Raw genomic sequence first — 265,407 nt, 5'->3', positions numbered from 1 at the left:
TTTTCATTGAAGTCCTATTATAGAGTAGATTGGATTTTCAGTTTGTTTTGATTTTCTTTTGTATTCTTATACTGTAATTTTAAGTTTTGAATATTAGTAGTCCAGGCAAATTAGATCAAATAGGGTGTGCTCCCCAAAAAATCGTCTAAAGCTGGAAAGTGTTTTAATACCTTTTGGGGGTCCCAAATAAGACTCCTGTGAGTTTGCGACGGATTCTGACGTCTGCTTAAGTTTTGGGAGTCGAAAAACTATAAAAATTTTGCACTTTTTTCAGTTTTTCGCTTATAACTCCTAAATAACAAATCCTAAGGAAAATGTAGTTCAAAGGTGTCTTTTAGTGCTTTAAATTCCGCGTCGATTGATGGTAAATACGTCAAAATCGGCCGAGCCGTTTAGCCGCTGTAGCTTTTCAAAGTTGGGATATTTTCATCAACATGGCCAAAAGGTTGATTAATTGACCAGTTTTCGGCTTACAACTCCTAAACGACGCATGCTATACAAAAATTCACCTGTAGTTAGTTTGGAAAACACAAAATTCTGCGTATAATGTTTTTTTATTAATCAATAACGGCAATTGATTGTTACCTACTTTGTATGGACGCCATTTCATTTAAAAAAATATTAAAGTTAAAGTTGGGAAATTCTAATAAAATTGGTAACAACATAGATCCTGTCTTTAAATGGATTATGAATTATTAGATAGTGGTTTATTCCATGATTGTCATCTAGAGGTTTATCTAATAAGGTGTGATGAGAGTAAGACCCCCTATGTAATTTTAAGTCTAATATTGTTGTCTGAGGTTCCGAAAATTCTAGGATTCATCCCAACCACCCATTATATACGATCTATTCCTGTATTCATCTTTCAGTTTTTGGCTTACATCTTCTAACGCATGCTATAGAAAAAATGTTCCTGTAGTTAGTTTGAAGAGCATAAACGTCTGCGTAGAATGTTTTCCAAATCATTAAGATCGGCATCACCATTTAACCGCTATTGATTGTTAAGACTAGATCAGATGCTTGTCAAGTTTAAAATCTTACCATTGAAATCTGGCAAACAACCAGCCTAATTACCAAAAACATAGGGGATATGGCAGTGAATCTATCCACTAGTGTGACGTCATGGATCGTGCAGCATGGCCTATGAACAAGTAAGTGCTCATGAGAGCAACATCTTACTGTAGAGAGCTTTTTCCGAGATAGGGGAATCAATGATGTGGACCTAGCCCGATGGTTCGCTGGCAGGCCCATTGCAGTGAATGCCACCCATCAAGTTAAGGTATATTGTGGGATCACCTCTTCAAACATATTATCAGCAAGTTGACAATATAAACTCCACGGATACGGTGGGATCAAATACCCCCGCCGCAGCAAACCTGCCGACTAAGCGAATTTCCATTTGTCTGAATTGATTTTCAGTTAAATACATTTTAATAACATTAGGTTTAACGAGTACCTAGGTTTGCTGCTACAAGGAAACTAATAAAGTGTGTTTTTGAGTAAAATATTGATAGCTTAGTACAAAATAAATAAATTTACCAAGTTTGATAAAAATATATCCATAAACAAGCAAACTACAACATTTGACAATATTCTCCATAAGAATAACATGGGAATTTTAAATTTACATTTTTTTTTAATTTTCTCCGTTACTAATAATCGAACAAAAATACTTTTATATACTAAATTATTTGTTTTTTTAAGCTCTTTAAAAAGGTCTAAAGAGAAATCGGGAAATTTTGTGTTTTGAGGGTCAAAAGTGAGAAAAACCAATTTTTACCCCATAAAACCCCCCGTAAAGCCCCGTTCTCATGGTCCGATCGTGCTGGTTCGCGAACTCATTCAAGTTTATCCCGCTTTACACCTTTAAACCAAATTTCATCAAAATCGGACAAAAATTACTCAAGTTATCGCGTTCACGGACGTATATATATATATATATCTTGTCACCATTTGTGGCAAGACCAATAAGAGCAAAGAATGAATCCTTATATATATATATATATATATATAAGTCTATATATATATATACATATATAAAAATTTGAACGAATGGTGTTTTTGGCCTCTTTGGACATCAAAATGAAAAAGTAAATCGGTCCCGGGTCTAGGTCTTACCGTGCCACCTACGGTAATAGCTACTTCCCTATAGGGAAATTCGCTAATACTTCCCTATAGGAAAATTCGCTAAAAGAAATTCATCAAATAGTTCCAGTGTCACGACCCATGTACTGTACTGAAAATAGTTCGCTCATGTCAATCAGCTCAGCAGTATGATAGCATCAACGCGAGATATGTATAAAGCATAATGGAAATGCACAGCTTGCAAGAAAATCGTGAATAGGCAAGCTAACCCAGTAACCTTGTTATAAAAAGCAGGGTCTACCTTGCATGAAATGGGGTAGTAGGTTTCTTTTTTTTATGTTGTTAGTAATATTACCGAGATGCTAAATCCAAATTTTCGACCTCGGCGACCTTCCGGATCACCTCCAAAAAGCTTAAAAATCGGCGGAATTTCGCACTATTTTTACGTTTGTGTGATTTTGACCCTGAAGCATCACTTTTTCATAAAGAACAACCATAACCATTTTTAAAGTACATTAAATTACCTATCGTTTAAGACCAAAATAGTTATTACAGGCCTAATAGTTTTCGAGATATGACTCAGCAAACAACGGCTAAAATTATAAAATTTTGAAAACTTTTAAAGTTTGGCTAACGTTAACCCTAAAGCATAACTTCCTCATTATATTTCATTGAAACAACCTCATTTACTTTAAAACTACATTAAATTACTCACAATATAAGACCAAACTGGTGATTATAGGCCTAACACATTGAGAGATATGACTCTCTCAAGTTTCATAAAATCTTCCATAAATGTTTGTATTTTAAGATTCAAGCTATTCAATTTGGTCAAATTTTATAAAAGAACCATAATAAGAATACTAGAGGTCCCATGCTGCTCTGCAGCGTTGAAATAAATATAAAATCGTAGAAATAATCTAATTTATGATTTTTGTTTGAGTAATACAGTATCTTGAACTTAAATGATTCAAACGATAAATATCTAAAATTAAATCCTAAAATTGACTGATTATTTTTAGTCTAAAACCTACATAAAACCATTAAAAATACTGCAGCTATTATAAATTTTACATATATAAAATCCTTATGAAAAATAGTTTTTATATTGGTTGTTCACCTTGCGTTTGCTCGAAACTCGTCCGATTTGAATAATAGCTTAAGAAAACCAGTATTTCACTGAAGGTTCTTAGATTAAAATATATAGGATTGTAAAATTATAACTGGTGAAGGTACATCTTAAATTGGAGTAGAGTTAGAAAATAAATCAAATTATGTGTTTCAGTCGATTAATACGGTAGGTAAATATTTGCCGATGCTTTATGTGAAAACTTGGCATCTATGCCTTCAATTTGAGAACCCAATCATGAAAATCGATCGTGCAGAAGAGCCAAACCAACTCGGAAAAGAAAAACAAATGTTGTAATATATAAGATAAACAAATTTATATTTTATTAAAAAACAGATTATAAGTTGTTTTTAATGGAATAAATCTATTGTAATTCAAATGTTCATAGGCCTACTATCAAGAGGAATTGATAGAAATAATGAAGAGGCGACAGTGAAAAAAGGTTTTAACTTTGCTGTCGTTCTGCAATGCTACATATTACTTCTTTTATGCCAAGTTTTTGCATCGGTAACTGCAGAATATGTTGAAATTAGGAAACAAAATGAATTTCAATAAACACCAGCTATTTACCACCAACGGGTTCTTCACCATTGTGTGTTCTGAAAAGTTCTAGACGGGAGTTTGGACAGACATGACTATAGAGCAGGTGCTCATTTGTTTAATGAAAAGCTATGTAGGTTTGAGTCGGGACCATGGTATAACTGACACCGCGTGCTCACCCGATGGACACTAGGACTGATATAATTTATCTGTAGAATATAAGTGCTGAAGTTGAGGAGTAGGCCTACTGCAATGTTAAGGCAAATACAACTGAGTAGCATGTAGAAATGAGACCCTCACGAGTCACTCGAGTTGGAGCGAATACAGAGAAGCTGTATGACTGGTTACTTCGTCACCCTCCATTCCCTAATACTGATGTTATAATGTTCTTAAGCAATGGAATTGTTGGAGGGAAACTGTCAATGGCTAGAGATATTGACAAGGCAGTGATGTTGAGAGTTTTATGAGAAAAATATGAATAAGTCAAATACAAAATTAAGAATAAAGTAGTATCTCTTTCTTCTGAAGTTAATACTGTGACTGATGGCAATAGAAAGGTGACTATTAACCCCCTCGCCCCTCACACTGTTTCACAGGTTATGCGTTCTAAAGCAGTCGGATGAAGAATTAAAGCACTTCTTTACACATTGATTCTCACCATTACCCATGTCTCAATTGAATGAAAAATTAAATTATAGTTCACACGTCCAAACGTCTCAAGTTAGTCATACAAGTCAATCTTCAACTGATACCCTCACAGGACGAGTTCATGTCCAAAGGTACAAGGATCATCTAATCACAGACGCCATCGCCCTCAGTGTTCTCCAACCTGCTCCCGCGACAATAAAAATACAATAAATAGCGTTCTACACAGGCATGTGTTCTATCCACGAGAACCATATTGTAACAATGTACGTGCGTGTTTATGTAGATAGATACGATAGATTTGTTTCCATTTTAACAGTTTTTATTTTATAAAACAATATAATGTTGAAATGAAATAAATTTGTTTATTTGTTATTATGGTTCTTTTATAAAATTTGGCCAAATTGAATAGCTTGAATCTTAAAATACAAACATTTATGGAAGATTTTATGAAACTTGAAGGGTCATATCTCTCAATGTGTTAGGCCTATAATCACCATTTTGGTCTTAAATTGTGAGTAACTTAATGTAGTTTTAAAGTAATTGAGTTTGTTTCAATGAAAAATAATGTGGAAGTTATGCTTTAGGGTTAACGTTAGCCAAACTTTAAAAATTTTCAAAATTTTATAATTTTAGCCGTTGTTTGCTGAGTCATATCTTGAAAACTATTAGGCCTGTAAAAACTATTTTGGTCTTAAACGATAGGTAATTTAATGTACTTTAAAAATGATTATGGTTGTTCTTTATGAAAAAGTGATGCTTCATGGTCAAAATCACACAAACGTAAAAATAGTGCGAAATTCCGCCGATTTTTAAGCTTTTTGGAGGTGATCCGGAAGGTCGCCGAGGTCGAAAATTTGGATTTAGCATCTCGGTACTATTACTAACAACATAAAAAAATGAAACCTACTACCCCATTTCATGCAAGGTAAAATGCGTTAGGTTACTGGATTAAGCCTATAATGACCATTAACTGTGCAGAATAAAAGGTAGTGGTGACATTAATCGCGAGCTGTGATGGCAACAGCAAAGGTTAAAAAAGAATCTGCCCCCTCAGTCAGTACGTGATATTCCACATTAAATCCAAGCCTCAATTTGAATCATACTTTGGATTAAAAATAGGTCCGTACCCACTAGCGCAGTTTGATGAAGAAAGCGTGATGTAGAAGAGTCGAAAATCTAACTATTCATGTAGCCTAAAACTACTCATGCTGTTTACTCCAATCAATGTGGATCTCACTGTGTTCTGACGGGTTACAACGCTTGGCGAAGTTGCAGAAGCAGGTTGGCCCTATACATGGTTGGGAGCAGAAAATATCCAAATCAAGTGAGGGTTGGTCTCTTCTAGAGGACACTTTCAACTAATTTTGACTTTGATTTTAACAAAAGGGGCTGCTCATCCACCAATCCTTTAGAGCTCATTTAAAATTGTAATTTATTCAGAGGGATAGGTATGGAAAATTAACGTCAATGGGTTAACTCCCATCACTACGGCTAATCCACCGGTTCGGCGAGAACTTCTCAACTCCGTCTACCTATCTCGACCATCGTGTACATGTTAAAAAGGTTTACATTTTCTCGCTCCATATGAAATGCAGGGATATAATGCACTACTGTCTGAAAGACTTGCAAGGGGCACGATTATCTTAATTCGATAATCGAAAAAGATGGTACCGAATGTCACCATTTGTGGCAAGACCAATAAGAGCAAAGAATGAATCCTTATTCTTAAGATTCCAATGATGAGAAGTAGAAAAGTTATATGGTAAAATCAACGAAAAATCCCAATAGTTTTTTTTAATAGGCTAAATACATAGTAAAACTATGTACATCCGTCCCCCATTATCATCTTTCGTTTATTAAGCCAAAAAATAACATTTTTGCTATATTTAATAAAATCTTTCTCGTTGTAATATCTTATTATATATTAGAATCGCTTAACATCATTCCGGAGTGTCCAGAGATGGGATCGTATAAATGGGAGCTTAGGACGAATCCTAGAATTTTTGTAACCCCCTCAACAATATTAGATTTAAAATTGCATAGGGGGGTCTTGCTACCCTTCCCTTCACACATTCTTGGATGAACCTCTGGATGATAACCATGAAATAAACCACTATCTAGTCATTCATAATCATAATTCTACGCAAAATTTTATGTTTTCCAAACTAACTAGGTACAGGCGCATTTTTGTATAGCATACGTCGTTTAGGAGTTATAAGTCGAAAACTGGTCAAATAATCAACCTTTTGGCCATGTTGATGAAAATATCCCAACTTTGAACAGCTACAGCGGCTAAACGGCTCTGCCGATTTTGACGTATTTAACATCAATCGACGCGGAATTTAATGCACTAAAAGACACCTTTGAAAAACATTTTCCTTAGGATTCGTTATTTAGAAGTTACAAGCGAAAAACTGAAAAAAGTGCAAAATTTTCATAGTTTTTCGACTCCCAAAACTTAAGCAGACGTCAGAATCCGTCGCAAACTCACAGGAGTCTTATTTGGGACCCCCAAAAGGTATAAAAACACTTTCCAACTTTAGACGATTTTTTGGGGAGCATATGTCTAATTTGCCTGGGCTATAGTTGGTAGTTTGTTAAATAATTTTCTTCCGTTGTAATAAAAATGTTTTTCATCAAACTTTGTTTGGTGGAAAGTAGAAGAAAATATTTGTAATTTTCTCAAATCATAATTCTTCTCACATAAATCATAATTTTTCCAGAATTCCTCAAAATTGTTCTTTAAAAATAGTAATGTTTCATAAATATAAATTGAATTTTCGTTTACGTATAAACCGAGAGATACTATAGATAATTATATGCCGATGCTTGATGGCAAATCTGTGCGTGCATACCTTCAATTTGAGGCCTCAATCATGAAAATCGGTTGGATAGAAGAGCCAAACGTAGTCGGAAAAGAAAAACATTTTTTTTTTAATATATAAGATGCACAATTGAAAAATATAAACTGCATAAATTGTCAAGAGTTTTATCTGAATCAGTGCTGGATTTACCACAAATAAAAGGGCGCAGAAAACAAATAATAAAAAAAATACAAATAAAAAAATAAAACTTATTTTAGAACAAAAATTTTTTTACCATCAGTTTGCCAATTGCAAGTGACGATAATGATGCGATAATGACGATAGTGATTGCGGGCTGTGGGAGATGTTCATGACTTAGCCATGTTCGCGGGTGTCTAAGATGGCTTTGCCTTGATTTAGGGGAGATGTCCACGATTTCGTCAGCAATCGTGGGTGATGATGATGATGTCGCTTTGGGGGGTGGGGACCGCACAAGTAATTTGGCCTAGGGCCGGAAGTACCTTAGATCCGGCACTGATCTGAATAAAAAGGGGGTGGCAAGAGGAACGTGGTCTGGTATCAGCTAAAATTTGAACGGCAATCTTTTGTAAAATAAAAATTATCAGCAATGGGGGAGCTGCCCCATGAGATAATACCATAGAAAGTCCTAGACATAAACTAAGAATGATACACAGTAAGAGCTGCTGGCAAACCTGAAGACCTTAAAACCACCCTCAGACCAAACGATACTTTTGCCAGAGACAAGCTAATTTGTATTTGATGATCAGACCATATTAGATTTTCATACAAGTATACACCCAGGAATTTAGTTATTTACTAAAGTATCCAACAGATAAGTTGAGAGATAACAAATTGTGGTATCAGTTATAATAATTGAGGGTGATTTATTACCTACTCAGAGCCATTTTTTACTCTACAACATAAAATGTTGTATGAGTATTTTGTTCTGAGCATCGTTTTTGTTTTAGACAATATATTACATATATTTTAGGACAAAAAGTGTTTTACAGCATAAGTTAATAATGCTTCAGTACTTTATTGATCCATTGGCATACAAACTAGTAGAATACGGGTATTTGGCAATATTTAAAAGAAGTAACGTTACTAGTGCTGAAGAGCTTGATCTGTTTAAGGCTGCTATTTCTAAAGGTAAATTTTAATTGTCACTTAAATGTTTGGGTATCAATTATGGAGGAATGCAGTGGATGACTGCAGTATTTATGATCTGAACTAGTCGCCAATTCATTAAAAATTTATAGTAATATGACAATTATTCATAACACTACACTACTCCGTTCATAAAATATAGGAGGTTTGAGGGGCCCCATCACTTATTTTTGCTTAATGTATATTTTGCAGATGATTGACGTTTTGGCAAACCTCAGCTGTTGAACCATGGTTTTTAAGGTATATGATTAAGTGGAGGGGGTAGATTTCTTCTCCTAAAACCGACTAAATTTTGTGGACGGAGTATAATGAATTTTTTAATATTACTACCAGAGTTTTTGATTGGTCATTGCCTCATCTGTTTTTCATCAAAAAAAAAAGTTTTGTTTATATGTCTACTACATAGCGCTCTTTAATTAATCTGTCCACTCTCCAGGTGTAGAATGGCAGACTTGTTATTTAAGTGTCAGCATTCTTTGCGATGTGAAATAACACTCACAGATCTAACAAATACTTTGTGACGCACAACAAAAACCCAATTAAATAGCAAAACATTGCTAGCCAGTGGAGCTGAATTACGTTTATATGTCTATTGCTCAATTGCCAATAGCAATAAGCAATAGCTGTATCTACAATCGGCTATAATTGTAATTTGGGTTAATATTCAGATTAGATTGTGAATTGCCTTTTTTATTGTCTGTGTCCTTGAGCTAGAAGTTTGTGTATTTCACAAAAAAACTAGTAAGCTCCATTATTCAATCCAAAGACATAACAACTATTTATTTATTTTTCATCTCCATTCATATTTGGCTTAAAATACCTACTTTGTATGGTCGCCATTTAATAAGAAAGTATAAAAAAACTATAAAAGTACCTACTCCTCATGGGTTGTCCCCTGATGGAAGTCAAAAAATGGTAATGTTTGCAAAAAGTAGTTTTCATACATATAAGATGACGTGAAAGGTTCAAATTTTCTAACGGAGCTTCTATTGTGTACTTCACAACAAAACTAGTAAGCTCCTTTATTCAATACAAAGACATAACAACTGGATTGAACATTTGATTGAAACATTTGATAACATTTGATTGAAATTCATTTAAAATATCTAACATATAATAAATAATTTATGTTATATTGGACACAAACCACAAACCAAAAGGAAAACTAATAAAGTGAAAAAAAGTCAATAAAGTTCACAACAAACCAGACTGTCACAAAAGTGAAACTGTTCATCTGACCTGTCCTGTTGCCAGTAATAAATGTGAAGAATGCAAATGTCAAGGTAAAGGGGATGCATAAACTGAAGGCTGGTCACGGTGGCACCTTGGACAAAATGGCTACGGGCGTTTTGGGTAAATATGATAGCATACTTTACGATATGATTTTTAAGTTGATGGCTAGTTGGCAATAGTGTTTTATTCAATCTACTCTCTCCTACAGATTAGGACAAAATATCAGTATGTGTTTTGTGGAGATTTATTTTGCTTTTCATACAGTAGGTATTACATAGGGATAAGTAAGTACAATAGACAACGCTTTATTGTACACAACACATAACACCTGATACAGTAATTGCCAAAGTATGTCCCAAGTCTAAGTATTCTACATCTAGGTTCCCTAATACTAAACTAAGTTCTACTATTGGCATTTGGATACTGAAGTTCTATCAACAGTCAAAGGTTCTGCTGACAAGGGTTAAGCCTTAAAATGTATCTACCCTATTTAGTAACAAACTTTTTGGCTCAAAGTCTCTTCCAGTTTAGATGCAAAATTGTCTTTTGATAAAGATCTGTATGTGTTAGGTAAATGATTGTATATTTGTAATATTATGCCTTTTACTAATTGTTCACAGTTGTACTGAACAGATTGTAAAATAAAATAAAGTTAAAAAAAAAATATTTGTAATCATATGTAATGAGTTACATTATCAAGTTTTGAAAGAGAACGATTGGGTTAGGCTGTAGAAAATTCTACAAAACAAGGAGTGAACATACTGTCAAGCAGACTTCTGTGGGTGTTACTTAAGTTAAATAGTAGACTTAATGAATACCTTTCTGGCCTAAACATTTTTTAGATGACAATTGTAGTCGGACCAACTCATTTTTAAATTAAAATTTCAACCCAACAAATTAAAAATACTTTACTTCTCCTTTTTCCTCACAGAAGTCTTCCTTTTTTCTCACACAAGTCTGGAGTCCATTGAACACTTGTTTTATGAGTAAACTAGCGGTGTGCCCGTTCTATGGATGGGGATCTTTTAGTTAGTTGAAACCTTATATTTTATTCATGACAGCAGTTTGTTTGTGTTGAAAATGACTGTCTCTAGATGATTATTTATATGTTAATTTAATTCATCAGATGTTTTATTTGTTTACACTTTGCAATTAGTGTTTTCCTTTTGATTGATTGTTAGAAATGGTCTTGAATAGTTATGTCTGATTAAAATTGAAGTTCTTTTTGTACTATGTTTTCTTGAGATTATTTAAAAGGTATACCCCTTTTAGAAGAATCAGTATCGCGTTTTAACATTTGGCGACCGTGACAGGACAGTATGATGAGTGAAACTGATGTTAGGGAATTTAATAAGAACAAGAAACATAGAACTGTTGTTAGGGCAAACTTTTCAAGACTAGTGAACCATTTAAAGGATGAACTCACACAGGAAACTGTTCACTTAGATGAATTGAAAGGTAGGTTTCAAACTGTAAGTATGATTTATGAAGAGTTAAAGAATTTAGACACAAAGATATCTGACCATTTATTTCAATTTGAGGAAAGTGAAGCAATTCTTGAAGAAGAAGTGTCTAAAGCTTATAGTTATTTGGAAACCTACAATCAAGTAAATGTTTTGGTGCAAAGTAAGTTGAATGAGTCTAGAGATTATGATTTGGTCAGTAGTAATTCAGCTAAGAGTATAAGTTCAAATTTAAAGACCAAGCTTAGACTTCCCAAGATTGAACTAGTACAATTTAGTGGGAATCTTAAGGAATGGCTTCCTTTTTGGGGAATTTTTAAGAGGATAGATGAGGATCCCTCTATTGATGATGTTGATAAGTTTCACTATTTAGTTCAGGCCACTATTCCAAATTCTAAAGCGAGACAAATTGTAGATAGCTATCCTGCTACATCAGAGAATTATAGAGATGCTATTCAGAGTTTAAAAAGTCGTTTTGGAAGGGATGATCTTTTGATAGAAGTCTATGTTAGAGAACTTTTAAAGCTGCTACTCAATAACTTGAGCCAAAAGGTAGCGATTTCGACTTTATTTGATAAATTAGAATGTCAAATCAGAGCTCTTGACACATTAGGAGTAACTACTGATAAATGTGCGGCTATTCTTTACCCATTAGTTGAGTCGTGTTTGCCAGAGGATCTTTTAAGGGCGTGGCAACGTCATTCCGATTTTGATCCAGAAGCTGATTTGAAGAATAGACTCGATGCACTTTTGAAGTTTCTGCGTATTGAAGTGACAAATGAGGAGCGAATTTCACTTGCTACCTCTGGTTTTGGGGACTCGAAGAGACAATTGGGTAAGTCATCCAAACCATTCTTTAGTGACGAAACGGAATCAATACTAACTGCAACCGGACTTGTTAATCAAAAGGTTGGTAAAACCCCTATGAAATGTATTTTTTGTGGTGAAAAACATTTGACAGAAAATTGTAAGAGTTGTAGTAATCTGACACATTTAGAAAAGGTAAACCTATTGTCAAGTAACAGATGTTGTTATCGTTGCACAAAGTATGGCCATGTTAGTAAGAAGTGTCATGTTCGACTAAACTGTTCTCTTTGCAATGGTCGACATGCAACAGTAATGTGTAACAAGTCTCAAGATAAATCTAATGTAAATTATGTTAATGATAGCACTTTAGTACCTTGTGAAAGTAATTTAGCTAATAATGCACAATCTGAAGTATTTTTACAAACTGTACGTGTGAATATTAGAGGAGGTAATAAAGAACGAGCAGCACGTGTCATTTTTGACTCTGGTTCTCAAAGGTCCTACATTTTGAAGAAAACTGCAGAAGAAATGGGGTATGTATCATTTGGAAAGGAAACCCTTAATCATGCATTGTTTGGTGGATCAGTAACAAATGCTGTAAAACACAATCGTTATAAAGTAAGGTTAAGTGATTTGTGTAATACTTACTATTGCAACTTTGAAGTTTTGGATCAAAATGTGATATGTAATGATGTTTCAACAATCAAAGCGGGTCCTTGGATTAATGAACTGCAGTCTTTTGGTATTAATGTTTCTGACACTGTAGAAGGGCCAATTGAAGTTTTGATTGGATCTGATATTGGTGGAAAGTTGTTTACAGGGAAACGTCATGTTTTGACAAATGATTTAGTTGCAATGGAAACCTTACTTGGTTGGGTGTTAATGGGGAAAGTAAAAGTAAAAGGAGTGACATGTAGATCAAGTGTAATGACTATAACATCTTTGTTAACACCTATTTCTGACAAGTGTAGTGTAGACATTCCTAATATAGAGGATACTGTAACTGTCAAGATGGAATCTGAAAATAATAAGATTTGTGAATGTGATGAAGACGCTTTTGGATATGAATTGAAAAAGTCTGTAAAAAAAACGAAAAAGAGGTAGAAGAAGTGCAAGATAAAGAAAGTTCAAATGGAAAAGTTGTAAATAAAGTTAAATTAAGAAAACGAGGAAAACAAATTAAGTTACCAAAAAGACTGAACTTTTAATATGATAATATGTGTTTTGAGTCTTTAAATAATGAAAACTTTAAGACTCAAAAGGTGGGAGTATGTTGAAAATGACTGTCTCTAGATGATTATTTATATGTTAATTTAATTCATCAGATGTTTTATTTGTTTACACTTTGCAATTAGTGTTTTCCTTTTGATTGATTGTTAGAAATGGTCTTGAATAGTTATGTCTGATTAAAATTGAAGTTCTTTTTGTACTATGTTTTCTTGAGATTATTTAAAAGGTATACCCCTTTTAGAAGAATCAGTATCGCGTTTTAACAGTTTGCATATCTAAAGTTGGACTTTTTCCAAGATGAGTAGAAAAAACGAATATACAAATAACCGTCAAAAACACAATATCTGACAGGTTTTAAACCAAACAACTCACAAATAAATGTTACACAGATATCTATTATTTTTATTCTATATTTGATACCCAACATTAATTGTACAGCAGCTTTATAGATCTTGGTACTTTCCTGTTAAAGGGAACATTCATTATTATCGATGATTTTTTTCTCGATACAGTAGAACCCCTCATATCCGGCCTTGGTTTTACCGGTCCTCTGTTTATCCGGCCCCTTCCAGGAAGCCAATATCAAAATTTTTTTCTCACAGCTTACAGACGTTTAGATGCAAGCACTAGTCTTTGTGACTGATGAAGTCATAAAATAAATTGTTCTCATTATTTATCTGTTTGTTTATACATTTTTTTGCTGAGTCACTATACTTAGTTGAGCTAGGAGGCCTAACCTCTTATCAGTTGGTTGATTATTTCCAAAGTGGGGTTAGTACAGTACAGTACGAGTACATTAATTTTTGTATTTCATAAAATGGTTAAGAATGTTGAGTAGAAATGCATGTACCATTTAAGTCCTAATGATCTTTAAGTACAATTAATTGTCATTTTTACCTCCATTTAATAGGTTTTGTTACCTGGAATCGTAATATTTGTACATTCATTACTTAATGACTTTAACCTACAAATATTTTTTTTTCTTTTTACAAACATGTTTATTTTTCTAAAAATTATCCCAGAACAGAATTAAATGATACTTTTGAATGCATAGGTATATTGATTACCTATTATTATTAGGTATGAATTGTCATTTTCATTGTAGGTTGGTTTATCCGGCCAAATAGTTATCCGGTCAGGGACTTGGTCCCGTGGTGGCCGGATATGAGGGGTTCTACTGTATATCGAAATTAACAAATTGAAATATATCAGCTGACAACTACGATATTGTTCAGTATCAACAAACAATAATGAAATTAAACTGACAAAAAAAACCTAACATAACTAACCAAACTTGCTGTGTTACATTCCATATTTAACTTGCCTTTTCTGTTATCAAAAGGAGTTTTTAAATAGTACAGCAAGTTTGGTTGGTTATGTTAGGTTAGCTTAGAACAGTTTAATTTCTTAATCCATATAATAGACTATTTTAGCCCAAACAATATCAGTTGTCAATATGTAATGGATCGGTAAACAGAAATATCGATACATCGAGAAAAAAATCATCGATAATAATGAATGTTCCCTTTAACAGGAAAGTACGGGAGTGAAAATTTAAAAACGTACGTTTTCATGTCCCTGGCCTTTTACTTCGTAGATACTTGATTTGTAGTTTATTATTATGTGTTTTAATATTTTTTGGGACGGGGGCAACACGTTACACACATTTATTTGGTTTTAAATAGGTTCTAGGTATTTTTTTCGTATTTTTAAAGTCTCAAAATTCACGACCATGACGTGTCCCTAGGGTACATTTTCCAACTTTCACGCTGTTTTTAGACTAATTATTCATGCCGAAATATATAAAGCCATATTTTTATGTCATCAATGGTTATTAAACTTACAAAAAAGGAGCATATTATAATTTTATTGTCATTGCAAACTGACTACCATGACAAAATAAGTCTGTCCCTCGATTTGGCGTCACGACCATTTGGGAAAAATTTTCAACTTTGGAGCCCGACAGTGGCAAGCCTGGCGTCGATGGAGTCAGTTGGTTTGAGAGACTAGTTCGGGGTGTACGTCAGGATTGTAGTGCTGGTCGTTTCGAGTTGAAAGGAGGAATTACAAGATTAATAAAGGAAAGATTGTGTTTTTTGTAATTTTGGTGTGTCCATGACCGTACGTAGTCATTCGATGAAGTAGACATGGTGTTAATTTTTGTTTATAAGATATTTCAATTGCTAGATTAACCTAGAAGTCCACTTTGTATCCTCGAACATGAGGTGCAGGGCTACCGCCAGAACAGAGCCAAATAACACGTAATTTCACGACCAAAGTTTCACGACCATCGCGGGTTTTTTCACGACCAATCCAGCCTTATGGATTATAGTGTGTTTGGTCGTGACAATAACTTTAATATAATTGTGAATTGAACAGTTTAGTTCAATTGAAACACATATTTTTATTATAACTAACAGTATAATTGAAGGATTGCCTAGAAAGATTTAAATTATCCCAGACAATTCACGACCGTACCGCTTGTCCCTGACCATCACGTTTATGATTTCTATCATAACAATTTCAAAAATTAAAATATCGTCATATTTCAATGTTTTATACACAAAAGAAGCACACCTCTATACAAACATAACGATTTTTCGGGTCTCAGGTAAGTTCTTTCGTAGTTATACAAACTTAAAAAGATTTTATTGGCTTTATTTCAATTTTTTGAGTTTTTTTATTTTTTTCTGGAAAGACCAAATATACTAAAAGTTTAGTGACCTTTTTATTGTATAATGGTCATAAAAGTAAATTAGTTTATTGCAAAACATAGTTATAAAAATAATATTAACCATTTTTAATATTCATTTAAACGTCCGTTATGGTCGTGACAGGATTTTGTGTTTTTCCACTAAAGATGCTCTTTTAAAAAGAAACTACCAAAGATATTGCGTTACCATGGACATTTTATGAAACTTCAAATGTTAATGAAATAAAAATAATAATAAAAGTTTTGAAAAAAGGGGAAAAAAATTTGCAAAGTGCTTTTTCTGAAAACGTACGTTTTTAAATTTTCACTCACCTAGATCTTTGAGGTATAGTCCTCAGGTAAAATTGAAAGCTACTTGTGTTGATATTTAATGTTTAAAGCCTGTTTCTTAATCATATGTTTTATTTTGTATATTAATGTTTTAGAGTTTTTGTAAACAACAACATTATGGCTGATTTTTATAATGAATAAAAGCCACATTTTGGTTACTCTTGTCTTTATTTACAACAATTTTATTCATTATAAATTTAACTAGTGCTACATCAGTATGGAGAAGATTAAATTTCTTAAACCAGAAAAATTTGAGGTTGATCCTGAATCTCCAACTGCAAATGAAGAATGGACGCACTGGTTACACACATTACAAGATTTTCTAGCCATAACAAAACTAACTGATACGAAAGATAAACTGAAAGTATTGAATAATAGACTATCTTTCAAAGTTTTTAGATACATTAAAGATGCAGAGACATATGAAGATGCTATTAAAACATTGAACTCAATTTATTTAAAACAGAAAAATGAAATATTTTCGCGATATTTGCTAATGACAAGAAGACAACAGCAAGGAGAGAGCATCGATCACTATGTAACTGAACTCAAACTTTTAAGCCAAGATTGCCCAAGATTGCGTATTTGATGCAGTGAACGCAGCTCAGTACAAGGAACACTATGTACACTATGAAGATAAGCCTTTATAAATGGCTTATCTTCATCGTACATACGACAGCGATTATTTGATAACAAAACATTAGACTTAACTGACGCAGTTAAGCAGTCAAGAGCACTCGAAATGGCCCAAGCTCAAGTTGATCATTATAAACAAGTTGAATACGGAATGCAAACTTGTGCTGTAACTGAGACAAAACAGAAATTTCAGTGTGATTCTCGCTCAACTACAGGTGAAGAAGAGACTGTAGACATGGTTTCAGCTGTAAAAAAGGTTTCTGGGAAGTGTTATTTTTGTGGATTTGACCGACATTCTAGAGATCGTTGTCCTGCACGAGAAGCAACGTGTGGAAAATGTAGAAAGGTGGGTCACTATGCAAAAGTGTGTAAAGTAAGTATAGCCCAGAATCTCAAAACCAATCAAAAGAATTCTGGAACATCTGCTGCCTTATTTGCAACTGCAGCCAATACATCGATATTAAATGATTCTTTAGTTGAAGCTGATGTAAATGGCCTCAAAGCACGTTGTCTAATCGATACAGGGAGTACATCAAGCTTTATTAACTTAAATTTTGTCAAGTTGAATAATTTGAGGATGTATAAAGAAAAGGGAGAAGTATCTCTAGCTGCGTCCAATTTGAAGTCAATTGTTCAAGGGTATGTTAAAGTCAGTTTGAGTTTGCTGGGACATAAATACAATGATTTAAAGTTGACGGTCCTTGAAGAACTATGCGCTGATGTACTCATTGGACATGATGTTATGAAGCTACACTCAAATGTACAAGTTTGGTTTGGGGGTAAAAAACCTCCCCTTATGGTGTGCTCCTGTGCGAAAGTTGATCCGCCAAAACTTTTCTGTAATTTAACTTGTGACTGCAAACCGATTGCGACCAAGTCTCGACGTTATTCACAAGAGGACATGCACTTCATAAAACAAGAAGTAGATAGACTGTTGACAGAAGGGATTATAGAGCCAAGTTCATCCCCCTGGAGAGCTCAAGTACTGGTTGTAACAAATGACAAAGGAAAGAAACGTATGGTAGTGGACTATTCACAAACTATAAACAAGTTCACTCTACTTGATGCCTATCCACTACCGAATATAGACGACCTCGTGTCAACAGTAGCAACTAATAAAGTATTCAGTGCAATTGACCTCAAACAAGCTTATCATCAAATATACCTATCTGTGAAGATGAAAAACCATACACAGCTTTTGAGGCCGCTGGTCGCCTGTTCCAATTTAGAAGAATTCCATTCGGTGTGACTAATGGAGTGGCCTGTTTCCAAAAGACTATGGATCAGATTATAGAAAAAGAAAATTTAAAGGGTGTTTATGCTTATTTAGATGACCTGACTGTCTGTGGGAAGGACCAATTGGACCATGATACAAATTTAAGAAAATTCTTAGAAGCTCTGAACAAGTATGGACTAGTAATAAATGAAGAAAAGAGCAAGTTCAATCAAACATCAATTAAACTGTTGGGGCATTTGGTTTCCTATAAGTCTATCCGCCCTGATCCAGATAGATTACAATCACTCGTGGAACTTCCAGTACCAAAGGATCAGACTGCATTGAAGCGAGTTTTGGGATTTTTCGCCCATTATTCGAAATGGATCCACAGATTTTCAGACAGAATAAGGAATCTGACTCAAGTTAGGTCATTCCCATTGTCATATGAAGCGGTTAGAGACTTTGAAAGTCTGAAGCTAGACATTGCCAATGCACTTATTACACCGAGAGATGGACAAGAACCGCTGGTGGTGGAAACGGACGCTTCAGATGTAGCTCTGGCAGCAACCTTAAGTCAAAATAATAGACCGATAGCTTTTTTCTCCAGGACTTTAAATAAATCTGAGAAATTGTATCCGGCCGTTGAAAAGGAAGCCGCTGCAATCGTTGAAGCCCTCAGAAAATGGAAACCATTCCTCATTGGAAGAGAATTCAAACTGTATACTGATCAGCAAGCTCTTTCGTTTGTGTTTGATAGGAGGCATACAAGTCGAATAAAAAATGACAAAGTAATGAGATGGCGCCTTGAACTTGCACCTTACCAGTACGACATTGTTTATTGCCCTGGAAAAGATAATGAAAAGGCAGATGCATTGTCACGAGTATGTTCAGTACACTCAGATAGTGCAAAACTTCATGAACTCCACAAATCCCTGTGTCATCCAGGGATTACCAGAATGTTTCATTGGATAAAGAATAAAAACTTAAACTACTCTCTCGACGATGTCAAAAGAATGACATCTGCGTGTCAAACGTGCGCTGAAATAAAGCCAAGATTCCATCGTTTTCAAGGGAAACTGATAAAGGCTACGACTCCTTTCGAAAGACTGAACATTGATTTCAAAGGTCCTCTGCCATCAAAGACCAGGAATAGATACCTATTAACAATGGTGGATGAGTACTCGCGATTTGTTTTTGCATATCCCTGTAAAGATATGAGTTCTGCAACAGTAATTGCTTGTTTTGTGGATCTATTTTCAATGTTAGGGGCTCCTGCCTTTGTACACTCTGATCGAGGAGCTTCATTTATGTCACGTGAGCTGACAGATTTTCTACACAACTACGGAGTGGCAACTAACCGCACGACTCCATACAACCCGAGAGGAAATTCCCAGATTGAAAGATTTAACGGAACTATATGGAGAACCATTCTTCTTGCACTGAAAACACATAACCTGCCAGTTACCTCATGGGAAGATGTGCTGCGCGAGGCACTTCACTCTGTCAGATCCCTATTGTGTACTGCGACTAATTGTACACCTCATGAGAGATTTTTCAATCATAGTCGCAGAACCACTAATGGAGAATCCCTACCTTCGTGGCTGACTAGCCCTGGTCCAGTATTGATGAAGAAATATGTCCTTACAAGTAAATACGATGACCTGGTAGAACGAGTAGATCTCCTAGAAGCAAATCCTCAATATGCTTTAATTAGGAGGGAAGATGGTTCCGAGTCCCAAGTATCACTAAGGCATCTCACGCCTGCTGGACTACCAACTAGTGAGATTAGATCTGATGAGTGTACAAACGATCAACGTGAGGATGATCATGAGTTCAATGCTGACGATTGTTATCAACAGGAAGTTCTAGAAACAAAAAACAATCCTGATCCAACATCATCTGGAGCTCAAACTGAAGAGATGCCCTTGGATTGGAATCGTCCAAGGAGAAATGCCAGACCTCCAGCCTATCTTAAAGATTATGTCTGCTACACCTATTTGAAAAACTAGTGGGGGAGAATGTGATGATATTTAATGTTTAAAGCCTGTTTCTTAATCATATGTTTTATTTTGTATATTAATGTTTTAGAGTTTTTGTAAACAACAACATTATGGCTGATTTTTATAATGAATAAAAGCCACATTTTGGTTACTCTTGTCTTTATTTACAACACTACTTTCGATACTGGTTATAAAGTAGTTAAACCTCGCCATTGCACCGCTTTTAATTTTCATTAACAACAGTGCTCTTGTCTGTGAAACACTGAGAAATAATTGCACTAATTTAATGCGTTACCAACAGACATAGACACAAACATACAGAATACAAGACAGAATTGAGTTAGGAAATTTACTACATAAAGGCCCTGTCACACATGGCGAGTTTACTTGCCGCTATTAGTCGTCACTACTTTTAGTCGCCACTCGTACTCGCAGGCTTGAAAAACACTTCCAGTCCACACATGGAGAGTTGTAGCGGCTACTTCAGTTTGGTTGTGTAGGTAATTACTGTGCTGAGGAAAATTTCATCTTTTGTATTAAAGAGGGAGGCCTTAAGACGTCTGTTGCGGATTTGCAAGTGATCTGTGCATAAATCAAGAAGAAGAATAAACGCAAGTGGGTTCGGGAGTGAATAGGGAGACGAGAGGGTGCTTCATCAATACCAATGAAAGAATTAGCAAATGACGGCCCCTAATCATATTTTAAAATAATGAGGATAACCGTTCCAAAATTTGACGAGTTGTTGGATATGGTATCGCCACTGATTCAGAAAAGAGATACGTTTTGGAGGAAGGCAATTTCATGCAGAAAAAAACTGGAAATAGCTTAAAGATACATGGCAAGTGGGAACATTTAGATTAGATTTAGATTTAGATTTGTTGTCATGAGAGCCGAAGCCCCCTGACTGCTTACCCGGTACCTATCCTACAGGACATACCCGGGCCCCATGATGTAGGCCGAAGCTTACGCATCAACCTTTAGCACATCATGGGCGGATGACTTAAGGTCATCAGGCTCGCCGGCTGCCGAAGCAGACCCTTCGGAAAGAGGGTTGCCCCTCAATCCTAACCAGGGATTCCGGCTGCTTGTTTAAGCGTCACTCCACCTGGGTTCCACTAGGTCGGAACCTAGAGGTCCATAGTAGAGCGCCCCGACGCATTTAGTGCAAGCAACACTCGGGACCTATCTCATCCCTGACAGGCAGAACCCGCCATCAATAGCCAGGAGGAAGGGGACCATCAGCACGCTGACGGGGGGAACCCCAACCTCCCATTTACACCGCTGCCCGATCGAGGCCTGACCCATTGCTGGGAACCAGAGATATCCAGAGCGATAGATCCCCAGATACCCCTGGCGGGCTCGGACCCAGCACCCGATCTACTTCGTTTGCCCGTCAGACCCAACATCACTGCCAGGCCATCAGGGTTTCCCAAAAGGAGGCAGGTATAGAAGTGGGACCCACCCGGATGAACCTATCCACCAGAGGTGGCGACACCCTTGACTCAATTGAGGTTCCGGGAAGAACCCCCCACACTCAAGATAACCATACCGTCCGTGCTCAGAGACAGGGATAGGTTTGCATAAGTACCTACAAACCGTTGCCCTCACACTGCGGAAAGTTACGTTGCCCTTGAGTGTCCCCGTGAGCTGCGGGTACTTGCCCGTTTTCACCTCCAGGAAAGGTTACTTCCAAAGTCGAGGATTTGCCCACTGAATGCTGGTCGCACACCACAAGCAGGCCGAAGCCCAAAGTACCACAGACACAGGTAGGTTAGAGATTATGATGTACTTCCATCTCTCCTAGAGCTAAACACCCCTCCATCCTGGATAAAGGAATGTCACTGGGACCCGATGCCCAGTCGACCATGTCTGTGGCCAACTTGAAATGCCGATACCAACACGGAGCATTTACCTCCCCTCTGGGGGCTAGGTATTTCACCTCCCAGGACGAGGCTACTTCCAAAGTCGAGGATATGCCTCACAAAATGTCAGTCGAACACAACAGGTAGGACTCAGTCACAACCACAGTTACAGGTAGTTGAGGAGAGGCGGAGGAGGAAGCAAGTGGGAACAGCATCGATTTCAAGGTCGGCTACTAGCGACTACTCACCCCAAAAATTGAACATGTCCAAGTTTCCTAGCGAGTGAATTTTTACTTGCCGGCGAGTGCTAGTTGCCGCTACTTACTATGTCGCACATAGCGATTAGTAGCCGCTACTCTAGTCGCAGCGAGTAAACTCGCCATATGTGACAGGGCCTTAACCAAAGCAATGTATACAGAAAAACCAGATTGGGAACGACCTTCCCCCCACTACAATGTTACACAATATTGTACTTCTGCTTAAATAAATCCGTTTTGTAAGTCACAATGTTATTAATCTCACTTGGTTTTGGATTTGCTTGCTTACAAAACCTATACTTTCAGAAATCGTGATCGGAAATGATTGTAGTATTTGTAAACAACATTTAATGTAAACATAACTTATCAGTTACAGCTAGAAAAAAAATTGTTATCCAAACAACTGTTCGTTATTATTTTCATAGATGACATATTTTGTAGTAAATTAGAATTTTAGCGTCACCGTTGCAATGACAGACAGAGCAGACAAACAAGCAGAAATTGAGATAAGACTTGTTTCTACTTTCTTAGGGTACGGTATAAAACAGAAAAAAACCAAAACCTTATAATTCTACGCAATGTACGGACAAATCTGTAATAATTTTATTTAGATCAAATGTTGTATTCATTAATAGAGGATTGATAACTCACTTAAAAATCCCTGGAGTTTGTGGAGTATCTTATACACAATTATGCCAATTTTTCTAATAGGAACTTTTAATACATTCAGCTACGTTTTCAGCTTTAGGACTTTGTAAAGGCTGCAGAATTTTGGATTTACTCCTAAAAGGAGACAAGCAGTACAGGGTGACCGCTCGGCTTGGCATTGCCACAGACTCTTATGATAGAGATGGCAACATTACTGAACACTGTTCCTATGGTATGGGATAAATCATTTGTTTTACAGTACAAAAATAAGCCAGTCCTGCCCTTACCAAATTAAATCAAAATATTATCTTATAGCTTGTATTTTATGTTATAGTTTTATTATTATTATTTATTATATTATTATTATTTTTATTATTATAAAGAATATATTTACTATGTTGAACGTAAATATATAAGTTCTGATTTTTAGTTTGCATGGGATTGTTTTGAACTCTGAGAAAGGGAAAAATTAAAGCTGCAATCACTGTGAAATGTTAATTTCTTTTAATAAAGTATTATCAGAGGAGCATAACAAGGGCAGTCACATAAACTTGAAGTTCCAACAGGCATTACCTTGGAGGCCCCATGTTAAGTTTCAACCCACTTTTATTTTGTTCCAGAAAATGTTTAAAATTCGTCTAGCCAAAGGCAATGGCAAACAAGCAAGCTACATCATTTTTTTTCTTCAAAAAATACATGGGAATTTTAAATGTGCGCCTACAGTTTTTGAAATTTCCCATTTCAATGTTTAAAGGGTAAAAATTAGAAAAAGCATATTTAAAAAAAGTTTCAAAGCTCATATCAACCCATTCCCATGACCCAAACATTCTGAACTCATTCAAGTTTATCCATCTCTAAAAATTCATTACATATTTCATCAAAATTTGACCAAAATTACTTGAGTTATCGTGTAGAATCTGGCACTGGTCGATTATTGACCAATAAAACGTGAGTCCTCAGTGGCGCTGGTCGATTATCAACCAAGACGACATGGGTCGGGTTTTTCTATTAAATTTTATACCATTAGAAAGATGAGATTCTGAGGATTCATTTTCATGTATAAAATATTATTGAGCGAGTATTAAGTAGCGAGAAACATAGTTTGAAAAACTAGAGAGTTCAAAATAGATTTTGGCGGTAAAAAGTTTTGATCACCTGACTACAAAAACAGTTGTTTTTGGCAATCGAAAATTAAATTGTATACAATATTATTACATATTCTGAAACTACAATAAATTCCCTACAATTCCCTCTGAATCTATGAGGTTGATTGTAAAAATTGTATTTGGTTTTGAAAATGTCATAAAATTTATGTCTTTGTAAAAAAATCTTAAAAATTTTACATTCTGACGTAAATTACTCAGAAATGTTAGAATTCAACTACATATAACTATATATTTCCAGAAAGATCTTTTATTTTCTATTATGCAGTATCATATTTATTTTCTGTTAATGCATTCAATTATTTCCTACATGACAACAAAAATTTTGTAGTTTTTCAAAAAAGAAAATATGTACGTAGAATTTATTTTTTTATAATTTTATTTTTATGAGTATTTTAAAAACATTGATATTTCTACGTAGGGAATCATATTTCACACAACCTTTACATTTAGATCCAACGTGTAAAAAATATTTTGTTTTCTTGTGGGTTGCTTTTGAAATTTCTAATTTGCATAATCTGAAAATTTGCAAACCGTTTGCTACTACGCCTAAACGCATTGCTAGAAATTTTTTTTTTATATCATTATAATCTACATTTATCACTGAAACAGAAAATTTATATATACATGTACTTATATTCACAAACAACTGTTCTGTGGCGAAATATATGGTACCACTACAATGGGCCAAAATATACCCGCCACTGGTGAATAAATTGACCGCCAGATCTAGGGTCAATGACACACTCTGACACACTCACACACACATATATATATATATATATATATTATATAACTTACACATATATACAAATTTGAACGAATAGTGTTTTTGGCCTCTGGGGACATCAAAATGAAAAAGTAAATCAGTCCCGGGTATAGGTCTTTCTGTGCTACCTACGGTAATAGCTTCTTCCATATAGGCATATTTGCTATAAGAAACTTAATTATATTTTCTTTGGACAACGATTAATTAGGTCTTTTGTACTGAATAGCTTAACATTCATAAATAATTCTAAAAATATGTAACTGTTGTGTTCTTTTCCAGTGATTCTTAAATACAATTTCAGAACATGTGACAAAAGCAATGATTGAAGATAAGCTCAAAAGATTTATTGGAGAGATTTTTCAAAAACCTCCTATATATTCTGCTTTAAAACGAGGAGGAAGAAGAGTATCTGATATTGCTCGAGCTAAAGAATCTGACCAATACGGGTAAGAAGAGTGATAAGAAAACCATCACTATTGCTTTTATTTGTATTACTTTAGTTTTATTTGTATTATTTTAGAAAACAATTAATTTGACATTTTAAAATGGTTTCAATGTAGTGTGTCACCGTCCCCTAATTAAGTGTAATCTATAGTTGTTTTTGCATTTTTGTATTTAAGTTATGTTGTAACCGTTGTCTTAGTTCTTTTCAGCCTTTTAGGCTTATCTAATCATGAATCACTTGATTTATTCAATGCAAGATTAAGAACAAAGAGACACGTTGAGGTTAACCCCTTGGAATAGGGAGGGGGCACACGGACATTGTCATCGAAAAATTATTCGCGCTTCACCAATCGTACTATCCACATCATTGCTTTAACTCTAAATTTACATACACTTTGTATTTGATTGATAGTTCAATAAACCACAAACTTAAGTTTTTGCAGCATCAAAATTTATTATTTGTTGTTTTATCTTCCCATTCTCGTTGCCTACTCCCCTTGTAGTGGTGGCAGCGATACCTCTGTAGACCCTTGAACTTTACTCGCGACCAGTAAATTAATAAACAAACATTTGTAATAAAATGGATTTAAAAAATACTGGAGGAGTAGGCAAGAATGTTAAAATAAATTACAATTACTGTATAGTACTAGTAAATTTTTAAACCACAATAGAAAAAAATACCAAAGTTCAATTGTGCTTACTGGTGATAGTAACGCACACATCTCCCCAATTACCGACCAGATAACCCCTTTGGAGAACGGTCTACAAGGAGTCAGACAAAATTCTTAAATAGCAGCATAGGTTGAGTTTGGTATAAAATTAAAGGTCTCCGTGAGTAAAATACATGGCAAACCTGAACTCAAACGGACAATGGAGTAAAAAATGACAGCTGTTATAAATATTCCTTGAATTTGCAATGCTTATTATTTACTGTGAGGCACCCAGTAGAAGTCGAATGAAAATCATAAACTTAAGCATAGGTCGATATGCACATCACATTAAAGGTGATTTTTCAAGCTCAAAATATCAGCTGGATGCAAAATGACAGCCATTCAAAGATTCAAAATGGCAGATTAAAGAAATATTTTAACTGCTGCCATTTTTGACTTGGTTGTCTGTTTGAGTTCGGATTTGTTGCATTGTATTTTACTAATGGAGACCTTTAATTTGATACCTAACTCAACCTATGCTGCTATGTAAGAATTTTGTCTGACTCCTTGTAGACCGTCCCCCAAAGGGGTTATCCAGTCGGTAATTGGGCAGATGTGTGAGTTACTATCACCAGTAAGCACTTGTGTGACAGGTTGCCGAATGAAACTACAAAATTCAGCTTACTGAGTTACTGACTTCAGCGAGCGATTTGCTGAGCTGAGCTCAGCAAATTCCAGCCATGCGCGTTATACTTCTGGGAACATTGGCCTGGCCTGGCATCGAGTCATGGCTGACGGAATATTCCATGGTGAGGCAACTGGCTGACGCAGACGTTGGGAGGTTAAAACAGTTCAATATTACAGACCCTCCTTTTATATTTGAAATAAAGCAAACCTTTTGTGACGGTGTTGACAGGGTTTCCTGAGGGTGCATCTAAAAAAAAACCTCCCCAGCTGATATGTAATGGGTCTGGGAATTTTTGGGGCCGTCACACTTGTGAACTTTGGTATTTTTTTCTATTATGGTTTATACATTAAAAATGAGGTTCCAGACTTAATTGTCACCCTGTATGTAGCATAAAGTTAAACAAGCTGCTATACCCGTCCTTCACGACGGGGAGAGGACGCGAAAGGGAATAATGCTGTTCTTTAGATCTGCTGCATGAAATAGTTACACATCTTTCTTTATTTTAGAAACAAAACTTAATTTTGCTACTTAGTGTATTATTTTCTTTAAATTACGACAAGTTATTCAAATTTCCTGAGCAACCATGACTGGGACGGGTGGCGTCGTCCTGTAATCCATCTACCGGTACTAGAGGTCACGAATTGTGGATATTTATAGGAATTCACTGTGGATGCGATGCTTCCTGGTGTGGATTAACGTCCAAGCTAGTGAGTACTACGACTATCCGCAGTACTATCCTAATAATTAGACCAATTCGTTAATTACGAGGAAAAATGTGGTTCAGGTTTCACAATAAACTGTAGGTCCCTTAGTTGCCATTAGCTGTATGGGTTATTTAACAGCTGTGTCTAAGGAAAATGTCGGCCTTAGTCACTAACAAGACTACAAGATCGCGCCACTCATCCTACACTCATCCTTCACTCATATTTGGGTTAAAATACGCACATAGTGGCGTCCCCATCTTAGATAATTGATAATTACATATGGCGCTGTTATGTGTTGAAAAATTCTGTAACCCTATGATTTAATTTAAAATGATAATCTCATTTGAAAGTGTAGACCTACTTTCTTTCAAAACCCTACTACATATATATGAAGTCAATAGATCCAAAAGAATTTAACAACATAACTTAGTGTAACAATGAAATCAAATATGATACTTGATATTGATATTTCATAAAAAATGTTTTACCCAAATTCTTTGATTTCAGCTAAGCCTTTTTTGTAGCTCATGATGTCAATTACATAGAAAACTATGGGCAATATTCTGCATAACTTTTACCAAATTAACTATGTTTTACCAAAACATTAAAATTGTTTTATTTAGTCTAATACTGATGATCAATATTTTTGTAAACAACTTGTAACGTAAAATTATGGCTTCGTCATTTCCTTCTTCTCAAAATTATCTTTCTTTCAACAGAAGAATCATGAAAATCCGTCAAGTGGTTGTGGTTGATTCAGTATCTGGGAATAAAAAAACCCTAGCATGCTTTATTATAATATAAGATAATAGATTGAGTATGACATATTTACTTTGACACTTATGGTCCAGTCTATTCAACAGATTTCATGAAGATAAACCCATAGAAATGGAGTTCAGGCCTGTGACATGTTATGATGTAAAATGTGTAGACTTCAAACCACCATATTTCAGTCTTGAAGTTACATGTGGCAAAGGATTTTATGTGCGCAGTCTCATCAACGATTTAACTAAAGGTAAACAAATTCATAAAATCTTATCTTCTTACCAGATGTATTTTGTTAAAAGGAAATTTGTTATGCTTGTTTAAGTAAAAGCAGTCCAATTTTTGTTATGTTTAGCATACAGATTTAGACATTTATACTTTCACAAATGCTAGAAAAACTATTTTTTTTTTTAAAAGTAAAATTTATTGTAAAAATGTAAAGGTTAGTTTAATTGCATTTATGAAGTTATGTTTATGTGGTGGTAAACATATTTTGTATTCTGGTTTAGAGAGTATAATGACCCAGCATGACTATTACTTGCGAATCCAAGTCGGTGCGGAAAGCACAGCACAGTCTGGCCAATTATAATTCACTGTGGTAGCTAGGAAGTTTAGTTAAGCCATGTTTTTTAGATCTGCCTGTCCAAAGGGATTTTTCCCACCCTCTTGTAAAAAGGCTAGTCTTGTGTTACTCAGCAAGGGGAATGGCGACCCGGATATGCCGTTGTCCTACAGACCTCTTTGTATGTTGGACATGGCTGGAAACTGCCATCAGCTGCCGAAGATTTGTCTCCCCATCAGTACAGCTTCAGAAAAGGGCGGTCAACAATCAACGCGATATCCGAGGTACACAGAGCAGTCGTCATGATCTGTTGCTAGCTCTGATCAAGACAGAGATTGTCATCCTTCCGAAGAAACGGATTGAAACCATCACCCCGCTGGCCGCTACGAGTGAGGAACGTAGTTGTCCAAACCACGCGAACTGCCAAGTCCCTTGGTGTTATGGTGGGCAAGTTGAGTTGGAGGGACTAGATCTTTCGTACGACGGACAAGGCTGCTAGGAGTGTCACTGCTCTTAGTAAGCCTATGGCCAAAGTAGGGGTCCTCAGTACAGCCGTAGAAGACTCTTAATGTCTGCAGTCTAGTCTGTGCTTCTCTAAGGCTCTGAGGTGTGAGCAGACATGCTCAACAAGGAAGCATACAGGTTGAGGCTCGCACAAGTGCAGCGTCAGGTGGCACTCAGGGTAGCTTCCGCGTACCGCAATATCCGAACCGGTCGTTTTGGTGATTTCTGGAGTTATCCCTGTCAAACTCTTGGCAGCGGAGAAGAAGGCAATCTACCAGAGACAAGGCTACATCGGGAAGTACGCTGCAAGAACGGAATAATCGCTCCCACAATTTTCAGGTGTGGCAAGAGAGCTGGGAAAGGGAGACTCGAGGCTGTTGGACTTCCAGACTTATCAGACAGGTCCAACCGTGGGTGGAATGGCAGCACAGTGAGGTCGACTATTACTCAGTTCTCACTCAGTTATCTCACTCAGTTCTTGTCAGGTCACGGCCATTTTCTGTCGTACCAGCACTTGATTGCCAAAACCAATTCAACTGACTGTATTTACTGCCCGAGCATTTCCGACGATGCGGAACATACCTTTTTCCGCTGTCCACAATGGGATATGTTCCCCCGGGAGGCCACTCAACATCTTGGGGTGCTGTCAGGTGAATCTATTTGTGAGGCCTTGCTAAAGGGTGAGGACAACTGGGACTGCTGGTCACTTTTTGTCCGGAATATCCTTCAAGTTAAAAAATAACTATCTAGATCGTATCGCAGTCTAGATCGTGTAGAAATGAACAGCTAGACACGGAGTAAGCCCTTCGGGTGTAGGCGATCTCGGCCTAGTTCTGATTAAATGCGACAAGTGTTCCCAGGCTAGTGTCCAAAAAGTAGAGGAGGTTTTTAGAGGGTAGTCTTTGTCATAAGCCCGTTGGAGTCCCACATTACAGGCCTGCCACCTGTGTGTGTAAATGCATTTTCCCACCTCTCCCTTAAAAAAAAGTTAAGCCATGTGTTAGTGGGTGACAAGCAATAGACCAGAGTCAAAGTAGTGGACAAAAAGTCATTAAGTTTATTTTAAGGTTATGTTTTTAGGAAAAAGCATATAGCTTGGATTAAATAAATATATAGGATGGAGAGGACACAGCTAACTCACCTGATGAAAGGTTGCAGACGAGTCAAAGAACACATAAAACACACACATAATAGTACTTGACATTTCGCCTCTTTCAGAGGCTTCTTCAGAAGTAGGCCTAGATGGCAGTTACAAGAACAACAGTTTGAAATAGGATGACACAGTTTGAATTCAAAATGTCTGACAGGTGTTGTTCTTGTAACTGCCATCTAGGCCTACTTCTGAAGAAGCCTCTCAAAGAGGCGAAATATCAAGTACTATTATGTGTGTGTTTTATGTGTTCTTTGACTCGTCTGCAACCTTTCATCAGGTGAGTTAGCTGTGTCCTCTCCATCCTATATATTTATTTAAGTTTATTTTAAATGTTGCCGAGTCTGCAGGAACCCTAAGACAAGGGTACCAGTCTTTTGAAAGCACTTTTGACAGAGACATCCAATATGGACCAGCTGAAGAATTTTTTTTTAAGAACATAGTTGAATGAGGCAATCACAGAGTGAGTCAAATTCTAAAAATCTACTTTCCACTGCTTTTGTTGCTGTGATACTTTATGTAACATAAAATATGCTACATAGGTTGCAATATTGTGACCTATCGGTCCTATAACTTTTTTTTTATCCCCAAACAGAAAAGTCGACCGGTGTAAGATCCCAGGACCCTGGGGACAATTAAATGTGCCGCCTCTTTCGACCCACTCGTCGAGATTGTTATTAAGGAATTCCAATAAACCAATAAACTGTAATGCGGTGGAGCACCGTCTTGCTGCCAAATGAAGTTGGTATTTTGGTATAAAGGGTTATTTTGTAGCTCAAGCAAACCCCTATCTTGCAACATTTCAAGATATGAATCTCCACAAACAGTGTCTTTAAAAAATATGGGCCTATGATGCCATCACTCTAAATACTAGCCCAAACAGAGTTATTACTGGAACATTTAATTCTTCTTGAAGAACTTCATGAGGGTTCATGTCAATCCAGTAGACACAGTTGTGTCGATTAACATGACCATTTAATTTAAATGAAGCTTCATCTGTCCAAAGAGCACAATTTTGAAAGTTGCTGTCAGATTCACAGCGTATAAAAAACCATTCACAAAACTCTACACGCCGGTCAAGTCGTCTTTCAATAAACCTTGGTCCAGCTGTTGGCAATAAGGATACGGTCTACACTAGAAACTGAAATATTAAACTCAGAAGATCTTTTACAGATTGATTTTTCCGGGGTCTAAACAACAGATAGAGCAATAGTTTCTATGTTGGCTTCACTTGTAGAGGTTCTATGCCTCCCACTCCTTGGTAAATCATGTACGCTTACAGTCTCTTCAAATCATTTGTTCAATTTGTAAATGCCTTGCCTAGATGGAGCTGGAGTTTTAGGAAATCTTTCTACAAAAAACTGATTAACATCTTCACTATTTTTATTTGTTTTCCACCAACTTTTTAAAAAGAAAAGAAAATGCGCTCCTCGGTGGTTAGTTTGAGGTTCATGGTTACTGTCGACGTCAACACGAAATGCAAATGCAAATCCAAATCCAACCTCAAATCTAAACATAAAAATGTCAACAAATAATCTTCACAGCTGATTTTGTCATTGCTAAAAACAGGTTGGGCAAAATTAGTTACGAAAGCATTGTGTTTCATAAGTCAGTTTATATATTAGTACCTGGGGACCGAGCTTTGCTCGGGGTAAATCATTAGTTTCCCCTGAAAGCAATTTAGTATTGCAGATAGATTAATCCATTCCCAAACTCCACACTGCTCGCCTTTACTACCTCCTTCACCACTCCCTACGTCGTGGATCTGTTTGCCCTCCTTCCCTATACCATTTTAGAATTGCAGATACATAATTGCCACAGACAGACAGTCCCCCACGCTGCACTGCATTTCCTACGTCATAGACCTGTTTCCTTCCCTTCTCATAGCATTTTAGGATGGAAGATGCATTAATCTAACTGCCACACACGGTTCCCACACTCTGTGATGCTAAACTTTACTACTTCCTACGTCACTTCCTACGTCGAGGACCTGTTTTCATCTCTTTCCATAGCATTTTAGTATTTTAGATAAATTAATATAACTGCCACAAACATTCCCCAGACTCCGCACTGCTAGCCTTTACTACTTCTTTCACCATTTCATATGTCGTGGTACACGTTTCCCTCCCTTCTCAAAGCATTTCAGTATTGCAGATACATGAATCTAACTGCTATAAACGGTTTCCCGTTCCAACTCTCCACACTGCTTCCTGCACCACTTCTTACGTCACGGACCTGTTTCCCTCCCTTCCCAAAGCATTTTAGGATTTTAGATACCTTAATCTAATAGTTATAAGCAGTTCCCACACTCCAGACTGCTCGCCTTTACTACTTCCTTCACCACTTCCTACGTCACGGACCTGTTTCCCTCCCTTCCTATAGCATTTTAGGATTGCAGATATTTTAATCTAATAATAGTTATAAGCATTTCCCACACTCCGGACAGCTATCCTTGACTACTTCCTTTACCACTTCCTACGTCGCGGGCCTGTTTTCCTCCCTTCCCATAGCATTTTAGGATTGCAAATACCTCAATATAATCGTCATAAACAGTTCCCACACTCCGGACTGCTCCTCTTTACTACTTCCTTCATCACTTCTTACGTCACGGACCTGTTTCCTTCCCTTCCCATAGCATTTAAGAATTGCAGATACCGTAATCTAATCGTCATAAACAGATCCCACACTCCACACTGCTACCCTTGACTACAATGTATCGAGTAATCTTCAGTATTATCTTTGCTCAATAGTAACAACTGACGTTTTTCCTTTTGTACTGTATTTTGTTTTGCTAGTATACTGTGGATAGACAACTTACAAGTCTTTTGTTTACTTTTTCCTTGTTATTTAATTCAAATTGGCAAATTGGTTACTTAGCAACTCATAAGACTAATGTTAAAAAAATGTGACTTTCAGTTTCATTTTTCTACGTAATTAGATTTTTGTTGGCAGTTCTAACTGCAGTAAACTCGTTTTTAGGCCAGGAATAAACTATTTACAACATTTGAAGAAAATCGTCGGAGCCATTTTCGAGATCTTGGTGCAAGCATACATACATACATACAAGCAAACATTGCTCATATTAGGATGTATGTATTATTATTATTATGTATTATTGTATGTGTTATTAAATTTACTGGAAGCAAGTAAAAGTTAACTTATGTCTAATAACACTTAAAACATATATTTATGCTTATACAATACTGTTAACTCACAAGACGGTAAGTATACATAAAAGATGACAATGATTCGCCTATTGGGTCTGATGATGATTGGAGTGTCCAATCGAAATCGATCACCACCAGCTTTTATATCTATTTACCGTCTTGTGAGTTAACAGTATAAGTGTAAATATATGTTTGAAGTATTATTAGACATATCTTTTATTTACTTTCCGCGATAACTTGAGTAAAACTCATTCAATTATGATTTAAATTTAACAAACATGTAAACATTTATTTGAACGTATTTGCGAACCAGCATAAAAGAATATGGGAACTAGGTTTTATGGGGTAACAATTGGTTGTTCAAATTTTTTAACCCCAAAAAATAACATTTTGCATTCTTTCTAAGCTTTTTTGTAGAGCTTAAAAAGATAATTTAGTATGCTGAAGTGTTGATGTACGTTTTAGTACTCATTAAAATTTTTGTTATTTAAATAAGAAATAAATATAAGAATTTTGAGGAAATGTTTAGTGAAAATCCAGCCAGGCAAATGGAAATTTGGTTAGTCTACAGGTTTTCCTGTGGCAGGGGTATTTTATGTTTACTATATGTTTGTGTGGTGCTAGATCTAGGCAGCTGTGGCCATGTGACAAGTCTGCTGAGGACCAAGCATGGACAGTTTACACTGGACGACTGTCTACATGCTGCAGACTACAGCATGGCCAAGGTGGTGGACGCTGTCAAACATAACCGCAGAAAGTTCCCAATGTACAGTAAAAATCTTTAGAGCGACTGCAAAGTCTATACGTCTATTTCAATAATTAGTCTACTGTTGCATATGTGTAGTAAACTATTTACATACATGATACTGAATCGTTTTTTTTTCAACTCTAACGCCTAATTATGTACCTACTGTAATAGATCTAGCTTTGTTAAACTAATAATGAACTACTTTATTTTATGTTCTCATCATTGACAATACAAGTTTACAATAATGTAAAATATCCATGACAATAAAGGATGTGATTTGATTTTACTTTAATTTCAGATTGCAAGTCTTAGATGTTATTTCTGCGATGTTAATAGTTATGTGTTCACACATCTTTGCTTGAATTAAACATAATCCGGTCTGTCAGATATTAATATACTGTATGTATACCTCATCTTGTTTACACAAGTTACACACTGTGGGGATTGGTCGGTTATGAAACATAATGTATCTTCAACATGGTTTTTCATTAACTATGTTTGTGTCTCATGCTGGCATTTACCCACTGTATTTACAAAACATATTAAAGGATTGACTAACAGCTTGATTTCTGATAAATATTTACCGTTCTTTGATGCATTTAAAATTGTTAACTTTTGATTTAAGATATAGAAATTCAAAACACCTAATCTAGCACTACGGCAAATTATAAAGATAAATTATAATACCTATTAAACTTCATTACAAATACCTTCAACTGTGAAGATTACATTTTATAAAATAAGCTGCCTATACATAATGAAAATTAGATACTGCAGGTAGTAAAATATTATTGACTGTTTTAAAAGATCATAGTGTACAAGAATTCAGTATTGTGAATTTTCTGTGGATCTGTTCTGTATAAAACAATGTTTTAGTAAAATAGAATAATATAGTGTGTCATATAATTCCTTTCTATCTGTACATTGTAACATCTGTTCAAATGTTTAGAAGTTGTTTTTGTTTACTATGATGTTAGTTTGTTTCATATTGTTAGTTCTATATCATGGTAGATTCTATGTTCAATAAAGCCTAACTAAAGGTAATTTCGTTTATAATGGTTTTATTCATTCAATCTACAACAATTTATTGAACATAGAAGATTTTATTAAAATATACATCAATCTTTTTTCATGGATCGGATACTCAGACCTGAAAGATTTAATGCCAATCCTAATGAAGTCAATGCAAGTCAAGTTTGGAAACACTGGTTTCACACTTTTGAAAACTTTATTGAAACTAGTAAAATCAGTGAAGAATTGAGGCTTAAAGTATTAACCAATTTCATTTCACCATCCGTTTATGAATATGTAAATGACTGTGAAACATACAAACAAGCAATTGATGTGTTAAAAAGGTTGTACTTGAAACCTGTCAATGAAATTTATGCACGTCACAAACTAAGAATCAGAAGACAAGAGTCTGGTGAGTGCATTGATACATACGTAGAATCTCTGAAGCGACTTTCCAAAGATTGTAACTTTAAAGCTGTTCATGCTGTATCAAGTAGAGATGAATATATCAGAGACACATTCATTGATGGCTTGCTAGTACCTCACATTCGTCAACGGTTGTTGGAAAGCTCTACTTTGTCTTTAGATGAAGCAGTTTCTCAAGCCAGATCACTCGAACTTGCTAAATATCACTCTGAACAGTACAACTTAGACAAGTGCTTACCAACAATCAACGCTGCAGCCTCAAAACCTATCACTGAAAAGAATCCATACTTGTCCAGTCCTGATCCAACACCTTCTGCTGCCAAGCCAGAATCGTATCCATCTCAAGAAAATATAGCGTGTTCACTCAATCAGACATGTTACTTCTGCGGCTTTAAGAAACACAATAGAGCTGTTTGTCCAGCTAAAGAAGCTATATGCAGAGGATGCGGCATTAAAGGTCATTACCAAAAGGTATGTAGAAAATCCAAAACACCAACTTCTACAGTAAAGGCATCAGTCCATCAGTCAAATTGTATTGCCTCAGTACCATCGTGTTTGAGTAAAGCTGTAGTCCCAGTACAATTAAATGAAGTTGATGCATACGCTCTTATAGATACTGGTAGTTCTGGTAGTTTTATCAATCAAAGCTCAGCACTTAGATTCAACATCCCTGTCATTCCATGTAATGGGGGAGAGGTATCAATGGCTTCCACAACTCTGCGTTCTTCAATAAAAGGGTACTGTAAAATCAATCTTAAATTACAAGATCATACTTACAAGAATGTGGTCTTCAGCGTAGGTACTTACAAACTTATGTTCTGACATTATTATAGGACATGACATTCTAAAAAGACACTCAAGTTTACAAGTACAATTTGGAGGAAAAGAGTCGCCTCTCAACATATGTAGTGTGGCTTTAGCTAATGTTGAGCCAGTAGAACTATTTCGTAATCTATCTCCAGATTGTAAGCCTATTGCAACAAAATCTCGAAGGCACTCAGCAATTGACGAACAGTTTATTGAAAGTGAAATTCAATTACTGTTAAAAGAGGGTATTATTGAAGAAAGCAGGTCTCCATGGAGAGCACAAGTCCTTGTTGTTTCATCAGATAACCACAAACGGAGAATGGTTGTCGATTATTCACAGACAATTAATCGTTTTACAGAACTTGATGCATTTCCACTCCCTAGGATTGATGACATAGTCAACAAAGTAGCTTCATACAAAGTTTATAGTTCTATTGATCTTAAGAGTGCCTATCATCAAATCCCAATAACAGAAAATGACAAACCTTACACGGCATTTGAAGCTTGCGGGAATTTGTACCAATTCACACGAGTGCCTTTTGGAGTTCGTAATGGTGTCCCTGCTTTTCAACGTACGTTAACCAACATAATCACTTATGAAAAACTTGAAGGTGTTCAAGTCTATCTGGATGATATAACAATCTGTGGCAATGATCAGGCTGAACATGACAGGAACTTGAGCAATTTTATGAAAGCTGTTTCCAAATATAATCTTACCTTGAACAAACATAAATGCAAGTTTTCTACAGCCATGATCCATCTATTAGGTTATGTAATCAGTCATAAATCAATAGGACCAGATTGCTCTAAGGAGAAGCTCCAGAAGTAAACACCCGCCTTTGTATCTAAAAGACTATGTCAGCTAGGAGGGGAAGAATGTCATATAATTCCTTTCTATCTGTACATTGTAACATCTGTTCAAATGTTTAGAAGTTGTTTTTGTTTACTATGATGTTAGTTTGTTTCATATTGTTAGTTCTATATCATGGTAGATTCTATGTTCAATAAAGCCTAACTAAAGGTAATTTAGTTTATAATGGTTTTATTCATTCAATCTACAACATAGTGGTTGAACTAAAGTCAATTTTTATACGATTTACATAATATATTTCACCCAAAATAAGAAAGAAAACCCATTAGTTTTTAGATTATTTACATTTTCACTACGTCTGAAACGTCTCTACTACAAAAAAGAGGTTTTCCAAATTTTTATGTCAAACATTCTGTCAAAGTTGCCTTAGTTTTCTGACAATTTACTTCATTACCTCTTAATAAATTTTCATTCCCAAATTTCAAATATTTTGAAAGTTAGAGGTTCGACGGCGATCAGATAATATAAGCCCTACTGTGTGGCATTTATATTGTACAACTTCTCTTTTTCTAATTGCCTGATGGAGCTATTATTTAAGGTAGTCTTCTTTTTTCTATCAAACAATACTAAGTTCAAAAAGATCAAATAAAAAATTTCTGAAATATCATGATTTTTAGTTGTAAAATGAGGCAAACCTGACTTGCTTAGTGTTATTCTACCCCATTTCACAACTAAAAATCGTGATATTTCAACTATTTTTTATTCCATCTTTTTGAACTAAATATTGTTTGTTAAGCAATTAAACATCCCCTGTGTGATCCTCTCATCTAAAATAGCTTCAGAGCTGACCATGGCAAAGGCGGAATTGAATTGACAGATTTTATCCAAATAATTTCTAGATTTATGCCTCACAGCCCTGTTTTCAGATTGGGAGTTTCCTGAAAGTATGGTGAATTCCGCAAATGAGGTAAACTGTTCTCTCATTTATGGCAACAAAGGGTAACAATTGAACTGTTTTGCCGTCTTTTTTTTTTGCTTAAAATGTAAGCCACCACAATGTAAAACATTTAACGTTAATTTATCCGATGTTGGATGTATCACCACGGTGGTACTGCCACTCTGTAACCTTCAAATATTCCATTGGGAGATCGATGCATTAAGTGGCCACTTTCGCGTTTCCTCCAGCCACTCACAGTTCTTCGTCTTACTGGTGGCATTTAATTTTAAATTAAGATAAAATACAAAAGTTAACCAAACAACAGAAAACACTACAGCAAAATTTTGATATACATTGTAAATTCAATTATATTGTGTTATATATTATTATATCTATTAGTCTGGACTCATTAATTAATTTTATTTGTATTTACAGCTGATGTAATATTTACAATTCTAAGTTTGAGAAATGAATAAAAACAAGACATTATTTTTACTTCTTACAATTATGTGTTATAATTATTTAATTCAATAAGTACGTAACAATGGCGACTCAGAGGTGAAAATAAAAAGATTTATGCATTACTTACAAGCTTAAAGAGAACAGGACATTCTAAATGGATAATCAAGAAGTGACTGAACATAACAAAGCAATATTGAAAACATTACAAGCTCAAACTGCTGCTCTTGCCCATTTAGTAAGACAACTTGCAAGTCCTAGACCAGAAAACAATGGAGAATATAGTAAAGTCACAACACCCATCTTAAATTCTTCAGTAACCTTTGAATCTTTTGATGAAAAAGTGGAAACATTCAAATCTTATAAAGAGAGATTAGAAAACTTCTTTGAACTGAAAAAGTTACATGGAGAGTCAAATGAAATCAAGGAAACAAAAGCAAGAATATTGATAAATGCACTCGGTGCAAAATATTATTCCCTTCTATCAAGTTTAACAGCACCTGACCTTCCATCTTCAAAAGACTATGAAACCTTGACTGATTTACTGGAGAAACAGCTCTGTCCACAGACAAATGTTCTCACAGAACGACACAAATTTTTATCAAGGGAACAAGGTTCTAATGAATCAATTTCTCAATACATTACAGTTTTAAAACAGCTCTCTATATCTTCAAAATGGAATTGCCAAGAAAAAAATTGTGGGAAACCAGTAAATAGCATTTTACAAGCACAATTTATTCGTGACAGTGAAATTCGGGAACAGATTCTCCAGCAAGGAAACGACATCAGTTTTGAAAAAGCAGTTGAAATTTCACTAGCAATTGAAGCTGCTAAAATACAAAACAAGTTATACGGTACCGATACAGATGTTAAACAAATTTCTAAATCCAGATCATCGAAAAATGTGTCTCGTTTCGATTCTATGAGAAATAAAACTAGAAAAAGCCAACAATCATCTAGAAACTTCAATAGAAGAAGTCTGCTTACAGAACTTGGATTAGAAAATACGTGTTTACGCTGTGGGAAGAATAATCACAAAGCATCAGATTGTAGATCCAAGAACCTTTATTGCAAATCTTGTGATAAGCAAGGCCACATAGAGAAAGTCTGCATTTCATCTCTTATAAGGCAGCCAATAAAGCAAATACAAGAATCAGAATCTGAAAGAAGCGACGTAGATTCTGAATATGACTGCAATCAGGTAAAAACTGTACCTATTTATTATAATTTAGGTGAACCTCGAGACGATCCTTTTGTAGTCACAGTCAAGGTTGGTGGAAGCTCAAAACAATTTGAAATTGATTCTGGCAGTCAAGTTACTATAGTATCATTAACTGATTTTCAAAGTTTGAAACTGAATTGTGAGTTGAAACCATCAAATGTAAGGTTTCGTTCATATACAAATCAATCTTTTTCCCCAATAGGTGTAGCAAGGGTACCAATTTCATTCAAACAGATTAAAACTCACGGTAATTTGTATGTTGTAAAAGGGAACTACACTCCTATATTATGTAGAGACTGGATTAGAAAACTAAACGTACAAGTATCAGCGGTTAATTTAATAAATACTGGTAACCGTTTGGACCCAGACAAGAATAATATCGAATCAATCAAAACTAAACTCTTAAAAAAGTACAAAGATGTGTTTCAATCAAATATAGGTGTCATTCCAAATTTCAAATGTTCTTTAAAACTGAAAGAAAATGCAAAACCCATATTTATGAAGCCTAGACCTATTCCTTATGCCTTGCTAGACAAAACTAAAAGAGAAATACAATCCTTAGTTGATCAAGGGGTCCTAGAAAAAGTTGATCACTCGGCGTGGGGTACTCCACTAGTTATTGTTCCTAAGCCAGATCAATCTGTAAGGATCTGTGCAGATTATAAAATTACACTAAACCCTCAACTAGAAGATACTCAATATCCTATTCCCAGAATCGAAGATCTTTTAAATAAATTAAATGGAGGAAAATACTTCTGTGTTTTAGATCTGCATAAAGCTTATTTACATGTACAGTTAGAAGAAGAAAGTCAAAACTATGCTGCAGTTTCCACTCCATGGGGAACTTACAATGCAAAACGACTCTTTATGGGTATCACAAATGCACCAAAAGAGTTTCACAAAATCATTGACCAGGTAGTATCTAACTTAGATGGAACTATTGCATATTTTGACGACTTTCTCATTCAAGGGCATTCTTTTGAAGAGTGCTATCAAAGACTAGAAAAGTGTCTCCAGACGTTGAGGAAATATGGTTTACATGTAAACATGAATAAGTGCAAATTGTTTCAATCTGAAATAAATTACCTCGGACATCGTATAACAAGTCAAGGTGTCACTAAATGTCAAAATAAAATAGAAGCTGTTACGAAAGCACCTCGTCCAACAAATGTAGAGGAAGTTAGATCATTTCTCGGGTTGGCACTATACTATGCGAAGTTCATTCCAAATGCATCTTCAATAATTCATCCATTAACTCAGCTTCTAAAGAAAGATGTTAAGTTCAAATGGAATAACAAATGTGAAAACGCTTTCAATCAAATCAAAGAAGAAATCACAAGTGAAAGAGTGTTGACTCCATTCAATCCGGACTATCCTGTTACGTTAGCTACGGATGCAGGACCTACTGGTATTTCAGCAGTACTGTCCCATGTCATAAATGGTCAAGAAAAACCCATCGCATTTGCTTCCAGATCCTTAACTAAAAGTGAAGCGGCTTATAGTCAACTTGACAAAGAAGCCACTGCTGTGTATTGGGGTATTAAGAGATTTTACCAGTATCTTTACGGCAGAAAATTTATATTGATTGTAGATAACAAGCCACTTCAACAAATATTCAATCCAAGGAAAGCCATGCCAGTCATCTCAGCACATCGATTATTAAGGTACGCCCAATTCTTAAGTGCATTCGATTACAAAATCAAACAGAGACCATCAAAAGAACATACAAATGCAGACTACTTTTCTCGAAATCCAATTCCTCTGGATGTAAAGTTGGTGAACTTCCTTGAAGACTCATACAAGGTAAATCAGACAACTCTTGACATGATTACAGACACCTCAGCTATTACCGCAGACACAATCAGATTAGAGACAAATAGAGACCATGAATTACAAAGCCTTAAAAGAAAGCTTCTTGAAGGAGAAATAAAAAACCCAGAATTCACCCTTCATTCTGGTATTATTATGCGAGGGTCAAGGGTTTACATCCCTAAAACACTTCAATCAGCAGTACTGAAAGAATTACATTCATCTCACATTGGAATAGTGAAAATGAAGAGCATTGCTAGATCATTATGTTATTGGCCTGGCATAGATGCTGCAATCGAAAGCATGGTAAAATCATGTAAAAGCTGTGCTGAAGTAAAAAACAATCCAGTCAAAGCCCCTCCTCACATTTGGGACGAACCTCAAGAAAACTGGCAAAGGATTCACATGGATTATGCCGGCCCTTTCAAAAATCACTATTTCTTTGTGGTTGTAGATGCCAAATCAAAGTGGCTGGAAGTAAAAATGTCCTCAAAAGCCCCTACCTCAATAACAACAATACATGCACTGGATGACCTATTTTCTCGATATGGACTTCCTAACACCATTGTTTCTGACAATGCTTCTATATTCAAGTCTGATGAGTTCACTAAATTCTGTCAGGATAACGGGATAATACAACGTTTCTGTGCACCAAACCATCCTGCAACAAATGGTCTGGCTGAGCGATCAGTACAAAACTTGAAACAAAAACTCAAAGCAATGACTGAAGATACAGGAAGTCTGATGGAAAAGCTGAATCTTTTCTTATTTAAGTACCGCTCAAGCCCTCTTAACAATGGTAAAACGCCTGCAGAACTATTTATGAACAGGACTATACGTACTAGGTTACATCTCATACGTCCTATGGGAAATATAACAAGAAAAATACCTGATGATCATTCTGCCAAAATAAGATTACTAAATCCAGGAGATAGAGTTCAAGCCAGAAACTATGTAGGATCTACACAGTGGAAATTCGGTACAGTTTTACAACGCTTGGGAAAACTTCATTATATCATCTTATTAGACAATCAAAACAAAATAAAGAGACATATTAACCAGCTCAGAAAAACACAGGTTGAAGCTAGTGGGTTATCAAAAACACCAAGATATTTTCATAGATACCAAAAAGCAACCCAAATCATACCAAGTCAAACAAATGTTTGTAACTCTCCAAATGTCTTGCCATGGAACACACCTTTAGGGGATCCTGCACCATCAAGTCCCTTTTCTTCTCAAATCTTACCTCAGCCTCCAATGGATTCCTCAGAGATAACCACATCTGGATCAAACATGGATTACACAATGTCAGAGCCACCTCAGCCACCTGTAGGTGCTAACCAACAAAACATTGAAGAACCTTCAGCATATATTGAAAATATTGTAGAACCACCTGTTCATAACCAACCACCATTGCAGTTAAGACGATCTTCGAGAATAAGGAATTCTAAGAAATGTAGTTGTTGCAAGTGAATGATGAACTAACGTTGAAGTCAAGTGGGGGAGAACTGTTATATATTATTATATCTATTAGGCTGGGCGTATGCTTAGACGCACGCGGCGCAACGCACGCAACACAGCACAAGGCAGAAAACTGTACCGTCATGTAATCTTACGGCGCCGCGTAAGCTGAGACGCACGCGTGTATGTGACTGACACACGCGTGGGCCGGCATGTCACAGTTTTCGACGCATGCGACACAACTTGGGTGCAAGCACGAAACACAATATAGACGAACCGATTCCTCAATTCCCTTGTCGGACTCGAAGTAGTAGGTACTTTCAGCCATCTTGACAACTAACCAGCTGTGTTCTCTGCAACTAAATACGTGTGCTGCGTGGCATGTCTCAGTTTGTAGCACAGTCACAGATTTTCAGACACACTAAACACAACTCGTGTGAACGATGACAACAACCTGTAGATATTTGCGAAAACGTTCGAATACACGTAGGTTTACATTCTTATGAGACGCTCCCCTTTATTTCTTAAGTAGTTTTTTTTTATATGACTGCATTTTCCAATATGGCTGACAACTTTTATGGAACATCCTGTAGCCTATTTTATAATTGTTTTCGAAAGTAAATGCGTTTTCAAAAAGTTTGTATTCTTTAAGTTCTTTTTATTAAGCTACTCGTTTATGAGTTACGGCTTATTGCACTTAAAAAAAGTGGCTTGCTTTGTACATTCTGCATCCTGCAGCTCATAAACAAGTATGTTTGGAGAGGATAATACTTATACTTAATACTTATCTTTGAAATGGCGACCATACAAAGTGGGTATTTTAAGCCAAGTATGAATGGAGATGAGTGTAGGATGAGTGGCGCGATCTTGTGGTCTTGTTAGTGACTAAGGCCGGCATATTCCTTAGACACATCTGTTAATTAATAGCCCATACAGCTAATGGCGACTAAGGGACCTACAGTTTATAGTGGAATCCGAACCACTTTTTTCCTTGGTATATAAGAATTGGTCTAATTATCAGGATAGTACTGCGGATAATCGTAGTACTCACCCGTGCGGACGTTAATCCACACCAGGGAGTATCGCATCCACAGTGCATGCCTATAAATATCCACAATTTGTGACCTCCTAGTAGCTGGATTACAGGACGACGCCACCCGTCCCGCATATACAGTAGTAAATAAGGCTTAGGCCTAAATAGTGTCTACATTCTAAAAATGTCATATAATAAAAATACATTTAAAATATTGATTCAATTTATTAAAAAATGACTACCATTTGCCTAAAGGGACAGCTAACTTTAAAATTGAAACAATGTGTATTTTATGGTCTTTTAGATGCTATTTTAAGTACCAAGGCGTATTTCAGGGTTGGTACTGATTTTGGAAAATGAAATTCCCTGACTTTTCCAGGTTTTCCAGACTGATATTATACTTTTTCCAGGAAAAAGTATAATATCAGTCTAATATCAGTCAAGTATAATATCAGTCAAAATATCGAATAGTCAGAATCGAGAATTATTAGAAAAAATGTAGGCCTAAATAGTTTACTCATAAAACCAATAAGAAAAGAATTAAACATCTGGAATCTGGAAAATTAAAGAGTACCAACTAACTTAACCTCACACTTTATGTTCTACTTGGCCTTGACTTGACACTAGCAGATAGACGATACGGTGCTTCTGATACTGATATATATATCGATATTTTGCTTGCGATATCATCGGCTTATATCGGAAGAAACATGTGATATAGGAAAAATAACTACCATGCTTGTACCGGAGACAAAAAGTAATACCAAACTAAACTATTAAATGTTTCAACTAACAGGATAAAATTTTTTTTATAAACTCCTACAAGTGCAGTTTTTTTTAGTTTATTAAAGGTTGAATCAGTATTGAAAGGGTAAAGGTGTTGAACTTTTCAAAGACTATACTCCGGGAAATAAAAGTATTATTAATAAAGAAGGCTTGTCAGAATCTGAGTGGAAAGACAGTATAAAAATGATTGCAAATGTGGTGCCAGTGCGTGTTCTCCACAGCAGAAGTCAGGGCAATAACCGCTGCAGGCATGCCTGTGGTGAGATTGAAACCCTTGCACATGCCCTTGGCTTCTGTCCGTTTGGTGAACTTCTAAGAATCACTAGGCATCACAAAATAAGAAGTATCATAGCAAATGCCTTCCGAAAAAGGTATAACACATGAGAAGTGCAAGAAGAAGTACACTGTCTTTCTTCTAAAGGAAGCACCAGAAGAGTAAATATTTTATTGATAGAAAGAGAAACTAACAAAGGCATAATTCTCGATTCAACAATTCGATTTGAAATAAACATAAATCAACCTAACGAAGTAAATGAAGAAAAGAAAAAAAAATATGATCCTACCTTTGAATATTTCAAGCAAAATTTTAAAATTTGGAAAGTTGAGGTGATTGGATTGTTTATTGGTTCAAGAGGAACATTATCAAAATTTTTTGTGAACTTTTGGAAACAATATGATTTGGACAGATCCTTTTTGAAAATTATTACTCATGAAACATTAAGAGGTTCATTGAGCATAATGAGAAATCATCTATATGGCAAACATCAAAATTAATCAGTCTTATACAATTTTATCTTGTATAATTTTTTCTGTGTCATTGGCAACCTTATTTTTTAAGGCAGATGTATTTATTTATATAAATAAATTCTTTTCTCTTTTTATAAATTCAATGAGGAATTGTATTCAGTATCGTATTGAAATTGAAACGATGAATGTAGGCCTATCCTTCCGCGCATCCCGGTACTAGCAGTGTTTCCATACGTGGGATTATTAACTTATCCCGAAAACTTTTCAGAGCCAGCTTAGCCTTAGGACACATTCCCTTAGGGTGGTGTAATTCACGTATCGCATTTATTCCTAAACCAGGAAGGGATAGTTACACTGATCCTAAGTCATTTAGACCCATTTCTCTATCTTCTTTCTTCCTTAAGATCCTAGAAAAGTTGGTCTCAAGATATATGATGGATACAGCTCTTAGGACACATCCTTTTCATAATAATCAGCATGCGTATGTCTCAGGAAGATCATGCGAGACTGTGTTGCACCAACTTGTAAGCAAGATTGAGAAAGCTCTAGAGAGCAGTGAAGTGGCCCTGGGTGCCTTTCTCGATATTCAAGGTGCTTTTGATAATACTGGTACTCCAGCAATTCTTAATGCGGTGAGAGGAAGAGGTTTTCACGGTATAATATGTAGATGGATTGAATTCTTGCTTCACAGTAGGAAGGTTAGGCTCTCACTCCATAATGACACGATCGAGGCAAGAACTACTCGAGGATGCCCTCAGAGGGGGGGGGGGGGGTTCTCTCTCCTCTCCTTTGGAATTTGGTAGCAGACGACCTTATAAGGACACTCAACAAAAGTGGGGTTTTCGCCTTAGGTTATGCTGATGATGTTGCAATCCTTGTGGTTGGAAAGTTCCACGGAACCATAACTGACCTTATGAATAGAGCTTTAAGGGTAGTGGACCGTTGGTACCAGGAAGATGGGCTCTCTATAAATCCCAGGAAAGTTGTAATAGTACCCTTCACAAGAAGGAGGAAACTGGATGGGATCGGCCCACTAAGACTGCAGGGCACTGTAATAGAGCTGCAGAATCAGGTGAAGTATCTTTGTGTAATTTTGGACAGATCACTTCACTGGGGACCACATCTTCAAAAAGTCACTGAGCGTGGCAAATGGTCCCTTATGGCATGCAGGCGGATGGTAAGTGGCACATGGGGGTTACAGCCTAAACTTTTATGCACTGGCTGTATGTATCTGTTGTTCGACCCGCCCTTACATATGGTTCGCTTGTGTGGTGGCCAAAGATGGAATCTACTATAGCTGTCAAAGCTTTAGCAGGAGTTCAGAGGCTTGCTCTTATAATGATAACTGGGGCAGTAAGCAGCTGTCCTGGAGCGGCTCTTGACTGTCTGCTTGATATGCTACCTATCGACATTTACATCAAGGTGGTAGCAAGTAAAACAGCCCAACGCCTTAGATGCGAATACTTATGGATAACCTCAGGAAACAATAAAGGGCACTCCAAAATTGTTCAGGTGGTACATAATGATGAATTGCACTTGCCTTCAGATCACATGTCCAAAAAATACTCCTTTGGAAAGCCTTTCAAAGTACTAATACCAGATAGGAAGGATTGGTCTGGCGGAAAAGGACCCATACCCACAGGTGATTTAGAATGCTATACTGATGTTTCTAAGATCAAAAATGGGGGCACTGGAGCAGGTGTGCATTGGATGAATGGAGGCACTGGCATTTGTCTTCCAATGGGGGTGTACCCAACTGTCTTTCAAGCGGAGGTCACTGCCATTCTAGTTTGTGCTCAAGAACATCTTAACAAAGATATCAGAGACAAAACAATCAATATCTATACTGATAGTCAAGCGACCTTAAAAAAGCATTAAACTCTTACGAATTCAACTCCAGGCTCGTGTGGGATTGTTTTGCTTCTGTGTCTGAGTTGGGTAGGAGAAATGACCTTACGCTTTGCTGGGTGCCAGGACACTCAGGCATTAAAGGAAATGAAGCTGCAGACAGATTGGCAAATACTGCCTCTGCGACTTCAATGATAGGCCCACAACCCTTCTGTGGCATCTCACGAAACAGTGCATGTTCTGCGATTGCGTCATGGGCCAAGGAAAAGCATCGCAAACGCTGGGTCGATGTTCCCCTTCTTAGGGTCAGCCAGCTTACTCTGTTTAGGCCTTCTAAAAAGGTTGCCTGTGACCTCTTGAGACTAGACAGACGAAGAATTAAATTAATTGTTGAACTGATAACTGGTCATGGAAGATTCAGGAAACATCTACAACGGATGGGCTTATATGATGGTGAACCGATCTGTAGGTACTGTGATAGGTCAGAAGAGACAGCTGATCACTTACTCTTTGATTGTAACGAGCTCTTTGACGCTAGATCGATAACTCTTGGAAATATGGCTAGAGGTAGATACCTTCCTGAGGATGAACTAATTGGGAAGCTACAGGCATTCATTGGGCGCCTTAACTTGTAGGTCAACAAGAAAGCAATTATTGCGCACCCCAAATAATTCGATTTCGGATGAAGTGCTTAAAGGTCTCTTAAAGACCTGCCCCTGTCAGATAAGATAAGATAAGATCCCGAAAACAGGATTTTTAGAGCATGAGCGGGATTTGAAGGGGATGTGGGATAAAACAGGAGTTTTAGCTATGACGTCCGTTTTTATTTACTATGCTTTTATTTTAGTGAAAAACTAACCCCAATTGAAAAAATTACCTTAACAAAATATAATAGCAATGTTAAAACAACTATTTAAACGAAATATGTCCAATTCAACACTCAGAATTTAACATCAAAAATCTTAAGGGATTAAACGGGATTTCTTAACCAAGTGACCGGGATTATATTCTTTTGGTTGTGTAGAAACACTGGGAGCTCGGTGCGTTCAATTAAGCCAGTAATCAGAGGGTGATGATAGAATGTCTGTCGATGTTCGATGTTTTTTATAACGATGGTAGGTTCCAGATGTTTTTGTTACATCGATGTTTTCGTCAAACTTCGATGTTTTTGACCAAGTATTGAGACCTAGATGCAAAATGTAGCATATCTGTAAAAAATGTAGTCTTTCAAGAGAAATTCCAGATTTTTTCCAAAATTCCCTGACTTTTCCCTGACTTTTCCAGACCAACAAAATTCCCTGACATTTCCAGGTTTTCCAGGTTTTCCCTGACCGTACCAACCCTGTATTTACTCTTTGAATTTCCTCTCAAAACTTACTGGTTTAGGAGGTACAGGAGCAGAATGTATACCACATGCCATTTTTTCTTAGGTGCAACCACAGACAAGAGACCACCACGCAACAAGCTGTAACTCCTGAACGAGTAGCTTTAGAAAAGAATTTAAGATAAATAATATATTTCATTACTAGAGCCTAAAGTGACTCTTTTTTACCATCGAGGAGAAGCAGTGGTCGGAAAATCAGCGAGGGTTAAAAAGTCACTTTTTGTCCGTGTGGCGAACTATATTTTTCGTCATATTGAATCATTAATTAACAACAAAAATAGAGAAAATGTTTTTTATGTAAAGATAACCTCTCAAAACGACTTCCAGCTTGTTTTCAATTCTGCTAATGCAAATAAGCAAGTGTTTATCGATACAATTGCAACAATCGAAATTTACAACTGTTTACAACAGCTGAAAATCTGTTAATACTACTTGGTGACTGCGTAGTGCATGTGTTGCGTGTGCTGCGTCTCAGCATGCGCTAGTCAAAAATGCGTGTGCTGCGTGGCTTGCGCCGAAAAACTTGGCTTGCGTGCGTTGTGTCACGTGCGTCTCAGCATACGCCCGGTCTTAGTCTGGACTCATTAATTAATTTTATTTGTATTTACAGCTGATGTAATATTTACAATTCTAAGTTTGAGAAATGAATAAAAACAAGACATTATTTTTACTTCTTACAATTATGTGTTATAATTATTTAATTCAATAAGTACGTAACATATTGTAATGTAACGGGTAACTGCATTGTAAATAATCACTTTCAAACATTCATTTCATCACACCAAACTGTAACCAAAACAACACGATAATTCAGTAAAATAAGATGTAAGGTAAATAAATTCAACTATTACAAACATTTTGTTGTCAAGTCTTGCTAGGAAAGTATTAATTTATGAACCAGACTTTTTAAATAAAAAATATTAATTTCGGCTTTGCTCTGGAAGTAATAAGTCCTGCAGTTTGTGGTTGACTTAAAAAAAAAACTATTTCAAACTACGTCCATATGTTTAGTTGTAAACAAAGGGAACTGACTTTGATATAATGTCAATAGCCGCCATTCCCAAACTTAAGCCCTTAAGTGATGCCCTTTTTTATAATTCCTTGACGTATTTGCACATCTACGTGAAAATACCTTTAATTTGACACTTCAAACGTTAAAATCCGTCAAGCCGTTATCGAGTTATGACTGTGAAAATAAAACTGCTTGCGTATTAATATATAGATATTTTGATCAAGCTTTACATATTTATTTATTTTACAAAACACTTAGCTATTGATATTTTACTATAAAACACAATTTATTACCCTCCCTGTTGCAACAAACCTGGGTACTTGTTAAACCTAGTGTTATTCAAATAGATTTAACACAGAGGATACGCGTCCGGTAACCAGACGTGGATTAGGCGTCCGGTAACCAGACGTGGATTAGGCGTCCGGTAGGGGGTCCCGGAACGCCATTACCACAATGATACGATGATAAGCCATCAGTGTTCGTGGTGTAGTGGATAGAGTGCTTGGCTGATATGCGAAAGGTCCCCGGTTCGAAACCCTTCGGTATCTTTAACTTTTTGTCACAGATTTTGCTTTGAATGTAATTTCTTCTTAACTGTACATCTTTTGTTAGAATTTTCGGCATTTATAATTTTATGTTATGAAGAGGATTGAACCTTCATTTGATTTTTTCCACTATCAGCAAGTTTGGTTGGTTAGGTTAGGTTATGACAGTAACTGCCGGACGCCTAATCCACGTCCGGTTACCGGTCGCGTATCCTCTGCGTAGATTTAATTGAAAATCTAATCAGGAAAATGGAAATTCACTTGGTTTTTTCACGCAGGTTTGCTGCGGCGGGGGTATTTTGTGTTTATTTTGTAAGAGATATTTTAATGAGGTGGTGTTAAATTAAGTGCCAAGAAAAAGATAATATCATTCTACTTTATTTAAACAACAAAACAATATGTATTTACAGTATATTTTCATTAATTTCAGTCAAATAATAATGGTAGATGGAACAAATTAACCTGTAACAATTCTGAAATGCTAACATGACAAAGTAAAACTAGTAGGCTACATTTAATCAACTATCTAATGCTTACTGCATGTCAGCACTTCTTCATATTGACTTTTACGAGTTTGAAGTCCTCAACTGGTGCTAAACCCTCTGGAACAAAAATATAACACAGTGAATCAGACCAACTTTCATCTTCATACACCAGCTTAAGTCATGAATCGCTTTAAAAATGTTGCTAATCCAATCGGGAATGTCCAGTTCGGCCAACCTGTTGTATGTAGCCTACCTGAGGAAGACTGAAAAATGTAAATTAAAATGTTAACCCTCGGAGTGGCCAGGTAGTTTCCATATAGTAACTTAAAGCCAAATTGCCATTTTTGCAGACATTTTCTTTTTAAATCATAAAGTTTAATCATGGTTTGAACATATCATTATTCAAACCAGTGTGAATATTGATGAAAGTAATGTTTAGTGGGATAGGTGGGATTGGTGTGTTAAATATGTTTTGGGCAAACTCAACTCTGCTTGTTTCCAAATTCTATGTTTAAGGGAAACAATAGACTTAAAAACGTCAGTGATGTTACTCCATACTTCAATTGAATTTTGGGGCTACTCCACAGATATAAATAGAATTTTCAAAGTCCAAAAAAGGTTTTTGCGAATCATAGGTAACTTTTTCACCATGGAAAGCTTCATGTAAACCAATTGAAGGGTCCAGGGGAAAAACGGGTTAAGTCAATTTTTTTGTAATTTTTGGTTTAAAACACCATTTTGTAGTGCTTTTCAAGCTCTAAACGGTGGTATGCTCATACTTGGGAAATACGGGTCTAGTCATGGTGAAATAAATGCTTCAAATATGAGCACCTGGGAAAGAACGGGCTAAGTCTACGTTTACATGAACGTGTACCGGGGAGAAACGGGTCAAGTCAGCGGCTGTAACGTCAGAGCCAAAAATCCCGTTTCATCCCACATCCCGTTTTAATCCCGCTCATGGTCTAAAACTCATGTTTTCGGGATAATAATCCAGCGTATGGAAACACTGCTAAGATGTTGCAACTTAAAACAAACCCTAAGATAACATACGATTAAGTGAAAAAGTGTCATGGATTTTCAGTGCGGTATTTTCAAGTTAACTTACTGACCTCTTTCTTTAAGTGTCTAATGCAGTAAAAGATGTTATGGACTTCGAACTTCACTGTGATTTTTGGGTCTTGAGTTACTAACACAAGATGTAAATTCATTTACGATCTTACTGCAATTCAAAGTTTGATTGGCGTTGTTCTTGAAACAATCTACTAATTTTGTCTTGATATCTTGACATGGCATTACAACACTCTTGGGTGCAATTACAGGGAAGTTTTTCCCCACCTCTTTGTAGGCTTTGTTGAACTCTGATTCCATTATATAACTTAGCTTGTTTTGGTTTTCTTGTAAACCTCTGATCCTTGATTCCCAATAACGATCATTTTTCTCCAGTTCTTTTTCGACCTGTTCTCTAACCATTGAGGAGGTAACATACGGCTGAGGAATATAAGCAGGGACCTGGTGACTCTGGTTTTGACTGTTGTTAGACATTTTATCCGGACTACTAGGCTGAGTATAGTTAGAACTAGCACCTATGTTGCTTCCTCCACCATTAGTACTCTTGAGTCGTTGAACAACATTTTCGGAGGCTTTTATTATCCCAACAGGCTCGTCATTATCGATTTGAATTTTTCTTGTGCTTTGACCTCCGCCCATAATCTTCAAATCACCCACTAACGGAGCACACAAATTATAAGGCTATAAATAAACTAGTTCAGTTAGTTGTCACAAATTTAATTTCTCTGATAACCTTAACCTCTAAAAGAGCAGGAGCAGAGCAGAGCAGTGTTGAACCTAGCAGTAGAAAAGAAAAGACATTTTTTTCATCTGGTTTGCTAGAAAGCAGGCTTAATTTATAGTATGCAGCCTTGTTGTACACTCAAAATGTCCGTGGGGTCTCATAGTGCATAATCATAAATTAATTGCTTAATCATGAATTTGTCTTACAGTGTATACTTAAAATGTTGTCATCTAGGACATAACTGTAATCACTGTAATGCTCCATAAGAATTAGGAACTGTATGCTTATGCACTATGTGACAGTTTCACCATGGATAAAACATACTCCCTTAGGGATTTCTCATCCTTATGGAACAAAATTAATAAACGAAATTATTAAGAAACACAATATAGCCTCCTAAACAATAAATAGGAAGACAATGCTCAAGTACAGTCCCACACATACACATTCACACAAGAAATTGACGATTCCCTTGTATACGAGGAACGAGGATGGCGGAGAAGACATCGATGGTATGGTAAATGGAACACAAGAAGCCAATTTTATTGTTAGTTCTGCACGGTGCAGTGGTGAAGTCACGGCCGCCTTTAACTACAGGCCGTGGCCTGGTAGAATTGGCAACGTCGGAAGTGGTGTTGTCTAGCGCCAGACGTCCCATAACATAACATGGCAGACAGGTGACACCAGCTCATTATTTCGCGTATTATTTATTAAAATTAAAATGTATAAACATACATTTATTGAAAGATTGAAAATAAAACATATAAAATTGAAAACAAAAGCAATATTTAAATAGAAAATCAATTTTTGTACTTTTAAAGTGGAGTCAATATTGTCATAGTCCAGTAACCAAGCTTTCTTAAATACACAAAATACCATTAGCTGCTACCAAACTAAACAGCTGTTATAACACCACTTGCGAAGTTGCCACTTCGAAGGCCGCGGCCTGGAGTTAAAGGCGGCCATGTGGAGTGGTAAAGTTATAAGACTTTGAAATGTTGTTATTGAAAAGGGTCATTTTGAGAAAAACTATTTTGAAAATTTCAAATACGCATAAAAACAGTGTTTTTCGTATTTTAGAAACGATTTTGGTATCAAAAGAAAGCTTTATAATGTCCTCTTTGAAAGAAATGCAAATTTTCTTCTTAACTTCCGGTAGTTTTTATTTAAATAATTTTTTCATTGAGGCATGTCGTAAAAATCGCATTTCAGAAAAGGGACTTCCTTGACGGCCCTATGTTTTTTCGCCATAAGATAAGAAAAGGTACCTCTTGTCGGGACTACAAAATTTGTGAAATATTTTGTTCTTCGTGAACTGAACTTTGTTGTAGTTCTCTAAATTTCCACTAGAATGCAGGACATTTCATTTTTTGGACTAAAGTCTGTAGTCTGTTTAAAAATTGAATATTAGATAGAAATGGGGCCTCTTGTCGTTATGGCGAAATAACATCGAGCGACAAGAGGTACCTTTTCTCAGACCGTGCAGAGGCAAACAAAATGATTTATTTCGACCTTTTGCATCTTCAATTCAAGATTTAAACCGATACTGTCATTTTCTATGTTAAATGATGTATAATAATCGATAAAAACCCGAAATTCGATATTTTCGAATTACTTATATCGGCCGTACTGAAAATTTTGTATCTCCGACAAGAGGTCCCTTTTCGCTTTCCACATCACATATCTAACATATTGAACGGATGATGTCTTTGGCCTCTAGCACGGCCCCCTTTAACTCCAGGCCGCGGCCTTCGAAGTGGCAACATCGCAAGTGTATTTGTATTTGTGTATTTACGAAAGATTGGTTACTGGACTATGACAATATTGACTCCACAAATATGTACAGATATAGATTTTTAATTTATATTGTTTCGATTTTCAATTCTGTATGTTTTATTTTCAACATTTTAATACATTTATGTTCATAAAATTAGATTTAAATCAATAAAGTGCGAATTAATGAGCTAATGTCACCTGTCTGCCATCTATCTATCTATCTATATATTAATAGGCAAGCATGTTTCTTTAAAACCTTTTTTCTCAGCTCGTGTGCATCGCAAGGAAAGTCTATGCATACTGTTGGAAAGATATTTTTCTGTAGATGTGCAGAATGCCTTTAAAAATTAAAATAGGCTAACAAATAAGCACAAAAAATTAATTTGAAAACTTCATAAAATTAACATTGACCAGATGAGTTGCCATGATGGTGACGAAATAACAACAAAATGTAAACAGAAAATCAAAACAAATGGAAGAAATTCCAATCACATGTTTAATTGACAGTGTGGGGAGAAAATAGAGAAGTCTGTACATTAATTATTTTTGGTCGAGTTTCGACCACAGGACGACCACTAGTATAAATAAAATTAGAGTTTTGTCTGTACATTGCTCAGAATCATAAACTTTTAGGTTATTTTTACGTTTTATACATTAGAGAAACGGAAACAAGTCTCATCTAAATTTCTGTCTGTCTTCCTGTCTGTTACGACCCAAGAGCCATTTTACGCGGCCTACTCCTGAAAAACGAGAGTACCTATCAAGTTCAAAATCTTTTAAATGTATTCACTGGATTGGCGAGATTGTCTTTAGCCATTAAAATATGGCGTCACCACTTTGTAAATAAAATGACGGTTGTTTAAAAACCCAATTTTGTGCGATTTTTTGTAAAGTTTTCTCCCAATGTTTAGCACATATTCTTCTATGAAATAACGAACAGCTGTTCAAATCAAGATTACTTTTCTTCTAGCTGTCACTGATAAGTATACATTGAATGTTGTTTACAAATACCGCAACCATTTCCGATAACGTTTTGAAAGCAAATCCAAACCAATTAAGATTAAAAACGTTTTTCCTTACATAACGGATTTAATTAATCGCAAGTGCAATAATATGTAGGGTAACAGTAAATGAAAATAGAGATTCTTTGTGTATAAAATTGTTCTTGAGTTTTGATAACCGGGAAATAGACCTTGAATCAGTGTTGTACATTGCTGGAAAACTTACATTTTTTAAATGAGCGTTTTCAGTCGAGACTCGGCACACGACCGACGCACGTCTACTTGTCCATAGTAAAAATAAAAGTAGGCCTACCGTGTATTTATGTTTTATTCGTCATGTATATAAGTGTACAGTTCGTGTATGTGTTTCAAAAACTCCAAGACGCACCTAATGGGGAAGCTCAAGACCTTATATTAGGACTGATGATGGCGATTTAATTTCGCCGAAATGCATCTTGTGTAATAGGATACATTAGGATCGACCGGCGGACACAGGTAATTTAGCCTTTTATTGATTGTCATACCGATCCGGAACAACAACAAACATCATAAAATGAAGTTATGTATAATAAATTGTTTGGCCAGCATATCTGAAAATATGCAAACCAATTGCTGTTCTTTATATAAGAAGGTTTCAACTGATTACTATAAGATCCCCGTGCGTAGAACGGGTACACAGCTAGTGTTATCTTATGGGACGTCTGTCACTAAACAACACCACTTACGACGTTGCCAATTCTACCAAATCAAATCAAAATCAAAATTTTATTGGGCCATTCAAAATTTAAGTAATAGGCTAGGTCACAAATTATAATCCTCTTGGGTCCTCTTGACGTACAATAGTCAGTCAATAATAATGAAATAAAAACATGCACAAACATGTACCAGGCCGCGGCCTGTAGTTAAAGGCGGCCGTGGTATACACCTACATTTATACTCAATGGTAATACAGTAGCTTATTCCCTGAAATTTGCTTACAGGACACAGGCTGATCTGATCACTGGCCAACTGGAACTGGACTGGAGTCTGGAGTGCTGATCCTGTGATTGTTTACTTGTCAATTGTAAAATTTTTGTCTGCTAGAGGAGTGGAAGGGAATTGATAGAAAGTGGATTCTGGATTGTGTAGTGTAGTAAAAGTAAACAGAACAGATAGAAAAGAAAACCAGAACAACCAGAGCAGAGCTGGTTTTGTTTGTTGGTTTGTTGGTTAGAGTTTCTTCAAGTTTCGATTACAAGAAGTGAAGCTATAAGATATCAGTTGTCAGTTCCAGCAGTCTAAACTATAGTAAAAAGAGAGAGATAGGTGAGTTAAAATTTATATAATGTGTGTTGGTGCGATAGAATGAAATACAAAAAGACTACACTGTAAGGCCAAACATCACTTGTGAACAAAACCTGCTATAATCAAAATATGTTTACCACTATAGTAGTGATATAAGCTACATTTCTTTAATATCTTTATACAATTTTGTTGCTTGTTGCAGTGTAAGTTACCTAGGCGTAGCCTATGTAGTTATTTAAGTTACAACCCTCAACTCGCCTTGTATATAGGCCTAGTTGATGTAGACTAGAGCTAGATTCTAACAGTCAATAGGCCTATTAATAAACTTTTAGGGTATAAACTCAGGCCCTAGGCGGCGTCCTAGCTAAATGACAAAAAATCTACCGGTCGTCCGTGCAAGCGAATCCGTCTCACCAAAAAAAAATCAATCATGCGGTTATGCGTGAGAGCATCCCAAGTTAGTTGGGCAACGGACGACCAACACGACCAATCAAAAACAAACATGTTTGTTATTGGTCGTGCGGGTCGTCAAGCCAACTATGTTATTGTGATAGTAGGCCTTGAAGAATGAGGCGTTCTTCCACAAAATTTTCCGCATAAGTTAGCATAGTGTTTGTAAGTTAGTCTTCAATGTAAAGCCCTTCTATGATTCGGTGACAATTTAGTAAAATATATCCACTGATATCCTAGTGTAGTTAAAAAAAGTTAAAGATATGCTACAATCTCAACTTTTCATTCAAATCATAAAACTCACGAAATTCCTACAGTAACTTACCTGTCCTTGGAAATTTTATTTGAAAAACTCCTGCGGTCCAATGATTTCTTCTTAAGGTAAGCATCTAGATGATATAAGAACCGTCAATCTGTATGAGCTTACGTCTTTTCCAAACCGATAACATGGTAAAATGGTCGAATCGAGGGAACTGTAGTCAGACGACTGCACGGCCCAGTGTAAACACTTAATTCTGTCGTCAGACAAGACTCGCTTGCATGGACGACCGACAGATTTTTTTCGCTCTCTTAGAACGGAGGAGCTTATAGGCCAGTCTTGGAAAATGACTTGCTTCGCTGTCAAACCTCAAGATTTTTCCATTTTCTTCCCTAATAGTTCTTCTCAATAAATAGCAAGGCATGCTAACAAGTCTGCAAGTGTTCTAGGCCTATTGTATTTAAAAACTCCCAACCTTCTTAACATCAGGGTAGCGAGATTGTTATTTACAGTGCTCGTCTTCAGATTTGATGGTAAACAATTATCTTTGAGGCCAAATCATTCAAGTTTATCTAGTCTTACACCTTCAAACCAAATTTCATCAAAATGGGACGAAAATTACTCAAGTTATGGCGTTCATGGTCATATATATATATATATATACATATATAAAAATATGAACAATTTAGTGTTTTTGGCCTCTGGGGACATCAAAATGAAAAAGTAAATCGGTCACAGGCCCAGGTCTTACCATGAGACCTACGGTAATAACTATTTCTCTCTAGGGAAATTCGCTAAAAGGGTTATCTAATTTAATTCAAGTTCTTGAACCTGGAATAATAAAAATACATACAACTTAAACTTATTAATTGGTTTTTTTTTAAATCTTAAGTGTTTTAAACGACTTTTGGTTTGCTCTGACTAACTTGCGAGGAAAAATGTTTTGCTGGTTACAAGCACTCCATGTAGGCTATATCAATGGGAGTCCGCACACTCATCAAGCAAACGTTGTGAGGCGCCTCGCAACCCCTTGAACCATTTGAGCAGCTGCTTGACGGATAGATCCAATACAGCACAATGCTTGATGTTTCAAGGATCAAAACACTCTGTGCACGCGCCAAATCCCTTCGAATTAATTGCAGCTTAGTAAATTCAAATTAGGCTACCTTTAGTTATTAAAAAAAACTCTCGGGCTTAACCTACCAACATCCTCTAATATATTCATGAAACTCATTTCACACATCAAACATTATGTTCTTTACTTGTGTACCTGTTGCTCGAATTCGAGCAATTGCTAAGTATTATAGGGGTTATTTGAAAACGAATAACAGTAATAATTTCTGATGACTTTAAAAGATTCGACTAAAAAATTATAGAAATACTGAAGATGTACATAACAGATCGATATAATCAACATTTCTTGTAAATATCTTATAATTTTTCAAAAGGTGATCTTGTTTTTTAGTGTTTTCTACAAATAACCTTACTCATAGCCGCTTTAGGTTGTCCATAATAACGATTATAAATTAAAAAAAAGAACATTATTTCTATTTCTTCTCTTTGGTGGTTATGACTTTCCTATGTTTCCATAGTTTGCAAATCGGCTCTTTCAATGATTGCTAAGAAATGCAGTACAGTGTTAATTCGGTTTTCTTTTTAGTATATCAAATTATCCAGGCTCTCTCACTTTTTTCCATTCTAATAAGTCATAAGTATTTTGTATACAAGAGGTTAAGTTACCTTGATTCTGTCCAAGTAATCCTTAAGTCGTCATTAGTGCGACCTGTTTCGATGTCTATTGCATCATTGTCAAGCTGAACGTAAAAATCGCACCTAGGAGGTCGTCATGAGTCTTGAAAAACACGTAACACATAACACGTACACAAACAAAAAACGATAAAATGCATGGCCACACAACTAATTTACAACACGGCGGCGGGTACAGGGTGTAGGTCCAGACTGACGCCGTGTCTTCCTCTCCCCACCTCCCCCCTCGAGTTATTAGCTGTTGATAATATTTCATCGATGTTTAAAGCTGTCTCATAAATTATATTTGATTCAAATGAGGATTTATCATTTAGGATGTGTTGGGGGTGTTTTTTGCCGGCCTTGTAAATTTCGTATTCCTCAATAGTATCTAATAATCCTCCTCTTCCTTTATGGGATCGTAGAACTTCTAGATTGGTGTTGATATCTGTATATTCATGGTTGTTATTAATCAAATGTTCAGCAAATGCGGAGTTAGGTTGGTTAACAGATGGTTTCGGGAGATGTTCTTTAAAACGTGTTTTAAATGGGCGTGAAGTCTGACCAATATAAAAGCTTGGACAGCTGTCACAATTCAGTTTGTATACACCTGAATTTTCTGTTTGATCGTCACGGTTTGTTTTCTTATCTTTTAATACTGATGAAAGTTTATTCGAAGTTTTAAATGAAACGATAACTTGGTCAAGCTTCACGCCAAAAATACAAAATTTACAAGGCCGGCAAAAAACACCCCCAACACATCCTAAATGATAAATCCTCATTTGAATCAAATATAATTTATGAGACAGCTTTAAACATCAATGAAATATTATCAACAGCTGATAACTCGAGGGGGAAGGTGGGGAGAGGAAGACACGGCGTCAGTCTGGACCTACACCCTGTACCCGCCGCGGTGTTGTAAATTAGTTGTGTGGATCCATGCATTTTATCGTTTTTTGTTTGTGTACGTGTTATGTGTTACGTGTTTTTCAAGACTCATGACGACCTCCTAGGAGCGATTTTTACGTTCAGCTTGACAATGATGCCATAGACATCGAAACCGGTCGCACTAATGACGACTTAAGGATTACTTGGACAGAATCAAGGTAACTTAACCTCTTGTATATACATTCATGAAGTAATCCGGAAGGCAATACACAAGATGAAATAAGCATTTTATTGCATAAAACATTCTTCATTATAGAGGTTTTTGAATTATCGAGGTTCTACTGTAGTAGTTTTACAAGCAATGCAACTATCTGTAGGCTACATCTTAAAATCATGTGACATTTAATTTTCAGGTCCACTAAATATTACACTGCATTATGGGAAATCAACTTGTTGGTATAGCTCCATCCCAGATTTTTCCTGTTGAGCATTATTTGACTGATCATACAGACCTTCAGTTTGATATCAAGTAAGGAATTCCCCATTTTAAGTCAGTGATATATTTCTATGATAAATAAGTAGTTTCGTATTATCTGCCTATAATGTAATATTCTGGTATATATTACAGTATTTCTTACATATCAATAGGTGTAGTGTTAGATCAAGGCCCCACTAGAAAAAACAGGCCATGCTGCAGCACGGGCAGCGCAACACTACGTCACAGTGGTGGATAGTTGTACTAAACTCTTACCATTAAAATCTTACAAACAGCCAGATTGTTTATTTACTTAAAACATATGGGAATGGTGATGGCATTGAATTTATCAATGAAATCTATCCACTAGTGTGACATCATGGATCCTGCAGCATGGCCTGTTTTTCTAGTGGGGCTTTGGTTAGATCTACTTAGGCTACATTAGTCCACAAATCTACACTTAACACACGCATAGCTGTGTTTCTGAGTATAGTTAGTTGATCATTGAGATATGATCCTAGCTCAAGAACCACATGGTAGTAATAATAATTGTCCAATCTCCTTTAAAGGAGATAGCTCCTGAGTAACATATATTTTTGTAATAAATCCATGGACACTTTTAAGTAGGCCTATCTTAAATATTTAAAAAAATTGGTGTTTCTTTACCGAGTTTGTTTGGCTCTTCTACCCAACCGATTTTCATGACTGAGGTCTCAAATTGAAGGTATGCAGGCACAGATTTCCCATCAAGCATCAGCATATATTTATCTACTATATTACCAACCAAAAAACATAAATTAGATTTATTTTCCAAATTTTACTTCAATTTAAGATGTATTTCACCAGTTATAATTATATAATCCTATATATTTTGGTCTAAGAACCTTCAGTGAAATACCGGCTTTCATTTAAGCTATTAGTTATTCAAATGGGACGAGTTTCAAGCAAACACATGGTAAACAACAAAGTTAAAAATTATTTTTATAAGGGTTTTATATGGTAAAAAATCAATAGCTCCAGTATTGTTTGTTTTTATATATGCTTTAGACTCAAAATATTCAGTAAATTATAGGCTTTAATTTGAGCTATTGGTCGTTTGAATCAGTTAAGTTCAAGATACCGTATTACTCAATCAAAAATCATAAATTTGATTATTTCTCTGATATGATATTTATATCAATGCTGCGGAGCAGCATGGGTCCTCTAGTATGGATTGAAAAAATTATTTTATTACTTTTTCATAAGGCCTAGTAATGTAACGATTGAATGTTTTCTCTTTCGTTCACAAACAAAATTATTATCTTTTATCTCTTATATTGGAAACACTTTGACTCAAGTATGTTACAAACTATTGTTTAAATATTTTTTAGTTTGTATGTATTGTGTTTTGTTTTTAACAAATGAGTGATATAAAATGGTTATTTTGTCTATTAATAATAACTGTTTCTATAAACCAAAGTGTTAAATTGTGTTGTATTCAGTTTAGGCAGCACCAGGTTCTTCAAAGTTGCCAGAGCCAGATCCCAGGAGGGTCTGATTGTGGTGAAGGTGTTTGCTATTCATGACCCAACACTACCGTTGTCTACTTACCGCGACCGCATAGAGGAGATACGTAGCAAACTAGCATCTGCCACCAACTGTCTGCCCTGTCAGCGAGTCATTGTAAGTCATGACACACATAATTTACAGTCTACCACTCATAATTTATTTTACACTAGCTGTGTGCCCGTTCTACGCACGGGGATCTTATAGTAGTCAGTTGAAACCTTCTTATATTAAGATTAAGAACAGCAGTTAGTTTGCATATTTGCAGATATGCTGGCAAAACTATTATATATAAACCTTCGCAAATACAGTATCTGACAGTTCAAGCCAAAATAAATGCTTCGCAATTAAATGTCACCCGGATCGTTATGGTCCATATGTCCAATGATTAAACTAAAAAATGTTTTATAGATCCATGAAGCGTAGCCCTAAAGTAGGCCTATAATTGAAAGTTACTTTCCACATCGGTTAACTTAAACGTATTTAAAGTACTACCTCAACCTCACCATTTAACACTTTATTCCGGTTGACATGTTCAGTATCAAAGGTGCTCTTGTCCATTCCGTGAAACACTGAGAAATAAGGACATTAATGCGTTACCAACAGACATACACACAACAATCCAAAAAAGGCCACGAACTATTGATACATAAACAATATAAAGGCGTAAACAATTCATGATGGTTTGCCCAACAAATGTTTTACTGAAATAGGTTATCATTTTCTTAGCATACCGGGTAAGCTAAGATTTGGAATCCAGACAGAAAAAGCAAAACTTATACATAGTTAAGACATCACTTAAATTGAATACGGACGGCTCTAATAAATAAGGTGCAACACCAACGATAACTAATTTGTAAACTACAGTGATGTGTTGGTACCTACGTAAAAATGATTCTAGCAGCTACCAACGGTTCTAAGGAAAAGAACCAGTACCTACGTAAGAACCTACCTAAGAACTATAGTAGGCCTACATCCGACCAATTAAATACATTAATATCTAGTCCCGAGGTTATTGATCTCTTGCTTTTGGATTTTCTCGTAAAAAGTTATAGCGTACACTTATCGGTGTCAGTTTGAAAAAAAAAAACAACCTTACCCAAACAACTTTTTGTTATTTAATAGATTACGCATTCGCTTAACAATGATTAGTATATCTATTAACATTAGAAGGAAATGTGACGAAAATCACACAATGTTGGGGTTTTGGTCATTTGTAATTATATTTCTTAAGTAGGTAGGCCATGTATTCTATGGAAAAGTACCGGTATCAAGGATCGTCGTCAAAAAGGTTGTTATGAATAAATATGTAGGCTTACGTACCCAAGATATGAGCTATGGGCCTATTGGCTGTATGGTCCAGCGATTGCATCACACGGTGAGTAGAAACAGAAAGTGACACATTGGAAAAGCGAGTTTAGCACTTCCTCTGTTAAACCTCTGTTACAATCACCCACTGCAGTTGTGATTTTTTACTTTACACTTTACACAACCGCCATTGAAGCGCCGTCAATGAGTGGAAACCTTTTTTGTAAGCTATTGGCGACGATCATTTCAGTGTCCAGCCCTATACAACACTGATTCAAGGTCTTCTTTCTGGTTGTCAAAACTCAAGAAACATTTTATACTCAAAGAATTTCTGGTTCAGATTTGGACGATGTCTAGTTATTTAATTTCATTTACGGTTACACTATTAGACTATATTATTGCACTTGCGATTAATTAAATCCGTTTTTAAGAAAAACGTTTTTAATCTCACTTGGTTGGGATTTGCTTTCAAAACGTGATTCGAAATGGTTGCGGTATTTGTAAACAACATTTGTAAACATATCATTGACAGCTAGAAAAAATAATCTTGATCCGAACAGCTGTTCGTTATTTCATAGACGATTATGTGATAAAAATTGAACGAAAATTTGACAAAAATCGCACAAAACTGCATTTTTGAACGTCCGTAATTTTATTTACAAAGTAGTGAGGCTATATTTAAATCACTAAAGACACTCTCGCCAATCCAGTGAATACATTAAAATGACTTGGATCTTGATAGGTACTCTGGTTTTCACGGAGAAGATTGCGTAAAATGCCATCTTGAGTGTTACAGACAAAGGGAAAGACAGACAGACAGACAGACAGACAGAAATAGAGATAAGACTCGTTTCTGCTTCTTTAATGTATAAAACGTAAAAATAACCTAAAAGTATATAATTCTGAGCAAAGTACAGACAAAACTCTAATTTTATTTATATAGATTGCTATGAACAAAATGTGTAGTTGGAATATGACATGTGATTGTTATGTGCTACTAAGTTATCTAGCAAATTGTGTATTTTCGCTAGACTTCATAAACATTACAAGGATCAATATCTTGTTGTGTTTTAGGCCCCTTCCCGGACAGGCGAAATCGTGACATAGAACGGGAAAAAATTACAGGAAAAAATAAAAGTTAATTTTCCTTATTTGTGTTTTGTTTTACAAGTATACATAAAATAAACACAATGGAACACCTTATACAGTACTGTCAAAATAATTTTTTACTCGTTTTTAACTATGCATATATATCCGCTACCCGTCTGGGGATGAGTAAAAAAGCAGCGGATATATCCGCAACCCATCTTTGAAGATATAAACATGACAACGTTAGGCAATAAATAAAGAACAATATGTAAACAATAAATAAAGACAACGTAGTGTTAAGCGCGAAACGTCGAGGGGGGAGCGTAGGAGAGGTGGGTGGTGCGCGGGAGAGGGGGTGACGTGGGAGAGGGGTAGGCGCTGGAGAAAGCGAGGAGTGTGGGAGAGAGCGCAGCCATGGAGAGAGCAGGAAAGTGGCGCCTTGGTACCGCGAAACATCTGGTTACTGCTCAAGCACCTGCCAGTCTGCGGATATACCCGCCACCCGTCCTTTATGGCCAAAGACTTAGGCGGATATGTCCGTCACCCGTCTGGGAAGGGTTAACTGTTCATTATTTATAGCAAATCAACGAATTCATTTCCATTTTATTGGAAACATGACAAAAGTTGTATCAAGCAACTATGGATTTTCCTAGTCTGCAGATTACTGTGATAGAGCTATTTAAGTACAGTAGACTTTCAATCATCCACAAGTGGATTGAGGATGGGTGTGGATTTTCCCTCCATTGCAAAGAAATCAAAAGAAATAATATGTCATGCAATGTACGTGATACAGCAACGTCCTATATGGTTAGCGTGAGGAGACCCATCATCCTGCAGGCAGACACAACATCGGTTGCACAACAACGGTTAGGCTTGTTGTTGTTTACTTCACCGACCGTCAATAAGCTACTGATTACAACCAATAAGTGTAATGTAATATGTAATAATCATGATTGATTCGTAGCGAACGGATTGATGTTTAACTTAATAATAACAACTTACGTCAATCAATCCAGTATGTTTATGTACATAAACATTAAGTTGTTATTATTAATATGTAATAAGTATAATACAGGAACACTAAAAGTGAAGATTTTTATGGTATTTCCAACATGTTAATCAAACTAACTATTGACACTATAATTTTACCATTGACCTACCTGTTCAATCTAAATTTGAAAAAAAAGTCTTTCCAAAATGTTTAATAATTAATAAGGTAACTCCTTAATTGGGTCCCCCTGAACCCAAAAAAGTATAGTACTAATCCATGGTATCTCCAGGAGTTTTTTCATTTTTTCAAAATTTAGATTTTTAATGGTTATAACCCCATAAAATAATGGGAAAATAGGATTTTCTCAAAAATGGCCGATTTTGATAAAAATTTATTATGTTATAGTCCTTTAAATTCTGAACAAAATGGTACAAATCTCATCTCCGTAAAAATACGGTTCTAAAGTTATTGTAACTTATGTTATTTTCCTGTAAAATCCCCATAAAAAAAATAAAAAATCAGATTTAAGAAAAAAGGTCAGTTTGATTAAAATTATTGTGTTATGGTCCTTATAATTCTAAACAAAATAGTGCAACCCCCTATTGCTTTAACAATTACGGTTCAAAAGTTATTACAACTTTTGTGATTTTTCCCTATAAAATATCATAGTTACTGCCACCGCTTACCCATGATAAAGGTTGTTGACAAGCTTATGGGAGAAAGTATGTGTCAGATTGCTGATACCGTTTATTAAAAGTGGGGATAATAGAGATCCCTGTAACTACCGGCCCATAGCTGTTGTACCAATTTTTAGTAGGTAAACTAGTTGCCCTGCCTGTGCTTTGCTACAGGGTGAGAATGTAGAAAAGAATAATTCGGTTTTACTTCAAGATACTATAATATACTATGAGAAACAGTTACAACACACTTACCAGGAAACATATAGGCAAAGGTTCAATCCTGCTTAGTGATTATTTAAATTAAGATCTCTTAATGTACTGTATTACAGTCATAGTTGGGAAAGTTAGTCAAAAATTCTAACTAGTTAGAAGTTATAAGTTAGTCCCGTAAAAAGTAACTGATAGAAGTTATAAGTTAGTTAGTTTAAAAAGTAACTGATAGAAGTTATTAGTTAGTTGAAAAACTAACTGATAGTCATAGTCATAGTCAAAGTTCTTTATTCATTTTTTGTACATAGTTTGTACAGTAAATAGCGTCATATATAATACAATACTAAATCTAATTAAAATCTACTATTTACAGTTAACCAAGCAAAAATGAAAAGTAATAACAAAAATATTTATATCTACAGTAGGTTATATCTGGGAGGTGGAAAATTCTTCTATGGAGTAAGGGGCCAGTTGTATTAAATATTCTTTCAGCAATTTCCTGAACTTATTTAAATTATTTTCTCTTCTTATGTTTTCTGGAATATGTTTAAGAAAAGTATATCCTGTGTAGGTTGGTTTCTTTTCAAAAAACTTTAATCTATGTGGCAGGATAACCTCATTTCTCTTTCTAGTATTATACGAATGAGCTGGTGACTTAAAATTGATAGAAAATAAAGTTAGTTTTAGTAGAAATTAGTTGTTCGTTGGGCAGTTGTTTTAAAGTATTTTTTAATGTCACATCTTGGTTACTAATATATACTATAATATGAGTAAAGATTGCGCAAGATATGATTTTAAAAATGGCTCCTACGATTTCCTCCAATTTCAATGCTATTGAAAATTGCTTGTATTATATACATTTGCATTGTATGATGTCTTACTAACCAAAGGTATAATTACGACTGTTCAAAAACATTAAGTGTTTTACTGCAAAACAATATACACTGACATTGTACTAAAAATCTAAAGGAAAGGCCAAGGAGATTTGTATTTTTCGACGATGCACCGCACGAATTGATGCGTTATTACACCATCCCGTAATTATAGTTGCTACGTTTCACGATCCCAGTGACTTAATGCAATAACGGTCGTCAGATAACAGATGTTATGTATCATGAGTTTTATATTGATTGAAGCTTATTGTGGACTTTTATAGATTGATCGTCCAAATTAAAAAGTTTTGTAGACTAAATTGAGGATAAGTGGATGTGTAACAAAAACGAATTGACTTTACTACTTAATTAATCGTAGTAAGACTGAAAATATTTGTAGGCTTATAAGCTCTATTTTTTACCTCTTGAACAATAATCAAACACCTCGAGCAAGATCGGTCCCCTGGTACTTGTGTTTTAATCAAACATTGTCACATTTTACATTGCTACAACATAAACAAATGACATAAAACTTTTCAGATAATGAACATCAACTAAAGACAATGTTTTGACACTTGAGATGATATATCAATCACCAAACAAACATTTCCTCTTCCCACCCATCAGTGCTTGGGGTGTTGATAATGGCCGTCACTACCCTTCCACAGGCCCACTGCATTCCAAAGCAACTGGACTTTGACTTTCTCTTTCCCCACCCCCCGCGTTGTTTGTCTACAAGGGCACTGACCTCTCACGGCCGCACGCAACCCTCACTGATCACGTGAAATAAATAACCAGTATTTGAGATGCTTCCACATAATTGGGAAAGTTAGTTGAAAATTCTAACTAGTTAGAAGTTATTAGTTAGTCCCGTAAAAAGTAACTGATAGAAGTTATTAGTTAGTTAATTTAAAAACAAACGAATAAAATAGAAGTTAGCCAAAAAAACTAATGAATAGTGCTATTCGATAGAATTTCTATTCGTTATTCCCAAGTATGATTACAGTATTATCATTTTATATAGTGTATATGATTTAAAATATATGCAAAACTATAATTCATTGATCACATGGCACCAAGAAACAACTTTCCTTGTAAACAATTTAAATTAAATAGCAGAACAGCATTTCTGACAACAGCTGGAGTTTCATAACAATATTTGTTTCCCATGTTAATCTTATGGAGAAATACGAAACTTTAAAAGGCCCCCAGGCCTCACTCTCTAATTATTTCCCTAAAAAGAAAGTTTCTTGCACAACTTAAACGTTACGCTCTTTCCAATGACACCAAAAACATGTCAATCGGTTCAGTAGTTTCGGAGGAGTAAATGTCACAAAAAACCTGCTTGCGTATTAAATAAGTATAGATTGTTTGAATCTTGTATACTTTTTCAAATGCATGCATATTTTCAAAACAATAACATTTTGTATAGGCATCAATACGGGTTCAGGCCAAACTATTCAACAACTTAAGACTTAGAGCATATTGTAAAATTCATAATCAAGGCTTTTGAAGAGGGAGAGGCAGCAGGACTGACACTTGTGAACATAAACAAGACATTTTATTACTGCCTCTCACATGCAGTAATTACAAAAAGTTAAATTTCTATGGTTTTAAGGAAGTGGAACTAAAATTAATTCCAACAAGAGTTTTTTCTTGTTAAGAAAACTAAACAATCTAGATGGTACTCAAAGTTGTAGGGATAGTTTTAAACAATTAAAAATAATGACATTGCCTCTATTTTTATATACACAAACTTATTGCATGTAAAGGAAAACCAACTCTCTTTTATGGACAGATCTTCAATACATAAATATTAAATACAATACCAGAAATAAGCAGGATCTAAATTTACCTCAAGTTAGGCTTAAAAAATCAAACAATAGCCATAATTACAAGCAGATTCAGTTTTTCAATAAACCCCCAGCCTCATTGAGAGCTTTAAAGTACAACACATTTAAGAGAACTCTTAAAAGATATTTTCATCATACTGTCCGGAGAAGGAAAAAAAAATGGTTTTAGTTCTCTAAATCGTCAGCAAAATCATAATTTTCAGGTAACTCCAAATAGCGAACAGAAAAACTTATGGTAAATTTTTCGGTTTGCTAACCTAAAAATGTACTACTGCATTATTTTTTGTTACAATCCTTGTGGTTGGAAAGTTCCATGGAACCATATTAACCTTATGAACTTACCTTATGACCTTATGAACAGAGCTTTAAGGGTGGTGGACCGTTGGTGTCTCGAAGTTGGGCTCTCCATTAATCCTAGGAAAGTTGTAATGGTATCCTTCACAAGAAGGAAGAAACTGGAAGGGATTGGACCACTAAGCAGAATCAGGTGAAGTATCTAGGTGTAATTTTGGACAGATCACTTCACTGGGGACCACATCTTCAAAAAGTCGTTGATTGTGGTAGCCTAAGTGGTCCCTAATGGCATGGAGGCGAATGGTAGGTGGAACATAGGGGTTACAGCCTAGACTCATGCATTGGCTGTATGTATCTGTTGTTCGACCCGCCTTGACATACGGTTCACTTGTGTGGTGGCCTAAGATGGAATCTACTGCTGCTGTCAAAGCTTTAGCAGGAGTTCAGAGTCTTGCTCTTATAATGATAACTACTGGGGCAGTAAGTAGCTGTCCTGAAGACGTAAGTACGTAAGTAGCTGAGCAGACCCTAGATTGTCTGCTCGATATGCTACCCATCTACATGTTTATCATGGTGGTAGCAAGAAAAACAGCCCTACGCCTGAGATGCGAAAACTAATGGATAAACACAGGTAACAATAAAGGGCATTCAAAAATTGTTCAGGTGGTAGTGATGATTTAGATCTGAAGGCAGCTTCAGATCACATGTCCAAAAACACTCCTTTGGAAAGCCTTTCAAAGTACTAATACCATGGGAAGGATTGGTCTGCCGGAAAAGGGCCCATCCCCGCAGGTGATTTAGATTACTATACTGATGGTTCTAAGATAAAAAATGGGGGCACTGGAGCAGGTGTGCACTGGATAAACGAAGGCACTGGTATTTGTCTTCCATGGGGGGGGGGGGGGGGTGTGTGTACCCAACTGTTTTTCAAGCGGAGATCACTACCATCTTGATTTGTGCTCGAGAACATCTTCTTTTAAACAGACTAGAGACAAAACAATTAATATCTATACTGATAATCAAGCCACCTCAAAAGCACTAAACTCTTATGCATTCAATTCAAGGCTCGTGTGAGATTGCCTTGCTTCTGAGTCTGAGTTAGGTAGGAGAAATGATCTCACGCTCTGCTGGGTGCCTGGACACTCAGGCATTAAATGAAATGAAGCTGCAGACAGATTGGCAAACACTGCCTCTGCGACAACAATGATAGGCCCACAACCCTTCTGTGGCATTTCACAAAATAGCGCATGTTCTTCGTTTGCATCATGGGCCAAGGAAGAGCACTGCAAATGCTGGGTCGATACTCGCTTACTCTGTTTAGGCCTTCTAAAAAGGTTCACTCTGACCTCTGAGACTAGACAGGTGAAGAATCAAATTAATTGTAGATCAAATTAATAATGATAACTGGTCACGGGGGATTCAGGAAACATTTCCAACGGATGGGCTTATTTGATGGTGAACCGTTCTATAGGCACTGTGATAGGTCAGAGGAGACAGCCGATCACCGGATTTTTGATTGTGACGAGCTCTCTGATGCTAGAATGATAACTCTTGGTAATGTGGCTAGAGGAAGATATCTTCCCGAGGATGAACTAATTGGGAAGCTATTGGCATTTATCGGACGCCTGAACTTGCAAGGTCATCAAGAAAACAATTGTCTGGGGTGCGCAATAATTCAATTTTCGGATGAGGTGCTTCATGGTCTCGGCCTGCCCCTGTTAGATAAGATAACAGAAATGTAAACATTGATGACCACTTTGTATAACCTTAAATTATGTGGTCTAAATTTTTAACGATTAGAAGGTTATTTCCACACACTGGTTCATCACACGGTTCTAAAGTGTCTTTTTGGTACTTAATCGTATTTCCAAGCTTGGCTGAGCCTCGTTTGTAAAACACAATTCCGTACCAAAAAGAGTCACTTTCGCTCCTAGTGATAAACACTTCTATTCCAAGGCAATACTTTTTACTCCCCCAAAGAATTAATGAGATATGACTTTTCCAGCTATACTTGGAAATCAGCTACATTTTCATACCTACCACTAATTTGGCCCATTAACATGTTGGTATTGGTTAAGATAAAAATATTGTTGTTGTTTTATTTCTGTATTCAATTATTTCTTTAATGTCAATTTGCATTTGTTTTTATTTTCTCTGAAAGGTTATAGCTTTGTGAGACTGATATTGACATAGCCTATTATACTATTATGTAATTAATGGCTGAATAAACGACTATTATGACTTAAGTTTAACTATACATTCACATTCAATATTAGTTATTTCCCGGGAATATTAGGTTAGTTATGCATTATCCAACACTCAGCTACTCATCACAGTGGATAATTGGGAGTCTAATGTAGTTGGATTGTAATTTTTATCAATTGTCAGTTAAAGTTTGGTATTGGTTTCAGCTTACTGACCGGGCAGGATTTTTGATGAGAGGTTACATAAAATATAGTTTGTATGATCGTATATCAACACGGCCCTTTCTAACCTTGCTTGAGAAGAAATGGATTGCTTTCCAAATTCTTTATGCACTCTTTCAGTGCCATCGTCTTGGGGTAAGTACATATTTGAATTGTTACAATTTCCTCCAAAGTAAAGTAGGCCTAACATGACAATTGCATAGTAACGCTATCATATTCTTTAATCATACTTACCCATGATATATTCCAAGTGGCTGTTTATTTTCTTGATTGAGTTTTTTGTCTCACGATTTTCCAATTTGGGCGTTTGAAGTAAATCTATTCAATTCGAATATTCCATTTGTCACACATATTGGGGCTAGAGATTTCAGACAGTTGCATTCTTACACACAAAGAATATCGTAATCCTAATGAATGGTTTTGTTAGCTTTTTTTAAGATAAATCTGCCTTGAGTATTTTCATTCCATATATCAATGATATTTTGCAAAAGAGGTGAAGAGAGGTGACCTTTAAGAAAGGTGAAATAGTTTAAAAAATTATATTGAAAATGGTAATAATTTATTTTTTTACATTTGTATTTCTATTGGTATGTTGATATTTTGAAAGCGAAATTGCATGTAGGTCAAACCTAGACTTGGTCACCTATTTTCACCCAGTCAATAGTAATCGACCTCAAAAGTTTTTTGCAAACTTAAGCCTTTTAGGTTGTGGTCATATTTTTAGGGGCTTGATTTCTTGGTAACTTTCCACACTACTAGGTTCAAAGTGATCAGATTTGAGATTTGTAACTCAATTTCTTTTTACAATTCTAAAGAGTAAAAATGTTATTGTAAATGATGTATAAACTGTTACAGATCTGCCATGGAGATATAAAGTTGGAAAATATACTAGTGACTTCGTGGCATTGGGTTTTGTTGTCAGATTTTGCATCTTTCAAACCAACTCACCTGCCAGAAGACAACCCGGCTGATTTCTCATATTTCTTCGACACTTCTAGGAGGCGAACTTGCTATATTGCTCCTGAAAGGTGAGGCATCTAGTTAGCGAATTTCAATTTGTTTGATTGGATTTTTCATTAAATATTTCCATAAACAAGTAGGCCTAATATTTATTCCAAATTAAAATAACACAAACTGTTGGCCCGTCCTACCTACGGGAATTGAGTAGTCAGTTAAAACTAAATATGATTCAGAACAGCTATTTTACACCCATAAGGACAAATTCTGGCAGTTTAAATAGGAAATTTATCTTGTAAACAAATGGCACGTGACCCCCTATTTCTTTCAATCAGTTATAGGCCTATACAATATGCATTTTAAATTAAAAAAATACAATAAAACAGCAATTGTGTCGATTTGAAAAGCCTTGAAGTGGCATTGGCGGTCGATTCACACACACTGGTGTTGAGTACAGTAGCTACTACCAAATTCCTTGCATATTATTACTTACCGTGCCTTATCTTAACTCTTTGGCCACTAAAACCTTAGAGGATTCTGGCCTCTCATTCCCTTCTATCCCCTGCCTCTTCTAATGTAGATCCCAGTCTGGAGATGTCTTTAATTACTTGGTATTTCTCTTCATTCTTGGGCTTCCAAGTGATCGTCTTCCTTGCGGTACTCCTTGAAATACTCTTTTAATAGTTGGATTTTTTTGAGAGGATAGCAGGCTTGCCTGAATGGGAAAGAGTCCATTCAGGTAAGCCTGCTATCCTCTCAAAAAATCCTAAAAACCTAGGCCCTTGTGCTGCTACACCCTTAACCTCTTTTAATAGTTGCCTGCCCATCCGAGCCTATTACTTTTAAAAAGCACCCCTGGGTGTTTATGCATTTCTCTTAGCCCTCTGTTCTTTTCATTTGTGTCTCAACCTCCGTTATCTTGATCTGGTCGGTATATTTTCTCTGCTCTCTATTCTCAAACCCAGCAATAAGGTTTCTTTTTGGTTTCTTTCCCCGAACTAAGGTTCAGTTCTTTGGTCAGTGCCCAAGTGTCTGAACCATACAGTACTACGGGGATGGTTATGGTGCGGTCGCGGTGTGAATCAGTTTTGGTCAAATCGACACCCGGTTGACATTTTCATTAACCCTCCAACTGGCAACGCGACTATAATAGTCGCGGTAGGTGGTTTCTATAGATGGCAGTGACTATAATAGTCCCGTTTTGCGAGCTTTTAGCTAACTCAAAATAAATGGTTAAAACTGATTGTAAAATGGAATCATTTTTATACTGTTTTAATTGACTTCTTGATTCCTGTACGTAGTACGGGCCAACTTTGTTTAAATTCTAGTTTAACCCTTTTGCTGCCGACGAGCGCAAATGCGCACGTCGGGGTTTGTGCTAAAATGGCCGACGTGCGCAATAACGCTCGTTGGCTATCGGGCGAAAATTGCCGACGTGCGTTATAAAGCACGTCAATGTTTTCTAACTTACTGGCCTTATATGCTTTCCAAACCCCTCCAAATTCGACTCGGATTATTTGCAGACTATAACAAAGCTGTTTACAGACGATTTTATACGGTAAGAGCCTATAACCAATGAAGTTACATAGTTTGAGTTTGCTCTTGGTCTGTGCGTTGCTGATTCCTTCTCTACTGTGTCTAGATCGTTTGTCATCTGTGTTTAGTTGGGTTTTGCGAATGGAAAGGTGTTTGTTATTGTTTGTGTTTACTAGTGCTAGAAAAGTAATGTTGTGATGAAGGTAAGGGCATGAAAGTTTGTTTGTAATAACTTATGCATGCTCTACAAACTAAAATAATTACATTTATGCATGTGTTTGGTTAGTTTGAGTTTTAGTAAAAATGAGTAATAGACGAAATAGGTCGCCGGTGAGTGAAAATACAATAATAAACAACCTATTGGGTGACGGTGTGAATGTTGACGATGGTGATGTGAGCGATAGTTTTGTAGACAATATTTCTGAGTCGAGCTCAGAACCCAGTTCAGATTCTGAAAGTGAAGGATTAGGTCCAGAATTTGAGGACGATACGGACGAAGACCCTGATTACATGGTAAATTCAGACCCCTCTGACGACTCAGAAGATGAAATCCCCCAACCTAGACATAGGCCTAGGCCTACTCCCACTGCTAATGTCCACAGTACAGTCGACGAAGTTATTGACGATGTTGTAAACAACTTCACAATTCCAGAAGGTGATGTAATGGAAATGGAAGATGTACTTTATGCTAATCTAAATGACCCTGACGCTGATGAACATCTTGGATGGGATTCCCTTGATGAAGGTAACGATCCTGGTTTTGACCATACTTTTCCTTTTGACGAATTGCCTGGGCCAAAACATTGTCCCCCACATGATGCACCTCCAATATCGTACTTTAATTTATTTTTTACTGTAAATCTCCTGAATTCTTTTGTGCTAAGGACCAACCAGTATGCCAGGGACTACATCACTGCACATATACATAACTTGACTCCAAATTCACGTGCCAGGGATTGGAAAAATGTCACCCTGCCGGAAATGAAGGCCTTCATTGCCACAATTTTGAATATGGGTCTTGTAAGAAAGCCAACTATTCAAAGCTATTGGTCGACAAAATCATCACTTCAAACACCTTGGTTTGGAAAAATGTTTAGTAGGAACAGGTTTGAGTGTATATTGCAATTTTTCCACATAGTCGACAATAGCACTTTGGCTAAACCAGGTGATCCAAATTATGACCCCTGTGCTAAATTTAACCCCCTATTGGATCATGCAAACAGGATTTTTAGGACTTATTACACCCCTCATCGTGAGATATCAATTGACGAAAGCCTGGTTGGCACTAAGAGTCATTCGCAAATTATGCAATACCTGCCCAACAAGCACCACCATCGTTGGGGCATCAAAATGTGGATGTTGTGTGACTCTGTCTCCAGGTATTGTTTGGCTTTTTTTTGCTACAAAGGAAATAAGAACAAGAGAAAATCAACTGGCCTTGCATTCAAAGTTGTCACCAAGCTCTTAGAGATAGGTCAGTATTTGCGAAAAGGCTACCATCTCTTCCTTGACAATTTTTTTACGAGCATCCCTCTGGCGAACCACCTTTACGAAAACCAAACCTACATGACTGGCACAATTAGGAAAAATAGAAAAGGAATACCTCCACAGTTGAAAGAAAAATTTGCTGTTGGCCAGAAGACGTATTTGCGGAAGGAGAACACGCTTTTTTTGGGATATCGAGAAAAAGCTTCTCAAAAGAAACCAGTGCTTTTACTCTCTACAAAAGCATCTGCAAAGTCAGTGGAAGTAAGAAGAAGGAAAAGACATGAAGAAAACCCAAAAGTGAGGCCTGAAATTATAGATACTTACAATATGTATATGGGGGGGATTGATGGCTCAGACCAAATGCTCTACTGTTATTTAGATGAGCGCAGAACTGTCAAGTACTGGAAGAAGGTCGTGTTTAATATATTTGGCAGGATGATTCTCAACTCGTATATCATTTACAAGGAAAATTGTTCCGGTAAATTACTGTCAAGATTTAACTATACCAACTCCATAATTGAAGAGCTCTCTACTGATTGGCTAATGCTGAAGAACCAGCCACATGTTGCTGAGGTGGGCGGTGGCGGAGACGCTGGAGAAGCTTCTGGATTCGGCCTAGAATCTCTACCCGGAAGAATGTTAAGAAATTGTTCTGTGTGTAGCCTACTAAGTACAAGTGCAGGAGGGACCAGGAAGAGGAGCAGGACTGTTTGCAAGAGATGCAAGAAAGGGGTTCATCCTACATGTTTCGGTGAACATAAATGTCAATGATCGGAACTTTTTCATTTGTAAATATTGTAAATATTCTTTTAAATTTATTTGTAGGCTACATAAGTTTTTGTTACCATTATTTCAGCTCTCTAGCAATGTACATTATTGTGAATTGTAACAAAACATTTAGGCCACTTGTGTATATATGATCATGAACAAACTCTTAGTAAAGTGTTTTCACCTAAACGGGTAAACTTTTATTTGACGACATTTCGAAAAAACATCACAACTTCTACAATTTTCAAGGTAAGGGCATGAAAGTTTGTTTATGTAATAACCTATGCATGCTCTACAAACTAAAATAATTACATTTATGCATGTGTTTGTTTTAGGTATAGTTTTTATACGCCAAACCTAAAAAATAAAATAAAATAAAATTTTGACCATATAAAATTTATGTCCAATAAATTTTTTTTACTATAATAATTATTATATGTTTTTATGAAGACTGGTTGTTTATTAGAAACAAAACAAGGCCTTATTTATCAAATTCTGATAGAAAATAAAAAAAATACACAAGTTTTTGTGAAATACTGAATTTTCCTCAAATCAGGCCTGGCAGTCTTCGCATATTAGTCTTACCTTAGACCCGGCATTTTTCAAGTAACATATAAAAAACCGGTTGGCAGTAAAAGGGTTAAATAAAATAAATATAACATTATAAAATATTTCACTGTTAAACCAAAGTTTACTAATAGTTACCTCAGTACCTCGGGGATTAAGTTTTGGTTGGAGAGAGCCAAGTAAAATAATCCGTATTTGATCAGAACAATAATTTTCACATAATAGAATATGTTATATTCTAGTAATCTAAATATTTACTCAATTGTAACAACTGATGATTCGGCGGGGCACACGGAAGATTTCTCAGGTGCCGTTTGACGTCACTAACTGCTGACGTCACTAACTGCTGCGTCTGAAGAAACAGACAATTTTATAATTTTCTATTATTAAATTAAACTGTCATAACCTAACCAAACTAACCAAACGTGCTGATACTGTAATGGAAAAATCGAATAAAGGTTTACTAATTTAAAAAATTGTTTTGTTCATAAAATAAAATTTTAATTGCCTAAAATTCAATTTTTTTATTATAAAATTAAACTGTCATAACCTAACCAAACCAACCAAACTTGCTGATATGAAAAAATTGTTGATAAAAAGTTAGTGCAGCCGGCAGGATTCGAACCCGGATCATTCGGATTATCAGCCCGCATCGCTATCCACTGCACCACCGAGGCCGATGCCCTAATCCGTATCGTTGCGGTATTGGTGTTCCCTCAAAGTGACGTCAGCTGATAGGGACGTCAAACGGCACCTGAGAAATCTTCCGTGTGCCGTTTCGCTGATGATTTTCCCTTTGTATTGTATTTTTTAATTTGCTAGTATACTGTGGATGGCTTGTTATAAACACATGTTACAAGTCTTTTGTTTACTTTTTCCTTGTTATTTTGGTCATCCAACATGGTTACTTGGCAAATAAAGTCAATGTTAAAAAAGTTTGACTTTTCAATTTAATTTTTGTTGTTATTATATTTTTGTTGGCAGTTTTAACTGCATTAAATTTTCAGGCCGGAAATAAATTATTTACAACGTTTGAAGGAAATTGTCGAAGCCGTTTTTGAGATCTTTGTCCAAGCAAGCATGCATACATACAATCAAACATTGTTCATATAAGAGTATAGGATTTTAATGAAATTTGGCGAATTTGTCATTTGAAATTCAAGCTATAAATATTTCAATAAAAACAATAATGTTAACATATGCTTTTTATAAACATATGCTTAAACACATTTTCCAATAGTTTTCTACAATTTTGAAAGCACAGAGTTTTGCTCCCACGCTGCCCTTATAAATATCTTATTGTTTTGTAGGTTTATGAAAAGCCTTGCCTCAGATATGAGTCAGCTTTTGCCATCTGAAGAGAATATCAAGAAAGGGGACCTAACACCTGCTATGGACATTTTCTCTGCAGGGTCAGTAAAAATAAGCTCAATTTGCATCTATACTTACTCACATTTTCATCAATTAGTAGACTCATCCCTTAATTTAGACTTCAGCAAGTTATTTCATTATTGTTTGGATCCCATATGAATGCGAGATGAGTGTTGAGTTGAATGGAGCGAGATGATATGTGTAGCTTTGTTACTGACTATGGTCAACTGTTTCATTAGTGAGGATAGTATATTAAGTATGTTTATCCACCTCATTAGATCACCTTCTTTAGAAATAATCTAAAGGTTAAATACCTGCTCTAACGTACGTATTTAGTCAGGGACCAAGGTTTTGAACCTTGAAGATTCATTTTCAAGCTTACAACAAATTCATAGCTCATCTTTTGCCGGCTACACCACGTGACCGCTTCCAGTATTACAATTTGGCCACATTTATGTACATGTTTTCGTGTTTGTACAAGTGTTATTTGATGACCCTTCACAACCCAAGGGATGAAGAGGATTTTTGACTTGGTTGTTGAAACCTTGGTCACTGACTAAATACAGATCACAACAGGTATTTAAACTTTTTATTATATTATAATTTATTAAAAGCCCAATGATCAAGGACCAGTATGCCAAATTTTGAACCATCAAAAAGCTACTGACTTTTCTCAAGTTCAAAACAGCGACCGGCTGATTACCAGGCGAGCACTATGCTCAGCACTCAGCTGCTCAGCTCTATATTTATTTGTTTCCTTAGCAAAGTATTTTTCTATTTACAACTAAATTTACAATTTATTCAAAATTTGATGCAGTACCTTGAAGCAGTATTATTAATTATAGTATGTTCACAAAATTTAGGTGGTTTGAAGGGGAAGTTCCCCCCCCCCCTTTTCTGCTTAATGCATATCTCAGCTGATTGACGTTTTGGCAAACCTCAGCTGTGGAGTGTTGCAGTGATAAACTCTTCAACTTTAGCAATGTAATTTTTTTTTGGACATTATAGCTGTGGTATTTCCCTTGTCAGCTTTGCAAAGCATAGCGTTGTGCTTAGACAATAAAAAAAAGTATGTTTTTAGATCATTAATTTGGTACTCATGCGACATTGTTAGACTACCAAAATCAGGGCTTTGTTTGTACTTGTATTTTAATTTTCGTGATAATTATAACCTGCCTTCATTCTTGCAGTCGTTGGCAGAGATTGATTTGTTGCTACTTCAGCATTAATTAGTTCACTGAACATGCCTCGCTTACCAGTCATTGGGAGGTTGTGTTTGAAGCCTTTATCTAATAAACACATTTCTTCAGTGTCAAACGAGATGTCGCTATTATTTATTGCACTAGGGTAGAAATAAAAATCAAACATAATGGCAGTTTCCTTATTCTTTTGATTATTAACTAGTTGTGTGAGTTTCTTGCCTGTTGTGGCCTTATTTTTCCTCATGACTCTAGAACGCCTGATTTGGCATGTCAAACTAGGCACTCCAGTTCAGCAAAATGGGCTGCATTAGCTAATTCTAGATCTTTCTTATGAGTAAAGTGTTAAGTAGAGACTTCTTAAAATAAAATAAAAATGTTTAGATTTTTTCCATCCATATTTTCTCAGCCATATTTAGGGATGACATTTGGTTTTAAACAGTATTTGTAAAATTTTATGTTTTGCGTTTGCCAGCTTTATCTTAACGTTTTTGTATTGTATGGCCAGAATTGCCTGACAGGCTGAACTGAATTCCATGTTGATGGCATCTGGATTACTATATATGACTAATAATTATGGTACAATACCTCGTGAAGCAATTAAAAATTTCTGATGACAAGGTAAATAAGGTTGCGTGATTAAAGTTATTCCAATTTCTAATTTGGTATTAATTATACATTAAATGTGATCTTTCTTCATGTTTCACTTCTTACTTTGAGTGTGCAGTATTCACGTACACATAAACATTGTTGAAGCCAAAAAGAAAACTTTAAGTGGTCAACAATATATTTCTTACCTGAAACGTCTCATGAAAATATGGGCCTGGACATATTTAATTTTACCAACTGGTTATTTGTGTGAATTAATAAAATGCGCATTCTGTAGTAAATAATTAGATATTAATAAAATAGCTTAGATTAATAAGGTGTGTTGGTTACAAAAATATCAACACAATTTATACAGTCAATCAGAGTTGTAACTGCTGCTTACATTAACAATTCATTTACGATATTATCATTTTACTGATTAGAAATAGACTGTAAAAGAAGATGAGGATAAAATAGCATTGACCAAAGACTACTCTCAGAGTATACTAATGATTTTCCGTGAGAAAAGCTCTGTCCCCAGGTACTCTGCATTATAATAAGACGGAGTCAAATAACTTACAAATTTCTATTGAATTGTGTAATTATATATAGCACGTTTTTTGTTTAAAGTCAAAGTCATTGATTTTAACAAATTACTTTTAATTCATTGATTTGTAAAATTTCCCTTTTTGAACTTTAGTTTTGATGATAGTTAGTTTTTTTTAATTTTTGGAATAACATCTTGCGGAAATTTTTCATTCATAATATTAAGGAAAAAATTAATTGTTTTGCCAATAAGGATGAGAAATGTCAGCAATAATCCCTGTAGCTCAGTCAGATGATTGTAGTATTGTTGCAGATGTTGTCTGATAGAACTGTTCACTGATGGTCAGCCTCCATTTGATTTCTCACAGTTGTTGGCCTACCGCAGTGGGGAGTTCTCTGTGGATAAGCACTTGGAAAAGATAAAAGATCCAGGAGTCAGAGTAAGTGTGAATTATAAAATAGAAGATCCAGAAGGCAGAGTAGGTTTGAATTATAAAATACAAGATCCAAGTCAATGTAAGTCCATGTAAATTTGACATGAAACAAATCCATAATAACTCCATATGATTAAAAATAAAATATGTAATTTTCTACAAGTTTTTTTTCTTCTAAATAACCAAAGTAATTAGTACAGAGATACACTATTTTAAGACGAAACAAGCTCATATATTGGCAACCCTGCTTCATTTTACTTCATTACATTGCCGATCAGCTGAAACGCATTTTAGCACGGTTGTCTTAACGGTTTAGTGGTATTGGGAATTTATCTATCTATCTATACTTCTATATCTATACTTCTATACTATTATATAAAAATCTAATGGTGTCTGTCTGTATGTGTATTACTAATAGGTGCAAAAACTACTGAACCCACTGGGCTTAAATTTTACAAAAATATAGCTACCATACCAAGGACCATTATAGGACTATTCACACTTCGATACTGACCGTGGGCTTTGCCCCTTTGGCTTTAAAAGTTCTGAGGTTATGTATATAACAATGTATATAACAATATGCATTACACAGTGTTCTTTTGTTTCTAAAATCAATTAAATATCTGTTGCTATGTTTACTTAATAGTAAGTGTGAAAATGTAAAGGCAATGGACGATGGAACTGATTAAAAGAACTGGTTTGTATATTAAGCTGTTTGTTGATATTTTTGTAGAGTAGAATCAGAGATGCAATGAAACTTATACTGTATTTGCTATTACATTTTTTGGTCCTCGACGCTTTGATAATCATATTAGTTTTGTCTGCTGTCTTTAATGCTAAATTATTTGTTTAAAATTTTTTATGGTATAGATATAGTTTCTTTAATATTTTCAAAAGACTATTGATAAGGCACAACGATATTTCTAAAGCTTATAACAGCTGACTTAGTTTTTTTTAGTGAAGAAACTGAAGATGGAAGGATTTGTGATTTAATATGAAGAAGAGTGAAATAAAAAAAATGTTCATTTAAATTAATTAATTTGTATTTTTGCATATTCAAAATTGAAATTTAAAATGTCATTGGTCAGTGTTTCTCATATCAGCCTACACAATATTTAAAATTAATCAAAACCAAAATGTGGTATACACTACTTACCAGATTTAAAAGTCATAACTTAAACGTTTCTATTAAGGCCATAAAAGTTGAATTTTGTTTCTAAAAGCGTTGGCGGATGTGTAACTATTATATGCAACAGATATAAAGGTTAAAAAGTTTCTATTTTGTGCCCTCTTCCCGTTGCAAAGCACGGGTACAACAGCTAGTTCTATATATAATTCAGTTTTAAAAATCTTTTTACAACTAAATCTAGAGTTCTACTGGACCGATTTTATTAATTAATGGGTCGTTTGAAAGCTTAATTCGTGTAGATTTGCAAATAATTATGAAAGTCTGACAAGTCTGTTTTTGTTATGATTTATGGTTAAAAATTAAAAAAAAACATGTTTTCCATAAGAAATACATTGAAAACGGTGTTTTTCAAACTTTGTATTTGTGTGAGACTTTTGGCCGCCTTTTTTGAGTGTTTTCAAGAAGTGTAGTATGGTATAAATTTGTAGGAAATTTTATTCTCTTTCAGAATATCACCTTCCACTTTAGTCGATTTCCTCACCATTTCAAAGTTATTTCCAAAAAAGCTAAGCAACCTCCGAATTTATAGTATTGAGAAAATACTGAGTTAGGGATAGTTTTGTTAAACTTTGTACATCTAAATCTAGACTTCTACCGGACCGATTTTGTTAATTAATGGGTCATTGGACAGCCCAACTTATGTAGATTTGCAAATAATTATGAAAGTGTGATTTTAATTAATCTTTGTGGTAAAAAAGGAAAGATAACAAAAATACATTAAAAACTGCTTTTTCAAGTTTATGTTTTCAAGTTTCTATTTGTAGCCAGCTTTTGGCTACCTTTACTGAGCATTTTCAAGAAATTCATAGTAGTTATTTGTAGTAAATTTTATTCTCTTTCAGAATATCACTTTCACTTTGGTCGATTTCACCTCCATTTAAAAGTTATTGGCAATGAGCTATGTAATCTCCTCATTTATAGTGTGAGAAAATACTGAATTAGATATATTTTTGTTAAACTTTGTACAACTAAATCTAGACTTCTGCCGGACCGATTTTGTTGCTTAATGGGTTGTTGGAAAGCCTAATTCGTGTAGATTTGCAAATAACTATGAAAGTTTGATTTTATTACATATTTGAGCTAAAACAATAAAAATAAACAATAATACATTTAAAACGCCTTTTTATCCAAGTTTATATTTCCAAGTTTATATTTGTAGCCAACTTTAGGCTGCCTTTATTGAGTATTTTCCAGAAATACATCATAGTAATTTGTAGAAAATTGTATTCTCTATTAGATTATTACCTTCCACATTGGTTGATTTCCTCACCATTTCAAAGTTATTTGCAAAAACGTTAAGCAACCTCCAAATTTATAATGGTGAGAAAAAACTGAACTAAAGATTTTGATGTTAAATTTTGTACAGTTCTACTGAACCGATTTTATTAACTAATAGGTCATTGGAAAGCCTAATTCGTGTATATTTGCAAATAATTATGAAGATTTGATTTTTTTAAAGATTTCCTAAATGAAACCCGTCAAAGTCTGACAGTTCCTGTTGAGGTTGCGAGCAAGACCGTCTGAATATAAATCGATGATAAATAACTCCATTTTTTGAACAATTTGGGTTGTTCGTGATTTAGCAGTGTGCTTTATGTACGTCCGATCTTTATAATCAATAATTCAAATGGAAGCTGGTATTTCACTGAAGGTTCTTAGGTCAAAACAAATAGAATAACGTAATTAGAATTGAGGAAATATATCTAAAACTAAATACCATATCCAAGATATAATTAAATTTATGTTTTCTGATTGAGCTGTAAAGTATATCTTAAACTTAACTTATAAAACTATCAATATCTCAAGTGAAAGCCTTTGAAGTATTTTAAGACCAAGACATATAAAATAACTTAAATACAATTTGAGTTACGTATCATTGATTGCAGATAAGTACTAAAACGAGTATAATTATTGTTGATTCGTGATTCAGCAGTGTGCTTTAGGTAGGAATATTAAGGTCGGAATCTTAATAATCAATAGCTTAAATAAAAGCTGGTATTTCACTAAAGGTTTTTAGACCAAAACATATAGGGTACTATAGGGGACCAAAACTGCTGGAATACATCTTTAATTGAAGTAAAAAAAATCTAATTTAAATATATTTTTTAGTAATACATTAGATAAATTAATAATGATGCTTGATGACAAATATGTGCTTGCATAGCTTTATTTTAAGACCAAAATTATGAAAATCGGGCGGGTAGAAGACCTTTAACCCGACTCGGAAAAGAAAAACCAATAATTTTTATATAGGCTATGGCAATAATTGGTTTACCAGTATGCATAATCTAAACATACGAAACATGTGTTAATAATTTAACAGCTTATTCTTATATTGTTATTTAATTGACTTTTCTTTGATTAAATGTTGGTGTTAACAATTTGCATTTGTGTTTAAAGTGAGTTCCTTATGTTAAGTATGCGATTCTACCGTTATGTGCTTAAGCTGTACCATTAATATTAGTGAGTAAAGTGGTGTATGTATTTCACAACCATTATTTTACTAGAGACCGTTGTATTTAACCACAACGGGCTCTGTTGCTGGTTCTATATATAATTCAGTTTTAAAAATCTTTGTACAACTAAATCTAGAGTTCTACCGGACCGATTTTATTAATTAATGTGTCGTTGGAAAGCTTAATTCGTGTAGATTTGCAAATAATTATGAAAGTTTGTGTTTGTTATGATTTATGGTGAAAAATAATAAAAAACATGTTTTCCATAAGAAATACATGGAAAACAATGTTTTTCACACTTTTTATTTGGGTGAGACTTTTTGCGGCCTTTTTTGGTGTTTCCAAGAAGTGTATGGTATAAATTTGTAGGAAATTTTATTCTCTTTCAGAAGATGACATCCACTTTGGTCGATTCCCCCTCCATTTAAAAGTTATTGGCAATAATCTAAGTGATCTCCAAATTTATAGTAGTGAGAAAATACTGAATTAGATATATTTTTGTTAAACTTTGTACAACTAAATCTAGACTTCTACTGGACCGATTTTGTTATTTAATGAGTCGTTGGAAAGCCTAATTTGTGTAGATTTGCAAATAATTTTGAAAGTTTGATTTTATTACATATTTAAGGCAAAACAATAAAAATAAACAATATTACATTTAAAACGCCTTTTTTCCAAGATTATATTTCCAAGTTAATATTTGTAGCCAACTTTAGTCTGCCTTTATTGAGTAATTTCCAGAAATACATAAAAGTAATTTGTAGGAAATTTTATTCTCTATCAGAATATCACCTTCCACTTTGGTCGATTTCCTCACCATTTCAAAGTTATTTTCAAAAACGTTAAGCAACCTCCAAATTTATAATGGTGACAAAATACTAAACTAAAGATTTTGTTGTTAAACTTTGTACAATTAAATCTACAGTTCTACTGAACCGATTTTATTAATTAATAAGTCATTGGAAATCCTAATTCGTGTAGATTTCCAAATAATTATGAAAGTTAGATTTTTTAAAGATTTACTAGGTGAAACCTGTCAATTCTGACAGTTGCTGTTGAGGTTGCAAGCAAGACCGTTTGACCGTAAATCAATGATAAATAACTCCATTTTTTAAAAAATTTGGGTTGTTTGTGATTTAGCAGTGTGGTATGTCCGATCTTAATAATCAATAATTCAAATGGAAGCTGGTATTTCACTGAAGGTTCTTAGGTCAAAACAAATAGAATAACGTAATTAGAATTGAGTTAATATATCTAAAACTAAATTCCATATCAAAGATATAATTAAATTTATGTTTTCTGATTGAGCGATAAAGTATATCTTTAACTGTACTGATTAAAACTGTCAATATCTCAAGTGAAAGCCTTTGAAATATTTTAAGACGAAGAAATATAAAGTAACTTAAATAAAATTTGAGTTACGTATCATTGATTGAAGATTAAGTTCTAAAACGATTATAATTATTGTTTATTCGTGATTCAGCAGTGTGCTTTAGATAGGATTATTAAGATTGGAATCTCAATAATCAATAGCTCAAATGAAAGCTGGTATTTCACTAAAGGTTTTTAGACCAAAACATATAGAGTAATGTTATTATAACTGCTGGAATATGCCTACATCTTTAATTGAAGTAAAAAATAAAAAAAATCCAATTTATATTTTTTCGTTGAGTAATACATTAGATAAATTAACAATGATGCTTGATGACAAATATGTGCTTGCATACCTTTAGTTTAAGTCCAAAATTATGAAAATCGTTCGGGTAGAAGACCTTTAACCCTACTCGGAAAAGAAAAACCAATAATTTTTATAGATGGCAATAATTGGTTTACCAGTATGCATAATCTAAACATACGAAACATGTGTTAATAATTTAACAGCTTATTGTTATATTGTTATTTATTTGATTTTTCTTTGATTCCATGTTGTTGTTCACAATTTGCATTTGTGTTTAAAGTGAGTTCCTTATGTTAAGTATGCGATTCTAATGTTATGTGCTTAATCTGTACCATTAATAGTGATTGTAGGGGTGTGCGAAGCAGCAAAAAATTTTCGATTCGAAGCAACGATTCGATTCAAAAGATTTTCGATTCGATTCGATGCAACTCGATTCGAAGCAATACGGTATTTTTCTATTCATAATTGTCAATTGAGTGGATTAACAATAATTAAAATTTATCACATTTGTGTAATACAAATTTTTGTTGATGTGGTATTAGGCCTATTCATACTTACATATGAATTTTAGGTGAAAAAATATTTATTTTCAATCATATGTATTAGAATAACTGCTGGAAATACCAGTGAGCTGCTTTACTTGCCTATTTCATAATTTTTACTTGGAATTGGCTCAACTGCAAGAAAGAAGAAAATATTTTTTTTATCAAGACACTCATTCTCATTTTAATAACTGTTTAAATAACTAAATAGGTACCGGTAGCTAAATTACAACAAATTTGAATGGAACTTAATATAAAAAGACCATTAAGAAATAAATTTACATATCACAAGTTTAGGGCCTGTGGACCGGCTTCAGGACTGCAAGCAAGAAGAAAATAAAAATAATATGTTTCCACCATGCAACATGTATCATTCATTCCCTGCCTCCTAACCTCCTTAGTATAATAACCTCACACTTACATTATTTGTTACATCATCATAAATAAAGAATTATTATTGGCATCAGTAGGCCTACAGCTTTACATAGGCATTATTTTTATAGGGCCTAAAATAGTAATAGGCTGGAAGCAACATGTCAAGTAGAGAACTCATTGAAGAAAAGATATTGTGTAAACTAATTTCCTATAAAACTCAAAAACAGTAAATAACATACAAACATTGTTTATGGTATAATTAATAAGGACTAAAAAATGCATATAATGTCATACAGTAGTATAGACCTACCGGTACTGCAAGAGATTAAAATCCTAAAACAACTGATTTTGATAGCTAATGAATGAAAAGAATTAAAAATCCATAAAATGAAGCTAAACAATATCACAACTAATTAGGTACCCGAAAAGTAACTCTTAAATAATATATAGAAGATTAAAATAATATTAAATCAAGAGACAAGAAAGTTAAATGCTATCTTCTAGTGCCCTTGGCAACACAGGTCAATGTTTTTAAACTACCCTCAATGTTTTTGGAACAGCAGGGCTTTTTTTCTCTTAAGGAAGGGTAGTAGTATGTCAACAAAAACAATGAATCAGTCTCACCAGCCAGGCCCGGGCAACGATGTGTGAATTCAAGGTCATAGACCCTCCCCCTCCCCTCTTACACCACCCGGTTGCTACCCAGTTGCTTCAATTGCTGACAAAATGCAAGTGATGAAACAAGGAAGTAGAGACAAAGAAATATATTTCTTTATTCAAAAACACAAAACTGTTAGAGATTATTTTCAAAGAAATTAATTCAATGTAATTTGTGAGTTGTAAATATTGTATTGGATCTTAGAAATATATTTTTTTAACACTATTTAACCAAGATACAGATCTGTTCACTATATCAGATATTTCTTTTGTTTATAATTTATTATGTAAAATACTAAATATATTTTTAATTAGGTATTGAATGAACAATAAATGATTATACTAATATGTCTGGATAAATAGTCTTTCTATTCTTTTGACTCTGTTTTCTTTGCACTGTTAGTGTTGCGTCACGGCTTTTGTCTTGTTACTCTTATCAGTAGACGACTAGACCTGGCTCTGGCTAGTGGCAGTGCGGCAATTGCTCTGTTGTGTCTTTATTCTTAAAGGTCGTGAGCCAACTTAATTTTTAATTCTCATTTGAACATTTTAATTCCTCTGTAATAGATATAATAATATAAGAGTGTTTCTTTGGAAATAAATTATTCTTTTTTTTCTTTTGCCCCAACAAAAATTCGGGGACGGGGACCGACAGACACCTAACAAAAATACCAAATGTATCAGTCTATAACATTGATCTTACTAGTTAAGTATTAAGTAACAATTTTTCAGACTTATTTTTAAAATGATTTTGGAGTAACCTACCTTGTTTTGGCTAGGTTCACAGTAGTAAAATATTTCACACACTGCTTACATCAAGACAAAAAACAAAACCTCTAATCATTTGCAATGTCAAAACAAAAAAATATAAAACAATTAAAGCTATATTTAATGCAAAGAATGTATTAAATAAGAACGCCTTCGTAAAGGAAACGCAACAGCAACGCGCTCCTGTATTGCGGGTATTGCATTGACTTTCTGCAGGCGTTTTTCGTATATGGATACTGACTCCCTCGTGAATCGAATCGTTTTTTGACCACCACTGAATCGAATCGCGATTCGATGCATCGAATCGAATCGAATCGAAATTTCGATGCATTTTCGATGCATCGCACACCCCTAGATTAGTGATTAATAGTAGTAATTAGTGAGTAAAGTGGTCTATGGATTTCACAACCATTATTTTACTAGAGACAGTTGTATTTAACCACAACGGGCTCTGTTGCTAGTTGTGAATAAGACTCAACATGGTGTTTTCACAAGCTTAAGGAGTATGTATTAAATAGGAGAATATGTAATAAACATTATGTAAATTAAAAACAGTGTTTTAGTTGTGAAAATCAGTAATTTTTATAGTGAGATAAAGCACATGCTATACACCTATGTGAGGCACATAATATTAGTTTTTAAAGTATATAATAGTCTGATTTAATTAAACTCAGTAAAATGTCTAAACCAATATTTCATTGATTATTGAAGGGATCATCAAAGCATTTAAATCATAGTTTGACCCACTTGGTTGGGTTTTGGCTCTCATGACAATTATTTTTTAACTGCAAATAAATTCTTGTACAACATGCACTTAACACACTTACACTTAGTTTAAGATAGTTTAAGATTGCAAACTGCTTTGGTAGTGGGCAAACCTAAGGCCTGGCGCACACTCACCCTTGATTTATGTCTAGGCGCACACGTGATTTTTTAGTCGAGAAATGGATTTTTTTGAGTGTGTTTAAGCTATTCTAAAATGGACTTTGTTGAATTAACCTGTGTTTGTGCTCTTCTAATTAGATCAAAGAAAAAAATAAGACAACTTAAATATTGGGTTCATCCGATAGTAAGCCAGAGACTTTTAAATTGATAGTTTTATAAACTATACACTTTACGTGATGACAGTAAAATGTTCTTTAATAACTATAGAATGTCTGTTGAAAGTTTCAGTATTTATTATAACAGATGTGGTATTTTTTATCAAAGAAAACAACACAACTCACCCTGAAGTTCACTGACTCCTGTGGAGAACAACAAGCGACTGGCCGATTTTTTTGTCGACCGTGTGTGCGGACTGATAACAACCTGTACGTTACAGATTTCCTGACAATCGCCTCGCCTAGGAATCTGTAGCAAAACCCAGATTTTAAAATCGGCACAATTCTTGATTGCCTGTGTGCGCGCTTCTATTTTAATACATGATGCACAGATCGGCCAATGAAATAATCGCCCAAAATAATAACTCATGTGCGCCTAGTCTAAGATTCATGACCTTCCACTTTATGTTATAATTTTAAGCCGTGGTAGCAATTAGAGTAAGCACGAGGAACAGCTGCCACCCCCGACTTTTTGGGACATAAACGGATAAACTAATGTAATGCTTATTAACAATATAATTCTATGTCCTACTGCTGCCTTCCCCCCCCCCCTACTTAACTTACACCACTGATTTTGAAGTTTGCATTATACTTCAAAATATTTTCTTAGTTTTATGTAACTTTTTATTACAGGCCCTGGTTCAAAGCATGGTTCAACGAGAATCTAGCAAAAGATGTTCTGCAGAAGATTACCTATCCCAGGAAAGAGGAAAAGTTTTCCCTGAATATTTCTACACATTTTTGCAGTCTTATATGTTGATTTTCTCTTCATCGACTCCTATATTGTCACCAGATGAAAAAATTGAAAGGTTTGAATGTAACAGTACCTATACTGCATATATTGTATTGAGTAATAATTTGGAGAAAATGGTCAAAGTAAAGATTTGCAGCGTGCTTGCACGGCAATCACTTTAGTGTAAGTAAACCACACCATTTGAATAACTCATTCTCAAAACTGTTGTTTATAATTTTTTGGCAAACATCAGACATTTGATTAAAACAATAAATTACTTGATTTATTTCTCAATAATCTTTGACATCCATGTAAAGATATCAAGGCAATGCTTCTGAAAAAAGCTACTTTAATATAAAAACTCATGGAACAAGTTAGTGTGCTTTCTACTAAGTCATTATTTGTTTCAGATTGAAAAAAGACATCAAGAACATTGTGGACCTTATGAAAACAGAAGATATAAAAGAAGAACAAAATGGAGAGAAAGAAAAAGAGGAGAAGAAGACTAGCAGAAATGATCCTTTAGTTATAATTACTTCACTTGTTACATCTTGTATAAGGTAACTTAATCATTATTTTATGCCTTTTTAATAATTTTAGAAAAGTAATAGTTTGCACAAAATTGATATTGTTTTAGTAGAAGTTTACTTAAATGTAAGTTTACATTATCAGGGGAGTCTATTGTATTATTTAGGGCAAGTAGCTTAACAAATAAAATCTTAATAAACTTATTTCACTTAAGTTTAGTGTTTAGTTCTAAGTCCATCAAGGGACTTGTGTTTCATATCCATGACTCCGGGTAGGAGTGTATAGGTGTATAGATATATAGGTCCATTGTACGAGCTTACATCCTTGTTAGTATTGACATACAAAGTTATTGACCAAATTAGCAAAGACATTGATTGCATTATTAAATTCCATATTCTTAATTTGTCTGGAAGAATCCAGGCACCTGCAAGATCTGGTTAAGGGAACGAGGTGTTAATCAATTTTTAAATGGTTCAAATAGGTGGTTTTATGACACCATTTTGGGTTAGGAGACAAAATTAATAAATTGTTATATTTTCATACAATATATGTGGGAAAACGACAAATAATATTAATGTAGTTTTCAGGAATACGTTTATAGTTTTGTCAAACCCAAAATTAGTCACACTTTTAATTTGTCCAGATAATTTAGCCTTCAATGAGATAGTCCAGGATTCTAACGAGTTTGTAAATTGAATTATTGTTTCGAGTTTATTGGCTCAGAATATTAATTACAACAATGCTATCAACTATATTAGCTTAACTTCCCTTTAAGAAGTGATCGTCATAACATTCATAACCACTCGAAATACAGAGAATACTCGAGAACAAATTTAGGATTTGGAATATAAATAGCGCAAATGTGAATATTACGGAATAATTTACAAGTTTTATTAAAACTAGAACTGTTCGCTGTACTTGGTTAACAGTGTTAACACCAAAGTGAAACTTGTTCCAATAATAACTCTTTCAATCACCAGAGTAGTTCGTAACTAACTTTTGTTCGAATTTGGAGTTTGCACACATATTATTTTATCTATTTATTTCCAAGAAATACAAATTTACAAAACACATACAATTCAGCCACACAAGCCATTATGGCTTGTCTGCAGCAATTATTCTAATTTTTGTTATTAAAATAATAGTAATCGTCAGATAGCATCAATAATGACAAAATGACACGAGGTATCTGGGTTCAGAAAGTTGGGTATGTTAGTTACAGTTGGAAATATGTTGCAGAGGTCTTCACTTGGCCAACTCAAAGATCCAGTGTCTGGAGATCCTGCTAGAACTGGCCACACATACGTCAGCAGACACAGTCTTGGACAGGATACTGCCGTACATTGTAAGGCAATTTTACAGTTAGCACATGTTGTTGTTGTTTAAACTTGCCCAAAGTTCTTACTTTGTAAATATAAGCTGGTTGCCAGCTAAAGCTTCAGAACATTTGGTTCCGTAACCTGTTGATCTCGGTTTTCTATTTGACTACCCTGTTTCAGTTACATCTGATCCAAGATCCATCACACAGAGTGCGTGTGAGTGCTCTGCATACTTTGACAAAGTGTCTCAGTCTGGTGCAAGATATTCCTCCCAGTGATACTAATGTCTTCCCAGAATACATTCTCCCAGCTCTGGCCAGCGTAAGTACCCACTAGCCAGTACCTTAGAATTATAGAATTATAGGGGTGGGTTGTACTTCATATTAGTGCCTTTTGCCCCTAGCCTCATGTCAGAATTTAGCTTCTTTATCCAGGTGGCTTGGATTATTTATTTTCCTTTTTCTACTTCTAAAATCTTTATGCAGGATGCAATAGACAAATTAGTTCAAGAAACAATGTGACAAGTCTACTAGCCCATGTACTGTTTTGAGTGAGATGTTAACAAGGCTTATTTGATCTCAGGTGGCCCATGATGAAGCAGTCATTGTCAGGACAGCTTTTGCAGAGAATATTGCAGAATTAGCAGCAACAGCTTTAAGGTATCTTTTCTAATGTTATTTTAATCTCTTCGGAAATTTGATATTGTCTCTATTTTTGAATATTCCTAAAGATCTATAACACAATAACTTTCTCATTTTGTGTGGTGTAAGATTTGTCAGAGAAATAGTCATGATACAGTAAATGCAATGAAAAGTTTGTGTTGTTTTAAAATTCCCCATGAGTGGTTCAGCTTGAAAGCACCATATTAATAACAATACAATTATGTATATAGTGACAAAGATGGACTGGTTACATATAACTACTACAATAAAATAAAATTATGTATACCTCTATATTTCCTATTGTGTTCGGTTCATACACAGATGGATTGATTTCTCATATGATCTGGTAAACGGTTATCTATCTCTAATGTTTACACAGATATATGATGGGCCACTTTATCTCATTGGTTTTTGTTCATCATAATCAGTTTTCTCCTTATTGAAATTAGTCCCCAGTACAAGTAAAATTGATTTATAACTAGTCTCAAATGATTTGACTTAACTTTTTCAATTCTGTGACAAATCTAAAAGCGGTTAGATTGATAGAAGCCAAGAAAATACAATGGATCTCCTTAACAAACACAGGAAGATTATCAACAACTCATCAAAAGTACACTAACAGTACTTAGTGTCAAGTTTTATAAATAAATTATTGAATGATCAGTGTTAATAACGACTATACTGGTATCTTGATGCCAGGTTTCTGGAGTACTGCCAAGTGTTGAGTTTGTCCTCCGCTGAGCCTCCCAGACAGAGCTATGACAATGAACTGTTTGCTCTTCATGAGATGGTTCAACAATCAGTGTCTGCTCTGCTTACGGACCCCCACAATGTTGTCAAACAAACACTTATTGAGAATGGCATCACCAAGCTCTGTGTGTTCTTTGGCAAACAGAAAGGTATATACAGTAAACATGCACTTAGCATATGGTAGCTGAGCTACCGATCATACTGAATTTTAAAGATCTTTGGCTAACTAACTTTAATTCTAATACAAAGCAAAAAATCTATAAAATGTACAGATACATTGGTCCTATTACTACAAAGCCCAATCCAGCTCTCTAATTATCTAAACTGTGGAAACAAGGCAACCTGCAAAATCTGTTAATGCTTGGAAGGAACAGCTGTTAACTGTGTGAATACTGAATAATTTACTTGACTTTGTCACACGACTGGGACGGGTGGCGTCGTCCTGTAATCCAGCTACTAGGAGGTCACGAATTGTGGATATTTATAGGCATGCACTGTGGATGCGATACTCCCCAGTGTGGATTAACGTCCGCACGGGTGAGTGCTACGACTATCCGCAGTACTATCCTGATAATTAGACCAATTCGTAATTACCAAGGCAAAAATGTGGTCCGGATTCCACTATAAACTGTAGGTCCCTTAGTTGCCATTAGCTGTATGGGCTATTAATTAACAGCTGTGTCTAAGGAATGTCGGCCTTAGTCACTAACAAGACTACAAGATCGCGCCACTCATCCTACACTCATCTCCATTCATTCTTGGCTTAAAATACCTACTTTGTATGGTCGCCATTTCATAGAACAGTATTAACAGTATTAACTGATCCTATCTATATCAGTATTCAAGGTTTATGAAGCCACTCCTTTTAAGTTTTAGGTAAAATTTGAGTCCTGCTAGTCCAAACACGAGTAACCGACTGTCTGCTAATCCAACCAAGTTCCAGAAATGTTTGTAAAAATTTGCACTTATGTAACAAATTATTTTTGAAAATTAAATAACAAGAAATTTAAAAAAAATTCTATTTCTAATACTAGTCTTCTTATATATTTAATACACAGTTGTAAGTCTGTTTTCTCAGTCATTACTGGACCGATCTACAAGATTTATGTCTCAAATTAAAGGGGATAATCCGTAGATTTGCCGAACTTCCTTAGAATTTACGTATTTTCTAAGGGCTACGACCTACAGCCCTTCAAAGATCGAGTCAATACAATTCTTATTGAAGAAAAAATACACAGTTTATCAATTATTTGTCAGCTGTTTAATGTTTGTCAGACATTTGTTTTTATTTTCATAACCTCACTTTCAGTATGTAAATATTTATCTTGGAGTTTCTGTTAACCCTTTGAGTAACCGGACGTTTTTAAAATGAGCCAAAAGTGCCGACGTCCGGCCGACCGGACGTTTTTAGAACGAGCCAAAAGTGCCAACGTCCGGCTGACCGGACGTTTCGTAATGATCAAACAGTTGTCATAACAACCGAATGGATACTCGGATTCTTTTAACCCATATATTAACATTGAGTCGAAAGTTACTAGATGCAATACATCGATTTTCGTTGGTCAAAATATCGAAAATTCGATTTTTACGAAATTTTAACCTAAAAATCGCCAGATCGCGCTCGGCATTTTTAGCGCGACCTTCGGGAAAAATCATCGGCATTTTTTGAGCGTTACTTTTATTTCTCGCCTGGCACTCTAAGGGAAACAGTCACGATTTCGAACAAGGGAAAAGGGTATTTGTTAACTTATTATACCACAATGTGTTATTTTATTTTTAAGTGTATTTAAACATTATGTGTAGCCTATGTTTTGGTGTGGATTTTGTATTTTCGAATAATGTATTAGTTTTCCTGCGAACAGATTTGAAGGAAAGTGCTAATTGAGTTTAGGTTTGAGTATGAAATGTGAAATAATACCCATAGTAGAGGATCGTACCTATGTGATGAATCTTACTCAATATCAGTGTTGTTATAAAATGTAATATTGTTATATAATTCAATATTATCCTCTTTGTAAAGATATAATATATTAACAGATGTTTAATTATGATAGTTAAAAAAGAAACATGAATGTAAACATTGTGTGTTAAAAAAGAAATAGTAAATTTGTTCCACTGTTGTTGAGACTGGTTTTATTTAACTTTATTGAGAATTGGTTCATATTTGAAGTTAGTTTACATTTTTGGCGACCCTGCCAGGATTATTAGAAGAATAAATTATTTTGAAGTATTAATTATTGTATAAAACCTGAAGGTCAATTAATAAAAAATGGCAGATGATCTAATACGCTTAAACAGGAAGAGAAGACAGCTTCGGCGACAATTTTTGAAAGCACATAATAATTTTGAAAATGTTTTAAAAGAAGATTTGCCAAAAGAAGAACTCCTGGTAGCCATTGAAACACAATATTTAAGTATGGAGGCAACATGTGACAATCTCTTCACTATGGATGAACAGATACAAGACTTGATGCTAGGCGAGAACACTTCTTATGCTGACCTGGACGCAGAGTACGACGCTTCGTTAGAGTTTCGAGACAAGTGGTTCAACATGAAGGCCCAATACAAAAACCTGGTAAAAACCTCTCCCTGCAGCGACCGGATGAGTTGAACCCCTCTAAACATGAAACCAAAATTCGTTTACCAAAAATTGAACTAAAGAAATTTGACGGGCAGTTCAAAAATTGGATTGGATTTTGGTCACAGTTTTCGAAAATCCATAATGATCAGAGTCTGCGTGATGAGGATAAATTTGAATATTTAATTCAATCAATGACACCAGGTTCCGCGGCTCTAAAACTGATCGAGGGTTTTCCTTTGTCTCAGGAAAACTATTATAAAGCAATCGAGCTCTTGAAATCTCGATTTGGCAAAGATGAATTACTAATGGAGTATTATGTAAGGGAGCTGTTGACCTTAGTGTTAAGTAAAAGTAGCCAGGTGTCTGTCACTAACCTCTATGATAGACTTGAAGTGCAGCTGCGGGCTCTTGAAACTTTGGGCGTCACTAAGGAAAAATATGCCGCTATGTTATTCCCTCTTGTCGAAACTTCAATACCAGAGAATATTTTTAAAGTTTGGGAAAGGTATCGAGTAGGCAAAAATGTGACCACAATGGAGCCTGATAATTGCTTACGAGAGCTATTGTTGTTCCTAAAGACGGAAGTCGAGGCAGAGGAGAGATTTAATTTGAGAGAAGGATGTTTTGGGGTAGTTAGTAGTGAAAATAACAAGGTAGATGAAGATTCACAGAAACAACAACGAACTAGTAAGCCTAAGACACCTTCAGCAGCAGTCCTTGTATCGTCTGATGGACATCAGGATACTAAAATGAGCCCAGGTATGTACCCTAATAAGAATCTTTGTGCATTTTGTGGAAAATCAACTCACAATTCATCTGATTGTTTTTCCATCTTTGATAAGACAACCTCAGAAAGAACCGAGATTGCAAAGAAAAAGGGGTTGTGTCTTAAATGTTTGAAGAAGGGACACTTAGCAAGTAAGTGCAGGATTCAGGTAAAATGTCACATCTGTATATCTGGCAATCTTATGTCAAAAGATCCCTACCACTAATGAATCCAAGCCGAGTGGTGAGGACAAGTCAAAACAAACTCCAGTTCAAAGTACTAGTTCATTTTCGACTTTGAACAACAAAAGTAAAACTACCTATTTACAAACTTTGTATGCCTTTGTTAATGTAAATGGGGAAATGAAAAGGGTTAGAATCTTATGTGACTCAGGTTCACAGAAAAGCTACATTTCTAGTCTCTGTGTATCTAAATTAAGTCTCTCAAGCAATGGTAAAGTTCTGATCCAGCAAGAAGTCTTTGGAGGTAAACAAACCGGTCCTAAATATCATAACACCTATGAATTAAATTTGAGCTCAATAAATGAGAACTTTCGGACAAGTGTCAACGTTGTTGAACAACATGTTATCTGTAATCATGTTCCTAAGTTTTGTGATTACAGCTTGATCACTCGTTTAGAGAAAGAAAACTTATTTCTGACTGATGTTTCTTCTTGTGACGGTGACGACTTCACTGGTATTGATGTCTTATTAGGAGCTGACGTTTGGACACAGATCATCACTCCAGAGTTTCATAAGGTAAATGAGCAACTTGTAGCTGTAAAAACTCGATTGGGCTGGACAATTGTTGGCACGTCTGACGAGGAATCTTCTTTTGTCTCCTCCATGTTTGTGGCTTTCCAATCTTCACAAGATATTAGGCAATTTTGGGAACTAGAGACAATGGGTATAATGGACCCGAGTGTCAAACAACAGAAAGAGGAGAGAGATAGAGATGTTTTAGCGTTCTTCGAAGACACTATCGCCAGAGATGTGGATGGACGCTACGAGGTAAAACTACCTTGGATTGAAGACCACCCCCCTCTGGATACGAACCGTGAAGTAACCAAAAAACATCTGTTGTCAACAACACGTAAGTTGAAACAGTGTAATATGTATCTTGATTATGATTTAGTATTGAAGGATTGGTTGACCAAAGGCATCATTGAGCGAGTGACAGATGAAAACATTTCACAGCCATTGAAAAGTCACTATTTACCACACCGGGCTGTTGTCAAGGAGGGAAGCACCACGAGGATCAGACCTGTCTTTGACGCTTCCGCTAAAGACATAAATGGATATTCTGTTAATGGATGTCTTGAGTCTGGACCTAACTTGATAGAGTTAATACCTAAGGTACTGACTAATTTTAGGTTACATGCATTTGCTTTAACGGCAGATATTGAAAAGGCTTTTCTACAAATTAGAATTGACCATGATGATCGAGACATGTTAAGATTTTTGTGGTAGGAAGACAGTCACGTGATCGTTTACCGCCATGCTAGAGTTGTCTTCGGTTTGTCGTGTAGTCCTTTTCTTTTGGGAGCAGTATTAAATAATCTTCTGGAAAACGCTCCTACCAATCTTAGACATGTAGCCAAGGCTTTGCTAAAAACTTTTTATGTTGACAATTGCCTTACGGGAGTGAACAGTATTTCTGAGCAAGAGAATTTCATAAATGATGCTCAAACACTTTTAAAGCTAGGAGGCTTTAACCTAAGGGGTTGGGCTGGTAACGGTTACTTTAAAACTCCTGAACAAGTTGAGAACGTCTTGGGACTTAGATGGTTATGCTCTAAAGATGAACTGTACTGTAATGTTCAACCTTTGAATATCAAGGACTCAGTACTTACCAGAAGGACATTGCTATCATGTGCTCAAAAGGTTTTCGATCCTATTGGTTTTACTGCTCCAGTTGGACTGATTCCCAAAATTATTTTGCAAACGACTTGGACGTTGAAGGTAGGTTGGGATGAAGAACTACCTCAAAACCTACAGGTACAGTTTCAAAAATGGGTCGAGGAACTAGGCTGTCTGGAAAGGTGTGTATTGAGTAGAAGAATATTTTTGAATGCTTCAAGTACAGTACATGTTTTTTGTGATTCCAGTAAAGCTGCTTTTGGATGTTGTATTTTCTTAAGAACCGAAGTAGATGGTATCATTGACATAAATCTTATATTAGCCAAATCACGAGTTGCACCAATCAAACCAATTACTTTACCTCGTCTTGAGTTAATGGGTGCAATTACTGGTGTGAGACTCTCATGTCTAGCTTTACAGTGTCTCAACAACCCCAAAGTCCCAGTTTATTATTGGCTGGACTCCACCGTAGTTCTAGCATGGATTGCAAAGCAAGGGAAGTGGTCTGTTTTTGTTGAAAACCGAGTGAAAGAAATTAACAGATTGACCCAACTTTCACAGTGGAGACATGTTTCAGGACCTGACAACCCTGCTGACATTCTTTCCAGAGGATGCACTCCTAAAAAATTACTCAATTCTCAATGGTGGCTTGGCCCTCAATGGCTATATGCTTCTCCTGATAAATGGCCATCAGAACGCCCATCACCTGATCCAGAAGAGCTTAAGGAAGAACTTCGTAAATCTGTCGTCACTGCTAGTTCTGTTGAGCCAATATCAATCGCTCAAATGTTAGGAAATAGATTTTCCAAGTATACTAAGATAGTAATAACTATAGCGTGGATCTTGAGAATGTCTCCCAAGAATAAATTGAACTTAGGAAATAACATCAGTTCTGAAGAATTCTTGAAGGCAGAAAAGATTGTATTTAAATTGATTCAAAGAGAGAGCTTTCCTGAAGGTCTAAAATCTCAAGAGCTAAGTGGTGTACAAAAATTTGTGGATGAAGATGGCGTCATAAGAATGAAAACCAGAGTATCAGATCGGGAGGAAGGTTTTGAATACCAGTACCCTGCCATTCTACCTAGCAAACACCCTGTTGTTGAGAAAATGATCAGGCAGTACCATTTACAGAATAAACATGCAGGAGTACAAGCGTTGATTGTCATCCTTCGTGACAGAGTGTGGATCCTAAAAGGCAGAAGGGCTGTTGGAAAGGTAGTTCACAACTGTGTTCGATGCAAGCGACACATAGCAAAAGCCTTAGAGATGCCATCACCTCCCTTACCCACAGACCGCACTCAGATTTCTTCATGTTTTCAAGTATGTGGGATTGACTTGGCTGGTCCATTGATCACTAGAGATAATCAGAAGTGTTGGGTGGTAATATTTACATGTGCCGTGTATCGTGCAGTCCACTTAGAAGTCATACAATCCCTCAACACAGAAGCATTCATAAGAGCCTTATGACGGTTTATAGCTAGACGAGGCCGGATAAGTGTTATCTATTCAGATAATGGCACAAATTTTGTTAGTTTAAACAAGAATCTGAAGTCTCTGAACTGGACTGAAATCCAAAATACATTCAGCCTCAATGCAATTGTGTAGAAGTTCATTCCCCCTGCAAGTCCTTGGTGGGGAGGATTTTGGGAAAGACTGATAAGGATCCTAAAAGGACTCCTCCGGAGGAATTTGGGAAATTCGTCTCTCACATACGAAGAAATAAACACCCTAGTATGTGAATGTGAGGGAATAATGAACAGAAGACCACTAACATACGTCTCAGAGGAGACGGGAGACTTAAGACCTCTGACTCCATCTATGTTTCTACAAAGCATTGTGGGAAATGAAGTCACGGACTTGGACATCCTAGAGAGAACCAGTTTGAAAACAAGATGGAGATATATTCAAAGTCTAAGAGACAATATGAACTCCCGTTTCAAAAAGGAGTATTTGGGGTTCCTGAAATCGTCCAACAAGTTAAAATCCGACGATATTTAAGTTGGAGACGTGGTATTGGTTCAAATTGAAGACAGAAGAAGAATTACTTGGCCTTTGGGTATTGTAATAAAACTGTTCCCAGGGAAAGACGGCAAAGTTCGGTTGGTACAAGTAAAAACTAAAAAGGGTTTAATACTAAGACCCATACAACGACTGTACCCACTGGAAGTTACCGGAGAAGGACTGAATGAAGACTTCTTATTTTGCGAGCTCGCAAAAAAAGGGGGAGTGTGTTATAAAATGTAATATTGTTATATAATTCAATATTATCCTCTTTGTAAAGATATAATATATTAACAGATGTTTAATTATGATAGTTAAAAAAGAAACATGAATGTAAACATTGTGTGTTAAAAAAGAAATAGTAAATTTGTTCCAACTAACTTGAGACTGGTTTTATTTAACTTTATTGAGAATTGGTTCATATTTGAAGTTAGTTTACAAGTGTGTTCAGCAGTACCAAACTTTACCTTCTTGAGATGGCGAGTACTATGGATATGTGGAACTAAAATTTATCAGTGAACCATGCCCTAATTTTTTTTTGAGTGCACAGGGAAGTCGGTTTAGAAACTGTGACTTATGATTTTGGTTCTGGTGAAAAGGTGTGTGACTTGATGTTTAAAGGCAAAGCTGACTCACAACTTTATCATAATCCACAGGGTGTGAAAAGTACAAAAAGAAAAAGAAAAGGTAAGTCAATCAATTGTGCGTAAAGAGACGACCAGAATGAAAAAGTGTGGAGAACCATGGAACTAAAAAGTAAATAGGAGAGATGGTGTTAAATGTGCTCTGGAAGTCCCTAAAAAAAAACGCTGACTTTTTTAATTGGGGTCGTTAAATTGGATTTGCCACTACTGCAAATCTATGAATTTAGACTCAGAGCAGACTAACAGGGACACAAGTATATTCTCCTTATGTTGTCACAAGGGGAAGGTAAAATTAGCTCCTTATCAACATTCTGAGTTCATAGAAAATCTTATCAACGGGGCTACATAGACTATAAATAAAGTATTTAGTATCAAAAGAAACAAAAAAAGTCCAATAAAACTATTAATTTAGTTTTAATCTTATAGTTGAATAATATAAGATCATACAACTCTTCATTTGCAATGGTGAGTTTATAAGTCTCACTTAGATGAATCATAATTCTGGTAGTCTATATAATTTTAAGATCGGGGACTCCTTTTACCATCGGATTGGACCGTTAATACACTCTTACATTGAACCAAAGTATGCACAACTTTATATTATAGCATTGGCTATATATACCCAGCCTATACGATGTAAACACAGCTGTTGAATCACAGAATGGGTCAAAGATCCGTAAAATGTGACCAACTGCTGATGCGTGATTAAGTAACTATCTTTATTCGACACAACGAATGTAATGAACAAGAAAACAACGAATGTAGGAATATACATAAACAAATTATCTCCATAGGATAAGTAGCTTATTAGGTTATCAGCATTGCGCAGTTATTAGCCTACACTATACAAATTTATTAATGTTCATTTGAAAACTTTCCATATCTGTTGTGTGCAAAGGTAAGGCTTTTAACACTTGTTTGTTCTCATTTCCCCCTAATTTGGACATGCCAAATCCAATAAAATTATTTTCAATTTTGAAAAATGCCTCAAAAGGGCCCAATTTGGGGGGTAGGGGCAGCGAGCACATAATAGTAATAATAATAGAGAGGACACGGCGTTTAACCAAATGCACTGAAAGTGTGGTCAAATCCGCCATCTTTGTCCGTCATACAGCCTGAATCCAAGACCCGCGAGCTCAGTTCGCATGAAAAACCCCGCGACAAATACACGATCATAAACAACATTAATAGTTGACAAAAAATTCTGAAATTTTGCACACTTGTAGATATGATACTGAGGAAAACGATGGTGTTAATATAAAATTATTAGTTATGATAGTAATTGAGTTATAAATATGTTTAATACTTATGTAGTTTAATTTTTCAGATTCAGACATGAAAAAGTTGTATTGCGAGGAAATTTTTTATTTTTTGGTCAGAGAAATTTTGTCAGCGGGAAAGTTGTGGATAAATAACCAAATTTAACTATCCGATTCACCAAAAATTTTTATCATGTTCGGTTTTCTAAAAAATCAGGTACAAAAGGGATCCATTGCCGCTGCTCCGCGCCACGCCCGCTGCGCCGCCGGGCCGTCGTCTATACTGTTGTACTATAATATTGTATATATTAAAGAAATTTTCAAATATATTGTCTATGAAGAATTTTCAACCGTTTAGCACAACTTTTTAAGGACTAATTAGCTTTCAATATCATCCAAGAAAAACTAAAGATAATTCTGTAAGTTAAATTAAACTTCCCAAATATATTTGTAAAATTACACTCAATTTATTGTCCCAGAAAAATTACAATTTTATTGAGATGTTACCTGATTTTATTTTTGTGAAGACTTTCGTTACTTATTTTACAGTAGTAGCGAACTCTAACATTGAAATATTTTTGAGCAATAATTTTAATTAGGTACTAAACAAAAATGATTTTTGTCCATATTGTTTCATATCCTGAGAAATATGTACTGTTTGGAAACAAATTTACTCCTACACATTGTCCAAGTACTTTGTTCGTCAAGTCCTCAATTACATTGTTTTCCTTTACACTAATATCATTAACTTTATATCTACACTTCTCATCAAGCATAGCAGACGACTAGCGCGCTGCACACGCCGGGACTACTGTCGGGGAAATAAATATGTGCTTGAGTTTGAGCCTAAATATCTCTTGAGATTAATTATCCGATTTTGTTCAGACAAAAATTAAATATAAACTGGTTTAAATACATTTTACGTGGTAACAATTAATAAAATTTCCGTTTACCAGAAAATTAGTTGAAAGATTCTAAAAAGTACCGGTTTTTAAGAAACTCTGCACTAACATTGAAGTTTAAAACTTAATCGAAACAAACCACCAAGCCAATCTTTCTGAAATTTGTATGGCTTATTGGTAGATTTATTGTTAACAGTTCCATGCATTTTAAAATTTTTACTCACGATAGTTTTTATGCTGATGTTTATTTTTAAAACGTATGCTAACATCGTTAATAAAACGCTAAAAATTTCGTTCAAAATATCATCGTGTTTGTCATGACACAAGAAATAACACCAATATGACAGATTAATAATGCGAACAAAGGTGTTTTTTAAACAGATATATATTTGTAAACAAAAATTTCTCCCGCAACTGGCAGGCCGATTGGCTCAGTAGTTTGTTTACAATTAAATTTTAAACTTCTGTGTTAGTGCAGAGTTTCTTAAAACCCGGTACTTTTTGGATCTTTCAACAATATAAATTTTTCTGGTAAACGGATTTTGTTTATTACTACCACGTAAAATGTATTTAAGCCAGCTTATATTTAATTTTTGTTTCAACAAAATTGTATTATTTATGTCTGAGATATTTAGGCTCAAACTCGAATGCACATATTTATTTCCCCGACAGGTAGGCTAGCGCCGCCATCTTTGTCCGTTTCGCCGGCTAGTAAGACTGCCACGCTCCTGTGCTCCAAGTAGCGCTTCTATTTTGTTATGTGTTCGCTGGGTAGGGGTGCTTTTTGAGAAATTTTCAAATGTAAACATGGGTTGTGTGATACATCAATTTAAAGGTCTAATCACCCCGATCATTTTGGTGCAAAAAAAGTATAATTATCTTTAACCGTATCTACAGGGTGGGTCAAAACGTTTCAAAAAAGGACTTTAAAAGTTAAGTACCGTATTACCCTAACTACTGAACGGAACAGCGCCAAATTTCTTTCCAAGCTTATTCTTGAGCTACTCTTTAAGATAACTTGTAGTAAGTGCATTTTCCATGATATTTTCTAATTAAAAAAAAATCTCAAATTTTAAGAATAAAAGAAAGCTGAAAACTCAAAATTCTTAAATAGCAAGGTATAAAAAAATTCATACCACGTGAAAGGTCCTTTTTTAACAAACGTTTTACGTATCTAAGTTTTCTTTCTATCTCTTACCGTTTAAAAATTGCAGTAGAAAAACATAATTTTTCAAAACGTGTTGACCCACCCTGTAGATACGGTTAAAGATAATTAAACTTTTTTTGCACCAAAATGATTGGGGTGATTAGACCTTTAAATTGATGTATCACACAACCAATGTTTACATTTGAAAATTTCTCAAAAAGCACCCCTACCCCCCAAATTGGGCCCTTTTGAGGCATTTTTCAAAATTGAAAATAATTTTATCGGGTTTGGCATGTCCAAATTAGGGGGATATGAGAACAAACAGGTGTTAAAAGCCTTACCTTTGCACACAACAGATATGGAAAGTTTTCAAATGAACACCCTGTATATTTTAAAAATGTAACTCCAATCAATTTAAAACATTCATTTGGTTAAACTAATATATCGGTTTGATTAACATCATAAATAGTCTATACAGGCCAACTATCCGTTCTACTTCATGTAAAAAAATTAAGCAGCCCCTAAATAAAATACAAAGATAAACAGTATTTGTTAATTATTATATCTTTTATTGCTGACAATATTCCCGTGGTGGAGCACGGGCGGTTAACTAGTATATTAAAATGCATTGAATATTCAACTCATTATTGATATGCAGGCTCCCACGTTATTGTTTTTGAGATATCACAGTTCATTTGGCGAATATAAAGTAGAAGCAGAACGGAAAAATATCCATCAATAACTCGAAGCTGAGTCAACGTTCGCCAACGCTTGCAACAGCAATTGTGTGCTTATTATACACCTGTCTGCTATGCTCTGTGTCACTAAGTTGTTTAGAGGTTTATTGCGGACATTTTCCATCACAATGGTAAAATACAATACACAATGTTTCAGGATCTGAAATCTGTTCCCATCTCAGGTGAAAAACTGAACCATCACACTAAATTAACAATACACAACACTCAAACTAAGTTGGAATACACTACAGAAAGTAGCAGTTAAGTATATGCACTCTATAGCAGTCAAGTCATGATACAAAATGCCAAATAATATAACCAATCACAAAACACAAAAATCTATATGTAGGAAAATAAAAAATATGATGTAGGGCAGGGTAAATAGCTCACAACAATGGGACACTAATCGCACAGCTCGCAATGATCGAGCTGTGCAGACGGCGCACAGCTCGACAATGAGACTGAAGCATCATGGTCAACCAATCCGGACACAAAGACAACCGGAGGTGGTGTCTCTGGAAAAGTAAAACCAACAAAATGGTGGAGCGATGTACGATGCTGCAAAAAGGAGATGTTAGTTTTTTTTTTCTATCACGAGCTTAACTACGATTTAACATACCGTGCAATTTGAGAAGAACTCATGATTTCCCTATTTATTGAAAAATTACATTCTCTATTCTTTAGTTCATTGTTCAGAATGCGTAGCCATAGTGGCCTGATTTCAACCGAAGATTTACCGATAGGTTGGTCTGCTAACTTAATGTACGAGGCTTAAGTGAGGTTAAACGTTTGAAACAGTGAGGATCCTTATGGACAATTTGTGCCTCTTCAAAATTCATACGATAATTTTCGGACCAGCAATGATGAGTGATTTTTGATTTTTCCACTAAACCTTTTTTGGTGTTTTCTTTGTGTTCTATTTATATTATTCTAGTGTTGAATGGTCTTTTTGTTTTGCCATAGTAAGGCCTGGAACAATCATTACAATTTATTCTATAAACACAGTTTTTAGCATCCTGAGTGCTATTTTGGGTATAAAATAAATAAATATATCTTTATTGTCACATAAACGTTTTACAGATTACATAGCATAAGCTACAAAAACAGGTGACATTGTCAATATAATCATATATCATAATAAGTACCTAAAATACTAAAAAATAAACAATGATTCTTACAAATAATTATTTGGGTTATTTTATAAAACATAATATTTGCTAATTTAAAAAATTACCATCATTCAAAAATTCGTCAATACTATAATATATTTTGTTTACAAGAAATGAGGCAAGGCTGCTTTTAAAAGACGTTTTGTTTATTAAATCTTTATATTTTGGTTGCAGTTTATTAAACAATTTCTTTCCCATATATTTTGGTGTTTTTTCTATTAATTTTAATCGGTGAATCGGAAACTGAAAATTCTTTTTGAAACGGGTGTTATATGGATGGTCAAAATTCTCCGCACATAAGTTTTCAAAATTTGATTGTACCATTAATAAGGATTTAAAAATGATTAAACTTGGTACAGTCATTATATTAAGTTCTTTAAAAATTGGTCTACATGATTGCTTTCGTTTAGCAAATGTCATTATTCTTAAGTATTTTTTTTGAACTTTAAAAATCTTTTCTATTTCTGATGAGAATCCCCAAAATTCAATCCCATAATGCAATATTGAATAAAAATAGGCATAATATATCATTAAACATGTTTTCATATCCAAAATATTTCTCAAACAAAGCATTTGGAAACAGGCAGAATTAAGCTTATGTAATATGTTTTCAATGCACTTGGCCCAGGTTAAATTTGAATCAACATTCAAACCTAAAAATTTTGTACATTTGGCAGTTTTGGTTCTTGTTTTATGTGTGAAATTTCGGGATTGTATCGTATTAAATTTTACTAGTTGTGTTTTTTCTGGATTTAATTTTAGTCCGTTTATTTCAAACCACCTTCTAAGATCCATTAAAGCGTCTTCTACTTTCACCCATAAATCATCCTCCGTTTTAGCTTTAACAACAGCAGTTGTGTCATCTGCATACAGTATTAAATTATGAGAAATATTTTCAGGTAAGTCGTTTATATAAATTAAGAAAAGAAGAGGACCTAAAATAGAGCCCTGTGGGACACCTACTCTAATTTCACTCCATTCAGATTTTGACTGCAAGCCTCCTTTTAAAATAACAGTTCTTTGAAATCTACCTGTTATATAAGATTTCAACCATAAAATAGATTTCTTAGAAAATCCATAAATTTCCAGTTTTTTCAAAAGAATGTCATGGTTGACACAATCAAAAGCCTTGGATAAATCACAAAACACCCCCATTGTACTCTGTGACTCATCCAAGGCCCATGACACTTCATTAACAAAATGGGATATAGCGGTCATTGTGCTGCAACCCTTTCTAAAACCAAACTGTTTACTACTAAATATATTGTATGTTTCCAAGAAATTATAAATTTGTTTATAAGCAATTTTTTCAAAAATCTTGGAAAAAGAAGGTAAAAGTGATACAGGCCTATAATTGTCAGGATTATGCTTTTCACCTTTCTTAAAAAGTGGCTTGAGTTCTCCATATTTAAATTGTTTAGGGAATATGTTGTTTTGAAATGATTGGTTGATAATAATTGTGAGAGGTTCTGAAATAGAGTCTATGACTTTTTTCATGAGATCCACCGAAATTTCATCCCATCCCGCAGATTTTTTATTTTTAAGTGATTTGATTACTTTGACTACATCTTTTTGCTCAATGGCTTTAAAATCAAAATTAAATAGTTGTTTACTAGTCATTAAGTTCCTTCGTTCCTTGTCATATTTAGTGCCTCAAATTCACATGGTGATGTTCCCATTTCCTTGGTTATATTGGTAAATTTTTTATTAAAGAATTCAGCTATTTCTTTTACGCCGCTAATGGTTTTATTTGAGAGTTTAATATCAGGAAAACTATTCTTGACTTTTTTACAACCTAGCTCTGATTTAACAACACACCACGCAGCCTTGCTCACATTTTCTGATTTGTTTATGAATTTAGCATTGCACATCCTTTTAGATTGATTACAAACTTTCTTGAAAATTGTTTTATACTTTCTAACATAATCCTTAAAGAGTCCGTCGTTTGATTTTTTTGCCAGTTTACTTAGTTCTCGTTTATTTATACTAGATATTTGAATACCCTTTGTTACCCAAGACTTCTTTTGATTCTTATTTTTGTTGTTGTAAAACTTTAAGGGAAAAGACTCTTCAAAAGTATTGTGAAAATGACACAAGGTATTGTTTTGAGGAGACTCTGCCTAAGTGTGTTTTGTGTCCCAAACAAAGTTTGTACTTGAAATTTCCTAGCAACCCTTCTGATTTTTCTGATAACGGTTGCTTTTATGGGATTGACAAGTGGACTAACTTTTTCTTGCGGTTTTATAAAAGTCCACGCGTAGCCTTAACTTTCTTGCATTTATTTATTATGCAATAGATAATCCCTATAAAAGTTGATCTCGATTTTAAATAACTTTGGTTTCTAAAGTATGAAAATGTAATAGGCCTAGTTAATTTTTCTTGGTTCAGTTCTGGCCCAAGACCTGTAAGATCTGACCTGTAAGATGTGTCATAATTTACTAAAGCATATTGTGCTTCAGTTTCCAACTGTGTCAGCGTTCATCAACGTTCATCAATGATCATCAACGTTACATAGTCTGTTTGTTGCAGCCAATGATACGTTGCTCTCTCATATGATCACTTTTCTCAATGATAAGAATGACAAGCAGCTGCGGATGTCATTTTTCAAGTGCATCGTTGGAGTAGCTACCTACATAGGAGTACACTGCTCACCAATTCTCTCTCCTCTTCTGCAACAGGTACAGTAGACCCTCTCTAATCCGGCACTGCAGCACTCCGGCACTCCAGTATTCCGGCGTCTTTTGACGGGTGAGGTCTACTGTGATAGCGGCCAAATTCTGATTATCTCCCGCGGCCGTGTAGACATCATCATCCACTCCCACGGTCTCTGAAACGTCATCGTCGTCACGTGCGATTGCGGCAAAATCATGAACATCTCCCGCGGCCGTATAGACATCATCGTTGTCTTCCATGATCGCGGCACAAATCTAATCATCTCCGGCGGCTGTGTAAACCTCATCATCCACTCCCGTTGTCACGGAAATGTCATCGTCGTTTTGCGCGATCGCGGCAAAATCATGAACTTCTCTTGTGATCATGTAGACATTATCATCTCCCACGATCCGGAAACGTCATCGTCATCATGCGCGATCGCGGCAAAATTCTGATCATCGCCCGCGGATGTCTAGACGTTATCATCGCCTCCTGCGGTCACGGAAAGACTTCTTCAAACTCCTTCAAAACATGCTGACCAAAACATTTTCATTTTAAAATACTTTTTTAAGTGGAAATTGGAAGGGTTGAATATTAAAATATTTGTTTGGATTTTTAATTGTACTATTTAATATTTAGCTTTAAATACTATATTGACAAGTGTCATGTCATTTTAGGATGTAATGACATTCTCTAAATAAAAAAAAACAAAACGATAAAATGCAAAGACCAATGTTTAATCAAGAAATGCCAAACCTTTTATAAGGCTTATACAGTGTTAATTGAATGTGTTGCCTTGAACATTGAGAGAATAAATAACAAAAATTAATAAATCAGGAGGATAAGAAAAGAAATCTAATAACTTAGAGATAAATATCAAATACGGTTTCCTGGCTGTAAACCCTCTTGAGAATACAGTATAAATATCCTACCTCGGAATAACCGACTCCTCGGGATATCTAACCGTTTACTTGTTTCCTGTCTGGGGCTATAACGCCGAGCGGGAACGGTTAACTGAAAGGCCGATCGCAGCAGACAATCAACACTGCTGCCGATAACGGGTGTTGCTGCCATCGTGGGAGACGATTACCAAAGGTCCGGAGGCTGCAAGCTATGCTCACGGCTGTTGCCACGGCTGCAGGAGACGATCACCGATGTCGCAAAGACTATAGGTTATGCTCCTCCCGATATCCGACCTTTTGGCCTTTCCGACCATGGCCCGATCCCGTCATGGTCGGATATGAGGGGTTCTACTGTAGTGAAGAAACTTGTAGACTCAAGAGAATCCATACAATTGACCTTCCAAATGGTTTTGTTCAAATTAAATTGTCAGACTGCACACTCTTCAAGTCATTGGGAACGTGCTGATTGTTCTAATGTTCTAGGGACTAACTGATCCTGAGGAGTTTGTTGTAAGAGAAGCCATCAACACCATGTCAGCCCTGACTGAGCTGAGTCTGTTACACAAGCCTACATTGTACGATCTGTTGGCAGAGACTGCCTGCTTCTTAGTACATCCTAGCCTGTGGATCAGACAGGTCAATATTCTCTGTCTACACTGTAAGATTAAAATACTCTTACATAACTCACAAGATCAATTTTAACCATCAGAATTTTGCAACTAAGTACTTTTTCGTCTAGAATACAATCTTGTGTTGATTGTGTTCAGCTGAGTTAAATAAATTTTTTAGTACACAAGATAACTGGACTTTAGTAAAGAAAGATTCTCTAATCTCTTATACTGACATCGTAAAATAACCAGGTTGACTTTTTCATTCAACTTTACTTAAATTAAAAATATTTGTTACAACTTTATTCAGAGATGACTTGGGATAGCAAGTAGCCTATTGATGATATTTAGTTGAAGTACTGACTAGTCTGATAACATCCTTTGCCTACGGGAAAACTATTAGGTAAAAATACTTTAAAACATGGGGCTGTGGCCTTCTTATCTATATCTCCTAGAATAATTTATAGTGGTTTGTTTCAGGCAATCGTTGGTTTCATCAAAGCACTCGCTAAGACATTAAACATCGTGGATGTCCAGTGTAAAGTGATGTCAATGATCCAGCCATTCCTTAAAACCCAAGTTATTCAACTGGATAAAGAGGTCAGTCAATTCATACCATAGTAGTCATACTCCGTTCACATAATTTAGGGAGGAAAGCTATCCCCTCCACTTGATTCTACCTTAAAATAATGCTCAACTGCTAATGTGTGTCAAATTGTCAATCAGCTGAAACATACATTAACCAAAAAAAGTGGTGGGGAACTTCCCCTCAAACCCGATTAATTTTGTGAACAAACTATAGTAGATTTTATTTGAATACAAAAACATTCTTTAAACTAAGACAGTATTATCTTTTACTCATTATCATCTGGTCCTTATCTGTTATGTGTTTGTGTCCCAGCCACTTAACCTGCTGTTTTTCACTATTGCTTGTATTGAGATCCACTTGCAACTCACAATGCTCATGATTCTTCGTATGACATCATCTTGCCACTATCTTTAGTTGGTCCAAACAACCTACACGATATTTATCAATAATACTGTCAGTCTCTTAGGTTTTCCAACGGCCATGAAAATCTTGAAAGGAGTGAATTATGCATGAATTTGTGTGACTGAAAAAGTGTTTAAATTATGCGTCATCCAATGGACTATGAATTTTCTTAATTGTTAACGATTGATGGCAAGGCCATCGAGAAAACCTCCTTTGGTCATGGGATGTCATCTTCTCCCTTGTTCATGATGCCATCATGAACATGTCATGTGATCACGGTAAAACCTTGATCATCTCCAGCGGTCATGGTTTATCATCAATGTTGGCACATTAACATACGGCCACCTCTGCCTAATCATAACAGTTACAGTTAGTTCGTGGAACCATTGAATTATAACAGTTACAGTTAGTTCGTGGAACCATTGTGAACATCTCCCGCATTCACGAACATTTTCCCCGATCAAGGTGACATCATCATCGTCTCCTGCGATCGAGATGCCAGCATAATATCTCCCGTGGTTACAGAATCATTATCAACTTCTCTTAAATTTGTGGAACTGCCAAACTGGCGATATCTCCTGCGATCGGTGGGGAGTTATTATCGTCATTCGCCACCTGAGAAAACGCTGATGGTTGGAACAAATCCTCTGTCGTTTCTCATTTATTTTTGTGTGTTAAGACTTCTGTACCATACTGGATTACTGAACACTAGCAATGTATCAAAACAAAAACTCAAATCTTAGGAACTTTGGAAAATAGATCTGCGGAAATCAATGATATCATCAGTCAAATCTGATTCTAGATGTCTGTTGTCAAGTAAATATATACCGGTAGCTAAAATACAGACTGCAATACATCTTCCAACTTTACACAGAGTTAAACAGTAGCAGTTTTTACACCAAGATATTTAAAAGTGTCTCACTATAAAATAATGTTAAGTAATAGAAACGTTTCAGGTGCTTGTGCTGAGTGCTCTCCAGCCACCAGTGCCTAGACTGGTATACGATGTTGTTATTCACTGCCAAGATGTTGATCTGTTCTTACAAACCCTGGCTGAGCGACAGAAGGCCCGCAAACTCAGCTCCCATCCCACACTACCCTCCCTCTCCTCAAAGCAGAACAACGCCATTCGAACAGTAAGGTTACTCTTAACTATTTCTTCTAAGATGATTTGTAACCAACGATTTCAATAGAAAACTTTCATTCTTCTTTTAGTTCATTAAATTATTAGGTTGTTTTTGCTGGTAACACACAATAAAGTTAGGATGGGTGGGTGTTCTGTTTTTATATTAGACTGGGAACAATTTCATATTCCTCTCAAAATTTTGGAAATATAAAGAAATAATAATTTTTTTGCCATTAGCAGTAGCACACATCATGTTGTTTGTCGGAAGAAATTTTATAATTTTTTGAAGAAAAGGCTTGTAGTGTTTACTTTAAATACTTCTTAAATTGTATAAAAGAATGATGGCATACAAAAAGATAATGGTTTGTTTTGCCCAAAACTCGAAATAACTACATGTGCTTACAAGCTCAGAAGATATTAATCAGTAAAAATATAAAATACTCTAAAATAAAATCTTAATATTAAAAAAATAAGGAGACAATAAGCAGGTTTACCTTTATAAATGCATCCCACTTCTGATAGCAATGTGCAGAAGTGGGATGCCTACATTTCTAAAGGTAAGCCTGCTTATCCTATCCTTTGTCTCCTTAATTCTCAGGCAATAAGCCCTTTCTATTCAAACTTAATATTAGAAAAGAAATTCTGTAAGCTTATGTTTGTCTATTGTCATTTGATGACTCCCAATTATATCAATTTGAATACCTTATAAAGTAACACAATATTTAAATTAGTGTTTTTTTAGTTTTATCAGAAAAACAGTTGTTTGTCTGCAGTGTTAACTATACTATAACATGTTTTACGCATCATATATATTTGCTGGTTGCAGCTGTTCAGTCGTCTGACCTCTGAAGGAATGACGGAGCAAGTCGAGGACCAGCTGCTGTCCATGGCCAAACACTTGCTCAAGATCCACAAATATACAAACAGCATGGAAACCAGTCCACCGAGAGAGTCAAAGGTGATAGAAACATTTTTTTTTTTACATTTACCTGACAAAGTGGCCTTCCTTGCACCGGTTATAGTACGCCAAGTAGCTAACTGCTTCATTTACTTACTTTTGTCCCACTCATTTTTTCCCCGCACTCCAGTATTCCAACCAAACAACACAAAACAATGTGCTTTTATTAGGCACGTAATATGTGTACGCTTGATAATAAGTTGGCAACACTTAAAGATACTACGACTACGATTAGCTGGTGCAGTGTTTCCCATTTCTTTCAACGCTTGGATTTAACCTTACCTAAATCGTGTTGAATAGTGTTTGGAAGACTGTTTGGAAGTGCCACTTACACTAGTTACACAAATAACTATTCCCTACCACTGCATGGAAATGATCACATAGCCATACCTGTAAACAGTACACAAAATAGCTCATTACCGCTCTAGAGAGGGAATGGATCATTACCGCTCTAGAGAGGGAATGGATCATTACCGCTCTAGAGAGGGAATGAATCATTCCCCCTCGCTAAATCAGCTTATTTCACAGTTGGCGTTTCTACACCAATCACAGCCATGTATCCGGAACGTTAGTTAACAACTATTAAGCAAATAACATAACCTAAATTACATTTTATATACATTTAACCCTTTGAGTGCCTCAAGGGGGTGAAACAATTTTATTTGAGGTTTGCCAGGCCTACATGTGGTGTTGCTTCTAGGAATGCCGACCATTTTTCCACATAAATGCAGGTGTTTAGGAATATTGTCATAAAATAATTTGTGACGCAAAATTCTAGGGGGGGAATAAACTGGTATTCACCTAGGTCAGGCTAGGCCTACCCCTAGAACCAGCCACACTCAAATTTCTTCCCCGGAGTGCTCAGAAGGAGCCGAGAAAAATCTGGGGGTCGATACGAAGTTGTCACGGCTTTGACTGATCAATTTATTAAAATTTGATCGAAGGCTCAGAGCTCGAGAAGCGCTCAGGAAATCCTGCAGATTCCCAGTTGGAGCTAGATCATCCCAGCCTTCGTAAAAGTGTTTTGAAGAATTTTGCCTAACTTTTAGAATGACTCTGTAGAGCCGACGAGTATCCAATCATAAGCCAATTTGACATAAATACCCGTATTGAACTTTAAAATAATTAACTAAAGGCCTAGGTAAACAATATAGAACAAAATATAACGTAAAATCAATTCCTACAGAGTCGTTGGGGCCTAATTAATATAATTGGACGGAGAATTTAGCGTGATATGATTTGAAATAAATTTAATATTAATATTCGTGGCTGATTGTTCAAATCAGCCTACTCCCAAGACTAGGTTCTCTCGCCCGCCAAAGACGGGGTTTAGAACTCAGACGACAAGTCTCGGGGGATTAAAACGGTGAATTAATTAGGTAACGTAATAATCATTCGTAGGAATCGTAATTTTGAAACTAATTGATTTAAATCAAACCAAACGATAATCACTGCTAGTCACTGGCAGGCAGGAACTGGTGGGTCTAGAATCAAGTCGGCGAAATTTAAGTTATTAAATTCAGAGGTTTAAAATCGAGTTCTGAAACGAAAATAGTTGTAAAACGAGAATGCGTGCGTTAAACGAAAATAAAGTAAAACGTAGAAATGGTCTAACTATTAGACCAAGCTAACCTTCGTAATATCGGCGATCGGCGTGAATGCATAATTTATTAGTCTTGTAACGATGATGTTACTTCGTAGACGGCGTGCGAACGAATAATCCTGTCGTTTATAACTTATAATGGAGATATTGGCAATGAATAATGAAATGTATAACTAAATTTAAAAGTTCAAAAAAGCCAATATATAATAAATTATTTTAATCCACTAAATTATTTTAATCCACTATAGTGGATTAAAATAATTTATTATATATTGGCTTTTTTGAACTTTTAAATTTAGTTATACATTTCATTATTATGTTTATAATTCAAATTACTTTTAGAATACTACTATACACCATGCACAAAATATACAAATGGTCAAAATAAAATCATGCACCTATAGGCCTGACTTACCAAGTCCAGTTACTGGTACACTTTATGTGATTAGCCACAAACTATCAACAAATGCACAAATAAGTTGTGGTATTACAACTTTTTAAAGGTTTTTTCATAATTTTGGTCTTAAATTAAAGGTATGCACGCACGGTTTTGCCATCAATCATCATCATTAGTTTATCTACTGTATTACTTGACCAAAAAACATCAATTAGATTGTTTTCAAATTCTTTCTTAATTAATTATGTATTTCACCAGTTCTAATTACATCCTCCTACATGTTTTGGTCATAGAACAAACTTTCAATGAAATACCAGCTTTAATTTTAACTATTGATTATTAAGATTGGGCGTACCTAAAACACGCTGCTGAATCACGAATCAACAATTATTATAATTTATTTTTGATGTCTTGGTCTTAAAATACTTAAAAAATAAAGGCTTTCATTTATTAATCGTTTGAATCAGTTAAGTTCAAGATACTGTATTACCTAATCAAAAAACCTATTTTATTACCATTATTGTGAATTTTATTTCAACTCAGACAACGCCGGGTTTTGCTGCTAGTTTCAATTAAAAGTTCTAAGTATACTATTAGGATTTTTTTAAGAGGATAGCAGGCTTACCTGAATGGGAAAGAGTCGAAACTGGCACAGGAACAGTTGGACTGTGTCAGTTTGGACTCTTTCCCATTTAGGTAAGCCTGCTATCCTCTCAAAAAATCCTAAAAAATCTAGGCCCTTGTGCTCTATGCTACACCCTTAAGTATACTATTATATCGACAGAGCCTGAATATTATGACGTAAACACAATTAGGATGGTAAAAAAAATCTTATTTTGTAATTATTATCACCATAACTTAAAGATGATTCTCGACTTCGTCCTCCCCCCCCCCCCCCCGCAGCATTCGAATCTATCCGTATTTTGTTTTGAATTATCTACTTTTCTGTAAGTATAGAATAACATTTTTCCCCTGAAATCCGAAAGATTAAATATCAATTCGGAACTAAAAAAAACTTTCTGTTCTGAAATCTGAAAGTAGTGATCAGACTCGTCAGAAATTCTTGACATTGAAGTTATAATTTAATCCCATAAAATGGATATCAGGTGAATACAACCTGTTTCAGTGAACTTAGTTTTTAAGGATTCCCCTTAAAAATATTTTGTCTGTAATACACACTAGGATTCAGTAAATATCTGTCAATTCTTAATTGTTATTTACAGATTGACCTGAGCAGCCACAGGAACACAGTAGCGTGTCAGGCCATTCCTCTCAGTCGCTCTGATCAGCCCAAGTCCGACAACTCTGTTACTATTTCAAGGTAAAACTAATTACATTCCAAAATTCAATTAAAAATGTTATTGTTACTGTATAAAAGTTAATAATTCATACAAGTTATAAATTGTCTGGATGGCGAGTGGAGTGCTCGTCTTAATAATCTGAAAGCAGCTGGTTTGATTCCAAGTGGGGGATCGATTCTGGATCTAGATGCCATTTGTCATTGGGCTAACAATAAATTATGCTTTCTAACAAATGGTTTATTTCGCATAGTAACAAGACTGGGTTTGTTTACTGTTCCCTTACAAAAATCGTAAAAATACCAATAGCATAAAAAAGACCTAAAAAGCATTTATATTTCATCCTTACTCAAGAGCATAACTGCAGACTAGATTAATTGAAGGTAGTTAAAAATGAGGTGAACATGTTTAAATGGCCATTTTAAATTAGTGTAAATACCATTACCAATCCGTCTGAGCTATGGAGTGGTTGTGTGCGTAGGCGAGGGGTAGATGACTACACTAACCTCAGTGTGATGATGAACGAAGAGTGGAGAACTATGTTTGGCAATACGGAACCACCCTCCAGCTCCAAGCTCTCAGACATTGGCAACAAAACGTAAATATCCCTTGCTGTTGCTGTCACTAACACATTCTTTGTCATATTCACCTATAGCTATTAAAAACAAGCTAATTCCATACTTTGCTACACTACTTAAATATTAGAGGTCTTTGTTTGATGTTCGAAATGTTGCTCAACTTCATCCACTCTTTTTTTAATGTTCTTTTGTCAGCTAGTAGTTATAGTACCAGTACCTCATTATACCTTAGTAAAGTTAAAATTAAATAAATTATCCACCCAGCATTCGTTATATTATAATTAGTTTCTCCCAGCTAAGATGTAGGCTTTGTTTGGTTTTACCATCCCCTTTTATTCATGTAATCTCTAATTCAAGGAATCTCATTGCACGCTTGATGAGTTTTCTGGTGAATTAACTGCATGTTTAGTTTATCTAAAGGCCTCCAGATGTTATTTAACATATTGTTAGACTTTGTTTACACCTAGTTCTTCATGTTATCATGTTCTTTTTTAAAATGTTAAAACCTATAAAATCCTGAATAATTACTTTGTTGGGTTTTAATTAATTAGTATTACATCATTTTATACTCATTCAAATCAGTCCATTTCCAACTCAGTTTTACTCTTCATCGTACTTTATTAAGAAATAATACAAGGACTTTACAAGCGTGAAGTTTTTTTACTGTACCAGCTTAAATCTTTTTGTTCTAAACTTTGGAAGTGTTTGTCAACAATATTTGAAAAACATTTTCTGTAAGTATTCATCCCAACATGAGACATCATATCTGAAGACAAATTGAGTTCACTCACCAATCATACTTCTCATCTCATCTTTGAACACATATCTGAAACCACAACCTATGATGAGGAGATTGACGTTTTCTATGATATATACATGAAACCAACAAGTAATATATTTACTAGGTATTAACTGGCTAGTAGGAGGCAAAAACAAGGTTAAAATTTGCTATCTTGAAATGATAAATGTCTTTATTAAAGAGGCGGAGTAAAGACCCTTGAGGACTTGCCAGTGCTAAGTTGGCCCAGCTCTGTCAGAGGTTTCTTGATCTGTGACAATATTTGGTTCCAGCCTGGCATCCATTCGTGCATGAAAGGTGACAAAATATTATTAAGCTTCCATTTTCCCTCACTATTTGTCCATTATCCATAAACATGTGTGTTATTCAAAAATCTATGTTAATTTAAAGATAAATTAAATTTTCTCTGTTTAATTAAAAACTTGGACAGTTAAGTTATGTGTGTTTGCCAGGAACACCAACAACGTGGTGTCCAGTGATAGTCAGGTGTCTCCCCAGCGCAGCATGGACACAGAGTACAGCATCCAGGAGCGCTCCTACATACAGTGTAAGCTTATCTCACCACATAGCTATGTAATGGAGTAAACCCAGCAAGTTCAAAGAAATTCATATTTTTCGGCTGCAGGGTGAAAATCTACTCACCACACAGTCAATAATTAGGTTGGGGTTAAAATTTGATTTTGTTGTTTTTCCACTTCTATCTGATGGTTCTAGTTTTATGATTTATGTAATTGTTGTGGCGTATATATATGTCCAACACTCCCTAAAGAATGCATTATCCGTATGTATACATCTAACCATTGTAAATTTTAAAGTTTAAGAAAAACATCTTGTATATTAAAAAAACTTAATTTTTCTTTTCCGACTACGTTTGGCTCTTCTACCCGACCGATTTTCATGATTGAGGTCTCAAATTTAAGTCAAGCACGCAAAAATTTCACATCAAGCATCGGCATATACTTACTTACCTACTGTATTTCTCGATTTAAAAAAAAATTGAATTATTTTAGAATTCTTGCATCTATTTAAGATGTATTTCACCATTTATAATTATATAATCCTATATATTTTGTTCTAAGAGCTTTCAGTGAAATATCGGCTTTTATTTAAGCGATTAAGATACTGTATTACTCAATCAAAAATTATAAATTTGATTTTTCCTTGGATATAATATTTATTTTAACGCTGCGGAGCAGCATGGGTCCTCTAGTTTATTTTTAATAAACTTTTAAAAAGGTTAATGAATTTTTAAAAATCTTGTTAAGATCAATATGACTTCTTTATTATTTCATACTTAGCTTAAAATACCTACATTCGTATGGTGGTCATTTCAAAGTAAAGTATTATTACCAAAAGATAAAACAGACTTATCTTATCATAATGCAATAAAAAATATTGTTTTAGATCATTCAATCTATACGTCGTTTTCAATAGCAGTGAATATACTCCACTAATCTTGTCTTACTAAATTTACTTCATTCAAGAACACGTAAACAGACTGTCTGCGCTAACAATAACATGAGAATGACTCAGCCGGCCGGTTTTGTCAACAACAGATGTTAACGTGATTAGTGATGCCAACCCACCAATCAGAAATTTACCACAAAAAAATTATAGCAGCAATAATATTGATTAATTGCGTCAAGGGTTAAAAAAATATTTAACATATAAAAACAGGACGGACACACAACAATACACATTAACATTTAGAGTTCGCGCACAGCTTAAAAACTCACGACCTGCCAAGGTAACTGTTGACGGCCAAGAAACAACATTAAAATACCTGAATGACATTTACATGTTTTGACTTATACAGAGTGTCTCGTAAGTAAACAGCCAAACTCCGGGAAATGGTTCTATGGGTCAAAATAAAGAGAAAATCAGGAATAACATTTTTGTCCAAAATCGCTTCCTTAACCAGATATCCGCCATTTTGTATTTTTTACATAAAAAATTTTATTTTTGAATTTTTTCAACTGACCTTTATAATTCTTGGTATGTAGGTTAAGGTAGAAAATACCATTGTTAGTAAAAAAAATCATTTTGATTCAACTCAAAATTTCAAAATGGCGGCTATTTGAATTTTTTAAACTTAAAATTACCCAAAAAGGGCTAATTTTTTGAAAAAACGTCAAGAACACTTTTATTTAGCTTTTTTAATTCCTTATCAAACGATACCAAGTTAAAAAAGGTAGAATAAGGCAGAAGCTAGTCAGGTTTGTCCCATTTTACAACAAAAAATCTTAATATTTCAGCTATTTCTTATTCGATCTTTTTTAACTTTTTTTTATAGGGAATTAAAAAAGCTAAATTTTTTGAAGAAGTTGTAAAAGTCTTCTTGACATGTTTTCATAAAATTAGCCGTTTTTGAGTACCACATAATTTAAGTTAAAAAAATTAAAATAGTCGCCATTTTGAAATTTGGGGTTGAATCAAAATGAATTTTTTTACTAACATTGGCCTTTTATACCTTAACCTTCATACCAAGTTTTATAAAGGTCGGTTGAAAAAATTCAAAAATAAAAATGTTTATGTAAAAAATACAAAATGGCGGATACCTGCTTAAGGAAGCAATTTTGGAAAAAATGTTATTCTTGATTTTCTCTTTATTTTGACCCATAGAACCATTTACCGGAGTTTAGCTATGCGTTGTACGCTTGTGACCTTCAGATTGAGCTGCTTGTATATACGTTCAAGGCTCGCAACTGAATATATACAGCCAACGCTCAGAAAGAGTTAAATTCATTTAGGCCTATACATCTTTGCCTTGTTTAAATTAGAACATGTGAGTGTACTGTGTTTACTTTAACAACTTACAGGACGTGTTCTATGTTTTCACATTCCATGTTAGGGGGCAGTTTAAAGAATATAAATATGCTATTGACGTTTAATGTAATTTAATGAGTGTCGACTGTCCATAGAATATACAGGAAAGCTAAGATGAGGAAATGTTACAGTACTTAAACGTAAAAGTCACAGGTTTTGGAGTCTTTAGGAAGCACTATCATTAATGAAAAACCTTAGATGTGTTAGACTTAAGGAGGTTTTTACACTTCCTGCAACGGACTTGGAAAAATCCAAACATTTTCTCTGGGCTTACGAGGTCCAAGTTGTGTGAAAATGAATCGCGTGTGTGATAGTTTTAATGTTTGGAAATGAAAAAATTTTAAAGCGTGCGGATCGGTTTGAATACGCCTACTGTTATTACATTGAATTCTCTTTGGCAATCGGCTATTCTATTTGTTCTTGCTCATGATCGCACCGAATATTTACGTCGCAGCTTTAGTTTATGTAATGCATGACATTTTTGTAGCGTTACTATGATATAATATTATTCTCTTTTGTTATTTTTTATACCATATGACTTGTTCATTTAATTATTTAATATTCTGTTTGTAAACAATAAAAAACTAACTAGTTCATTGTGTGATGTATAGTTTTCAACATAATCTGCTTTATTATGACAGTTATAGTTTCCAGAACGGAGAATTTGTCTGTAGAAAATAAAATTGTTGACTTTCTATAGAAATGTTTTCTGCAAAGAAAAACAATTTTTATCAACTTGTTATATAGCATTTTTTGCAGAAACTTATGTGGCTCTAGCTTTGCATGTAAAAAGAATGATAAAAAAATAAATAAATAACAAATAAAAAAAAATTATAAAAACAGCCAGTTGGGCAGGCTGGGTTTTCTGCACCCCTCGCCATCTTTCACACTGTCGCCCGTAGTTCTTCTTTGGGGTAAGTTTTGTAAGGGAAAAACATAAATAAAAAAGTGTTCATACTAACAAGCTATTTAGTGATACCTACACTATTTTAGATATAGAGGAGTGCTTGACCTCCTTGTTTCTGCTGAGATAGGTAATGAGTGTGAATGTTACAGATCGATATGCTCCATGTAAGCTGGAGCTGCGACGGCTGGTCTCGCGTAGACAAGAGTTGCATGCAGCAGCTACAAGAGCCAAAGACTGGGCAGAACACGAGGCTTGGATCCCTCCCCTCCCCCCTCCTGGCTGGAGACTGCGGGGCTCCTTGGTGGCACATCTACACGAACACAAAGCTGCGGTCAACAGGTATAAACAAACATAAAGCTTTAGTTAACAGATATGATGCTTTCTAGTGATTTGACGTTAAACACATTTTGGCACATATGACATTTTAGTGTCTGTCAAAATGAATCTGTTAGAAAATTTAAACACAATTTCTTGTTTTAAACACCAATCTTGTGTAAAGATAGTCTTTACAATATTAATTAAGTAAATAAATCCATGCATAAATAAATATCTATCTATCTATGCTATATAAAAGTTGGATGAAGTAGATATTGTTGTAGTATTGTTGATAACATATTTGCTAGGCTGGTTCCTGTGACGGAGACTCCACTGTTTGCAAGTTGTTCCTCCGATGGCTGCATCCGCATTTGGGACTGTGCCAAGATGGAGGGTAGAAATATCGCCAACAGATCTCGCCAGGTATGTTGTTTATTCATGTGAAATAGCTCATTTTGATTAGGAATGGACAGGTCCTGAAACGTTGATACATTTTTAGGAAAACATGTTTCCCATCTTTATGCAGGAAAACATTTTATTCTGGCTTTCCTCAGGGCCGAATTATTCCAACTGTCAGCAATTTTTCATAGTCTTCAGTGATGATGATGTTTCTGTGATCATGAAAGATGTTGATAATTTGGCCGCTTTGGTAGTTGGTGATACAGTAGACCCCCTCTTAACCGACCCTAATGGGACTGGACCTAGGTCGGATAACTCAAAAGGCCGGTTAAAACGGGCAATCCCTAAAATCATAACATAATGAAGTGCTATTTATTTGGAATTATATAATCATTATTTTGAAGTCATACTTGCAATATTTATAAAATAAACTACTCTTATCTCCTTTTTCGTATTGATAGAAAAGTCAAAATAAACACAAAACACGACTAAGCCAAATAGGCCTACTTTCAGTGGAATATATTTTAGGACTAGGCTAAAGTCAATAAAAATTCCTATTTTAATAACTTTACTACTGTAATGTATTAATTGATGCTTTCCAAATCCATTGTAATACATTACAGAACCTTTTGTCGAAATTAAAGATACAAGCAACCATTTTGTTACAAGACAGGATGTTTATTCATAGCCTCTCACTGGAGGCTCGAGGCACAAAAACTAGGAGTTGTTAACCCCCCTTCCCTTCCCTCCCTACAAGTTGCATTGTTTGTTTACTCCAGCGATAAGATAACCAGTTCTCAAAATCGTAACGCACTTTACGATGTTATAAATTTTCTGCAAAGATAACAAACTGGCAATATGCTATATTTTTTGTGATCAATACAAAATAACTTATTCTTAGTAATATCCTGTGGAGATAAGTGTATGGTTCAGTTCTCATTGCCAAGCGTGGGAGCGGAAATGCTGAGATTCCTAGAAAGCGGCGGTTAAACCGAACTGCTCTCAAATCAAGGTCGGTTAAAGCAAACTGTATTATTTTAGGAGCGAAGGCAGATAATCCGATTATCGGTTAATACGAGGTCGGTTAAGAGGGGGTGTTCTGTAATGATGTTCCTGTGATGGCGCAAGATAGTAACAATAGGGTCTCAATTGCAAATTGATGTAGTTTGTCATTTGAAATAATTTTTCCTAAGTTTTTTAAACTTTCTCATGTTTTCTCCATAATAAATATATTCCCTAGTCTCTCCCAACTGAATGGTTAGAATAGATGTTCTTTTGTATTTTTATGTTGGAATAATATTTATTATTGTAGTAAAAAATTCATTTTGCAAGTAAAAAACAATGATACGTAGCCAAGGTTATTTTTATAGTTCAAGAAATTAATTAATTACTGTATTACAGTAAAACGCCGATTATCCGAACGCCGATTAACCGAATCGCCAATTATCCGAATCGGCTCCAAGCTTAATATTAAAAATTAAAACTAAGTGCAAAAATTTGACCGACTGCCGCGTAGACACAATGACGTCGCCACCCCGCGCGGCGGTGTAGTGAATTGACATCGAGACAGCGTTTAGATGCGCAGAATGTACAGCGCATGCACCTGCAGCCACTCCCCCTACCCAATGACACGCGAACTATCGATTTTTGGCGGATTCTAGGTCAGTTAGCTCCTCCCTCTTCTATTGTGCGGATCGCTGATTTTTTATAGAGTTGTGAGATTGTCAAACTTGTGATCTTCATTACTGTATGGTTACGTGTGTTAAATAACCAAGTAAAATGAGTGCAAAACGAAAACGTGTTGTCCTATCGCTAAAGAACAAAGTGGAAATAATCAACCAACTAAAAAAAGGAGTGGCGGGAAAGGTATTGGCGGAGAGATTTGGTGTCGGGGCGGCTACGATTACTGACATAAAAAATAACAGTGAAAAGATTTTAAGTTTTGTGACTACGTTGGAAAGTGATGATGGATGTTCGTCACGAAAAGTGATGAAAAAGGCTAAAGATGAACAGCTGGAAAATGCAGTTTTTACTTGGTTTTTGCAACAAAGATCTATTGGACAACCGATTTCAGGACCTATTTTGTGTGAAAAGGCGCGAATGTTCAGTGAAAAAATGGGTGTAGCTGATTTTAAGGCAAGCACGGGATGGATACGCAATTTCAAGAATCGGCACGGCATTCGAGAATTGGATATTGCCGGTGAAAAACTTTCTGCTGATAGTGAAGCTGCTAATAAATTTGTGGAGACATTTAAAAAAGAAACAGAAATGTACGACCCTGATCTTGTGTATAATGCTGACGAGACTGGTTTGAATTGGAAAGCTTTGCCAAGAAAAACCCTAGCATCTAAAAGAGAACAAAGTGCTCCCGGACACAAAGTCAGTAAAGATCGCGTCACTGTAATGGTCTGCGCTAACTCTACTGGTACCCATCGCCTTCCTTTATTATTGATCGGCAAAGCAAAGAAGCCACGGGCTTTTAAGAACGTAGCCAACTTACCAGTGACTTACACCAACCAGAAGAATGCTTGGATGGAGAGCACTATTTTTTTGGAGTGGTACGACAAAACCTTTATTCCTCAAGTGAAAAAATTTAAACAAGAAACAGGAAAAAAGGGAAAGGTTCTGCTTATCATGGACAATGCGCCGACGCATCCTTCACTAGATCTTCTCGTGAGAGAAAAGGGGAGATTTAAGTGTCTCTTTTTACCTCCTAACGTGACAAGTCTGCTCCAGCCCATGGATCAGGGTGTGATTGAGTGCACAAAACGTCTTTACAGACAACAGATGCTTCGTAAATTGCTCCTAGCTGAAGAGAACGACGAGGAACAAGTTTTGGATTCGTACAAAAAAATAAACTTAAAAGACTGTTGCTACATGATTGCAGACTCCTGGAACATGGTTAAAAGTGTTTCACTTAAACGGGCGTGGAACAAAATAAACGGTACGTCGACAAAAGAGCAACTCGAGTTTGAAAAGCAAGCTAAAGAACGAGAACTAACTGCTGAAGCTGCTGGCGTTGATGAAGACGAACCGGAATTGCCGTCAGTTGGGGAGTTAGTAAACATGGCTAAGGAGATTGCGGGTTGTTCGGAGTGTGATGTCGATGATATGGAAGAGTGGTTGGAATGTGATAGGAACGATCAAGGATACCAGATAATGACTGATGATGAAATCGCTGTGAGTGTCATGGATGAACAGGACAATGGAGATGAAAGCAATGAGACCGGGGGAGACGAAGATGCAGGAGACGAAAGTGTACCATCACATAGTGAGGCGTTCACGTGCTTTGACAACGCCTTCAAATGGATGGAGCGGCAACCAGAGTGCGACGGTGTACAGCTTCTTGCCGTCCGGCGCCTGCGTGATTTAGCTGCGCGGAAACGAGCTACAAGGTCACGGCAACTTACGCTGATCGAGATGTACAAGTAAGCGTTGTAAAAGAACTTTTTGTAAAGAACTTTATATTGTACTGTAGTTTTGTTTTTATAAATATCAGCATTTGTTTCTCTACTTGTACTTAAATTCAATTTAACATCTCTATTATGTCTTAGTTATCCACTCAATAAAGTTCATTCGTTGTGTAACACTTTGTGACCTCTGCATTTTGAGGTCCTCACGCATCCTCCCAGGGACAAAAGTTTGAAGCGTTTGCCTGTGAAATTCCTCAAAATTTCCCTTCTTGGACAGAACCAGGTTCAACAAATCAGAAAGTGGAGAACGACAATATGGGATCAACAAACTGAGAAGCAGTGAGTCATCAACACCCGGAATTTCCCTAATTCGGAACAAGTCTGCCAAAAATTTCAACAATCTGTGGACTTCCAATCCATCAACACAAGGCAGAGCCTGCAAAAGAGGCGTCAAAGGGTTGGGAAGCTTGTTGTACGAGGCAGAGGCCAAAGAGCCAGAACACTTGGCGATGGGCTCGGTTTGTTGATTTGGAGCGCACGGAATGGGAGAGCCAGGAGTTGGAGCTGGACCAACTTCGGTCGAAACCTCATTGCGACTGACCGGAGTAACCTCGGTCACCACATTCGGTTCTTCCGAAGTGCGTTGAGCCTTAGGGCCAAGGGCCGCTAACATCTCATCCAGACTACCAGAAACCTGTTTGAGCCAGGCAAGGTCGTCCCCCTTGAGTGAGCCTACGGTAGCCAACAGGCCAGCGCGTCCCCTCAAATGTCCAATGCGAGAAATCGCTCGGGACCTCGCTCTACCGGTCAAGGGCTCATCTTTCAGTTCTTCGACACGACCATCCCACTCCTCAAATTTTGACCTGCAAGCCTCCAACTCATCAGTGACCACTAAGGTGGGTGGCCACGATGTGACAAACTTGCTCGCTGTCAATCCTCGCAACTGTGTACGCAAAGAGCTCACATCAGTCGCAGGTTCAGCTCCCCTAGCCTTCACCTCAAACACAAGCTCGTCCTTGAGCAGAAACTCGGGAATCAAAGAGCTAGCCATTCTGACACCTAACACAAAGATTGACACTTTTCAGACACAACAATGCGACAAATAACAATCACTAACTTCCTAAGACCTCTAATTCACAGACGAGAACACAACCACGGGGCCAACAATCAAAATCAGCCTGCCACCAACAGGCCCAAAATCAGAAACATGAGACGACCACAAAAACAAATAAATAACTAACAGACAAAGAACAAATGAACCACTATGACTAAACACAAATGCCATGTCCTCCTAACCTCAACAAATCTCATTCGAAAAATTTACCAACTTTATTTACTGCGCTAAAAAAAAAAAAAATATATATATTTTTTTTTTCTACTACTTTAATCAACCTACCGCACAGTAAATTTGACCAACCACGCTCTGCTACCATTTGTGACCGAATTCCCAACTCCATTGATCAAAAGGGTGAAGCCCTTGGAAGCGCAAAATCAATGGTGGGATTCCGGTACAATATTGCTGAGGTGGAGGACCAACAATGACAACACAAGAGCTGGCTGGACACAAATATGAGTTTATTCATTTCAATAAATATATATAAATGCAACAATAATACATAACAATAATAAATAAACATTGCCCTAGCCAAGATATAATAATTAAAGCTTTAAAAATATTTTAAAATTTCTTTAGTTAAAAAAAAACAATTTAATTTAAAATGGAAATTCAAGTTAGGCCTAAATGACATTTAGTTGCAAAAACATTTAGTGTACTACCTCAAACAAATTTAAAACAAGTTAGCTTAGGTGGCCACCTTATAAAGAACATTTAAAACATTTAAAGGAAATTACTTTAGCCCTAGGCCTACATTTAAAATAAATAACTTTTACATTTACAAACATGAAAACATTTACACTATCAACAAATGTGGTCGCCTCGCAAAGACTATAAAATATATTCCAAAATATATTCCAAGCGGTAAAATAACCGTCAAGGGAGAAAAAAAAAGATTTTTACCCTCAATCAAGGGGTGTGAAACAGAATTAAAAGAATGGAATTTAAAAATTTGAATGAAAGTTAAAGTTAAATTAAATTTAGAGAATGAAAGCCTAATTAATAAAATTGCAGGTAAAAAGATTACAGGTTTTATTTTATAAGTTAAATGAAAACGTTGATGTGGAGTTAGATTTCTTCAGGTAGATGAGACTCTCCAAAAGGGCTGGACTGACCTGACCGTAAACCTTGTTGAAATCCAGGAAGCAGAAGTAGAAGTAGGGCCGAGTACAGGATGGCCGCTCCCCAGACATGGCAGCACGGCATTAGGCCGGAGTGGGCGTAGGCCTAGATGTGTAGGTAATTCCATCAGCAAGTGCCGCAGTGGCAGTGCGAGGACTGGCAGTGGCACGGCGCATCAGTCTCAGCGGTGCAGTCCAGGAGAATGCTCATGTTAAGTCAGTCAGCAACTAATGGTGGCAGGCTTCAGGTGGAGTCGCCAACCCTGATACAAAGTATAGATCACTGACCTGGCCTAATTAGGGCTAACATGTCTCAGAGTCCATATATTCAGGTTGCACTAGGCCTGAATAAATCAAAAGGGCGTAAAACATTCTCTTTACCTGCAGTCAGCGACCACATTTTTACAATAGCTGTTCTAGTGTCTAGCCTAACCAAACATGGTTTTCTAAAGAATAGTAACATGATCTCACATGAATAAAAGTGCATGAATGTGCTTGCTTACTATTCACAAGTTTGAGAACAAATGAAATGGAAAATTAAAAGGTTATTATCTTGGCTAGGCTACTGTAGTTGACCAGAGCAAAAATTTAGGCTAGCAAAAGCTACTAGCACAAACAAAAAAATATAACTAGCCTAGAAACTTTTAATGTGATTGGGTCCAGACCAGCTCACAGTTAAACACAAAAATTACACAAAAATGACTCAAAGTTACACAGACATGATGTTAACACTTTACTAACTTGGTCTTTTAACCTTAAACATGAAAATTGGCTCAACTTTTAATATCACATGTACTGAACAAGTTAACTCAACGAGGCATGCACATTGTGTTATCTAGTGGACTCGAAATTCTCAGAAAACAGTACAAAACACATCAAAATGACTCTATAAAACATTTCTGAACAATAGTGAAACAGTGAAAAATGAAACAAAATGAAATAAGCGAGGACTAGGCCTGGCGAATTCAACTTACCCGTGGTATGAAAACTCTACTCGCAGAAATGCTCCATTCCGAGCAGTTGCGAAACGATCTATGAAACTAAAAACTTCAGGGTTCACAAAAGAAAACTCTTCCGGAAGAAAACCCCGTAGCCTTGGAACAATCTCAAACCCAAAGTCTGAGAAACGGGAGCCACAAAATGTCAGCCGATGAACGTCCAGCAGAACGCAGCCAGTAGTACCAACCACACAACAAATTAAACAGTGCCGTTGAGCATTGAGCACATACACACGGCACAACTTTGTTTTTCTTTATTACCATTCTGTGTCTGATTATCCGAATTTTTGATTATCCGAATCGACCCCGGTCCCAATTAATTCGGATAATCGGCGTTTTACTGTACTCTGCCAAGTAATGTAACTTTACATCAAATTGAAAAGTTTATGGGCCCAGAGAGCTCAGTCCCAGTAATTGCCTTATTTATTGATCAAGTTTAAAAGACTAGACTTACAAAATTTCAAGTAGTGAAAATGTGTCTGTTTTACCTCAATTAAAGGAGGGGACTAATTTTGCCAATTGGAAGTTCAGACTAAAATTAGTCCTTGAGGAGAAAGGAGTTGCTGATTGATATTCTTGAAAATCAAGTAACATAAGAAAATAAGGCAAAAGATACAAGAGCCAGATCATTCATTGTACAGTGGTTATCAGACAAATACCTAGAATATGTAAAAAATGCAAAAACTGCTAAGGAAATTATATTTTGTTTTAAAAATGTCTTTGAACAAAAAAGTACTTTTAATAAGTTGTACCTCAGAAAATAATTTTGTTAAATCTAAAGTGTAAAAGTTATGATAAACTACAAGATCATTTCATTTTCTAAAAATTTGATGCTTTAATTAATCAACTTGAATCTTAAGGGTCAAAAATTGAAGAAAGTGATAAAGTTTGCCATTTTTTACTGTTTTTTTTTTTTTTGGTCTGTTTTTTTTTATATAAAATAAGATTCCCACGCATTAAGATGTTGAGGTTTTATCATTTGTTTTAAAATTTTAAGGTTTCCCAAATTGAAAATATGTGCTGTATTAACACGTTTGCTGCTAACCGCTAGATGCCGCGACTGCGCTAGGAGCTGAACTAGCGCTTGCCGCTAAAACACTGAATTACAGTAAAAACAACAGTAATTATACTGGATAGCAATGTTCTGCAATAAAACTGGTTTTGGACATAGTACTAAGCGATTCTGATAGATAGCAGCACTACCCAGGTTGCAGTCAGTAAAGTAGTGTCGCTATCTAGCAGGAAAGAGGTGGGACAAAGCCCTGTTCTAAATGACCCTGGTGGTGATTTTAGGAAACTATATTTTTTATTGTCAGAAACGTTTGTGGGGAAAAAAGTTTGTGTAAAATGTTTGATTTTGATCTCTAGGTGGGTTGAGCTTGGAAGCGGACTTACTTACTTACTGCTGTGGCCATTGGTACCCTAAGTGGTACTTGGCCTCCCTAACACACTGCCTCTCCATACATCTCTGCATCTTGCGTCTTCCTTCATTCTTCGTAGTTTTCTTATGTCCTTTTGGGATCACATCATTTGTCCGAGTTTTCAACTGTCCGAGTTTGTTAAAAATTACAAAATATTTGAAAAATCATTTGTCCGAGTTTTCAACTGTCCGAGATTTATATATAACTAATAATAATTAGATAAATAAACTGTCCGAGTTTTCATTTGTCCGAGTTTATTAAATTATTTTTAAAAATATCGAAATATCAAGTGTCCGAGTTTTCAACTGTCCGAGTATGGTTTAAATAATAATAATATTTCGTTAAATCAACTGTCCGGGTTTTCATTTGTCCGAGTTTTTAAATTATTAAAAAAAATATCAAAATATCATTTGTCCGAGTTTTCAACTGTCCGAGTAGGGGCAACATCAAAATGTGACACTGCGCGCCGAGACTAGCGTGTCTAAAGCGCCGGTTCAGAAGTCGATATGAACCCCTTCTGTGAAGGAGTCAGGCATTGTGCGAGCCGCGAGAGCCCCTCACGTCGAATTAAGAAAAATTATTTTATTTTTATATAAGACTAATTTTACAATTATTAATAATAAAATTAAACTCTCATCACCTAACACAACCAACCAAACTTGCTGATAATATAAAATACCCCCGCCATTATTATATTATCAGCAAGTTTGGTTGGTTGTGTTTGGTGATGACAGTTTTATAATTAAAAATTGTAAAATTAGTCTTATAATAAAAATAATATAATTTTTCTTAAGCCGACGTGAGGGCCTCTCGCGGCTCGCACAATGCCTGACTCCTTCACAGAAGGGGTTCACATCGACTTCTGAATCGGCGCTTTAGACACGCTAGTCTCGGCGCGCAATGTCACATTTTGATGTTGCCCCTACTCGGACAGTTGAAAAATCGGACAAATGATATTTTGATATTTTTTTAATAATTTAAAAACTCTGACAAATGAAAACTCGGACAGTTGATTTAACGAAATATTATTATTATTTAAGCCATACTCGGACAGTTGAAAACTCGGACACTTGATATTACGATATTTTTTAAAATAATTTAATAAACTCGGACAGTTGATTTATCTAATTATTATTAGTTATTTATAAAAACTCGGACAGTTGAAAACTCGGACAAATGATTTTTCAAATATTTTGTAATTTTTAACAAACTCGGACAGTTGAAAACTCGGACAAATGAACCTCACCCGTCCTTTTCTACTTGCTTCCACTATCTCTACCAAGACTTCCTTCTGGGTTGTCCTGCAGTGCTTTTTTTAGTAAAAAGTGTTTTCATTTATATCCTGCCCATCTCATCCTTCTACTCCGTACCTCAGCGACAATATCCGGATCTTAAAACAATTCTCTCAGTTCCCAATTAAGCTTTATTCTCCATTGTCCACCCTCAAACAAACTTATTTTATTTTCCCATTTATATTGTTACTTAGGAGGTTTCATATTCATAGTAGGTGAAGTGTTTTTCACTCAAATATTATTTTACGAAATGAAACCTTAATGAGTAAAACATTGTAGGTGTACAATGGGCATAGTGGCGCATTGGTGGGAATGACTCTGTGTCACAACAACCAATCAGTGGCAACCATTAGCAGCAGTGGAGCTGTCCTGGTGGTCAGGATTGAAACTAGTACAAACAAAATGTCCATCTTGCAGAGCAGACAACTAGACCTTCATGAGGAGGTGATCAAATATTATTTACCATTTCACTAATAGTCCAGGTAGCAAAAAGGCACAGGGAAATGTATGGAATACAATTTCTGACTTTCTTTGATAAAGTTAGGGGGTGAACATATTAAAAGTTCCCGCCTGTAGCCTTTGAGTGGGGGGGGGGGATAGAAGGTACCATTTTCAATTTGTTTTCACAAAAAAATCATAAACTATGTGTCATTGCGAAATTACTGTCATGTCTGTATTAAATTTACAGCAAGTTATGTTCTGCAATATTGTTTGATATCTTGTGTAGTTTTAATGTTATTCATTATCAAAAGATTGTAAATTTAGGAAAAGCATTTTTTCCTCAATGTTTATGGTTTTCTTTCGTCAAGATAACTCCTAAATTATGCACCCAATAAATAAATGCCAGGCATAGGATTGTATAATCCCAAATTCCCCTCAATAACATACAGTATGTCATGCAAGTAAACAGTAAGTTTTCTAGTAAATTTAGATTTCTTTTCTAATATTTTTATTCTTAAAATTAAATGATTAAAATAAATAAAGTTAATCTGCTCTTATAGAAATTTTTTAACATTCTATACCACTTTGTGGAATTTTGAACAGTTTGTTTTCTAAAAAAAACTAGCCGTCATACCCATGCTTCCTGATGTATTATCTTGTAATCTATTTTGAATAGTCTTATCTATCTCTATTGTAGGGGGCTGCAGTGGACATCAGTCACCACGGGTCAGGCTCACAGAGTGTGCTGGTCTATGCCACCATGTTGGGTTGTATCATAGGTTGGGACCTGCGAGCCCCTGGCATCGCGTGGAAACTGGAGAATGATTTGAGAAAAGGTACTTAAATATACACTAAAATCGTTTTATTAACCCTTCTCAGACGTTTGACGGATATATCCGCCTAAGTCTTTGGCGATAAAGGACGGGTAACGGATATATCCGCTTATGGTTTTTGATGTTCCGGACGGGAAGCGGATATATCCGCCTTCTCTTCAGACAGACTATCAGGTGCTTGAGCAGTAACCAGATGTTTCGCTGTACCAAGGCGCCACTTTCCTGCTCTCTACGTGGCTGCGTTCACCCCCGCTCTCCCCCCTCTCTCCCGCGCCTACCCCTCTCACGCGCTTCCCCCTCTTTCGCACACCCCCAACCTCTCCTACGCTCCCCCCTCGACGTTTCGCGCTCAACACTACGTTGTCTTTATTTATTTTTTACATATTGTTCTTTATTTATTTCCTAACGTTGTCATGGTCATATCTTTAAAGACGGGTGGCAGATATATCCGCTGCTTTTCTACCGATACGCGGACGGACGGGTAGCGGATATATCCGCATAGTTGAAAACGAGTGAAAAATTATTTTCACAGTATGAAGTGTTCCATTGTGTTTATTTTATGTATACTTGTATAACAAAACACAAATAAGGAAAATTAATTTTTATTTTTTCCTATAATTTTTTCCCGTTCTATGTCACGATTTTGCCCGTCCGGGAATTGTTAACATTTAGTGTACCACTTTTTAGTGAGTTTAACAGCATTGGCATTTTGTAGGAAAAGGTTCATAGACTTGTTACTACCTCATAAGCAACCTTTTTTTTTGTAGCATAATGAATTAATTGATAGCCATCTATGTAGAAAGCAGAGACATTGACTTGTTCAAAATTTTCTGTTTTAAAGAATCATTGATATGAGAATAGTGGATGGAGTGATATGCATTATGTAGGTTTTGTCACTAATACCAGCTGTTGCTTTTGCAAGAATTGTTTATTTACATCCCAACAATCAAGGACAGTACATTTCCATGAACTCCAGAGACGATATCCATCATTACCATCATATCCAATAAGTTTGCATTTCATTGCTTTCTTGTCAAACTTACGTCTTCTCTTTGGAACATGGACAAAACAATCTGTCCCGATAACTCGTAAGTGTTCTATTGCAGGTCTTTTTCTAAACCATAATTCATATGGAGTCTTTCCGGCAACTGATGACTTAGCAGTTCTGTTCAAAATATAGGCTGTAGTGTTTATCAATTCGGCCCACAAGCCTTGAGGCAGATCACCGTGAGCATGCATCATTGACCTTGCACATTCAACTATGGTCCGATTTTCTCTCTCTGCAGATCCATTCTGTTGTGGAGTGTATGGCATTGTGATCAACTGTTGTATTCCATTCACTTGAAGGACTTGTCTAATACTTTCGTTTTCGAATTCACCTCCTCCATCACATCTCAACTTACATATTACATGGCCTGTGACTTTGACTTTTGCAAGAAACTGCTTCAGCTTCTCTACAACTTGAGATTTTGTCTTCATAAAATAAACACTGCGGTAGCGAGTAAAGTCATCCTTGAACAATACAAAGTATTTTGAACCTCCAATCGACTCTAAGAAAGGTCCACAAACATCAGAGTGAACGATTTCACCAGGTACTGAAGCTCTGTGTTCATCTCTGCTTCTGAATTGTGTCCTGTGCATTTTTCCATAAGCACAACATTCACATACCTCATTGTCAAGCTTGAGAATAAGGTTCAGTTCTCTTCTTGCAAACTCTTGTACATGAGTTTTGCTTTGATGTCCTAGTCGTTCATGAAGTAACTGCAACTGATTAACAGCTGGAACTCCTTCCATAACAGCCATGAGGTCTACTGATTTTCTTACTGCTAATTTAAACAAGCCTCCGCCTTGACTTCTATGTCCTTTGATGAGTGGTTTACCATTTCTATCAAACAAAGTGCAATCTTTGGATGTTGATACAAATTTACTATTTACATTTAAATCTTGAGCAGCAGTTACTGAAAATAGGTTTGCGAAGATACCAGGTACATACCATACATTGGTTAGCTTTACTGGATTCCAAATACCATCCAAATTCGCTTCCATGCAAATTGTTCCTCTACCAATGTAATAGGAGGGTCAAATATTGTAAAGAGGAAGTGTTTGGCAATGTTGTGTGAGTAGGCTGGTAGTGTTGTTAAACAATAACTTGTTGTGCTGACCTACTGAAGGCTGTTGCTTTAAGTAGGCCAGTGCACTTGTTCAGGGGGTCAGTTTTGGTGGGTAGTGTTTGTGTGATGCACCAGAGGACGGGGTCCTGCTGGGGGAGCTGGAGCCCAAGGCCCTTGGCCTTGGGTCCAGGTAAGACAATGTAAAGGGTTTTCAAAATTGGGGTTTAGAGTCTTTTCAAAATTGGGGTTTCAGTTTCTAACTAAATGATTACAGTTCCAGTCTACTCTACCTTTTTTTTGATTGTTGGTTTAGCTTTGTGTTCTTTGTGTTGTTTTGAGTAATTAATAAAGTTGGGTTTTGTAAGCGAGTGCTGAGTTTCATTCCTGAGCTACGTCACCCAAAGTAACAGTAGGTATTCCAAGAGGAATACGACCGTTACAAGGTGATGGAAGCGCCGGGAGTTTTGTAATTTTTTTACAAAACTTCGATCTTGGTACCTCTTGGGCAAAATAATTGGCTTTAATTTTTGGGGTTCTTTCAGTGCAGAAAAATTTTGGTTTTTTGAATATATTTTTTTTTTTATTTGTAATCACCACTTTGGTGCAGTTTTTAATCAGTTCTATTTGGGGGTTTAGTGTTTTTTGGGACAGCAGTGAAGGGCTGGAATGCCGTAAATGTGAAGTTTTCAGTGTTATTTTATGTGAGTCTATGTGTCATGTGCGGGTTGCATGTGAGTTCGATATGTGTTCGTGTTCGGTTACACGAGTGTTCTAAGCGTCAAGTGCGGGTTGCACGTGAGTTCGATATGTGTTTGTGTTCGGTTACACGAGTGTTCTTTGCGTCATGTGCGGGTTGCACGTGAGTTCGATATGTGTTCGTGTTTGGTTACACGAGTGTTCTATGCGTCATGTGCGGGTTGCACGTGAGTTCGATATGTGTTCGTGTTTGGTTACACGAGTGTTCTTTGCGTCATGTGCGGGTTGCACGTGAGTTCGATATGTGTTCGTGTTTGGTTACACGAGTGTTCTATGCGTCATGTGCGGGTTGCACGTGAGTTCGATATGTGTTCGTGTTTGGTTACACGAGTGTTCTTTGCGTCATGTGCGGGTTGCACGTGAGTTTGATATGTGTTCTTTGAGTTTATTGTGTATCGTGTTTGGAAGCACGAGAGTTTTTGCGTTATGTGCTAAGTGCACATGGTTGTTAAGCATTGCGTGCTGGATGCACGAGGTATTATGTGTTGTGCTGGCTGCACAGGGTTTTCATTTGTTACGTGCTGGGAGCACAAGGTGAATTTTTGTTATGTGCTGAGTGCACGAGGTATTTTTGTGATGTATGCTAAGTGCTAGCTGCACAAGGTTTTTATTTGTTCTGTGCTGGGTGCACATGTGTAATGTGTGTTTCAGATGTTGTTTGCTGTGCACAAGTGTGTGTATTTGCCTGGTGAAATATATGTCGAATCTGGGATCTTGTAGTTCCCAGGTTTCTTGATGATGCGATTCTGTGGTTGCAGACCTGCTATTTCCACCCTAGAGTGTATATTGTGCGAATAATGTGGCGGACACATGTTGTCAAACTAGTCTGTTTCAGCTCTATATGCGCAGTAGATGCAGTGAATGGTGGATCAATATATTATATTTTGTAGAAGTAGTTTGAGGGATAATTATTCATAGTGTGTTATGGTGTACTGTTTTAGAAATATATTTGAGCTTAAACTTTAATTTGATAGTAATATATTTTTTTTCAGATGGGGATTTTTACAAATGGTTAATACTGTTAATGATTAGAGTAGGTGTTCATGTTGATATTTCAGAGTATAGCACGAGCAAAGTTGCGGTGAGAGAAGTCAGCATGTTTGTAGGCTGAGGAATGCTGAGTGTGGTGTAAATGGCCTCTCTGTGACCTGACCTTGCTGAGTGCTGACCGTGTTGTGTTACACTGTTTACCTTTTAATACTGATGCTCTAGAGTTTGCTTTGGGAAATCAGCAATGCATGAATGTTTTATTTTGGGAACAAATTTTTGTTATAGGTGATAGATTGTTGGAGAAATTTTAAAAGGGAAATTGGTTTTGCTTACGGGTTAGATTGTAACGATTTGGGCCCAAATCATTTTTTCCAGAAATTTTTTTTTTATGCATTTTCATTGGAAAATTATATATGCCGTTTTTAAGTGTATTTTTGATATAACACATTGAAGCTAAAATTTAACTTGTTTTTAATATGTAAGCAAACATAATTTCACTCAATGTTATGAGGAGAAATGACCAAAATGTTGGTAAACTTTTAAACATAAATTATGTAAGCTATATTGAATGAGGTACATAGTTTGAAAATTTTAAACTATTATTTTGACAATGATAAATTGTGTTTGTGTTTTAAAAATGCTATGGGGAAGTCTAATTTTATTGGAAGATGATTTTGCTTTGTTTTTTCTTTGTTTATACTATTTTAGAGATAAATTGTATCATATTTCACAAAGGTGGCAACTGTATTGGGAAATAATGTTTTAAATGTTGCAATAGTTTCCTCTAGTAAAATTAACAATCTGGCAAATTTTGAAGACAAGACAGTTTATGTATTAAAAGAATATTTTATTGAGATATATTTTGTTGTTTAGATTTTTAATTATCAGGGACTTAAATGGGAGACAAATTGAATATTTTTGTTCATTCAGAATTAAATTAAATTATACTAGAAATGAAAGACTGTTCCATCATTTATTGTTTTAAATGCTTTAAAAAGGTCATACTTGAAGAGTTAAAAGTAAACCAATCAGAAATTATATATAACGTTTTGTTATTTAATTGTATAGGCCTATGATTTGTTAAGGTAACACATTCCAAACACTTCTCTTAGTTTCAATAATTTTTGTTTTAATGTTGGTTGTTTTGTTTTGTTCTTAATGTGAGTTTGAGAATTTCTTTAAAAGTCTAGGGTTTTTTTTTACAAATTATATGTTGTATTTGTGAGTTATATGTTTGTGTAGGCTTCCTATTTACCCATCCCTACTGACCAGCTGTAGACAAGGCTACAAGAACTTCATGATTTGCCGTGTTATCTTCAACATTGTGATCGGAGGAAGAGACTTTTGTCAAACTCAATGAAAACTGGGGAAATGCAGCTGGGGGCAAGGGCTTTTAAGAAGAGGAGAACTTCAGACTGCAGTACACTCAATCAATGGCAAAAGCAGTCCAACGTCATCGTCAACCAAAGTCAATTCATCATCAATGCTGTCAAGGAACACTGGATGGACTACAGACTATAGACACCGAAGTGGGAGACATCGCAGAAGACATGGCTGTGGTCAAACATCTGAAGACCAATGACTGTTCGAGGAGGCTTTATCGACGCATCTGCTGAGGAAGTCAGCGAACAGTTGGTCAGTTCTTCCCCTCCTAAACCTTATTTTAATTTTGTTTAGGTACAATTTTAAAAGATTTTAATCAGTTTTGGTTATTAATTTTTTTTTTCTGAGTGGGTGTATCTATGTAGTTGAGACGCTGGGGACATCGTCTGGAGGAAATGGGGGGATGTAATAGGAGGGTCAAATATTGTAAAGAGGAAGTGTTTGGCAATGTTGTGTGAGTAGGCTGGTAGTGTTGTTAAACAATAACTTGTTGTGCTGACCTACTGAAGGCTGTTGCTTTAAGTAGGCCAGTGCACTTGTTCAGGGGGTCAGTTTTGGTGGGTAGTGTTTGTGTGGTGCACCAGAGGACGGGGTCCTGCTGGGGGAGCTGGAGCCCAAGGCCCTTGGCCTTGGGTCCAGGTAAGACAATGTAAAGGGTTTTCAAAATTGGGGTTTAGAGTCTTTTCAAAATTGGGGTTTCAGTTTCTAACTAAATGATTACAGTTCCAGTCTACTCTACCTTTTTTTTGATTGTTGGTTTAGCTTTGTGTTCTTTGTGTTGTTTTGAGTAATTAATAAAGTTGGGTTTTGTAAGCGAGTGCTGAGTTTCATTCCTGAGCTACGTCACCCAAAGTAACAGTAGGTATTCCAAGAGGAATACGACCGTTACACCAATAGCACTTGTCTGTTGTCCATTTGCCATTGTAACTGCATGAGGTAACTCAAATTGTTCAAAGTCAGTAAACATTTCCCTACAATGTGTAACATGGTTGGTAGCACCACTGTCCACGTACCAATCATGTGATACGGCAGTATTCTGGGTTTGAAAAACACAATTGCTTAATATGGTTAGTGCTGCTTGTTTGGATTCTTTTTCCAAGCTTTTCTTTTCATGTTTTCTTTCAGGTTTTCCATCCTCTATCCATTTCTGACACCCCTGCAACCAATGTCCTTTCTTGTGACAATAGTGGCATGGAAACTTTTTCTTTTCATCATTGTTCTTGCTGTTTTTCTGTAGACTTACTAAGTTACCTTTGCCTTCTTTAGATCTATTGACCGCCATTAAAGCTGTATCTTCTTTATCTTTTTCGTTTGAGGTCAGCTTTCTTGCTTCTGTACACAGCCAATTTGTTAGATTGTCAAGGTTTCTCGCTTTATCCTTGTGAATCATTAACCAAGTTGTCTGAAAGTTGGAATATTCTGCTGGTAGGATTTCAAAAATCTTGCAAATCAACAATATCTGAGGTAAACTATCTTCTTTCTTGTCTTGAATTTTCTTAATTTCTTCTTGAAGCTTTACCCATAACGACTTGATTGCAGATAGGTTTCCAGCCATATCCAAGTGTTGATCCCATTTGTAGGTGAAGAACAGAGAGCATATATCATAGGCTTTATTTTCCTCTATTTCCGCAAATAGATTATGCAGCTCCTTCCAAACCTCATCTGGTTTTTCTAGGTTTCTTACCTGAGCTCTTACTTCCTTACTTAATGAAGATGCTAACATAAAAATTACTTCTGATTGTGTTTTGTTATACTTATCCATCTTCATTTTGTATTCTTTCATTTCTGCAGCTTGTGTTTCATCTTTAGGTTTCTCTGGCAATTCCATTTTACCAGAAATGGCTTCGTATGCATCTGGGATTCCTTTAAGCCTAATTTGCATTAGATATTTCCAATCATCCCAGTTGTCCTTTCCATGCAGCAATTCCATTTTCTGCATAACGAATTCCATACTAAAGGTTTTATCTCAAGCAATAAATTATTCTATTTAAAACCTGTAACACACAATATAAGGGTGTCTGGGCCCATAACCTGTTATGAAATACTATTGTTACAAGTTAAATTTAGAATGAAATGAAAAGAATACTTTACTGGAAGAAAAAATTGGACGAAAACTTGACAAAAATCGCACAAAACTGCATTTTTGAACGTCCGTAATGTTATTTACTAAGTAGTGAGGCCATATTTTAATGGCTAAAGACACTCTCGCCAATCCAGTGAATACATTAAAATGACTTGGATCTTGATAGGTACTCTCGTTTTCTTGGAGAAGATTGCGTAAAATACCATCTTGAGTGTTACAGAAAGACAGACAGACAGAAATTTAGATGAGACTTGTTCCGGCTTATTTAATGTATAAAGTGTAAAAATAACCTGAAAATTTATGATTCTGAGCAATGTACAGACAAAACTCTAATTTTATTTATATAGGTATTTATTTTATATTTAGTAAAGAGTACTAAATATAATAAACATAGTCCAATAGTTATTATATGCAACAAGTTTAGCCGTAAATTGCATTTAGCCTAGAAGAAAAGAATTATCAATAACTCAAAGCTAGTGGGTAGTGTTTTAAGAAACTTTGTATACACTTTACAATTGTTGTCATTATATTTATATGTTCCCAAAAATATTTTTCACCAAACTTTATAAACATTAAAGGTGGCCTATAAAAATGTTCAAAGTTAAGTAAGTTAAGTAAATGAAAGAATCTTGGCATATCTTTCAACTCTTCACTTACTTGGGACACAGCAGTTACGGACACACGAAAAAAGGTTTTTGCCTCCATACATTCACTGAAAAGATTGCAGAACTTTTTGCCACAACACACAAAACTTCATTTGATCAAATCACTTGTACTGCCCCACTTCAGTTACTGCAACTCATTGATCAATGACATGACTGTGATTCAGGCGGATATGCTCCAGCGGTCTCAGAATTACGCTTTGAGATTTGTCTATGGTCTGCGGCGTGAGGAGCATATCACGCCATACTACCTTGAGGCAAACATCTTGAAACTAAATTATCAAAGATCCATCAACATTTTGTCATTAGTCTTTTTAATTTTGAAATCAGGCTCCCCGAAATATTTTCATCAGATTTTAAATTTGTGTCTCAGGGTAGTTCACAAATTTCTCGTTCTTCTTCGATCACATTGCGTATACCTCATCATGTGACCACCGCTTATGACAGGGCTTTTGTTGTTACCGCTTGCCGTCTTTGGAACAGCCTACCCCTACACTTTAAATCCCTTGATAAACGTTCCCAGTTTGTGGTGGCACTAAAAAATCTCTACTTTGAGCAAATGGTCTTGGCTGGCGTGTCCTAGGGCTTCTGCGTCTTTGCGCGATTGCTGGTGTGTATGCGTGTGAGAGTGTGAACGTGTTTTATTTTGTATATTCTATTAATTTATAATAATTACTATTTTTTTTAACTAGTTAAATAAATTGAATTTTTGTTAACTTGTACTTGATGTGTTAAATATGTATTTTTATATTAGATTAAGAAATGTCATTGTATTTTTATTTATTTATATTTAAGTTTGTTAGGTTAAGTGTAAGAGCTAACTTTGCCTGGTAAAATAAAGAATTTTTCATTTCATTTCATTTTCATTTCAAAGTTAAATGAAAACGAGTCCCTAAATTAAAATTATACACAACTAAAGATTTAAAGAAATTTGAAGACCAAATCCAATGACACTTTGATTGTAAAATTTTGTTGATAAGCATATAAGCTATGACAATTTGTTATGTCAAAAATTTGAAAATTTGCGGCCATTTTAAACTTTAAAAATCAAATTCCTCTTAATCGAGCTATTGAATGAAAGATATGAAAGATATAAAATTTAAAGCATACTAGTGTACATTTTGCTCGAATTCGAGCAATTGTAAAGTATTACAGGATTTGCAAACCAATAACAATCATACTAAGCTATCAACATTTCAACAAAAACACACCTACCTTCCCTGTAGCAGCAAACCTAAGTACTCATATTAAAATTAACTTAATGTTATTTAAATAGGACAAAAAATGACCATTTTCAGGGAATATCATTCTAGAACTAAGCCAGGTAAATGGGAATTCGCTTAGTCTAAAGCTTTGCTGCGGATATACAATTTTAATAACAGCAATGATTGAAGAATCTGAATTATTACTTATATCCATGAATTTATCTAATAATTATTTCCTGTAAAATATTATTACAGCAGCTCAAAAATATTGGAACAGACTCGGTCAACAAATGACGTAACTGAAAGAATCCCATGCTAATGGCATTAACATATAGTTTGACAGTTCCATTTAATCAATTTTAAATGTTTACATTCAGGCGAGTGACACATTTTATTTATGTTTATGATCCATACCGTTCCTGTTCTAATAATCATGCAGTATTTAATATGTTTGGACCAGCTGTGTGGAATTGTGAAATCAAAATAAATTTGACAAAACATTAGTTCTGCTTGTTTACATTTTTTTTTAATTTTGTGGGTTTGTTCTTTGTTACCATGGATACCATCAATAAATATTTCACTTTTCTGACAACAGCTGGAGTTCCATAACAAATTTTGTTTCCCATGTTAATCTTATGGATAAATACAAAACTTTAAAGGGCCCCAGGGCCCCACTCTCTAATTATTTTCCAAAAAAAAAGTTTCCTGCACAACTTCACGTTACGCTCTTTCCAATGACACCAAAAACATGTCAATCGGTTCAGTAGTTTCGGAGGAGTAATTGTCACAAAAAACCTGCTTGCGTATTAAATAAGTACTAGTTGCTCTGCCCGTGCTTCGCTACGGGGTGAGAATGCAGAAAAGAATAATTTGGTTTTACTTTAAGATACTATAATATACTATAAGGAACAGTTACAACACACTTACCAGGAAACTTATAGGCAAAGGCTCAATCATACCTATTGATTATTTAAATGAATATCTCTTAATGTATTACAGTACCATCATTTTATATAGTGTTTATCATTTAAAATATATGCAAAAGTATAACTCATTGACCACATGGCACCAAGAAACAATTCTCCTTGTAAACAAATTAAATTAAATAGCAGAACAGCATTTCTGACAACAGCTGGAGTTTCATAACAATGTTTGTTTCCCATGTTAATCTTATGGAGAAATACAAAACTTTAAAGGGCCCCAGGGCCTCACTCTCTACTTATTTCCCTGTAAAAAAAGTTTCCTGCACAACTTCACGTTACGCTCTTTCCAATGACTCCAAAAACATGTCAATCGGTTCAGTAGTTTCGGAGGAGTAATTGTCACAAAAAATCTGCTTGCGTATTAATTAAGTATAGATAGATAATCCAAATCCATTGACAACTAATTGAATTGTGAAATCTGTTATTGACTGAACAAGATTAAGCAGTTTTTATAATTAAAAGTTTTACATTTTTAATATTAACTAGTTAACATTTTAACTAGCTACTAAATTAAATTTAATGCAGTGTGTTAAATTCTAAACAGACACTTTAACTGATGAAGTAAGTTGTCAAACAATAATCTATGGTAATTTTTATGTTTTGAGTATTTACAATAAACATTTTTTCTGTAATTTTTTACCATTTATCACTTTCCAAATTGTTGTTCAAATTGCTACTTTATAAATCTGCTGTTGTGTATACCTAATTTCCATTTAGGGAAAAGTTTGAATGGCTATCAATTTGAAGTTATTAAAGTTTTGGAAAATACATTTGTGGAAAACATTAAAATTTATACCAGTTTTCATTAAAATATCACCAGTAAGCTTTGAGTTATTATTTTTTTTTAATTATTTACAAAATAGTGGAATACAATTAAGCTAAACCAAACCAAACTGAAATAAAAAATATATTACTAATTTTGGAAAGTACAATGGAGTCCTCTATAGCTTGTATATTTTCCATCTGCAGTAGCAGTACTATAGATTGTCATGTAATCTGTGACAGGAGTGATCTCAGCCATGTGCCTGGACTCACGACAGTGTTACCTCGCACTAGGCACCAGCAGTGGCTACCACACTGTGTGGGACTTGCGCTTCCAGATGCCTATCACCTCCTTCCCACCACACCCAGTCGACAGTGAGTTGTAATGAGTTTAAACAATTAGTATAAACTTAACATGAATTAAGTTTTGTTTAAATTAGATACATGTTTTGCGTTAGAACTTGAAGTAGGTGATACACACATCTTCTTAGTACCCAGTGACTGCAGGTAGGGTCTACTTAAAGTCTGTGTATATGTGTGTGTGTGAGGGCTGCATAGTCTCAACAGTTTATAGAGTGTAGGCGAGTGGAAGTCTCTTTTCAACCCAATGAAGTAATTATGTATATTTTTTAATGGCAATACTTCACAAACTATGTTTATCGGGAGGGAACCACCATGCAGTGATACATAATTATAAAACAAGCTGTGGTGGTTTAGGGTCACCTCAGAGAATCAGAAGACTTGTAAGACATCCATCAGAGTCCTCGTGGCTTTTGTCTGCCTCCCAGGGCCACAACGAAGTCACCATGTGGAACATGGAGAGTGGCAACCGTCAGGTCATATTGTGGGCTAGTCCTGCTCCCCCTCTCTCCACCTCACAGGTACTCTCTCCCTACTATTTATTTATTTATTTTTTCATGCTACAAAAACATTATAAACAATATACATTTCATACAAAGCTACAAAAGCCTCAGTAGGCTTGTCCGCAGCTATAGACAAGAGTCCAGTTCAAAGTCCATTCACAAAAATTTTTTAGTCAGTGGTATAAGCTATTCTCCTAATCTGTTGCACTAAATAGAATTAATTTGTAAGTTTATGTGGTGTATTCCTCTTAAAGATGCGATTGACTTTACATATTCTATCAAAATAGGCCTAATCATCTGCTGATCCCTAACTCTTTTGCGACTGGTGTGGGTTTCATCACCCAGTTACCGAAACCAATCACGATATTACTTTTCATCAGCATTGACATGCATATTTTTGGTTTGTTTAAGAAACGTAAAGAAACGGAAACTACCTCTAGGTTTTACTGTTATATGTGGATGCTCCCTTTACTATTATATACCATGCATGCTAGGCTACCTATATTATTTTAACCTTTTTTCCTTGGAGCAACAGACAGTACCTGTTTAAAATCTCCCCCAAACAATACTGGGTTTTTCACCCATTGGAACATGCAATAGTACTTATTTAATTTACAAATATATTTTTTACTGAACCTATTCCAGCTTTATTCCCAGGTTATTTTCTAAGAGTAGCCGTTGAGGTTATATTGCACTTCATACAAAATATTGATTAAACACCACAATAAATCTCAAATTCAAAATATTTTTTTGTTTGTAAATTTACAAAGAAAGTGTAGAATAAATCTTTGAACATATGTTTTGAAATAAAAACAAAGCAAAGGTTCTCCATTTAATCTTAAATCGGTAATTATTTAGTCAATGTGGTTATTTCATGGTAAACGTTAAAAATACACAAATTTGAAAAGTTTCACAGTAAGATTTTGTGTAAAAATTTTGGGAATTTCACTATTTTTCCCACCGTCACGGGATCGAGACCTTTAATTTGAGCCCTCTCCCGTCATTCTACGACTTCCCAGTTGCCCACAATTTTGATGCAAAGAATCGGCTTACGTAATTAATATATAGATAATCAACAAGACTTGAACAATTTTTCAACTGGCAAAGTGTTGGTAATTTCAAAACAACAAATAGGATTAGCCCCAACAAAAGCACCATCAAGCTTTGCTATAATTTTTAATAATCTGGTTTGGGCTGTCTGTACTTGGAGCATGTTCGTATGTGCAGCACTTCCCCATGCTTTTAAGCCATATCTAATTTTTGACTCGCACATTGAGGAATACAATAATTTCATGATGTTATAGGGTAGATATTGTCGTAGATAGTGAGTCAACTACTATACTGCCAACTAGGATGAGTCATGTATGTAAATCAATGTAAACTCCCGCAAATTTTGTTTTTCAACCCTATCTATTTGTGTGTTATGAACAAAAACCCAAGTAGGTCGATCAGAGTACAGTTATGAGATTAACCATATTTGTCTGGTATGTAGCCAAGTGCTCACAGTGTTTGTGGGATGTTTGCTTCTAACGTGGACCGATCTCCCTTTCTACTAACTGGAGGCAGTGACCAGCGAGTCCGCTACTGGGACCTCGAGAGTTACGATAACTCCCGACTGGCCATCCCAGCGGGCAGTGACACTCAGGGACTCAACTTCACATACAAGTGAGTAGCAAGTTTAATTTAAAACAGCTTAAAAATTGGTGTTCTTTATGGTATACAGTAATTTTTTAATAGTATTTGTATTCAAGAGCCAACTTTAAAATAATCAGAATCTAATTTTAGACCCGAAATTCCTATACCATTACTAGTTTTAGTGTTTGAAACAACAGTTTATTGATTACACTGTCTGTTAGTAAATCTCGTAATAGTTGTAAATACATGTTTCCTTGTTGCGATCAATACACTTTTTGCAGCCAAATAGCTGTTCAGTACGAGCTCCAATTATACGAACTCCATCCAACCGAATCGCCGATTATCCAATTTGCTTACAGATGGATCAAATAAAAGAAACTAAAACCAGAGAAATAAAAATTTTTTATTTTTTAAAATTAAGATTAAAATTAAAATTAAGAGAAGGCAGAATATGTGATGGTAGCAAAATCAAAAAACTACCTCACGGTTTTTTTTTCATCGTCTCTCGTGGTCACTGAAACATCATCATTGTCTTCCGTGATCGCCGCAAACTGTACAATACATTCCACAGTCGTGTTGTTATGATCATCGTCTGCCATAATCGCGGCAAAATTGAAAATACATCCTACGGTTTGTAGCCATGATCACTGTCTCTCGTGGTCATGAAAACATTGTCATTGTTTTCCGTGATCGTGGTCTTGTAGACAAAGTTGATTACACTGTCTCCTTCGGTCATTGTTTTCCAAAAATGTGGCAAATTATTACGACAGTTACTGTTGTAGTTGATTGTGTGATCATTATCGTCCTTTTATTCAATTATATTTTTAACCGATGTATCCTACTAGAAATGTTTTTTCTAAAAGAATTAGAAATTTATAAAAAAAACATTTTTAGTAAAAAAATTATTTTGGAAAAAAGTGCTGCATTGGTCAACTATTTACAACATTCTATAAATTATAGAAATAAAAAAGATATTTTTTGTTTTTATTTAAATAAATTAATTTTGCTGTCTTTATACACAGACCGTCTGAGAAGGGTCAAATATCTTATTCAGCCTTGTAGACATCATCTTGGTCTCCCGTGGTAACAGTTAATCATTATTGTCCTCCAAGATCACAGTGAAAGCGTGACTTTTTTGAACGCGAAATCTTTGCAGACACCTTCTGGGATTATAATAGTAAGAGCTTGGTTTCACTTGGCCTATTTTCTGTAAAATACCTTGTAAATTACCTATCTCAACTCCCAATTTATTTAGATCATTGGAGTCATACTGTACTACCATTGATATTGTTCATTTTAATACCTAAACAAGGACCACTGTCACTGTTCTTTTAATTAGAAGGCTCCCAAAACTGTAATTCAAGTTTGTGTTAGTATATAGAGGAAAAACAGTGGCGGCGACAAGATCCCACGAGCCTCCCCGCAAGTTTGCCCATTGCCCGATGGGCCTCCCAGTAATCTTTAAACACATTATCACAGGTATTCCTCCTAAGCTTGCACTTGGGTTTGACACGGCATCTCCCGAGGCACCGAAGCGTCATCATTGTCTTCCATGATCGCGTGATCCACGTCTTTCATGAATCGTGAATTCTTTCCGTAGTAATTGCAATCAAAGCCAGGACATCTCCTGCTGTCGCGATTGTGGCCAAATACGTAATATCTCCCACGGTGATGGAAAAATATTTTTCCGGAACATCAGCAAAATCCTAAATATAATATATCCTGTGGAAAAAGAAACTTCATTATCACCTTCAGCGATAGTGTTAAAATCTTGAATATCTCGCACGTTCACGGAAACACTAATATCGTCTTCCACTATCGCAGCAAATTTCTGAGCGCGGTCGTGTAACCGTCAATAACCGGATCCCGCAATCACAACAAAATATTGAACAACTCCTGCAGCCACGGAGATATTGTCATCATCACCCGCAAAGGAATTTTCTCGTCGACATCCGTAGGGGAATCTTCTCGCCAACATCCGTGATCGCGGCAAACAAGTGAATCTTTCAATCGTGTGGGGCGTGATCCTTGTAGACACGTTCTGTGGTAGTGTTGCTATCGCGGTCATGAAAACTCAGCTTGATCAAAGTAAACAAATCTGGTCCACAATATTATTTATATTTTCTTTAATTTTAAAATACAAGCTTTAAAACTTAAATTCAAAAGTGTATTTACTATCACAACTCAAGACTAAAACATAAATATAGATGGTCTTGTTCATCTTTTTTGTATAATTTAAGAAACAATTTTAAAACCAGCTAAAAACTTGTAGGTGTCGCATGATAGATGGCACCAACGTAGTGCAGGAGGTTCAGAGAGGATCTGGAGCCCCCACCAAGGCTCCCACAGGAGAGGAGAGTCCCCGTGCGGGGCCTGATCCTCCCCCGCCAGGCCATTACGACGGGATCACTGACCTGGCCATGTGTCAAGCGTCTCAGTGCTTCTTGGTCAGTGCAGCACGTGATGGAGTCATTAAGGTTTGGAAGTAACTACTGAACAATCGCAATTCCCAGGACAGTTCACAAATTAAATATATTCATTTATTGTTAAATAGACAAACTCACCAGGCAGGTTTATAATTTATTAAATTTTCAAACAAAACAAGTTCAGCAGAATAGAAGCGGTAATTAATTAAAAAAACAGATTGCTTGGTAGTAATATTATTTTTTCATTTGTTTTAAGTTAGTAATAGATTGTTATATTTTTGCATTGATAGATTTTAAAATGTATATGTGAATTTTTTTAATATTTTACGACAGAGCTTTAGTCTAAAAACAAAACTTAAAAATATGCACCCCAATTGTTAGGTTTTTCATCAAAGACTGGCAAAAATGAGTATTTTCACAAATGACTGCTTCAGGCATTGTTTTTATAGGCCTAGCATAAACTTGAAATTGAAGTGTTTAAACGTTTACTTAACCAATTTTACCAGTTTCTTAGCTCACATGATAGATTCCTGTGTTTTATGTAAGTAAATATGATTTCCATTTTATTTATTTTTCCTACAGTTACCTAACAATGTACATGTTCTCTCACTGATTTGAGAAAGCAAAGTGGCCAATTCACTCATCAGTGAGACAATGTTAACATTGTCTCACTCTAATTACTTTGTCTCACTCCAGATTTGCAACGTGAAGGCACAAAATGAGCGCGTAACATGCAGACAAGGTCGTATGCGCACGAAATACGTTAGCAGCACTGGCTGTAAATCAGCTGGTCAGCTGTTGTACTGTTGTATTTGTCACTTCACATTAAATGTCATATTAAAAGTTCACTTCTGTGTAAAAATATGTTAGGTTTCTTTACCAATTTATTTGTTTTATGGTAACTGTAGGAAAAATTTAATGTGCAACTCGAGTGCAAAGTGCAATTGCTCACTAGTTGCACAAATAACTATATCCATCCTTTTTTGTCATTAATAAATATTTTATCCAGAGATTTTCCTGCTCATAGTTTTATTTGGAATGTTTCATATCTTACTACCATCTTACAATGGTGTCTATACCTTACTGCTTTGTCTGTCGATTGTCATGGTTTAGTTGTGTTGAGAACCCTCCAAAGATGTATAGATTACAGTATTGCTTTACAACTTTGTAAATACTATTTATTTTTATGAATATCTGTATATCTTGTTGAAAACAATTTAATATATTTATATTTTTTAAAAGGCCCTTTATTTATCCTGGTTTTTAACCTGACACAATTAACTTCTTTAACACTGAAAGTGTTAACTTGGTTTTTGGAGAATTGCCCACTGGCCCGGGAGGTGTAAAATTATTTTTTTTATTAATAGATGAATTCTCAAAATATGTTAAGTATATGCTATGAAACCAGCAAACAGTAGGACTTTGTTGACTAAGATTTGTAATATATATATTCCAGATGTAGGAGAAATAGAATCAATCTTAAGTGATCATGGTACCAGTAGTCAATTATGGTATTCAACTTTGCAAAATGCTGGAATAAAACCAGTACTATCATATCATCCTCAATCCAATCCAACAAAAAATGTAAATAAGATGACTCGTATTTACTGTCACAAGAAACATACAAATTGGCCAAACGTTTTAGGATTTATTGAAGGTTGTCTGAATCATTCACTATTCAGTTCATGGAGTCAGAGAGGTCACAGAGGTTCATGTGTTTGGAGTGTACCCGCAGAGGTCATGTTAGGTAAAGTTAACAACGCAAATTTTTTAGAAAAGGTAATAGAATTTCCTATGGAAAGGTAATTTTGTAATGTAGAATGTGTACTACACTCTATGCTCTCCGTTCCAAATTTGTCATATTAGTTCCTTGGAAATGGTCCAAAAGCGCTTCCTTTGCCTGGTTGGTGTTCGAGCTGGGCTACGTTACACAGATGTAAATACTGGTTTTTAAAAAAAAATTATGGTTTTTATTGGTTGTTATTGGTGCTTTGTGTTTGAAAGTTTGAGGATTTGGATTATTGGTTCTAAGCGTCCTAACTGCAACTGTGGAAAAATAATGTTGGAACTTGTGGCTATTTCTTGTGGGCTATTCATTATTTCTTCTTGAAAATTTAGCTGAATTGGTTTTTTTTTGTCTTCCTTTTTTCTTGTTATATATTACTTGCCATAGGGGCCATTTTGGGATTTTTTTGCTGCATTTATGTGCTTGTGGTGTGTCCTCTCCTGAAGTGCTTTAATCTTTGATTGTAATTTTTTTTCCTGGCTGCTGTTATTACCTTGTTCTTAGCTTTGCCAGTGCATAGTTCTTTCTCAATAGTTTTAATATACATGCTCAAAGTCTTGTGCATTCTTCATCCCAAATATTTTTTTGTCTGAACTGTTTGTTTTAATTGTTATTTATCGTGCAGGTTTGATGTAATAATATAAGTTGGATAATTTTTTTTAAATAGGAAGTCATATGCTTCAGAGACATCTGCAGTTGTCACAACCGTAAGCCACTTCTGTGGTTGCAATCTATCCTTTAAGAGGTTCATGGTCGTGTTCTTTACCATTGTTTTTTATTTCTTTGTGATCTTCCAAATGTAGTTTTTTTTAGGTTAAGTGTGGCTATTTGGGCAAAATGGTCACAAATACCCGTTAGGATAGGTGATGATTCAATGTTGAGTTTGGTATCAATATTGGAGCAAATTAAGTCTATCAAGGTTTCAGTTTCGTTTGTGATTATAGTTGGTTTTGGGGTTAGCGGTAGCCTTTGGATGTTGTAGGACTTAAGAATCTTCTTGTTTTATGGTGTCATTGTTTTCTATTAGATTATCAACATTTATGTCCCCCATAAGTACTAGTAGCTTGAGTGATTGAAGAGATATGCTCAGTTGTTCTGCCATTATGTCAAGGGAACAGGGGTGCCCATCCCCCCCAAAGCTCACGTCGCAGAATCCCCCCCAAATTCGTTGTTTAACCCATGCCAGAAGGTCTGGGGGCTAACCCATAGTTATGTTTATAATGCGGGGAGGGAAGGGTGCCCCCGACACTTCTTTAAATTTATGGGAATTTAAGCGTTTGGATCAAACTTTTAACCCAATTGAAATGGACAATTTCGATTTTAAAACTCTAGTAGCAAACTATTTGTTAGTTTAGTTTTAATTTAAATGAGTTGGATTTTTAACATTTTGAACCAAAATTGGCAATGTAGTTTTTTTTAATCAGATTTTCCATGAATTAATAGGTTTTCAAAGGGAAAATCACAAAAGTTGCAATAACTTTTGAACCATAATTTTTACGGCATAAAGGGTTTATACAATTTTTGTCATAGTCAAAAAGTATAACATGTTAATTTTAAATCAAAATCGTTCGAGCCAATTCTGAGAAAATTTTATTCATTCATTATTTTATAGGGTTTTATGGAATATCACTATTAAAAATCCAAAATGAAAAAAAAACATCTGGAGAGACCATGGATTGGTAGGTACCTAAAATACCAAATTTCATCAAAATCGGACTCGGACCACAGGCGTGGTCTGTAACTCTGTACCATACATACACACATACAGACAGACAAACACAACACTTCGAAAACCACTTTTTTGGGGTCAGGGGTTTTACATAAACAATTCTTTTACCATATTAAATTGTAGGGGAGAAAGTACTTAAAGTTATGTCAAAAAGTGTGAGATATTTTCTAAATTGTCCTTTAATCCACTTCTGAGTTTGGTCCTTTTTAAATAAGTGTAAAATTTTCAGTCTTAAAAATATTACTAGGCCTAAACTTAATAGTATATTTCGTGCCTAGGGCCAAAAATGAGGTTTTGCTGGTTCGAGATAGTTTTTAAGTTCGATACAAAGTCGAGGACTTAAAACGATCGAGAACTGCAAAACCATTTCAGTCCGTGGTACGAACGCTATTATTCACCACACTATACCCTCACTAATTCACCTCAATGACAATGCACTGCACACTGATATAGTCAACACAACTACAACTTTAAGGTTGTGTGGATAAATAATTTGAGGAATCAGCAAAAATAATAATAAATAATTGCTAGGCAGCGGTACAATAAAACAACTCTATTGCAATGCTATGGATACTGATTGTGTATTTAATATGCATTCATGTTTTAAGAAAGTAAGCGGGCAGCTGATTTTGCGGCCCTAGGGATGTAAAAACCTGCTCGATCCCCGAATGACGATGACAGCTGGCATGGCCTGCAAAACGTAACTTTCAGCCACCAATTAATGTATCTATATGTAAAACAGTTAAAAACATCATAGTGTGGTAAAACAGTATGTTACGTAACTAGTCCTGAATCCCGTGCGAGACGAAGTCGAGTAGTGGTTTTTTTATACGAGTCCGGCCAACACATTTTGGACGAGTGACGTACGATAGTTTACGCCATACTACTAAATCCGTTCAAATCCTTATATATTACCACCAACTAAAGGACTAAAAATCACTAGTCATAACCTCTAAGAGAGGTTTATATGTTTACGCCACACTACATTATTTTGACGAACTTCCCACGCAAGGATTTAGTCCAGAAAACAGCTGTTTGCCGCCAGCTTATTCAAATGGGGTTTCATTGCGTAATACTGTTCTGCAATGAGTTTTCCCGGACACCAATCAGCTGATTATACTGTATTTGCGTGGCAATGATTGGTTATAAACAAAAACATAACCTCTCTTAGAGGTTATGACTGGTGATGTTTAGTCCTTTAGTTGGTTGAAATATATAAGGATTCGTACGAATTAAGTAGTATGGCGTAAACTATCGTACGTAACTCGTCCAAAATGTGTGTACCGGACTCGTATGGTAATCCCGTACTCGACTTCGTCTCGCACGGGAACGACCACACTCGTCCGGTAAACACTTATTTTCAGGACTAGTAACGTAATATACTATTTTGTCCACTCATTGCCACCCAAATACAGTATAATCAGCTGATTGGTGTCCGGCAAAACTCATTACAGTACAGTAGTACTGTATGAAACCCCATTTGATTAAGCTGGCGACAAACAGCTGTTTTCTGGACTAAATCCTTGCATGGGAAGTAGGGAAGTTCGTCAAAATAGTGTAGTGTGGCGTAAAAAATAATTATATATCTATTCAGAGACTAGTAAAATTTGTTTGAAGCTCTTTCTAGATTCAAGAAAAGACAATAACAAATACAATTTAATTAATCCAGAATAATGTGTTTCGATTCTTGAAGTTAACGTAAACACATAGCCTATCAAAACCCTTAATTAAATTGTCACAGTACTGTATGTCAATTTCTTCCAATGAATAAATGACCCAGGCATAATTATTTGGGAGAGCGAAAATATTATCACAAGCTTTCATGTTGTAAAAATAGCAAAATGATTATCATTATCATAAAATACCGGTTTTTTATGAATCAAGTATATATTATAATAAACAAACCTAAAAAGCCATCAATAGGTCCTCAAGGCAATGAGACTATTTGAGAATGAGTTCATAATGAAAGGTAAAAACAAACTCAATTTGCAGATACAATTTAAGAAGCCAACCATAATCCTTTGACAGCAGTTGGCATGGAGTTGTTCTCACTGTCAAACATGATACGAGTCAGAAAGTGGAAATCCACATAAAAGTATATACGTATATTTTATAGCAATTATAAAATGATTTATTAATCAAGATAAAATGTCAAATGGGATTTTGATTGCATAATTACCCCAGTAATAAATTAAGGAGGTCGTAAAAATTATCTGATTAATCTTTTATGTGCTTTTAACCAACCACTGGCTTGAATCCCCCCCAAAATCATAAAATCCCCCCCAAATAAATTTCTGATGTCGCATTTTGCGACATCAAACCCCCCTGTGGGCACCCCTGCAAGGGAATCTTCTACTTTTGCACTTGGTGGTCTTTACACTCCTAGTACTTGCTGGTTTTACTTCTTGAGTTTGATTTCGCAAAGTGCCGTCTCGCATATGAGCTCTGCATCATTTGTGCTTGTGCTTACAGGTTTGTTTTATTTTTTCAAAGTCTTTTTTTACTTATACTGCTACTCCTCCTTTGAGGTGTTGTTTTCTTGCAAAGCCTCCTACAAAAGATTACCCTTTTAGGTAAATGTTTTCAAGGTTTTCTTGTGGCCATGTTCTGTAATTAATATAAAGAATGTTTGTTTTCTTCTGTACAAGTCTATCAGTTTTGGTTAATTTTCACAGTTGATGTTTTGGTGCTTTTGAATTGATTTCTTTGTATGGTATCAGGGATTGTGTTTTGGTTGGTGTCTTTCAGGTGGAAGTTAATTTAATGTTTTGTGTTCTGTTTGTTTCTTTACACCTAAAAAATTGTTTAGGGTCTTGTTAGAATTTTGCTCTTTTACCTGGTTATATTGTTTACATCGTTGTAGCTTATGATGTGAGATCCCATTTGTGTGCTGTATGTGCTGGTTCAAAAAGTCTTCAAGGGATTCATCTGGTAGCAGTTTTTAGTGCTACAAAGAGTTTTGTACCTTAAATGTCTGACTGTTAACATGAAGGTTATTACAGATGGGAGATTTTTGTTGTGAACATGAGTGGGCTTAGGGTAAGGTGTAGAATTCAAGGTGCTCTGGAGAGTATTACTGTACACTAGGTGAAACCCGTCGAAATCGACAGTTACTTTCAAGGCTTGAGCTAATTCATCTAACTGTAATAAATTGAGTGAAATTATACATATTTTGAGCATCTAGAATTTTTTTAAGAGTAATAAGTGTAAAGACAATAATGATATTAATTGCGTTAGTTACCAAATATGGTTGATCATTCAATGAATAAAATATTTCCCATACCGTACGCCATCGGAGTTATTATTAGTATGTTAACTGGTATCTCTTCTTTTGGAAGAACCTTTAAATAGTATTAAAATCATATTGGTGGATCTTTTGTAGTTAAAAACTTCCGCGATTTCAACAGTGTAATAAAGATTAATCTATGATTTTATTTGAGAAAAAATATCTGTTTGTTGAGAAGACACGTTCTTACTTCAAATACCCCCGCCGCAGCAAACCTGCAGACTAAGCGAATTTCCATTTGACTGATTGGATTTACACTGAAATGTCTACTTAAAAATATAACATTTATTCTTGATTTAAATAGAATTAGTTTAACAAGTACTTAGGTTTGCTGCATCAGGGAGGGTAAAACTGTTTTTTTTTTGTAAAATGTGAATAGTTAGTAAGAAATAAAAACATTTTCCAAATTTGATCAAAATATGTTCACAAACAAGCAAACTACAACAGTTTACTTATTCTCCATAACAATAACATGGGAATTTTAAATTTACAATTTTTGAGAATTTTCTCCGTAACCATTAGGTGCATAATAACGCTTCAATATACTAAATTATTTGTTTTTTTAAGCTCTACAAAATGGTTTGGAAAGAAATTGCTAAATTTTATGTTTTTTGGGTCAAAAATGGGAAAAACCTATTTTTACCCCATAAAACCCCCCGTTCCCATGGTCCGATCATGCTGGATCGCGAACTCGTTCGAATAAACGTACGTTTACACGTTTGTACCAAATTTCATCAAAATCGGATGATTTTAGCTCGAGTTATCGTGCTGACGGACACATATATAGGTATATATATGAATTTGAACGGATGGTGTTTTTGGCCTCTAGGGACCTCAAAACGAAAAAAAAAATCGGTCCCACGTCCAGGTCTTACCATGAGTACTACAGTAATAGCTTATTCCCTATATGGGAAATTCGCTAAAAGAGGTCCATCCGCTACAGTGTAAGTTTGATTTTTCCTTTGTCACGTCGCGTCAGTTCATATCGTACTTCTGTGCCAATGAATAACCCTCTATAAGGGTCGCCATAGATCTTGACCGATGAATCGGCACTACCAGCCATCCTACAAGTTTTCAACAAACTATCGTCGGACTAGTTGGAAGGGTCGGGTCATAAAGCCACCTATTGTCCACCACTAGGGCGGCTCGACCCTCATTAGTGCTGCTCGATCGCACTCAGTAAGGAATCTAATACCATAAAATAATTCTCTCAAGGAATAAAAATAGTTGAGAATAATTGTGATATTGAGATTTACCTTGAAATTTCGAGTATTTTTATGTAAAATTTGGAGTAAATCGGCCAATTTTCACATATTAATTTTTTCCAAAAGGGGTGTTTAACCAGTAGTTGTCGAGTAGAGTCAAAATTTGCAACAAATAACTTGAAATTTAAAGACGATAAAATGATTATTTTCAATTGTTTTTATTCCTCGATTGAATTTTTATTCCTTGATTCGATTGACTAAGACGTCGTGCTGACTACGGCTCAGAGAAGCGTGTAGCCTATACGATTGTAAGGTTTTATAACGATTAAACATAATTTATCATGGATAAATTTCAATTGATTATGCCATTTTTATATTTATATATTTATCGGATTTGGATGTTTTAAAGTGATCACTGCCCTAAAGCTAACATAATTTGTTTGAAATTGGTATTGTAATATATCTAAATATTATACAGAAAAATCGGTTTAAATGTTATTTGTGGAGTTTATATAGGTGCGTTCGAGCCCAATTTAATACAACTCAAGTATTAGTACGTACAGTAATATCTCATTATGAAAAACGGTCATGGCGTAAAAAATTGACAAAAAAACAAGTACAATAACAATGTTAATAACATCAATATGGTCATTACTTACAACAATTTCCGGACTTCAAATTTACAATGGCATTCAGGTCAGCGTGATACGGAGGCAGACGAAGAACCGTATGACCACTGTCATTCCCGTCTAGACTGTATCTCGTTGGTGGTTTATTTTGCTGGATTAGGTTGAGAAGCTCTGCCTTAAACATTGTTGGTGTGAAATCTATGTTGTGTTGAGTCAACCATGTTAAAGTGTTAAAGTTAAAGTGTAAAAACCCAGAGGTTGGGGCAGATTCCCGAAAGGGTGACATGAGTCATAAACAAGCATCTGGCAACAAACACATTTCTCGATAAAGGAAAGAGAAAGCAAACCTCCTGCAACGTGTTTCCCTCTTACAAACCCCAAAACGCGACAATAAAAAGGTTTTACAAAAACACAAGTTCATTTCAGATCACTAGACTAATAATTCGTTTCTTTTAGACACCATGTTTCTCGTTCATACGATCGATTGATAGTCCAATTTATTTTGAGCGGGAGTTTTCATGACAAGATAACAAAGTTAAAAAGGTTTACACAATTTACGAGAAAATAGATCATAATGTTATATTTCTGAACACCACTTACCATCTTTTTTGTATTTTTGTCGTCTTGTGAGTAACAGTATAAGCGTAAATATATGTTTTAAGTGTTATAAGACGTATCTTTTATTTACTTTCCGTATATATATATTGTAATAATCGTATGGTTTTTAAATAACTCATATATTTTGAAATCGCAGATTTTTTAACTTTTTTATGATATAAATTTAACAAACTGTGTACAAATTTGAAACTTTGTAATATAACATTTGACAATACTTTCTTAAATTTGTAGGGTTCTCGTAAAAATTGAACGAACCGTTTTGAATGTGTGGGTGTGATACCGTAAACTCGAGTCTACACTATTTTTTCACGGGCAGTAGTTGTAGGAAACCTATGTTTTCAGGAAAGTACCCGCACTCCTCCCCGCGCCCATCCCATCGCCCGCCAATCCATCGGTCAAGATCTATGGCGACCCTTATAGCAAAGTTTTGAGAAATTGGTTGTGGGGTTACTGTTAACACGTAGAGTGCGACCGTTCCCAATCGGGTACGGCGCTTGGCCCCCGTACGGTGCGTCCGTACCCCATCGGGAACGCCCTCCATTTGGCAATACAATTCCAATGGGACTGGCTACGTTCCAAGCAGTGCTGCTATCTGTGGGTGTTTAGCGAACTACGTCGACTCTCGTTGTAAAGCAGGACATCCCCACACGTTATTTGCTATTTGTCAGACCAAAATTGGAAAGCCAATCACACACGGCAATCGGGTTTGCTCGACGCTGAGGGCTGCGCCGCACTGGGGATACGCCCACTATTTGACGTGCCGCAGCGAACGTGTTAAAGCTAATAAGACACTTCTGCACACTTGTATTATTTTGTATTGTATTACACAATCAAAGATTTTCCCAATGACTGAAAACATGTATGACAATAATCTCATGAGCTTATGATGATCTGTCTAGAATAATATGATAAAAAATAGCCAAAAGTGGTGAAAAAGGACGCCAACCCGTACAATAGATATAAGATAGTCTAATAAGATATAATTGTAAGAGTTACTGTGATAAAAGGATTTTCCACTGATTTCGTAATGGAACATTGGCTATTGCAAAACATGACATGATACAGAAGAAAATAAATTTTAAAATCAGAAAATAACATGCATTTGGACAATTCAGTAACTCCCAATAAATGTGTGTTGTTTAAAATACAATTCAAAAAATTAACAGCTGTTTCATTAAAAAGTATTATCCACATGACCAAAATGTAAACAAAAAATCTATGGAGGGATCTTTAAAGGCTTCTGGGGGAGAGCCCTAAGGGAATTTACTTCATTTTTCTTTTGATAACTCATCTACAGACCAAGACATTTCTTTTGACACCTCTACCAAGTTTCTACGCCCAGCCATTCTCTCAAATTAGTGGAGATAATGTTTCCAATTAAATATTTAGATTCCCCCATGTTAATCTTATGGGAGGAAACCCAACTTTGATGGAAGATCCTGCCCAAACTAATAAAGATTTAAAAAAATGAAAAACACTTTGCAAAACTACAGATCAGGGCCATTCCTATGACACTTTAACCATCAAAATCGGTCCAAAAATGAGCGTATTATATATATAGATTTCGTTACGTACAAATCTGCTTTTGCTAATCACCTCATTAATTTAAACCATAATTACACTGACATACACAATAATTTAGAAATCATGCATCCGTGCAATAAAGGCAAACACACTACTACTATAGATACTATAGAAGAATTTGAGATTTACAGAGCATCAAAACAACAACCCAACTATATATTAATCTAGCTGTACCCGCGGGCTTTGCCCCGTTTAACTTTATAAGTAAGCTCCTTCGCATGGCTCAATCACGTCCTGGTTGAAGTTCGTTCGCTACGCTCACTCACCTTTTGGTTGCAAATTAGCTGTTGTCATAAATGTAAAAGAAATAATAGTGCTGCACCCGGTTGGTAATCCTTGTAACTTTAATGCTATTGAACATTATGATGTTATACATGATGTTATGATGTGTGTTATGATGTTATGTGTTATGATGTAATGATGTTGACATTAGGTATTTACTCAGGGGAGGTATAGAAGAGGCTACGATGACAGCTGAGGGCTTCTTATTAGCTGAGGGAACGCCATTACCGTAACAAAACATTCACCAGCCATCGGCCTCGGTGGTCTATTGGTTAGCGTGTCGGGCTGATATACTGAAGGTCCCGGGTTCGATTCCCGCTGGTAGCATTAACTTTTTGTCCAAGATTTTTTTATTATCAGCAAGTTTGGTTGGTTTGGTTTGGTTATTACAGTTTAATTTTATTATTAAGTCATTATAAAATTTTAATTGAGCAATTTCTAGTTTTATTTAATAAACAGAATTATTTTTCCGATTACTAAACTTTTGTTATATTATTTCTTTATCAGCAAGTTTGGTTAGTTTGGTTAGGTTATGATAGTTAAATTTTATAATTAAAAAATAGTAAAATTGAATTTGAGGCATTTATAATTTTATTTTATGAACAGAACTATTTTTGCGATTAGTAAACCTTCATTGCCAAAGTGCTCTCTACTACAGCGCTGTTCACGGAGGAATTTTGAACTAAATGCCTCATTTGTACCTCCCCTAAGTCAGACCCTTGACATTATGTGTTCTATGGAACAGAACCAAACTTTTTTAATTGAAACAGCTGTTAAGAGTCATTAATTCCATATGAGTCATAAGGTTAACATAGGAAACTCCAGAGCCACTGGGGCGGAGCCCGAGAGTCAGATCAGAATAAAAACAGCATAGTTTTCCTATTTAATGCCTAAAGAATCAGTGTACCAAATTTCAGCCTCCTAGGTAAATGGGAAGTAAGAGAATTAGTGATGAGTGAGTGAGTCAGTCAGTCAGTGAGGGCTTTGCCTTTTATATATATAGATGAACAGCTGTCTTTCAAATTAAATATCATTTACAATACTGCCATCCACATTATCAACCAAAACAAAACAAACCAGAGCCAAGACAAGGGGTAAGAAGGGGAGGGGGTGCAACTCCCGACATGGGTCAGTCATGACTCATCATCTAACCTAACGGTTACCCACCTCGTGTTCGGACTACTTGGCCAAGTTTTTTGTTGTAAATACCTGAATGTCGTTTCGTATGTGCTTCGTGTTATGTATCCTAAATGTGCTGACGACCTCATTCACGGATGAGAAAACTGTATTTGAATGTTCTTCCAACCTGAAGATGTGCTTGCTAGCAGCACGAATCAGCTGAAGTTATTTTATTTATAACACAAGGATCAATTGATGCAACAGGTAAACTAAACCTTATATATTTTGCATTATCTTGATCTAGAGAAACCAGGACCCATCATGACATCTTGACCCATCATGATATCAAGGATTTTCATGGATAGAGGTAGATTGTCCCAAAGACGGTAGGCAGTTACAACAAAGGCCCAGCCATATGCTGTACTATGATGGGGTATGTGCAATGTGAAGTTGCAGTGCATGTAATTCTCAAACTAATTTCGGCTACAAAGCTATAGTTACTTTAACTACTCAACTACTTTTGGCAATATATTTTTTATTAATTGATAATCCTAACGAAGTTATTTTTATTAGCCTCAACCGATTTCTGCACAGAACTGTACAAACTATTGCTGAGTCTTTGACTCCAAGGTTACACATACCATATTGAGTCTTCTTAGACATAGTTTGGTTTTAATGGATGGAATAAGTATACAGTTATCATAGTTTGTTTTTAAAGAAAAGATTGTATTTAACGGAAGCTATACTAATGGAACGGAGTAAATATAAAACTGCAGTAGTTTTATACTAATTTTATATTTTATAAACGCTTGTAATTTGCTAGTTTTTGAACATTTTTTGATAAAATCTGGAAAGGTTATTGCATACAAAACTAATAAAATTTCACTAAAAACACTTTACCTTTCCTGTAGTAGCAAACCTATGTACTCATGAAATTATTGTTATTTAAATAGGGAGTAAATATGACATTTTTAAGAAGATATTTTAGTTCAAATCAAATCAGGCAAATAGAAATTTGCTTAGTGTAGGTTTGCTGCAAAGAGGGTATTTTTCCCTATGTTCACTTTAACTTAAATCAATTTCATTGAAACTCATTTTATGGTTTTAAGCCAAACTAATTCACAAAAACAGTCAAAAACGTTATTAAATTTTAAAACGGCAGAAAATTAGTGAAGTTTACAATTTCTACTGAGATTTTTATTAAATGATAAATAATAACGTTTATTTCATTTGTTTACATACAATAGTTATAGTACTTAAACATAACACTCTAGGTAGTTATTTTATACTTAGCTTAGTTTATATTGGAATATAATACTACTTCATAAGGTTTTTCTCTAATCTAATTTTTAGTGTTAAAATGCGAAATAACTGCCAAGAAGAATAATTTACGCAAAGATAATGTCAAAAGTAACAAAGGTACCTTCAGCAAAGAGGGCCCTCCAATCTGATGTTTAATGTTAAAATGCAAAATAACTGCCAAGAAGAATAATTTACGCAAAGATAGTGTCAAAAGTTACAGAGATACCTTCAGCAAAGAGGGCCCTCCAATCTGATGTTTAATGTTAAAATGGAAAATAACTGCCAAGAAGAATGATATAGGGAAAGATAAAGTCAAAAGTTACAGAGATACCTTCAGCAAAGTGGGCTGTGGAAAGAGAACTCTTACTTGGAGAGTTTGTGGGAGAGGAATGATAACATGGGAGAATCAAAGTATAGCCCAGTCCCAGTGGAGTTAGTCACCATGACAGCTGGCTCTAGCAGAGCTCATCTCTACCAGTCTGCATTTATTTGTAAGTGTCTATTTACTTATTGTTGGTCTGGAAGAAGTTTGTGTGTTGTTTCAAACTAATTTACTTAAACTTCTTTTACTTCTTATACTTGTAATATAATACTAATACTATAGTACTTATAATATAATAATATTTATTCTTCGTTATTTATAATCCCTTACTTAAAAATTTACAATTAATCACAACTATCCTACATGAGTGATTGTCAATTTTAAATAAGGTTATACATATTAATTAATTTATTGGTGTAAATCCTAATCACTGTAATGAAAATTTGGAACTTTTCACGTTTTTAAGAGAAGAAGTAGGCATTTGTGTATTTATTTATTACAATAACAGAACAAATATTTAGACTGTATTATGGCAGAGTATTATGAGAAAATACTGAAATCAGTAACAATGTTTAAGAAAGGTTATGCTGTGGGGTTTCTCACATGTTAGTAGTACCTTTGACTATTGGTACAACTATTGATACAGTGTACAATAGTCAATGGTAGTACTTTCAGCAGCCCTAAATAGTGAACTTTGCTCAGCACAATATTTATTCATACATTTAAGGAAGTTCAGGGTTGGATAATAAACCACCAGGTCAGAGTTAAGCTGGGTTTTCCTAGGCGCGGGAGCGGAGCGCTGAGAGAGGAACGCGGAGAGCGGACTCCTCTTGTCTTAGGTAATTTAATGTTACTGTTCTCCTAGAAGCGGAGCGGAATGCCATGTTAATCGCTTTTCCGCTCTCTGCTCTCCGTTCTCCTCTTCCGCGTCTAGGAAAACCCGGCTTTAGATAACCGTATTGACCACGTTTTTGCCAACAATGGAAGCCATGTTGAAATTTTTAATTAGACTTATATCCAGAAAACTTAAGAATTTTGTGTTACTTTACACTTAATACAATTTTTATAAACTTGTTATTTAAATATTTACACTGCAACTTAGTTGTTCGTTCAGTTTCATTTGGGACAACCTGTAGAAGTTAAAGTAAATTAGTTTGAAACAACACACAAACTTCTACTACGTCAATATTAAATAGGCTACCCCCGTCACAGCAAACGTGCTATCTAAGCGAATTTCCATCAACATGGCTAAATTTTCACTAAAATGTCCCCTATAAATTGTCAGATTTATGTCCTATTTAAAAAACATAAATTTTTAATGAGTAGTTAGGTTTTTTGCTACAAGTAATGAGGTGTGTTTTTATTAAAATGTTGAGAGCTAGTATGAAATTTAAAAAAATTGCCAAATTTGTTCAAAATACAGGGTGATTGATATAAGTGTGCCAGCTATTTAATTCAAGAGTTATAAGAGATATAACAAAAGGTTAAATTGTAACTGCCTTGGATTTTTAATTTTAAAAACTTTGGTCAAGTTAAAAAAATAATTTTAGCCGCCATTTTTCCAATATGGCCGCCAACTTTGATTTTTCTTATGGAAGACCCTATATTTTATGATTGTTTTAGAAAGTAAATGCAATTTAATGTTTATATTTACGTTTATATTAAACGTTTTTATTTTTGGCATTTTTAAAAAAGTCTTAAAATTGCATCTAGATTTTAAAAAGAACATAAAATGTTCAAGTAATTCAAGAAAAAATACCAATTATTGGTGCATTTTAAATAAATCATAGAAATAATAAAAATAATAAAAAATTACCACTCATTCATGAAATACCAATCTAAGTATATTATTAATACGCTACATGAAACTTTGTAAACAATAATGTTTTTTTTTTTTTTAAGATCTAACCCCTCATATTATCTACAGGGTGTCCCACGTAAGGTGTCTCAAATTGATTACGGAAAAACGGCTTAACGTAAAAGGACGAAATGAAATTAATTCCCACTAAAACGACCCCAAAGTAAAAATATTTTTAACTTTTTCCTATACAGGGTGTGCCAAAAACTGAGGGTCACTAGTTCGAATCTCGGAGTTTTTAAATGTAAACATATGTCATGTTATACATAATTTTAAAGGTGTTTATTAGACAAACATTTTGGCGAAAACAGAAATTAATTGAGCGGAGCGAAGCGAAGCTCTTATACTACACTCCTGTTTTTGTTTTACAAATACTCCTCCTGAACGGCTGAAGCGATCTGCACGAAATTTTGCACAGTCATAGTAAGCAACCATGGGAAAGTATGGATCTGAATTGGTACAAATTGAACCACAAGGCTTTCCCATACGTGAAGTTAAACTTTTGGAAATATAACATGGGCTTTATGGGTTAATTGGTTGCCATGACATTATTTGCGAGATAACAATAAAAACGTAAACAAGAGTTGCAACTTATGTTTTTTTTTATTTTTTATTGGTGGGTGGAATGCGTTAGGCACTTCCCGATACTTTGAGCGCACCTCCTAGAGCGCCCGACGTGCCGGGGGAGTGTGGGACTCCTACAGGTTGGCCTGTAGTATACCCACTAAACCACCTACCCTGTCCATGAGCTCGGGAGAGCGGTCGCACTTAGTATGTTGTTGCTGGGCTGCTTGAAGGTCTTGCTGGGGTTGTCATCTCTAGAAGGGGTCTCTCAGGTGGGGCGTCGTGCTCCGCTGATTCTGGGGGTCGGCTTCTTGAAGTTGCGCAGCGCGACCTCGAGGCCCGCAGTTCGATGCTACACTCTCATCGCTCAACAACATATGTTAGTTAACGAATCATCTAAATAGCACATTACTAATACTGTACAGAGAAAAAGGGAAGAACAATCGGATTAATATCATTGAGCATAATTTACTACAAAATGAACAACCAATAATTATGGAAACCAGAATAAGGCTGATGCACCATTGACTTTAAATAATCCAAATAGACTTTCCATTATCATTCATGTGAACTAAACGTACCAATTAATACTGCAGACTTGGTACTGCAATTAGGAATTCCATTAATGTGAACCAAAGATACCACTGAGTTTGGATACTGCAAGTAGACATTCTATTGACGTGAACCAGACGTACCATTGACTTTGGATGCTGCAAATAGGCACTCCATTTATGTGAATCAAATGAACGATTGCATTGGGTCCTGCATGTCTATATCTCATTTACGAGAAACATATGTAGCATTGACTTTAGAAAAGTGTTGGATTATAATCAGCTAGCTCCTGCAAGTATACAATTCATTATACGTGAACCAAATGTGCCACTGAGTTTGGATAATACAAATAGACAGTCCATTTAAGTGAACCAGAAGTAAGCCTACCATTGACTTTGGATACTGCGAATATGCATCTTATTTATGTGAACCAAATAGACCAGGACCATTGACTTTGGATTCTGCAAGTAAACAATTCGTTTACATGAACTATAGGTGTACTGGATATAGACTGGATAGACTGGATAGACTGGATATAGGCATTTTATTTAAGCGAACCAAATGTATCATTGATATTGGATACTGCAAGTAGACTTTTGACTAGATGAAACATAGACTTTGGTTCCTGCAAGTAGACAATTCATTTACCTGAACCAAACTTATAATTGAGAATACTGCAAATAGACATTCTATTTATATAAACCAAATATACCATTGACATTGGAAACTGCAAGTATTTAATCTCATTTACGAGAAACAGATGTAGCAAGGAGTTTATAAAAGTATTGGATTAATATGCTTGCTCCGCTCAATATTGCAAGCAGACAACTGCATTGTATGTATACCTAGATATCTTATTCCGTTTCAAAATGGCGGCAGTTTTTTTTTTGAAAAAATCAATATGTTTTTAATAATCTGTGTTTCCTATATCAATGCACCTAGCCCTTGCAAACTGACCTTACATTTTTGAAAAAGTCCCTTGGGCTCTGTCCCAGTGGCTTTAAAGTTCATCTGTTCATCCATGTTATCTGTATGAAGAACACATAATGTATTGGTTTACATTATGATCAGCTGGATAATTTAATTGCTGTTAATATTTTAGTTGCAAATTAAGGAAATGTTACAAACATTTACTGTCTTGGTTTAAATTAAATATTTACTATTTGAATTTGGGTTGGCGTAAATATTACAATGGAAAAAAACGAGAAAGCCTGGACAATTTCATATGCTAAAAAGAAAAATGAATTAACACTGTACTTGCATCTCTTAAGAGTAATCATTGAAAGAGCTGATTTGCAAACTATGGAAACTTAGGAAAGTCATAGAACACCACCAAGGAGAAGAAATAGAAATAATGTTTTTTTTTAGAATTTATAATTCTTATTATGGACAACCTAGTGCGGCAATAAGTAGGAACAATTTGTAGAAAACACTAAAAACAAGATCAGCTTTTGAAAAATGACAAGATATTTACAAGAAATTTTGATTTTTATCAAACTGTTATGTACATCGTGAGTATTTCCATACTCTTTGAGTTGACTCTTTTAAAGTCACCGTAAATTATGACAGTTATTTTTTTTTAATAACGCCTGTAATACTTCGCAATTGCTCGATTTCGCAACAGGTACACTATTGCTTATTTATTTATATACAGAATCAGGGTCGTACTGGTATTTAAGTATCTGCTGCCTCTATGCAACGAAGTTTACTGCCCCCCCCCCCTCAACAACTTGTCAGCGCACTCCCCGACCTCACTAATATCACCCCAATGGCCAATACATGCCCTGTCAGCTGATTTTGTAGAAAAATAATTGGCAATATTGCATGCTACATTAACAAATTTAATAACTTTTTGAGCCCTTTTAACAGACGTTTTTTGCGCCGTTTTAATGGAAAACGTGATTCTGACTTGGATACATGAAATGCAACCCTATTTTTATCCAATCAGTAATTATAATCAGGTTGTGCGGCGTGAAACGGCATACAAAATCGTCTGTATACTAGGGCTCTTATAAGGCTTTTCATTGAACACTTTTGGTCAGATCCACTTTAGAGACATGCTATTGGCTTTGAAGTGAAACAAATATGTTTACTTATAGAACTGTTCATAAAAAAACACATTAATCGAAACGAAAAAAGTACGTACTTTTACTTGAAAGAATATGCAATTTTAAATGAGTTAAGTTGGTACAATAGTAAGTATTTTGTTCACACTTTCCTTTTTTCAACTTTTCAACCTTTCAGCTAGTGCTGCCAGTGGGTAAAGGCGTATGAAGAGTAAACAGGGGAAGTGTTTTCTTCATTCGCCACTACGCTCCCGCAGCGCGCGTGTCCGCCGGACCAATAAATAGGGCAGCACGGAAAACTCAGCACAGCTGTGTAATAAACTACCTATTGACTTAAATATGTGCTGAAATAATTGTATACTTAATTAAAATATTTCAAATGGCTGTTTTGCTGTTCTCAGAATTATTTGCTAAACGTTTATTTTTTTAGATTAAAACCTCCCTTTTTAATTTTTTACCCCCAAAATTTTGCCGACCCTAAAATGTGCCTAGTCCGCCTATTTGGAAATATGTCTCTGTAGATACAGAATATCATTAAATCATTCATTAGTGACAGAAATTCAGTGAAAATCATAATATTTGAAACAAATTAATCATTTTAAAAAGAGAAACATCAGTAGTTCTCAAATGTTTTGATGATTACAAAGGGCCAGGAAACAATAGGCGTATAATATATGAGTGATTATAAAAATGCCCTTGTTTCACTGCTTATTAGGCATTTTGGAAATTGACAATAACATGACCAAAAATGTTCCCTCCGTAGCAAACCTAAGCATGACCAAGCAAATTTTCTTCTACCTGTATTCTCACAGAAATATTTCCTTAAAATTTTCAGATTTATTTTTTATTTAAATACCATTTATTTTAATGGGTTCTTGGGTTTGTTGCACAGGGGAGGTAATAAGATGTGTTTTTTTTATTGAAATGTCTTCATAGCTTAATATAAAATAAACAAATTTGCCAAATTTGATAAAAATAAATCCCTAAGCCAGCATACTACAACATTGAGAAGAATAACACAGATATTTAACATTTACAGTTTTTTTTTAAATTTCTATATTAAGGTAATAACTTCATGGGAAATTCACTAAAACCTGAAAGGTAGCAGTGTTTTTAGTGCTCTGAAATGGGATAGTTTTTTGTTACTAAAATTGTATGGACACTATGACTATCCAGTAGACTATGATGATGGGCTCTATACAACAATTTTATCTGATATTATTCCACATTGTATAAAACATGTATTCAACAAAGCACTTTTATACAGTATCAACCTATCCTATCAAGTAGAAAGTAATTTAATTTGTTTGCACTTTAACATAACAATAACATGAGCTGGATTTCTATAAACCTTTCCCTGCTATACAATTTACTAAGACCCCTAACAAATTCTATAGAAAAGTTCATAACATGTATGAACCTAATAATAATAAACTTACCCTATTTAATATGGAATATTGGGGAAAATATTTTCAAAGTTCTTTGAATTTAAGGTGTTTTGTGCAATGTTAATTTCCACTAGTTCATGTAACAGTATGTTTAATGTTACACAAGGTTTATTTATGGCAAATAGAGATAACATGGGCTTGTTTGTTTAGGTTCTTATTCAAAATTTACTTATCTTCTCTCAACGACTGTAATTGTTGTCACTACAAGACCATTGTTGAGCTACTCCAAAAGAATATTTGAAAACATTTTACTGGAAACTCTATTAATTTGTAATAGTGTGGCCAATTTATGAGATTGTTTTATTATTTATCTTTGCTTATCTTCATTAATACTTTTATTGCATTAAATTAATTAACAGCCTACTATAAGATTTTTCCAAACACAAACATTGGATTTACATAAATTTATCAAGAAAAAAATCGAAATGGGATATACCTTAGGGTTCTTTCCTGGCCCCTTATTGTTTACAGTTTATATAAATGATTTGCCATAATCTTAAATAAAAAATCTATTTTATATGCAGAATAGCTGCTGTACCCGTGCTTCGCAACAGGAAGATGTACTATACTGCCTAATCCAAACACTTGTTAAGTAGTTCAAATTTATAAACAAAAACTACCAAATTTATACAATACCCCCGACGCAGCAAACCTGCAGACTAAGTGAATTTCCATTTGCATGATTGGATTTATTCTAAAATATCTCCTTAAAAATATCACATTTATTCCCCATTTAAATAGCATTGGTTTAACGAGTACTTGCAACGAGGTTTGCTGCAACAGGGGGGGTAAAAAGTGTTTTTTTGTGAAATGTTAATAGTTTAGTATTAAATAATACATTTTCCAAATTTGATCAAAATATGTTCATAAACAAGCAACAGTTTACTTATTCTCCATAAAAATAACATGGGAATTTTAAATTTATTTTTTTTAATTTTCTTTGTAACAATTAGGTGCGTAATAAAGCTTCAATATACTAAATTTTTTGTTTTTAGCGAATTTCCCATATTATGAGAATGTTTATTATGGATAACGTGATAAGCTATTACGGATATAACGGAATAAGCTATTAATGGAATAAGCTATTACCGTAGTACTCATGGTAAGACCTGGATCAGGGACCGATTTATTTTTTTGTTTTGAGGTCCCTAGAGGCCAAAAACACGCATCCGTTCAAATTCATATATATATATACTCACCCTGTATATGTGTCCGTTAGCACGATAACTCGAGCAAAAATGATCCAATTTTGATGAAATTTGGTACAAACGTGTTTAAAACGACATTTATTGGAACGAGTTCGCGAACCAGCATGATCGGACTATGGGAACGGGGGTTTATGGGGGTTTTAGCGAATTTCCCTATAGGGAAGTAGCTATTACCGTAGGTGGCACGGTAAGACCTAGACCCGGGACCGATTTACTTTTTCATTTTGATGTCCCCAGAGGCCAAAAACACCATTCGTTCAAACTTTTATATATGTATATATACGTCCGTGAACGCGATAACTTGAGTAATTTTTGTCCGATTTTGATTAAATTTGGTTTAAAGGTGTAAAGCGGGATAAACTTGAATGAGTTCGCGAACCAGCATGATCGGACCATGGGAACGGGGCTTTACGGGGGGTTTTATGGGGTAAAAATTGGTTTTTCTCACTTTTGACCCTCAAAACACAAAATTTCCCAATTTCTCTTTAGACCTTTTTAAAGAGCTTAAAAAAACAAATAATTTAGTATATAAAAGTATTTTTGTTCAATTATTAGTAACGGAGAAAATTAAAAAAATTGTAAATTTAAAATTCCCATGTTATTCTTATGGAGAATATTGTCAAATGTTGTAGTTTGCTTGTTTATGGATATATTTTGATCAAACTTGGCAAATTTATTTATTTTGTACTAAGCTATCAATATTTTACTCAAAAACACACTTTATTAGTTTCCTTGTAGCAGCAAACCTAGGTACTCGTTAAACCTAATGTTATTAAAATATATTCAACTGAAAATCAATTCAGACAAATGGAAATTTGCTTAGTCGGCAGGTTTGCTGCGGCGGGGGTATTTATGGGGTAAAAATAGGTTTTCCCATTTTTGACCCATAAACACAACATTTTACAATTTATTTTCAAACTATTTTCTAGATCTTAAAAAAAACAAATAATTTAGTATATTGAAGCGTTATTGTGCGCCTAATGGTTACGGAAAAAATTCCAAAAAACTGTAAATTTAAAATCACCATGTTATTCTTATAGAGAGTAAGTCAACTATTGTAGTTTGCTTGTTTATGAACATATTTTGATTGAATTTGGAAAGTACATTCATTTCTTACTAAACTATTACCATTAAAAAACCCACCTTCTTACCCTCCCTGTTGCAGCAAACCTAAGTACTCGTTAAACTAATTCTATTTAAATAGGGAATAAAATATGATATTTTTAAGGAGGCATTTTAGTGTAAATCCCATCAGGCTAATGGAAATTCGCTTAGTCTGCAGGTTTGCTGCGGCGGGGGGGATTTAAGTTCTACAAAATGGTTTTAGAGAAATTGCAAAATTGTATGTTTTTAGGGTCAAAAATGGGAAAACCCTATTTTTACCCCATAAAACCCCCCATAAACCCCCGTTCCCATAGTCTGATCATGCTGGTACTCGTCCGAATAAATGTTGGTTCACACGTTTATACCAAATTTCATCAAAATCGGATAATTTATTCTCGAGTTATCGTACTAACGGACACATATACATATATGAATTTGAACGGATGGTGTTTTTGGCCTCTGGGGACCTCAAAATGATAAAGTAAATCGGTCCCAGGTCCAGGTCTTATCATGAGTACTACGGTAATAGCTTATTCTGTAATTTTATTCATGTTGTGACAGAAGTCTCGTGCTGTTCCAGTAGCAATGTCCAATCCAATTCCTTGGTCCTTGCAGTGAATAGTAGTGATCGATTATTTTATCGGAAAGGTGCAGTACTCTATGTATTTCTTGGTCATTTAATTTTTTATATCTAAATTTTAAATTTTTTTATTTGTTAACATTTTTTTTATAAGCCCAAACTTATAAATTTGAAGTCCTAGTAGTCAAAGACTATATAAAGGCTTTAAAAGTTTTGTATTATTACTGATAATCTGATGCTAGTGAACCTGATCTACCTGATGTGTGGGACAATGTTTGCCTGGTCCTCTCCAATTCTGGTAAAGTTGTCGCACCTGGATGACGCTGAGGGAAGCGTGGTGACATCCATGCTAGCTCTAGGCAGTGTGCTGGGTCCAGTGGTGTGTGGTGCAGTGGCAGACCTGCTGGGACACAAGGGCTCTGTAGTGCTCTGCATGACGCTCATGACACTCTCCTGGCTGCTGCTGACGCTCTTCCCAGGTCTGGTGATGCTGAGTGTCGGCCGCTTCATTGCGGGTGTCTCTGTAGGGATAGCATTCACTGCTCTTCCGACTTATATAGCAGAGATATCTGAGGTAAACTATAGAGCAAGTAGTAGTCCAACAAATTTTAACTTAACAAATTGTTATTTACTTGGATACTCGGAGTATTCCCACTGGTATCCAGGGCCGTATTTCTAAATAGGCTAAGTAGGCTGCAGCCTAGAGCGGCAAAATTTAGGGGCGGCAGATTTAAAAAATTAAAATAATTTTTTTTACATGCAATATTATTTTCCTTAAAAATTCAAGTATACATGTCATTTAAATAAAGCTTTTAGAATATTCATACATTATTATTTTCTATTTCGACATACGTATTATTACACAATCTAATATGTACAATCGCATTGCGCCAACACGCAGCGAGCGGCGATCTGGTGTTGGCAACACTGGAAGCTGGCGACTCTCAGCGGGCTGCAGCTGGTGGAAGTACGACCAGGAGCGGCAGCCACGACGCCGACGTGACAGCCGACAGCCCCCTCCCAACCACTGACACTTACACTACCATACAGTCAGTCGGTGTACACAATAAATTAAAATTAGTTATCAGTTTTGTTAATTGCTCAATGAAATACTTGTATTGGACTATACACGAAGTTTTTTTGTCGTTGTAAATATTTCAACTAATAAACCAGTGATTCAAATAATTTCGTCAACTTAAATTTCACCTTGCAGAACTATCTAAATTTAATTTAACAATTTTCCAGTATTAAAAGATATTCAATAGCACAGAAATGTATACATTTCTTATATATAAGAATGATCTCAAATGTATTTTATTTGACGTAACATTAACATTATAAATCCAAAAATTTATGATACATGTTATTTTGTATAGTATACAGGTGGAGTTGATTGGTATGATTGAGTGGAATGAATGTATTCGTAGGTTATATTTTATGTTTGCACGTGTATTTTCGATCGCCGACTACCGAGCGGTAGGCTACTGTGCAGATCGGCAAAAATTAGTCTGTGCGCATGAATAACCAAATATTACCACGAGGTAGAGCGGGGGTAATTTTCCTATAAATATGTTTTCAGCAGTAAATATATACATATATAAGGGGCGGCATGAGGACTTGTAGCCTACAGGTGGCATAAAGGTAAATCCGGCCCTGCTGGTATCGCATCAGCGACGTGGTCATCAGGTTTTTTACTTTTCTTGCTATTAACATACATGTATGGATTCATTTCCTCTTCAGGGATGCACATGGCCTAGACATATATTTCATCAATATTTAATGTGTCTAAATAATTATGTAACCATTATGTACCTATTATGTACATAATGTACATTATGTGTGTATTATGTACCTTCAAGGGGTTAAAATATCAAAATACAAGATTAGAACATGATCTATTTTGAAGTTTTTACATTTGCAAATAAATTTAGCATTCAAATAATATAATTTTCGCCATACTGCAGCAAAACAGCTGGTTTTTTTACTCCCTAGGGCTAGCTGTTTTTAACAGTTGTAAACTTTGATTGTAAGCAATCGCATGAATCAAAATTATTTATCAATTCATTTAATTGGTTGTAGCTTATTTTTGCATATTAGTCAATACTTTGACATACGGTATCTATAGTACACCGTGTCCCGAAAAAAACTGAACAATTTCAAATTGTTATATAATACGTCCAGGCATACCTAGTCTACTTTGAAGGTGATCATATGACAACTGAGCTCATGAAGTTTTGTTCAATATCAATTGTAGCTATCACCCGATTCATTGTTGTCGCTTGAAACTTGAAATTTAAAAACATTGCCCTGTCATTAAGCAGGCACCATGAACGCACGAGAGAAAGCGCAATGCGTTGAGTGGTACATTCAAAGTAAGTCAGATATTGCAGTGCAAAGAACATTTAGAAGATGCTATGGTCAACGTCCTTTATCACGGAACAGCATTCGAGCCTGGTATGACAAATTTATAGTAACTGGAAGCTTACAACATTTAAAAGGTAAAGGTAGGCCGAAAATCCAAAATTAATTGATCGAAAACGTGCAACAATTATTTCTTCACGACCCTCAAAAGTCTGTTCGCTGTGCAGCATGTGAGTTAAATTTGTCAAAATTATAAGTTTATAAGACAGAAGTTTCCGATGTCCGAGAATTGAGGCAAAGAATAAATGCAGCCTTTACTAACATTACTGACGAAATGCGCCATAGAGTGTGGGCTGAATTGGACAGCCGTATTGACTATCTTTTTGCCAACAATGGCAACCATGTTGAAAATCATTAACACATATGATATCAAACAAAACTTAAGACTATTTGTGTCAGTTAAAATGTAATTAGTTTATCGTGTGATTGTTAATAAACTCTTTATAAGTAAATAAAATTGTTCAGTTTTTTTTTGGGACACGGTGTATAATATAGGTTGTTTATAAAAAAACTTTACAACTTCAAACAACCATAAAACCTTTATCTTTCCACTTAAAGCTATGAAATAGCAATCAAAGTTTAGAAAATAATTTCAAGTTTTGGTACATAATAAGGAGTTTACCTAACTTCAACGTGCTTTCCATTATTTGCACGCAAATAATCAAGTCTAAAATCCAGTTAATAAAAAACACAACCTAAAATAAGACAGTTTATTCCAGCAAACGCTCTCCTTATTATTTCTCCGAGTTCTTCTTTATTGTTCCCTTTATTGACGTAGACATGATCCTTAATGAAGGACCAAAAAAGTCACACGGGGTAATATCTGGTGACCTAGGAGCGGACCTAGGAGGACAGGATGTTGGAACATCACAGCCAATCCAACGGTTTGGAAATAACCTAAGTAACTACAAAAAAAGTACTATCTCGAAAAAAGTCTCTTCAGTGTGGAGGAGCACAGTACATGGAGTCTTCAGTCTTGAAGGAGGATTCCTATTGTATCTTGTCTAAAATCTCCATTAATCAACAACATCAGACTTGGTTTCAATGGGTCACTCCTCCCACTGCACCTTAATACGAGATTTCATTGCGATTCTAACAAGACTCATAAATTGTTTGTTATCGTTTACCAAGCGACAATATAAACCAATCAGCTGATAAAACTGCTATTGATTAAAACTTTTTTAGCCACTCTTTCATGGGGTGTTTTTAGAAAACTGTTATGTCAAATGGAAAGAGAATGGGAGAGCGTCAAAGTTGTAAAGTTTTTTTATAAACACCCTGTATAGTAAAACAACCGTAATAGACAAAATGGTCCACTTTCTAAACACCAGTTTGTTAATTAATGTTGAATTATAACAAAAAAATAGTTCATTTCACGGGTAAAAACTCTCTTATAAATCCCCGCTCATATTCTGACCGAGGCTTCGGGTTGAAAAGAGTTATATACGCCCTATTGATGAAATATACTATTATCTTTTTGTATGTCAGCTGAATTAGCTGTGAATCACACCTGTGGTAGTCCAGTGATTTAGTGCCATGCATAGTAACATGTGCAGGTTAAAGAGTATGCCACAGATTCAAACATAGTCTCTTAAGCTTCCAGATACCTTACCTCTTATCAAGAGTTGGTCAAAAGTACATTAAATGAGGCAATTGACAATACTTGATTAAGACAATAATAGGTTTTTACATACCTCCGTCAAATAGTCCAACGATTAATATTGCTCATCAGCTTCGTTGCGAAGACAACATTTTCACAGCTTGCAACTCGTCAAAAACACAATTAATACATCTTCAATTATTCTCCCAAGTGGAGGTGTTTAGGGATAATCTAAGCAAAACTACGACGAAAAACGAATTTAAACTACAGTATAGAATAATCAAATGTATTTCTCATTAATGTTTTCATGACAAGGAACAATATTGGACAACAAAACAGACAGCTGATAGTAAAAATAACATTCATATCATCTGCATGACTATTACAAATAAATAGAAAAGGCACGCATTTTCAACAATACACTGGCCACACGAACACAAAAAACATTAAAATGGTACGAATACACATTAAAACATTTAGATAGCACTATCATAATACTGATTTAGTCCGGCGCAGCGTGGGGTTGGTAGCAGACTGGAGGTCTTCATCATGTCCTCTCCTCTACTGTTATCACTGATGTTATCAGATCTTTGATCAGCTGTTCTTGTGTTTATGATTGTATGGAAAATCAGGTGAGACCGGAACTGTAATTTTTCGTTAAGGATGTGGTCCTTACACTGTTCGTCATTATAAATTTTATAAATCTCTAACTCCTCCAAGGTGTCAAGTTTGCTACCTTTCCCACAGACATGTAAAATTTCTAAACCTTCGTCAATGCTGCTCATTGAGTGATTTGAGTGGACCAGGTGTTTGGCGAAGGCTGATTTTCGTTTGATCATTTTTGGAGTTGGCCTGTATTCCCTGATGGTTCCCTGTAGCGTGTTTCAAACGCTCGACCCGTCTGGCTTATATATTTGCATGGGCAATCTGGGCAACTGATCTTGTAAACATCAGTATTGTTTACTTTATTGCTGGACACTTTATTGTTGTGCAAAATGTTCCTAGTGCGGTTGGTGGTTCGGAACGTTAAGTCGATGCCTTGCCTATTTTGTCTTTTTTAAGACTGTTTTCAATAAAGTGGCTGTAGTCCAAGCAAACGTATTTTCTCTCACCCTTGTATTGTTTAGTATCTTGCTTTCTTTTTTTCTTACATTTGTTGATAATCTGTCTACCAAATTGTGTTTGTACCCATTAGCTGATGCTATAAATTTCATTAATGAGCATTCTTTGTTATAATTTCCAGGACCTAATGGAACAGTTAACATTCTGTTGATCATGGAGTTGTAGGCTATTTTTGCAAAAACGGATGGTAGGATGTGGAGTGAGTTGTTTGAGTTGAAGTAGTTGGTTTTCTGTAAATGCTAAAATCAAATTTGTTGTTATTCTTCGTGATTATGAGGTCTAGGAAAATTATTCTATTGTCTGGCTCAATTTCTAAAGTAATAAACATTAATTTGGGTGTGATTTTATTCAGATAGTTGAGTAGGAGGTTTAATTGCCTGTTTGTTGTTGCCATCGAATAAGACAATGGTGTCATCCACATGTGTGAAATACATTCTGATTTTATTTTTGTAAGCGTTTTTATCACAGAAAATGTGGGTTTTCTCAATATGGTTTAAATATATATCAGCCATAATACCTGATAATGGGGATCCCATTGCCAGTCCCTCATTCTGAACATAATATTTATCATTGAACTTAAATAGTTATGGTGTAAGACTTCAGTTAATAAGGCCATTGGTTCATCCAACGCCTCTGGTAAAAGATTTTATTTTCAGTAAAGTTATATTATCGCTGGACTATTTGACGGAGGTATGTGAAAACCTATTATTGTCTTAACAATATAGTCCAGGGGCCAGAAACATGAATTTTGACTAGGTACTTGATTGCCATTACTATACAGTAAACTGCTGGAGCGTGGAATGAGGAATGACAGAGATATCCTTGTGCATAGTTTACACAGTTGTTAATGATTGCCCTTTGATTGGTCTTTCCAGCAGGCTGCTCAGTGTTTATAGGGCATATTCATATTCAAACATCTTTATTCATTATAACTCATGTACATTGGTAGTACAGAGAATAGTGTCAAAATACATAAAATAAAAATACTATTCCTATTTCTGGGAGGGGGGAAACTCATCAATATGCCTCTTTTAGAATTTTCGTGACTTCGATAGGTCCATTTCTTTTTTTATAAGGGACAAATTTTAGAAAAAGGTTACCAGCATATGACGTTTTTTATAAAACATTGTATTTGTGAGGCTGGACAAACTCCTTCTCCTCCTGAAATTATGAGAATGCAATGAATTTATTTCTTCCTCTGATTCATTTTTTTGACGATAAGAATTATTTCGTAAATATATCCTACTAATATTATAAATGAGAAAGTTTAGATGTATGGATGTATGGATGGACGTATGTTTGTGACAAGTGAACGCGAAAAATACTGGTCGGATTGGGCTGAAATTTGGCATGATGATAGCTCACATTCCCGATTAACATATAGGCATATTCTTATTTCAAAAATCCTTTCGGGCTCCGCCCCAGTGGCTCTGGAGTTTCCCATGTTAACCTTATGAGAAATGGAATTATTGAATCTTAACAGCTGTTTCAATTAAACAAGTCGGTTCTGTTCTGTGATGTTCAATAGCATTAAAGTTACAAGGATTACCAACAGGGTGCAGCACTATTATTTCTTTTACATTTATGACAACAGCTAATTTGCAACCAAAAGGTGAGTGAGCGTAGCGAACGAACTTCAACCTGGAGGCGAGTTAGCGTAGCGAACGAGCTAACCTGAAGGCAAGTGAGCGCAGCGAACGAGCTCCAACCTAACGGTGAGTGAGCGTAGCGAACGAGCTCCAACCCAAAGGTGAGTGAGCGTAGCGAACAAACTTCAACCAGGACGTGATTGAGCCATGCGAACGAGATAATCTTGAAAATTAAGAAGTTAAACGGGGCAAAGCCCGCGGGTTACAGCTAGTTGCATATAAATTGTAAATTTTGTAATTTCTTAAAATGTTCTTTTGTCGAATAGTTTTGTTTAAGCTTAAGCATAATTCTAATAGCCTCATTTTACTGCTTCAGAATGCTATCCATATTTAATTTTTTGTTGACCCATACAATGCTGAACCGAATGCAAGATGAGAGTGAATGTGAGCAAAATATATGCTTTTTTGTCTACTATTGTTTAGCTAAACCCTTTTATGATACCAATTTTTGAACCCTTTGAAGTTAATTTTTAGGATGGCAAGTTTATGTTATTAAAAGGATCATTAGGAACATTTTCCATCATCAGAAATAACACAAATATGGAAAATGTACACAACCTTTAAAAATCAATTTTTAAGTATTTGTGCCGAAAAAAATCTAGGTTTATACTTAGTTTTTCTTTTTATGAAGATAGTATACGAGAAGTAAAAGTTAGTTAGTAGAGGTTGATTTATTCGTGTGATTCCAGGACTCAGTGAGAGGCCTGTTGAACACTCTCAGTCAGACGTTCTGCTGCTCTGGTAGTCTCATGATGTACACGGTCGGTCCGTTTGTCAGTTATGCAACCCTCCACTACATCGTGCTGGGACTGTGTGGTCTATTTTTCATACTGTTTCCCTTGCTTCCCAACTCACCGTATTTTCTTATTATGAAGAAGAATGACATAAAACAGGCTAGAAACACTCTTACCTGGCTGCGAGGATACAAGTCTGATTCTTTGTGTGAATCAGAGCTCCAATTAATTCAGGTGTGGTTGGAATAGTATTCAATGGTTCTCAATTAGTATAGGTATACAGTAGAGGTTGATTAGGGAGTGTTTCTCTCAATGCTCGGAAAGTTTTAAAATTATTTGTTAATGATTACCTTTCCATGTAACAGTTTAAATAAACATTTAAAAATATTGATCCTGTATATAGACAAATGTGTATAATAGTTCAATTGTTTAAGGTTACCATTAGCCAGAGTTTGAAGGAGAAGGGTACAATAAGCATGTTGTTCTCCACAAGTGGGAACCGGCGAGCTCTTGCCATTTGCTGCATTCTCCTATGGCTACAGCAAATCTCAGGGATATCTATCATTGTTTGCTATGCAGAGAAGATCTTCCAGATGACAGGGTCAACAATCTCCTCCAGCACATGCTCCATAGTGATTGGTCTCATCATGACGGTATCCGGCTTCATCTGCCCTGTTGTAGTCAAGTACTTTGGTTATAAAAAACCCCTTCTAATCTCATCATCTGGAATGGCTTTTGGAATGGTAAGTTCTGGCCTTATAAATTTTAGTTTGTCAAGTTTGGTTCTTGTTGAAATATATATATTTATTTTTTTGTTATCCCAGTTTCAACAAATTGAATTATATTTACCTTTGTTGTTGTTGCCTGAGTTCTTGAAAGTTAGATGTTTGTGTCACCCTTTGCATTTCACCAGCTTGTGTGGCATCTCCAGGGGTCTTGCCTCTCGCCAAGACTTCGCCATGTGTCTATCATCGCATTTTCCAATCCACCGGACCGCGATACTAGTGCCTGGGGTAGCGAAATGCATAGGGTAGGTGACACAAACATATTACCTACAAGAACTCAGGCACCACCAACAAATGTAAATCTAATATAGTTTTAGCGAATTTCCCATATAGGGAATAAGCTATTACCGTAGTACTCATGGTAAGACCTGGATGCGGGACCGATTTTTGTTTTTGTTTTGAGGTCCCTAGAGGCCAAAAACACCATCCGTTCAAATTCATATCTATATATATTTATATATATATATATATTAAGTATGATGGTGATTAGGGCTACTACTATATAAATAATCGAAAACATTAGTACCCTTTTAAATTCATTTTAATTAACAAACTAAACAAGTTTTAATAGTTATGTTTAATTTTGTTTAAACTAAACAAAAATAGTTTGTTAATTAAAATGAATTTAAAAGGGTACTAATGTTTTTATAATGTTTTCGGTTATTAATATACAGGGTTAGTAAAAAGTGTGGAGACCCCTTGTTATTTTTTAACGGCCCATACTAGAAAAACTAAACTCGGCACACCTTTATGACATGTTATGACGTACTTTTTGGGCATAACCGTCACTTTCTGTACATCCCCATAGTGGTGGATTTTGGGGGAAACTCAAAAATTTCAAATACAAAGACCCATCGAGTGACCCTTCATTTTGAAGGTCCTTGTAAAAGAAAACCAACAACGCAAACTAGAGGTCTTTATCTCAATCCAGTAAAAAATGGCAGCCAATTGAAATTCTCAGAAGTTGAATTTAACTTACAGCTTTCCAAGTCTGGAGACCCCCTGTAAATTTTGTAGCGGCTCACACTAGGAAAACTAAACTCTACACACCTTTTTGGCATGTTATGAAGTACTTTTTAAGCCTAATAGCCACTTGCTTACCAAACCCAAAATGGGGGATTTTGGGGGTAACTCAAAGGTTTTAAAGATAAGGCCCATCAAGCGACCCCTCATTTTGCCTGGTAAAAGAAAACAAAAGAAAACTAACAACACAAACTAGAGGTTTCTATCTCAATCCAGTAAAAAATGGAAGCTGATTGAAATCTTTAGAAACCGGAAATAACTTGCAATTTTATATTCAACTGGCTGCCATATTTTACTGTGTTAAGATAGAGACCTATAGTTTGCGTTGTTAGTTTTCTTTTATTATGACCTTCAAAATGAGGGGTCACTCAAAGGGGCTTATCATTTAAAATTTTTGAGTTTCCCCCAAAATCCCCCATTTTGGGTTTGGGAACTTATGAGAATTTCAATTGGCTGCCATTTTGTACTGAACTGAGATAGTTTACATTGTTGGTTTTCTTTTACCAGGACCTTCAAAATGAGGGGTCATTTGATGGGTCTTTGTATTTGAAATTTTTTAGTTTCCCCCAAAATCACCCATTTTGGGGATGAACAACAAGTGGTGCTTATGCCCAAAATGTACTTCATAACATGCCATAATGGTGTGCCGAGTTTAGTTTTGCTAGTATGGGCCGTTAAAAAAATAACAGGGGGTCTCCACACTTTTTACTAACCCTGTATATACAGGGTGACAAAAAAGTCTGGAAACGGCTTAATATCTTTTTAACTAAATCCGTTAGAAAAGTCAAACTTTTAACATCAACTTACATGTATAAAAACTACTTTTTCCAAGCATTTTCATGTTTTTACCTCCACCAGGGGACGACCCGTAAGGAGGAGGTACAAAATCTTTAATGTAAGCATAGGTTGATATGCACACCATTTTAAAGGTCTGGTCAAGTGGAGTTCATTGCCGGAAACCGCATCTCAAAAGGTTCATTCGTTACAAAATGGCGGCATTTCAAAGTTCTTGTGGAATATACCTTTACAGGCCTTAATATTGGTAAATACTCGTATTAAACATTATCTTGAGAGCTGAAATTGTATTTTAAAGTCAACTAGCCCATATACTAAGTTTATTCAATCTTCAAAACAAATTTAAACGGGTTTCAGATTTCCCGGCTAATTTTGACTATGAGTATTTACCATTACTAAGGCCTGTGCAGGTATATTCCGCAAGAACTTTGAAATGCCGCCATTTTGTAACGAATGAACCTTTTTTGACGCGGTTTCCGGCAATGAACTCCACTTGACCAGACCTTTAAAATGATGTGCATATCAACCTATGCTTACATTAAAGATTATGTACCTACTCCTCGTGGGCCGTCCCCTGGTGAAGGTAAAAAAATGGTAATACTTGCAAAAAGTAGTTTTCATACATATAAGTTGATGTGAAAGGTTTGAATTTTCTAACGAATTTAGTTAAAAAGATATCAAGCCGTTTCCAGACTTTTTTGTCGCCCTGTATATATATATGTGTCCGTTAGCACTATAACTCGAGCAAAAATGATCCGATTTTGATGAAATTTGGTATAAACGTGTAAACCTACATACATTCGAACGAGTTTGCGAACCACCAGCATGATCGGACTATGGGAACGGGGGTTTACGGGGGGGGGGGGGGGGGGTGGTTTTATGGGGTAAAAAGAGGTTTTTTTGAATTTTTTACCCAAAAAACATAAACTTTTGCAATTTCTTTCTAAACCATTTTGTAGAGCTTAAAAAACCAAATCATTTACTATAATGAAGCGTTGTTATGCGCCTAATGGTTACGGAGAAAATTCCCAAAAAATGTGTAAATTTAAAATTCCCATGTTATTCTTATGGAGAACAAGTAAACTGTTGTAGTTTGCTTGTTTATGGACATATTTTGATCAAATTTGGAAAATGTTTTTATTTCTTACTAACTATTAACATTTTACAAAAAAAACAGTTTCACCCTCCCTGATGCAGCAAACCTAGGTACTTGTTAAACTAATTCTATTTAGGAAATAAATGTTATATTTTTAAGTAGGTAGACATTTTAGTGTAAATCCAATCAGGCAAATGGAAATTCGCCTAGTCTGCAGGTTTGCTGCGGCGGGGTAATTTTTTTTTTATTATTACTCTGTAGTTAGAACTCCTAGCTCATCAAATATTATGTTTTTCAAAAACTGTTTTTAGCGAATTTCCCATATATGGAATAAGCTATTACCGTAGTACTCATGGTATACTACCTGGACCCGGGAACAATTTTTTTTTTCGTTTTAAGGTCCCTAGAGGCCAAAAACATCATCAGTTCAAATTCATATATATATGTGACTTCAACCTGGAGGCAAGTTAGCGTAGCGAACGAGCTAACCTGAAGGCAAGTGAGCGCAGTGAACGAGCTCCAACCTAAAAGTGAGTGAGCGTAGCGAATGAACTTCAACTAGGACGTGATTGAGCCATGCGAACGAGCTCACTTATAAAGTTAAACGGGCCAAAGCCCGTGGGTACAGCTAGTATACATATATATGTGTCCGTTAGCGCGATAACTCGAGCAAAAATTATCCGATTTTGATTAAATTTGGTACAAACGTGTAAACCTACGTTTATTTGAACAAGTTCGCAAACCAGCATGATCGGACCATGGGAACAGGGGTTTATGGGGGGTTTTATGGGGTAAAAATGGGTTTTTCCCATTTTTGGCCCAAAAAACATAACATTTTGCAATTTCTTTCCAAACTATTTTGTAGAGCTTAAAAAAACAAAAAATTTAGTATACAAAAGCGTTATAATGCGCCTAATGGTTACGGAGAAAATTCCAAAAAATTGTAAATTTAAAATTCCCATGTTATTCTTACGGAGAATAAGTAAACTGTTGTAGTTTGCTTGTTTATTAACATATTTTGCCCAAATTTGGAAAATGTTTTATTTCTTACTAACTATTAACATTTTACATAAAAAAAAAACACTTTTACCCTCCCTGTTGCAGCAAACCTAAGTACGTGTTAAACTGATTCTATTTAAATAGGGAATAAATGTGATATTTAAGGAGACATTTTAGTGTAAATCCAATCAGGCTAATGGAAATACGCTTAGTCTGCAGGTTTGCTGCGGCGGGGGTATTATTCTTATTATACTGAAGTAATTTCAGACTCAATATATCTTGTCTAAATTAATTTTTGTTTTTGCCACACTAAACAGTCAGCAGCTGGTGTGCTCTTTGTAGACCAGAAAGTTAAGTTTACAGAAAGGGTTTGGTAAAATCAGCTGCTTCTGTTCCCTTTCAAAAAGGCATAATATATGAGTTTCTTCAGTAGGTTCTAAATCCAAACGAAGGCATACAATAAATATACACATGTTTGGGCAGTCACATTGCGTTTTCACAATAAATGATTAAATACAGTATTAGAAAGATTAAAAAACTTAACCTTTAAAAAAGTTTGAAAACTGTATTAAAATATTGTGTTTTTAAGATGTATATATACAGTGTTGTAATTGTATGTAGGCTATCGTACAAGTTTTATCTGCACAGTTGTTTTGATGTTGTGTATAATATATTATGAACAACGGTAATAAATACACAAATAATACTAAGATGATCAAGTAGTACAGTAAAAGATAGCCTATCCTTAAATGAGTTAATGAAATTCATAACTATAAATAAAGTAATGGAACTTTTTTTACAGGATTTTCCTAAAGAGATTAATGTTGAAAGAGATATACCAAATAAATCAATGAGGAAGCAAGATCCTTTGGAAGTTGGTCTATATCTAAGAAAAACCATTTGTTAATTTTAGTTTTGTTACGTTGCAGGGAGGTCTTGGTGCGTTTTTCTTGCTTAAAACAAACCACTTTGAAATCGACAACATAACTTGGCTTCCTCTACTTAGTGTTGTTTTATACATCTTCTTCTTCAATATTGGTCAGTTAACACCAATGTTTCATATGCATCATTATTAGGAGTTTTTTTTTACATTTTTTCCTAATAGTCAATACATTCCACCTTTATTTAGGAACAATATTGATCAACCAATTAAATCTTTTTTGTTTATTTAAATCATTTAACACTCAGTCTCAAAACCTAATCTTTTCAAAGGGTCATTATTATGGTTTCAGGAAATAAGTAAATGAATAAGATTTCTTAGTCAGCGTTTTATTTTAGGTAAAGTTTTACAGTGAACATATGGAACAGTGCTGGAAATGGAAGATATATACAGGGTGTCTCACCAGAGGTGTCTCAAATTGATTACGGAAAAACCTTCAGGTTTGTTGAACGCCAGCATCTTCTATAAAATATCCCTCGGTGTTGAGTTTGTCATGGTTTTACAAAAAAAAACATGACAAACTCAACACCGATGGATATTTTATAGAAGAAGCTGGCGTTCAACAAACCTGAGGATGTGCCAATAAAAGGCATGAAACAGCTGTAGTTTCCTAAAACTACCGTAGATCGGAGACAGAAGCCAGGTAACATAAACCTTATTAGTGCTAATTTTAACAATCCAGTGGCCAACCATCACCAACATTAAGGCCTGTTAATATTTTGTATGTAATTGTTTGTAAAAATGTGTCAACATAAATCATAAATCTATCCAAAAAGCTTTCTGACTTATTCCACACTTTATTTTTTATGATGTATGTATAAATAGCACATAGTAAAAAGTTTTCAAAAAACATGCACAGATACGCTAAAAACGTGCCAATTTAAGTGTAATTTTTCCAATTTTTTGGGGGGAGGGCCCCCCCTGTATGATCCCCCCCCCACCACCCGGTATTCGGGGGTCCCCGACTACTCAGCTAGTTCACTTAGGGTTCCACGATTACCTGTCATTTGGGAAGCACTGAGATAGATGACCTAGTGACGAGAGAGATAAGAAAACCGGAACACATAAATAGACAAAGCTGAAAGCTAAACTATGTAACCTATATTGTCATAGTTATGAAATCGTATATATTTTTAGTATCAAGATTATAAAAGGCCTATGATCCATTTCCATTTATGCAAACATAGTTTTAAAACGGGTCCCGAAATGATTTCTGCTGGAGGCCCCACTATTGCTAAACAGTTCTCAACTTGATTTTTTTCCTGCAGGGTTGGCAAACATTCCCTGGGCCTTGTCAGGAGAACTATTCCCTAGCAATATCAAGTCATACGCTACGACTATCATCGCCTCTAGCAGCGGTGTTGTGGCCTTCCTGACAACCAACTTGTTCCCAGACATGGTCAACCTTCTCGGGCTGGACTTCTTGTTCATGTCTTGCTCCTTCGCATGTATCTTCACTGTGGTTTTTGTATCACTTGTTGTCCAGGACACAAGTGGACTTTCCTTCCAAGAAATACAACTCATTTTAAATGGAGCTAAGAGAAAAAACTTAGAAGTCAAACCATCCAGTATGAGGAATTGTGAAATAGTAATTAACTCAACGATCGCGTAAAGATCGTACATGAGTTGCTTACTCTTCTTTACCTATGATCGTTTGTAAAACTTCAGTTACCAACTGTAACTGTTGGTTAGCAAATTGTTTATTCTTTTTAGGTTATGTGTGAGTTTCCATTCCAGCGGAAGTCGGCAGATCAACAATTTAATTGGTCGCTACCAACTGATAAGTTGGCGTTTGAAGCATTACAATTTTATTTCTTTTCTCTCAATCCTTGAACCCCATTGGCTGGTTACTTTACCACACTAGTGATGCTAAGTAATCAATGCGGTAAAGTGTTTTCAATTCTAAAAATTGAATTGTAAAGGCTAGTTAAAAAACGGTCGTAGGTAAATTTATTTTTTGGACTTTTAAGTCATCTCCAACCATCTGTGATAGTAAAGATATGTCATTAATCTGTGTATTATTCAAGAAACAAAGTTATATAATTATGTGGTTTTCTTGTGAATAGAACTCTAATATACAGGGTGCGGCAAAGAACCGGATGTATTTTTTGCAGTGCACTGTTGAGCGACAGGTCGTCTGAGGGTGGTGGGGGTAGGCTCGTTGGAAAGCCTATACGATGCCATTATCTGTAGTCATAGAGTATAGTGGTCACCTGAGCAACACGCGTTTGTTATCGATCGAGTTGTTTTAAAAAAGTAATAAGTCATTGCAACTTATCATTTCCGTGCATTCTTTTTATTTGGTCGACATGGAGAGGTTCCGGTGCGAATATCTGTATGGATAATGAACAAAATCCAGCAAAATTAACAAAATTAATACGCATTAGTGTGTGGGGATAAGATTTAAGATCGAACCTTAAAACTAGTGTAACCGAGCGGTCAGACATTTTCAAAGCATATTCTTGTTTTCGGGCAGGTCTATGAGTACTTTTTTCCACAGCAGCACGAACTCTATCGAATGCTTGTCTGACGTCCGATCTGACTTTGGGCGGCTTGTCAGATTCTTTTTGAATGTAGAAGCCGTTGTTCTAAAAATGGTAACCCACTACATGATTGTGCCACTTGACGGAATCGACGTCACTCTAATTTAAAAAATGCACGGAGCCGCCGCTGAGTTGCAATTTGCAATGAATGAACCATTACTTTTTTAATTTGACTCGATAACAAACGCACAATGCTCAGGTGACCACTGCTCTATGACCACAGATAATGGCATCGTGTAGGCTTTCCAATGAGCTTAACCCCACCACTCTCAGACGACCTGTTGCTCAACAGTACGCGGCATAAAATAGATCGGTTTTTTTGCCGCACCCTGTAGTTATGTATATTCTTGTCAATTTAAGACATGATACTGAGGGATTTATCATTCTCATGGATAGGCTTTAGATATAGATATAGACATTCACTGTTCGTTTTGTTTGAATATGCTTTGTTACGTTAAGTTGGGTTTTCCTAGGTCCTAGGACTTTTGGGATACTGGGGTTGCCTGGCCGAATTCGATGTAGCCATGAAAACCAGGCCCGCAGGCAGCTAGTGGGTTGGGGTCTTTTGCCCTGAGCGGCAAGTTTTGGGGGGTGGGAATATTTAGGTTGTTATGTAATAACAACACTATACGATTGGTTATTGCTGCTTGTTGGTTAGTTGGATATTGGTTATGTGTAACAGTTATGTAATTTGTTTTAACTTATAACTATACAAAAAAGCTTATTTTGCATACTAAAGTAGTCTAGCCAATGAAATGAAAAGGGCTCTCAAGTAAGAAAATATATACATGAACGTGAGGTTCAGGGATGGGAGCGGCGGAAATGACTGCTCAAGGTCAAAGCCGTTTCTTGTATTTACAGGCGTGTGTACAGAGTAGAGTGCCAAAGTTTCTGTGCGTGCGGCCAGAACTGGTCAGGTTTAGGTGAGGGGTTGGGGGTTGGGAGGGTACTTTTGTGAAAAAATTGGTGTCTTGCTACTCAGTGTGACTCACTCACTCCTACCCCTGGCTCTGCCAATAACTGGCACCCCTATGTTTTAGTTCGGCTAGTAGTTGTAGCACGCACAGAAGTTTTGGCCGAACTGTACTCCTGATCCCCTCTCCGCTTCTTGTTGAAATCTATATTTTTTATGACATATATTTTTCTTAAATTGCTTTTATTTCTATCTGAAGTTGTCAACGCTTCTAACGATCAATAGTAGAGGCGGGTCTAGGAGTTTGTTGAGTAAGGTGATTTCCCAGCGATCGCGGGTGGCGAATATAATGTCCCCGTGATAGTGGGATATATTCAGATTTTACAGTGATTGCAGGCGACGGTGATGATGTGCCTGTGATAGCGGGAGATTTTAGATTTTTCCGTGATTCCGGGTGATGATAACGATGTCCCCGTGATGTCAAAAGCGTTGACGATTTTGCCACGACCGCGGGTGATGTTAACAATGTCTCCATGATAGTCGGAGATGTTCACAAATCACGATACAGGCGACATTGCGGGTAGCGATAACGATGTCCCCGTAATAGCAGGAGGTGATCACAATTCTTTGCATCATTCTTTTATTTTACTTCCAGTTTACTTTTTGAACTTTGTTAATATCTACCTTAAAAACACAGTAGAATAAAAACTTGTAAATATTTCTGACAATAAAAAGTAGATAATAATTTTGTTATAACTTTCCATTAAATCTCGTCCCGAAAAAAATCCCGTACCGCGGGAATTTAAAAAATCTTCCCTCGTCTCGTCTCGAAGTGAAAAATCCAGTCTCGTCTATCACTAATCCAAACTACTTAATGGTTTTTTCTGGAAGTCTTTCAATTATTTCCTATGAGTACATTTTTTAACTTTTACTACCAGATCTGGTATAAGGTCTCAAATAGAGCCGCTTAACACTTTTATTTTTCCTCTTGCAGGTACATTTAGGATTTTTTCTTTTTCCCAACAGGTTTTTTCTTTCTTATTTGTTTTTTTAATTTTTGAAGTCTGCCCTTTTCCCCCACAAAATTTTGCTTTAGTTTTTGTTATGTTAGTAACTGCCCAGGCGGCAGCTCTCTCACCAATACTAGAGTCTGAAGCTTTTACCCTTTCCCAAGCTAATAAGCTGTCAGCCACTGATCTAATTTTACTATCCTTCGATCTTGAGTATGCTATATTCTGGTTTTTGCATGCACCATCCAATTTATTTATGCCTGGAATACCCCTTGCTAATCTCTTCCTTAAATTCGTTCCAGGTCCACAGTCCTGATAGCTGGCTGTGTGAAGTTCTACAGGTAAAATACCCTGTGTCTGTGTACAAGAAGATTGTCTGTGTCCATACAGGGTAAATAAAAAGTCAAGACTCCCCCATCTAATATTTTTCTGAGTTAGGACACAGATAGTCTTGTGTACACAGATACAGGGTATTTTACTTGTAGAACTTCACATACACGTTATCAGTACTGTGGACCTGGAACGAATTTAAGGAAGAAAGAGGTGATCCAGGCATAAATAAATTGGATGCTGCATGCAAAAACCAGAATATAGCATACTCAAGATCAAACTATAGTAAAATATACACAGATACCCTTTTGGTGGTCGTGCAAACTTAGCACAAAGTTTCATTTTATGATTTTGAAAATTTTTAGTGTCCCCCAAAAATGAGGGATTTTGGGCTCAACTGGATATTACTCAATATATAAGAACCAATGTAATTTCACCCACTATCTATGAATAGTATATAGGCCTAAATGGCTGTGTTAAACATACAAACAAGCCATCGATGTGTTAAAAAAGTTGTACTTGAAACCTGTCTATGAAAATTAAATTTATATGCATGCCATAAACTAAACTTAGAATCACAAGATAAGAGCCTGCTGCATTACTGGCCAGTCGATTCAAATGAATTTTGCGGCGTTGGAGTAGTCTCAAAATATGATAAAATATTCAAATTATCTACCCTTGTTATTGCTGTCCGTTGCATGACCGCAACTGTTGTCTGTAAATCAATTTTTTAAGAAACAATTGGTTCAGTTTATGGTGGCAAATGAAAAATACCTCATAACATATTTCAGTGGTGAACACACAATTTATTGCAATTAATTGTAATATTGTATCATATTGAAGGACAACAATATATATATCATATTATTTGTCAATTAATTGTTTTATTTATCCTTGTATTTATCCATTTTTATTGATAATCTATTTAGTATCAGCATTGAATTATTCTAGCAGACTACACAAGAGTAATACAGTAGGCTACAACAAAATTTACTGTACAAAAGATATAACTTTGAGTACAACTCATTATTTTGGTGTTTTTAACGTAACATTAAAGCCAGTGTAGTTTTAAGATTGTCATTAACTATTGGAAGAAACCAAACAGTACCAGACCGTCCCCTAAGGATCTCTGGGAATAGTTTTATTCTACAGGGCCCACTTAAATTTTTAGGGCATTTCCCATATAGGGAATAAAGCTATAACCGTAGTACTCATGATAAGACCTGGACCCGGGGCCGATTTACTTTTTCGTTTTGAGGTCCCTAGAGGACAAAAACACCATCCGTTCAAATTCATATAAATATATGTGTCCGTTAGCATGATAACTCAAGCAAAAATTATCCGATTTTGAAGAAATTTGCTCCAAACGTGTAAACCTACATTTATTCGAACGAGTTCGGGAACCAGCTTGATCAAACTATGAGAGCGGGGTTTTATGAGTCAAAAATAGGTTTTTCAAATTTTTGACCCTGAAAATATAAAATTTTACAATTTCTTTTCAAACTATTTTGTAGGGCTAAAAAAAACTAATAATTTAGTATATTGAAGCGTTATTATGCGCCTAATGGTTGCAGGGAAAATATTAAAAAAATTGTAAATTTAAAATTCTTAAAGAATAAGTCAACCGTTGTAGTTTGCTTGTTTATGAACTTATTTTGATCAAATTTGGAAAATACATTCATTTCTTACTGAACTACAGTATTAACATTTTACAACAACAACAAAATTGGACCCTCCCTGTTGCAGCAAACCTAAGTACTAATTAAACTATTTCTATTTAAATAGGGAATAAATGTGATATTTCTAAGGAGACATTTTAGTGTACCTAATAGTCTAGGCGCTAGGCCATGTCCCCTAAGTTTTGTTGTGGGGCTTTGTTTAACACCTATGGGAGCTAAAAAAAAGTAGTCACGTGGTTCAGGTCGTGGTCATTTGGCCACCATATTGGAAAATGGCCAACAAATTGCTAGATTATTTGCTATTTAGGTATCTCCATACCCAGTGGTCCAATTTTAATTTTGTAAAGCTCATTTTACTCCTTATCCGATGGCAAACAAACTTTTTCATAACACGTGTTTTGTTAAACTCTTTCCGACTCCGAGTCTGTTAAACTCATCTACCCAACCGATTTTCATAATTTTGGTCTAAAGCTAAGGGTATGCACGCACAAATTTCCTATTCAAGCACCAGCATTCATTTATCTGAAATATATTTTGAGTTATGCACAAAAGCAACTTCCTCCTTGTACATTTCTTACAGGAGTTAAATTTGGTTTTTCTTTTCCGAGTTTGTTTGGCTCTACCCGATCGATTTTCATGATTGAGGTCTCAAATTAAAGCTATGCACAAAGAGATTTGCCATCAAGCATCATCATTCATTTTACTAAAAAACACACCTTAAGCTTCCCTGTAGCAGCAAATCTAGGTACTTTTTTGTTATGTTACATTATGTTATTTAAATAAATTTAATTGAAAATCAATTCAGGCAAATGGAAATTCGCTCAGTTTGCAGGTTTGCTGCGGCGGGGGTATTTTGTTTCTACTGCGATATTGTGAGAAACTGATTGTCAGGCTGTAGACGCTACGCTTGTGCATTGTACGCCTAGTATTGAAGGGGCTAGTTGGTAACTCATCAAGGAAACCGCAGCGAGTGCCGAGGGACAAAAAGGACTGACCCAGGTAGACTCCAGCAGTGGCGTGCCCAGGATTTTGTCCTGCGGGGGTCAGGCTGGGGCCTTTCTGGGGGGGGGGGGGGCTGGGGGTATGGAATACCCATCAACCATGTTTAAAAGGGTTTCCTCCCCCGGGAAAATGCTGAAAAACCTAAAATGTTCAATGTTGCTGATTTAGGCTATCTAAAAGTGCTAAATATCATAATAAATAAATGCTAAATATTTATTTTGGAAATTTAATATTTTAGTCCTGAACCGGTATGGCCCCGCTTGTCCCCCTACCCCATAGGCACGCCTTGTGCGGCTGTGCTCTACCCTATGGCATATAGACTGTATGTAGTTTATTGGCTAGTCTTCAAGGTCTGTTCGCCGATCAAATCGTTGAAATAATCAAAGGGTCGAGTACGTGAGTTGAAGCAACACCACTTGTATATATACTCCCTAAGCTCCATTGCTCAAGCTCCATATAAGTTACTCCTTTTTAGCGAATTTCCCTATAGGGAAGTAGCTATTACCGTAGGTGGCACGGTAAGACCTAGATCCGGGACCGATTTACTTTTTCATTTTGATGTCCCCAGAGGGCAAAAACACCATTCATTCACATTTTTATATATGTATATATATATATCTATATATATAGATATATAGACCTATATATATATATATATATATCCTATATATATATATTAAAAATAAAAAACATATTTAACAAAGTACCCTTTTAGTAATTATTTTATTTTTCATGACGACATGTTTCGGAGACTAAGTCCATTATCAAGTCCTTTTTATCATAAAAATGACTTGATAATGGACTTAGTCTCCGAAACATGTCGTCATGAAAAATAAAATAATTACTAAAAGGGTAATTTGTTAAATATGTTTTTGATTTTTATTATACTAGAGGTCGTCCAGTGGTCGAAACTCGACCAAAAATATGTAATGTACTCACTTATCTATTTTCACCCCACACTGTAAATAAAACATGTGATTGGAGTTTCCTCCATTTGTTTTGATTTTCTGTTTATATTTCGTTGTTATTTCGTAACCAGCATAGCAACGCATAAGATCCATGTTAATTTTTTCAAATTTTTAAACTCATTTTTTGCGCTTATCTTTGAGCCTATTTAAATTTATAAAGGGATTCTGCACACCTACAGGAAAATAGCTTTCCAACGGTATGCGTAGATTTTCCCTACGATTCACACGAGCTGAGAAAAAAGGTTTTAAAGAAACATGCTTGCCTATTAATATATAGATTAGTAGCCCTAAACATGCAAGAAAATAATATATATATATCCGTCCGGACGATAACTTGAGTAATTTTTGTCCGATTTTAATAAAATTTGGTTTGAAGGTGTAAGGCGGGATAAACTTGGATGAGTTCGCGAACCAGCATAATCGTACCATGGGAAAGGGGTTTAACGGGGGTTTTATGGGGTAAAAATGGGATTTTACCATTTTTTACCCTTAAAACACAAAATTTATAAATTTTTCTCCAGATCTTTTTAAAGAGCTTAAAAACAAATAATTAAGTATATCAAAGTGTTTTTGTACGGTGATTGGTTACGGAGAAATTTCAAAAAAATTTTTAATTTAAATTTCCCATGTTATTCTTATGGAGAATATTGTAAAATGTTGTCTAGTTGACTTGTTTATGGATATATTTTGATTAAACTTGGAGGATTTATTTATTTCATACTAAGCTATTGATATTTTAATAAAAAACACACTTTATTAGTTTCCCTGTAGCAGCAAACCTAGGTACTCGTTAAACATAAATGTTATTTTAATAGATCGATTAAAAATCAATCCAGGCAAATGGAAATTCGCTTAGTCGGCAGGTTTGCTGCGGCGGGGGTATCTTATGTACTGTAGATCTTCAAATTTATTTCTTCTAATTTATCATATACGATATACTAATAATATTTACATTTATTTACGTCTATTTACAACTGCCTTCATCTTTGAAACTGGAACAACAAATTAACATTACAATTTGGCTTTTTCAAATGAGGAAATATCTTAGTGTGAATCTTGTATAGGTCTGTTTTGTTTGTTTGTCACCAAGTTACGAAGCATGGGGTATGTTTATAGGTATACTAATAATATTTATATTTATTGGCTTCTATTTACAGGTTTATAGGCTTATATACTCGTGCACTTTACGTAAGTGACGGTTCAGGAGCCACCGTTTTTTAAAAGACTTGTCGACTTGTCACAAAAGTCACATGAAGGCTGGGTTTATGCACGAGGAGCGGGAGCGGGGCGATAGCGGGCCCGCTGCCGCTCCCGCTGTAAAAATGTTGTCAGAATTGTGCAAGCGATAGCGGTTGCCGTTGGTCAACGGAGAATGGAGTGGGGGAAACAGTCTTGCCAACTCAAACTCTGCCAAATAATTAACACAACAACACAACAGTACTGGTCTATCCTCCCGAGTGCAATGGATCCCGGTATTATTTGTAGCGCTTTACCTACTAATTAAAAAGAGAAAACGGAGACAAAGAGATGATGGGGTGTACATCATATGACAATTCTCCCTATTTCTTCGGCGGAGAGTCTTTGAAGTTTGGGCAAAACAGATCATATAATTCCATCCATTGCTGCTTCTTAAAATTACGGTTTTTAAAATATTCACTCCAATTGTCCCAAAACCCTGTTCGAAAGTGTTGGTCGCCATTTCATTGAACAGTATTAACAGATCTTCTTCCGAAGACTCCATCACTCCGTAGTCGGAGTCCGTACCAGACGAGAGCTAACAGTAGTAAAGAAATACCCTCTGACCGAATCCAGAAGACAGTGTACGTACGCGTGGGTCAAGTTGGCAACCCTGGCTGCAGCCGCTCCCGCTCCCGCCGTGCATAAACAGTCTCATTTGATTTGAGTCAATGTAGTTGAAATTGAAAACCGCTCACTCCCCCAAAAACCGCTGCAATTTCTAACTACACAGCGGTCGAAATAGAAACCGCAACGGGAGGTCAACCGCTATACCGCTATACCGCTATCACTCTTCGTGCATAAACAGCCCCATTTAACTCAATGATGTTGAAAATCGCTCCCGCTACCGCTACCACTCCCGCTCTTCATGCATAAACGGGGCCTCAATTAACATTTATTAAACGTGAGACACAAGTCTGAAACACATACATTAACTAACCTACAAACGAGACGTTTTGAGTTTTGACAGTGATAGAGACAGTAGACACAAAAAATACTAGTGTAGAAAATACCTTTTCCTACAGTCACCCGACAAAGTTGGCTTCCTTGTACTGTTTATAGTACAGAAAGCTACTAATTGCTGCATATTTATACTTTGTCGTACGGTTTATACTTTGGCGCATATCAGGATTCCAACGAAACAACACAAAACAGCGTGGTTCTATTATGCACGTAATCCGTGTACGCTTGGATATAGGTTGGCAACACTTAAAGATAATAATAATAATAAGACTGGGACGGGTGGCGTCGTCCTGTAATCCAGCTACTAGGAGGTCACGAATTGTGGATATTTATAGGCATGCACTGTGGATGTGATACTCCCTGGTGTGGATTAACGTCCGCACAAGTGAGTACTACGACTATCCGCAGTACTATCCTGATAATTAGACCAATTCGTATACCAAGGAAAAATGTGGTTCGGATTCCACTATAAACTGTAGGTCCCTTAGTTGCCATTAGCTGTATGGGCTATTAATTAACAGCTGTGTCTAAGGAATGTCGGCCTTAGTCACTAACAAGACTACAAGATCGCGCCACTCATCCTACACTCATCTCCATTCATACTTGGCTTAAAATACCTACTATGTATGGTCATACCATTTCATCGAACAGTATTAACAGTAATAATACTATGAGCAGCTGATTGAATATTATAACTACGATTTAACCTGTCATTTCGTGTTTATAGTTTGTTCTCTTTTCGGTATTTCTGAACATTCTGGACTTTTCTTTTAAACGTTTTTAAAACATTCCTACGATCTTAATAAACAAGAAAATACATTTTAAGCATTTTTTTAAGGCACGGAAACCACTGCAAATTACAAAAATATACGGAACTATTTTCTCAAGTCGCGGAGAACATTGCTTGCCGAGGAAAAATAGCGGAGTGATACGGACCGGAGACCACTTTCTCTAGGGCACCTATTTGTGTTGCCAGCTGAACCTAAAAACGTGTTGTATTGTGTTTGAAAGACTAATTATTTATATGCTTTATAGTGACTGTAGGAAAAATATAATGTGTAACACGAGTGCAAAAGGCCTTTGCTGTACTCGAGATCATTCCGCACTCGCCTACGGCTCGTGCACTAGTTACACAAATAACTATTCTAGAGATAACAAATTTACCGCGAACAGTTCGGTTATGCTCGGTAAGATTCGGAAGTGTTCGGCACGGTGCGGTGGTGGGGTAAGTTCCTGTCAGTAAGGTCTCGTGACTGACGACAACCGATTGGTCGATCGATATGACTACAAACGATATTGAACCGATATTTGTCAAGAATCAAGAATTTATTCGACCATTCAACAATTACATGCTATCAGACTACAAAATGTTGTAAAAATGTGGGTCAACACTATGGTAGTGATAAAATGGTCACCGATTTCTTATCGTTCCATGCATAATGTTATGCCCCAAATTGATTTGATTTATTTACATTTTCGTAAAACTGCTTAGCTGCTTGACAATCCATCATGATGAAACTAATGTTAAGAATATTAATTTCATTTTAAGTTTTTAAAGGAAATAGTTATTTGTGTAACTAGTGGTGAAAGTGGCACTTTGCTGCACACGAGAGCAATGTTTACGCACGAGCCGCAGGCGAGTGCGGAATGATCTCGAGTGCAGCAAAGGCCTTTTTCACTCGTGTTACACATTATATTTTTCCTACAGTCACTATAAAACATAAATAATTAGTCTTTCAAACACTATACAACACGTTTTTAGGTTCAGCTAGCAACACAATTACACAAATGGTGCCCTGGAGAAAGTAGTACCCGTGGTCCGTATCACTCCGCTATTTTTCCTCGGCAAGAAATGTGCTCCGTCTTTTGAGAATATAGTTCCGTATGTTTTTGTAATTTGAAGTGGTTTCCGCGCCTAAAAAAAATGCTTTAAAGGTATTTTCTTGTTTATTAAGACCGTAGGAATGTTTTAAAAACGTTTAAAAGAAAAGTCCAGAAAGTTCAGAAATACCAAAACTATAAACACGAAATGACAGGTTAAATCGTAGTTATAATAGTCAATCAGCTGTTCATAGTATTATTATCTTTAAGTGTTGCCAACCTATTTCCAAGCGTACACGGATTACGTGCATAATAAAACCACGCTGTTTTGTGTTGTTTGGTTGGAATCCTGATGTGCGGCAAAGTATAAACCGTGCGGCAAAGTATAAACCGTACGGCAAAGTATAAATATGCAGCAATTAGCAGCTTTCTGTGCTATAAACAGTACAGGGAAGCCAACTTTGTCGGGTGACTGTAGGAAAACGAATTTTCTTAAGACAAAGTCTAGCATAGTAGCATAGATATTGTTTTCGCCTAAACCAAGATATTTATAACAATTTGAATTTGGCTTGGAGGAAATCATTGGAGCCGTTTTTTTAAATAACTGTGCGTAAACGTGGCTAGTATTATTAAAGTATTCATATGTTTTTCTTCCTAGTGTATAAAATCACAACACATTTAGGCCTAGGCCATAGTTAAAGTATTTTTAATTTCGTAAAGTAGATTGTCCCTGGGGTTGTTTTGTTTTAGTTTTTCTTTGCTTCAATTGCTTCTGCTTGGTACCGTTCAAAATAATCGGCAAGTGGCGTTCTATTGTAAACTCACAAAAAAGACCGTGCGTCCCTTAAGTTAATATTCCTACAGATTAGCCATCGTAAAATATGAGACTAACACCTTTGAGTTCCAATAATACGTTAGTCAATTTTAATAACAGCTGGTATTTTAAACCAAAGAAAATTATTTGTCTGCTTTGAGCTTGTTATTCCCTTCAGTTCCGTTACTATTTACTACACTACTCCACTACTGACTGACGACATTTATTTCAGTTGATTTCCCCGTCTACCTACCTACAGTCTACACTGTTTTCGTTTTCAGTTCACTCACTTCCAGAGTTCCAGAGTCTCCCTACCCCCACCCTGTCCCTCCCTACAATAGTCCTATCCCTATCCTACTCTGACGTACACAATCCGAATCCACAATCCCACTGCATCATGGCGGACATCTCAAAGGACGACCTGAAGACAGAAATTGCCGGTAAATCATTTTATTAATTCAATTAAGCTATTTTAGAGTGGGTGATGGTAAAAAACCATGATTAAATAATTTAATCTATCATTTTTATATGAAACATTTTGTGGGTTATCGGTAGAAATCAGCTAGTTATCTCTTGAAATTGCTCTAGAATATACGCTTCTACTTACTAGTGCCCGCACAATGGCTTGCCGAACAGGACGCTTTGTCTTGGCGGCTTGCAATCATGATTATTTATCAAGCAGATATAATTGATGTTCCATATGCTAAGTTGTGCAAATTGTTAAGTAATGTCTTTAATTTAAAAATCCGAATAAGATAATTTGATATAGCCTTTGACTTAAACGTAAATAAAAACTCTGCTTTAAGTTATTGGTTACAAGTAACTTATTTTTGAAATTTTAATGTAGGCCTATTTTGTTCAACCTACTATTTCTATAGTTCAAAAACAGATTGGAGGTAACATAAATCAACAATTTGGTTCATCATAACCTAAACTTTTAACCTAAGGACATAAAGTTACTTGATCCAACCTAACTTAACTTCAAAGCACTTAAACTTAATACAGTCAGGAATCGGCATTAAGCCCAACCTAACTTACCTAAGTTACTTCACGCATATTTTTATCATAACTTACTTAGGCTAGTAAAGGTTTTTAAGCTGTTCGAGAAGTTTGGTTAGAACAGTGTTAATTTGTAATGTAGGCCTATCAATAATCAAATAATCTATGTTATCAAAGACGTCTCACTACGGAATAAGTTAGTCGTTAGGGCTAAAGGCCTAACCAAATAGGACTAACTTAAATTAACTTAGGCACGGTTCACATGTGTGACTTGCCTAGCTGACTAGGCTTTGACTACGTTAACTTAAGTTAACCCTCCGAGGGTCCCTAGTTTTGGCCTTAATGTTTGCCTATTTTTTGCGCATTTGCAAGGTTTTATTAAAACAGATCTGAGAAGCTTAAAAACAATGTTAATTATACTGTTCTATATACCATTTTGTTTGGAAAATCATGGGCTTCAATATTATACAGTACATAAAACATAAGATAAGAAACATTTGTTTCAAAAAAAAATTTTAGGTAAAAAAAAATATTTTGGAAAATAAAAAAAAATAAGTTCGCGCTCAATGAAATTGTATAAATTATAGGCCTATAAATATTTGAAAATAGCCATTTTGTTCTAAATTTTATGAGGATTACAAATATATAATAATATACTTAAGGAAGTAGATTTGCAAATAAATAAGTTAGGTATGGGCAAAAAACAGATTTCAGTACATAGCGTTTAGCTAAGAATGCATAGCCTAACCATAGCTAGGAATCTGGCTGATAATTTACATCAATATCACTACCTACTTCTTCAAGATCATCAACCAGCCCTTCAAAATCACTTAAATCTTCTTATAATGCACCACGTAGGCCTATTTCACTACTTTTGATTTTTAATACTAAAACAATGATAAACGTAATAAAACACCTCAGTTATCGGTGCGAGGTTAACCAAGCTGTTTACAAATACGCACGTCAGCTGTCTGCTACAATTAAGATCGGCTCGTGAGAAAAAAGCGCTTAGAGACAGACCTCGGGAGAAACCCGATATAGGGGTTATTATATGGGTGAATTTCCCATATAGGGAATATTAGCAAATTTCCCATATAGGGAATAAGCTATTACCGTAGGTCTCATGGTAAGACCTAGACCTGGGACCGATTTACTTTTTCGTTTTGAGGTCCCCAGAGGCCAAAAACACCATCCATTCAAATCTATATATATAATTCTGTAAGACAAAATGTTTACCAGAAAATTGTGGACGTCTGGTAGGTCGCAGAAAAGTGGGAGAGGTCTTAAATTAAAGGTCTTGACCCCAGGGACTCGGGAAAAATAGCAGAATTCCCATAAAGTTACCAGAAAACGAGATATAACGTTAAATATAAGAACATATTAGAGACATAAGAAATGCATGGGGACTGGAAAACGTCTGCAGTCTATCAGCTGTTACTTATTTATATGCAATGTTGACATTTATTCCGAAAGTCAATGTTGGTAAATAATGTTTCAAAATGAATTGTATTTGTTTAATTTTTTGTTTTCCGTTTTTATAATGAGTGAAGTAACTAGACAGGGTAGGGGAAGACCTGCAAGACGTGGAAGAGTGTCCAGGAATTCAACAGATTTAAGAAATGCTGAAAGAGAATGTCATGTAGGGCCTAACTGTGAAAGAAATCCAGAAGCTGTTTTACAACCTGTCTTTAGTAGAACGCTGGAAAATGAGTTGAGTGTTGTTACTCACAATCTAGGTCCTCTTAACAGCACTTGCATGTATTGTGGCACATTTCACTTCGCAGAGGAGGCCACAAATGGACATTTCAACGCATGTTGCCACAATGGACATGCCACAACCACAAGTAAATGACGAACTAAAACAACCGTTTTTACATGATTCGAACTTCATAAAAAACATAAGACAATACAACAGTGCAATGGCTTTTGCGTTGCTTTCCGCTACACAAAAAGAGATTCCGGGAAATGGGACTTAATGGTTTAAAATTAAGGTACAAATTCATTGATATATTTCTGAGTTACTACCGCGAAATGAGGAGTTAATAATTAATAATATTTTAACCTTTACATTTGGTTCTCAAAATGGAAACTATAGCAGAATTCGTAAGATTACAAAACAAATCTTCAAATAATTTAAACTAGAAAAGATGTGCTGTATGATTTCAGCTCTGATTCGTCGTTCTCCGGGCTCAGGCCAAACCGTGTGCACGTTTCCATTTGTTAATATGTTGTGTTATTGATTTAATCATTATTTTACAATTGTATTTCATTGACACATCAGAAGCAACTAATATACGACTCCAACGGAAGGCAAACCAAGATATAAAACAAGAAACACTGTTAATTTTAAGTAACATAAAATTTATAATTTTAAAAACATATTTAGAATATTTGTCTTTTTATATAATGGTTTTTTATTTTAGTCTAAATTAGAGGCTATGGCCCCTACAGGCCACTAGTTCATATATATATATATATATATACTAGCTGTAACCCACGGGCTTTGCCCCGTTTAACTTCTTAATTTTCAAGATTATCTCGTTCGCATGGCTCAATCACGTCCTGGTTGAAGTTTGTTCGCTACGCTCACTCACCTTTAGGTTGGAGCTCGTTTGCTGCGCTCACTTGCCTTCAGGTTAGCTCGTTCGCTATGCTAACTTGCCTCCAGGTTGAAGTTCGTTCGCTACGCTCACTCACCTTTTGGTTGCAAATTAGCTGTTGTCATAAATATAAAAGAAATAATAGTGCTGCACCCTGTTGGTAAACCTTGTAACTTTAATGCTATTGAACATCATAGAACAGAACCAACTTGTTTAATTGAAACAGCTGTTAAGATTCAATAATTCCATTTCTCATAAGGTTAACATGGGAAACTCCAGAGCCACTGGGGCGGAGCCCGAAAGGATTTTTGAAATAAGAATATGCCTATATGTTAATCGGGAATGTGAGCTATCATCATGCCAAATTTCAGCCCAATCCGACCAGTATTTTTCGCGTTCACTTGTCACAAACATACATCCATACATCCAAACTTTCTCATTTATATTATTATAATATATACTAGCAACAGTGCCCGTTGTGGTTAAATACAACGGTCTCTAGTAAAATAATGGTTATGAAATCCATACACCACTTTACTCACTATAATATTAATGGTACAGATTAAGCACATAACATTAGATTAGATAGTTGGATTGCATACTGGTAAACCAATTATTGCCATCTATAAAAATTATTGGTTTTTCTTTTCCGAGTCGGGTTAGCTCTTTTACCCAACCGATTTTCATAATTTTAGCCTTAAACTAAAGACGTACCACAGATTTGCCATTAAGCATCGGCATTCATTTTGATGTATATTTTGAAAGAATTTAAATTAGATTTTTTTTTTTCACTTCATTAAAGTTGTATTCCAGCAGTTCTAATTACATTACCCTATATGTTTTGGTCTAAAAACCTTTAGTGAAATACCAGCTTTCATTTGAGCTACTGTATTGATTATTAAGATCGGACTACCTAAAACACACTGCTGAATCACGAATCAACAATAATTACAATCGTTTTAGTACTTATCTGCAATCAATGATACGTAACTCTATTTTTATTTAAGTTATTTTATATGTCTTGGTCTTAAAATACTTCATAGGCTTTCACTTGAGATATTGATAGTTTTAAACAGTTAAGTTTAAGATACTGTATCGCTCAATCAGAAAATATAAATTTGATTATATCTTGGATATGGAATTTAGTTTTAGATATATTTACTTGATTCTAATTGCGTTATTCTATTTGTTTTTGTTATATAGTGTATTTTTTCATAATAGCCTAGCTAAGTCACTATTGCCAAAGGCGTTTTTTGGTTACTTCTTCTTCTTATCCTTAAAGCGGAAATGTCACTATGTTGTAGGGTTATGTCTGTCTCATGGTGTTGTAATAATGATGTAGAGAGAGAAATGTGGTCAATCTTATTTTCGGATGATTTGCTTAATAAACTAAAGTTGTTCTTTAATGGTGAAGTTTATTAATGCCCTCCGCCTCAACAAAGGTTATGGGCCCAGTAGAATTTATCAAATGTTTTTTAATAAGTGTGATTGAAGTGGATAACAAATTATGGCGTTGAGCGGCGTTACGGTGCCTATCTTAATAGGTAACAATTTCAATAACTGGAAATTTAGAATTACTGCCATCCTCGAAAAGGAACAGTTATTATCAGTTTTGAGTGAAGATCAGCCTACAGATGAAACCAAGAAAAAGGAATTTCTTGTGAATGATGCCAAGGCTAGGGCTCTGGTTATTCAGGGTGTTTCAGATAAACATTTAGATCTAATTAAAGATGCAAAATCTGCTAAAGGTATGTTAGAAGCTCTACAAAATTGTTTTTAAGATCTAGTTCTTTTTCTAAGCTGACTTTGTGGAGAAAATTAGTCACTTTAAAGTGTAATAAGAGAGATAACCTTGAAGATCATTTCTTGAAATTTGACACTTTAACAAGGGAATTGGAGGAGTTTGACACAAAATTAAATGAAAGTGATCGTGTTTGCCACCTTCTGTTATCGCTTCCTAAGGAATATGAAACTGTGGTTACAGCTTTAGAGACTCAGCCTAACCTCAAGTTAGATTTTGTCAAGTCAAGATTACTTGACGAGGAAACTAAGCTCAAGGGTAGCAGAAATTTTGTTGTAAATAGTTTAGAATCAGATAATGAAGTTACATTTACTACTTCTAGCTCAGGATGTTTCACTTGCGGTGACAAGACACATTATGCTTCACACTGCCCCAAACGAGGCGGAACTTTTGGTAGGAGTAGGCCTAACAATTTCACTAGAGGAAGATTTCAGAGAAGCCGTAGGCCAGTTAGAGGATCATCATTTAGAGGACCCCGTTATAACTTTAGACCACATGAAAGGGCAAATAATGTAGGCCTATCAAACGAACAGGCTATTTCTTTCATTGCCGTGACAGGCAACAATGAAGTCGTTTCAAATATTGCTAATGAGAATCAAACCTTCATTCTAGACTCGGGGGCGAGTAGTCATTTAGTAAAACAAGAGTTGGAGAAGTATATGTCTGAGGTAAAATTATTAACTAACAATGTAAACATTCATGTAGCTAATGGTCAAGTTATGTCTACTAATAAAATAGGTACCTTGAATGTTATCTGTCAGAACATAAATATAACAATTGAAGCATTGATTGTGCCAAATCTTAAACATAACCTACTAGCAATAAGTAAATTAACAGAGAAAGGTTTCCAAATTGTGATTGATAAGGATAAGCTAACGATCAACTCCAAAAACATAAAATTAACTAGTATTTGTGAAGGAGGCCTATATTCACTCAAGCTCAAACCGGTAGTAAATACCTATGAATGTAATTTAACCACACCTGATGACCTATGGCATAAAAGACTAGGTCACCTAAACAGGAAAGGACTTGTCAAGTTGGGTCTTCCATATTCAATGGACAAATGCACTGCTTGCATAGAGGGAAAAGCAACAAGATCGCCGTTTATGAAAAATAACAAGAAGTCAACACACATCGGAGAACTGATTCATTCAGACATTTGTGGGCCAGTAGACCCGGACACTCATGATGGATACAGGTATTTCCAAGTCATAGTAGATGATTTCTCACATTTTACTGTTGTAAATTTATTAAAATATAAGAATGAAGCTGGAGAAAATCTAGTCAATTATGTTAAGCTGGTAGAAACACAACATGGTTTTAAAGTGAAGAGGATCAGACTAGACAACGGAGGTGAGGTTACGTCAAAAACCTTTAAAGCTTTTGCCAAGTCTAATGGTATAGTACTTCAGTACACACTACCCTATAGCCCTCAAAGCAATGGGAAATCCGAACGTATGAATCGGACCTTACTTAATATGGTTCGAACCAAACTTGCGGAATCAGCGGTGCCCAAAGACCTATGGGGAGAAGCAATCAGATGTTCGGCATATGAATTAAACCGATGCCCCTCAAGTGTTTTGGAAGATGAAACCACTCCTTGTAAAATTTGGTACGGTCGACAAACTCTATCAAAACTCAAAGTTTTTGGCTGTAAAGTGTGGTATACCTGTATACCTAAAGGTAGTAAACTTGATCCCCGTTCAAAGTGTGGAGTTATGATCGGATATTGTGGAGGAGGCTACAGAATATGGAGTCCAGAAGAAAGAAGAGTAGTTTTATCAAGAGATGTAGTATTCATCGAAAATCAAATGTATTTTAAGTCAAATAAAATTAACATTGAACAGACGGAAGAAAGTATTCAAGAAACTAACAAGAGTCCGATGAAGAAATCCCCCACTAAGCAGTCACCAACGTGTCAAAAGAGTCCGATAAATCAATCGCCAAGACCCGTGAAGCAAGGTCCCACAATTGACGAAGCGGAAGAAGAATTGGAGCTTGAAGATTCAGAAGAATTTTCTCTACCGAAATCGCCAGCCGATCCAAAGTTAGTCAACAGACCAACTAGAGAAAGAAGAAAACCTGTTTATTTACAAGATTATGATGTATATAATGCTTATTGTCTTTTAACCAGTTGTTTCCAGCCTGAAACTTATCAAGAGGCCGTCAAAAGTGAAGAATGGAAGCAGGCTATAGGTGCAGAATTGAACGCTCACCAAGAACTTGGAACGTGGGAAGCAGCAACATTACCGCCTGGTGAAAAGGCCATTGACCTGAAGTGGGTGTTTACCTCTAAATGTGATGGAACCAAAAAGGCTCGTTTAGTGGCTAAAGGATTCCAACAGCCTACAATGTATGATGAGCTAACCTATGCGCCTGTTTGTAGGATTCCGACCTTAAGAATTTTGTTGTCACAAACTGTTAATAATAATTGGCCTTTAAAGCAGATCGATGTGCCAGCAGCATTCCTGAATGGTACGTTAAAAGAAGACATCTACATAAAAAGACCCGAAGGTGTAAACGAAGAAAGCGAAGTTTATAAACTGAAGCGTGCATTATATGGATTACGTGTATCACCGAAGTGCTGGAATGACACGATTAATGAAACTGTTGAAAAGTTTGGACTTTCTAGATCGAAGCATGATTATTGCCTTTACAGTGCAAAAGGCATTTATTTACTTTTGTTTGTTGATGATGCCCTAATAACTGGTGACAGTGAAAAAATCAACAGTTTAATCTCTTATCTTTATAAGGAATTTAAAGTAAAAATGTTAGGAGATGCTAAATGTTTCCTTGGTATGGAAATCCTGAGAAATGAAAATTGTATCAAAGTCAAGCAAACTAGGATCATTGAACGGCTCCTCAACGACTATGGTATGGACAGTTGCCATCCCGTGTCAACCCCACTTGAAAAAGGCTTCCAACTCACAGAAGATGAACTAAATAATGAAGTGCCTTATAGGAGTCTAGTATGCAGCCTAATGTACATTGCAGTAACATCAAGACCTGATATTTCTTACGCTGTGTCACTACTTAGTCGGGTTCTCGACAAGCCTTCAAATCAAAGCTGGAGAGCAGCCAAACGAGTTCTGCGGTAACTGAGCGGGACTAAAACCATTGGTCTGACGTTCAACAAGGGAGTTCCTAATCTTCTGGGATATTCCGATGCTGATTGGGGAGGAGATATTGAATCAAGGAAGAGTACTAGCGGCTTTGTAGCGCTCTGCAGTGGAAATCCCGTATCTTGGTTCTCGAAGAAGCAGTCCTGTGTGGCCCTATCTACGATGGAAGCTGAGTACTATGCAGCATCAGCAGGGGCTCAAGAGCTAGTGAACCTAATTGGAATAGTGTCAGTGTTCTGTGAAGGTGTGAAACCAAAGGCCTGTCTAAGTGTCGATAATGCTAGTGCAGTTTCATTGGTGAAAACCTTTCAAAATTCCAAAAGAGGGAAACACATTGATATAAGAGCGCATTTTATTAAGGATCTTTGTCAAAAGGGAGTCATTGATGTAAAATATGTAAGTACTAATGATAACCTAGCTGATATGTTTACTAAAGCCTTAAGCAAAGACAAATTTATTCCTTTGCGAAATGCTGTAATGAATGTTAAAGGTTAAATTCACTTTCTGAACTAGGCCTAGGCTGTTATATTATTTTGTGCCATTTAAATATTTATAGGTTTGTTTATATATATTTTCTTTTTATGATCTTTATGGGCAGATATAAATATGTACTTTAATTGTAACAATTCATGCAAACTATTTTTGAAAGGGTTAAAATGTTCAAGACAAATCAAATGAGCTAGGCCTAATGAGGCAATTTATCCAATTTTTGATGTTATATGCAAACTTAATATTCTATGTTACAAGTTAGGTCTATAGGAGTTTGTCTCATGTTGTATATGTTTTTATGATGTTAGCCTATCTTTGTAATGGATTATTCTAAAGAGTAGGCCCTATTTCTCATGTAAAAATCAATCATTTATTTTTTGTAAATTGTGCTATTGTCTATTATTGTCTTATTTCTCAAAACTCAATCATTCATTTTGTAAATTGTGCTATTGTCCTATTTCTCATGTAAAACTCAATCATATTTCTCATGTTAGGTAACTCTCAAATTAATTTCCTTTAGGCTAGGCTACTGTAGTTTATCGATTAAAATTTTTCTTTGAGAGTTATAAAAATATTAATCGAGAGGGGTGTGTTATATAGTGTATTTTTTCATAATAGCCTAGCTAAGTCACTATTGCCAAAGGCGTTTTTTGGTTACTTCTTCTTCTTATCCTTAAAGCGGAAATGTCACTATGTTGTAGGGTTATGTCTGTCTCATGGTGTTGTAATAATGATGTAGAGAGAGAAATGTGGTCAATCTTATTTTCGGATGATTTGCTTAATAAACTAAAGTTGTTCTTTAATGGTGAAGTTTATTAATGCCCTCCGCCTCAACAGTTTTGACCTAAGAACCTTCTGTGAAATACCAGCTTCCATTTGATTTATTGATTATTAAGATCGGACGTACCTAAAGCAAACAGCTAAATGACGTACAACACAAATTGCTCAAAAAATGTACAGAAGTTATTTAAAATTGATTTATAGTCAAACGATCTTGATTGCAACCTCAACAGTAACTGTTGACTATGACGGGTTTCACCTAGTAAATCTTTAAAAAATAAACTTTTATGGTTATTTGCGAATCTACACAAATTAGGCTTTCCAATGACCTATTAATTAATAAAATCGGTTCAGTAGAACTGTAGATTTAATTGTACAAAGTTTAACAACAACATCTCTAATTCAATATTTTCTCACCACTATAAATTGGGAGGTTGCTTAACGTTTTTGCAAATAACTTTGAAAAGGTGAGGAAATGGACCAAAGTGGAAGGTGATATTCTGAAAGAGAATAAAATTTCCTACAAATTACTATTATGCTTTTTTTTGAAAATACTCAATAAACCCAGCCTATAGTTAGCTACAAATATAAACTTGGAAATATAATATTGGAAAAAAGGCGTTTTAAATGTAATATTGTTTATTTTTATTGTTTTACCTCAAATATGTAATATAATCAAACTTTCATAATTATTTGCAAATCTACACAAATTAGGCTTTCCAACGACCCATTAAGTAACAAAATCGGTCGGGTAGAAGTCTAGATTTAGTTGTACAAAGTTTAACAAAAATATATCTAATTCAGTATTTTCTCATTACTATAAATTTGGAGATCACTTAGATTATTGCCAATAACCTTTAAATAGTGGGTAAATCGACCAACGTGGATGGGATATTCTGAAAGAGAATAAAATTTACTACAAATAACTACTATGCATTTCTTGAAAATGCTTAATAAAGGCAGCCAAAAGCTGGCTACAAATAGAAACTTGAAAACAGAAACTTGAAAAAAGCAGTTTTTAATGTATTTTTGTTATTTTTACTTTTTTACCACAACGATTTAATAAAATCACACTTTCATAATTATTTGCAAATCTACATGACTTGGGCTTTCCAATGACCCATTAATTAACAAAATCGGTCCAGTAGAAGTCTAGATTTAGTTGTACAAAGTTTAACAAAAATATCCCTAACTCGGTATTTTCTCATTACTATAAATTCAGAGGTTGCTTAGCTTTTTTGCAAATAACTTTTAAATGGTGAGGAAATCGACTAAAGTCGAAGGTGATATTCTGAAAGAGAATAAAATTTCCTACAAATTAATACCATACACTTTTTCGAAACACTAAAAAAAGACCGCAAAAAGTCGCACCCAAATAAAAAGTGTGAAAAACGCCGTTTTCAATGTATTTCTTATGGAAAACATGTTTTTTTTAAATTTTTCACCATAATTTGAGTAAAATTGATCCGATTTTGATGAAATTTGGTACAAACGTGTAAACCTACATTTATTCGAACGAGTTCGCGAACCAGCATAATCGGACCATGTGATCAGGGGTTTATGGGGGGTTTTATGGGGTAAAAATGGGTCAGGGTGTCCACATTCTGGAAAGTCAGGGATAGTCATGGAAAGTCATGGAAAAAAATTGTTGTCATTGAAAGTCAGGGAAATAGGCAAGAAGTCATGGAAAGTCATGGAAATTTCCAATTATGGATGGATTTGAAAGGACCATTCAATGCTCTAGTCAGCCGTAACCCGGACTGTTGTAGCATTTTTCAGGATTTTTCACAAATGTTCGACAATTCAATTTATTACAGTTGTATTATTTTATGTGTTCTCGGTTTGTTTTACTTCATTGTTGTACCTATTGTACTCCATTGTTATCTGTTAATACATATTTCAGTATTTTCTGCAAAATAACATGTCCAGGCAGTATTATTTGTGTGTGTATGTTATATTATAATTTGTGTGTAAAGTTCGTGAGTCATGGAAATCGATGGTAAATGGTCATGGATAGTCATGGAAAGTCATGGAAATTAATAATGTCGATATTGTAGCACAACGGATTGAGTTATCAAATAATTAAATAACTTACGTCATCAATCTATAAAATTAATTTTATGGATTGATGACGTAAGTTATTTAATTATGGAAATTAATGACAAATTTTTTGTGGACACCCTGTGGGTTTTTCTCATTTTTGACCCTAAAAACTTTAAATTTCTAAATTTCTCTCTACACCATTTTGAAGAGCTTAAAAAAACAAATAATTTAGTATATTGAATTGTTTTTGAATGTTCATTGACTACGGAGAAAATTTAAAAAATTGTAAATTTAAAATTCCCATGTTATTCTTATGGAGAATAAAATATACTGTTCTAGTTTGCTTGTTTATGGATATATTTTAATCAAATTTGGCAATTTGGTTTATTTAATACTAAGCTATCAATATTTCAATTGAAAAAACACACCTCAACATCTTCCCCGTAGCAACAAACCTAACTACTCACTAAAATTAATGTTATTTAAATAGGAAATAAATCTGAAAATTTATAGGGAATATTTTAGCAGAAATCAAGCCGGCGGGTAAATGGAAATTCGCTTAGTATGCAGGTTTGCTGCGACGGGGGTATTTTGTAAAATGTATTAGGCCTAGTTTAGTATGAAATGAAAGCATTTTCCAAATTTGATCAAAAGATGTTCATAAACAAGCAAACTACAACCAGCAGTTTGTACTTATTCTCCATAAGAATAACTTAACATGGGAATTTTTAATTTACAGATTTTTGGAATTTTCTCCGTAACCATTAGGCGCATAGTAACGCTTCAATATACTAAATTATTTGTTTTTTAAGCTCTACAAAATGGTTTGGAAAGAAATTGCTAAATTTTAAGTTTTAGGGTCAAAAATGGGAAAACCCAATTTTTACCGCATAAAACCTCCCATTAACCCCTGTTCCCATAGTCCGATCATGCTGGTTCGCGAACTCGTTCGAATAAACGTAGGTTTACACGTTTGTACCAAATTTCATCAAAATCGGATGATTTTTGCTTGAGTTATTGCGCTAACGGACACATATATAAATAGGGTATATATATATATATATATATTATACATATACAGTATGAATTTGAACGGATGGTGTTTTTGTTTTCTAGGGACCTCAAAACGAAAAAGTAAATTACCTGGGTCCAGGTCTTACCTTGAGTACTACGGTAATAACTTATTCCCTAATTCCCTATATAGGGGAAATTCGCTAAAATTAAAATCCCTAACTGATAACACTTGTTGATTAAAGCTCAGTTGTAGGGCCTATATTTAAATGGTTTTGGTCTTTGGAAATGTTTATAATTATTCTAAACTAAGTTAGGCCTTACCCTACTTTGAAAAGAAGAAAATCACTTAAGTTAGGCTACCATACTTTAACACAGACTTTTGGTTTGGGGGGGGGGGGGGGGCTTCTCAAGTATCAAACTGTGTCCATTATAGCTTGCGATGACCAATAATATCATAGATCTAGGCTATTTAAGTAGGTAACTTGAGTATTAAAAACTAAAATACATCTGAAAGTACAAATATATGTCATATAACACTTTAATAACTTATATTTACACTTGTTTACTCACTAGACGGTAACTTAATTACAAAGATGGTAAGTGGTGATCGATTTCAATTGGACACTGTTAATTTTAAGTAACATAAAATTTATAATTTTAAAAACATATTTCGAATATTTGTCTTTTTATATAATGGTTTTTTATTTTAGTCTAAATTAGAGGCTATGGCCCCTACAGGCCACTAGTTCATATATATATATATATATATATACTAGCTGTAACCCACGGGCTTTGCCCCGTTTAACTTCTTAATTTTCAAGATTATCTCGTTCGCATGGCTCAATCACGTCCTGGTTGAAGTTTGTTCGCTACGCTCACTCACCTTTAGGTTGGAGCTCGTTTGCTGCGCTCACTTGCCTTCAGGTTAGCTCGTTCGCTATGCTAACTTGCCTCCAGGTTGAAGTTCGTTCGCTACGCTCACTCACCTTTTGGTTGCAAATTAGCTGTTGTCATAAATATAAAAGAAATAATAGTGCTGCACCCTGTTGGTAAACCTTGTAACTTTAATGCTATTGAACATCATAGAACAGAACCAACTTGTTTAATTGAAACAGCTGTTAAGATTCAATAATTCCATTTCTCATAAGGTTAACATGGGAAACTCCAGAGCCACTGGGGCGGAGCCCGAAAGGATTTTTGAAATAAGAATATGCCTATATGTTAATCGGGAATGTGAGCTATCATCATGCCAAATTTCAGCCCAATCCGACCAGTATTTTTCGCGTTCACTTGTCACAAACATACATCCATACATCCAAACTTTCTCATTTATATTATTATAATATATACTAGCAACAGTGCCCGTTGTGGTTAAATACAACGGTCTCTAGTAAAATAATGGTTATGAAATCCATACACCACTTTACTCACTATAATATTAATGGTACAGATTAAGCACATAACATTAGATTAGATAGTTGGATTGCATACTGGTAAACCAATTATTGCCATCTATAAAAATTATTGGTTTTTCTTTTCCGAGTCGGGTTAGCTCTTTTACCCAACCGATTTTCATAATTTTAGCCTTAAACTAAAGACGTACCACAGATTTGCCATTAAGCATCGGCATTCATTTTGATGTATATTTTGAAAGAATTTAAATTAGATTTTTTTTTTCACTTCATTAAAGTTGTATTCCAGCAGTTCTAATTACATTACCCTATATGTTTTGGTCTAAAAACCTTTAGTGAAATACCAGCTTTCATTTGAGCTACTGTATTGATTATTAAGATCGGACTACCTAAAACACACTGCTGAATCACGAATCAACAATAATTACAATCGTTTTAGTACTTATCTGCAATCAATGATACGTAACTCTATTTTTATTTAAGTTATTTTATATGTCTTGGTCTTAAAATACTTCATAGGCTTTCACTTGAGATATTGATAGTTTTAAACAGTTAAGTTTAAGATACTGTATCGCTCAATCAGAAAATATAAATTTGATTATATCTTGGATATGGAATTTAGTTTTAGATATATTTACTTGATTCTAATTGCGTTATTCTATTTGTTTTGACCTAAGAACCTTCTGTGAAATACCAGCTTCCATTTGATTTATTGATTATTAAGATCGGACGTACCTAAAGCAAACAGCTAAATGACGTACAACACAAATTGCTCAAAAAATGTACAGAAGTTATTTAAAATTGATTTATAGTCAAACGATCTTGATTGCAACCTCAACAGTAACTGTTGACTATGACGGGTTTCACCTAGTAAATCTTTAAAAAATAAACTTTTATGGTTATTTGCGAATCTACACAAATTAGGCTTTCCAATGACCTATTAATTAATAAAATCGGTTCAGTAGAACTGTAGATTTAATTGTACAAAGTTTAACAACAACATCTCTAATTCAATATTTTCTCACCACTATAAATTGGGAGGTTGCTTAACGTTTTTGCAAATAACTTTGAAAAGGTGAGGAAATGGACCAAAGTGGAAGGTGATATTCTGAAAGAGAATAAAATTTCCTACAAATTACTATTATGCTTTTTTTTGAAAATACTCAATAAACCCAGCCTATAGTTAGCTACAAATATAAACTTGGAAATATAATATTGGAAAAAAGGCGTTTTAAATGTAATATTGTTTATTTTTATTGTTTTACCTCAAATATGTAATATAATCAAACTTTCATAATTATTTGCAAATCTACACAAATTAGGCTTTCCAACGACCCATTAAGTAACAAAATCGGTCGGGTAGAAGTCTAGATTTAGTTGTACAAAGTTTAACAAAAATATATCTAATTCAGTATTTTCTCATTACTATAAATTTGGAGATCACTTAGATTATTGCCAATAACCTTTAAATAGTGGGTAAATCGACCAACGTGGATGGGATATTCTGAAAGAGAATAAAATTTACTACAAATAACTACTATGCATTTCTTGAAAATGCTTAATAAAGGCAGCCAAAAGCTGGCTACAAATAGAAACTTGAAAACAGAAACTTGAAAAAAGCAGTTTTTAATGTATTTTTGTTATTTTTACTTTTTTACCACAACGATTTAATAAAATCACACTTTCATAATTATTTGCAAATCTACATGACTTGGGCTTTCCAATGACCCATTAATTAACAAAATCGGTCCAGTAGAAGTCTAGATTTAGTTGTACAAAGTTTAACAAAAATATCCCTAACTCGGTATTTTCTCATTACTATAAATTCAGAGGTTGCTTAGCTTTTTTGCAAATAACTTTTAAATGGTGAGGAAATCGACTAAAGTCGAAGGTGATATTCTGAAAGAGAATAAAATTTCCTACAAATTAATACCATACACTTTTTCGAAACACTAAAAAAAGACCGCAAAAAGTCGCACCCAAATAAAAAGTGTGAAAAACGCCGTTTTCAATGTATTTCTTATGGAAAACATGTTTTTTTTAAATTTTTCACCATAAATCATAACAAAAGCAAACTTTCATAATTATTTGCAAATCTACACGAACTAAGCCTTCCAACGACCCATTAATTAATAAAATCGGTCCAGTAGAACTCTAGATTTAGTTGTACAAAGATTTTTAAAACTGAATTATATATAGAATAGATTAGTAGGATATATTTATATATGTGTCCGTTAGCGCGATAATTTGAGTAAAATTGATCCGATTTTGATGAAATTTGGTACAAACGTGTAAACCTACATTTATTCGAACGAGTTCGCGAACCAGCATAATCGGACCATGTGATCAGGGGTTTATGGGGGGTTTTATGGGGTAAAAATGGGTCAGGGTGTCCACATTCTGGAAAGTCAGGGATAGTCATGGAAAGTCATGGAAAAAAATTGTTGTCATTGAAAGTCAGGGAAATAGGCAAGAAGTCATGGAAAGTCATGGAAATTTCCAATTATGGATGGATTTGAAAGGACCATTCAATGCTCTAGTCAGCCGTAACCCGGACTGTTGTAGCATTTTTCAGGATTTTTCACAAATGTTCGACAATTCAATTTATTACAGTTGTATTATTTTATGTGTTCTCGGTTTGTTTTACTTCATTGTTGTACCTATTGTACTCCATTGTTATCTGTTAATACATATTTCAGTATTTTCTGCAAAATAACATGTCCAGGCAGTATTATTTGTGTGTGTATGTTATATTATAATTTGTGTGTAAAGTTCGTGAGTCATGGAAATCGATGGTAAATGGTCATGGATAGTCATGGAAAGTCATGGAAATTAATAATGTCGATATTGTAGCACAACGGATTGAGTTATCAAATAATTAAATAACTTACGTCATCAATCTATAAAATTAATTTTATGGATTGATGACGTAAGTTATTTAATTATGGAAATTAATGACAAATTTTTTGTGGACACCCTGTGGGTTTTTCTCATTTTTGACCCTAAAAACTTTAAATTTCTAAATTTCTCTCTACACCATTTTGAAGAGCTTAAAAAAACAAATAATTTAGTATATTGAATTGTTTTTGAATGTTCATTGACTACGGAGAAAATTAAAAAAATTGTAAATTTAAAATTCCCATGTTATTCTTATGGAGAATAAAATATACTGTTCTAGTTTGCTTGTTTATGGATATATTTTAATCAAATTTGGCAATTTGGTTTATTTAATACTAAGCTATCAATATTTCAATTGAAAAAACACACCTCAACATCTTCCCCGTAGCAACAAACCTAACTACTCACTAAAATTAATGTTATTTAAATAGGAAATAAATCTGAAAATTTATAGGGAATATTTTAGCAGAAATCAAGCCGGCGGGTAAATGGAAATTCGCTTAGTATGCAGGTTTGCTGCGACGGGGGTATTTTGTAAAATGTATTAGGCCTAGTTTAGTATGAAATGAAAGCATTTTCCAAATTTGATCAAAAGATGTTCATAAACAAGCAAACTACAACCAGCAGTTTGTACTTATTCTCCATAAGAATAACTTAACATGGGAATTTTTAATTTACAGATTTTTGGAATTTTCTCCGTAACCATTAGGCGCATAGTAACGCTTCAATATACTAAATTATTTGTTTTTTAAGCTCTACAAAATGGTTTGGAAAGAAATTGCTAAATTTTAAGTTTTAGGGTCAAAAATGGGAAAACCCAATTTTTACCGCATAAAACCTCCCATTAACCCCTGTTCCCATAGTCCGATCATGCTGGTTCGCGAACTCGTTCGAATAAACGTAGGTTTACACGTTTGTACCAAATTTCATCAAAATCGGATGATTTTTGCTTGAGTTATTGCGCTAACGGACACATATATAAATAGGGTATATATATATATATATATATATATTATACATATACAGTATGAATTTGAACGGATGGTGTTTTTGTTTTCTAGGGACCTCAAAACGAAAAAGTAAATTACCTGGGTCCAGGTCTTACCTTGAGTACTACGGTAATAACTTATTCCCTAATTCCCTATATAGGGGAAATTCGCTAAAATTAAAATCCCTAACTGATAACACTTGTTGATTAAAGCTCAGTTGTAGGGCCTATATTTAAATGGTTTTGGTCTTTGGAAATGTTTATAATTATTCTAAACTAAGTTAGGCCTTACCCTACTTTGAAAAGAAGAAAATCACTTAAGTTAGGCTACCATACTTTAACACAGACTTTTGGTTTGGGGGGGGGGGGCTTCTCAAGTATCAAACTGTGTCCATTATAGCTTGCGATGACCAATAATATCATAGATCTAGGCTATTTAAGTAGGTAACTTGAGTATTAAAAACTAAAATACATCTGAAAGTACAAATATATGTCATATAACACTTTAATAACTTATATTTACACTTGTTTACTCACTAGACGGTAACTTAATTACAAAGATGGTAAGTGGTGATCGATTTCAATTGGACACTGTTAATTTTAAGTAACATAAAATTTATAATTTTAAAAACATATTTCGAATATTTGTCTTTTTATATAATGGTTTTTTATTTTAGTCTAAATTAGAGGCTATGGCCCCTACAGGCCACTAGTTCATATATATATATATATATATACTAGCTGTAACCCACGGGCTTTGCCCCGTTTAACTTCTTAATTTTCAAGATTATCTCGTTCGCATGGCTCAATCACGTCCTGGTTGAAGTTTGTTCGCTACGCTCACTCACCTTTAGGTTGGAGCTCGTTTGCTGCGCTCACTTGCCTTCAGGTTAGCTTGTTCGCTATGCTAACTTGCCTCCAGGTTGAAGTTCGTTCGCTACGCTCACTCACCTTTTGGTTGCAAATTAGCTGTTGTCATAAATATAAAAGAAATAATAGTGCTGCACCCTGTTGGTAAACCTTGTAACTTTAATGCTATTGAACATCATAGAACAGAACCAACTTGTTTAATTGAAACAGCTGTTAAGATTCAATAATTCCATTTCTCATAAGGTTAACATGGGAAACTCCAGAGCCACTGGGGCGGAGCCCGAAAGGATTTTTGAAATAAGAATATGCCTATATGTTAATCGGGAATGTGAGCTATCATCATGCCAAATTTCAGCCCAATCCGACCAGTATTTTTCGCGTTCACTTGTCACAAACATACATCCATACATCCAAACTTTCTCATTTATATTATTATAATATATACTAGCAACAGTGCCCGTTGTGGTTAAATACAACGGTCTCTAGTAAAATAATGGTTATGAAATCCATACACCACTTTACTCACTATAATATTAATGGTACAGATTAAGCACATAACATTAGATTAGATAGTTGGATTGCATACTGGTAAACCAATTATTGCCATCTATAAAAATTATTGGTTTTTCTTTTCCGAGTCGGGTTAGCTCTTTTACCCAACCGATTTTCATAATTTTAGCCTTAAACTAAAGACGTACCACAGATTTGCCATTAAGCATCGGCATTCATTTTGATGTATATTTTGAAAGAATTTAAATTAGATTTTTTTTTTTCACTTCATTAAAGTTGTATTCCAGCAGTTCTAATTACATTACCCTATATGTTTTGGTCTAAAAACCTTTAGTGAAATACCAGCTTTCATTTGAGCTACTGTATTGATTATTAAGATCGGACTACCTAAAACACACTGCTGAATCACGAATCAACAATAATTACAATCGTTTTAGTACTTATCTGCAATCAATGATACGTAACTCTATTTTTATTTAAGTTATTTTATATGTCTTGGTCTTAAAATACTTCATAGGCTTTCACTTGAGATATTGATAGTTTTAAACAGTTAAGTTTAAGATACTGTATCGCTCAATCAGAAAATATAAATTTGATTATATCTTGGATATGGAATTTAGTTTTAGATATATTTACTTGATTCTAATTGCGTTATTCTATTTGTTTTGACCTAAGAACCTTCTGTGAAATACCAGCTTCCATTTGATTTATTGATTATTAAGATCGGACGTAGGCTACCTAAAGCAAACAGCTAAATGACGTACAACACAAATTGCTCAAAAAATGTACAGAAGTTATTTAAAATTGATTTATAGTCAAACGATCTTGATTGCAACCTCAACAGTAACTGTTGACTATGACGGGTTTCACCTAGTAAATCTTTAAAAAATAAACTTTTATGGTTATTTGCGAATCTACACAAATTAGGCTTTCCAATGACCTATTAATTAATAAAATCGGTTCAGTAGAACTGTAGATTTAATTGTACAAAGTTTAACAACAACATCTCTAATTCAATATTTTCTCACCACTATAAATTGGGAGGTTGCTTAACGTTTTTGCAAATAACTTTGAAAAGGTGAGGAAATGGACCAAAGTGGAAGGTGATATTCTGAAAGAGAATAAAATTTCCTACAAATTACTATTATGCTTTTTTTTGAAAATACTCAATAAACCCAGCCTATAGTTAGCTACAAATATAAACTTGGAAATATAATATAGGAAAAAAAGGCGTTTTAAATGTAATATTGTTTATTTTTATTGTTTTACCTCAAATATGTAATATAATCAAACTTTCATAATTATTTGCAAATCTACACAAATTAGGCTTTCCAACGACCCATTAAGTAACAAAATCGGTCGGGTAGAAGTCTAGATTTAGTTGTACAAAGTTTAACAAAAATATATCTAATTCAGTATTTTCTCATTACTATAAATTTGGAGATCACTTAGATTATTGCCAATAACCTTTAAATAGTGGGTAAATCGACCAACGTGGATGGGATATTCTGAAAGAGAATAAAATTTACTACAAATAACTACTATGCATTTCTTGAAAATGCTTAATAAAGGCAGCCAAAAGCTGGCTACAAATAGAAACTTGAAAACAGAAACTTGAAAAAAGCAGTTTTTAATGTATTTTTGTTATTTTTACTTTTTTACCACAACGATTTAATAAAATCACACTTTCATAATTATTTGCAAATCTACATGACTTGGGCTTTCCAATGACCCATTAATTAACAAAATCGGTCCAGTAGAAGTCTAGATTTAGTTGTACAAAGTTTAACAAAAATATCCCTAACTCGGTATTTTCTCATTACTATAAATTCAGAGGTTGCTTAGCTTTTTTGCAAATAACTTTTAAATGGTGAGGAAATCGACTAAAGTCGAAGGTGATATTCTGAAAGAGAATAAAATTTCCTACAAATTAATACCATACACTTTTTCGAAACACTAAAAAAAGACCGCAAAAAGTCGCACCCAAATAAAAAGTGTGAAAAACGCCGTTTTCAATGTATTTCTTATGGAAAACATGTTTTTTTTAAATTTTTCACCATAAATCATAACAAAAGCAAACTTTCATAATTATTTGCAAATCTACACGAACTAAGCCTTCCAACGACCCATTAATTAATAAAATCGGTCCAGTAGAACTCTAGATTTAGTTGTACAAAGATTTTTAAAACTGAATTATATATAGAATAGATTAGTAGGATATATTTATATATGTGTCCGTTAGCGCGATAATTTGAGTAAAATTGATCCGATTTTGATGAAATTTGGTACAAACGTGTAAACCTACATTTATTCGAACGAGTTCGCGAACCAGCATAATCGGACCATGTGATCAGGGGTTTATGGGGGGTTTTATGGGGTAAAAATGGGTCAGGGTGTCCACATTCTGGAAAGTCAGGGATAGTCATGGAAAGTCATGGAAAAAAATTGTTGTCATTGAAAGTCAGGGAAATAGGCAAGAAGTCATGGAAAGTCATGGAAATTTCCAATTATGGATGGATTTGAAAGGACCATTCAATGCTCTAGTCAGCCGTAACCCGGACTGTTGTAGCATTTTTCAGGATTTTTCACAAATGTTCGACAATTCAATTTATTACAGTTGTATTATTTTATGAGTTCTCGGTTTGTTTTACTTCATTGTTGTACCTATTGTACTCCATTGTTATCTGTTAATACATATTTCAGTATTTTCTGCAAAATAACATGTCCAGGCAGTATTATTTGTGTGTGTATGTTATATTATAATTTGTGTGTAAAGTTCGTGAGTCATGGAAATCGATGGTAAATGGTCATGGATAGTCATGGAAAGTCATGGAAATTAATAATGTCGATATTGTAGCACAACGGATTGAGTTATCAAATAATTAAATAACTTACGTCATCAATCTATAAAATTAATTTTATGGATTGATGACGTAAGTTATTTAATTATGGAAATTAATGACAAATTTTTTGTGGACACCCTGTGGGTTTTTCTCATTTTTGACCCTAAAAACTTTAAATTTCTAAATTTCTCTCTACACCATTTTGAAGAGCTTAAAAAAACAAATAATTTAGTATATTGAATTGTTTTTGAATGTTCATTGACTACGGAGAAAATTAAAAAAATTGTAAATTTAAAATTCCCATGTTATTCTTATGGAGAATAAAATATACTGTTCTAGTTTGCTTGTTTATGGATATATTTTAATCAAATTTGGCAATTTGGTTTATTTAATACTAAGCTATCAATATTTCAATTGAAAAAACACACCTCAACATCTTCCCCGTAGCAACAAACCTAACTACTCACTAAAATTAATGTTATTTAAATAGGAAATAAATCTGAAAATTTATAGGGAATATTTTAGCAGAAATCAAGCCGGCGGGTAAATGGAAATTCGCTTAGTATGCAGGTTTGCTGCGACGGGGGTATTTTGTAAAATGTATTAGGCCTAGTTTAGTATGAAATGAAAGCATTTTCCAAATTTGATCAAAAGATGTTCATAAACAAGCAAACTACAACCAGCAGTTTGTACTTATTCTCCATAAGAATAACTTAACATGGGAATTTTTAATTTACAGATTTTTGGAATTTTCTCCGTAACCATTAGGCGCATAGTAACGCTTCAATATACTAAATTATTTGTTTTTTAAGCTCTACAAAATGGTTTGGAAAGAAATTGCTAAATTTTAAGTTTTAGGGTCAAAAATGGGAAAACCCAATTTTTACCGCATAAAACCTCCCATTAACCCCTGTTCCCATAGTCCGATCATGCTGGTTCGCGAACTCGTTCGAATAAACGTAGGTTTACACGTTTGTACCAAATTTCATCAAAATCGGATGATTTTTGCTTGAGTTATTGCGCTAACGGACACATATATAAATAGGGTATATATATATATATATATATATATTATACATATACAGTATGAATTTGAACGGATGGTGTTTTTGTTTTCTAGGGACCTCAAAACGAAAAAGTAAATTACCTGGGTCCAGGTCTTACCTTGAGTACTACGGTAATAAATTATTCCCTAATTCCCTATATAGGGGAAATTCGCTAAAATTAAAATCCCTAACTGATAACACTTGTTGATTAAAGCTCAGTTGTAGGGCCTATATTTAAATGGTTTTGGTCTTTGGAAATGTTTATAATTATTCTAAACTAAGTTAGGCCTTACCCTACTTTGAAAAGAAGAAAATCACTTAAGTTAGGCTACCATACTTTAACACAGACTTTTGGTTTGGGGGGGGGGGGGCTTCTCAAGTATCAAACTGTGTCCATTATAGCTTGCGATGACCAATAATATCATAGATCTAGGCTATTTAAGTAGGTAACTTGAGTATTAAAAACTAAAATACATCTGAAAGTACAAATATATGTCATATAACACTTTAATAACTTATATTTACACTTGTTTACTCACTAGACGGTAACTTAATTACAAAGATGGTAAGTGGTGATCGATTTCAATTGGACGCTCCAATCATGAATCTTTAATAAATTACTTTTAGCGAATTTCCCTATAGGGAAGTAGCTATTACCGTAGGTGGCACGGTAAGACCTAGATCCGGGACCGATTTACTTTTTCATTTTGATGTCCCCAGAGGCCAAAAACACCATTCGTTCAAATTTTTATATATGTGTATATATATATATATGTGTATATATATATATATATATTGTACCGATTTCGTCGTATAAACAACGAATTAACGTGTAGCAGACGAAAACAAAAAGTCAGCTGATCAATTACCCAGAATTCCAAACACAAAGTGGTAGGGGAATGCAGCGAGCCGCCAGCAACCAGCGTATCTGTGTGGTCTGTTCCTCTCCAACTCTCAACGTATCTAGTTCGGTAAAACTTTTTTCGTTCGTGCAAATTAAATTCATCTCGCGGCGTTTGGTCGGGCAATCTCAAATTTCCTTAAAGTCGTTCAGCCTATATCCCTAAGGGATATAATTGCCTCGCGATCGGAAATTAGAATCAGTGTTGTTGTCAAAAGTGCAAAAGTTCGTTAACCGGCCAACGCAGTCCGTATTTGAAAATTTCACGATCGTCACACGAGTTTCAATTGATCGCGTTTGTATTAGAATACCGACTAGGTACATTTCCTCATCCTTATCCCCTTATTTGTGTCATATTTGTGGACGTCCAAAACTTTAAGTAATCTGTGTCATTTATTTGGTATATGTATTGAAAATTCAGTGAGTCGCACTTTGCAAATTTTCCTGTCTTGTTTTGTTAATTCATGTAGAATAAGCACATGTTCACAGGTTCGATCTCAATTCGCTGATTTGTATATCCATTCATATTGTAACAATCCGCTTTATTTACTAGACTGTGATAATCCAATAGTATTAAGAATAAATAGTTGAAAATGTTTTTATAGGGTAATTCAGAGTTGCTTTGTAATATTTTTATAGTATTGGAATTTTACACAGAGTCATTATTAAAGGTACAATTCGTGTCACAATCAGTATTTAAATTTGGGGGAATCAAATTAATATCAAAGGAGGGAGTAGGTAGCTGGTTCGGCTGAATCCGGAAGTGTTATCGGAGGTTGTGTCAGTTTGCATATAGATGAACCGCCAAAGTGCCAAATTAGCCATAAAACAATAAGCGACGTTCCAATAAGCATTACTACGATTAAACGCAATACTGTTTAATCAGTTGACCTTCGAGAATCGACCTTCATATTTACATCGTTGGCCAACGAACAGGACTTGCTTGGCACTGGTCATCTCAAATTAAATAAAATACCACTCTTTCGTTGACACCTTCGAGATCGGTGTGTAGCCGCGCCGAATCTCCCCTTTTGATAAATTCATTCAACATTCTCAAACACAGGAATTCAAATTGATTGTGTCGCTCAATGGTTATTTTGTCTTACATAAACAGAATCAGTAACTTCCAATTGTAATCATTGTGCTAAGTAAATACTGTACAATAAATCAAATTGTTACTCACTTTTTAGTTCTCAATAACCTTGGTAATTCAGTATATGCAATAGTATCTAATTGGTAAACAGAAGGTAATTAAATAAATCATAGGCCACTACAAAAGATTCACCTTTTAAGTGCAACACTAAATATCAGTGTGGTAGTGAGCAGGTTAAATTCAGTGTAGATTTAAGATTGGTATTATTATTACTGAAGGTATTACAGTCTGGAAGAACTTTCAAACAGTACCAAGAATGTCCCCTAAGGACCTTTGGGGAGTATTCTTATTTTTCAGGGCCCACTCTAATATTTATTTAACACCAAGCTTCCACTGCCAAAGCTCTGATTTGTACATTTACTTTCCAAGTTCTTCCAACCCAGGGGCAACCAAGATTTGTAAAGAATTCACTTTGAGAGCATTGCAAGGAGTAAATATATTTAAATATAATCTTACTAATATTATAAATGTGAAAGTTTGTGTGTTTGTTTGTTTGTTTGTTTGTTTGTTTGTTTGTTTGAAGTTCAATCACGCATAAACCACTGGACGGATTGGGCTGAAATTTGGCATGATGATAGCTTACATTCCCGATTAACATATAGGCATATTCTTATCTCAAAAATCCTTTCGGGCTCCGCCCCAGTGGCTCTGTAATTCCCCATGTTAACCTTATGAGTATTCATATTTAAAGGGAATTAAAGAATTTAGTCAGCTGTTTCAACTAAAAAAGTTGGTTCTATGATATGGAAAAGCATTAAAAAGTTATAAGATTTACCAACAGGGTGCAGCACTATATTTTTTTTGCATTTATCAAAACAGCTAATTTGAACTAAGCAGCAACAAAAAACTGTGATTCGCAATGAGAACTGTCAAAGTAGGATTGTTTACAGTTATGTATATGTTTTTCATTTCATGAATAATTTGTGATATTTTGCGAATTGATAATTTATTTTTCTCTATTGTTTAGGTAAAATGGTAGAACATTATGGCTATGGTAGATGTGTAATACTATAGAATACTGTAAATTTAAAAAAGAAAATTTTATCAAACTGTGTCCTCCACCCATTGCAATCGCAAAGCTTGAGTATAACTGCAATAAGCATTTTATACTTATATTCCAACCCCGTACGAAGGACGGGTACTCTGCTAGTATTTAAATATATGAGAGAGTTTTATTTTTTTTCTTTACAATATATATATACAGTGTGTAAATTAAGTATGGAAACAAATCTGTATTTTTAAAACCGAAATAGATAGAAATATTCTATTTGTGGCAATAATAGTTAACAAAGATTCCGCAATTTTTCACATGAAAAATATTTTTTTACCCCCCTAACAGGGTAGGTGGTAGGGGGTGACTTATTTTTTTCAAATAGCAACCCCTATTGAGTGACCCCTCATTTTGAAGAGTTTGTCAAAAGAAACACAATGACGCAAATCCGAGGTGAATATCTCACTCCTAGCCCAAATGGCGGATATTCCAAAATTTGATTTATTGTACGTGAAAAGCACCAATTTCACAAATAATGGAAAGAAATCTGTATTTTTAAAACCGAAATAGATAGAAATATTCTGTTTGTGGAATTGATTGTTGACATAGGTTCCGCAATTTTTTTAATCAACAATATTTTTTCAACCCCTTTAACAGGGTAGGAGGTGGGAGTGACTTATTTTTTTCAACAACAACCCCTATTGAGTGACCCCTCATTTTGAAGGGTTTGTTAAAAGAAAAAGAATGACGCAAACCCGAGGTAGATATTTCACCCCTAGCCTAAATGGTGGGTAATGAAAAATTTAATTTTTGTAAAAAAAAGCCCATTTTGGAATATCCGCCATGTTAGCTAGGAGTGAGATATTCACCTCGGATTTGCGTCATTGTGTTTCTTTTGACAAACCCTTCAAAATGAGGGGTCACTCAATAGGGGTTGCTATTTGAAAAAAATAAGTCACCCCCTACCACCTACCCTGTTAGGGGGGTAAAAAAATATTTTTCATGTGAAAAATTGCGGAATCTTTGTTAACTATTATTGCCACAAATAGAATATTTCTATCTATTTCGGTTTTAAAAGTACAGATTTGTTTCCATACTTAATTTACACACTGTATATACGTCCGTGAACGCGATAACTTGAGTAATTTTTGTCCGATTTTGATGAAATTTGGTTTAAAGGTGTAAAGCGGGATAAACTTGAATGAGTTCGCGAACCAGCACGATCGGACCATGGGAACGTGGCTTTACGGGGGGTTTTATGGGGTAAAAATTGGTTTTTCTCACTTTTGACCCTCAAAACAAAAAATTTCCCGATTTCTCATTAGACTTTTTTAAAGAGCTTAAAAAAACAAATAATTTAGTATATTAAAGTATTTTTGTTCGATTATTAGTAACGGAGAAAATTAAAAAAATTGTAAATTTAAAATTCCCATGTTATTCTTATGGAGAATATTGTCAAATGTTGTAGTTTGCTTGTTTATGGATATATTTTGATCAAACTTGGCAAATTTATTTATTTTGTACTAAGCTATCAATATTTTACTCAAAAACACACTTTATTAGTTTCCTTGTAGTAGCAAACCTAGGTACTCGTTAAACCTAATGTTATTAAAATATATTTAACTGAAAATCAATTCAGACAAATGGAAATTCGCTTAGTCGGCAGGTTTGCTGCGGCGGGGGTATTTTCTATTGTTTGGGTGAAGTGGTAGAACATTATGGCTATGGTAGATGTGTAATACTATAGTATACCGTAAATTTAAAGAAGCAAATTTTATCATACTGTGCCCTCCCCCATTGCAAACGCAAAGCTTGATTATAACCGTACTAAGAATGTTATACTTATATGCCAATCCCGTACGAAGGACGGGTACTCTGCTAGTTGTAAATATATTTATTAGAAGTATTATTTGATGTATCTATTTTTGTATTTTAATTTAACTTAATAACACGTACGATGCTGTACTGCAGGATCGTATCTGCAGGACTGGTTAATACATTGCCATTAAATAATTTAGTGATCTAAAGCTAAAACCAACAAAGCTTAAATCTGATTACAAATTTACAAGTGATTTTGAGTTTTTATACAAAAACAATAAGTTATTGATATTTGGGAAATAACTTAAATAGGCCTAGACTAATACAATTTTTATTTTGGCTTGTTTTAATTTTTTATTGACATTAACAATCCAGTTTTCTCTGGTAAAGCTTCACGACAGAAGGTAAAAGGTAAAAGGCTGTGTGAATATATATTTTTTGACCATTTTTTGAACATATAAACTACCTTGTACCGGTACTTTTTAGTAACTTCAATTTCCCTGTAAATATTCAGGCCTACGGCTGCAAGTCCACTCAGTCTATTTGCATAGATACACTGGACTCACGTCAATATACCTACGAGTACTATTTATGATTGTCAATTAACTTACACAGCGTGAGCATTAGAGCAACTATTGCTGGTCGCTAGTGGTAATAGCACGTAGGCACTATGAGGCAGGGCGGAAGGCAAACCTGCAGTCTGTTGGCTTAGGCCTAGAAATACTCGTCACAAAACGTTTACTCTTTGCTGTATTTAATTCAAGTTCTGTTGTAACAATAGGTTTAAAAAGTTTAAATGATATTTTAGAAATTATTGATATATGCCCTATGCTAGTGAAAATGATGCTAGTAGAAATTAGTGATGGCCTATGCTAGTTATACAGCTGACCCTGGACCCCCGTAAAGAGCTAAACCCTATGTTCTTGGGGGAGGGGCTTAAGCCACTGTAACATATAGAACTAAATTAAGTTACTCCGGGGGGACGCAAATTATCCATTATTCGTTCTTCATTTTTCATAATCCAGTCCAGAAATTAAATAAGTCCAACCAAGAGACGTTTAGTTGAATCTTAATTTTCATCAAACTAGTGTACCTGTTGCTCGAATTCGAGCAATTGCTAAGTATTACAGGCGCTTTTTTTTTTAACGAATAACAGTCATAATTTATGATGACTTTAAAAGATTCGACTCAAAGATTATGGAAGTACTCAAGATGTACATAATAGATCAATATAATCAACATTTCTTGTAAATCTTATAATTTTTCAAAAGCTGATCTTGTTTTTTAGTGTTTTCTACAAATAGCCTTAATCATTAGGTTGTCCATAATAACAATTATATAAATAAAACAAAAACATCATTTCTATTTCTTCTCCTTGGTGGTGTTCTATGACTTTCCTAAGTTTCCATAGTTTGGAAATCGGCTCTTTCAATGATTACTAAGAAATGCAGCGCACAGTGTTAATTCAGTTTTCTTTTCAGTGTATCAATTTATCGAGGCTCTCTCGCTTTTTTCCATTGTAATATTTACGCTAACCCAAATTCAAATAGTAAATACAGTATTTCATTTCAACCAAGTCTGTAAATGTTTGTAGCGAACTGTTAAATTAGCAAACTTATTGACTTTCCACAATCAACGTACTGTCCTTCTTCTCACTTTTAATTTCTAACAACAGCTGGAGTTTCATAACATTGTTTGTTTCCCATATTAATCTTATGGAGAAATACAAAACTTTAAAGGCCCCCAGGGCCTCGCGCTTTATTTAGGTATGTTACTTACTAACATATTTAATTGTTGTTAATGTTTGTTGACTTTTTCATAGTTATCTCTGTTAGCCTAATAGTCACCTACCGTACTCTTGATTTTTGCCACATTTTGTTGGTCATTTGTAGTAGGTACATGTATAATAATCTGAAATGGTGGATGCTGTTGGTGAATAAAAATGAATGTATCAGATTGATTGTGATCATCTTAACTTACCACTACAGTGGCAATTCGACATACCTATTCTTCATCTGCGCGATTTTAGTATCATCATGAATGTTCATTTTCAATTGCACAAACTTAACGTACCGCTTTCGTGACTACTTTAATATCATTAGATTTCCTTCTTAAAAAAGTGCTCAAATCTTTTTAAGAGGGAAATCTACCGTCATAAAAATAATGAAAATACTGAAAACAGGAAAAGAATAATGGAATTTTGTTCTCTTGGAACATGCCTAGGCTACTTTGAAATATTCACTTACATTTTTATTTGAAAAGGATTCATTTGACCTCTAAACCGAGACTTGCCAATCGGCCATTCTTTCTGTACTGAATCTGATCCAGTATTTCACATACTATATTGAAACTCTTAATTACAAGTTTGACTTTAATGAAGCATGGATGTAAAGTTAAGATGTTGGCTATCCTGCTAACTCGCGCGTAATATTTTTTTAAGTTGGCTTGGTTGAATCCTTGTTTTCTTTGTCTGCTGCCTTGAAAATTTAAGGTCAGCTGATGAGTCAGTCATTTTATAAGCAAACAAAAATCCCCAAAGCAGAACTACGGGCAACAGTGCAAAATTGTCACAGAAAGACAGCGAGGGTTGCAGAAAGCCTAGCCTGCCCAACTGGTTCTCAGAAAATGCTTCATAAAAATTTTTGCAGAAAATACTTCTGTAGAAAGTCTAGAACTTTATTTTCTGCAGAAAAATTCTCCGTTCTGTAAACAGTAACCCTTCAAAACGTCATGCATTACATAAATGAAAGCTGTGACGTCAATATTCGGTGCATTGATCGCGAGGATGAACGCATAGAATAACCAAATAACCAAAGGGTTTCGATGGAATAACAGTAGGCGCATTCAAACCGATAAAACTGATTTATTTTCAAATTTGTATGTTTGAAGTAAATACATAGGTAAATTAGTTTAATAAAATGTAACTGAACTTATTCATGAGTCAAAAACTAGAAACAAAAACAAGTTAAAAAAGTCAGTGCAATTTAAACAATGTTCAAAACATATCACTTCTTTCCACCAAGTTTAGGCTTCTTCAATTAACCTCCTCTGTGGCCTGAAGGTCCTTGTTGATCTTCGCAGCTGAGGAGGTACATTCGGGTGTGGTAAAGTTTCTGCAGGGGATGTTCTAGATCGTAGCTGAGGAGTGACATTTGGATGTTGTGAAGCTACTGCAGGGAATGTTCTAGGGCTAGGAAATACAGCTGTTAATCCATGGTTTTCTGAATTCCGAACATGTACTTCTGGATTTCGTACTTGGAAATCTGAAGAAGACAGTAGCTGTGGTAATTGTTTAATGCAGGGGTCGTCTTCCTCTTCCGATTCATTGTCTTGATAGCATTTCCGAATTTGACTTGTATGTGTTTTAGTGTGTCCATTAGTATCAATCAATTAATCAATTAATCAATCAACCATGTGCTCCTACCTAACTGTCTAAGTATGGTTCCAATTTTTCCATTTTACTTTCCACCCTTCAACAAAAGTACGAATGTACACTTTACTCCCAATAGAAAAGCCTCTGGTTTTATTATATCGCAGCTCTTCAGAAGGTTATCTTGAGTTTATCTTTTGTGAAGGTTTGATAAAATCTAATTTAGTTCGCAGATTACGACCCAAGAACAAAAATTCTGGTGTTTGTCCAGTTGCAGTGTGAGGTGTAGCTCGATAGCAAAATAAAAATGTCCTCAAGTTGTCTGTGAACAAGCTAGGCTCTTTATTGTACTGTAATTTGTTCAGAGCTCTTTTAAAAGTGTATCTAAATTTTTCTCCACTTGCCCATTTGAACTTGGGTGAGATACTGGAGTCGTATATGTTTGATAGTATTACGCAAGCAGAAATCTTGAAAACCTTGGAAGTAAATGAAGTTCCGTTGTCTGAGACGATTGTTCTAGGTATGCCATATTTACACAACAAATTCTTGAGCGCTTCTACTGTCTTTTCTGTTGTAAGGTACATAGGTACTTTAGAGGACATAGGTACTATTTCTGACCATTTCGAGAAAGCGTCAATCACTAAGAGAAACATTTGTCTGTAAAATGGTTCAGCAAAATCTAAATGGATTCGACTCCAAGGTTCACTTTCTTTAGGCTAGTTGACTAGATGTGTTTTACTTGGTAAATCTTTTACAAATAAGTTAAGTTACATTCACAGAAACGGTGACAAGTCTGTTCAATTAGAGCATCCATACCTGGCCACCACACATGACCCCGAGCCTCAGACTTCTTTCTGACAATGCCATTGTGAGATTCATGCAAGTAGTCCATGATGTAAGTTCGGTATTTAGGTGGAATAACAGTTCTTATTCCCCACAGAAGACAGTTATTATGTAGAGTCAGTGCATTTTTCTTAGAAAAGTAAGGCCTCAAGTTCTCATCTGGACACTTATTAGGCCAACCAACTTATACATAGTGCATCACCTTCTTGAAAACAGGGTCCTTAACAGACTCCTCAACGATTTCAGTACAAGTAATAGGGATCTCGGACTGCACTTCTGTTTGAATTGTCACTACTATTGTATGGTGTCCCTCATCATTGGAATCAAAACAATTAGGTTGAAATGACGGTAATCTACTCAAACCATCCACTTTACTAAAATTTTTTGTAGATATGTATTCAATGTCATACGTATAGTTAAACAGTATCAGAGCCCACGCTGAAGTCTATTGGCAGTTGTGGTAGGTACCCCTTTCTTAGATCCAAAAATTGTAAGCAAGGGTCTGAAAAATGAAGTGTTTTCCCAGTAGATATGGGTCCGGTGAAACTTCTTTATCGCGAAAATGATGGCCAGCTCTTCTATTTCTCTTTCTATTTGAGAATAGTTTGCTTCAGTGGAAGTCAATGTTTTCGAAGCATATGCAATAGGCTTTTCAGAGTTGTCAGGAAATCTATGAAAAATTGCAGCACCGATTCCTAAAGCTGATGCATCTGCAGCAAGAATGATGGGTAACTCTGGATTGTAATGTGTTAGTATAGGTGCATTCATTAATTAACAAGACTTTTAATTGGTTGAAACTGCGTTTACATTGGTCAGTCCTCCACAACAAATCTACTCCTTTCTTCTGCAGTTGATTCAAAGGATGACAAATTTTAGAAAATTCTGGCATGAATTTGAAGTAGTACGTAATCATCCCTAAAAATGCCTCCGATTCTTTGACATTTGATGGCTGTGGCATATCGATAATGCCTTGAACTTTAGAATCCGAAACTTGTAAGCCATTTTTAGCTAACCCAAGATATGTCACTGTTTCTTGCATAAACTTGCATTTATCTTTGTTCAATTGGAATCCAAACTCTTTAATTTTATTCAAAGTATTCTCTAGATTTGTGTAGTGTTCTTCATCATTGTGCCCTGTAACAATTATATCATCTAGATAGTTTGCTACGCCTGGCAACCCATTCAACATGTTGTACATAACTTTAGAAAATATAGCTGGAGCGGATGCGATTCCAATACAAAGTCGCTTGTATCTGTAAAGTCCTTTGATGGTATTAATCACTAGTAAGTCTTGTGAATCTCTATCTACTGGTATTGACAAGTAGGTATCAGATAAATTTATGACTGAGAATTTTTCTCCTCCATTCAAATTAGCAAATATTTCCTCAGGTGTAGGTAGAGGAAACTTCTAAATCTTTAAAGCCTGATTCAATCCTGTTGAAAGATCTGCACAAATTCTTATTTGACCAGAAGGTTTTTTAACAACAACACAAGGTGCAGCCCAATCAGAATAGCCAATTGGTTTTATCAGATCAGCTTCTACAAGCCTGTTGATTTCCTTGCACACTTTGTCCTTTATTGCAAATGGAACTGGCCTTGTCTTTTTGTAAATAGGAGAAGCATCTTCCTTAAAAATTAAGTGTGCCGTGAATCTTGTACAATGGCCACTTTTGTTACAAAAGAAATCCTTATTAGAATCAATTAATTTACTTAAGCTCATTCTTGGATGTGAACTTTGAAACCCTGACCTTGAAATGTCATCAACTTCCTTGGAAACCCATAAAGAATCACTTTGTAATGAATTAAGTGGCAATTCGTTGATTTTAAGCTCCTCTATCCAGTCTCTACCTAAAAGATCCTGAGTGCCACCTTCAGCAACGTACAGCTTTAGCTCTCTTTTAGTTTTCCTGAATGCCACTTTAACTGTTTGTTCACCAATCAAGTTTATGCAATGGCCACTATAAGATTTCAGTTTTGTATTTGAATGTAACAAAAGAAATTTTCCCAATCTTTCCCAAGTTCGTTGACATATAACAGAAACACAACTTCCTGTATCTAGTTGCATATTAATTAAAATAGGCTACTATTGATACAGATAGAAACCCAAATTAGAGAAAATACACTCACATTATGACACTGAAGACCAAGAGAAAAAATAGCTTCATTTGTCAATGTAGGTGAACAATCAAGTATGTTAGAGTTGATAGAGGTTCTAGAATCTCTTCCTCTTTCATTTTTAGTGAAATTAACTTGTCGGTTGTACGTTCCTTTTCCATGTCCACCAATTTTTTTGTTTTGAAAATCTGTTCTCCTTTTAATTTTGCAAACTTATGCCAAGTGACCTTTTGTATCACAATTATTAGGCTACATATTGCATTTCTAAATCTACATTGTTTCCTAAAATGGTTACCACCACAATAATAGCATAAATAGTTTGAATTTGTAATTAGAACCTCTCCATTGCTCTCATTATTGGAAAATGAAATCAGATTTTTCTTTGCTGAAGTGATAAAAACTGAACTTAATGTTCTAGCAAATTCAAGTACAGTATTGAAATCTGTGTAATCTTTCTGAAGTAAATTAGCTCTAATAGAATCTTCATATCCTATACCCATTATGAAGGATGTAATGAGAGCAGCTTGATTAAAGTCACCAGGGAAATCACAACTGCTGGCTAATTCTTTTAAGTTACTTGCAAAGGTGGACAAAGATTCAACACCTTGCTTCAGTGAAAAGAATTTTACTCTTTCGGCAACTTTAAACTTTACTGGCTTGAAATGCTTTACCAAAAGTTTAAAAAGTTGTTCATAAGTGAATTCGCTATTTTTTTTGGCTTGCAAATAGCTACCAATGTTTTAAGAACTGTACTATCCAGGCAGTCAATGAATAAACATCTTTTAATATCATCATTTGTAATATTGCACTTTGAATTTAATATTACAAACGTAAATGTCGCATGAATTAGGGTTAAATTTTTCCCATCTAGGTTGACTTACCAACATAGGATTATTAAGACTTGTTGGTAATGTATATTGAATTGAATAAGCTATCTTGCACTATAAGTTTTCCATAAAATCATCCTCGTCGTCAGTTTTATGTTTGAAGTAAATACATAAATTGATAGGTAAATTAGTTTAACAAAATAGAACTGAACTTATTCATGAGTCAAAAACTACAAACAAAAACAATAACAAAAACAAGTTAAAAGTCAGTTGCAATTTAAACAATGTTCAAAACATATCACAAATGTTCATTAAAAAACTATCACACATGTCATTTACTATCACATGTTCATTTATTTATTATTTGATTCATGGTTTTATCGTTTCAATTTATAGTAGGCCTAGTAAGTGGGTGAAGTTATATTTTCACCAACTTAAATCAAATTTAACATAACAACGCCCTTGAACCATTGATAATTTGAGATTGTATCATGAATTTGTGTTGTCCTTTTACAGCAATCCTGAAGGATGCAGATCTTACTAAAATGTCTGCTAAGAAAGTCAGAGAGGAAATTGAAGAAAAATTAGACTGCGATCTCTCCAGCAGGTATGTACTAAATAATACCCCCGCCGCAGCAAACCTGCAGACTAAGCGAATTTCCATTTGACTGATTTGATTTACACTGAAATGTCTACTTAAAAATATAACATTTATTCCCGATTTAAATAGAATTAGTTTAACAAGTACTTAGGTTTGCTGCATCAGGGAGGGTAAAACTTATTTTTTGTAAAATGTTAATAGTTAGTAAGAAATAAAAACATTTTCCAAATTTGATCAAAATATGTTCATAAACAAGCAAACTACAACAGTTTACTTATTCTCCATAAGAATAACATGGGAATTTTAAATTTACAATTTTTTGGAATTTTCTCTGTAACCATTAGGCGCATAATAACGCTTCAATATACTAAATTATTTGTTTTTTTAAGCTCTACAAAATGGTTTGGAAAGAAATTGCTAAATTTTACGTTTTTTGGGTCAAAAATGTGAAAAACCTATTTTTATCCCATAAAAACCCCGTAAACCCCCGTTCCCATGGTCCGATCATGCTGGATCGCGAACTCGTTCGAATAAACATAGGTTTACACGTTTGTACCAAATTTCATCAAAATCGGATCATTTTTGCTCGAGTTATTGTGCTAACGGACACATATATATATAAATATATATATAAATATATATATAAATATATATATATATATATGAATTTGAACGGATGGTGTTTTTGGCCTCTAGGGACCTCAAAACGAAAAAAAAAATCGCTCCCACGTCCAGGTCTTACCATGAGTACTACGGTAATAGCTTATTCCCTATATGGGAAATTCGCTAAAAATCAGTAAAATAAACAAAATTGGCTATGGCAACTAGAATATCAATCTAAATCTATGAAAGAGCAAGTATGTGTGTATATATACCCTATGGACTCAAAAATGTGAGTCCATAAAAATGTGAGAAATGTGTGTTGCTGGCTTAGTGGTTAGAGCGCGGGACTTCAGTTCCTGAGGTCCTGGGTTCGATCCCCCCCAAGTCACCAATGGATTTTATCTAAGTGATAAAGCCGCAACCCCTAGGTCTAGCCTGAAGTAATGTGAAAAACAATCCCAAGCTCGTGCCTAGCGTCCTAGGACAAAAAAAAAAAAAAAAAAAATATAAAAAATAATAACGATTATTAAATTCTAACAGACATTATTTCTATTTCTTCTACTTGGTGGTGTTCTATGACTTTCCTATGTTTCCATAGTTTGCAAATCCAAATCGGTTCTTTCAATGATTGCTCAATAAATACAGCAAAGTGTTAATTCAGTTTTCTTTTTAGTATATGAAACTGTCCAGGCTTTCTCGCTTTTAGCGAATTTCCCATATAGGGAATAAGCTATTACCGTAGTACTCATTGTAAGACCTGGACCCGGGACCGATTTAATTTTTCATTTTGAGGTTCCTAGAGGCCAAAAACAACATCCATTCAAATTCATATATATATATATATATATATATATATGTGTCCGTTAGCGCGATAACTCAAGCAAAAATGATCCAATTTTGATGAAATTTGGTACAAACGTGTAAACCTAAGTTTATTCGAACGAGTTCGCGATCCAGCATAATCGGACCATGGGAACAGGGTTTTATGGGGTAAAAATGAGCTGTTCCCATTTTTGACCCTAAAACAAAAAAAATTTGCAATGTGACACATTCATTGATGGCTTGCTAGTGCCTCATATTCGTCAACGATTGTTGGAGAGCTCTACTTTGACTTTGGATGAAGCAGCTTCTCAAGCCAGATTACTTGAACTTCCTAAATATCATTCTGCACAATAGGCTACATCTTTACCAACAGAAGTGTTTACCAACAATTAACACTGCAGCTTCAAAACCTATCAGTGAAAAGAATCGATACTTGTCTAGTCCTGATCCAAGACCTTCTGCTGCAGAACAAGAATCGTATCTATCTCAAGATAATATAGCATGTTCACTCAATCAGACACGTTACTTCTGTGGTTTTAAGAAACACAACAGAGCTGCTTGTCCAGCTAAAGAAGCTACGGAATATGCAGAGAATGCGGCATTAAAGGTCATTACCAAAAGGTATGTAGAAAATCCAAAACCCTGACTTCTACATTAACACCCTCAGTCCATCAGTCAAATTGTATTTTCTCAGTACCATCGTGTTTGAGTAAATCTGTAGTCCCAGTACAGTTAAATGGAATCAATGCATAGGCTCTTGGTAGTTCTGGTAGTTTTATCAATCAAAGCTCAGCACTTAGATGCAACATTCCTGTCATTCCATGTAATGGAGGAGAGGTATCTATGGCTTCAACAACTCTGCGTTCCTCAATAAAAGGGTTGTACTGTAAAATCAATCTCAAATTGCAAGATTATATTTACAAGAATGTGGTCTTCAGCGTACTTACAAACAAACTTATGTTCCGAAATTATTGTAGGGCATGGCATTCTGAAAAGATACTCAAGTTTACGAGAACATTTCGGAAGAAAAGAGCCTCCTCTCAACATATGTGGTGTAGCCTTAGCTAATGTTGAGCCAGTAGAACTATTTGGTTATCTATCTCCGGATTGCAAGCCTATTGCAACAAAATCTCGAAGGCACTCAGCAATTGACGAACAGTTTATTGAAAGTGAAATTCAATTACTGTTGAAAGAGGAGAATATTGAAGAAAGCAGGTCTCATGGAGAGAACAAGTCCTTGTTGTTGCATCAGATAACCACAAACGTCGGATGGTTGTGGATTATCCACAGAAAATTAATGGTTTTACAGAACTTGGTGTGTTTCCTCTCCCTAGGATTGATGACATAGTCAACAAAGTAGCTTTATACAAAATTTATAGTTCTATTGATCTTTAGAGTGCCTATCACCAAATCCCAATAACAGAAAATGACAAATCTTATACAGCATTTGACGCTTGCGGGAACTTAGCACCAATTCACATGAGTGCCATTTGGCTCTCATAAGTCTTAGTAATGGTGTCTCTGCTTTTCAACGTACTTTAACCAACATAATCACTTGTGAAAAACTTGGAAGCGGTTCAAGTCTATCTTGATGATATAACTATTTGTAGTAATGATCAGGCTGAACATGACAGGAACTTGGAAATTTTCATGAAAGCTGTTTCCAAATATAATCTTACTTTGAACAAACATAAATGCAAGTTTTCTACAACAATGATCCATCTATTTTTAGGTTATGTAATCATTCATAAATCAATAAGACCAGATCCAGATAGTTTGCAAACACTTTGAGATCTTCCCATTCCAACTAACTCAAACTCTCTTCACAGAGATCTTGGTATGTTCTCCCACTACAGTAGAACCCCGGTTAACGAAAATAAAGGGGGGAGAGCTATTTCGGATAACCAATTTTTCGGTTAACCCATCATATGCTAAAAATAGCCAATTTATTACCACAGTGTGTAGGAAAAATGAATTTAAGACAATGTCTATATAATTCAGTGATTTATTTCAGCTACAAAAATGTTACTTACTAATAGAAAATACTTTAAACCAGACAACTGAAGTTATTTAAGCATTTTACCGCCCTATATTATTTTATAGGACCATTTCGGTTAACCCGGGTTCCGGTTGACCCGAATTCTGTTAACAGGGGTTCTACTGTATTCACAATTCATTCCTAAGTTTTCTGAGAAGGTGAGCTGTTTAAACAGAAGTTCATTTCCACTGAATGAAGAAGCTAAAGTCTGTATTCGAAAGACTTAAAGAAGACATTGTTAATGCAGTAACTTCTTCAATTGACTGTGAAGGATTGTTAACAGTACAGTTGAAACTGATGTATCAAATCATGCAATAGGAGCAGCTTTGACCATTGATGGTAGACCTGTAGCATTTTCTCTAGATCACTAACAAATTTAGAACAGAAACGTTCATCTATTGAGAAAGAAGCACTTGCAATTTTGGAAGCATTAAGGAAATGGAGGCATTATCTCATAGGCAGACACTTTCGTCTCATAACAGATCAACCTGAATCCTTCATGTTCAGTGATCGGAATGCAAGCAAAATCAAGAATGATAAAATAATGAGATGGAGAATTGAGCTATCTTGTTATAAATATGAGATTATTTATAGAGCTGGAAAAGAAAACAAAACAGTAGATGCATTATCCAGGGTGTGTTCATTGATGGAAGGAAGCTTATCAAACCTTGTATCACTACATGACGCATTATGTCATCCAGGAGTGTCTCGGATGTATCATTGGACTGAGAGTAAAAACTTCAGTGGCTTAACAGCAGGGCCCGCATTGCGGGGGGGCCCGGGAGCTGAGGGGGCCCGCGGACCGGTGAGCGGGAAACGGTGAGCAGAGAGGCCCGTGAGACGAGTGGGGCCCAAAAATTGGAGTTCATTCTTATTTAAATGTATTATCAAACATTCAATAATTGTATTGAACAAGTAATAACATTGGTTTTATTAATAATATGTTGTTATAAATTATCGTTTAATTTCGTTAGGCCTCTTCAGTGATTACGAACTAGGGTAACAAATTTAACGTGTTATAATGTGGGTCTTTGATTATTATGCAATCTTACTTTCGTCACCGAAAATTATTTTACTTCTCGTTGATTTCGTACACTGCTTATGTCGTATGTCAACATTTTGAAATATTATGTTACTTTGGAGCCTGGAGTCATGAGCGTTGGCTGGGGCTTTTAATATTGTATTATTTTACCTTTAAGTTTTGCCCTAATATTGATTGTATTTTGTTAAATATAATATACTGCTACTCTACTGACTGTGTTTGTTAGCCCATATCTTATTTTACGTCTCAATTAATCAATACTTAAGACATTTGATTAAAGGTAAACGCTTGAAATCCATACAAATATAAAATAAAAAAATGCAATAGGCTATTTTAGCCTGTGATAAAAGTATGTCAATCTATTAAATTAACCAGATTTTAGTGTATGAGTTAATTTTAACCAAAGATTAAACTAACCTAATAAATTAATACTTTAATAGGCCTACTTTACTTTGAAATGGCGACCATACCAATGTAGGTATTTTAAGCCAAGAATTAATGGAGATGAATGTAGGATGAGTGGCGCAACCTTTTAGTTTTGAAAGGGACCAAGGCCAACATATTCCTTAGACACAGCTGTTAATTAATAGCCAATACAGCCAAAGGCAACTAAGCGGCCTACAGTTTATAGAGGAATTCAAATCACATTTTTGCCTTGCAATTAATGAATTAGTCTAATTATCAGGGTAATGAAAATGGATAACATGTGTGATAAATGAAAGGTAAAACCTCCTTGATATAGACATTCTGATACGGATGAAAAATAAGGTTTTATTTGATTTAAAAAACTATTTACAAATACTGATATTGACATAAATGATGTAGTGATGTAACTTTTTCATCAAACCAATATTAAAATAGGCCTACTTAAAACACCCTTTTATGGAACATAACCCATAATTTATTTACCACTCTTTTTATGATTAATCTGTTTGATCATTGTATCGGTGGTCCGCAATTAACTCTGGGGGAGGGGGAGGGCATTTGATTATGTAGTATCGGTGGTCTAAAAATAACTTATGAGAGGGGGGCCCAAAAAATAAGTTTGCAGGGGGGCCCGTAAAAATTTGTTACGCCACTGAAAAACTTGCCTTATTCACTGGATGAGATCAGAAAAGTAACTTCCTCCTGTGCTTAGAGGTAAAACCTCGATTCCACATACATGAAGGACAACTCAAAAAAAGCTACTCAACAATTCAGAAGACTTAACATCGATTTTAAAAGGCCACTTCCATCCAAAGAAAAGAAATCGTTATCTTTTAATAGTCGTGGATGAATATTCTCGATTTCCATTAAGACACAACTGCTAAAACTATTATTCTGAGACTAAAGGAACTTTTCTCAATGTTTGGAGTACCGACTTATGTTCATTCTGCCAGAGGTTCAAGTTTTATGTCTCAAGAACTCAAGTCATTTTTATGTTCACTAGGAGTTGCCACCAGCCGTACAACGGACCAAACGGACCAATCCTCATGCAACGGGCAAGCAGAGAGGTATGTTGGTATAATTTGGAAGACAATCGAACTACCACTTAAAAGTTCTGGACATATCTGATTGGGAAAAAGTACATTTAGAAGCTTTGCACTCTATCTGGTCGTTATTGTGTACCTCAACTAATACAACACCACATGAAAGACTATTTCCCTTTTCTAGAAGATCTAGTAATGGTAAGACAACTCTTGGCTCATGAACCCAGGTCCAGTGCTCATGATGTCAGGAGCTGGAAATACGAACCACTTGTTGAAGAAATGTCAGGAACTCGAAATACAAACCACTCGTTGAAGATGTACTGCTCCTTGAGGGGAATCCTGAGTACTATTCTCACATAAGATATGCAGATGGCCGTGAAACTACAGTGAGTTCCAGGCAATTAGCACCTGTAGGAGAAGTGTCACGTCATGAAGAAGACTCAAACTCCAATCTACGACATGAAGAAGATTTAAACTCAAATCTACAAATAAATTAAAGAAGCTCTGATGTTGAGGTCGAATCTGAGCCTATCTTCAGAAGAAAGACTGAATCAAGACCATGTTGCTCTAAGGAGAAGCTCCAGGAATAAACACCCGCCTTTGTATTTAAAAGATTATGTCAGCTAGAAAGGGAAGAATGTCACATAATTCCTTTCTATCTGTGCATTGTACCATCTGTTTAAATGTTTAGAAATTGTTTTTGTTTATTATGATGTTAGTTGGTTCATATTGTTAGCTTTATATCATGCTAGATTCTTTGTTCAATAAAGCCTAACTAAAGGTAATTTTGTTTTATTCATTCAATCTACAACAAGCTCTAAGCCTGGAAATAGGGCAAATACTGAAAGATAATCAAGCTATTCTTGCAAAGATGCATGTAGGTACAGAGTAGTTAAAATCTGACAAAACCCTTTTAAAGTAATAATAATAATCAGTATCAGCATTCTGACACATACTTTCTCCCATAAGTTTGTCAACAACCTTTATCATGTGTAAGCGGTGAGAGTAAATATACGGAAATGGGATTTGTAAAATTTTGTTCAGAATTTAAAGGACTATAACATACTAAATTTTTATCAAAATCGTTTGGGCCATTTTTGGGAAAATCCTATTTTTCCGTTATTTTAAGGGGTTTTATGGGAAAATCCCCATTAAAAATCTAAATTTATAAAAAATGAAAAAAGCTATCAAAATTGTAAGGACCATAACATACTATGTTATTTTTTGTTGTTTTATGGGAAGATAACATAATTTACAATAACTTTTGAACGGTAATTTTTACAGAAATGGGATTTGTACCATTTTGTTCAGAACTTAAAGGGCTACAACATACTAAATTTTTATCAAAATCATTCGGGCCATTTTTGAGAAAATCCGATTTTTCTGGTTTTTTATAGGAAAATCCCCATTAAAAATCAAAATTTCAAAAAAATGAAAAAACGCCTGGAGATACCATGGATTAGAACCTACATACCAAATTTCATCGAAATCGGACCACAGGTGTAGTCCCTAGCTCTTTACACATCCAGACACACATTCACACACACACATCACTTTGAAAACCACTTTTCCTACAGTCACCCGACAAAGTTGGCTTCCTTGTACTGTTTATAGTACAGAAAGCTGCTAATTGCTGCATATTTATACTTTGCCGTACGGTTTATACTTTGCCGTACGGTTTATACTTTGCCGTACGGTTTATACTTTGCCGCACATCAGGATTCCAACAAAACAACACAAAACAGCGTGGTTCTATTATGCACGTAATCCCTGTACGCTTGGAAATAGGTTGGCAGCACTTAAAGATAATACTACTATGATCAGCTGATTGACTATTATAACTACGATTTAACCTGTCATTCGTGTTTATAGTTTCGGTATTTCTGAACTTTCTTGACTTTTCTTTTAAACGTTTTAAAAACATTCCTACGATCTTAATAAACAAGAAAATACCTTTAAAGCATTTTTTTAGGCGCGGAAACCACTTCAAATTACAAAAACATACGGAACTATATTCTCAAAACGTGGAGCAAATTTCTTGCCGAGGAAAACTAGCGGAGTGATACAGACCGCGGGTACTACTTTCTCTAGGGCACCATTTGTGTTGCCAGCTGAACCTAAAAACGTGTTGTATAGTGTTTGAAAGACTAATTATTTATATGCTTTATAGTGACTGTAGGAAAAATATAATGTGTAACACGAGTGAAAAAGGCCTTTGCTGCACTCGAGATCATTCTGCACTCGCCTGCGGCTCGTGCGTAAACATTGCTCTCGTGTGCAGCAAAGTGCCACTTTCACCACTAGTTACACAAATAACTATTTTGGGTCCAGGGGGGCGCAAAACGAATATATCCACTCAAAACTCAAACTCGAAAATTTTGACGAAAACAATACTTTCTCCATATACTATGGTATAGGGGGAGAAAGTAAAAATGTTATTAGAAATGAGGCACGTGAGTCATCCGAATTGAATAAAGCTAAATATAAATATGCCATTTATTTAGCACTTAAGTAACCACTTGTTAAATATTTTATTTTGTTGGTAGGAAAAAAGAAATTGACGACCTAGTAATGCAGTGTTTAAAAGAAAAAAAAGGCAGTGGAAAGAAATCAGGTAAGAAAAACGGAAAGAAAGACTCTGATGATGAAGGTGGAGATGATGATGGCGAGGATGAGGAGGAAGAAGAAGAAGAGGAAGAAGGAGGTGATGAAGATGGATCAGAAGAGGAGGAGAAGCCGAAAAGAGCAGCCAAAAAGCCAGCACCCAAGCGGAAGAAGGGAAGCAGCGAAGAGTCTGAAGAAGAAGATGTAAGTATTGACATTTCAGCAACTTACCCTTTGCGGACGGGTGACGGATATATCCGCATATGGGTTATTATGTTCCAGACGGGAAACAGATACATCTGCCTTATCTTAAGACAGCCTGGCTAATGTTTTTGCAGTACCCAGATGTCTCGGGCTACCACGGCATTACTTCCCTGCACTCTCCGTAACCCCTGCGACCTTGAAAATGACACACCACCCTCCCCCGCGCTCCCCGCATCCCCACAATGCTACGCATACTTGGCGATTTTTGTTGGTGCTAAAAGCTACAGTTGTCTGTCTAGCAGCATAAAATAGTGATATGCACAATCGCTTGTATTGCAAATTGTCCTAGTTTTCAGAGACGGGCGGCGGATATATCAGCCGTTTTTCTGCAAATCCGTGGACGGGTGGCGAATATATCCAAACAAATTTTTGTATCCATAAAAAAGTTAAAAATTATATAGATAGTATCGTTACTTCCATTGTGTTTATTTAGTGTATACAGGTAAAAAAAAAACAGATAATGAAAATAATTTTTTTTTATTTGTATAATTTTTGCCTGTTCTGGGCCATAAAGTCCTGTCCAGCCTGTCCGGGAAGGGTTGAAAAGCGATATCTCATTAACTACGCCAACATGACAACTTGGTGCATATTGATCCAGGGTAATACTGGGCATTGATGTATTCTACAGTAGAACGACTATAATCCGGATTATTTAGGACCGAAACCCATCCTGATAATAAAATTATCTGGATTATTGAAAAGATCCAGCATGCATTTTGAGTATTTATAGCAACGTGTGTAAGTTGTAGGCTACAGTAAAAACCTCAGACACTACATATTTGAGCTTAAAAAAAAACTGAGTGTTTTCAACTGCGGTAGTGGTTAGCTTTTTTGCTTTAAGTTCTTAATTAGTTTTTAATGACGGTAAAAAATTTTACTTCTAGCTTGAGACAAATCCAATTTATTGAAGGTTCTGATTTTTTATGCTCGAATCATGGACGCTCTACTGTATTTAAATTTCAGGAGACCAGTAATAAGTAGTAATAAGACCTGGAATTGCGATATATTCGACTTCTGAAAATTGTATGTTAAACTAGAAATGAAAAACAATTTTTTTCCTCTTTTTATGCGGCTGGGTCATTATTGAGGGTTTTTAACACAGTATATACAGTAATATATAAGATATTCATAATTATTCATTTTAAAAGCATGGAAACAGTATACATTTTCAAATTGGTGTAACTCGATTAAACACATTTCTACATTTACATCAAGACATGTATTTTATCCTTCTGTACAAAATTTCACAAAATTACTGTAAAAAATTGTGACTAGGCCTAAATGCTATGTTTGTTACCCAGGAGAAGGACAGTGATGACGAATATAGTCCAGCAAAGAAAGCTAAGGGTAAGCCCAAGGGTAAAGGCAGGAAGAAGAAGAAGGGCAGTGACTCAGACTCTGATGAAGACTGGGGAAAAAATAAAGCCAAGGCCAAGAAAGGAGGCGGTGTAAGTATATCCCCAATAAAATTCTGTAATTTTCTTGCACACAATGATTCAAGTCAATGATATTTTGGTTTATTTATATTAATATTTAAAAATAACGGTTAGCAGTGGTGAATAATGTCATTTACTCATATCCCTGTTAATGAAAGCAAGACATGTAAAACCCAAAACATGGACAATGGTATTTCATGCTGCTGATCGGAGGCATAACTTACTCTCCTACCAACACTTTGTCACAATACCTAGATTTCATTTTGTATTATGGCAATTTTGTGTTGGATAAAGACCTCTATTGTCTCTCTGAAGCTGTGGCCACATAGGCGTTTTTTCACGCACAAATGCAGCGTGAAAACACGCAAAAAATTAGAGTAGCATTGAAACAAATAGGCGCCCGCTACTGCGGTAAAACACACCGTGTGTGGTATTCGCCATAACATTTAATGCTGCTCAAGTTTTTCGCGTGTTTTCACGCTGTGGTGTGTGAAAAAACGCCCGCGTGGCCGCAGCTTGAGCATAATAAAAACTAAAAGACTCCCCCTGAACTATCCCATTATGGGGAAAGAGGCCAAACTGTGATACTTGTTTGTTAAAGTTTTGCTTGGTAATTGGATTTTTGTGTCTGTGGTATTGCAGGGCAAGAGAGGAGGAGGTGGCTACACCAAGGTGTGCACTCTCACTCCTGAACTAGCTGCTGTGGTTGGTCAGGACAGCATGGCTCGTCATGAAGTTGTGAAGAAGGTTTGGGCCATCATCAAGGAGAAGAACCTCTATGTAAGTACATGTTTTGTTATACAGATTTTATAATATTGGTTTGTAAAGTAACTTTATTATTAATAGGACTACTCTAGGTACTTTTTTCAGTGAGATTGTTTTTATAAGTTAACCAAGTCAAAAGTAAAAACTGAAGTCCTTGAATGAACTGGGTCGTTGATATTTCAGTTGTGAAAACATGGATTGACCTCTTAAATTTGTGATTAAACTTTAATCAAGCATAAAAAAAACAAGTGTTCAATAAAGACAAATTGAAGTGAAATTCATACATGGCATCTGAGTTCCAAAAGAAATCTCCTTTCATGCTGCAGACAGTAATTTGTGGTTTTGAGGGGGATGGTGGAACTGGTAGCAGCGAGTGTTAGTGTCCAGCTGACCGTAAACTAGGGGCAAAAGTCTATGAATTATTCATGAATTTTGTATAGGGAACGGGAGTTATGGAATAATCACCAATAGCACATGTCTGAGCACAAATTATTTGATGGAGTTCCCTTGCCTATCTTTAAATATTGGCCAGGTGTAGTAAGAAAGTCACAATCTTGGGGAAAGATCATATTGTAGCTGTGATTGCTGAGATAGATGTTGTGCCATCATAGAAGACTATCACAGATTCGCCCAAACTACAAGAAATGTTCATGGGTATGCCGCGATCCCTGGAGCCAGTCATGGTGCCACTGTGCACGCTATAGATCGTAATTGCCGGAGATTAAGCTATTTTAAAGATGATTCACATTTATCCCTTTCGCAGCCAGAATCTTTTAATTTAAATATAATCGAAAACCTCCGAGGTCTTTTTTCCAATGCTTTTATAAAATGGCTTTATCTTTTATTTTAGCAAATATTTTGATAACACCTTTTTCTTGAGTTTTAATAAAATTGCTTTTTTTAAAAATACAATATTTAAATGAAGGTGTGAATGGAATTTTCTTTTGTTTCAGATTCAGATTCAGAAACACTTTATTCAAGATTTACATTTTACAAATATAAATGCAGAATGGCGTCAATAAATACAATTAATTCTATAAAATATTATCAAAATGCTCACTAAATGAGTAGTAACATTTGCTTAATATAAATATTTTCAATTTCTTTTTAAATGTCTTAATATTATTAATTTCCATTAAATCTTTAGGCAGAGCATAAAAAAACCTAGTACCTGCAGCAGTGGGTTTTTTATTATAAAACTCTAAATTATGCCTCTGGATGGCTGGGTAGTTCCGATGCCGAGTATTATAATTATGTGACATTCCCAATTTTGGAAGTGTATGTGTATTCATTTCACTTTTTAGATTAATTATAGTTTTATAAATATATAATCCATACACTGTAAAGATATTTAATTTAGCAAAATACTGTTTTGCCGATTGGTTTTCATAATTTTGTTACTAAATGTAAGTCAAAAAATAAAAAATAAATAAAAGTTTTAGTAAAACCAAGATATTCTCAACCATTTTATTTAGTTCATACATTAGAAACTGAAACACTCAAATATTCTTTTGTGTTACTTACAATTTGTTATTTATATACAATCATAGCTATTTAATAGAAAGCATTATTTACGATTGATTGTATTTTTCAGGATCCGAAAAACAAGCAGTTTGCCATCTGCAACGATGATTTATTTAAAGTATTTGGTAAGTTATGGTTTTAGAAATTAGCTTATGATAGTAATAAGCTACGACTAGTGGATTGTAGGGACATAAGTCCCTAAAAAGCTCAAATATAAAACAAATTATTGTAATATTTAAGCAAACTCTGAATCAAATTTTCTATGTGTCAGGATAGATATCCCTTTACACCATATCTTTTATGTAAATCTAACAGCTGATGTATCTTAAATATTTTGAATGTGATTAAATACATCCCTTTAAGAGTTCCTGCCCTTAGGAGAGGGTTTACAGTTTGATGTAAATTCTACCATCTTTAATTAAAAAAATATTAGACAAGATTTGGTGTTTGTGATTTGTTATGAATGTTGTGTGATTCTTAAACCGTGTTTACACCAGAAAATGACATTATCTCTTAAACATTTTCTTGCTAACTCCAGTGTAGCCTACGTGATTTCAAACAAGTGCTGTAAAACAGGATTTAAAAAACTTCTTGTTGAAAACAAAAATTATGTTAGTAAACATAAACAAATTTGATAATAGCAAATGTTTTCAATAAGAAACAGGGTTTCTTTGGATTGTTATTAACTTGTTTAAAACATTTGTTGTATATTCTAGTGTAAATGCTGATTTCATAAATTCTCATAGCTGAGCATGAGATAAAAGCCAAATCAACCTTACCTACTGCAGGCCTTTGGGAATTAGATTGAAAACTTCATTTTGATAACTATTAAATATTTGATGCATGTACAAAAAAATATAAAATTTATTTATTTTTTCACAATTTGTGTTTATTTGATCTTGTATTCGACCTCTTTTCAGGTGTGAAACGTTTCCGTACCTTTGGCATGATGAAGTACCTCAAAGACCACTTCGTTGACTAGAAAACTCTTGAATTTTAACGGTATTTTTATCATAATTTTCTTGAATTTAGACTGTGAACAGGTACCTCATGCGGTATTGTGTTTTTATTTATATATAAATATTATTTACAACACAGTTTACAATCACCTAACATCATTAATGTGTAGTTGTGAATAATGGAGGATGTGTATTTGTATTGTGATTAGCAGTAATGTTATATGTAAATCTATTATTTCATGATCATTTTGATATTTTTTTTTATGTCCAAAATTTATCTTTCACTACCTGGATCAGTTGTACATGAATGTATTTGTAAGTATTTGCAGTATATAAAATATTGACTTGTGTTTTGGTGTCTCACATTTTTTGCCAAACATCTTCAATCGATATTTGATATATTTTTTATGGATGAGTTTATTGAGTGATATACTTCTTAGGTTATTTTTAAGTAAAACACATTTATAGTCTTATATTATTTCAGTAACTATTTGCTTTGACTTTTTATGTATTTAAAACTAATTATTATTGTAATGTGTTTTAATAAAAAATAAATAAAAGATCTCTTTTGACACGTGACACATTTATTATAATTTGGCTCAAAGTTCTTTTTTCATTTGTACAATCTTCCAATTTTTGGGGTGTTAACTCCCTCTTTGACATAAGAGTATTTATACTAGAAAGGTAGCTTGACGGTACGTCCAGAGAGCACGCCGATTCAGATTCAGATTCTGATTCCGATTTTCGGCGGCAGGAATGGCCCTTGCATTCAAATGGAAGTGGCCGTATTGGCTGCTGGTTTCCGAGCCCGCAGGCACCTGCTCACTGGAATGAATTCTTCATTCTGGTTTCAGATTTTGCTTGTGCGCATCCCATTAAGTTTAATAAATTATGTTATAAATATTTTTTTTTCATTCTTACTTTTAGGGTTACTACTATTAAATGGTCTTCATGATTTTTTTTTTTTTTTTTATTATGAAGGTTAAACCAGTTTCTTACAATACAATGTCCAATTTTAATAATACGTTTCAGTGGTTCCCATTCAACGCAATATATCTGACTCAGATTAACCAAGAGCCGAAAATCTGATTCTGAATCTGAATCGGCGTGCACTCTGGACATACAGTAAGGTTTTATCAAACTTCCCATGAAGGGAATAAGATAATACCGTGGGTATCATGGTAAGACCAAAACTCAGGACCAACGTTTATTTGAAGGAGTTTGCAATCCAGCATGATGGGACTAGGAATGGGGTTTTTTTTTTTTTAAATAGGGGTTTCCAATTTTTGATGCTTAAAACATACCACTTAGCAGCTTATTTTGGTATAGAGCTTAAAAACACAAATAATTCAATGTATTTGCTTAATGGTTATGGAGAAAATTTAATAACTACTGTAGGCCTATAATTACAAAAATTCCCATGTTATTGTTATTTAAGGACAACAAGTACATTTGTAGTTTTTGTGGATTTTGGTAAAATTGACAGTTATTTGTTTATTTAAAACATCACAATACTTAATAAAATTGACAGGTCAAACAGAATAAGAATATATTTATTTCCAAAATTACAAATTAGTACAATTGTGGCTTAAAACAATGTACAAAGGAAAAAAATCCCCACAAAGACTGTACATCTGCGTGTGGGGAGAGTCTTTGTCGCTCACCACTTCACGGACAAGATAACAAAATAAACAAATAATTATTTAAATAAAAAGAAGTATTTTTTTCCCATATCGTTGGCAAAAAAGACTAAATTGAACATAAACAATTATTGAGATGAGTTGAACAGGTCTATAATATAATAAACTGAGAATACTTAAATGAGGGTGCCAGTACTGAAGTAGTTTGGAATTGTTAGCCTAATTTAGTTTTGGAATTGTTATCGACTTTCATTATGTCCTGTACTGGGATCTGATGAGCTCTTTGGCAGCATCATCGCTCAGTCCGAGGAGCCAACGCCCGATCTTTCTGCTGAAAACCGTGACACTGTCTCCCTCCCATTCTCTTATCTGTATGGGGAGATTGGTGCATATAATGTGGGCTAGATAGTGAGGGGTAAGAAGCTGTGCTTTATTGTTCAATTTGGGAACAATTTGGGGGATTTGGGAGATGCCTATGTGTGTTTTAGATCTAGTGTCATCATAAGAATGTAGTGAGTCTTTAAGAATAGTTTCCTGATGCTAAGGACTGGAAAATTTTGGAAAAGTAGGTAGGTGGGGGTATCTTAGGTCTTTTTTTAGTATTTGTTTGATTATGGATTTCTGGGTAACGGCAAGAGGAGCCAACACAGAGGCAGACGCAGCCCCCCACGCAAGTATCCCGTACTGTAACAGTGACTGAACATACGCAAAGTATACACACCTGCAATGGTCCACAGACAGCACACAACCAAGCTGTGAAAAAGCGAAGATCATTTTTCTTAATCTTTAGTTGATATAATCAACATGTGGAGCCCAGCTAAGTTTGTAGTCAATTATGACTCCAAGGTATTTGTAATTTTCGACTTGCTCATGATTTCACAATGGCACGGCGCCGTCCATGGACCCCCACAGCCGTGCAACCTAAGTACTCTATGGCCCGGACCACTGTCGCATCGAAAGTAAATAGGCAGACATTTGGTCTTGGACACAATTAAGGATAGTATTTTGTGGTCAAACCAAAGTTTGAGCTTGCCCAAGTCGGAGGACTCCCTGTCATATACGACGTCCCAATTTGGCCCGGAGGAAACTAGAGCCATATCATCAGCAAATAGGAACACCTTACCTTTAATTGACAGATTTCAGATATTGTTAATGTATATTAAAAATTAAAGAGGGCCAAGTGTGCTTCCTTGGACGACACCATAGTTAATGTCTGTGTTGTCACCGTTGACTCCACGTATTGCTACAAACTGTTTTCGACTGTAAAAATAGTTTTTAAACCAAGTTAAGGAAGTATCTTTGACACCTAGTAAGTTTAGCTTTCTGAGTAATAAATTCATATCGATAGAATCAATCGCTTTAGCAAGATCCAGGAATGTTATAATAACTTTATTTATTTTACTGATTTCTCAGGTAATAAATGTTGTGAGATCAAAGATTGTATCCGATGTGTTTAATCCTTTTCGGAAGCCGTATTGATTTTCTGTTATAATATTCTCTTTCTCCAGATAGTTTAAGAGCTGAATTTTTACCCATTTCTCTAGAATTTTACTTATCACAGATAACAATGAAATGGGTCTGTACTTATTAATGACAGATTTTTGCCTAGATTTGTGTATCGGGATAACCTTAGCTTATTTGAAGATATCAGGAAAGTTTCCAGTGCGTATACTTGTGTTTATTAATTAGTTAGGCTAGTTAGAATTTTATCTTTCTAGTTCGAATTTATTTTAGATAGTTTGAATATATCTGGCAATAATCCAACCTGTTCTTCTCTATGGTTCGGAAGTATGGACCCTCACAAAGAACATAGAGAGAAAATTAATAACTTTTGAGAATAAAATACTGAGGAGAATATACGGACCAACTTTGGAAGATGGGGCGTGGAGGATTAGAAAGAATAAAGAGTTAAGGGACCTTTATAAAAGACCTGATATTGTAGCTTTAATTAGAAGTAGGAGAGTCAGATGGCTTGGGCATGTTAGAAGAAGAGAAGAAGGCAGCAGTATAAGAAGAGTGTGGAGGGGAAAGCCTGAAGGAAGACGCCCACTGGGGAGACCGAGATTTAGATGGGATGACCAGGTTGCTGAAGACATCGGAAGAATGGGCGCAGAGTTGGACGAGGCAGAAGATAGAGAAAGATGGAGGCACCTTGTTGGCGAGGCCAAAAATCTCCTTGGATTTGTGTGGCCACAGGAGTAAGTAAGTAAGAGTAAGTAAGTTAGAATTCTATATTGCTGCATATTTTTCTTTACTTGAAGAACACCCTATTACATATTAATACTTTATGACCTAAAGACAGGGTTTGGTGTAGAATTCAAAAATTTGGTTAAATTATAAAAATTGGCATTGGTATCAAGAATTGAGAATCGCTATCAACATATCACTAATTATTGTTGAAAAATCCAGTCTTGAAAAATTTGGCATTAGTCTTAAAAAGTCTGGAATTTTAAAATGGAAATAAACTAGACACCCTAAATTTTAACTGTCATGTGGTGAAAAATATTTAATAACGTCTTACCATTGCCAAAAAGCTGTTGTAGCTCTCAATAGACAAAGCCAAGTTCTTAACTTTGTCTGTGAGAAGACCTGAGTTATATGCTACAAACCAGCAATTCATATAGGATCCTAGGTACACAGTACACACACATTTAGGGTTTGGATCAGTCTGTTCCTTTCTTTTACCTTATGTCAGCTATTTTCCATAATGTGTAAAGATGAAATTCTTACATGGAATTCGTAAATAAATTAACCGATTACAAGGTCCTTCAAGTATGTTCACCGTGTTCACTGAATCCGTAATTCCTTTGATGTTGTGATTTCAAAATAGCCTAAAATACGTCTTTGGAGTATATATTTTTTTCAAAAATTTTCAGGGGAGGACCACCCCCCTGCACACTAAGGAGTATTCCATACCCCCCCGGCAGCCCCCCCCCCCCCACATTTTGGGGCCTAGATCCACCTATGTAGACTATTCAAAGGCCGTTGATTCAATGAACCATGAGATGCTATTGACCAAAATGAAATATGGCTTTTACGAAAATATGTTGAAATGGATAAGGTCATACTTAAAGTAGGGACCACGTAAGTTTGCAGTTGGTGGCAGCTAATCACAAGACAAGGCTAGTACGACGTTGCCACATCGCCCGTTGACAACACTAATTAAAATATACTAAGCAATATTTTCAAATCAGCTGGTATTATTAGATTTGACAACACCTCACAGTTCTCATTGGTTCATTGTTCATTCAAAACTATATGGTAAATAGGCTCCTCCCTCAAATGCAAACTTACGTGGTCCTGACTGTAGACTCCAGGCTGCAAGTGAAACAGTCGAGAGTAAAACATCAACCCCGCTTGTCAAAACCCAAGGAATTCCCCAAGGCTTATCTTGGGCCTTTTCTGTTCAATTTGTACACGGCAGACCTTCCTAGCTGTGTGCAACATTGTACAGTTCATTTGTATGCTCACAGTTGACTCACAGCTGCACTTGTCTTTTGAGCCATCCCAGATAGAGCTTCACTCGATTTCATTAACTCTGATTTATAAAAAATCCTTTTGTGGTCAGAAGCAAATGGGTTTAAACTCAATACTGGCAAGTGTACTTTGATGCATGTGGTGCTACAAGACTTGGTGCAGTCCATCAGCGAGAGAGAAATGAGTGTTGTGCTCAACGGGGAATCTTTGACTTTGTGTGACTAGTCAAAGACTTGGCGTTGTGCTTGATAGCAGCCTCACCTTCTCTGACCATGTCACACATGCAACGCAGCGCGCGTTAGGAAGGCTGAGAGGGCTGTACAGGTTCAGAAGTCTGATGCCAGAATCTGTGAAGCTGCGCCTCATGCAGTCACTAGTCCTGTCGGTGTTTACATATTGTCTCCCCTGCTTATGGAAACAGCATCTCTAGAGAAGACATCAACCGAATGCAGAAACTGCAAAATTCTGCTATTCGCGGATTCACTTCATATTTTGTCTCAGAAAATTTGAACATATCTTTCCATTCATAGCTGTAGCGGGGATGACAACAGTAGACACTGTTTGCAGGATCATGACGTGCTGCATGGTGCACAAGGCTCTTGTCCTACATTCTTACACCTTCTTGAGTTGAGAGGCTCTCTTTCTGGGAGGAGGTCTCTCAACGCAGTACTCGCCATGGAAGTATCCAGCTTCACTTTCCAAGAGTGAGGCTTGAGTTTGGAAGGAGAACCTTCTCGTACCTTGGCCCAAAGCTGTACAACGACCTACCCTCTGGCCTCAAAAATATGCTTTGTCATCATTTAGAATTAAGATCAAAGAATTATGCACTGATGGTAAATTATTGTTATTTATAACGTCTTGTTTCTGTTTTGTTATCGGTATATTTATTTGTTTGTTAGTTTGATTATTGTTATTGACGAAAGTTGTTCTGAAAAGCAGTAGTTGTACTGAGAAACGCTTGATAAATAAAGGTATTTTTATTATTATAGGACCGGGCCTAAGGCCCATGTTAAATTTATATTGATGTTCTTTGGTCCAGGATCACTTCTTGAATATTAAAATGGTATAAGATTACCAGAACCGGTTGCTTAATACATCAAATGTAGGATCACAGACGGAAACAGGTAATCTTATACCATTTTAATATTAAATTTCTAAAAGTTGAAATTCACTTAAGAAAAAGCCCTGTAGTTTGATTTTTACCATTTTAGATTTATACCTTCCCACAGTTTGTTACTAAGACTGCTAAATTTTGTGCGGATCAGTCATTCAGGAAAAGTATGTAGAAAACAATAGCAGAAGTATAATATAAGAGCTTTGCTTGGTAAATAAAACAAATAAATACGTGTGCACTGTACATCAATGGCTCTGTGACTGCGACTAACACTGCCCACAGACCAGACCCGCTATAGTCGCTAGCGACAGTCGTCAGCCGCACTTGTGTCAAAGACAACGGTTGTATTTGATACAAGGCATGTTTTTTAAGTATCACTTTTTAATTTCTCCCTTCCAGCGCTGCGATTGGCATTTTGGACATTTTTGCTGTGTATGTATATCTATTGGCAAGCCTGCGCCAGAAATTCGGCAACAATCGGTCGTGTTTACATCCGGTTTCGAGCATTCAAAATGGTGCCGCGAATTGAGACTGTCGCCAACTGTGAAGTGCGCACTGTAATTAGATTTTTAAGTGCTAAAGGTGTGAGAGCCATTGAAATTCATCGACAGATTAGTGAAGTGTATGGCGAGAACATTATGAGTGACGCAATGGTACGCAAGTGGGTAAGGGCATATTGTGGCTTAAAGACGGCCGCACCAATGTTCATGATTGGCCATCTGTCATTACTGATGAATTGGTGCGTAAAGTCGATGAAAAAGTGAGAGAGAATAGACGGTTTACGATCCCATCATTATCCGATGAGTACCATTCTGTCACTCATAATGTTCTCGCCATACACTTCACTAATCTGTTGATGAATTTCAATGGCTTTCACACCTTTAGCACTTAAAAATATAATTACAGCGCACACTTCACAGTCGGCTACAGTCTCAGTTGTACGCACCATTTTGAATGCTCAAAACCGAATGTAAACACAGCCGATTGTTGGCAAATTTCCGGCGCAGGCTTGCCAATAGATGCACATACACAGCACACATGTCCAAAATGCCAATCACAGCGCTGGAATGGATAAATTTAAAAACGGTACTTACTTAAAAAAACATGCCTCGTATAACCCTTACCAGTCCTGAGCGGCCATCTTGCAGCGACTATCGCTGTGAGATGGTCGCTAGAGTCTCTTCAGGCACAACGCACCTTTAGAGTAAAAGTTAATAATTGTATGTGTTTGGATTGTGCCACAGAGAGAGAGAGAGTGCACTGATGTAAATTACTGATAAGATTTCTTTCAAATAAAAGGCATCTTGTTGTAAACTACTGTATAGCATCTTTCGTGTCACAAAAATCTACAAAAACAACAACTTCACATATTATTTGACAGCAGAACATTCAAAAGCTGGGTAGCTCAGTGGTTATAGTGCTCGCCTGGTAATCAAAGGGTTCGATCCCAAGAAAAGTGTGTAGTTTTTTATGGTTCAAAATTGGACCCAGCTTGATCATTGGGGTTTTAAAAATAAATCATCCTGACTAATGAAACAGCTGGTCTTAGTCATTAACAAAGCACGGAAGGCATCATACTTCATTCTACACTCATCCTTCACTCATATTTGGGTTAAAATATGCAAATAGGTGGCATCCCCATCTCAAATGGTGATAATCTTACTAATATTATAAATCTGAAAGTTTGTGTGTTACTCAATCACGCATAAACTACTGGACAGATTGGGCTTAAATTTAGCATGATGATAGCTCACATTCCTGATTACAATTAAGCATATTCTCCTCTCAAAAAACCTTTCGGGCTACGCTACAATGGCTCTGTAGTTCCCCATGTTAACCTTATGAGTATTCATATTTAAAGGGAATTAAAAAATTTAGTAGCATTAAAAAGTTATGAGGTTTCCCAACAGGGTGCAGCACTATTATTATTTTCTTTTTGCATATATGACAACAGCTAATTTGAACTAAACAGCAACGAAAAACTGTGATACATAATGAGAACTGTCAAAGTAGGATTGTTTACAGTTAGGTTTGAGTTTTAATTGAATAATCTGTGATATTGTGCGAATGAGTGATGTGTTAGGCTGGTTTTATGCACCGGGTCAGCCGCGACAGTCGCTACATGTGTTGTGGCTGACCGATCGGTCATGCGACAGCGACACTTTTTTGTCGCGTAAACCCACATCCGGTGGTGGGGGAATTAAAGAACTCACTCAGTTCTCAATCCAATGTTGTGTGTTGTGGTTGTGATGTAGGAGTGATAATTAAGTTGTTAAAATATAATAATAATGCTATAATCAATGACAAAAATAAAATAACCTCATAGTTCCATAGTTTATATTTAACCAGCTGTTAGTTACAGATGTTAGTTAGAGAATGGGTGGCCAGAATCCTCATAAGGTGACAGTCTGTGGTCATGGAGGTAAAGGTGCGGTAAGTACATATATAAGTGGTATATGCAATTGTAGCAACTCTACTCAATACCAGTGTGTGTGAATCGGTCTCCAATCTCACTTCAAGTCTTTTCAAATCGACGCAACTGCTATTTTATGGTAAAATTATCGAATTTAAAATGCATATCGCTACATTTTAGGTCTATAATCAGATGGAAGAAATAGGTAGTCACGTGACATTTGTTAATAAGGTCAACAACTAAAAAATAACAATTAATTTTTAATTAGGTTGTTTTGGGGGCAGTTGGCCCCCATTAAAACTGCCAGAATTTGTCACTGTGCGTGTAAACTAGATGTTCTGAACTATTCCGTTTTAATTGACTACTCGATTCCCGTACGTAGGACGGGCCAACAGCTCGTTTATATTAAAAATAAAGGGTAAACAACTTATTTATATATTAATTAATAACATTAATCAATATATGTGAAATGTAAATGTGCCACCACCATTTAAAATACCATTACCAATGAAAATATAATATACCACGTAGAGTATAAAAATACTACTGTTACGCCGCGACTGTCGAGGTGCATAAACGTACCCATTTGATCCAAAAGAACTTGAACCGCGCGCGACACATTTTTTGAAACTGCGATTCTAAAACCTGTTGCTGGTATTTAGAGATCGCCGAGTCACTCACGCAACAATTTGTCGCTGTCTCGGCGCATAAATGCTTCCATTTAACTCAATAGAACTTGAGTCACGCCGTGACTCGTGACTGTCGCGGTGCATAAAACCGGCCTTATACTATATCATACCGTAAATTTATGAACCAAATTTTATCAAACTGTGTCCTCCCCCCTTGAAAATGCAAAGCTTGAGTAACTGCAATAAGCTTTTTATACTTATATGCCAACCCAATGAATGGCTTCTTCTACTATGTTATTCTAATAGTAGTTATTCTAATAGTTCTCATATGTATTGTCGGACAGGGAGACAAAGCCATAGTTGTTAGATTCTGTAATTAATGTATGTTCTGTTTGAATACTAACATCTACTGCAGTTGGTACTGTCGGACAGGGAGACAAAGCCATAGTTGTTAGATTCTGTAATTAATGTATGTTCTGTTTGAATACTAACATCTACTACAGTTGGTACTGTCGGACAGGGAGACAAAGCCATAGTTGTTAGATTCTGTAATTAATGTATGTTCTGTTTGAATACTAACATCTACTACAGTTGGTACTGTCGGACAGGGAGACAAAGCCATAGTTGTTAGATTCTTTAATTAATGTATGTTTCGTGCTCTCAAGACATGCATTGTGGTATCTAAACTAAAATTGGAATGAAGAGCTTTTGGGATTGCAAGAACAGTCAAATCTGCTGATTTACATTTTTATTTGTTAAAACATGTCATTTAAAATAAATCAAAGAGTTTCCAACATGATTACAAAAATAAATAGTTTACCGGTACTTTAAAATGAGAAATGTTTGTTGTGTGTGGTATTCTGATATATTGATTTAACAGCAAAGCTACACAGTTGTGTAGAAAGTGAATACACTCAGTATTTCTAGATACTCAAAAACAATCTTTACATGGTCATTGGTAGATGCTACTAATACTTTAGAAAGGTCTTGAATTATTTACATAGGTAATTGCAACTACAATATAACTTAATACAGCCTGAATTGCAAGTTAAAGCTTTATTTTCAAAAATAAATTAAGATGGAAGCATACAGTAGACACTTCTTTTATAATTGCAAAACTAAGTGTATGGTCATGCTATGGGGCTTTGAAATGTATATAAGGATGTTCCAGTAGCCCTTTTCAGAACAAAATCAGTCATTCAAAGGCAGTCTGAACCAAATTAAAAAGTTCTACTGTATTGCTGAAGAAATTATATCTTTACATCTATCAAACCCCTAAATTTAATTCCTAAATACAATAAGGCAAAGTTTCAATCTTTTGACATACAATTATTTCCCTCTTAAAATATTTACACTAGCATAACATCTGAAAACTGTTATTGAATGTCTCAAATAAATTTATACTGGTTTTTCTAGTCTTATCTTAAAAATACAATAGTAGTCTATCTCAAATTCGTAATGTGTTCCCCATTATGTCTATTTTAACATTTATAACAAAACAAACAGTACTTATCATACAATCTACAGAATTTCTGTACATATTCAAAATAAACACCAAAACTGCGATGTGAGCACCTACTCAATAAAAAAATATTAGGTAGATGAAATGGTACATGTCCCAGGTTATTTGGCATATAGCATGGGTACAGCAGCTAGTACCATATAAAAATATAATATGTATCATTCACCCTAATATTACCATCCAGGGATTAAGTACGGTATTTTGAGAATAAACATTGAAGATATGTGGATGAGAGTGGACACGCAACGTATCAGTTTATTAGAGATCTTAATTAACAAAGTCACATTTATTTCCACTGCTTTCAGAAATGTAGATTGTATTTATAATTTATAAATAGGTGTTATAAAATGGATAATATAAGTAGACCTTACTAAATGCTCATGAAACATATCTGGTTTAGTTATTTACCAAAATAACAGTTTGACATTTAGTCTGGGACTTAGTCTAGGACTTTTGGTCATTCAGTAAGTTGTGTTAGAGTGTTTTGCCTACGCTTTGTCTTACTTTAGTTTTAGATCTACTAAAGCCTATATCCTGATCCTGCATGGTATTGAATATGTCAACTTTAATCAATTTAAACTTGTAATGAGAAATCTCTCAGTTCCTTAGTAAGTTTTGTTTTGTACATAACATCAAGTACATGTTTTTTTCAAAGCTTTATATCTGGGCAGTGCTTTTGCTTTTAGATAAGGAGCCGTCTCCTTGTGTTCTAGTGGTGTGAAAGAGGGCTTATGATAACACATATCTACAAACAACGTTCCCAAGGAACATTCACTTTTGAGAAAACCACGAGCCTGAAATCGAACAACCAAATACTAGAATGAAAGTTTTTTAGTATATATTCTTAGCAACCTATTAGTTTTTTGCATAAACCCTCTACTAAAGGGGACCCACCGAAATTAAAGTGTTTAATTTAATCTTAGTATTGATTATACATCAGCAGCTAAATTTTTTAACAAGTATTATTTTATGATCTGTTCTTAATTCTAGGAAATTAAGCAAATTTTATGTAAATTTTACATTGGTTAATCTCACTCCAACAAGTGAATTAACGCATAAAAAAAATTACAGGTACTGTAACAAGTTTCACATTGTATTTGGAATGTTGATTATTGAATTAACCTTTTGTTATTAGCATTGATTTTTAATAGTGCTATTAGTTTCAATTGAGTTTAAGTCAATGGTAATAGCACACGTTCCAACGGGTCGCCGGAATTTTATCCCCCTGGAATTTTACCCCCTAAGCAGAGCTGATGTCACTATGACGTAGTAACCTGAGTGCTCTCAAGTTTGTTCGCAGGCGGAATTTTACCCTCGTTGATTTGGTAGTCTAATGAAAATAGACAGAGCATGATAAATTAGATTGGCAATAAAAGCCGGAATTTTGCCTTCTGACCATATAACTAGGGTTTAGGCAACATTAGATTTACCTAAAAAAATTTAATATAAACAATGGTAAATAACAGTTAACGGTTTAAACGTCTTTTTCTAAAACCGTCTATTATTTACGAAATGAATTATTTTCACCAAATTCAATATCTGGCCAGGGGGTAAAATTCTGGCCGGTACACTCTAAATTTTATTATTTGATTTGTTCTGAATAAATTCACAACCGTGAAGAGATATGTTAAATTCCCCATTTGATTTACTCAACTCATGTTGTGGAACTCAAAAGTTCTCGGATGAAATTTTACCCCCTAGGCTGTGATGTCTGTTTTTCTTAGGTGGTTAAATTCCAGGGGGATAAAACTCCGCTACCACGTTTCTACTAGATTTAGATAATCATTAATTTGACAGTTTGTTTTATTTTGATTAATTTTTCAAATCGCATAGGCCTATTTATAAGATTCATATTATTTTTCATGATAATTTCACTGTTGGGCAAAAAATAAAATCTGTTGGTACTTGGAGATTATTAAAGCTGGAAAACACTTTGTTAAGGGGAAGTAATAGAATCTGGAGTGCAAAGCTTAGAAATATACATATTGAATTCCCTGCAATTTTGTCAAACTCAATGACAATCCTGGCTGCAGAGTCTTAAGTCTGCATGTCTTAAAAAGTCTGGAATTTTAAAATGGAAATAAACTAGACACCCTAAATTTTAACTGTCATGTGGTGAAAAATATTTAATAACGTCTTACCATTGCCAAAAAGCTGTTGTAGCTCTCAATAGACAAAGCCAAGTTCTTAACTTTGTCTGTGAGAAGACCTGAGTTATATGCTACAAACCAGCAATTCATATAGGATCCTAGGTACACAGTACACACACATTTAGGGTTTGGATCAGTCTGTTCCTTTCTTTTACCTTATGTCAGCTATTTTCCATAATGTGTAAAGATGAAATTCTTACATGGAATTCGTAAATAAATTAACCGATTACAAGGTCCTTCAAGTATGTTCACCGTGTTCACTGAATCCGTAATTCCTTTGATGTTGTGATTTCAAAATAGCCTAAAATACGTCTTTGGAGTATATATTTTTTTCAAAAATTTTCAGGGGAGGACCACCCCCCTGCACACTAAGGAGTATTCCATACCCCCCCGGCAGCCCCCCCCCCCCACATTTTGGGGCCTAGATCCACCTATGTAGACTATTCAAAGGCCGTTGATTCAATGAACCATGAGATGCTATTGACCAAAATGAAATATGGCTTTTACGAAAATATGTTGAAATGGATAAGGTCATACTTAAAGTAGGGACCACGTAAGTTTGCAGTTGGTGGCAGCTAATCACAAGACAAGGCTAGTACGACGTTGCCACATCGCCCGTTGACAACACTAATTAAAATATACTAAGCAATATTTTCAAATCAGCTGGTATTATTAGATTTGACAACACCTCACAGTTCTCATTGGTTCATTGTTCATTCAAAACTATATGGTAAATAGGCTCCTCCCTCAAATGCAAACTTACGTGGTCCTGACTGTAGACTCCAGGCTGCAAGTGAAACAGTCGAGAGTAAAACATCAACCCCGCTTGTCAAAACCCAAGGAATTCCCCAAGGCTTATCTTGGGCCTTTTCTGTTCAATTTGTACACGGCAGACCTTCCTAGCTGTGTGCAACATTGTACAGTTCATTAGTATGCCAATGACTCACAGCTGCTCTTGTCTTTTGAGCCATCCCAGATAGAGCTTCACTCGATTTCATTAACTCTGATTTATAAAAAATCCTTTTGTGGTCAGAAGCAAATGGGTTTAAACTCAATACTGGCAAGTGTACTTTGATGCATGTGGTGCTACAAGACTTGGTGCAGTCCATCAGCGAGAGAGAAATGAGTGTTGTGCTCAACGGGGAATCTTTGACTTTGTGTGACTAGTCAAAGACTTGGCGTTGTGCTTGATAGCAGCCTCACCTTCTCTGACCATGTCACACATGCAACGCAGCGCGCGTTAGGAAGGCTGAGAGGGCTGTACAGGTTCAGAAGTCTGATGCCAGAATCTGTGAAGCTGCGCCTCATGCAGTCACTAGTCCTGTCGGTGTTTACATATTGTCTCCCCTGCTTATGGAAACAGCATCTCTAGAGAAGACATCAACCGAATGCAGAAACTGCAAAATTCTGCTATTCGCGGATTCACTTCATATTTTGTCTCAGAAAATTTGAACATATCTTTCCATTCATAGCTGTAGCGGGGATGACAACAGTAGACACTGTTTGCAGGATCATGACGTGCTGCATGGTGCACAAGGCTCTTGTCCTACATTCTTACACCTTCTTGAGTTGAGAGGCTCTCTTTCTGGGAGGAGGTCTCTCAACGCAGTACTCGCCATGGAAGTATCCAGCTTCACTTTCCAAGAGTGAGGCTTGAGTTTGGAAGGAGAACCTTCTCGTACCTTGGCCCAAAGCTGTACAACGACCTACCCTCTGGCCTCAAAAATATGCTTTGTCATCATTTAGAATTAAGATCAAAGAATTATGCACTGATGGTAAATTATTGTTATTTATAACGTCTTGTTTCTGTTTTGTTATCGGTATATTTATTTGTTTGTTAGTTTGATTATTGTTATTGACGAAAGTTGTTCTGAAAAGCAGTAGTTGTACTGAGAAACGCTTGATAAATAAAGGTATTTTTATTATTATAGGACCGGGCCTAAGGCCCATGTTAAATTTATATTGATGTTCTTTGGTCCAGGATCACTTCTTGAATATTAAAATGGTATAAGATTACCAGAACCGGTTGCTTAATACATCAAATGTAGGATCACAGACGGAAACAGGTAATCTTATACCATTTTAATATTAAATTTCTAAAAGTTGAAATTCACTTAAGAAAAAGCCCTGTAGTTTGATTTTTACCATTTTAGATTTATACCTTCCCACAGTTTGTTACTAAGACTGCTAAATTTTGTGCGGATCAGTCATTCAGGAAAAGTATGTAGAAAACAATAGCAGAAGTATAATATAAGAGCTTTGCTTGGTAAATAAAACAAATAAATACGTGTGCACTGTACATCAATGGCTCTGTGACTGCGACTAACACTGCCCACAGACCAGACCCGCTATAGTCGCTAGCGACAGTCGTCAGCCGCACTTGTGTCAAAGACAACGGTTGTATTTGATACAAGGCATGTTTTTTAAGTATCACTTTTTAATTTCTCCCTTCCAGCGCTGCGATTGGCATTTTGGACATTTTTGCTGTGTATGTATATCTATTGGCAAGCCTGCGCCAGAAATTCGGCAACAATCGGTCGTGTTTACATCCGGTTTCGAGCATTCAAAATGGTGCCGCGAATTGAGACTGTCGCCAACTGTGAAGTGCGCACTGTAATTAGATTTTTAAGTGCTAAAGGTGTGAGAGCCATTGAAATTCATCGACAGATTAGTGAAGTGTATGGCGAGAACATTATGAGTGACGCAATGGTACGCAAGTGGGTAAGGGCATATTGTGGCTTAAAGACGGCCGCACCAATGTTCATGATTGGCCATCTGTCATTACTGATGAATTGGTGCGTAAAGTCGATGAAAAAGTGAGAGAGAATAGACGGTTTACGATCCCATCATTATCCGATGAGTACCATTCTGTCACTCATAATGTTCTCGCCATACACTTCACTAATCTGTTGATGAATTTCAATGGCTTTCACACCTTTAGCACTTAAAAATATAATTACAGCGCACACTTCACAGTCGGCTACAGTCTCAGTTGTACGCACCATTTTGAATGCTCAAAACCGAATGTAAACACAGCCGATTGTTGGCAAATTTCCGGCGCAGGCTTGCCAATAGATGCACATACACAGCACACATGTCCAAAATGCCAATCACAGCGCTGGAATGGATAAATTTAAAAACGGTACTTACTTAAAAAAACATGCCTCGTATAACCCTTACCAGTCCTGAGCGGCCATCTTGCAGCGACTATCGCTGTGAGATGGTCGCTAGAGTCTCTTCAGGCACAACGCACCTTTAGAGTAAA

General features: G+C 35.3%; 5 protein-coding genes across 9 annotated transcripts; 4 read left to right on the top strand and 1 right to left on the bottom strand.

Annotated features, from left to right (window-relative positions):
• The first annotated feature begins 8,172 nt into the window (after window positions 1-8,172).
• Window positions 8,173-34,691, top strand: LOC128987873 (pseudouridylate synthase TRUB1-like). The gene is made up of 5 exons (XM_054408938.1): window positions 8,173-8,376; window positions 9,649-9,747; window positions 25,023-25,167; window positions 28,071-28,222; window positions 33,980-34,691. The coding sequence occupies exons 1-5, from the start codon at window positions 8,250-8,252 to the stop codon at window positions 34,138-34,140; spliced, it is 684 nt and encodes a 227-aa protein (XP_054264913.1). The 5' UTR covers window positions 8,173-8,249; the 3' UTR covers window positions 34,141-34,691.
• A 16,070-nt stretch (window positions 34,692-50,761) lies between these two features.
• Window positions 50,762-52,711, bottom strand: LOC128986649 (MICOS complex subunit Mic19). The gene is made up of 2 exons (XM_054407121.1): window positions 51,996-52,711; window positions 50,762-51,003 (listed from the first exon to the last, which is right to left on the bottom strand). The coding sequence occupies exon 1, from the start codon at window positions 52,591-52,593 to the stop codon at window positions 52,030-52,032; it is 564 nt and encodes a 187-aa protein (XP_054263096.1). The 5' UTR covers window positions 52,594-52,711; the 3' UTR covers window positions 50,762-51,003; window positions 51,996-52,029.
• Window positions 52,712-56,624: 3,913 nt separating this feature from the next.
• Window positions 56,625-151,162, top strand: LOC128983894 (phosphoinositide 3-kinase regulatory subunit 4). Of its 5 annotated transcripts, none has more exons than XM_054403147.1 (29): window positions 56,625-56,760; window positions 60,496-60,611; window positions 62,039-62,219; window positions 71,811-71,960; window positions 72,681-72,853; window positions 78,452-78,553; window positions 81,159-81,285; window positions 90,678-90,853; window positions 91,188-91,337; window positions 92,545-92,650; window positions 92,805-92,945; window positions 93,207-93,283; window positions 93,986-94,185; window positions 109,631-109,779; window positions 111,139-111,291; window positions 111,744-111,863; window positions 113,211-113,390; window positions 114,207-114,338; window positions 117,562-117,659; window positions 118,118-118,234; window positions 119,466-119,560; window positions 122,896-123,085; window positions 123,370-123,484; window positions 133,099-133,263; window positions 133,958-134,096; window positions 145,272-145,403; window positions 145,746-145,909; window positions 147,384-147,556; window positions 149,799-151,162. In XM_054403147.1, exons 2-29 carry the CDS (start codon window positions 60,520-60,522, stop codon window positions 150,013-150,015), a joined length of 4,014 nt encoding a protein of 1,337 aa, XP_054259122.1. In that variant the 5' UTR covers window positions 56,625-56,760; window positions 60,496-60,519; the 3' UTR covers window positions 150,016-151,162. The 5 variants fall into 5 exon arrangements, with proteins under 5 accessions (XP_054259122.1, XP_054259125.1, XP_054259123.1 ...); XM_054403148.1 differs by lacking the exon at window positions 56,625-56,760 and adding an exon at window positions 56,813-56,942; XM_054403149.1 differs by lacking the exon at window positions 56,625-56,760 and adding an exon at window positions 57,395-57,570.
• Window positions 151,163-163,706: 12,544 nt separating this feature from the next.
• LOC128984046 (facilitated trehalose transporter Tret1-like) lies at window positions 163,707-188,331 on the top strand. The gene is made up of 6 exons (XM_054403330.1): window positions 163,707-163,983; window positions 173,437-173,768; window positions 180,676-180,954; window positions 181,155-181,463; window positions 186,348-186,456; window positions 187,627-188,331. The coding sequence occupies exons 1-6, from the start codon at window positions 163,890-163,892 to the stop codon at window positions 187,968-187,970; spliced, it is 1,467 nt and encodes a 488-aa protein (XP_054259305.1). The 5' UTR covers window positions 163,707-163,889; the 3' UTR covers window positions 187,971-188,331.
• An 11,622-nt stretch (window positions 188,332-199,953) lies between these two features.
• Window positions 199,954-249,547, top strand: LOC128987254 (uncharacterized). The gene is made up of 7 exons (XM_054408011.1): window positions 199,954-200,077; window positions 235,587-235,677; window positions 244,192-244,453; window positions 245,815-245,961; window positions 246,592-246,729; window positions 248,309-248,363; window positions 249,159-249,547. Exons 1-7 carry the CDS (start codon window positions 200,035-200,037, stop codon window positions 249,218-249,220), a joined length of 798 nt encoding a protein of 265 aa, XP_054263986.1. The 5' UTR covers window positions 199,954-200,034; the 3' UTR covers window positions 249,221-249,547.
• The last annotated feature ends 15,860 nt before the right edge of the window (window positions 249,548-265,407 follow it).

This window comes from Macrosteles quadrilineatus, unplaced genomic scaffold (genome assembly GCF_028750875.1).
Source record: "Macrosteles quadrilineatus isolate MER2022 unplaced genomic scaffold, UCM_ALF_1.0 Scaffold_2__2_contigs__length_208266976, whole genome shotgun sequence".
Classification (NCBI taxonomy): Eukaryota; Metazoa; Arthropoda; class Insecta; order Hemiptera; family Cicadellidae; genus Macrosteles; species Macrosteles quadrilineatus.
This window is presented reverse-complemented; position numbering and strand designations above follow the sequence as displayed.

Coding starts and splice junctions, on each gene's coding strand:
- LOC128987873 (XM_054408938.1), top strand. CDS start 8,250: ATGCTTCAGTACTTTATTGATCCATTGGCATACAAACTAGTAGAATAC. Junction 8,377..9,648: donor TAAGGCTGCTATTTCTAAAG/GTAAATTTTAAT, acceptor TCCTGTTGCCAG/TAATAAATGTGAAGAATGCA. Junction 9,748..25,022: donor AATGGCTACGGGCGTTTTGG/GTAAATATGATA, acceptor ATACAATTTCAG/AACATGTGACAAAAGCAATG.
- LOC128983894 (XM_054403147.1), top strand. CDS start 60,520: ATGGGAAATCAACTTGTTGGTATAGCTCCATCCCAGATTTTTCCTGTT. Junction 60,612..62,038: donor GACCTTCAGTTTGATATCAA/GTAAGGAATTCC, acceptor TGTTGTATTCAG/TTTAGGCAGCACCAGGTTCT. Junction 92,946..93,206: donor TTCTCCCAGCTCTGGCCAGC/GTAAGTACCCAC, acceptor ATTTGATCTCAG/GTGGCCCATGATGAAGCAGT.
- LOC128987254 (XM_054408011.1), top strand. CDS start 200,035: ATGGCGGACATCTCAAAGGACGACCTGAAGACAGAAATTGCCG. Junction 200,078..235,586: donor CCTGAAGACAGAAATTGCCG/GTAAATCATTTT, acceptor GTCCTTTTACAG/CAATCCTGAAGGATGCAGAT. Junction 248,364..249,158: donor TGATTTATTTAAAGTATTTG/GTAAGTTATGGT, acceptor ACCTCTTTTCAG/GTGTGAAACGTTTCCGTACC.
- LOC128984046 (XM_054403330.1), top strand. CDS start 163,890: ATGGGAGAATCAAAGTATAGCCCAGTCCCAGTGGAGTTAGTCACCATG. Junction 173,769..180,675: donor ATATAGCAGAGATATCTGAG/GTAAACTATAGA, acceptor GTGTGATTCCAG/GACTCAGTGAGAGGCCTGTT. Junction 180,955..181,154: donor CAGAGCTCCAATTAATTCAG/GTGTGGTTGGAA, acceptor CAATTGTTTAAG/GTTACCATTAGCCAGAGTTT.
- LOC128986649 (XM_054407121.1), bottom strand. CDS start 52,593: ATGGGCGGAGGTCAAAGCACAAGAAAAATTCAAATCGATAATGACGAG.